The sequence below is a fragment of the Anastrepha ludens genome, chromosome 4 (genome assembly GCF_028408465.1).
Source record: "Anastrepha ludens isolate Willacy chromosome 4, idAnaLude1.1, whole genome shotgun sequence".
NCBI lineage: Eukaryota > Metazoa > Arthropoda > Insecta > Diptera > Tephritidae > Anastrepha > Anastrepha ludens.
The window spans coordinates 127158694-127447051 of NC_071500.1; the positions used below are offsets into that span (position 1 = coordinate 127158694).

Below are 288358 nucleotides of genomic sequence, written 5' to 3' on the forward strand. Positions count from 1 at the left end.
ATTTCTCATAGATTTTGATTCAGGCAAACACGAAATTCTAGTACGATTTCATGATGAATCGAAACTATTAAAAATAAATTTTTGGTTGATAAATTTGCGTATTTTATTCTGCTGTTTTCATAATTTTGTCAAGGTATTGAAAATACATGAGAAATGTCTAAAAAGTGTTTAAAGAGTTAATGACTTGGGTTGTATTTTCTGGTAACAAAAAGGTATTTAAAAAATATTGTTCATTTGGTCCAAGGCGCATTCATTAAAGGTGGTGTCACCAGACCAACAACAATGCTTTGTACGTTTAGTTGTCAAAGAAAAGTATAGGCAAAGTAGAAAACAAAGAATGAATTCGCCTTGTTTCAGCTGACAGCCACATGGACACAGCGAACCACCTTTAATAGGTTCGCCTTGATATGGTCTTTATATTCATTTCTATATTTTGAAACCAACATATCTACAATTTATGTAGGTCCAAATCATTCAAAATAATTATTAAATCAAAAATATTATAAACGCGTTAAAAGTGTTGTTATAAGTAGTTGTCTGATAGAAACTGGTAGAATAGATTTCAAGAGGTTATTTTTATAACATTTAGACGCTCGGGCTTCCAAAAATCCTTTTATATCGAGCATTTGAAGTTTGAAATGTTCCAGAAAAATATTTGCAACAAAATTTCAGTGGGGATTACCGCAGACACAAAAGCCGCTAATATAAACATTTACTCTTAATTGACAGACACAGCCGCCTATCCGACACAAAATACTCGTAACTAAATTTTCCCACCTGAAATGTATTGTTATTATTATAATACTTATATGCATATAACCATTCAAGTTTCTTTAAATAAACAATGAACTTTTTAATTATGGTATTTTGGTGTCACACCTCGAAGTTCTCACATTCGCGTAGGTTACCGCGGCTGACCTCTGTGCGAGCGTGCGGAGAGAAAAGCAAACAACTTATAAAAAATAAAAATAAAAAACCTGAAAAACAAGCTCAGCAAAAAATTAATAATTGCAATAAAAGTGAACCGCAAAAACAGACAAACAACAACAAACTATAAAAATAAATAAGTGCGTGAAGGGAAAGAAAAGCAAAATAATTTAGTTAAAACCACAAAAACATGAATAAACTAAAAAATAAAAGAAAAATATAAATTCGAAATTCGAAATTAAAGACCCAAGAATATAAGCATGAGAAAATGGAGCTCTCGCTAACAATACAATATGGCACACACCGTACTCCAAGGTTTAGTGGATCACCTACTGACAACAAAAATAACAACAACAACAACAACAACAAAAAGAGAAATCAAACTCATCGAAGCTGCAAATGTAACAAATACTCCCTCGATTTTTTGCTTACTTTGATTCGATGCCTATCCCCTCGATCTTCCTCCTAGAAAACAAGCTTCTGGGAGATCCCAAGGAGGCAGGCTTTGGCCGCGCTGCTATTATGCAAAAATAAGAGAAACATGATTGCGGGGAGAGTGCGTGGCATCACATTAGCTGAGTTGCCAACCATTTGCTCTTCGCAATAAATTTTGGGTTTTTTATACCCAAAATGCGAAAATTTGTAAGTTTGATGTTTTCTTTCTTTTTTTAATTCAAAGCTACCGAAACTGTAAGTTAAAAAAAACTGTCTTATTAAACGAAAGACTTTTTTAATATTCACTCTGAGAAGATTTTAGTGTTAATGAAAATTTGTTGGTTCTTATAAAATTAGATATTTTGAACGTGAAAATTTAATTTTTTGCTTCTTTTAAGGCTATGTTAGAATATTAAATCTTCTTCTCTCAACTCTTCTTAACATCGAAAACTTTTTTACACATTTTAAAAAGCGTTTGAGTTTACTGAATGCGAATTAAAACCATAGAAGTCTAATCGCTTCTTCCGGTCCTCAATGCTTAGTGGGGCATAGGGCATCAAGAGGTGTATTCGTAGTAAAAAGAAGCAATACAAAAAACCATAAAAACAAAAAGAGTACCTTATCTTATTACATAACCTCAAATACACTACAAAATGTCGGGGTCTTAACAAAAGAGTTTATTTTAACAAAAAACTCATAAATTAAATTGTACATAACCATAACACATTTATTAAAAAAAATAAACGCACATTTTAAAGAAAATGTTTCACGCATACAAAGTTCTTTAAGTAACTCAATCAAAATTTGGTATTCAAAGCTAGAGAACACTGCAATAGCGAGAGAGAGACTTGATTGCTGAAAGGAGAAGAACACCAACAATAGCCCCAATCGCGGGCAATGCGATCAGATATTAAAAAGAAGAAAAGCTAAATAAAACTTAGTGAATTATTGAACTAATTAAAAAAAATTTATATTTTACAAAATTAGAAGCATTACATTTTAATTAGAGCAAGCTGGAAAAATGTCATGAAGAAAGAACTAAAACTCCGAGACTAAATAACAAAAAAAAAAATGCTAAAATGCTCAAATTTTCTGAGAGCAAAGTAACGGTACCACGATAGGCTCCATCTCATTATTCGTTCCATCATGGCTATTATGCTATGTGAGCAACCTCTGAGAGCGAAGATACAGAAGTAATTAAAGATTGTACCCAGAATCTGAAGATTCTACAAGTCTTGCAAATTAAACCGCGCCCTTTGGATGCCATACTTTTGCAACTCGGCAAGGTGGTTTAATGGTGGCCAACTTCTGACTGCTTGTCATTGTCATTGGGGTCAATACAAACTCCCAACTTCATCGTAATAAATAGCAGCCATAAGCAACTACGAGAGCAAACTGCCTTCTAACAGAAAATATATCCTTGCCTTAAAAAAAAAAATAAATAATTGGCGCGTACACTTCTGTTAGGAGTTTGGCCGAGCTCCTCCTCCGATTTGTGGTGTGCGTCTTGATGTTGTTCCACAAATGGAGGGACCTACAGTTTCAAGCCGACTCCGAACGGCAGATATATATTTTTATCAGGAGCTTTTTCATGGCAGAATTACACTCGGAGGTTTGCCATTGCCTGCCGAGGGGCGACCGCTATTAGAAAAATGTTTTTATTACTTTTGCTTTCACCGAGATTCGAACCAACGACCTCTCTGTGAATTCCGAATGGTAATCACGCACCAACCCATTTGGCTACGGCGGCCGCCCTTGCCTTAGCTTCTCGAAAAAAGTCACTCGGGTATACTTGAATGCTTACCAATTTCGATTATCGACAATGTTCCTGGTGAGCATTTTAAGTAGAATTTCCTTTTTTCTTCCATTGCAGTATTTTTCTTTCCGTTTTTCCATTTTTTGTGTTCGTGTCGTATTTTATACAGAGTGTCTCAAAAAAATGTATACACTCTTGATTATAAAAATGGAATATATTTAGAAGGATTACAGATTAAAAGTACAAATTTATTTAGTCAACGCAAATGTTGAAATGCCCCTCTTGCCGAACACATTTCCAGTTGGTCTTCTTCTCTTGCTGCGCTAATAGATGACCGTAGTCTTCCACAACGCTCTTTATGGACATTTTGAACAGTCACCTGTATAGTTCAAACCTATTCCTGGTCCGAGTAATGATGAGTCTCGAAGATGGAGGAAGCCTGAAATTTCCATCCAAGTCATCGCTGCACTTCCACTGCGTTCTCACACATATGCCAGCACTTTAGAATAAATTTACGTTTTTCAATGTCTGGTCTAATATTAGCCGTTATTTTAAACAAGTTGTGCCTAAAACTGTATATTTTTAGACACTGTGTGTATATACGTATGTATGGTATGGATGCGAATTTACATAAGTGCAGATGTATGTGAGTTTCAAAGTTGGCTTTTAAACGCATAAACACCCTAAATTAGCAGCGACCATTATTACTAATAATAACTTTTTTTGACTCATTAACGAACAATTTTTATTTTTGATAAAGTTTTTTAAACTCATTAGCACATATTTATAAATATAGATTCAAAGCGTGATATCGTTAATGATAGCCGCAATTCTGCTCATGCATATATAGGGTTTTTCAAACAGAGGTGTTATTTTGATATTCAACGAAAAATGCTATTTTCTAATATAAATGATCGGATGTTTATTTCATTATACAAAGGAAGGTATGCCGTTAATAATGGAAAATAACATCAGGCAAATGACTGCTACGACCGCGCTTACAGGACAATATCCTTTTCATGAAATTTTCCATAACCGAATTGCAAAGTGGCTGCCCTATGTCCTCGTTAGCCTCACGAATTCCATCTTTGAGGTCTTGAATCGACCCCGAGCTGTTGGTGTAGGCCTTCTCTTTCTATTTTTATAATTTTTAATAATAAATATTTAATAATTTAGTCAAATCTCGAAGTTCTTTGTATTTTTAAATGTTACTTCCTCTTTTTCCGTCTACTTTCGTGACCAGATTTGATATTATCAGCTCACTAATTAAATGTTTCGAATGTTTAAAAATTACGTAAAAATATTTTTATTGGTGTGTTAATTTTACTTGTTAATAGTTCATTCATAAAAAAGTTAAAAAAAAGGTTCATAACTTGCATGGCACATGGCACAGTTGATTATTGCTGTTAAAAAGCTTTGATGCGATGCCATCAGAATTCCACATTAGGTCTGTTCATGAAGCAAAATATTTTTAACAATTGTTATTGTTATTAAATCTTAATTTTCAAGTTTTGCTGTTCATGTATCCAAAATACTTGCAAAGTAGGGGAAAGTGAGAGAACAAAATGGCATTTCATTTTGAGGGGAAGTTGCAAATTTCTACTGGTTACATTTTTACTTGTAAGAATTTGCAAGCGAGAAAACCTGCTGGTCGCAAAGTGAAAATACACAAGAATAAAATGTGTGAATTGAGTCAAAAGTTCTAAATTTAAATAAAAATGATGAACAAAATGGAGAATGCAAGTAAATATATTTTAGATCACATTTATAAATTACATTTCAAGTCATATATTGAATAGGAATCGGCCAATGATATAGAGGTATGTACTGTTGCCTCCAGACTCCAGTCACCGTTGTTGCAGTTTCGGAAATACAAATCGGAAGCATTGAAGGTATCTTTTGTATTGCTTCTACTTTTTGGTTATTAACTAATTTAGCAATATAGACGGAAGCATGGAAAATATGAAGAAAGCTGTGATTGCCACAATACAACTGCTAATGGAATATTCTTCATCTGGCAGCAATGATGAAAGGGATCAAATTATTGTGGACAAAATAACACCATGTGATGCTGAGCTTATTACTTTGTATTTTATTTGCTTCTTTTTCTATTTAATACGAGATAACTCAACTGAAAAAATTTGTACTTTTTGTGATTTTTCCCGCCAACAATTCAACTAACTGTTCGTAAAACTTACAAATTGTTACTGATTTTGCATTCATCTACTTTTTTTTGATGATATTTTTCTCTTTGCAAGCGAATGCTTGGAAATTAAGTTACTGGCAAGTTACTAGATAATTTTACATTAGCAAACCTATTGTATCCCGTACATATGAGGTTCAGCGAACTAGACAGTGCTAGTTTACTGTGCTACCAATGTCATTCCGGTATGTAGAAGCGGCTTTCATGGAAATGAGAGCCCTAGAACCGGCTGCCGTACTTCTCTTTTCAAATTGTGGCGAATCGTTGTTTTGGAAAATCGCATAGTACAGGCTTGTATCCTCTTAGTAGAGATTTGTATCCTGTTAGTAGAGGTTTATATCCAGAGAGATTTGCGTTCTTTGAGGAGTGGTTTTGATGCCAATTTAACACAAAATATGATAATTCTCCGCATTATATTTTTTTTTTCAAAAGTGAGCTCGCACTAGGAGTAATTTATTCCTCAAATTGTACCAAAAATGTAGTGTAAAAAAAATTTTCCGCCTAATAAAGTCAACTTACTGAGTTTCGTTTATTTATTTTCGTGTCTTAATAAAAATAGCAAACTATGGTGTTTTTTAAGCCGGTCTATAAATAAATAAACTACATACATAAGTACTTTTTTTTTTAATTTTATTTTTATTTATTTTTTTTATTCATTAAGTTTCTTTATAGTTTTATTTTCGTACATCAATTACTATTTCCTATGTGGTTTAGCTGTATTACAGCCGACGCATGTGTGCAGAGTATCATGAATAAAAATGTCACAATCAATGCAGTAAACTTGCAAGCATTTCTCACAGCGATATACATTTTTATCCGTTGCTTCTGTTAACGGCTTTTGACAAGCATAGCAATTCGCAGCCTGTCCATTGAATTCCAGTTCTGTAAAGTGTTGCACAGGAAAGAGATGGTGATAGGAGCGAGCTAAATGTGGCGCTGATACCAATGTCAAACCACAGGTCTGGCATTCAACTGGTAACTCACAATATTTACTAAAACACTGCGGACAATGGTAACCACCGGAGGTGAGCTTACTTGGTTCTTCTGTATTTTCAATGTGACACATGCACATCGAAAGCGGAGGGTCCTTGCCACCGTCCGTCTTGGCATGTGGAAAGCCCATTTTTATTAAAGAGTTCTCCTGCGTTTGCGCCGCTGGCGGTGGATCTACATGTGCCAGCAATTGGTCACGGTAATGTGCATCATCGAGAACAGCGCCATAAGTGCCTTGAGTTTGTTGCGTGAGATGACGACAAACGTGTATCTCAGCAGAAAGCGAGATTACGGAGCAGCGTATGTTGTCGGCTTTAAGGCCATCAATTGTACTATTTATGTCGACCGGATCGCATGTTGTCAGTGAACCCATAATTATGAGTATTTCGCGAGAAGCGTGACTGGGCACAACCTTCAATGCTTTCATGGCCAGATCGAGACCATTCTGCAATGAAGGCTCACATGTGAGGGGAATTTTACTAATGCTGGGAGGGTTAGAAATATAGATATTTAAGTGGTACTTTGGCATTCTTGTTATATACTGATTTTAAAAAACTATCTAATACCTTTCCAGAGCTTTTAAATGTAACTTCGATGTGCCAGTTAGCTCAGTCAACTTTTCGGCTCGTTTTCCTTTCAGTGCAATCATACCCAACTGGCTGATAGGATTCTGGTCAAAGAATTCTTGAATAAAGATTTCCAAAAGCTGCAATACATTTTTTTTCAGTTAGCTTATAATATTAAATTACTCAATATAAACCTTAATCGTGCATAACATTCGTGTGGGTTTCAAATCAGGCACCGTCATTGACTCGGAGCAATCCAGTACAATGTATAGATGTCTCATCATTCCCAGACGGTTCTGCTGCGTCTTTTGCGCCTGCCGCTTCCGCTTGGCTTTTTGTATAATATCGGCTATAGCGCCGTCCAGCAGTCCATCATCATCCTCCTTGATGGCTTCCCTAAGGAAATAAAAAGCAAACTTATTAAACTCCAAACTTAACGAAAGTTTGCAGAAAATTACTATGATTTTTACCATGTTTTTTCGTAGCCGGTTTCCCAGCGATACTCTTTTGGGTCTTCTCCATCAATATCTGCCATTATTGTATATCCTCATATGCCAATAAGAAATTATAAGAATTCACGAAAACCTGGTTAAGAAATAACTACGATCACCGGATTTCACCGACAAACAGCTGATTTTACAAAACAAAAATGTATTGCACTTTTCAGAAAGGAAGGTGATGCCACATTTAAAATTCATTCCAGACAATAACAACCAGAAGTCTCCACTCGCAGTTTCGTATGAAATTCAAACAAGAGAAAGCATTTGCTCCTTGCATTTTATTATATTTGATGGGTACTTGCAATTTTTTAATTAAAAAGCTGTTTCTAGAAATTCCGAAGCTTAAACGATATAATGTTTTTTTGAACTGGAAATCGTTTCGGCCCGGTATGCAATAATCTTTTCTTAGTAGTCGCCTTTTTCTGCTTTCAGCGAATTGCTACTACTAGCGGCCAGAATAGCCAGTAAATAAGTTGCTGTAATTGTAATTTCTATTTTTACTTTTCTTCCATATTAATAATATTTATTTTTTATCCAAACTCAATATGAACTAAGTCACAAAATGTAAGCACACGTCACAGCTAATTTAATTTCATTATTTATGTCTGCCTGTGTAAACTGGTAGATGATTAATGATGGCAATCTGATTCGAAAATATTGCATATACTAACATAATTTGAGTTGAACAGCTGTTTAAATGGTTCAATTCTCACTGCCGATTTGTTGCAGAAGAAAAAGCTCCTCGGCATGGTTACCTCATAGGAGTTGTGTCAAGAATGATGGAATATAAGTTTGCGCCTTCCAAACTTGCTGTGACGTCATCTCTGCAGATAAACAAACAAGAGGAAAAAAGCTACTTGAACATACAACATCATTTCTTGGCACGGCGTAATCGGCAAAACAAAACTAGAAAAAAAGCATTTGAAGGTATTGCAATAATGCGTGCAAGCAGCACTTCTTATTAGTGGTTCGTTTAAATTAAAAGTCACAAATCTTAAGATTGCAATATCACTAAATCATTCACTGAACCACTACGAAGACCGCATCTTTATTTTTCGTGATTTTGAAACCGACGTCACCTCAAATAAACAAACATTTCCTGAACTATCAGCGGACAAACCGCCAAAGTAACGAAATTGGTGTGAGTACCCCTCATATAATTCAGTCACATTAATATAAATTAAGGAACTTTAAATAGAATATATGAAGATTAATCTTAAATTCTCAGTTGATACTGCCATGTCACCGAGTTTAGAAATGCTATAGTGAAAATTAGTGCGTTGAAAATTTTTTAGACTCATAATATATACGATATTTAAGATAAAAATTTAGAATCATAGTTTTTATTGACTAACATAATCATTGAATAGAAATAATAAGAATGTATGTGCTTTATTTTCATAAAATTTCTCCGATTCTTAGGAAATTTTTAGAGTTACCTTCATCCACCCAAAAATTAACTGTTTGCAACAAAATCCCATGCAGTGCTACAATCGCCATTTTGATTGGTTGATCGCTTATACTGCGAGTGCTACGTTTTGCAAACGAACGGAAAAATCTTGCATTTGCTTGTTTTATATTTCGTTTGTAAGCAGCAGCAGCAATATAGCAAATTTCGGTAGGTTTAATTGTTTATAGCAAAATTTTTAAAAGTACGCTTGCTTTTAAATTACAAAATAATTTGTAAAATTTAGCAAAACTTTCTATTTAGAATAGCTTTGACGGCAAAGTCATATTTGGGTTCCACGGAAAATCGGCAGTGTAGGAATTCATAAATTCTAAATAAAAAATTAGAATTTAACAGTAATAGATAATGAAGTGATGTGTGATTTTTTGCTCTAAACTACCGACTATTTTGAAAAGTGCTATAGCTTTAAAGGAGAAAAAAAAACGAAAAGTATGAAACTGAATTTTTATGAGGAGGCCAAATCGAAACATTACCGTATTTGGCGCAATTTAAGTAAAGCCTTAATCATAGTAAAATTTATCTTGTAATATTGCTAAAGAAAAAATGCAATTATTTATATTCAATTATATATTACAGATCGGCATATTTCGCAATGGTTGGGCGCGATATCACTCCAACGGAAATCGGAAAGCATTCCAAACTAATTAAGAGTAGGTATCTGCTGAATATAGTATGCATATATTAAAACTAAATGTCATATTCATTTAAAGTGGCGCAAGAGGAAATGGCCACAATGGATGTTCTTGTATGTGGCCGCTGCCTCAACGTATACCATTTCATCGAAGATTTTGATGAGCATAAGCAGAGACCTTGCCAAAAGGAAAACAACAATGTGCGTGAATGCAATGACACCAAACCAAAAATTTGGGCATTCTTACTATGGAAAGCAACACAACTAAGTAATAATAGAGACTCGAGTACAGCTAGTCCTAATTCATGGGCTCTTTATCAAACATGGGTTAAAATGGATGAAAGCTTGCGGGAAACATGGATTGTAGCTGGCAAAACAATCCAATCTTTTGCCAAAGTAGGTCAAGGTGGTCTACAGGAGATGCCAGTGAAAATAACTAAGACTGTTGTTAATAATACTAGTGAAAGCGCATCACCAGGTCGCAGTAAGTTTTTATAAATTTTTTATAGAGCTTTTTATATAATAATATAAATGAATTTAGAACTTTTAACACAAACAAAACCTCAAGTAGCTAACTTGAAACCTCCGATCAAAGTGACTGATGGAAATAAGGACGTTGAAAATGATCCTTCACATAAAGGGGGTACATCTGCCCCAAAAGTTGTGAAAAAACCGTTTACTATACGGAGTGACGCTGTAGGTGGTGTAACGCAAAATAAGCTGCCAACTGGAAACGCCACTAAGCCATTAAGGTTAATTTTTGTCCAAATTGTGTTAATAGAAAGTTAAATTTTTTAATACTGACTTAATGCGTTTTGCAGCCGACGTGCCAAGCGCACTGTTCCCAACTCGGATGAGGTCATTGAGGAGAATGTGGAGAAAATCGTTGCAAAGCGTTTTAATCCCAGGCGCAAAATGCATGAGTATTTAGTGAAATGGGAGTCTCGCACTCATGAACAAAATACTTGGGAGCCATCTTCACATTTAGATAACGTTCCGCATCTTTTGGAAACATTCGAAACACAATTGGCGCGGCAAAAAGAGACACGTGCAGCATTACAAGCGAAACAAGCTGCACAATCAGCCAACGCAAGCAAAATTGGTGATAGTAAATCAATTGACGCTGCAAAAAAAGGTGAAACCAATGTCTCTACCAAACTTGGAACTGGTATAGGAAAATTACAAACCGTTAGTAGTAGTAATAATGATATTGGTGATAGTAACAAATCCACGGCAGGTACAGATGTTTCTGCACGGCCTTCACGAACATCTAAAACCAAAGCAATGGATCAGGTTAAACAATGGGTTTCTGGAAGTAACCAAGTCGCTTCAGGTGGAGCTTCTCCAACAGGCAGTGACGCCGCCGGGAGTGGTAACAACTCACAAGATGGTGAAAGAGATTGGTCTGTGAATACCAGCAATAGCTCGGCAAACGTTGGTGCAGCTGGCTTAAAACGCAAATTAGAAGATTCAGATTTTAATGATTCCAATACTAGCGACTTGCCTAGCACTACAGCAACAATAGAAGATTTAGAAGAGGATCTAATTCCATCACACACCGTAAAGCGTATGAAGAACGGCAATGCTATTTCTATTGAGGTAAAAGCGTCATTTCTGCTTTTAAACTATAGAAAATACGAAAATATTTTTTTTTTTATCGTTCATAGTCCAAAGTGGTTAAGGTGAATGGAACGAGCAGTACGCGTACACCCGCTTCAGTTAGCGGAGAGTCATTGCCAGTAGGACCGAATTCAGCGGAGATTATTATAACGCAAGATACAAATGCTTCCGGCGTGGTAAAGAAGCCTGGTTTCAATAGCAATAGCCGCAATGTAAGTTCATTAACTGGCAAGTGGCAAACATTTTTATGTATTTATTTCTATTTCCCTTTTTTTTTTTCACGAAACATTCTGATACTACTCACATATATACTTCTATAAATTAAAAATATATATATATATACCCCTTAAGGGGGGGTAACGTTAATTCATGGAAAAAAGGCACATTTTGATGATTTTTTTTTTGATGACACAGTTAAAATTTAATCGTCAAATCTTTTACTACATAAAACTATAGCATTTGAGGTATATTTTGTGAAATTTTCATCCAAAAATATTTAAAAATACGGCAATGGCAGAAATTATTCGGATGCATCTCAAAAAAAGTAGTTTCAACTCGGTGTTAAATCATCTGAAATCAAAAAACCAAGGTTATTTCGTTAGATAATCGTTTTCTCCGGGTAACGCCGAGAGGGTTTTTTGAAATTAAAAATTTTTCGATTTTTGGGAACACGTTAAAGTCAAAAACACGATTTTCGCGTAAAAAATCGGTGAATTAGTTACCGTAAAAACAAAAGTTTCAACAAATTCGAAAAAAACTCTTCGGCGTTACCTTGTAAAACATCTACAGAAAGTGTTCTGTCTTCGCCGAATCCTGCCTTCCTTAGTTTGTTTCTCAGCTTCCTGCTCCGCTCGATCTATACGCATCACGTCAGTTGACCTCGACCATTCATGAGCGCTTGGCCCACTACTGATTCCCATATCTTGCATGATTGTTAACAAAGCAAAACAGCCTTCATTGAAGACACAGGCTGCCACATAAGATGCAATCTCAACGATGACAGAACCTCCACTCAAATGCTTTGGTGAAATTTTCCAAATAAGTTGGTTCAAACTTTCGTTGTTGTTTTGCGTAAAGCTTCCGACACATCGCTCCAGGAGGGCATCTTTGCTCAGATCTTCATAGATAGGCTTGATGGCATCCAAAACATCCTCGGGAAGAGCACTGTATGTGTGTTTAAACGATTTCAATGTATTAGCAGCTGCAGCTTTTTGCCATTCGCACCACCCGGGCATTTTTCGTGCTGAGGATTTTCATCCGTTGAACTGTAGTGAAAAAACGTTGCCCAAATAGCATTTCGCATATTTTCCACGGAATCAGAGTAACGTCTAATAGCCAATCCGTAGTATACCGTCAGTTTATCAATCATTTTAGCCGTAAGCTTCCCTTTACCAAATAAACTCTTTTGATCTTTTTTCCAGCCTTAGTCTCGGTATCTACAACGGTCTTTTTGACTATGTCACGCAGACGAGTGCCCATTCTTTTTTGGACATGCCCTACACATTCTTTTTCATTATTGAAAAATCATCACCATACGGCTTGGAATTCACTAACCCAGAGTAAGCTTTAGAGTCGCCGTCGCCGATGTAGTTGCGATATCGCACGCCATTATTTATCGAGCGTTGAAACATGGCCTTTATCGCTTCGACCTCCATATTTCCAGCTGCACCAGTATGATTTGCCTGACACTTTCCAGCATCTACATGGGCTTCATGCCATTCTTCGTATTCGGCGGAGTCCAATTTACTTTCCCAAGTTTTACATTCGTGACAGTATGAACTTTTCACGAAAATGTCAAGAACTTTACCTGTGAAGTAACCGATTAACGAGGTGTCGCCGAATAAAGATGAGAAACCTCTTTTCTTCCATGTTCCGTCGCCTGAGACAGTGAGTTCGTCGGCATCGTCAGTGTTTTTTTCTGTATCTGTCGCTGCTTTTTCTTCTTTTGTAGCAGATGAAAAAAAGCGATTCGCTACTTCTCTTACAGTCGAGCACATTTTTTTCATGTATTCATTGTACCTTGGTCTTGATATAAAGCTAGTAGACAAATCCATCAAGCCGCAAAATTTTTCGCAGCCAGTTAATCCAAGGCCTAATATCCTCATCACGAAAGCAAACCGATAATTAACTTCGTAAACACCAGAGTTTATTCTTGCACTAGACGGAACGTTTGAAATCTGTTTACAGCTATCGCCCGATACTTTGATCGTATATCCAAGGCCTTCTTTCTTAGTCGATGAAAATTTTACACTTCCATCACATTTTACTAGCGTAGCAATTGTCGAAAAGACTAATAAAAAATCCATTATCCGATAGTTTTTTCAAGATCTTCCGTAACTTGCTCTTCAGCGGTCACTTTTATTTTTTTAGCTGACGCGCTACTTGCTGACACGTCTTCATTTGGACGTTTTACCGGAGGAACAATTTTTCTAGGCCGATATAATCTCGAACCAGATGATTTTCTATCCGATCTTGTCACTTTTTTAGGCATTTTAGCAATAATTTTACACAAACTTTAACGAAAACGGAACTGAAATGATGCAGAAAGCACACGTGTATTTTTGTTCGATCGAATGTTTACTTTCATTGTTATTATGGCATTATACCGCCCGAGGGCACTATATACTTATAGTCGTAGATGTTGTCTACAGTCGGTAAATAATCTTCTGTGAAAGAGAATATATAGTGAGCGAAACAGTTGCTAGGTACAAATGGCGCGCGGTTGAGCCAGGTAGGTAGCAACACTTACATGGCTGTATCTTTGTAAGTTTTGCTCCGATTCATCTAAAATTTTCACAGAATATTCTTGAAAGGTTCTTCATTTAAAAAATCAAATTAAAAAAAATTAAAAAAAAAAAAAAAAATTTAAACTTAATTTGGGCTCTATAGTAGTATTTACCTCGTCATTTGTACGTTAACATAGACGCGCTTCTCAGCGCTAGGTATTAGTTTCTTAAGAAGATTTTGTAGTTGTAACATCAAAAACATTTGAAATACATGTACGCCGAGTGCTACTGGAGTGACAATAGTCCTCGACCGGATATATAATGAGTCCGGGTCGTTCTGGTAACGTAGAATCGGCTGTCAAGGGGGACGTTTCTTAAGAAGTCCCTAACGTTGTTGAGCTAAGGGAACTTTTATTGTAAAGTTTCCGGGGAGGCAAGGGCTTTGTAAGAACGTGGCAGTTGAGAATTTTCAATAATCGTAATTTAGTTGTAGTGATTTCGTTTCTCAAAAAAATATTTTTTTTTCTTTTTATTGCGATTTCGGTTGCGATTCTAAAGTAAGTGTAATCCGGCGGGGAAATTTTGTGTTCGATCCTGAAAATGCCATCTTGAATGGAGGCGAGTTTCTGAAAATCAATTGATTACTTAATTTATATAATCACTTGATTCTTTTTCGCGGTATTCAACTGCTTTTTTTATCAACTTTATTTATAAAACTTTTTTTTTATAAATTTGATTTATGAACCTTTTTTTTATAAATTTTATTTATAAATCTTTTTTTTATAAATTTTATTTATGGGACTTTTTCTTATAAATTTTATTTATGAAATTTTGTTTATACATTTTATTTTTATTTATAAATCTGTTTTTAGTTTCCTTTTTGGAAATTTTGTATTTCTTTTTAAAAAAAATTTTTTATTATAATTCAAGTATTTTTAGAGGAATTTGAAGTAAAAATGATTGACTTTTTTCGTTTATAGACAACTCCAAAAAGTGAGGCCCTAATTCGAATACTATCGAAAGGGGAATCAGCTGTGTCCAGCACAGGCATAGTGCGAGTTGCCGGCGGAGGCAGTGATAGTGGTAGCGAATCCAAATCGGCAGCGTCCACCGTAACAGCTGGTCGAACACATATTCGCGTAGGAGCTGGTGGCGCAACTACAGTTGGTAATACGCAAATCAACACAATTTCGCGCCAACAACATGTCCAACGTACACCAGGCAGCACTGCTTTGCAACGAAAAACCATTATGACCACCGGTACAACGCAGCAGCAACGTGGTGGTTCTTCCGTGCATGTGCGTACTGGCGGCATAACGAGCTCTGCTCAACAACACTCTTCGCCAACATCAGGGCGTATGATAATACCTCGTCAAGGTAGTGCCGGGCATGTAACACGACCCACTACCAGCAGCACCACTAAAACTGTAACGCCAGAACAAAAGATTCTACAACTTTCGAAGTCGGGCGATTTGAAAGTCACTAAAAAAGTCATGACACGAGAGGATGCCATTGCACAGCGCATGAATTTAAAGCAGCAACAGTCGCAAATCCAAATTCAGAAGGTGCAACAGATCACACCACCAACCGGAGGTGGGCGCACAAGCCAAGTAAGCGCGGTAAGTGTGCGTAAGCAACCAGATGGAACTTATGCGCATGAGGAGCAACACCAAGCGCAATTATGCCCCATTACTGGTAAGTAAAACATCAGTGTTTATTGCACTGCTTATTTATTAAGCCAAATCTAGTTAAACTAAGTTCCCATCAATCTAAACAAAATGTTGTGTTGTAGGCAAAATATTGGGACAGGATGATCAGGCGATGTCCCAGCAGCAATTTCAAAGCGGAGTAATACATACACAATTGATTACTGGCGCTAGTGGCGAACAACAATTGGCGTTGCAACAAGACCATCAGCAACAATTACAAGACATCGACCCAACATTGCTTCTAACCAGTGATCAACAAATGCTCACTAATGAAGATGGTACTCCATTGTTAGTAACTGGAGAAGATGGTACCGTGTACCAAGTGGCCGGTAAAAATGCCGAAGGACAAACTATTCTTGTAACCCAAGGCCCTGATGGCGAACAACAATTCGCCTATGTCGCTGCTGCCGAAGGTGATGATAATCAAGTGCTAACTCTTGATAACGCCGTTGCAGAAGCAGTAGCACAAAATTCCGGCGAATTGCATCAAGCCGAATCCATGGCAGAACCTCAATATATTGTCAAAACAACAAAAGAAGATGGCACCACACACGTAGTTACAATGAGTGAGGCAGAATTGCAACAGCATCAGGCTTTGGCTGCAGCCCAACAACAGCAACAAGTAGATGCTGGTAGTGGAGCCGTTGCCGTAACAGCTAGTGGTGGAGGTACTACCGGGCAACTGTGTATACAAACGTCTGACGGTGCCGATGGACAGGAAGCTAATATACCTGCTGAAGTCATACAGGCTGGCATGCCTTCTCCAGGTAAATATTTTTTAAACGATTTTGTGCCTTGAGAATCTTTCGATAAGTATTAGCAAAACTAGGTTTCATTAGATATAAAACTTGAATAATTACGATTGACACTTTCCAGGTGGTACACGGCGGGTGGTGTTGTTATTACAAGATGGGACTTACATGATGACTGAGATGCATGACGACGAGTTTAAAGCACTAAATATTGCCGCGTAAAATAAAGATCTGTATTACAACCCTTGAAGTATGTCTTTCTAAAATTTGTCACTCTAGTTATTCAAGTTTTAGCGACTGATAACTATGATCGTTTAATGTCTGCACACGGATGTAGTCAAACTAAGCTAGAATATTAAAGTTAGATTTAACATTTGTTGCTGAACGTTAAAAAAAGAAGAGCTCGAAATAGCATCGATAAATAAGCACATTTGCAAAGCCGTATTTTACCTTAGTGTTGTAATAATTTTTAAGAACGTATTTTATTATATTGCCCTATAAGTTTTGTTATAAAGCATAATAGTATTTTACTATAATTTTTTATGGATTTGATCCTTTAAAAAATATTGTAATTTTGTGAATTATGAATTAAAAATTTTCTTTGGCTTTTTAGAGATGTGCATGTAAGCGTTCAACTTTCATTGGTATCTATAATTATATACATTTTTATTGTATGTATGTTTATAGCTGAACATTTCATTATGTATGAATATACTTAACGAATAACTAAATAAATGCAAACTAGAATAAACAACTTATATTGAGAATTAAAAGCGTCTGTCTTATGTATTTTAAAGAAATTAGATCGAAGATTTTTAAACGCCATGCACATCATTTCAACACTGCTTTATGAATTTTGCTATGAAAAATCCCACAGTGTCAATGGGCACTCTTCCGGTTTCTTTGACGTTATGGATAAACCGTTGTACATACTGCCTGCAGTAAAAGAAGAAAAAAATTGTACTCGTGGTCCTTGATGTATATATCCACATATCATTCATTTGCTTGGAGATGACGTGAAGCGAAAATTTTGTGCCTTAGTCTATATTTTAAACAACTCATTTTGGCTTTATTTTTGCTTAGGAAGCAATAGTAAAATGGAAGCTTTTGCAATCTGTCGTTCGCCCAGCAAGCGAGCGATATGCGGATATAGACATACAGTTATGGGTGTGTACCTACCTTTCATCATTATTGAGACCTGTGTGCTCAAGGCCGCTTTCGCCTAAACGAGGAACAGCGGCAACTAGTCGCATCTGCGGAAATGTTTCAAGCACCCAACTCACGATGCACTCATTCTCTTCTTCGGTGACTGTGCAAGTGCTGTAAACCAACACACCGTTCGGTTTGAGGAGCGGAACTGCTGCTGAAAATAACCTTCGCTGTACTTTTGGATATGACGCCAGCATTTGGGGCGTCATATTGGATGATGCTATCAGAAACGGTCTGTTGCCCAAAGCGCTGCAGGGTGCATCAAGCAAGATTTTATCAAACGTATTCGCCGCAAAAGGCGGCGATTGTAAAATTTTAGTATTTTTTGCAGGAATAGATGTATCGAAGGCTTTCGTAGCATCGAAGGCATAAGCGCGTATACTCTTCAAGCCTTCACCTCTTATCTTTTCTTGCATAACAGCGATTTTGTTGGCTACCTTATCCAGAGCTATAATTTCGCCGTGATCATCCATCATCTCTGCAATATGTGTTGTTTTATTTCCGGGAGCGGCACACATATCGAGCACACGTTCACCAGGCTGGGGCTTCAGCACCCGTACACATACAATGGATGGCAAGTTCTGCAGTAGCGCATCACTGCAACTCAAGTCGCCAATGGTGGGTACCCCGGACGTAGTTTCGATCATCTCCACCGCCACTCCTTTCAACCGCTCAGTCGGCGCGCTGTCATTGGAATCCCCAAACTTAGTTGAAGGTCCAAAAATCTGATGCCGTTGCATGCGTACGACGCCCACACCCAAAAAAAGTTTATCTGGCGAGTCGTAACGCGTATTTGTGCCTTGTTTACACTTGCCCGCCAAATCGGCGTACACCGAAACCTGCTCACCCAATTTGGTGCCCGCTTCCATGGCAAGTACACCAGGCGCATATAGATGAGCGCCACGTAGTAGAGCTGCACCACAACAGCTATCTACCACAACTTCTCTTTGTAATTCTGATTGCTTTTGCGTCATATCCGGAATACTGACTGGTATGGGCGATATGCTAAGAACCTCTGGAATGCTGGCAATTTCATAAACTTTAGGTGGCTGCGCATATCGGTCACGTAGCACTTGTTGTAGTCTCTGCTTGAACGCTGGAACCGTCGTGCGTAGCACATTTATGCGATATGTCGTAATAGTTGGCGGCCGGCATAACCAACTCATCAACTCTGCTATCTGCGTGGGCTGTAAAGATCATAAAAAACATGCACTATATTTTTGAGTAAAAGGGTATTTAAATTTTTGTCAACGATCTTATGCGATGATGACTTCTCCATAATGGCATCATAGAGTGATAGCAATCAACTACATATTAAGCGTTCCACGGCCGTCGGTTCTGTGTTACCGGAACGAGCCGGATTTATAACCGGTCAAGGACTATCACTCCAGCAACATTATGCTACAACAATAACAACTTCAGCAACATTCCCCATACATATTCGGGAATGTTCATGCTCTTACAAAAACAACAGCGATCTTTTAAATTACGTTCTGGATATTGCAGCAGGTTAAACTTATGCCTATCTCAAAGTGATTTCAACGTACTGTACACACATACATATGTACATATGTCCCGCATGAAAGTAATCATCTCTTCACTTGCCCCTGAAGTTGTTGTTGTGGCAGAAGTTCCCAAAACTCTGCCCGGGGAACCTAACGGCCGTCATTGTCTATCTCGCGTAATGGTGAGACCGGAAGGAAAGGAGGTGTTAGATGAATGAGATTTAGGGATTATACATATATAGAGAATTTTCCAATAATCATTTTTTTTTTCTTAATGAACATAAATTTAAGAATACACACAGAAAATTTAATATCGTTCCGGTGAATATTTTCAAAGGCGTTTCAGAGTGCTTTTTCAAACTTTAAACGCGTTTTTCTCAAAATGGTAATTTCAAAGTCGGTGACCAACATTACTCGAAAACAGCTAAACCGATTAGTCTCAAATTTTAACACGAGCTTCTTAAATATATTTTTTAGTAATTAATCGAAGATTTTTTCTCACCGATAAATATTTTTTTTTAAACAATTTAAGGCCGAAATTTTGGTCAAAAATCAATTTTTTTTGAGAAACCGCCATTTATTTTGCTTATTCCTTTGATTAATTACTAGAGTTAACACATTACTTTAACGAAATCTGTTTGTTTTTTTAATTTCAGAGGATCCAGTTCAGAGATATAGTCGTCACCGCAAAACGTCTTTTGTAAGAGGAGCTCCCAGAGATCAGCTGAAGCTCCTTTCCAAATAAATATTTTTACTAATACTAAGTTGTTGTTGTAGCAGTACCTGTGCCCTGTCAGTGTAGCGTAATCACCGGTCGTCTTCGTCTAGGTCATCTAACGGTAGGCCCAGGAAACTAGCTGTTCCGACGGGTTGGGTCCAGAGGGAGAGGGGTGTTAGATGAGTGGGTTTAATGGGGCATGTGAAAAGGTGGTTAGTGTCGTGCGGGGTGCCTTCAATTGCTGGACATATGTTTAGTATGTCGGGATCGATTCTGGATAAGTAGGAGTTTTACCTGCTACAATATCCAGAACGTAATTGTGCCAAGGTTACGCGGGACTCTCGGGGAAGTTGGAGCTCTTCGTCTGCGATTGGTGGTGGTTGGACTCCGATAACCGCATTCGGGGGTCGGGAGCTTAAGAAGGTGATGAGAGTCTCCCGATGAATGTCGTTTATGGCCTGTCTGTACACTGTCCGATCCTGTAGCTGTCTGTTGGTTTTGTCTGAGATCTCGTCCGCGTAGTTGAGGAAATGCCTCCTGATGTGCCTGGGAGGTGGCATCTGTCGCGGTCCTTAATGCAGTGTTTTGCCAAGTCTGAAGCTTCGTCCTCTGCGAATCACTGGTTCCAGGCGACCAGACTGGTGCAGCATAGTTTAGAACCGGTCGGCCTATTGCTTTAAAAGTCGACAACAACATTTCCTTGTCTGTGCCCCAAGTGCTGCCGGCGAGCGACTTGAGAACCTTGTTGGGATTATGCACTTTAGTTGCAATAGCGGTTGTATGCGCTGAGAAGGAGAGCAAGCTGTCAAAGGTGACTCCCAATATTTTGGGGTTGTTAACCGTCGGAATTTGTGTATCATCGACTTTCACCTTGAGTTGTAGCTTGACCTTTTTGTCCAGGTGGTGAAAAGGGTCGCCGTGGATTTAGTGGGGGAGAGTTGTAAATTCCTCGCAGTGAAGAAGCGAGAAAGGCTGGCGAGGTAGTCGTTTACCAGCATAGGCCATCAAAACTAATACTAAGTCTTAAAATACAGTTAAAAGATAACATAATATGTGTACAAATTTTTAGATCAATAAATTTTAATTTTCTCAGAAAAAATTCTGGAAAATTTGCTTTTTACGGTCTTGTAACTGTATATAACCCCTTATGTGGTCATATGTTGATTGACTAGATTGTGACCTCATAACTAGATGTTTAAGGATAAGGTCCAGAAGGTTTATGTTGCAATCTAAATTGAAATATTTTTGAAGCCCACTGGTGTGGTCGCCGTAGACAAATGTGTGGGTGTATGGCTGTCATTCGACAGTGCCCGGATTCGAAACCAGCTAAGGGCACAAAATTTGAAAAGTTATGGGAAATGTTGTTTCTAATAACGGTTGCCTTTCGGTACGCAATAGCAAAGCTCTGTTTGTAATTCTGCCATTCAAAAGGCTCCTCATAAAAACCATTTGCCATTCGGAGGCGAGGTAAACCTGTAAGACTCTACATCAAGATGCAACCTCCAACTGGGCCAGACAACCAATTATATATTGGGTGTTTTTTAAGATGCACGAGAAATATCGATATCAATAACTATGGTTTGAATGTTGAGAATGGCAATTTGTCCACAGTATTTTTGCGTAAAACTCCATTCCGCGTGGAAGGCCTTCGGCCGCGCTTAAAAAAAAATAACCCTCATCAGTCCAGCTCCGGCTACGCAATCCACAGAATTTTTGCGTAGAACTCCTTTCCGTGTTAAAACCATTGAACCCAAAATTAAAAAAAACGTCATATGCGTGCGTGTAGTAAGGAGGCACAATAACCCCACATCCCCATCATTAACACTAAACTAAAATACTTCATTTTTGTTCATATTTTAGTTTTCATTTGCAGGCATCCAGCAGCACCATACTGTTGTCATTCCAATATTCTTCTTATTCCCGTTTAAAATTGGAAAGTGATTGTATGGACAAATGCATTTACATTAAATTTTAGTGAAAATAATTCGAATATAAGTATAATAATAAGTAAAAACACGCGTGTGAGTGTATATTTAATGAATTTTAGTGAAGTGTATCAAAATATTTACTGTAATGTGCCAAATTATAGTGAAGTTCCCGAGAGCACTTTGAAGGCAAATAATTACGAAATTAATATTTCCCGAATAACTTGGAGTTATAAAGATTGTTCCTTAACACCTCCCTAACATCTCCACCAAGTTTCATTAATAAAGAAATTATAGTTTGCCAAAAATTGTCCAATATACATACATTATTGCGAATCCCAGCCATTAATTCCCAGATTATACTAAAAAAATTCATTCCAACAATACTTCTGAATAAAGTTAGTATATGCCATATTTTGTAAGTTGAGTGATAAGAAATTTTTTTTATTATAATATTTTTACTAAATAAATAATAGAATCGGGATAGAGATAGGATGGCAACCCCGCGATAGGTTGCGCGCCTAAAGCCCAACCCGAACAAATAATGGGCCAACTAAGAAGTCTTTAGTGTACGGTGGCTCCAATTGTGTAAAATATTCAGTCATAATATAGGGCTTACATGCATTTTAATATTAAATTAGTATTCATTAACGTGATTTGTTCTCTTTTGTTATTGTATTCTTATCGAAACATGGCAACAGTGTTTTGCAGTTTGCCAATATCGAAACAATTTAATTGGCTGCCGGCGTCTAAAATTTAGTTAAATTTACACACGAATTATACACACAATAAAAAAATTCGTTTTCCCGTACCTTTTTTGTTAAATAACTATCTATTACTTACAAAAAATGGCAAGAATTTAGTATAATGCCGATCGCTTTGGAAAAAACGGTAAAAAGGGGGTGATAGAGGGGTGTATCCCCATCTTAAAACTGAAAACAGAACCTGCCGGCGGCTTATAGTTTTTAAGTAATTTAATGTTAAAGTTCTATAATTTAGCGAAAAGTTGGTGTTGCCATACACCTGAAATGAAAACGAAGTTCGCACGCAGGGATGTTCAGTGGAAGGTTCATTGTAAAACTGCAGTATTTTTTGCTGTAATTTAAAGTTGAGAAATGAATTTGAAAATAAAAACATACAACTCATTTAAACTTAAAAACAATGATATTAAGCGTATCACAAAAAATAATAAAGTAATTAAAATTAAATTAAATTAATTAACACAGTATTTTTGCGTGGAACTCTTTATCGCGTAGGCGGCCTTCGGCCGCGCTTCATAAAAATAACCCTCATCAGTCTTACTCCGGCTACACAATCCACAGTATTTTTGCGTAGAACTCCTTTTCGCGTGGGCGGCCTTCGGCCGCGCTTCAAAAAAATAACCCTCATCAGTCCAACTCCGGCTACGCAATCCACAGTATTTTTGCGTAGAACTCCTTTTCGCGTGGGCGGCCTTCGGCCGCACTTCAAAAAAATAACCCTCATCAGTCCAACTCCGGCTACGCAATCCACAGTATTTTTGCGTAGAACTCCTTTTCGCGTGGGCGGCCTTCGGCCGCGCTTCAAAAAAATAACCCTCATCAGTCCAACTCCGGCTACGCAATCCACAGTATTTTTGCGTAGAACTTCTTTTCGCGTGGGCGGCCTTCGGCCGCGCTTCAAAAAAATAACCCTCATCAGTCCAACTCCGGCTACGCAATCCACAGTATTTTTGCGTAGAACTCCTTTTCGCGTGGGCGGCCTTCGGCCGCACTTCAAAAAAATAACCCTCATCAGTCCAACTCCGGCTACGCAATGCACAGTATTTTTGCGTAAAACTCCTTTCCGTGTTAAAACCATTGAACCCAAAATTAAAACGTCATATGCGTGTATGTAGTAAGCAGGCACAATAACCCCCATTCCCATCATTAACACTAAACTCAAGTACTTAATTTTTGTTTTCATTTGCAGGCATCCGGCAACACCATACTGTTGTAATTCCAATCTTCTTCTTGTTCGCGCTTAAAATTGGAATGTGATTGCATAGGCAAATGAATTTGCATTTAATTTTAATAGATATAATTAGAATATTAGCATAAAAATCGGTACAAACACGCGTGTGAGTGTATATTTGGTGATTTATAGTGAAATGTTAAAAAATATAGAGTGTAATGTGGCAAATTATACTGATGTTCCCAAGAGCATTTTGAATGTAAATAATTAAAAAATTATTATTTCCCGATTAATTTAAAGTTATAAAGAGTGTTCCTTAACACCTCACTAACATCTCCACCAAGTTTCATTAAAAAAACATTATAGTTTGCCAGAAATTCCAAGATCGGCATTGTTCTAAATTCCAGCCCAAAAAATTTCAAACTAAACATATTTTATGCACCATTTTAGAATTGTAGCAATACGCACCCACAATAAAAAAATTACAATTTAATCACAATTTCCATCAAACACGCCCAGGGTTTGTCTTTAGTGTTTAGTATTATTAGAATAAATATAATTTAAAAATACTAGATATCCTGAATTTCCTCCAAAATAGACATTGCACTGTCCACTTAAACCAATAAAAAATGTTTGGAAATATATGTTTTTACAAAAGAATAACGGCAACCCTGCCAGATTTCTCTCCCGGTTTTCTAGAAAGTGATCTCTCTCATCGTCGTTTTGTGTATGCGAATAGACTATTGCCGAGAAATTATTGTTAGTCTTCGGTGTGTTTTAATGTTTGTGGAGTATTTTTCAAATATTAAAAAACAAATTGAAATCAATTGAACTTACATTCCGTTTAAGAATTTGGGACTCAACAAGTGTGTTACGTTGAAAAGGTGATTTTGGATACATTTTTTTCTAACTTTATTAGGTTTCCGTTTTGCGGCAGAAAGTGACGAAAGATGTTTAAAGATAAGGTGAAAAATGTGGTGAAACATCTATATTTAAATGGTGCCGAACTTATTAAATGTCCCCCTCTTTGGTGCCGCAAAATCATAACTAAATATCAAGGCACATCCTGTGTCGTTATAAATATATAGTTTTCTTAGGAATAATGATTTTTTCGATTTTTAATATGTAATAGTTACATAATTAAGCATATTTCAGTTCGGCGCAATACAATTTTAATTAAAAGTTTTTAAAATACGATAACATCGTTTTGAAGCTTCAATAAAAGTACACTTTCCTTTCAAGGCACAATAGTGTTTGCTCATTCACGCATGTTCGCGTACGACACCATCACGACACGACGTGGCAACTTTTCGTTGTGTCTGCTTCATTAGCATTCTCAGCAAGCCCAAAACTAGTCGCACTCTTCAATCTAATATTTCATAGGCATGAAAATACAGGAATAAGTTGATTCGACAGATTCTCGTGTGTGAGGTGATAAACTATTCGTGGTGAGCTATCAATTTTATTTGTCAAATAGCGTACTTTAATTTGGTGTGTTCGTGTGTTTATTGCTCTGTGATTTTCGCTGACATTTCCAACCAGATTGAATAAAATTTCTGCAATTGCGTGCGTGAATTCAACTCATTTGATTGGTGCGTATTTAATCACATAAAGAAACATTAATATAGTTGCGTTTGAGTTGCAAACTGTAATTATATGTTTGATACAGAATTCTGCAATCGCTACTCGCGATGTTGCCTCCATGTTTTTCGCTTCAAACCGACAACATGCCATCCTTTTCATTTCATTATTGAATATCTTCATTGGGCGAAGTGAGATGCTCAAGTTAATGCAGTAAAAAGTTTTACTATTTAATGGAAAAGATATTGGTAAAATAAATATAAGAACAGTACATTTGGTAAAGGTAAAATAAATTAAATATGACAATCATATTTCAAAAATCCGCTACCTACTTGCATAGACATATTACAAAAAAGCAGGCACTCGTTGGTATCGTAGTCGTATTCTCATCTTTACCACTATATCGTGGTAGAAAGTAATGATAGTTTCTTGCAAATCGAGTTCGGTAAAAATTGGCATTGAATTTCTTAAAAGCGTAATTATAACATTTATAATTTAACTACAATTATAATTGATAGGAGTGTTCATTGTGCTGTGAAATTTGGAGCAATCGGTAACGTTATTATAATCGTGAGATAACTAGTACTGGTTAACAAATATTTCCATGATTCGCTTTCATAACTGATATATTTCATAAATTTCCGCTTTATTTTACTTGCGAAAGTGGTTTTCAACGGTACGCGATTTGCTCTAGAGGCTGGAGTTGGGGGGGAAAAGGTGTGTTTCCATTTTCATTCCAAACGCATCGGTTTTATATGACTTCCTTTATCTGCGTCTGCATGGTGGATTCAAATTAGTGTGTCGAAAATTACGTCTCCGTCATCATTAATAGTGTGGTGTATTGACGGCATCGCTATCGCTGTTTTCTGCTTGCCCACGTTACTATCTTTGCCTTACTGCCGTTTGTCGTAGTTCCTTTTACGTTTTCTACACTTCTACGTTCGTTCAATCGTCGTCACTTTATTGGAGTTTCTCCAATTTCTTCCTCTTTTCGCTTTCGTCGTGTATTTGACGTAGGGTGGTGCTTTGGCCGTTCTGCAAAAAAGAAAAAATTGGGTAATATAAAAATTAATTGTATCACAAAGAAATAATTTAATTTATGAAAAAGAATTTGAAAGTGAAATATAGTGGTAATAATCAAGATTTTGAAGTGAATTCGTTGCAATATTTGTGAATGAATGTGAAGTCGACTCGGTCACAACAACAACAAAAAGTGGAAGCCATGACATGGCAGTTCCATAAAAAAATTATTTCGTTTCCTATGTAATATATGTATATTCGTGGTTGTGAAGTTAGTTGTACTAGTAATTTTCTTCCGAAAAAAACTAATATTCTTTATTGTAATAGATAATCTTGAAATTAAGTATTGGTAGAAAACGATTGAATTTCTAAATGCGCCGCTGACTCACTCGCAAATTTCGTTCCCTCTACATCTTGCCACCTTCGTTTTCTTTGATCATAAGGTAACCCCTACTTATGAGCAACCTGATATTTCTCTAAATGCTAGGTATACGATTATTTGCAAATTTCCTGGGGAGGAATTTCTTACAACGTGTGATAGATAATATGCGAAGCTGATTTTATAGTGATCGAAGAATGCCTATGCAAACCTTATAGGTGAGATTTCTATTGCAGACGTGAATTATATTGAAAGTAATAAATTTATATTATCTCCCTAGGTTCAAAGCTGAAAAAATCCTATCTTAGCCACTCAGCAATATCTACGTTATTTCTCATATATCGGGTAGTTCCGGTAATCTGATCTGTTATGGGTCATGTCTGTAATAAAAAGGCCATTGTGCAAAATATGTAGCTGCTTAGATTTTATATCACTGAGGCTCATTTAGTAAAAATGCTTCACTAAATGTTGTTTTAGCTTTAATCAACAGCCCGATATTCTCTAAATGGAGGGCTTTGCAATTTTATTCCAAAGGAAGTTGATATTATAAGACGGCAAATCATAATCTACTTTGACTTAGAAGAGAAATCGCTGATTACAATTTTGAAGCGTTTGAACAACTTGCCATGTAAAAATGGATAGAAAAATCGTTTCTCGAACTGGTTAATTTTTTTTCACCATAAAATATATATATAATGCATATGATATATATATATATATATTTTTTTTTTTTTCTTTTTACTACATATACGTAAATATAAAACATCTACTTACAGCCGACTTGTTTGTAATTGATTTCCGACTGCAGCTTTAACGTGCCGAAACTCGGATCGACTCTGGCATACCGATCAATTCCATTAAAGTATATATATTAATCTCAAGTTTGACGCTACTTATACAAAAATATAAAGGACAAGAACAAACTCTGCAAAACTTGAATCAAAATGGGGAATGTTTTTGCAAATCTATTCAAAGGACTTTTTGGAAAGAAGGAAATGAGAATATTAATGGTCGGATTAGATGCCGCTGGTAAAACCACAATTTTGTACAAACTCAAATTAGGCGAAATTGTTACAACGATACCTACCATTGGTGAGTAAAATGTAATTTATATTAAAAAAATGCAATAAATAAATAAGTTCATTTTTCCTATTTTAGGTTTCAACGTCGAGACTGTAGAATACAAGAATATTAGCTTTACAGTATGGGACGTGGGCGGCCAAGATAAAATTCGTCCATTGTGGAGGCATTACTTCCAAAATACACAAGTAAGTAGGATTTGTGTACGCTGCAAATATTGTTATTGTTATTTCCATCTTCTAAAATTAAGTGTAGGAAAATTTAATCAATCATCAATGATTTTCCATTTGAATAGGGTCTTATATTCGTCGTTGACAGCAATGACAGAGAACGTATCGGTGAGGCGAGAGAGGAATTGATGCGTATGTTAGCCGAAGATGAGCTCAGAGATGCTGTTTTACTAATATTCGCAAACAAACAGGTGTGTAAACATAATTATAATATATCAAGGAATAGTGAATTAAGAGATGGGTCGGTAAATAGTAATTTTTTTAAGTATGCGTTATTATTTTTTATTTACTTCAAATTATTTTTACGTTTTCTTATTTATTTTATTGTGGTATTCAATTAAAGTCGTGCTTTTAAGATTCCCACCATAGTTTAATTGAACTTGTATTTTACGTTTTTCACCATTTTCTGGTAGCTTTTAAAAATAATTCAAAATTTATTTCACGTATTTAAAATTTTTAGTTTCTTATATATTCGATAACATGTGAATGTGCTTTAAAACTTTAAATAATTTCTGTGAAACTTTTGGATTCGTGTCCGAGTTTTGCGTCATCTATTTTTGCGAAATACTGCTTGAGTCACAAAGTATACCCGACTGGCGCGAGAACTTTCATTCCGCCCTGTATCGTTTCGTATACACACTTGAAGTTACATATGTAGTTGAATATTCTATAATTTATAATCATACAATCAACGCAATTATTTCTTCGATTAAATATTTACTACATAATACTATAATATGTTGTGATACGTTTTTCTTCTTCTTCTTAATTGGCGCGATAGCCGTTTACGCGATTTTGGCCGAGCTTAACAAAGCGCGCCAGTCGTTTCTCTCTCGTGCTAACCGGCGCCAATTGGACACACCAAGTGAAGCCAAGTCCTTCTCCACCTGATCTTTCCAACGCAGAGGAGGCCTTCCTCTTCCTCTGCTACCACCAGCTGGTACCGCATCGAATACTTTCAAAGCCGGAGCGTTTGAATCCATTCGGGCGACATGACCCAGCCAACGAAGCCGCTGGATCTTTATTCGCTGCGCTATGTCTATGTCGCCGTAAAGCTCATACAGCTCATCGTTCCGTGATACGTTTTTACTGATAAGAAAATGTAGCACTGGTGTTCGGTACATATACTTTAATAAACAAATTTATATCGACTTTCAAATAGAGTGATGAATTACTATGCTTATTCAATAATTTCAAGCTATAGCGAAAGCGAAACTTTAAAAATATTAAATGTAAATGTGTTGCTTAACTTTGTTTGGTAGAAGCGGTGCTTTTTGAAACAGCTGTTAAGAATACAAACAAGCAAACAGCAAAATTCTCTCCTTAGTAACCTTTTATCTGTGACGGTTCTACATTAGGCCTCTTCTATTCGCCATTTCCCCGCTTCTCTATGCTCGATTAATTTGACGAAAAGTTTGAATGCGAAAGCAACAACAACGTTATCGAGTAAGATTCGCTGATAGTGAGTATGGCTATAAATCATTAGGCCGCACTGCCTTAGCAGCACATGTAATTTAAAGCAGTTCTCTTTTCGCGCTGCCCACATATGTTCATTTGCTTCATCTATTCGCCACTTGCTAAGACTTGAAGAAAAAAACAGTCCTATTGCTTTTTGACGAATTCAGTAATTAAAATAACGTCATTGACAGTACAGCTCTAGTAATCCGGAAGTAATTGTTTTAGGCAAAAAGATTATGTATTTACATTATTATGTTAATTATTTTTAAACTATGATAATTAAACTGAGAAAACAATACATGGCGAAACTAAAAACATATAATTTTCTTTCAGGATCTGCCAAATGCAATGAGCGCAGCCGAAATCACCGACAAGCTCGGTTTGCATTCACTCAGAAACCGCAATTGGTATATACAGGCGACGTGTGCAACCAGCGGCGATGGTCTCTATGAAGGTCTCGATTGGTTGTCCAATCAACTTAAGAATGCTAATCGCTAAATACACACACGTATAAATATATTAAACAAAAACACCTTTTTGATTTAAACATAAAGTAAAGTTAATGAAAATTTGAATAAAAGAAACAAAAAGCGAAAATGAAAGCAAAAAAATCAACTAAAAACGACATCCTACTGATCCTTCTTCTCCTCTTATCCCAACTACAACAAAATTAAGTAACTTAAGACGGTTATCATTTATTTAGCGCCTGTTGAAAACGATAAAGGTAATGATATGGAAGAGGAAGGTCAGAGCGTACAGAACATCAGTAAGGAACAGGAATTAAATGTAAAACCGCTATATAATGAAACTATCCATTTTCAAAACAATTCTATATATATTTATGTATATGTATGTTAATGACAAACAATAACAAATTGCAAAACATTACGTATATCCAAATGAAATGATTAGTTGTGAAAGAAGGGAAGAAACATCAACAATGATTACATATACGGCATCCACTTTTAAGTATAATTTTAGTATTTCCTGTCTTTATTTTATTATTTGTAATTCTATGAATATCGATTAAATTTAATTGAGACCAATATTACAAAATATAAACAAAGGCGAAACACACACATACAACACACATGCTCTTTATATACAAAAACAACTTAAAATAAATAATAATAAATTGTAACAAAAATGGAAAGACCGCAACATAGATAACAACACATTCGACAATTTTGATAAGGTACCAATAAAAAGACGATTTCCCTGGTCTATGCTCTACTCCCTATCTTCTGGTTATAGACAAGTGGATATTATAAATAATTATTATCTTAATACTAATAATGATGCGTAAATAAAAAAAGAAACAATTAAAGAGTGGACTATAAAATGTTAAGATTTCTTGTGATAATTTCTGAAGAAAAATCACGAATATCGAATTTTTTACTGTAGAGCTTTGAAATTGTCAAATCGTAGGAATTTATAAGCATAAAGTTAATAGCTAGTGCCTATAGTCCCGAATAGTTGTTTTGTTTTCAAAAGACCATTTAAACTGCTAGTACATTTTTTGTTAGCAATACTCCTAACTAACCAGACTGACGCCGCTATGGAAAAAGTGGGCATGTGCCAAACTCCAAGCCTGGTCGTTTGAATGCCATATCTTGCACAAATATCCATATAAAGAATGGACACGAAAAAAACTATTCGATTGTGTTTACCCATCACTTGCGTAAAACTAACTGTAATTAAAAAATAAGTATACATATTCTTAGTGTTTGTTATCATTATTAATTCGGCGTATTCACTTTTTGTAACTTCTACGTTTTCTTCAAAATGTATTCGGTTAAGTAGGAGCTTGTGTAGAAAATTGTGCGCAAAAAGCAAGTAGATAGTCATTTGTCGCACAATGCCAAAGCAAAAACTTGAAATTGTTCGAAAAGTACGGTAACTTATGTGTTAAAAAAGTTTAACGAAACCTTGTCGGTGGAACGAAAGCCTGAAAGTGGAGGAAAAAAAGAATTTGTATTGCAGTCAAAAGCTAATGAAACCACTTTCATTATTGGCCCTTATTATGAGCAACATTCGATCTTCGACTGTAGTCGAAAGTGCTGATCGAACGAATTTTCATTTGGTATTATGATTTATTAAGGTGACAGCATTCACCCAGCTGAATTTTTCACCGTAGGTATGGCTTTTGTCAAAATGATATGCTTTGTTTGTATGTATTGGTATGTTTACATTCGTATGTTTACATTTGCTTGCTGATTTTGACGTGATGGTTGCACCAAACGCAACAACAAATACATGTAGGGTTTTATTTATATGTGTTTGCTGTCACCTGTAATAAATACGCCTTGGTATTATGGTGCTCATTCGTTGAAGAATAGGACTATTGTGAATTTCGATCGCTAGACGCATTTACAATAAATAATTTTTTCTCAGCTGATACAGCAAATCAAAATAAAATAAAAAACGATTGTGTTGAAATTCTTTGCTAACAACATTTTTAAAAGTTAAAAAAAGTATTTTTGGTGAAAATGAGTACAACGGAGTTGTGGTTGGACGATTTATCGGACGATGAAAGATTAGTGGAACTAGCTAGAAGCAGAAAACATTTGAGAGGCGCATCCAACTCCCTAGAAATGGCTTCCACTGAGTACGTTTAGAATTTTCAAAATGTGTTGACGTACTTAATATTACAAAAATGTCCTTACAAATTTTTAAAGAACTTTAGATTATGTAAAGAGGCGTTTATGAACCTACTGTCCAGTACAGAAAACCAGTTGCAGCAGTGCACCCGAGCCAAATCCAAATATTTTAAAGCTAGCCACAGTTCTGCGATTTTATGCTCAGGGATCGTACCAATTGGGTATTGGTAATGAGGGTATGCTAGGACTTGCTCAACCCACTGTGTCCGTTGTGCTATCGGAAATAATAGATGTCCTGGAGAATTATATTTGCCAAAGATGGATACAATTTAGTAGTACAGAGGCTGATCTGCAACAAAGAAAAGCACATTTTTATAGCAAATACAGCATAAGAAATGAAATTCTTAGAATATTATAGAAAAATCTAAAAAGTATTAAATAGAAACCTTTACGCCACAGTTTCTGTTTTATTTTTGTTATAAATTTTCTTTATTCAATTATTCGTCATTCGAAAAAAATATATTACAATATGTATTTCAGTTCCTCTACGTATTTCAGCCCATACCTGCCAAGGGAAAATAAAAATGTATTTCTATAAACATCACAAAAAAAAACCATTATTAACCTTTATCCATTTTGCTGCCGTTCTAACTGGTGGTCCCAAGCAATTCAGCTCCGTTGTAAATTCCTCCCATTTTTTTGCTGCTTGAACTTTGGTGCAAATCCCTTTTGCGAATTGTGGATTCACTTCCATTAATGAAACTAGCCTTTCTAATTGCTGTTTGGTACTCACGACTTTCGACCTGCATAAAATTAACACAATTAGTATATATTTATTATTTGGTTACTATAAAACCATAAATAATCGCAAACAACTTACAGTTTAACAAGTTTTCCCACAATACGCTACACAATCGAAAGCGAAATTGCATTCGATTCTAAATTCGGTATACAACGAAAATTTCGACAGGGCTGCACCGCTCATAATACCAAATTCACATTCGATTTTCGATGTTCGACAACCATCGAATATCGAAGATCGAATCCAACTCATAATAGGGGCCATTATTTCGGAAAACGCTACCCTTTCACTTCAAACGAGCCCGTATGTAGAAAGGTTACGTCCAAACAATTCGTAAAAGTGAAGGTTTGCTATCATATAAATAGATTGTAACACCCAATCCAAATGATAAACCAAATAAGAGTGCTAAAACATTTGCGTGAAAAGCATACAATGCAACATACGTCAAAGCAGATTCGGGGCGCTGAGTTTTACACGATGGACGATGCAACATACGTCAAAGCTGACTTTAAGCGAGTTGTCTACTGCAACGAAGAGAGGAGTTCCAGGTACCTTGAAGCTAAATATGTTTGGGTGCCAAGCCATCTGCCAGTGAAGTATGAAAAGCAAAACGTTAATTACCACGGGCACTATAAATCAGGTAATTTGCTGCCATTCATAAAACAACATAAAGGCTCAGTTCTGTACTGATGCAATTTAGCATCGTATCATTATAGCTAATTTGCTATGAACTGGTATGAAAATCACGGGGTAAATATTGTTCAAAAGGACCTCAATCCATCAAACGATACACAATTGCGACCCATTGGAAAATATTGGGCAATTGTTAAAAGAAAATTGCTAAAAACAGCAAAAGAATTGGCAGAGAGCAGCAGATACCGTACCGAAAACTGATGTGCATCGCCTAATGGAAGGAGTCAAATCAAATTGCGCCACTTTGTTTATGACAAAGAGAATTGATATGAGTTTTTTGTTTAAAATAGTGAGTTTAATAAGGAAGAAAATAAAATAAAAAGTATTTGATTAAATTTGGTGTTGTAATGATTTTCGCCCGACGAATATTTTTCGTGCCCATTCTTTAATCATAGCCTTTGTTCGCACAAAATTCTTTCTTGCCAGTTAACACAGTTTAGTTTTAGACCATTTCCTTATTTGCTGACTCTTCAGGTGACTTCTATCTATTTCCTAAGGTGACATTTACTCGTGTTCTAGGGGAGCTAACAGGAGAAGGCTTCCAGCACTGTTTTGAACAACTGAAGGTTTACATAAAAATAAATGTTTTCTCGTTGTTTAAGTATATACACATGTTGATATACCTATTCCTAGTTCGGTCAGGCTCAAATTTGTGTTTTACAAAAAAAAAAAAGGTGTGTGTGTCAGCTCCGACACGCGACTGGAGTTTACTCCTTAAGAACGATTACCGTGATATTTAAAAATATATTTAATATGCAAAAGGAGTAAATGAAGACCACCTGGAATGAACAATTTTTTTGGGGTTTTTCTTTTTTAAGCTGTCGTTGCAATGTCCACTTATAATAGCACTACAAATATGAAATAGGAATTTTTGATCCGTACTTAAATCTTTTTCACTGGATATATCTGGTAGTGTGAATATAATTGGTTTATAATTGACGAAAGAAAGCTTCTCACAATCCTTCAATTTTTTCTCTATTTCACCGTTAAAGCTTCCAGACGTAGAGCCATCAATGTATTCAAACAAATGTCTAAGCGGTAGTTCATTGGCGTGTAATTGGCAGATGAACCATTGTAAGGGTTTTTGAAGACAATCTCCTCCAAAGGTTCGGACGATATCACTGGTATATGTAGGTTCTCAACGAACGCACAAGCACTAGATAGGAAACGGAAATAAGCACCAAAATGTGGGCAGTGTTATTTCTGACTAGAAATTAGCAACCACAAGGAAATATATATTTCCTACAAGTTTGCACCAACAACCAAGCGCTACATGGCAGGCAGTGCTATTTCTCACTGGAAATTAGGAACCACAAGGAAATATATATTTCTGACAAGTTTGCACCAACAACGAAGCGCTACAAGGTAGGCAGCGCTATTTCTCACTGAAAATTAGGAACCACAAATTGCACCAACAAACCAGCGCCACAAGGTATGCAGTGCATTTTCTCACGAGAAACCAGCACCCACAAGGAAAATTTATTTCCTACAAGTTTGCACCAACAAGCAAGCGCCACAAGATATGCAGTGCCTTTTCTCACTAGAAATTAGCACCCACAAGGAAAATATATTTCCTACAAGTTTGCACCAACAAAGTAGCGCCACAAGGTAGGCAGTGCTTTTTCTCACTAGAATATAGAAAAAGGGCAACGGGTCACTTCCGTCAGCGTACACTTCCGGTGATTCACACGATTTTACTACCCATATTTTTCATACCATGGGCCTTATATATCGTTTCTTAATGAGTAAACTCCAAAAACTGGATCGTACAGTTGTTGCCTGCCTTTATATGGCTCTTGCGCCCCATTGCTTGTCTGTTTATGTTCACCCAAGAATTGATCAAATTATTAATAAGCCATTCCCTGAATATTTACAAACAAGTAATTTCTCTTTTGTTTGTATTGTATTATATTATTCCAAGTGATAACGTCAACCGGTTGTCAAAATTGCGAAAAATAAAGTATCCTTTTCAGAAGGCGCCACCTTTAGTTTTTGTACACCGGTATGTTTATGCATACTTCACAAGTGTCAAATATGACGAACGTTCGACGCCATTTGCAAAAATTATTACATTTTTATTCACAAATTAATGAAAGGTGATAGGTACTTAATGTCTGCAAAAAATCCGATAATGAATAAGAAAAGAGTGGAAAACACCTACTTTAGCCGAAAAATTATATACTTTAGTAAATATGTAGAGCTAATTATGTTCGAAACCAAAGAGTGACAGCTTTTTTACGCACCACATGACTCAGCAGCATATTAAGAGCCGTTTTCGCAATGTCCGGTTAATATTATTTTTAATCAGTGGTAACTTAGCTTGAAATTACAACTTCATTTTCAGAAAAGTCTGGTTACCCTTACTGCCCTTTTTCATTGTCTGAAGAAGCGCTTATTCGCAACAATCGGTAGATCGAACAAATTTCTCGTCTATTGGTAAATAGTGTCAGTTAATTCTGATACAGTTATCCGGGAAAATAAGCTGCTGGTTAGCGCTAATAAAAAAACTGTAGACCGAAGGCAGCGAAATCTTATATATAAAATGAAGTCAACTTTTTGTGTGTGTTCGCTAACCGGCCGTGTCTTTGCACCGAATTAAACCAAACTTACACACATTGTTAAGAAGGTATTGAAGATGGTTTCCGTATAGTTTGGATACCTATTGGTAGATAGGGTTCGAGATATAGGTCAAAACGTGGACCCGGGTAACCTTCGGATGTGTATGTACAATATGGGTATCAAATGGAAGCTGTTGGTGAATGCTTTAGTTCAGAGTATTTTTCATGCCGCTCCGTGACTAGGGTCTCGAGATAGAGATCAAAACGTGGAACCTAGAATGTGTTTGTACAATATGGATATCAAATGGAAGCTGTTGGTGAATGCTTTAGTACAGAGTATTTCTCATGCCGCTCCGTGACTGGGGTCTCGAGATATAGGTCGAAACGTGGACCCGGGTAACCTTTGGTTGTGTATGTACAATATGGGTATCAATTGAAAGCTGTTGATAAGTGCTTTAATACGTTGTAATTTTCATACCTATTGATGACTAGGGTCTCGAAATATATGCCAAAACGTGGACGCGCGTTGTCTTTGCACCGAAATAAACCAAACTTACACACATTGTTAAGTAAGTATTGAAAATGGGTTTCGTAAAGTTTGGTTGTAAATCGGAACACTGGCAACGGGTACAGCGTTCTTTTGAACCAGCCACAATGTCGTTTACTTTTATAATGCTTGGGGCGGAACTGAACTGTCAAATTGACAGTGTGAGTTACAATGTGTCAATATTTCTTTCTGATTTCGATGCCATAAGGAGAAGGCGTCAGGGCAAAGTGTAAACATTTTTTGTGAATTTTTTTGGAGTGTATTTTGGAACAGTGCATAATTTTTTACGAAATTTGAGAATTTAATGTGCAATCTGAATGTTCAAATGAAATTATGTGTTCGTGGAAAAAAAAATTTTTTTCGTTTTTTTTTTTTTGAAAAATATAAATGGATAATGGTTAAAAAAGCTCCAATGCTTAATAAAACATATAAATTGAAATGAAAAATTCATGGATGATCAGAAAAAAAGACGATTGTTTCTTAGTTATTCATTTGCGTTGATTTGAAATTTAAAAACAATCTTCTTTTTTCCTGATTTTCAATTTATATTTTATATTTACTCAAAAACAAATAGAAAAACCAAAAATATTGTTTATGCCAAAGCGCTTGAATAAAGAATAAAGAAATAAATAATATGAAAACCATATCTTTTCTGTTCTAAACCATATCTATTCTATTTTAGTGTGCCCAGCGAAGCGGGCCGGGTTTGCTAGTAATTAATAAAATTTAATTTTTATATCGTTTCGCAGGTTTAAGAAATTTTTTTATTCAAGTATTCGGGGTGTGACTACGAAATTCAGCTGATATTGTCAAATTCGCTAAGAGCAAAGTAGCGGTATCACCATCGGCGCCACTTCATTCTCCTCTCCATCATCACTGAGAGCTTGGTAGTGGTTCGCGGACGTCGCCATCAAGCCGACTGCGTTCAAGGCTATGGCGCTAGAGCAGCTGATTTTGTGTCTTGATTGTCAAAGTGACTCGCTTCTTTTAGACGAGTAATTTAATTTTCAATTTTCGTTAACTGAACATCTCGATACTCAATTGATCATTTTATAACAACTGTCAAATTTGATTGAACGCGTTGCAAGGTGGATTTATTATTATTATAATGGCAATGTTTCAAGTGTGGGCGTTGCCAGTTATGCCATTTTGAAAATATCAAATGAGCTAGTACGGTGTGCTCCTGCTTCTTCTTTGTTTTAAAGCATTATTTGATTTATACGATGAATAGAAAAGAATGCTGCACAGATTCTGAGTGAATTCTTTTTGCAATGAAGTCAAATGCAGAGTGCGTCAATCATGTAAAATGACAGCGCATTCCTTCACAAACAACAATTGTGACAACGTGAATGGGTAGTGCATTGTGAATATTTAAGGTCGAACACAGAAAAATAGCGTTTCTTTTTATATTTCAAATGCCAATAAACTAAAACTGCATATCAGCTATATAATTATAACAATATTTTTTGCGATTTTACTGGGCAAGCATTCTTTTGGGGGAAATGAAACTTTTTAATTATTTTTTTAGGTTAACCTAACCTTATTTAGTTAGTTAGTCTATGAACACAAGCTTCCACAGACTACAGACTAATTACAACAATAAGCAGAGTAACTATCGAACATTATTTAAATAACTTAAAAATAGAATATAAAGTAATTAAAAATACATTTTTCAGGGAAGAAAGAACTAAATCTATAAATCAAGTACGATAAAGATTTTTTTTTTTAAATAAATTACATAATTGTTTGAGACTTAACCACGTTTGAAATTTTGCAATATGCCTCTTACTCAGTTTTTAGTGTCAGGGAAGACCCTTCAATCGTTCTATTCAAATTTAAAAATATATTTTAGATCGAGTCGATCCACTCTATCAGATCCTTAATGTCTTAAAAAAGTGAATGAACTAGTCATATCCTCAGAACTGCTTGAAATTTTCGTTAGGATCCACGTGCAATTCTGAATTGTATCTAAATTGACAAAATTTATGTAAGTTGAATTGATTTCTTTAAAAAAATTTGTATATTCTTCCATCGCCATGATTTACTTTTTCTCGTAGAGGCGCAGCTCAGACATCATGCATTGACGGCTTGAAGGCGTACGAAGGTCCGCATCCTGGCAGTTCAGGTTTCGAAAAATTGCCTCAAAGCTTGCCCGTTTCAAAGCTGAAGTAGATGACAGCTGTTATTACTAAATGCAAGCATGCCATATTAGTCTACAATGCCAACACCATTTTGAAATGCTGAATTTCAACCCTGAAACTTCCATTTCATTTAATTTCTCGTGTACACAGCGTTGGAGCAACAACAATGGTGTTAAGTGACGGAATGGAACGCCGAAACCTAAAATTTTTGAGGATTAAATCTAATTAATTTAAATGAAGTGAAAACTGTGTCTATCTTTTGAGTAGAAAACCAGAAAATGCACATAAAAGTTTAGTGATCGCAAAGCGAAATTGTGGGTTTGCGGGAAAATGTGTTCTTGGCTAGACGGAGTACAGTGAGTACGTTGTGAAAACGGACACAAATTTTCACACAGGAGTGGCAACATGAAGCCGTCAAGAATCGTAAATTCAATGTAGTGCTTGCTATGAGTATTTCCAGTTTTCGAATTATTAATGTGGTTTTCTCGCACTAAATTATCGGCAAAAAAGGTTTTTACGTTTTGTTTTCGCAAGGACCATTTGTTGAAGTCAACCACAAGCTTAATAAATACTTACAAAGTACGAGGAGTTATAATACGAGAGGCGTGAATTCATATTAAAAAGTTTACTAAGAAAAAAAAAATGCAAAACGAAAAGTGAAAGCGATTAAAAAGGGAAATCTGCATAAATTGCTACTATAAAAATTGCAGTTGTTAAAGGAAAAAAAGTATAGGGGAAAATTGTGGCGGGCTGGGCGGCGCAACAGCTGCCACAAAGGCTTGGTACATACACGTATTCAAAAAAATCGAAGTAGTTAAAGTATTATCGAGCTAGATTTCTTCCGATTGATTCGCGTATCGTGTTGAAAATTTTGGACCTTTCCGACAATCATTGAAAGCATTTAAAAATCAACAATAAAAATGTCCAGCTGGGCGCGACGTGCAGCAGACATTAGCAGCGTTGTCACTTCATGCGGCCATCCCGGCACTTCGGCGCCAGACTATACCTATCGCCTAGAAAAAGTTAAATTTGGTGTACCATTGGAGGAGGTTTGCAAAAACAACGACAACATTCCCGGGCCACTACTGGTTCTTATACTTAAACTTAATAAAGAATCGCCCAATAGGCGAGATGTTTTTCGTGCACCCGGCCATCAAGGCGCTATGAAAAAACTGATTCACTTCCTGCAATCAGGTCGATTAGTGAATGTTGACAACTATTCCGTTTATACTATTGCCAGTGTATTGAAAAAATTTTTACGTAAAATACCTAATGGAATTTTCGGGCGTTCAGGCGAGAAGGAATTGTTTGACATAATTGAGCTGGAAAATGAAACGGAGCAGATAGAGCGTTTGCATAGGTGAGCAGTCTATATAAGTAATGAAAGAAAAAAATGTGGATTTTGGCAAAAGAAGGGTATTTAATTTAAGCAGTGTTTGCTTTACAACTGAGAAATTTACATAAAATGTACTTTGATGTAAAAAAATGAATACAATGTACTACATCAATTTGATCGGATCGTTTCCTTACTAAGTCAACTTCTTATACCTACGTGCATATAATGTTCGTGATTACAACATATATAAGTATAGGTGTAATGAATATATTGAATTAATATAATTCTTAGTTAAACAAGGGACATTTTTCTTTCGGATAGCTGGTATCTGGATTTCAATTTAACTTTGAGTTATACGCCGCAATGATTACCGACTACCTTCATGTTGCATAAGAAGGGATTTACGCTCCCTCAAGCATATCCCAATGCTCCGTAATCAATTACTAATAGGGATCTCTTAATGTCAGGGCCGTGGAGAGAGTATTCGGGCCCCGGGGGAAACTTGAGATAGGGGCCCGCATTTCAAATTTTTTTTATTTATCAAAATACGTATTATGTTATAGTGATATAACATTTAAACATTGAAAAACTCATTGATAAAATATTTGATACAATTAATTATGAAATATTGATTAAAATTAATTTTAGAAAACTCTTCAGCAGATCTGAAATAAAAAACGCAGCTGAAAAAAGTTAAAATTTTTTATTCTTTTTGTGAGCCTTACAAATATTTCAAAATGCCTGCCACGATGCTTAGAATTTTGCTTTTCTTGCTTTAGCTGAGGAAAAGCTCTTATAATATCATCGAAGTCGAGTTTCTTTGCTAACTCAGATTCCAAATACAAAGTTGCCAATCCTGTTACTCGACTCTGAATTGAACAAGAACGGTGGTAGAAGTATTATTTACTATATTTTTTCAAGCAGGAAATTTCTTGGAATTACCCTCGAGTCCAGGCCCCTCTGAAAACTCCGGGCCCGGGGAAAAAGTACCCGATCGCCCCCCTCTCGTCGGGCCTGCTCAATGTAATGCCCGTAACGAGGTAAATTTCTACTAATTCTCCATCAGAAGGGCCTTAAATTAATAGCTTGATAATCTTGAATTCTATTATTAGATACCAAACCTTGTTTAGTTCAATAAAACCAGGGCCACTCTCCATATAATGATAATTCACAAAAAATAAAATATATAATAAGTCAACCAAAAAAAAAGTCAAAAAATAAGTCAACTTAGTTACAGTTTCACAAATATGAACCCAAAATACAATGGAAGTAAAATTTGGAAAAATAGTTCTGTCACGCCCCCTGTTTTGTAAATGCGTGTATATGAATAGTGACCGAAAAATTTGACCCCACTTGGTATACTTGCTGCTCTCCACCGCATTAAGATTTTTGACTTGAATATTACTGAGATCGCATAAAAACCACGCCCAAGTTGCATGTTGTAATTCTCTTTGTTGTTCTTGTCGTAGCAGTATGTATAAACAATCGCCATACATATACGGGGAATGCTGCTGTAGTGACAGTCCATGGTCGGATATAAATTCGGGTCGTGGATGATAGATACCAGGTTTGCTGTTGTTGTTGTTGTAGTAGTAATAGAAGCCCTGTCAGTGTAGTGTACAGTATTCGCCAAAACTAAAGCACACCCCTAATGGCATTTCAAATAATGTCAAATAACTCAATTAAACAACATCGAATATTACTTACTTTTACACCTTGTTTCTTCTTATTATCTTGGTGATTAATAAACATAACAAAAAATTTTCAACATTTCTTATATTAAAAATTAAATTAAAAAATATTAATATTATTCAAAACTTGTCTGGACAAAACTAAAGCACCCCCCATTAAAAGAGAAAATAATTGTTTTTATTCTTCAGTTTGTACTAAACCCATTATTTTTGATAACTTCAGAACATCTTTTTGGCATAGAAGATATTAGGTTACTAATAATTTCCGGAGAAATGTTGTACCAGGCTTCTTTAACCGCTTAAAACAGGGCTTCTTTGTGCTGCAATTTTCCCTATTAATTTTCGAATTTACAATCTCCCACAAATTCTCAATGGGATTGAGATCTGGAGATAGAGCTGGCCAGTCTAAGACCTCTATATCATTTTGCTGTAACCACGTTTTACAGTGCCTAGAGTATGCTTCGGAACATTATCCTGCTGGAACCTCCATCTCAGTGGCATTTCCTCCTCAGCGTGTGGTAACATTACATCGTTAAGGATGTTTTGTGTAACGGCCCATAATTCCCTCTATTCGATGAATAGGCCCCATACCCTAGCCAGAGAAACAACCCCAGACCAAAATGTTCCCCCCACCATACTTGGTAGTTCCGATACAATACTTCGGATTTAGTCGCTGTTGCTTTGGCCTTCTTACTCGCCTTATTCCATCTGAATGTTTCAAATTATATTTGGATTCATCAGAGAATAATACAGTTTTCCAGTTTTGAACTGTCCAATTAATACGCAATTTCGCAAACTCGAGTCTCGCTTTTTTGTTTTTGGCGGAAATAAATGGCTTTCTAGCAGGTCGTCGACTGAAAAGTCCGGCCTCCACTGCTCGTCTTCTGATCGTTCTAGAACGTACCGGCAAACTTAAATCAATTTTTATTTGTTCAGAAGAGACTGTGGGATCACTGTGAATTTTTTCTTTTAATCGTGGAGTCGTCTTGTCGTGTAGTCTTTCGTGGCCTTCCTCCACTATGGATTGCAGAAACAGAACCCGTTTGTTCAAATTTTTTTATAAGTCGCGATATTACACTTCTATTATTGAATATTTCTCACTAATTTTGTGTCGCGATAAACCACTTTGCCAATCACTTATTATTTTATTTTTAAATTCATTTGAATACGCATTTCTGGCCATATTTGCTGATTTCCCGTATGAAATGTTTTGTCCTACTAAATCCACACGTGTTTTGCACAAATTATTCTAACGAACTTTGACTCAGCTTTAAATACCGCTAGGAAGAGAATTTAACTTAAGGGGTAACACCACTGTACAAATTTCAAAAAATTGATTTTTTTTTTATAAGCTTAAAAAATTCTTTGAACCTTTTAAAATACAGAACAAAAAGTTTTATACGTTACCGAAGTTTATTTCATAAATATTTTAAGCTTTTAACCAAGCGTTAGTGACTGCTACCTAACGATTTCTCCAAATTTCCAAACTTTAAACGCGTTTTTCTCAAAACACGTTTTCTGAAATTGGCACGCAGCATAACTCAAACAATTTTAAATATTTTTAATTAGGTTTTTCACTACGTCTGTATAATAACCTTCTTAAGAGAAGAGCGTAGGGGATTTTCGATAGATTAATTTAAACGATTGTTATAATTATTTAAGTACCGTTTTTTTAGTCCAAAAGAGAGTTTTTTCCTTCAAATGCTTGCTAACTCCACAAAAATAAATATTTTTTAAATCCCCTACGTGTTTCTCTAGCTATTCTTATCTAGATTAAGAAAAAAAAAATGTCCTTGTTCCAGATTAAAATTTGCACCCTCTGTGCTGCGTGCCGCGGAGCTCCTTCAAGAGAAACCACATTACAAAAATGTCTCCAATGCCGCCATTTTGTAAAATTTTTCGATCAAACTTTGTAGTTTTGTATTTTAGTATATAAGTAATAACTTCCCAAATCAGAGTGATTGTTTTCGCTTTCTTTCTATACAAAAAAATTCTTTAAAAATCGTGTTTATTTTACGCGTGTAGAGTGGTGTTTCCCCTTAAAAACTACAAAACAAAGCCGTAGCTAAAAAAAAAAGTGGGGTGCTTTAGTTTTGACCATTCAGTTTTTAAATAATATGAACATTTAATTTTTTTTTTCAGTATAACCAAAACGCTGTATATTTGGTATTATATTTTATAGATACTTAAGTAACAAGGGAAACACATGACATATGTATATGCCATATTTCAAGATGTTTGATTGAGAGATTTAGCATTATTTGAAATGCCATTAGGGGGGTGCTTTAGTTTTGGACTATACTGTATATCACCGGTCGTCTTCGTCTAGCTCATCTAACGGTAGGCCCAGGGAACTTGCTGTTTCGATAGGTTGGGTCCAGAGGGAGAGGAGTGTTAGATGTGTGGGTTTTAAGGGGCATGTGAAAAGGTGGTTAGTGTCTTGCGGGGTTATACCGCGTTTGCTCATTAGGTATGGTGGAAAAAAAAATTGGAGGGGAACTTTGGATTCTACGTCATTCATTTTGTGTTTCACTAATCTAAAGCTTAATTTTGTGAAATACAAAACGCATGATGTCGGTATATCTGTCAAATTCACTCTGAGCCGAATAACAGTCTGGTAGGTAGTACATCTCTAAAAATCTTTTCATCATGGATCGTTCCGGTTACGTAGAACCGACTGTCTCTTTGTCAATGAGTTTGCTTCGAAATGTTATCAGCCAGCAAAAATTACATTTTACCAAAATGTGTGCGGATATATAAATTGATTCCAGACCGCATTATCACCTCCTTGCATTCATCAGAATTTTTTTTTTGTTAGTAAAAATAAATCGGCTGCGTCTGCATAAATTTGGGATGAATTAAAACTTATAGAGACTTAGTTTGACATAAGGGAATTCTCGGTTTCTCCTATTACTTTCTTTGTCAGATAACCTCACTGACGGTACTTGATTATTTTTCCGATCTAGGCTGGTCAAAAACTGTGGCTTTATCTATTAACTCTCACCGAGTCTGAAAATATGGATATGCCCATTGGAAGTGCAGCGTTTTTGCTGCTAAATAATCGTATAAATTTTTAAAATACGTTAAACCGCTTAAGTTTTATTTAATTAAAAATAATGCCCTCATATGTTTGTAAGTGTGTTTGTAAATAAATTTATACTACTGATTAAACCAGCTTGGAGTCAGTTTTATGACTTCTTTCGTGCTCTATGCCTTTTCTTCCCAATGGGTATTTATGTACATACATATGTACTATATACAAAAACGTATTCAATCATAATTGGTGAGAAATAATTGCATGAGAAAAACTGCTTTTACTTTTATTTTATTTCACGTACGCTTACAGTTTGCAGTTTTCTTTCGAGAAGTCTTGAATTGAAGTTGAAGTGAAACCACTTCAAAGCGTAGTAAAAACATTGAATTACAAATGAGTTGCCAACAGCGCAATGCGATTATAGCGTTACATTCATTAATACAATTTAACATTACATTAAAAAATTTGAAAAATATATATGCCGAAAAATAAATAAATCTCATAGACACTGAATTCACATATCCTTTTTATGAGTTTATCAATGATTGCAGGTATACTGCAGTTTCATTAACAAATTCAACATGATAATTGGAGCAGCACGAAATTATGATTGCTTCTATAGTAGTATTAATAATAATTCTATTTTCACAATTTTTGTGCTGCAGTTGTTAGTAAAAGTTATTAGTTTATTTTTATTTAGCCCGTTAGAGCAGAAAAGTTGCAGCAATCGCCAAACGGTAACCAGTTGAAGAGAAAAACACGTTTTGGAGTATAAAAATGTACATACGTACATATGTAGGTGCATAAGTATGTACATATATATATTTTTAGAAATAATAAACCAACAACACCGCAGTACAATCCTACTGTTTGTAATAGCAAAAACGTGTTGTGGAAAAAAGAAGAAAACAACAAATTTTAAATGCGACGTACGATTTTGTGGCAACTACTTAATTTATTATTAATTATGCAACACTGCATACATTCAATTGTACAAATTGTCTTTCAATTTTGCCTTCTCCAACCAAGATTCGTTTGGGGTTTTAGTCGTCTGATACCTTCCACTCAATGTAGTGCAATTTGTTATTTTGGAACACATTGAGTACTTATGCTTTTGTTAGTCGTAGTGTTTGATAAAAAGTTCTTTTCTGCCCCTTTTAGTCTTTTTGCTGATGTCTTTGAGTATTGGTTTTAGCATCATTTTTCGTTGTCAACGCTTGCTGTCAAATCGTGCACACACTTATCACCAGCTCAAAATATAGTACAATTATAGTTAAATTTATAAAATTAAATTTATGATTCAATTCCTATTTCATAAATTTCAATGAAGATCTTAATATGTCGATATGCTCTGCACGTCAGTTTGATGTACAAAGCTAACTGTCCGACAGTCGGTTCTCGTAACCGGAACGACCCGGATTTATATCCGGTCAAGGACTGTAACTTCAGCAGCATTGCCCGTATATGTATGGGGAATGATTTTGCTGCTACAACAACAACAACAAGAGAAGTAAGCTGTGTTACTTCAGAGAAATATTTCCCCTCCAGCAGATTTCGATTTTAAACTGCGTATTTAAGTCATTTTGTACTTATTTTGTTAACGCGTATAGATTAATATTATATAATATTTAGAATGTTTTATATTATAATATTTCAAAGAGCATCGTTTAATATTGTAACATTTATTGCTTACAAAAAAATTAAACTCCCCTTGAAAAAAATTCATTTGCCATTCAAATGGAATATTTTTCTACATTGGAAAATTAGGAAGTAGTGCATACAAAATTATCTTTTGAAATGTTTGATTCTCTGCTCATAATCAGTTAGGTTTTCTAGTAAATTCACTTTTTACAACCGGAAATAATAACAAAAAGTAGAAATGTGTCGCAAGCTCTCGGCAGTGTAACCAAAATGAGAGAATGCGCGAGTGTTGCATTTTTATGAGTTAAGGGTCTTTAAATAGGTGCGGTAAATTTTTCTTTACGGATATCTATTAATTGTTATTTTTATAGTAGTGACGTTCCAACTTGGGAGACATCATCATAAAACGATATATGTAAAAAAAATTTAGAAATACATTTACGATCATTGCACAGATCCATAAGTAAAAACGATCTCAGCTGGTCGTCAAAAAATGCCTAGAACTGAGATCAACTGACCCCAAACCGCTCTTTTATGAAGTATTGTTGCATAAAAAATGATTCAATTTCATAGAAAATCGATTAAATTTCAGCAAGCAATATATTAAAAATATTTGTTGTAGGAAATTTTCCAGGTCAAAGATATTATTTTGAATTTTTTTGTCGATATTCTATTTATTTTAAATGTTACCATAAAAATTCTAATTTGGCATGTAACATCGTCAATATGAAAAAAACAAGCACTTGCACCATCACACACCTAAGTGCTTGTCAAACTCACATCTTAGTCGCTGTCAAAATATAGGAAGAATAAGAGTGTTTTTACTTGTAATTTTGTATAACGATTACAATTGTCGAAAATTCTAAATGAGATTTAATCAATTCATAGGGAAAGGATTTTTAAGATAACTGTTTATTATTATATAATAATACGTTTCATTTCGAGTCGTTAACAGGAGTTATAGGTTACGGTGCATGAAATTTATTAAACGATTTTGATAATTTTGACCTCTGAAAAAAGTCATATAGCCATTTACATCATCAAAAAGAATTTGTAGTTTTGTTTAACGATCTGTTTTATTGAGTATTGATTTCAGTAGAAATTCTATAAAAAAACGGCGTGTTCTTAATGTACCCTTTACATAATGTGTTCGTGTAATGGATATATAAGGGAACATGCACATGCATTATCGCTATGTTTCATTATTTTGAGGTTACAGTGGTCGAGGTACTGTAACAAAAAATGAATTTTTTATTGAAATCCGTAATGGCGTAATGCAACAAACAACTGACATTAACAGCAACATTACTTAATGGAACAAAAACATGCTTGCAGCTGCTAAAAGCGCTTCACCATCGATTACACAGGGTTCTGAGCGTAGCATAGGCAAACATAGATACAAACATACATACGTATTATACATAAGTACGAATGTACATAAGATTTTTTAACAAAAGAGGACGTTACGCACAACGAAGCATTTTATTTTTTAACTGGTGCAAACACTAATTATAAAGTGCATGTGAATGTATGTATGGATTTATGAATGTAGATAAATGGAGAAAAACTGCGATAACTTTTAAATGATCATACATACATACATATGTATGTATATAATCGAAAACAAAATTGGTGTTGTTGTTCATCATGTGCCCCTCGTTTCGAGATTATACAGCAAGAGAGAAAGTTCGTTAGCATACATTTAATGTGAATAATAGTAAGTGCTTCGCCCGAGCGTAAGCAATTTTTATTTTATAAAAAAAACCAACCTTTTGTACACAATTTTTATATATTTTTCGTTTTGTAAATAAATACAACTGTTTTCGCAAAGCAGTAAATCGACATTTTGCAAAGATTTGACTATGTACAATATTTGTTTTTTGTAATTTTTTTATACTCGTTTTTTATACATATGTATATATTTTTTATTTAATTTTGGTTTAATTTTTTATTTAGTTTTTATTTTTTATTTAATTTTTTTTTATTTTGATGTTTTATTTATTTTTAATTTAATTTTTATACTTTCTTACGTTTTATTTAATTTTTTTATTTATTATTCGAATTTTTTTTAAATTTTTTATTTAATTTTTATTCAATTTAAAAAAAAAATTTTTTTTTAATTTTTTATTTAATTTTTGTACTTTTTTAATTAATTAATTTTTATTTATTTATTTATTTTTTATTTAATTTTTTATTTTTTATTTAATTTTTATACTTTTTTATGTATTTATTTATTTTTGTTTTTTATTTAATTTTTTTTTAATTTTTTATTTGATTTTTTATTTATTTTCATTTAATTTTTTTTTTAATTTTGTATTTATTTTTCATTTAATTTTTGTACTTTTTTAATTTAATTAATTTTTAAATATTTTATTGATTTTTTATTTAATTTTTTATTTATTTTTTTTCTATTTAATTTTTATATTTTTTTATGTTGTATTTATTTTTTGTTTGGTTTTTATTTAATTTTTTATTTGTTTTTTTTATTTAATTTTTATTAATTATTTAATTTGTTTTACTTTTTTAATGTTTTATTTAATGTTTTATTTATTTTTAATTTTTTATTTTATTTTAATTTTTAATTTAATTTATGTACTTTTTAATGCTTTATTTATTTATTTTTTATTTGATTTTTTATTTAACTTTTGTACTTTTTTGTTTTATTTAATTTTTTTTATTTTTTATTTGATTTTTTATTTAATTTTTTTTTTTTTTAATTTTTTATTTATTTTTTGGTTTAATTATTTATTTAAAATTTAGTTCGTCCTTCACCAAAAACCATATAACGCAAAGTTTCAAACTTTGTACAAAATATAAAAAAGGTCAACCAATCCACTTTTCTAACTTTTTAGTCAGTATTTTCAAGAATTTTTCGGGGTAGGCACTTTTGTAGCCCATTAAATTTAATATAATGTAGTAAAGTGCAAGTTTGAAGTGGCTCAAAAATCGCTCTGATTATTGACAATTTGTTGATGTTGACGTTGGTATACATTTTCATATCACGAATACTCGAAATTTTTTTAATATGGAGAAAAAGCCATATATTTTACAAATTCACTTATAAAATATAAAAAATAACTATAATTCATTTATAAAATATAAAAAATAACTATAATTTATTTAAAAAATATAAAAGAACTGTAAATAAATAAACAAATAAATAAATAAATGGAGAAAGTTCACAAGACTTCCAGCATACACGAGCATTTTCCAAAAATTCCGATTAAAAAGTTAGAAACTTTTGGTGTTCATTTAGTAGGATTTACGTTTGAATAACTTTTGGATTTTATTAAAAATTATTACCGAAATTCTGATTCACTTTCGCAACTTTGTGAAAATAAATTCCGAATCACTTAATCCAAATTGTGTCGAAATTTTGCTTAAACAACTTGGCTTACTCCTTTACCAGATCAAGTTAACTGAAATAAATGTTAAGCTCTATATAAAAATTATTTAATTAATAGATATTCAAAATTGAATGTACCCAATGCAAACTTTGGGTGTGATCTTTCAGCTAGCAGTGAAATATCAAATAAAAACTGCTAAAAATTAAATACTTATCACAAATGTATGTATAAATATGTATGTACAAACTTTCATGGCACAGCTACTTGTTGCATGCAACCCTATTTTGAGTGGCAGAAGTCTACGAATCGCGAAACTCAAGTGGATTGAGCTCTCTCTCTCGTTTACGAAGCATCGGAGTGGTGCTCTTTGTGCTATATTCGGAAAAGCGCGGGTGATGAGATTGTGTTGTGTGGAGGTGTTGTCACTTTCCAACTGCCTGTTGCTCAGCACATGAGGCAGAAGCGAGTGCGAAATGTGCCACGTTTTTGTTTATCACATACACAAGTATACATTGGGTCACTTAGAAAAGCTTCGCAATGTGCCTGATGCCGCTCTCATAGAAAATCATTTATCTCTTTTGGTTAACATTTGCATATACAAACGACCACACACACACTTACAGTTGGTTTCATATTAATAACAGTGCTCTACAATGTTTTTGCTTTGCTTAGAAATAATTGTTGTGCACTTCTGTGGAAAAGTAAGCCGATACTTGTTTGACACAAATTACAGGAGAAGCTTAGACTTAAGGATGCGCCTGTTAGTAGAAGTTGACCACTTACTATCTTTAAAACTTATTTACGCAGGTTTTCAAGGATTTGTTGCGTTTTCGCACCAAATGACGATTTGAGTTTACATCTTTCTAATAACCTTTTGATGACTTTTTCTGTAATTGCATGCGATTTTAAGCATTAACTGTCGAAGAACATTCAGAAAAACTCTTCTACACAAAACTTTAAATCAATATTACTTATTATTATTTTCGTAAATATTCGTATCAAAATTATTTTCCAATTGGCCATTTCAAGTTGAACTTTTTAAATTAATAACATTGCTGCCTTTATGAACTATCTTAATTCGGTTTTAACTGATATATTTTTAGGAACAAAAAAAATTATAAACTGCCAATGTTTAACCATTTTGAATTTGCATTTGACGGAACAAAAATTCTCTTTTATCACCAAGAACGGAATAATCCACAATATTTTTTTTTTTAATTTGAGTAAAACAAATAATTGTAGTAATCCTGTAATATTTTTTTCAGTAAAAGTCTTTCCGATGCAAGGTATTATGGACGCAAGGTATTTTGAGTGCATTGCGCGTTTCGAACGGTGATGCAAGAGGGTTAAGTGGTTAGGGGTAGTCAGAATTAAAAAAAAATTGGATTTTTTTTTGCATTTTCTTAAAGTATAATATCGTAAAAATATTGTGTGAAAATTTGAAGTGAATCCGACAAATACTTTTCGCAAAACTTAAAATGCGTTTTTCTCAAAACAATGTTTTTTGAACTGGTGATCACTGTAACTTAAAAACGGATTGTTGTTAATTTTGAAAAACGAGAAAAAACTTCAATCAGGCACAAGGTTATCTATTAATAAAACAAATTTCTCTTGTCCGATTGATTTTAGAAAAATATCCAAGGACTTGTGATGATCACCGCAAAGGACTTCTGGAGAAACAGCTCTAACTTTTACAGTTATTAATTTTTTGGTTTTTTTAAATTTTGCTAAAGTTAAGTCGAAACATGTCGACTCCTCGCTATTCAATTGTCAAACTCGTAGCTGTGTTTACCGGTCACACTCGCGGAAAAGCTATGGAGACTGTTGAGCACTTTCTTTGAAAATCAAAATTTTTGGGGCCTCTGACTACCCCTAACCCTTTGAGCGTGTTACCGCAAAATAATTTTCTTAGAGTCAAAAACCGTAAAAATGCGTAATCATAATACTTATAAAGCTTTTAGTTGCTAATAATATGAACACAACTGTACACCTTCCCATAATCCGAGTTGAACGTTTTTTAACCCTTATATTTTTATTTATACTTTTGAATATTAAAAATATTTCATTTTAACGACTCCTTACGAAGATTATCTGGACTTTTCATTACATGTTAACATATTTTTTTTCAGTTAATATAAAAGGTGATCCAATAAGACCACAGCGCTTCTGTTATAAATAAAACACAACAACATTTCTTGATATATTTTTTTTTAATGCATTGTTGTTTTAGCCTATGGTATTTTTGTATGAAACACATCAACCACTAAATATCCACCACAACTCCTCTGGCAAGACTGGATTCGCAAATAAAAATTTTACATAACTTTTTGTATATCATTTAAAACGCTTGTGAAGTCGTTCTTCAGCTCTGAAATCGTCTCGGGCTCATTGGCATAGGACATACTTTTCCTAGAGAAAGGAGCCCAGTGGTGTTAATTCGCAAGATCTTGAGAGTTATTTGATCTCGTTGCTTCGTCAAATATTGCATAGTGGGAACTTCGTTCGCAATAGTTAAATTTTTTCATGCGCTATGTGGCAAGTGGAACCGTCTTGTTGAAACCACATATTGTCTAAGTCCATCTTATCTAATTCAGGCATTACCGGCATCATTTTCGAAAAAGTACTCATTGGGGATGCAAATTTTTTTCTTTTGGTTTTTGAATGACATGTGGATTTTCAGTACCTCAAATGCGGCATTTTGACTTCTCAACCTATACGTTTACATATGTAGGTGAAAAAAATTAAAAAAAAAAAAATTCCATATCACAAATAATTGCCGTCAAAGATTTGCATTACTCTTGAATCACCCTTTATATTGGTATAGCCAAATCTATTTGTATTTATATATGGATACAATTGATTAACAAGCATATAATATTATGTTTATGTGTAACCGAGTAACGATTTTCACATTTATCAAAGCTTCTGCTATATGGGCTTCAAAGGGGCGGCGCTGACCTATTTCTGTTTTCTAAAAGCGCGCCGCGTAATATTTCGCCAAAAGTAAAAAAAAAACATAAATATTAATGTAATTTATTGTAATAGTAACTGATACATTGTTTTATACGCCTTTATAAATAAGCTGAATACTCAGCTGCAAACAACTTTTTTATGGAGTAAAATTATAATTTCCTTGTAAATGGCTGACGCGCTGTATATATTTTATTTTTGCTGTATTTGGAGGTTTAATCGCAAGTACGTGACGTATTTATATGTTTTTCCTAATTTTGCGGTTACACCCACACAGTAAACAAATGCTACTGGCTGGTAGATATAAAGGGCAGTCCCTAAATGACGTATTTTACTTGTGGAAATGACGATATAAACGTAATATAGACTATTTATATTTGTAAGTAGTGGCCAGTGCCACTTAAGACGTCAGTAACAACATACCCTGTAGGAATACCTGAGCTAATGGAAAAAATTGCGAACAACTATGCTAGTGTCTAAACCTTAAGCAGTCCGCAAGTAGTTTTCTGGATGTCATTTTATAATTCTTAACTGCGAATGCACACTAGGAAATGGCACTTTCGTATATTTTTGTAAATAAGTAAGAAAATAATACATTTTTAAAGATAAACCGGCTGAGGGGGAAATCAAAAAAAAATATATTGGGTTGTTCGGAAAGTAATTTCGTATTTTTGTGGTGAAAATGAAAGACGATCTTAAACCCTGGCCTTTCAGGTGGTCATAAACAGTTGAATTCGATAAATTTAACCTCTCACCGATCTCACGTGTTGTTATTCGCGACTTAAGTGTGGAGTTAGCTGTGAAAAAATACAATTAAATCCTCTGTCGGGGAAAAAAAGAAATTACTTTCCGAAAAGCCCGGATTAAATTATTAGGAATATTATTATAATATATTAGATTAGAAATATAAAATTAAAACTGAAACTTGATTTGCTGTTGTTCCTGAATTCAGTTTAACCCTCCGTTGGACTAATTTTTTAAAACCTTCGGTTGGGCACCTGAGTCTGATCTTTTTTCGTCCTATTCGAGAATCCTTTTTAAAAGGTTATATCCATAAATCGCGGCGGCCGCCGTAGCCGAATAGGTTGGTGCGTGACTACCATTCGGAATTCACAGAGAGAACGTAGGTTCGAATCTTGGTGAAACACCAAAATTAAGAAAAACATTTTTCTAATAGCGGTCGCTCCTCGGCAGACAATGGCAAACCTCCGAGTGTATTTCTGCCATGAAAAAGCTCCTCATAAAAATATCTGCTGTTCGGAGTCGGCGGCTTGAAACTGTAGGTCCCTCCATTTGTGGAACAACATCAAGACTGCCAACAACAAGCATGCCACAAATAGGAGCAGGAGCTCGGCTAAACACCCAAAAAGGGTGTACGCGCCAATTATATATGTATCCATAAATCGTTAGAAAATCAAACTTGAGGAAGCTATCTGGAAGCTCAAGTCGTTAGCTATAAAAATCGTAAAGATCGGAGCACTAGAACGAAAGTTACAGACCGTGGAAGCGGAAAAATGATCCATAAATGAAGTGCACGCAAAACTTTATACGCGATTATTCGAAGTCGTGTTTTTTGAAAATTGTGGTGATCATTATTTATCAAAAACTATTTGATCGATTTGCATAAACTTTTTTTTTAATTATTCGAAGTTACAACCTCCTGAATCTGAACGGTTCACTTTTTATAAATATTTGCAAAGTTCGCTGGAATTAATTTTTTTCTTAATTTTTCAACCGTTTTTTTGGGTAAATAAACCGTTTAGATTCACTAAAAAACATTTTCTACAATAATCATTTAATTTTTTGGATTTCAGTTGAGCTGCTCATGCGCTACCGTGCTGACCGCAAGCCTCTTCTAAAAAACGTCGTTTTGGGGGAGCGGCGATATCAACAATAAATAATAACATTTTTTTAAATAAAAACACCAAAATATATTCCTCGAGAGTTACTTTCAGTATGATATATGCCTCATTTGAATAAAAGTTCTAAAACATATTTAAAAAAATTAAGACAATCGTCCATTTTTTCGGGCTCACAAGGATATAACCCCTTAAATTTAATTATTTTTATTGCAAAGTCGAAAAAGCCTGTGCCCAACGGATGTTAAAGGTGGTGGTCAACAACAAACTTTTGTACATTAGAATGTCACGCAAGAGTAGAGAACAAAGAAGTGATTTATTTATTTAAAACAAATTGTGCACTTTTTCATTATTTCTTTTATTTATGAGAAGCCTTTTCAATTAAAATTCTTTTTTTTTTAGCTTAATTAAAATGGCTCATTTCTTTATTTATGAAAAGCCTTTTGAATTTAAACTCTTTTTTTAACTTTAATTAAAATGGCGGGATGAAAGTCCACAAACCGCCAGAGTATTCCACTGTCTGTGAGATCAAACTGTATTTTGGCGTTAAAGGGTTAGGGGTAGTCAGATGTCCGAAAAAATGATGATTTTTAATAATTTTTTTTGCTCGTGCATTGCTTTCTTTCTTTTACAAAAATAAAAACATAGCATTAATACACGTAGTTTCGACTTGACTTTAGCAAAAGTTAAAAAAAAAAAATTAATAGTAAAAGTTATCACTGTTTGTGTTTAGCCCATTTCTTCAGAAGTCACTTGCGGTGATCATCACAAGTCCTTGGAGATTCATCTAAAATCATCAGACAAGAGAAATTAGTTTTATTAATAAATAAACTTGTGCCTGATCGAAGCTTTTTTTCAAAATTAACAATATGGCGGCCTCAGGAAATGTTTTTCAGGTTTTCGAGAAAACCAACAATTAATATAAAAAAAAAAAATTTAAATTTTTGTAAAAAATCCTTCGATCAGGCACGAGTTTTTTATGTCTTTCAAAAGCAGTATAAATTTTATTGAATTCTAGGAAGCGGTTATTAAGTGACAGTGAACACCAGTTCAAAAAAAAATAGTTTTGAGAAAAACGCATTTAAAGTTTTGCTATCGATAATTGTTGAATAACTCGAAAAGTATTTGTCGGATTCACTTCAAATTTTCACACAATATTTTTTATACTTTAAGAAAATGCAAAAAAAAATCCAATTTATTGAAAATTCTGACTACCCCTAACCCCCGCTGCCATCTTTATTACATTCGACTTGCATAAAAAAAAATAGTTTGTTTGGCTTTCAACAACGAGTGCTTGCCTGTGGCTATGGTATGTTGTTATTTTAGTGTAAAGTTACTGTGAAAAGTTGTTTAAGTATCTGTGTATGTACTCGTAGGCATGTCTCCTTAAACACTTACATAGCCTCCAATTCACATGCATGTTTGCGAATGCATTTTGCGGAAAATTTACCAAACCAATGATTTGCAAATTTTCCTAGATTGAGGTTTATTTAATGAGACGACAGCGTTTGCATGCCAATATTTATTATTTTCCCATTTTGAACTATTACTACGGAACTTCATTATTCCACCTACTCGCTACTTAAAATGTCCACTGTTTCTCTACTTAAAATTTCTCCTCCGATATATCTGTGAATTTTACTTTGAGTACTAGAATTAACATTACTATAATTCATTCGAATTATGCGTTTTTAATATCAAGCATATAACATTTCTGCATAACTGTATGTATATCCATATCTGCATACCGTTATTAAATTTCTCCAAATCTATAAAAGCAGAAGCTAAGAATTTATATGAACGTTAATTTTGAATTAAAGCAAAAGTGGTTTTAATATTAATGTCTGCATAAACTCCACTGAAGTGGCTGAAAATCATTCAAAATACGTTACGACAAAATTCACACATTTATTGTGAGTCTTAAAATATAGTAGTATATTTATGTCCCGCAAAATGTTAATTAACTCATCAAACACAATGCCAAAGATAATCAAGCTTCATTTAAAAGCTCTGTCTCATTGACAGATGACACATTTTTATGTTGCATTTGAGATGTTAATGCAGTTATTAATTGCAAGCAGTTGACAGCAGGAATACAGTCTGTAACATAAAAACGTAGCCACCATTGCTGAGAGCAGGTTAATCAATGCATTGTAATTTTTTGTTTATCAAGCAGAGGGAGTATTGCCCTTAGTGGATTATAAAAAAACCGCTCTTTATTCAATTTAAACTAAATGCGGAAGTTAGCAAAAGCGGGAAAGTGAGTAGGTGAATCGGATAAAGAAAGTATAAAATATTGACTTTTTAAAGCGCGAACCGCTTACAAGAGCCTGAAAGTGCAGAAATAAGTTGTTGTGATAGTACATACCCGGTTTTCTTAAAAAAATTTCGTGCGGCTTGGCTGAGATTTAAATAGGCAATTTTGAATTTAAAGGAGCTGTTTTTCGTTATTTTGGTAAGTTTTTGAGTAAAAAAAAAGCATTGTTACTCACATTCCAGAAGCGATCTGGAAAATAATATTATTTTACATAAAAAGCAAAAGGGTATTTCGAAAAACCAGTTGGGGCGGTCCTAAGAGTAGTGTGGCAAGTGATGGCAAACGGATATTAGAATTTTCCGACGTTGATTCATTTAAGTTCAACCTCTACAGTACGACTCTGATTGCATGAGAGCCAAAAGCACCGTTGAGCCACTCAACGCTAGCAAAATTCCTTAGATGAGTGAGAAAAATGTAGAAAAAAAGTGAATTTTATGAAGAGCACATAATGAAATCTCAAAGTTGATGGCATACTATACCGTAAACTGATCAATCCATAATCAGATTAAAATAATCGCATGATATGGTGTATGTATGGCGTCGACCTATTAAATTTAATCACTTAACACCCCTCTATTCTTCTTCTGGGTCTACCGTTAAATGAGTTAGACGAAGACGACCGGTGGCCACACAGCTCAGACAGAGTTTAGTAAGCTGCTGCAATAACATCAACAACAACATACAAACAAAAAAAATAATCTCGTAAAAGTGTACTCTAACCACTGTTAAATCGGGGTATAGGGGTATAGATGTATGGGGATGTTTGACGCTCAGGAAATCGTAAATATTGCAATTTTGGAGGGCAAAATAGACGCCGCTGTGCACTTAAAAATACTTTAAGAAAACGCCATTCCGGAAGGAAGACGGTTAATAGGACTAAATTCTGTTCTACAGCAAGAGGATAAAATTTGGAAAAGAACAATATTAACGTTTCGAAATGACCGCCGTAGACTCCCGAACACATGGGCGACCTTAAATAGTATTGCTCAGAATAAGTCTCAAGGAATAGCAAATTTAAAGAATTGCATTTTTGGACACTGGTAAAGTTTTACTTAAGGTACTTGACCACCTTATAAGTTTCAAAAAATTAAATTTTTTTTTTTACATTTTTTCAATCCTTATACTTTTAAAAATCATCACCTGAAACTGTTTTTTTAAATTCGAATTCTATATTAACAAAGTGAAATCAGTGAAAATGTGCAGGCGCATCCTGCACTCATTACTTGCTGACTCAGCTGAAAGAAAATAGCAAGTTTTAACTTTAAACGCGTTTTTCCAGAAATTACTTTTTTTCGAATGGCGGACACTTTATCTCCGAAACTGCTTAGCCGATTTTAATGATTTTGGTCTTGTTTTATTTGTTAAGATGTTTTGTATGCCAATTTACCACATTTTGCAAAAAAAAAGTTAATAAAGTATTGCTTTTTAAGCATAACATTGTGAAAAACAGGGGTGTTTTCTTAACTTTTTTTCAAACATCCGCCATTTTTTTATTATTTTTTTTTTTTGTCAGTTTGTGGTAAATTCTCACGCAAGGAACCTTCCTTTTGAAAATTTTGTTTCTCTCTTTTGTTTTAGAATTACCAATTCTAAGATTAACTGTCCGCCGCAAGACATGATTTTCTTCAGGCCTCGACTTTGGCGCCTCCTGGATATACAGTCAGTCACATTTAAAGTCGGGCAGATGCATGCGAAAACTTCTAGTCATAATATCTATGTTTTGATGAAAGAAAACACGTTCTACCTTTTTCTGTTTTTTCACAAAAATTGTTTTATTTAAAAACAACAAAAAAAATATATTCCAAGTTGCTTTATAAAATGTTAATGTATAAAAAACTGAAAAAGGCCACTTCTCTGTCTCACATTTAAAGTCGGGCAAACCATGTTTTGCAAATATGCATACCGTTATTTCTAAATTTTCTATATTTGTATTAAAAGTTATTGTTCATTATTGCCTTGTCAATCATTGGGTGAGTTTATAAAAGTATTTTGCAAAATGCCGCGTATTGTTAAACAGTCTACATTGGAGGAACGCAAAATAGCAATTCAACTGCACTTAGACGGAAAATCTGAGCGAGAAATATCGAAATTGATACAAAAAAGTAAGTCAACAGTGCACGATATTATTGCTAGATACAATGAAAATGGTTTCATTGCAAATAAGCATCGTGGAACCCGTCCAAAGAAGCTTTCCTCCAAAGATGAGAGCATGGTGCTAAGGGAAGTGAAGAAAAATTCCTTCATTTCTGCCCCAAAATAAACTGCGATGGTTAAAAACGCTTCTGGGGTAGAGGTAAATCCCGAAACAATAAGAAGACTTCTTCGAAAAAATGATTTTCACGGCCGAGTTGCGCGGAAGAAGCCCCTAATAAGCAAGAAAACCCAGAATGACCGGCTTGTTTTTGCTCGCCAATATATGGCTAAGGATTTCGATTTTTGGAGCACTGGAAGTGGGGGAAAAAATAACAATTTCATGGTTTTAATTTTCATTCTTTAGGTATTATTTACTGACGAAAGTAAATTTAATTTATTTGGATGTGATGGAAGGGGTAAAGTGTGGCGCAAACCAAACAAAGAGCTGGAAGGCAAGAATTTAAGAAAAACGGTTAAACTCGGTGGTGGATCTGTAATGGTTTGGGGATGCATGGCGGCGTCAGGAGTTGGAAAATTGCATTTCATTGATGGAATAATGAATAAACACGTTTATTTAACAATTTTGAAACAAAATTTGAAAGAAAGCGTGAGAAAACTAGGCATCGAAAGTAATTTTCAATTCTACCAGGACAATGATCCCAAACATTCCGCATATGACGTCAAGAGCTGGTTGTTATATAGCTGTCCAAAGGTAATAAAAACCCCTGCACAAAGTCCCGACCTCAATGCCATTGAGCATTTGTGGGACGAATTAGGTCGCCGGATGCAGGAAAGGCAGTGTACATCAATTCAACTCTTGAAAATTGCTCTGCAGGAAGAATGGAATAAAATAAGCCCTGATGTTTGCAAAAAGTTAGTGGAATCGATGCCAAGCCGGCTACAAGCTGTTGAAAAGCAAAAAGGTGGAGCAACGAAGTATTAATTTTGCGTTGTGTACAAATTTTTTCGATTTTTTATGTCGTGCCCGACTTTGAATGTGAGTCTGAAAAGTGACCTTATTTAAGTTAAGCCTTCGTGTATATTTTATAAGAGACTTTGGAATATATTTTTTTTGTTGCTTTTAAATAAAACACTTTTTGTGAAAAAACAGAAAAAGGTAGAACGTGTTTTCTTTCATCAAAACGTAGATATTATGACTAGAAGTTTTCGTATGCATCTGCCCGACTTTGAATGTGAGTGACTGTATGTTAAAAAAAGAAATTTTAATAAATCAATTTTTTTTTGTATTATATAAGCTCTAAATAAAAATTAAAAAAAAAATGTATTTTAATATATTATACAGAACATGAAAAAAAAATTATTGAATATGTTGTACTTTTTAGCTTTCCAAGGTGGTCAAGTACCTTAAGATGAACGTTTGATGCTAATGATTTCTGTGGATATTAAGTAACATATGGGCTGAAAAGTCCTGGGTTTAACAAAGAAAACACGTTTTTTTTGTATTCAAAATAAGCTTTATTCATCAACGTAATTTCGATAAAGAACTACGCAATCATTCTAACGTCGCTCTAACATTTTAATATAATTTTTATAGAACGATTTATCTTTTGCCTCAAAATAGGCCTCAGTTTCAGCGATAGTCTCTTCATTCGAGCGAAATTTCTTACTGGTGAGCAATATTTTTAGGTCTTAGGCTAGGCCAGTAATCGCTGGGAGCTAAATGTGGCGAATACGCTGGATGTGTGAAGAAAAACGGAGCAATTTGAAGTTAAATTTATGTAGTTTTGCCATTGCTCAGAATCATTAAACGCGGCACCCACTTTGAACAGAGCTTTCTCATAGTCAAATGCTCTTGCAATGCTCTACCATTACACTGTGGAACAAATTCGAAATCGGAGCAAAATTGTTTATATGGTTTTTTGGCTATAACTCGTCGACTAATTGATATTTTTTCAATTTGTAAAAGCCAAATTATTGCTAGAGACCTGTGCAACAATTACAATTTTTGAAAAAATTGATTTCGAAAATTTTTGTGGTACTTAGGAAACAATATACTGAAAATCGGCATTTGACTGCAAACTTCGAAGGCCGATTAAAAAAAAATTCGAACTAACATAAAAAAACGGCGCGATACGGGTCTTCTAATTTCGCCTCTATTTTCACCCGCCACTCTCAGAATGGACCTAATTTTTGCTAACCTGAATTTGTTCCACAGTGTTATTCGTTGCAATGATACTGGTAGCATCGCGAAACGTCTTGGGGGTGGGCATCAAAAGACTGCAACGTCACGTGAAATGCTTCGAAAAGCGAAGAAGCAACTTGAGCGAATTCCTAACGAAGTGCCAATCCTCCGCATACTAAAAAATGATTTCAATCGTTTTCATCATCCAAAAATGGCTAAAAAACGGTCCGAACTTCATAACGTCCACACAATGGCTCTCAAATTCACCAGACGCGAACCCGATGAATTATTCTCTTTGGTCCATTTTGGAGACCGATCTCCGAACTAAAAGATTCAGTCTCGAGACGCTAAAAAAAGACATTGTCCGCGAGTGGGCCAAAATACCTGCAAGTCACATTCTGGCAGCTTGCGACTCGTTTCTGGACCGTCTCAAGGCCATAGTCAAGGCGAAAGGTAGTCATATCGTGCAAAAGTAAATTGATTCTTAATTTTGTATTATTTTCACACATTTTTTACTTTGAATGGAAAAAAAGTTATTTTCCAAACCAAATTTATGACCTTTTTAATTGGCTACACTTCGAGTGCTGGACCCTGTATGTATGAGAATTATTTTTTCCCATATTTCGAGCTGGATCTCTTATATACGAGTATATATGTAACACTTTTCATATTTTATTTATTGCAAATTCACATACCTACATACGCATCTCTTGTGCACATATAATTGTATGTATGTATGTACGTAGTAATTGTTACTTATTATTTCCTTCTTGGTATTGTCTTTTGTTTATGTTGTTTATTGTGAAATGTGTTGACTTTGTTTTTGCCTTTGTATTGATATTCCATTTGCAGTAGCAACTAAAAGATAAATAGCAGATATAGTCAGCAAAAAATACTGGAAACAAAAAGAAACAGAATATTTACTTTTGTGTTTACAGTGATAAAATTACCAATAAACCAGATTGCCGTATAGTGAGTTTAAATACATACAAATGGATTAATAAAGTAACTATGACGAATACTTAGATGTCAAAAACACAATAACAAAACATTTAGAAACACAGTAAAGAAAGTGGAGTTGTTGTGTGACCATTGTCATAAAAGCACACAAATACATGCACACTTTTTATGCGACTATCTGACGAGAGAGATATGTATGTACGTTAGGTTCGTTTGTTTTCCTGTCAACTGGTTAGTAATATTGTGAATCTAATACGCGTATGTAAGCCGCATAACAAATGTCTAAACAGTTACCACAGCGCCTGGTATTGGTGTGGTAAAAAATACCCGGACATTTTTTTTCTTTTTGCTTTTTCTAAGTGAGCCAATTAAGATGTGGTATTTGCTATTGTAAGCCAATCATAAATACTTGTGCAGGTACACACATCCATATGCATTAACTGCTGCATACATGCATTTGTATTGGTGTACACCATATATAAGTTAGCGTCAACATGCAAAAAGGTTGAGCTTGTAAAGCTCCTATCGTCAAATTTAACACCTTTCAATGTGACGAAGACTACTTTCCCCTTCCGCTGGCAAACATGCGAACTGGGGCATGCAAATTCAATTATTGGCAACTTAGGTCGCCTTTTTAACATATATGTATGTATGTATATATACTCGTATAGTATGTATGTATGTATATATTCTTTTTATATTCTTGAATATGATTATGGTTAATGTGCGAAATAATACAAATCAGTTACACAGTTGCACGCACATACGCAAATAAAAATTAAATTGTATACGAGTGCTCGCCACTTGTATGCGTTTGAACCTGTTTTTCAAATGTCATTGACGTCTTTACTGACACACTTTATGGCTGCAATCGATCGCCCGTCTGTCTGCCTTGGAAATTTCTAAAGTGTTTAGCTGCTGAAGCTGCTTCAGTGTGCAATTGTGCAATATTGTGTGCATTGCTTGAAAGGGCTTTTATCAAGCCGATTCTTAAAATTGGAAACCATTTGGCGTGCAAAATTATTAATGTTTTACTAAAAGCCAAAGCTAATTCTTCTTTTCTTGTTTTTCTACAAACCTTCAATCTTAAGCGGATTTTATCGATCTAAAAATTTGTATACATATTATGTTATATTTTAACTGTATTTTAAGACTTAGTATTAGTAAAAATATTTATTTGGAAAGGAACTACAGCTCAAAAAAGACGTTTGGCGGTGACCTCTATATCTCTGAACTGGATCCTCTGAAATTAAAAAACCAAACAGATTTCGTTAAAGTAATGTTAAATCTAGTAATTAATCGAAGGAATAAGTAAAATACATTTTTTTGACAAAATGGCGGTTTATCAAAAAAAAAACAAGTAATCGATTTTTGACTAAAATTTCGGCCTTAAATTGTTTATAAAAATATATACACTGAAGAGCAAAACTGTAACAAAATGTAATACTTTCTATTTCAACACATTTTTTTTTAGACATGTTTTAACAAATCAAATATTTTTTTTGCATAACTTTATTGGCATGTATGTACTCTCTCTCTCAAACCGGTTTGGTGTCAATGCAACAACAACAACACTAGTAGCAAGCAATAATGCAAATAAAGACAAATGTTACAGTTTTGCACTCAACCCATTTTTTATTTTTTACAATAAATAAAATAAATATTAATAAGATGTCCAATATCCTTTGGATTTTTTCAGCTCGTGGATACGATTGGGCATACTTCGTGTATACCTCAAGACAAAGTCAGTCGGAATAGCATCCCATACATCGCGTGTTCGCTCCCACAGCTCATTAACTCCACTGGGCGGACTTGAATATTCGGCAAGCTTCGATTTTACATGACTCCATAAATTTTCGATTGGGTTCATGTCCGGTGATTGTGGAGGCCACTTCAAGTTACGAAATTTTTGGCGTTGCATCCAATTTCGTACAACATGTGCGGAGTGCTTAGGGTCATTGTCTTGCTGAAAAATTACTTTTTCAGCAGCAAGACCCATACTTTCCACTACACCCGGCAGATTTTGTTGCAATATGGCCAGGTATTCCTCTTTCCGCATTATACCGTCTATTCGTACTAAAGGACCCACACCATTTTTGGAAATGCAGCCCCACACCATAATGGAGCCACCACCATGCTTTACTGTCTGCTTGATGTGATGTGGCTGGACTGCATTTGGGTCTTTAACCCAATACCAGGCCCGACCATCTGACTGAAATCGATTGATTTTGGTTTCATCAGACCAAATAACCTGCAATCGTTTTGAAATTTTATGAAAAAAGGTCTTTTATAATCCATTTATAAAGACGTACCTGATCCCAATCTTCAACTGTCCAGCTTTGGTGAGCCGCAACAAAATCCCGCCTCAACCGCACATGTCTTTTTGTCAGCATTGGCTTGGTTTTCTTCTCCGCTGCCTTTAGCCCCAGTTTTGACAGGCTGCGCCTGGCTGTCCACTGACTGGCATCAATATCCAGCATCTTTAGTGCTTCTTTGGGAGTGACCGCCTTGCTGCTTGTTACCAAATTTGCCAGATGGCGGGCATCGCGGTCGCTTATCTTCCTTGGCCGGCCTCCTTTGTTACTGGGAACAGCGTCTGGTACATTTTTCCGCAGCCTTTGCACAGCCATGTGGCTCACTTCGAATTTTTTAGCTATTTTTCTTATAGACTCGCCCTTCTTCAGCAAATCAATTATTTGGCGTTGTACTTCCCGATTTAACATTTTGTCTTATTCACGGTCACGTTTATAATAATTAAAAATCCACCAAATATATAATTACGAGAAAAATAACGGAAAATTTGAAAATTAAGAGTGAGTGCAAAACTGTAACATTTGTCTTTATTTGCATTATTGCTTGCTACTAGTGTTGTTGTTGTTGCATTGACACCAAACCGGTTTGAGAGAGAGAGTACATACATGCCAATAAAGTTATGCAAAAAACATATTTGATTTGTTAAAACATGTCTAAAAAAAATGTGTTGAAATAGAAAGTATTACATTTTGTTACAGTTTTGCTCTTCAGTGTATATATATATTTATCGATGAGAAAAAATCTTCGAATAACTACTAAAAAATATATTTAAGAAGCTTGTGTCAAAACTTTTTTGACAAAATAACAGTTTCTCAAAAATTGTTTCTCAAATTGTTTAAAAAAAAAAAAATTTATGGGTGAGAAAAAATCTTCCATAAATTACTAAAAAATATATTTAAGAAGCTCGTGTCAAAATTGAGACTAATCGGTGTAGCCGTTCACGAGTAATGTTTTTCTTCGACTTTGAAAACACCATTTTGAGACAAACACGCGGCCGTTCCGGCCTTGTACTTTCAAACACTCTGAAGCGCTTTTTCAAATTTGCGTGTAACTTCGAAAATATTCACCGGAACTATATTAAATTTTCAATGTGCATTCTTAAATATATTTACATTAAGAAAATAAAAAAAAACATTTTTTTGAAAATTTTAACTGTATATAACTCCTTAATTAAGCTCGGCCAAATTCGCTAAAACGGTTATCGCCCTAACTAAGAAGAAGCAGAAGTAGTTATTTTTTAAGATCTGCACAAATCAATTTTCAAAATCAAAAACAATTTTTTTGTACCCTTAATACGAGATTTGCCTCTCATACGATTGTAGATGTCAAGCACTAGCGACCGCCAGCGAGTCGTTCCCACGGCTGTCGGTTCTACGTTACCGAAACGACCCGGATTTATATTTTGTATCATTTTTTTCCTCAGAGAAAATCTTAAGTTCAACAACAAAGCAATGATTTCGAAGAAATAAATTTTCGGCTGCTCTCTTGGTTTGCCGGTATCATAATCAAATACGACACATCCTCCTCAAAATTCATAAGTTGTTCTATAAGTTTGACGAACTGATGTTTGATTTGTTGAAGTGTACAATAAGTTGTTAACGTTGTTGATCTGTGTAACTATTCAACTTTATTTATCAAACTTACTCAAAAGCAAATGACAAAAGGCTGTCAAACTGATAATAATAATGCAAAGATAAGACATCTCCATGTTAATTAAGAAATGGTTTTTCGATTACTCCTTTTGCCACTCAAAATTCACAACCAACGAAACAATACGGAGTAGTAGTGCGAGTAAAATTATTTGTTTTTGCTTAAATAATCTCTATTTACTTACCCGATACTATATTTGTTTCCCCTCATGTGGTGAATCACATATTCATTCAGAAAAATTATAAAACTGTATTTTCTTTTTTATTTTCGCCTATCTGATATTGTGTTGTTTGTTTTGCAATAACGTTGTTTTTGTATTTTGCTATATGGTTAATATTTATTATGAGGATCGCCTTTTCTACCTTATTTAGCATTGCCGCTTGCACGCTCACTCGTGTTTAAATGTTTTTGTTTTTAGCATTCAAATGCTAATCGATTTTTGCGTAAGTAAGTTATTGTTGTTTTCGTAGTAAATCTCTTCGGAATGAATAACCTTTCGTTTTAGCCTCCATTCATTTTGTTTGTTGAAATCGAATTGATTTCCAAATTTATTTACCGTTTGCCTTTCTACGAGTATACACGCGTATACATCTACTTACATACAATATAATATTTATTATTTGTGTGTGTAAATGTGGCTGTGACTGATTTTCACTTGTGTATTTCTTTTGGTTTATTTTTATTTACAATGTTGTAGTTTATTATGTTACTACAGTTATATTTGCGACATTTGTTGTTGTTCTTTGAATATATTTCATGTAGTTTTTAATCAGTTCCTGTTGGTTGCATAAGAGACAACACTCGGTGATCTTTTTCTCTTACTTTCATGTCATTCATTGCATTGTCCAATCAGCGTAGTGCGTGTGCTATCTCAATTACACACATATGCACACACACTGAACAATAATGCGCATAAAATAAGTTGTCGCATTAAGTTTTTTATTTTCATTTGATATGCCATTTCGTCAAAATATTATTAAGCACAAAAGCAAATATCTTCATATATGTCTGCAACTGAATTTCCTAGGCAAAATGAGTTATGAATCATTGAATGAATGACTACATATACAGTTGAGCGGGTGTTGTAATTGAATAGAGACTTCAACGCATATGCAGTTATACAACACAAACTAGTAAATAAAGAATACAAAAGTATGGATTTATGTATGCAAATACAACTCCGGCCAACTAATTAGTAACGCAGTAGTATAGGAAATTGTTTTAACAATAACTAAAAGAAAAAAGCGCAACAAATTTAACCGGTTTGGTTTGCTATGTATAAACTAAGCATTGACATTGGTTAATTAAATGAAATTTAGTCCATAAAAATATTTTAAAAATTTTATTATTTTTTCCAACGAACTCAACATCACGGTCATATAATTAACAAAAGTCAATTTTTATATAAAAAATAGTTTTATGGTTTTTCACTTTCAAGTATGCCAATCTAGAAAAGTTATCATTATTTTTGTTGACAGTTATGACACAACTTTCATTTTGAATAATAGCCAAAGTACATTTTGGCAATTATTTGATCTGCTGATTTTAGAGATAAATTTAAATAATTAAATATTTTTATGAAAATAATAATAATGAACGAAAATTTTGAAATAGAGCACTGATTATTTATAAAACTTTGCCGGGCTAACAGAAGTGCCGACGTACGCCGTTGCTAATTAGTTGCCCGTCGCTGTATATGTGTATTATATATGAGTCATTTGTAATTTCTAAGCGATACATGGCCTAGATAATGAGATGAAAATGACTACTTGACTACTCAACTGCTTTTTCATGGAGTTTTGATACCACGATTTATCTTATTAGTTCTCCGTTTGAGCCATATTCAGTAAAACGGAAGACTAATACGCTAAATCTTGGTGTCAAACTCGAATTTTTTTATATACAGAAAATGCCAAGACCGCCAGCAAAACAAAAATGAAATAAAAAATCAACGCGAACTTTGGCACTTTATTATACCAAAATTCAACTATAAAACTGCATACATGAAATTTTTCTAAAAATTCTGATTGCAAAAGTTTGAAATTTTTATGAAAATTCGTTGAATTTCTTATAATTTTGTACAAAGTTTGACATTTTTTAAGGTATATGTTTTTGTAATATAAACTATATTAAAAAAAATGTTTATAAAAATAAAGAAAAACTGTTCAATATATCACACTGCTATTATTATGAACACTGGTGTATGTATGTACGTACTTAGATTTACGAACTTCGTTACTATGCATGGTGGAAAGAATAATGAGGTGGCGCCTATCGTGGTCCTGTTACTTTGCGCTCAGCGAATTTGACAACTAGTTACGTGATTTTAGCTCCAGTATGGCCAGATTACCATTTTCGTAACTTGATTTATCTTTTTTTTTTTGTTATTTTTATTATTTTGTGTCTCGGAGTTTTAGTTCTTTCTTCATGACATTTTTCTAGTTGTTCTAACTAAAATGTCATGTTTATAATTTTGTAAAATATACATTTTTTAATAATTATTTAAATAATTCACTCAGTTTTATTTAGCTTTACTTTTTTTTAACATCTGGTGGCATTGCCCGCGAGTGCAGGTGTTGTTGGTGTTCTTCTGCTTTCGGCAGTCAAATCTCTCTCTCGCTACTGCAGTGTTGCCTAGCTTTGGATATAAAAACGCATTAAAATGCCCATTCAAAGAAAATAACCCAACAAATTTTTATTGAATCACTTAAAGAGCTTTGTATGCGTGACAAATTGTCTTTAAAATGTGCGTATTTTTTAATAAATGTGTTATGCTTATGTACAATTTAATTTAGGAGTTTTTTTTTGTTAAGCGAGACTCTTTTGTTAAGGGGTTATACGCAGTTATGAAGCAAATAAAAGACGGGTTGTCAAGGATTTATCCTGAAGAAACTTCAGAATATTTTAATTTGAAAATTTTTGGCGGTTATAAAAGCATCCTTCAAGAACGTAACAAAATTTTTTATTTATGAAAATGTTGATTATAGAGCGCGCTGCAGGCGATTTCTGGAACCTCCTTAAAAAAAAGACGATTTACGGTGTACATCGTAACTCAGGATTGGATTATCTGAAATCAAAAAACCAAACAAATTTTTAGTAATATATTATATTAGATTATCTAGTAATTAATCGTTCGGCTAATCAAAATAGTGAACTTTCACAAAATGGCAGCATTTAAAAGAAATGATTTCGATTTTTGCGTTAAAATTTGGCCGTAAATTGATTATAAAATGGAAAATAAGTATCAGATTTACTAAAGGAACGATTAATTACTAGAAAATGTATCTTTAAAGATTGAGTTAAAACGGTTGACCGATCAAACAAGCCGTTTTCGAGATATCGTGTACACCGACTTGAAAAATGCCGTTTTGAAAAAAACACGTTCAAAGTTTCAATACCTACCTTAAAACGTGCCGAGGCATCTCTACATATTTAGGTATAACTCCGAAAGTATTGCTTAGATCTACTTCAAATTTCGTGCGTATACTTTTGAATATATGTACATTACAAAAATGCAATAAAAAAAACTAGGGTCTGTCAGACTCACGCACGGTAGAAGTGAAACTTCTAAGTTGGTTGTTCCATGCATGGGAGCCTCGGTTTAGATCTCTCCCCCCCCTCTCGTGTTAAATTCAGGTTTTCATATTTTTTTTCCTATATCACTCCACATAAATTTGTACTATTTATTTTTGTCCTTATTAGCTTCAAATTTGACACTTGGGTGCAGTGTTGCACTTGACGCTGACATTTCTTTGCACTTCCAATGGTATTTTTTGCCTACTTTTGGCGCGTTAATCAATTTGCTTTAATCACCGAAACGTTTGAAATGTCATTTTACAACCTTCTACTTCAACTATCGTCACTCGTTTGGCAAACGCACTCATTGTATCGCTTCGTCTCCTCCATACCTACCATCTATTTGCTTCACAGCAGTTTCTTATTGCTTTCCCGCTTACACACATTCAATCGGCGCTTTATCTGATACTCACACACAGCACTCATTTGCACGGGCTATGGCTATCTATAATACCCGTTGTCGGTTGTCGATTGTCGGTTGCCTGCATGTCGCCAGTCTACTTCAATGCTTACTTGTGTGCTATATACATTTCAGTTCATATTATTTCCAAATTCGAGAGAGAAGGGGAGAGACGGCGTGTCTCGGTGGCTCCCTCACATCGTTCAGCGCTTGCGATGCGAGAGAGCGACAGAGAGAGCGAATAGGCGAGAGTGGGAAGGAGCAGCTGCTCCTTGGCCCCGCCCATTTGACGGATTTCGGTAACGCTCCGAACTTACCGTTTCACTCGCCTATTTTCAATCTACCTTGGGGCCCCCGACGCGCCTAAAGAAGTTTCACTTCAAAAATCGATTTTTTTGAAAGTCATAACTGCGTATAACCCCTTAAGGGAACGACTTTTTTGCTATATTTGAAGTTATGTAATATAACTAGATAAGGTACTCTTTTTGTAAAAATGTCAGTATGGTTTCTTTAGTATTTAGTAGTTTATTTTTACAATAAATATAACTCTTAATGTCCTATGTCTCACTAAGGATTGATGACCGGAAGAAACGATTACACCTCTATGGTTTTAATTCGCATTCAATAAATTCAAAGGCTTTTTAAAATGTGTAAAAAGGTTTTCAATCTTAAAAAGAGTTGAGAGAGGGGCATTTAATATTTTTGCATAACCTTAAATGGAGCCAAATATTAAATTTGCACTTTCAACTTATCAAATTTTATAAGAGTAAAAAAAATTTCATTAGCACTAAAATCTTCTCAGAGTGACCTTTTTAACCTTTTTTTTGTTTAATAATATAGTTTGTTTTTTAACTTATAGTTTCGGTAGCTTTAAATTAAAAAAAAGAAGCAAACACGAAACTTCAAAATTTTCGCATTTTCGGTATAAAAAGGCACTAAATTTATTGCGAAGAGCAAATGGTTGGCAATACTGCACAACTCAGCAAACGTGACGTCACGTACGCTCTGATGGGCGCAATCTTCTTTCTATCATTCTTGGTTACTATGGTTGTTTAGGACATGAGTCGAAATTTGAGTGGTGTAAACGTCGGTTAAGTATTCACTACTCATTTTTCTAAATACAACCCTACCTGGCAGCCAAAATGGCAACGAGACTCTCTCTCCTGCGCGCTGATCGTGACAAGTCGGGAAAACTAAAAGGTTTAAGGCAAAAAGCAAAAAGTAAAAATACTGAAGACGGGAAAGTGAAGACTTATGCTGAAAACAGTGAAGGCCGCATGGAATCCCTTACCGCATGCCCTTACCGTGCACAAAAACTCACCCCGAGAACATCTGCGTTCTTTTAATTACATATTTACACAATACATCGGTTTGTGTGTGTATGTGTTTGGTTGTATCTACACAATGTTGCCATTGATATTTTTGCTTACACACTTTTTCACACATCCGCGTTATCAGTTACAATTTTTCATTGTTTAATAAACCAAAGCCAAAAACCAACAAATGCAAATAGTTCATTTATCTATAATTAACATTATTCAACAGTATTTTTAAGCTATTTTAACAAAGATTATCATTTATCTAAGTTTATTTTGTAAATGATTTCGAAATGTACTGCTTGGCTACACTGTGTGGTGAGAGAGCAATCCGCTGGGTCGGAATTACGGAATTTTTTTAATAATGGTGAAATAAAATCTACGGTACTACGATACGGAAGGAAGGAACTTTTCGTTTACATGGGGTTCTCATTAGTTTGATCGAAACAGCTGAGTCGGAATTGCGTTTACGGGCTTCACTGTTTTCAGCATTAGCAATCAAGCAACTCGAAAGGGCGAGAACAGCAGAACATTAAAAAGGAATGTTAGGTAGATTTCTATAAGAATATTGAATACTGATTTTTGTGTATTTTTTTGGTCGCGGCCATTTTCTCCAAAATAAAAAATAAATAAATAAAATAATAAATAAATAAATAAAATAAAAAAATAAATAAATAAATTAAATAAATAAAATAAATAGGTTAGGTTAGGTTAGCCTGGTTGGCAATAAGCCACGCATAGACCTTTTGGTCCCTAGTGATATCAGATGGAGACCGACCTCTATAAATACTTAAAGTAGACATCATGTAGGATGTCAGCGCTTTTGGCGAATCTAAGTAGGGCTGCGAGCTCCGCTTTTGAGACGTCTTCCAGACCCGGCATCTTAGTCGCGTTTTTAATAATGCCGGACAAACGCACAGAAGGTGTTCTAAAGTCTCCTCAACATCCTCTCTGCATTTTCTGCATTTGTCCGTGTTAGCAATCCCTATCTTGTACGCATGTGCAGCCAATAGATTGTGACCTGTTAGCATACCTATGATAGTTCTGCATTCCTTTCGCGAGAGCGTAAGTACGAATTGAGTCAGTTTTTTGTCGTTAGTTCTACACATGACTTTTGTTGTTTTGCATGTGGTCAGGTTAGTCCACCTAGCTTCCACTTGCCTTTTCATGTGGTCGTCCATTTCGTTGTATACTGTGTTTAGCGGTTTTGGTATGTCGTTCTCTTGTTCAAATGGTAGTCTAACAGCACTTTTTGCTATCTTATCTACTGTTTCGGTCCCCATAATGCCTTTGTGACCGGGTACCCAGTAGACATGCAGCCTACTGTTTGCGGCTAGCCTTTCTATGGCCTCCCTGGCCTCCGTCGAACATTTTTGGACTTAATACAATATGAGCTTATTGCTCTTATTGCTGCTTGACTATCCACGTATATATTAATTGTTGAGTTCTTTCTTGTTCTAGTGTAGGCTAGCTCCGCGGCCTTCCCCACAGCAAAAACTTCCGCTTGGAAAATACTGCTGTGGTCTGGCAGCTTGATAGGCTGCCTTATTCCTAGTTTTGAGCAGTAAATACCCGCTCCCACTCCGTCTGGAGTTTTCCAGCCGTCAGTATAGATGTGAAAAGTTCTATGGCCAGGCTTCATGCCTTTGTGCCATCCCTCCTCTTCAATTGTAGTGCGAAACCTTCTCTCCCAATTAAAGTACGGAGTCATGTAGTCCGTGCCACCTGAGCTCCACTTTCCTATTGAGCTAAGACCAAAGGTTCTGCAGGTGAATACCCCCGCAGCCATTAGCCTCCTCGCGGATTTCGCTGCCAGGTTTTCCGCCATGAGGTCAATAGGTGGCATGCTGAGTATCATTTCCAGCGCCGCCGTTGGAGTGGTCTTCATCGCTCCTGTTATGCACAGAGCAGCGAGTCGTTGAATCCTTTCCAGCGGCATTAAGTATGTCATTTTTTTTGTTGCAGTCCACCATACTAAGGTTCCATACAGCAATATCGGTCTGACTACTGCTGTGCAGCACCAATGCATCAGAGAGGGTGATAGACCCCAAGTAACGCCCAGCATTCTTTTATATGCGTACAACGCATTACTGGCCTTTTTCACCCTCTCCTCAACGTTGTGCTTCCACAGCAATTTGCTGTCCAGTATTACTCCGAGGTACCTCGCATAATCTTTGAGAAGGAGTTCGTTGTTGCTTAGCTTCGGGAGGTTCCACGCCGGAACTTTGTACTTCCTTGTAAAAAGTACCATGTCCGTTTTTCCCGCGTTTATCCCTAGCCCTGCGCGAGATGCCCATTGGTGTATCGTTTTGAGAGTGTTGTTAATCACATTACTGATGGTGTCCAGGTACTTTCCCGTAACTACTATAGCTATGTCATCGGCATATGCTACTAGTTTTGGTGCCCCTCCGTCAAGTTTCTTAAGAATTTCATTTGCTACAAGTAGCCATAATAGCGGCGATAGTACCCCACCTTGCGGAGTACCTCTGCATGCATATTTGGTGACGCTCGCATCGTTCCACTCCGCTCTTATCTTTCTGCTAGCTGCCTTATCCATAGATAAACCGCGGGTTGCACATTAAGTGACTCTATGCTATTTAAAATAGCATCTTTTGTCACGTTGTTAAAGGCCCCTGATATATCTAGAAATACGCCTAGAGCATACTCCTTATATTCTAACACCTTTTCTATGTTTAGTACAAGTGAGTGAAGTGCAGTTTCAGTGGATCTGCCTTTAGTGTAAGCATGCTGCGCCTTGGATAATTCGTCCGGCGCAATTGTGTCTCTAATGTATGTACATATATAGAATCTTCTCTAACGTTTTCAGTAGAAATGAGGTCAGACTAATGGGCCTGTATTCCTATGAGTATAGAGGGTTGCTTTTTCCGGCTTTTGGAATAAACACAACTCTCGCTTCTCTCCACAATACAGGAACGTAGCCGAACCTCAGGCATCCCCTGAATATCGTTCTTAACCATGGTACCACAAGATGGCTTACCTTTTGGAGCATGGCTGGGAAGATTCCTTCCAGTCCTGGCGATTTATATGGGTCGAAACTTTGTATAGCCCATTCTATTTTGTTGGTTGTAATTACGTTCGTCGGGATTTCGTGCACAATATCTCCTCTAGGTTCGAGATCTGCAGTGCCCGCACACCCTGGAAAATGTGTACTGGCTAGGTCTTCTAGAGATTTCTCACAGCTGTCAGCCCACTCCCCGTTAATTTTTCGTATTGCTCTTGGCATAGACGGATTCTTGGATACCAGTTTCCTGAGTCTAGCGACATCGTTAGTGTCTTCCATTCTGCTACAGAAGAAGTCTTTCCAAGATTCTCTCTTGGCTTTACGTATCTCTTTCTTGTATACTTTTAGTAGATCCTTATATTCTTTCCAACAGAACTCATTGTCAGCAACTTTGGCTAACCTATAGAATTCATGTACTCTACGCCTTTGTGCTCCTAATTCTCTGTTCCACCAAGGAGGCTTCACCTTGCGTCTATTACGTGTTGGAGGGCAGGATCTTTTAAAGGCTTTGACAAGAGTAGTTGCAAACAATTCAACCCCTTTCTCAAGCGCGACGTGTGACTTGTATTTCCGGGGTATCATTGGTGTTTTTGATAGTATATCCCTATACAAGTCCCAGTTCGTATTCTTAGGATTTCTAAAGGATGTAAACTTGTTTTTTGAGCGGAATATAACCTGAAAGCTTATGTATCTGTGATCAGAGAATGAGGGCCTACTCAACACTTCCCATTCCTGAACCATAACATGCCTGCTTGTGTAGAGTGTTAAATCGAGTACATTCTTCGAGGTTGGTCCCACATATGTTGGTTCTTCACCTCTATTAGCTATTTCTAGGCTACTCTGAAGAATATAGGTAAAAAGTGACTCACCTCGGTCGTTTATGTCTGCACTTCCCCAGACCGTGTGATGTGCGTTTGCGTCCGTTCCTACCACCAGAGCATGCTTCTTTCTGGCAGCTGTTTCTACCAGCTTCCGAAGTTCCGTCTGTGGTGCTTCTTCACATGTGGCATATAGCAGGGCCCAAAAAGTAGCGTCTCATCCTTGCAGCCCTCCAGTGCCACCACTGTCAGATCGTCTGAAGAGAGATTATGATCAATATAAGAACATATACTTTTTTTGACCATTATCGCTGTTCTTACCTTATTTTTTACAATCGGGGTGTATGTGCTGTAGTTGTGTGACTTTAGACCGGAGACTATGTTGCCCGATGCTATCCATGGTTCCTGGACTAGAGCCACATCGTAGCCGACTCCCTCTATGTTGAGCAGGAGCTCGGCTGAGGTGTTCTTACTTTTGTGGAGGTTTATCTGAAGGACTTTCCGCATCTGGCCTCAGTACCTTCTCGGGGTTGGATACTACCTCCAAGACACCCTTCTCCACTTCCTGTATATTGAGGGAGGCTTCCAGAATCTCTTTTATACCGAGATCCTCTTCCACCTCCCCCGCAGCGAGCGTGTTGTGGTTGTCATCTGCCGGGTTGCGCTTTTTGAGGCGAAGGTGCACGCTACCAACTCCCCAAGCCATCCTCCCGAATCGCGCGTAAAGCAGGTCCTCTGCCGGCTTGTTGATTTTGATAATATAGTCCTGGCTACCATTAGCAGCTGCTGGTTTTGACACGCTCAACACTTTCCCATCGTCTGTCGGCACGTCCGTGTTTTGTCGTAGTAGTCGCAGTGCATATTCCGGTTTTACCACTCGCGGAATGAAAACCTTTGCCTTCGGTATTGAGGGAATGCAGCTGCGATCAACAATTTCCAGTGATGCCCCCTCCCACAGTCCGTGAAGCGTTTTTACCGCTTCCTTTAGCCATGTGAGCGTGGGGTCATCCTTGCATTTTATGATTTTGATGCCGCTGAACCACCCTGCTCCGTCGAATGCTGGCATGGGTGCGTTCGGCTCTACGTCCATTTTAGTAAGCAAGGTTTCCAGTAGCTTCATTTCCACTACTTTCCACCGTTCCTGCGACATTCGCCCCAGCAGGTCGCTACGGTCAGTGAGAGCCGCTGCTTTTGACGTCGTAGGTCTTTCGTCTCCGTTTTTCGGTTTAACCGTCTCGTGCCTGTGCTTCTGCTTTTTTGATGGCCCTGAGGCCTCACTATCCGCAGAACGCTGCCTCTTGATGGCTAGCTCTTCTTCGATTTTGTTCGCATATTTCAGATTGGAGGCTGCGAACATTGGCTTTGCTGCGTGGAAGGCCCGGCCATTTTTGATCTCCTCTCTGGTCCAAGCCAACCGTTCCTCCTCTTGCTTCGTCAGGTTGGACTTGCTGCCAAATCGGTCACAAACTTTGACCGCGGCCTTGTATCGGGCTTTGACCTTCAGCTTCTCTTTATCAGGCTTGATCCTTGGTCTGTTCTTGCTATCCGAAGCAGCACCATTGGACTCAGCCGGAGAACGCAGAAGAGCCTCTTCCTCAGCTGTGTTAGTGCTTCCGACGCTTTCGTGGTCCGAGTCTTCGTTGACAACGGCACCTCCGCGCTGAAGAGCGTTATGTGTATGTTTGGCAGTAGAATTACGACCACTATAGCCTGCTCCCGCTGCAGTGGAAGTTTTGTTACTTAAATTTTTGTTGGTATTCATCTTTTTTGTACGACCACCTGCTCGACGAGGCGAGCGCAGTGGTCTATTTATATAATGGGGAATTCAAAACGGTCCACCACGGCAGCGCCCCATGCCGTGGCACGGCCACAGTTACTTCCTAAGGCGGCTCGGTGTTAGGAAGGCGCCGTTGAAATATAGCCGGTCTGGTGAACCCCCTGGCTGCAAACCATCCAATGGGCACGGTGTCGCATAACACCCTGGATTAGGGGGTGGGCTAGGAGAGGAAATAACGGGATGTAAGGGGTTTGGGGATGACAAAATAAATAAAATAAAAAATAAATAAACAAAATAAAAAATAGCTAATATAAAATAAATGGATAAAAAAGTTATAAAAATTCGGAGCAATAAGTTTGAAATTTCCATGAAAATTTATCGAATATTTACAAATTTTATACAAAGATTGAAACTTTGCTTTAAATGGTTTTTGTTGTATTTAGTATGTATCTACTATAAAAAAAATTAAAAAATATATAAATAATTAAAAAAATAACTAAAATAAAATAAATAAATAATCAAATCTTATCAATAAGTGGTGCACACTTTTATTTGACGCTCACAGTATATTGCCCTTCTAGTTCACCTTCAGAAGTAATAATAATGCATATTAAGAGGAAGACTTAGGATTTATCATTATTTACATTGGCTATGAGTAATTGTTACCGTATACTAATGACGACAATTGTAATTTAATTATCGTTTTTATTATTCTTCTATATTTAGATTATTTACATCACTGCCGAAATACACTCAACGTTTACTAGTTTTACTATTTGGTACATTCCGTGTTATTGCCAGCAATGCAACTCAAGCTAGCACTGGCATGACCAGTGAGGCACTGGGCGTTTCCGTGGCACCCAGTTTCTTTCAATCGTGCGTTAGTGATGGGAAAACCGCTCGTATGGAGGATGTGCTTAAATTCAAGGTACGTTAAAACATCCAACATCCATGAATCAATACATACATATATTCATTCATACATATGCACAATACATGAGAAGTTGGAGGAAGAAGTATCGGTCTTAGTAAGAGTACCAAAATAAATTCATATTTTAAGCATTTGTGCATTTGGGCATTTAGATCGATTTATGCTAATCGAAGTTGAACGTGAACTCATGTCCATACATTCAGAGGTACTCGGTCGGGGAAGTACAAATACTGGTACTCGCTTCACATCCGAGCACATTATGTAAGGCATGATGGTGTAAATTTGGTTTGGACTGAGCAGAATTTGAAGAACCGGGGCGTCTGCCATATTAAAAATATTAAACAGTATTAAAAATTTAGCCACAGCTGTTGAATATTAGTTGTGAACGTATAAAATATTTGTTTTTGGAAAAATAAATCCACTCTTTTGTGTAAAATTTTTGCGCAAATGGTTTAAAACTGTTTTATGGTCGATCTTTAGCTCCTAAACGATGCTGCAACTACTAACATGCCGATTAATTGCGAAAAATGCGAATGAAAAATGACATTTTTCGCAGCCAACATTTCATTGTCCTTATGCCAGAGGGATGACTGTACAAATTTTCAAATTTCGAGTTAATGGGGTGACTTTATTAATCTTTTGGTGTTATACCAAAATCCAGATAATTGATTTTCCAATTTTTTCATATTTACACATCCATTTTTCTGGCATAGGGGGCTAGGTAGGTAGGTGAAATGGTTGAAGTCTGGCACTCCTCAAGTAGCACTAAAGCGCCGTTTTGATACCATTATGAGACCTCCAACTGGAAGATTTCTACAGCCAGCAAGAGCTGTTGATATAATGGAGAAGATTGATGGGATTTAGGTTGGCGCACTGCCCTAGGCTGTCGAAGAAAGGAGCAGTGGCCTTATTTGTCTAGCCGCCAAACCCGAACATTTACAGAGAATATGCTCAACAGTCTCCTTCTCTGAAAGGTCCCACAGCTTCTGCAATGGGGGTTAAATGGTAATCCTAGCTTTTCCGTGTGTGTGCCGATCGTCCAGTGACCGGTAAACACAGCTACGAGTTGTGAAATTAATTGGCGAGGACTCCAAAGGACTTTCTGAAACCTTCGTGTATTGTACTGGGGCCAAATATAAGGTTGTCAAAAAAGTCTTGCGGTATTTCCGCAAGCTTGTCTTTGCAAATGCGTAGTTCTAGTTGTATTCGTCGCATCGGTTCACGCTAGAGCTTTTTGGAAAGCTCTTTTGACGTGCTAACACATTAATTGTTGTTTGCTTTTAGTCGTTCGTGAGTTATAACGTGGCAAACATGGAGCAAAATAAAGAGAAAATACGGCATATTTTACAGTACTACTACGATAAAGGCAAAAATGCATCTCATGCTGCCAATAAAATTTGTGCAGTTTATGGACCCGATACAGTTTCCATTTCCACCGCACAACGATGGTTTCAACGTTTTCGTTCTGGTGCAGAGGTGATCGAAGATGCGCCACGGTCCGGAAGGCCTGTCGTCGAAAATTGCGATAAAATCGCTGAATTGATCGAAAGAGACCGGCATAGTAGCAGCCGTAGCATCGGCCAAGAGCTGGGCATGAGTCATCAAACCGTTATAAACCATTTGAAGAAGTTTGGATTCAAAAAGAAGCTCGATGTATGGGTGCCACACGACTTGACGCAAAAAAACATTTTTGCCCGTATGGATGCATGCGAATCGCTTCTGAATCGCAACAAAATCGACCCGTTTTTGAAGCGGATGGTGACTGGCGATGAAAAATGGGTCACTTACGACAACGTGAAGCGCAAACGGTCGTGGTCGAAAAGCGGGTAAGCTGCCCACACGGTGGCCAAGCCTGGATTGACGGCCAGGAAGGTTCTTCTGTGTGTTTGGTGGGATTGGCAGGGAATCATCCACTATGAGCTGCTCCCCTAGGGCCAAACGCTCAATTCGGACCTGTACTGCCAACAACTGGACCGCTTGAATGCAGCACTCATGCAGAAGAGGCCATCTTTGATCAACAGAGGCCGAATTGTCTTCCATCAGGACAACGCCAGGCTACACACACCTTTGGTGACGCGCCAGAAGCTCCGGGAGCTCGGATGGGAGGTTCTTTTGCATCCACCGTATAGTCCGGATCTCGCACCAAGTGATTACCACCTATGAAGTTGGCATCTCGTTGGGAACTCGTCATCGAACAAAACGGCGCATATTTGACTTAAATCGCATTATAATAACCAATTTTATGAACAATTGAAAATTCAATAAAAATACCGCAAGACTTTTTGGCCAACCTTATAGTTTTCGAATTAGAACACGAAGAAATGGAGCTCCATCTTTTCTGCGCTTTCCTGAGAAATAATTTGAGCAGTTCCCCTTTAACAACTGTCAGGGGGATGCCGATGACCGGGTAGGAGGTCTCTGAGGCCAATTCAGTCCACTTCTTGGAAAGCTCATCATCATTTCATTTCCTCTATGTTCCTGTGTCCTGGAACCCAGATCAGAGAAATGTTACTTGCATACCCAAGAGATTTGATCTCCTTCTTAAAGGAGTTTACTAATTTCATTCTGCACCATGGCGTTTGCCTTGCGGTATGAAGTCTTGCGTTGTCGTGGTGAAACAAACTTTGCCTCTATTCACTAAAGACGGTCGATTTTTTTTAAGTGCCTCATTCAAGTTTGATAGCTGATGGGAATAATAATCAGCAGCTATCGTCTGGTTTGGTTCCAGAAGTTCATAATAAACAATACCGGCCATATCCCACCAAATAGACTGAAGAATCCTCTTGGGGTGAAGGCTATCTCTAGGGGTCGGTTCTGGTGTTTCATCTTTATCTAACCATTGGCGTTTGCGAACAGGATTTTTGTAAAGGACCCATTTTTTTTATCACCAGTAACGATACGGTTAAAACAACTTTCATTTTCAAGCCGTTGCAGCAGCTGAGAACACACATTCACTCTCTGCTGAAGGTTGGCAACGGAAAGTCTATTCGGAACCCATTTTCCCAGCTTTGAAACCTTTCCCAACTGAACCAGTGCCTGTGAACTGGCCTCTTATACGCGTGCAAAGATTCCACTTTATATTTTAACAACACGTGCTTCTATCCGCGATTAAAATCATTTGTTGAATGCACAATATATCAAAGAAAATATAAATACTTATATATTTCCGTTATATTCCGCGAATAATTTTTTGTATGCAAAAATCGTACAAAAGTGAAATTATGGGTAAAATAGGCATGAACTTATGGACTGACCTGATAACTTGGTTTTTTATACTAAAATTTTAGATATTAATATAAATTTAACATTTATTCCCAATACATAAATTTATTATAATATGTTTTAGTTTATTGGTTGATGAATAATGTTTGATTTGTGTTACAGGTGGCCACAAAAATTATGAAACAGATAATTGATAAATTTGCTACACATGATTTGTTTGGGCGCGAAAATTATGAATACTATGCGAGAGTTACTGGGCGTATTCTTAAAGTGCAGGATGAATGGATTTGCAGCTTTCAGTATCCACCTCCACCACGTGGTAAATTGGCTCAACAAAAATATGCACGTAAGTAAAACTTCGATTGCTATTCATATTTTTTTATGTATTCACCCATCACAGAATAATGAGGATGATTTGGGCGGCAAACACTAGGGAAGTGAAAAAATGAAAACTTAAAGAATATTCTGATTGATTTAATCAATATAAAACGCAAAGGAAAAGTGAAAAATATACCGTTTGGAGATGTCATACAACTGTGGAACTCTCTATGTGTCAAACAATACCACGTCGCTCACCATTAATTGGAGCATAAGCGGGGCCTAAACACATTTGAAAGATGCTGTATTTTTGTTCTTGATGAAGTTTAACCCCTTGCCGTGTCATTTAGCTCGACGAAACTCGCGCCCAAGTGTTACGCCCGAGAAAGGTCACAGCAATTATGAGACTCGTGACTAACTCTGGTGGCATACTGATAGAAACTAACATTCAATCACGACCCAGGCTCGTGATGTTTATGTTTGATCCGACTATCTGTACACGACCTCGGCTCGTCATATTTACGTTTTGCCGGACGATCTATACTCTCTCCGTCATATCCATGTTTGGGCCAAAATTTTCATCACGAGTCAGACTCGTTAAAGCATGGCAATGCTTTGTTGCCGTTTTTGGCCGAGTGAGTGGTGTAGATATTGCTGGATCAAGCTTAGTAGTCTTGATGGATACGAGCTTTAGCTATGCTTTAGACAGCTCCAGTTCTGGTTCTAACTCAGTCTCTAGTTCAGTTATAGCTAATGTTTCCATTTCATCATTCCGGGTTTACTCTTATATAGTTTTCTCGCTCTACTTTTTGACATCATTTTCGCCATTCTCGTTCATTTCTACTCATCCTCATCACCAACAGTGATCTCCGAAGAGCCACTGCTCGCGATCACCATACATCAAGGATGGTAGATTATCAGGTTTGCTATTTAGCTATGGTGAAAAAGAAAAATGTGCGTGGAACTTTGGCTGACACATCACTTGGGGATTCGGCAGCCGAAATGTGTACGATCATTTCAGATGTATTCACACATATTTTTTTTTTTTTTTTCGGGACAACTAGCAAGTACAGCACTCAGACAACATTAAGTCCATTGTACTGCGCTCGGGTTCTCTCCAATCAGCAACGAAGTGTTGAATTTTTTCGTATATCACCAACACAATCTCAGTTTTTTTTGTAAACACACCTCAAGCGACGTCAGCCCAACAGCTGATCCAGTCGAATTCGCTCAGATCCGAGTAACGGTGTGTGAAAGAGCTCTGCTTTAAAATCTTTTTACCATGATGTACGACAGGTTTTTAATCGTTACGAGAACGTTTTAAATTTCAAGCTGACCAAAGAATTTCACACCAGCGTTATTCCACTAAAAATTATAAAGAATGGTTCATGGATTTTTTTTTATTTTTTTTAAGATGTTAGATGACTTAGACGAAGACACTAAGTACTCCTATGCCACATGCCAGATGGTCACGGTATTTCTTACGGAAGTCTATGTCATCTTGAATGTGGCATACTGGCTAATTGAGAAAAAGTGGCGGGGTAGCAGTATCGGAATTTGTAGTGACAGTCAAGCTACACTGAAAGCCCTTGCTAACCCACGCTGCACAGTGCGGCCGATTCCCGAAAAGCTGGCCAAAACTCAAAAAATTAAGTAATTGATTCAAAATTTCTTACTCGGGGGTTGTCAGGGTCGCTGATTACGAATTTGATCCTAAAATTTTGAAAATCCACCCCCTTCCACCCCTATTGGCCACCCCCTCACGTGAAATAGCGTATATTCTAGAACATAATCAAGATGCATGTTAATTTATATGTTTTCGGGGTCGCTGATTACGAATTTGATCTTAAAATTTTGGAAATCCACCCTCTTCCACCCCTATTGGCCACCCCCTCACGTGAAATAGCGTATATTCAAGAACATAATCAAGATGCATGTAAATTTATGTTTTCGGGGTCGCAAGGTAGCAAGTGGTAGCAGCTGAATCTTGTTTTATTCAGTAACCATTACTTTTTTGAGTAACCTTTAATAGGTTTCAAAGCAGCATATGACGGCGTTGTATTACTATACAGTTTGAAAACTCAAATTTTATAAAAAAAATTGCAAAAAATGTATCTACGTATTGCTGCAGCTAAAAATTTTGTGTCGAGGTATTGATATGTACTAAAGATTTCTCGTATTTTACTAACCTTCCGAAGATGATTCCGTTTGGTTTTGTTCAATTTACTCCATTACAAAATCTTTCAAATGTGTACAACTTTCACTATTCATCGACAGTAATACGATGCTCAAACGAAGGCCACGTTGCGACTGAAAATACAGAGGATACTTAGGGTACAGGACGTTGCTATGAACGGTTTTCACTACTCAAGGCATTACTGTAGCCAACCCAAAGACAAAAAAACTCTATCTAGAAACTTTTTTTTTCGACTTTTGGCCAGCTTTTTGGGAATCGGCCGCACTGTGCGCTACTCTTTGAAGCTAGTCGGTGAATGTAAGACAAAACTGCACAGTGTTGCAAAACTGAATAAAGCTAGTCTGGACATTGTGGTACTACAGGGAACGAGTTAGCTGGTGAATTAGCTAATGAAAGCTCTACAAGTATGCCACAAGGCCCTGAACCCTTTCTTGGTGTCAATTCCGCAACGTTTCAACTATGGATTGACGACTTTATGAGCTCTACCCATAGAGGACGTTGCTCTGGGTTGAACTCGTGCAGAGTAGCGAAGTGCTTTGTGAAAGAACCAAACGGGGAAATAGCGACCTTTCTCTAAAAACTCAGCAGAAAGGACCTGAGAGTACTGGTGGGTGTAATCACAGGGTACAACGCCTGTGGTCAGCATATGGCTGCCATGGGGGTTGTAGACAGCCCCACATGCCTATCCTGTCTTGAGGATGACGACACTGCGGAGCATTTTTTCTGTAGCTGTCCGGCGTTTTCCAGAATCAGACTTAGGATATTGGGTTGCGATATACAGAGTATGGATAAAGTCCATACTCTTCCTCTTCCAGACCTCTTAAGATTCGTCAATGAATCCAAGAGATTTGTGGAAGGGTTACCTCAAACTAATTTATCCGTTTTACCACCTACTTTTTATCTTTCCTGTCTCTATTCTTTCTACTGAAATCTATCCGGGGGTAATACAATGGTGTCCTGACTGAGTGCTTGGACTTGTCCCACCCCCCACAAATCTAATCTAATCAAAGGATGTTATTTATTTTGAATTAAATTGCAATTAGTTTGCTAAACTTTGCTTTTTGAAAGCCACCGTATTTGTTGTAATCCTTTAATAACGTCCTTTTTTCCGTTTTACAGTACAACACTCCCTGGAGGCAGAGAAGACATGGCTGCAGTGTCAGTGCGAGCGGTGGGGTTTGCGTAAGTATAATTCGCATAATTTTTATGCTTTCTTTATTTAACCAATTTGGTTATTTATTTGCTTTCCAACATCAGTGTAATTGGCACCTTATGTCCAAATAGCGAACAAGTTAACCATAAGTAGTTGATACTTAAAATAAGACGTAACAGTGACTAATTCTTTTTCGCCAACTTTATCTTGTCTATTATCCGTTTCACTCTGTCACTATAAAGTCGTCCTAGTAATTGTCTATTGTACTGTATACTTATTTTATCCGATTTAGTTTTATTGTTCAATTGATTTGATTTAAATGTGGTCACTAATCCGCTTGTTTAAAATTCATCATTAACAACCGAACTGCCTTACATTTTCATTCATTTCACTTTTTCCATTTTGAATGGGTTTCTATCTCGAATATCATTTTCCTCTTTATTAACATTTAGCTTTCACGTGATGCAGATTGCTTTTCAGTTTATTTATAAATTTTAAATAGTTCCAAGTTCAAAAAAAATTGTTTTTCAAATTGTAATAGTAATTGTAATTGTAATGAAATGTTGTTAAGAATAATTTAACCAAACACCCAAACATTTGTAAATCTCTCTTTTCTTTCACTCTTACTCATCCTATGCCTGTGTGTCGTATTAAATGTCCGTCAATTGTGAAATGACATGACATATATCAAAATCGTCTAAAACTAAAACAGTTGCCCAGGAAGAATCTCGCTCCACGCCTGCCTTGCTAACAAGCTCAAGTTCAGCTTTAGAAAACAGCGTGCTTTCATTGGGCGTAACACCAGAACATTCTTTTATTGAATCATGTGCACGCCTATCTGTCTCCTTAGAAGGTCCGAGCCTATTCGCCTTGACATCTTCGCCGATACCGAAACGAAACATGCAGGATTTTCAACGTGACACCGATAATGATGCTGATGCCGATGAAGAAAATTTCGGCGACGTAGATGCTGATGCCGAAGCCGATGCCGATGACGACGAAGATGAAGACTTCGCCGCTGAACTTGAAATAAGTAACGAGGACGACGATTTAGAAAACAATCTGAAAACTAACTTTCCACGTAAGACTGTGCAAAGAAACTACGGAGCAACAACCACAACTACAACAGCGACAGGTAATAATCGCCAGCCAACCCATAATAACGCTGCTTTAAACACCACTTACACCATTGAAGTGGACAGCGTTGATGTTGCGGACTCGAATGATGATGAAGGTGAGGACGAAGTGACCGTAGTAAGGCGTCGCTATCGTCAGAATAAAAAGAAAATACTAACCCAAACGCGTATGCAACATCAGAGGCGCCTGCGTGCCGGCTCCAAGAGTCTTGATGGTGGCGATCGTGCACCACAAACAACACCCATGAACAGCGAAGTAGTATGCGAAAGCAGTAGTAAAATGAAAAACAACAAAATGCAAAGCAGCAAGACGAGTGCACAAATTAGTGGTGATGGCGGTGGCGGTAGTAGTAAAACGACGAGAACGCGCACTTGCAGCCGCTGCAATCGCGGTATACGTCATTCGTCTTCGTGTTCCTCAGCTTCTGGAGGAGGAGGAGGAGGAGGAGGTGGTGCTGGCGGCGTGGGAAGTGGTAGTGGCATGACTATGGAAGAATTGCGCGCTGTCAATCGCTATGCCGAAAGCACAAAGAGTCTTTCCTATTTGCCACAGGTGAGGGATGAATTCTTGCTTGCTTCACGGATTTCGGTATAAAAAAAAAACGAACAAATAAGTTAATTAATGCTAAATTTTAGAATTATTAATTATTATTGTTTATTATTATTATTTTTTTATTATTATTTCATTATTATTTCGTTGTATTTGTATGATTTAAATACGAGTTTTGTTGTATACTTTTTTCGTTTAATTTTTCCCCACTTCACTTCTCTGCTTTACACATAACAAGTATTCCAAACAATAAATTAATATGTATTTCTATTTTTTTTATATTAACTTCCATTGAGGTTAGGCGTTAGGTACGGGCATTAAAAATTCATAAATGTTGTAGTTGTAATTGAGTTAATATTTACATCGCACAGCCCATGAAGGATCTATTATTTTTTATGTGCGCCACCAGGTGTGAACTAACATGAAATTATAGTTTGAGCAGAGTTTTTAAGGCGAAAGGTCAGTCATTTTTTCGTTGCAGTTGTATTGCAGGGAATTTTTTTTTCGCGCAGATTCTGTGTTGTATTGCAGTGGATTTTTTTTTTCTCGCAGATTCTGTGTCCATAGCATACACTCACGCCGGAATGAACCGCTTGCATAACTTAATATATTCCTCTAATTTCTTGTTTTTGTTGTATTTACACACATATGTGCACATATATATTATATTACATTCAATCAAATCGGCAGGAGCGCACATTAATTGGCGCGTTATAACCTCAAAAAATATTTGCATAACGAAAATCGAAATATGTACGTTTATGAGTGCAGCGGCTCAACGCGGAAGTGCGCGAAAGCAGAAATATTATTATTATTATTTATAGTGAATATATATGTACAATATAACCCTAACTTAATTAGCACACTGGCTACTACGGCCTTCAGTGCTGAAGCAGAAATATCTTAAATATTTTATTTCAAAAAGTTTTCAATGCAAGCATGCTTTAAAATCTACTGCCAATGAAAACAAATTAATTTAAGTTAAACTAAATAAATTTTAGTTTTCTTCAAAAAGTTTTAGTCAAACCTTACACAAATCGAATGAACTTCTATATATTAAATCGCATTTATCAATTTCTATCAAATTTTTCCGTTAGTGGATGTCTTATGCAATTAATTTTAAAAACAAAAATACTCTTATTCTTTGTTAAATTTTTTTTTTGTTCGAATAATCTTAATCACAATCATAATTACTTGATAATCACTATATCCTATCCTTTTGATCGTAGTTTTAGTATAATATATAAATTACTCATGCGAAAGACATTTTTTATAAATTTATTTATGTATGCAAATGACATTATTTTGTTTGTGAAAATTGTCAAATTATTTATTGAATTTGTGCATAATTGCCTAGAAATTGGTACGATTAAAGAACTTTTATTTAATTTTGCGCACATTATTGCTTGTTTGGCCATAGTGCGTAACAGCAAAATTAATTATAAAAAGATGACCTCAAGTCCTCTAAATATGTAGGTATCTATAAAAAAATGCTATATTTATTTGCTAAGAATTTGTAAACAAAATATAGCTGATTAATGATTGATGTGAAATTAAACTAAAATTTTAATGTACAACAGAAAAGTACAAATAATTATAATAAAAAAAAACAATAAAATAAAACAATTTTATGCTGAAATTTCGATTTGTATTTTTAACCGAAACTAAAACGAACGAAGCAAAATTTTTTTATTCAAGAAAATGCCATAGATTTCATTCAATACATCATTAAATAATTTTAGACAAATTTTAAATGTTTGGTGTTGCTTGTACTGTACTTCTACTTCTAGTTATATAAGTGCTCGATTTGTCAACAATTTTTATTTGACTTCAATTAATGGAATTTTATTTGTTTTCTTTGTTTTTAGCTTTAGTTTTGTAAATACATTTACTTAATTTATAATTTTATAAACTAAAAATTAATTGTGTATTTTCTGGTAACCTTGTAATTGGATTCGCAAATAATTAGTGGCGTAACTTTGTGTGTGTGCTCAGTAAATTTAGAAATACATATAAAACCAAAATATTACAGCAATACGAAATTTATTTTTTATTTGAAACTCTCTCTTTTATATATAATTTTTTTTTTTTTTTTTTAATTTGGATGTCTTTCACCTCAAGTACTTCTCTGCTTATGCTAAAATTGTAAAAATAGTTTCACTTAGTTTTATACTACAACTCATAACGTTTTTTTATTCTTATTATTTGTCGCGCATGATTGTCATATGTCAGTTTGTAAAAAAGCCCGTTCACCACTAGCAGGTACGGAATATCGCGTTAGAAGGAGGTGCCCATAAAATCACGTTTTTTTAGTTGCTGCTAAGGCCAGTACATACAAAAATATAGTGCAAACAATTTCTTATCTGCCCCACTGCTGTTGTGTAAACTCTATCTAACTTTTCTAGGGGGTAGGGGAAATGTAGCATTTGACTTGTATTAAAATTGTCATACCTGCACCTCACCACACAGTATTGCGCAGAACAAAAGCAGCAAACGTAAAAAAGCGAATTGTTGGAATATTCTAGCGAAAACTAGATTTGAATTAAAGGTTCATACATTCTTTTCTTTATTCACTCCACTTGGGGTTCCGTAAATCTATTTTACTTTTTGGCAGGTTAGGTGATTAGCCTGCCCCTACCAGTCGTAAATAGTGAGAATACCCACCTGTCGTTGCTTAAGAACAAGGCCTTCTAACTGTTTAGAGCGCCATTTGTGTTGTTGATATATAAATAGGTATTTTTGCTAGTTTCATGTATATAAAATAAAATAGAAATAAATAATTGGCGCTTTTACCCTTTATGGCTATTTGGCCGAGCTGCTCCCCCTATTTGTGGCATGCGTGTTGGTCTTGTGCCACTATTGGAGGGACCGAGAGTTCTAAAGCGACTGCGAACGGCACATATTTTTTTATGAGAAGCCGTTTTATGGCAGAAATACACGCGGAGGTTTGCCATTGCCTGCCGAGCTGCGAAAAAAATACTTAGAAAAAATCTTATTTCTATCCTAAACACTTCCGAGTGGCAGTCCCGCAGCAATCCATTCGGCTACGGCGGCCGCCATGTAGGTGATTAGCTTGTCTGTCAGAAATCAAAATAGATTAATGAAACCAATGCAAGACTGAGTCTTGTCGAGACGGCAGTAGTTTTGTTAAATTCTGCTTTTTTTAGTTAGTACTAACCTTAGAATGACAGCTGCTAAAATTTCATGACCTTCTATTCGTTAGTTTGTGATTTATTGTGCTAAGAGTGACGCTACTATCGTTATTTTCAAAACAATGGATCAAAAATAATTTCATGTTTTAATTTTACACTGTTTCTTGATGGGGGAAAACTACCGTGCAAGCGAAGCAATAGCTCCTGCTACGACTACGAACATGCCGACAAACTTCGATTATTTCTGTGGTTTTAACGACATTTTCTTTAACATCAAAAGTGCCCAAAACGGAAACGACGAAACCGAAATTTACTTGTATTACTGCTACAAAAACAACATCAAATTTCACGTAATTAACTGCTACAGTAACGGCTTGCATTTTCGTCTCTATCAAAGAAAAACTGTAAAATGAATCTTTCTCTTTGTTGAGCTCCATTGTTAACACCCTGTAACACACAACTGAATGGAACAAATGAAAAAAAAAACAGCAAACGATTTTTTTTTGTGTGAAATGTCACCTTGAAAATGAGCACAAATTTTAATTGTTTGATCGATACTTTAGGAGATATCGATCACTACAGCCATCTACCGAGAAAAAAGTGATTTCTTTTAGAGAGGAGATAGAATGCATTTTCTAGTTAATATTCAAGGCAATGTAAGGTGTGTTTCATAATCATAAGACACCTTTGGGATACAATTGTCGTTGTGTTATCCGGAATTTTTTACGGAGTCCTGAGAATTACAACATTTTGAAGCCCGTTGGAAGAAAATTATCACTATCAAGTAGAGAACAACGAGCCATCATAAGAAAAGCTTCTAACTCGACTAGGTCTTCCGCCAACTTGGCCGCTGTTGTTCAAAATAAGGTTTCAAAACAACAGTTTGGCGCACATTACAAAGGTGCAATCATTTAATAATATCAAAAATCAGAAAAGGACCCCATTTTTTGCCACGGCACAAGCTGGCGCGTCTTCAGTTTGCAGAAAAACATCTAGACACCAACTTGGATACAGTAAGATATTTGGAATATTTGTAATGTTGCCCAATTTCATATTATTTTTTAAAAAGATTATATTTTCGGATGAAAAAAAGATGAAACCTTGATAGACCCGATGTTTTTTTTTAATTATTGAAGAAATTTGCGCAATAGCCCCCTCTTATTTTCCTAGCGCAACTTCGGTGAAGGTTTGTTATGGTTTGGGGCGCATTTACAACGAGATTAAAGTGGCAATTAAGGTAGAATGGGCTTCTCTGGATGTAAATTTACTTAAAAAGTTAGCAGAATCGATGAAAAAAGGTTATTTTGTGTCGCTAATGGATTAGATTACTAAAATAGAAGACGACAGAAAAAAAATTCGAAAAAGTATGCTTTTGTTAAACGATCACTTAATTAAAGAGTGTCTTATCATTTTGAAATGCCTGGAAATACGTTTGTGCTAAACAATTTTTTTATGTATTAAAAATAGTTCAAATTTTTGTAATGAAACAGATAACTTTTGTTACTTTAACGATGTGTAAAATTTTTATTTTCCTCTGAAATCTATAAATTAAAATACTGTGAAAAAATAGCAGTGTCTTATAATTATGAAACGCACATTTAATTTATAAATTGTTAAATTTTAGGGTAGAACACCAACTAATCCAAACTTGGTTCGTTTCCTCTTTTACATTCATTTTTTTTTTTCAATATAGCGCTTGGCTATTTCAGCGTTTTTAGGCTTCTACACTATTTTTAAGGCTTAACAAATATTCTGTGCACTTATTTATATTTCGCAGCTCAGACCTGCGCAAGTTTCACAATTAAAACTCTGCTACTACTTTGATCACATTTCTAGTAACACAGGCACAGCACAACATGCATAACACACATACGAAAGCACATCATTTCCTATTTTGCTAACGCACCCGGAATTATTGGCATAAAAGGAAGAAAGAACAAAAAAAAAAAAGGATAAATTGCGTTACCTTTTATTTATTTTTGTTTGTGTTACTCTAATTCATATATAAATTACTTGTTTCTCATATTTTCCATATAAAAATTTGTTGCTGTGCATAAACCTGCTTTATTTTGTGACAAAGTTCATTGCGGCAATTGCAAATTTTTCTTGTTTAAATTTTATTTCTAAATATAAAACAATAATAGCAAAAGAAACAATACAACTACATAAAACTAAGCTCGTAATTTTATCTGCCAATTACCCTTTTTCTTCCTGAAAAAAAAAAAATCCCTTATCCGTACAACAACAACAACAACTGTAACAACACTCTTGGAACAACTGCCGCTTGGAAATGGAATACTGTGACTCTCACCTTTCTGACCTTTCCGAATAAAAACGAACGAAATATTTTTAACTGAACTCGTGCTACATACATACAAATATCTATATAAATATATATATACTCTTCACCAACCAACAAACTACACCAACTGCAAAAAAATAAAATAAATAAATGTTTAACAACACCAAAACTCCTATCGACAATGCAACAATTTATGTATATTTAAATATATGGAAAAATTGCACTTTCAAATCTTCAAATGCTCTTGCGGTGCATTATCAAAAAAAAAAACGAAAAAAAAATCAAAAAACGAAAGGTCCATGAACGTCAAACTGCACGCATGCGCACACGTTCCGAATGGTTTTTGGGCCCTATGGATAGCGAATTGACACTGCATTTGCCCAACACATGCAGCAATTGTTGTCTGGCTGCAGTTCAAAAGCAGCAACAGCAACAACTACAGCAGCACCAGCACTTTCAAACGCACGGTTATCTGGGCGGTGGCAGCACTCGCGACATGCGCGCACATCGTGACGTCTTTGCCGCCGAAGATGTTGATGAGAATAGTTTGGTGGTTAGTGGCAGTGGTGGTGGCCGCAATGGCAATGCTCTCTATTTATACTATAAGAAACGACTGCAACAACAAAAACAAAGGAATGTTACACAGCAGCAGCAAATGCATGCTGAACATATGGACACAGACGACAGCTGCAATTCATATGATCCAAAACAACAAAAACAAGTACAACAGCATCTACAAGTTGATGCCACCACAAACTTATATCTTGGTGGAGTACAGGCAACGGAACGGCGTTTATTAGAGCCAACATCAACTATTGCGGCTGCACATAATGGCTGTGGGCGGCGCGTGTATTTGGATGCGAATACAACAACCAATATCGGTAGCTATGTTACCTCATATAATTCTACTAATAACAATTATATATATGATTCTAATGATACAACAACTAAAGCATCTGCTTTCACTACAACTACAACTACAAGTACTTCTACTTCTATTACTACTCCTACTACTACTACTACCACTACCACTACTCTACAAAGCAATCCGTTTTCCACTATTACCAAACTTTCTTTTGATACCAGTCACAAATCTAACAGTAGTAGGGGAAATACTTGTAATTATATAGAGAATGCTATGTATAACAGTTCTAACATTGTAAACAATAACACTAACTGTACTTTGTTAGCAAGTAGTCGCCAACATCTAAGCAATTCGTCTAACACTAAATATTCACATTATAAACATTCAGCGTCAAAATCAACGGCGACACGATATGATCTACACCCACGCAATCATTACATCCGCTCACATACAAGAAACATACAATCGCCTTCATATTTGCATCCACATTCACAAACACAGAGTCATCAACGCCAACATCCGGAGCAGCGACGTTGTTTAATGCTGCCCAGTCACTACCATTCGACCGATTCCGTGCGATATTGTGACGTAGACTTAGATGTTGAAATTGTAACTGAGCCGCCAATGCCCTCGTCGTCATCGTCACGCTTGTACTACAGTCCGCGTAAGCAATTATTTGCGGCTAGACGCTGTAATTCCACCATCGATCTTTACAAAGCTGATTGTTGTAATGGCGAAGGTGACAACGGTGCTGGTGATGGTGATGATGGTGACGAGCACAGCAGTGATATCGATCATAATTATCTAACATATTCCTTGCCCAATGATCACAACAATGAGGTCGATTTCGATGCATTTGAGGTGTCGGCAATAACGCAGCACCAGCCAGCGTCTTGTGAAACATATGCCGCCGATTCAACAGGTTTTTTGAGTGCAGTTGATACTTCTGTAGCGACAATCACTACAAGTGACGCTGGACGTGTTTTGCCACTTGCAGCGCGCGAAGAAGTCGATTACATTCATACATCCCGTTATAGGCAGAGTACACCGCGTGTGCACCGTCGCCAACAACAGATGCGACACCGGCAGCGTTTAGCTTCAACATCGACGCAGTATCAGTCGTTGAACTCAACCAATGCTAACAGCCTACTTACGACGGCGGACGGTGGCGAGAACGGCAATGGCAGCGGCAGGAACGCGCGCATTGAAAGCGGCAGCCATTTCGTTACAATCATCTTCAATGTTTTAGACTTCTTATTTTAATTATAATTTTAAGTAATTAAAATTAATTATTCGAATAGTTGCGGCTTTTTTTGTAAACAATGCTTTTTTTAATTTTCATTCCGAAGTAATAAAATTTGTGTTGTGATTAACGACACTTTTGGTTACTATTACTTGCTTTAATACTATTTAGAATATTATATATTTATTCTGTGTTTAATTTAATGTCTGTGTGAATATGTTAATGTTGTTATTTTTTAATTTGATTTTGTACAAATATTAATACTTTAAATGCTGTTAGGCGCGTGCATTTAATTCAAATTTAATACTTGGGTTAATTAAAGAAAAAATACATTGAAAAGCTCAATGCGAAATTGCTTCATTGATTTGCTCAATTTCATATACGAAACCCTAAAAAAAGAAGGAAAAAAAACTATCCTTCTCTTGCTAAGTTTATTGTATTATAAGTAGATAATTAGATAATTCTTAAATATCGATAATAAAAATATAAAAATGTGGCGCATATCCTTGAAAAGTGTTTTTGCCGAGTTTTTATCCTAGTAGTTGCTCTAAAAAAGCTCACTAAAATGTTGCTACTTAACTTGCATTTCTATGCAGCTTCTGAGTTTAAGCGAATTTTTTTCATAGCAGCACTGCAATCGATTTTTCATTTTCAGCTGGTAAAATGCATACACTTCTAGACAACAATATAATTGCGTTAAGTGCAGTCGTTTCTTGGAGGAAATGCGCAACATTGAAATGTTTAAGGGGTTATATACAGTTAGAAGGTCGAAAAAAGCGAATTTTCCAGAATTTTTTCTGGGAAAACTTTTAAATTTATTGATCTAAAAATTTGTACACATATTATGTTATCTTTTAACTGTATTTTAAGACTTAGTATTAGTAAAAATATTTATATGGATAGGAGCTACAGCTGATCTCCGGGAGCTCCCCTCAAAAAAGACGTTCTGCGGTGACCACTATGTCTCTGAACTGGATCCTCGGAAATTGAAAAACTAAACAGAGTTCGTTAAAGTAATGTTAAATCTAGTAATTAATCGAAGGAATAAGCAAAATAATTTTTTTGACAAAATGGCAGTTTCTAAAAAAAACAAAAACTATTTTTGACCAAAATTTCGGTTTCTCAAAAAAAAAAAACAAAAAAAAAATTGATTTTTGATCAAAATTTCGGTTTTTCAAAAACAAAAAAAAAATTTGTTGGCCAAAATCTCGGCCTAAATGGTTTACAAACAAAAATATTTATCGGTGAGAAAAAATCTTCGATTGACTACTAAAAAATATATTTAAGAAGCTCGTGTCAAATTTGAGATTCATCGGTTTATCCGTTTTCGAGTAATGTTGGTCACCGACTTTGAAATTACCATTTTAAGAAAAACGCGTTTAAAGTTTGAAAAGCACTTTCAAGCACTCTGAAACACCTTTTCAAATTTGCGTGTAACTTCACCAGAACGATATTAAATTTTCTGTGTGTATTCTTAAATACAGTGCCGCTCAACTGAATAGGTTTGACTTCTTTTTTAGACTTAGAACATAATATCTTCATAACGAGCACCCGGATTTAAACCAAATAAATTTTGTTAAGTAAAACGATCAATTATTTATAAAATACAAAAGTTGTTTTTTTTTGGTTTGGGTTTTATATTTTTTTTTATTATATTTTCAAAAACATAGCTGAAAATCTACATTATTTTTGGCTCAAGTGAATAGGTTTGACCAACAAAACTATAAAAAAAAAATTATTCACAGCAATATTTCATGGCACTTGGTAACTTAAATAATAAAAGACACTATTTCAGCATTATTTAATATTTGGTATGACCTCCCTTATTCTTAATTATTTCAAACATTCGAGTTGATAAGGAATCGTAATATTTTTCAATTTCACTCAGTGAAATAGTTGACCAGGTTTTTTTAATCGCTTCAACTAGGGTCGCCGAGTCTTGAAATTGTCTTCCCCCTTCATACACTCTCCTGGATGGGAGTATGGCGGCCACTCGAGCAAGTTGAGATTCTGGTCCTTAATCCACTGTTTTGTAACCCGGGCTGTATGGATGGGGCGTTGTCTTGTTGGTACGTCCATTGAATAGGGGAAAAGCCTTTTGGAGCACAGTCTTGTAGACATTTGCATTCATCTTTGATTAAACAAACTGAAGCTCGCAAGTTCCATAAAACGATATAGCTCCCCAAACCATTACGCCTCCTGTACAGGAGTGATGACGACTCAAAAAGCATTCTTTTTTTCGCATATCGTGAAAATAGTAGTTGTAGAGCCATCCGGTCCGTCGAGATTGAACTTTTTTTCGTCGGAGAAGACCACAGCCTTCCACTCCTTGTTCCATATCATGTGATCCCGCGCAAATCGGAGTCGCGCTTCCTTCCTTGCATCATTGAGAGGAGGTTTTTTTTTATTTTTAATCTCTTTAAGTGTTTAGCACTCCGAATAACTCGTTTTACCGTTGCCAAACTAGCATTTACACCGCATTCATCCCTGATTTTACTGGCAGAGAGGTGGGAATTCGAAGCAGTTCGAAGGATTAGTCGCCTCTCTGAGCCCGTTGTAGCATATTTTTTTCCTTCTTTAATTTTTTTCTCGTAATCGGCTTCATTACGAAGAAAATTGCTTACCACGTTTTGGCTTCGACCAATCTTCTTTGCAATTTCATTAAGTTATAGGCCAGATTCAATATAGCCTTTAATTTGACCTTTTTCAAAATCGGTTAAAGATTTTCCCCGACCCATATTAAAAAAAATTGTAGCAATTACTTTAAATTTAAGTAGATAAAAGAAATTATATGTTTTCAATCACGCAGTCAATCAAACAGTGAAGTCAAGGTTGTCAAACCTAATCAGATGAGCCAAAAATAGACCACACATTTAGCGAATTCCACGATGAAAGCAAAATTCTGATTTACCGTTGCATAGAACCTGTTACATTTTTTTGTCATATTATGAGTAAACAAATGAATGTTCAAAACAAAAAAGAAAGAAGGAAAAAATGCCATAGGAACAAAGAGAGAAGAAAAAATAGAAGAAATAATTTTTAAACCTATTCAGTTGAGCGGCACGATTTTTTTGAAAATTCTAACTGTATAGAACCCCTTAATTCTAATTCAGGTTAAAAATTATTGAAAAGCAACCAGAATTTTGAGCCACTTCAAACTTGCACTTTTTTAAGCTAAAAATAAATAAATAATTGCCATCTACACCCTGTTTTGGATGCTTGTGGATATGGAAGTAGCCCGGGCCTTCTCCTATTTGTGATGTGCGTCTTGATGATGTTCCCCAAATAGAGGGAGCTACAGTTTTAAGCCGACTCCGAGCAAAAGTTTAATGGGCCATAAAACTGCTTACCCAATTAATTCCTAATTTAATTCCTATTAAAAAGTTTGAAATTTTAATGAAAATTTGTCAAACTTTTATAAATTTTGTATAAATTTTGAAACTTTGATTTAATACCTTCTGCTCAAATATGAACGAGACGTTATCAATAAAACGGTCCGCGGATGACATATGGCAAAAATAAATTTTTTGTTTTTTGGTAGGACTGTTATAAGCTTACATGGCAAATTTCAGCGTGATATGTCACATAGTTTGTTTTCTGTGCCACTGTAAACAAGTCAAGCTCGAGTGTGTTCTTCGAATTCTCTTTTATGACTTCAATTGTCTCAAAATGTTTTCCACGGAGCGGCAACTTGAGCTTGGGAAACAGGAAAAAGTCACATGGAGCCATATCAGACGAATACGGTGCTTGCGGAACGATATTAACATTATTTTTGTTCAAATAATCGCGAACAAGACGTGATGTGTGAGCTGGTGCATTATCGTGATGCAAGAACCATGACTTGTTGTCCCACAATTCCTTCCTTTTAAGACGAATGTTCTCGCGCAAACGCTTTAAAACGTCTAAATAATATTCAACGTTAACCGATTTTGCGATTTGTGCGATTTTCAAGCACAATTTCCCTCACTTTTCCGATGTTTTCGTCGTTTACTGATGTTGCTGGACGACGTTCATGAGGCAAGTTTTCAACCGATGTACGGCCCTCTTTGAACGATTTGTACCACTGGAAAACACGTGCACGCGATAGAGCAGAGTCCCCATAGGTTGTCTGCAACATTTTTAAGGCGTCTGAAGCCGAAATTTTGTTGGAATAACAAAATTTCAAACAAATTCTTTGTTCAACTTGAATTTCCATCGTTAATTTCGAAGAATACACTCGAGCTTGACTTGTTTACAGTAGCACAGAAAACAAACTATGTGACATATCACGCTGAAATTTGCCATGTAAGCTTATAACAGCCCTACCAAAAAACAAAAACTGTATTTTTGCCATATGTCATCCGCGGACCGTTTTATTGATAACGTCTCGTTCATATTTGAGCAGAAGGTATAGTACAATACAATGTTTGTTGTAGAAGAGCTGAGCACTATTTTGAATTATTAAATGAAAATAAAGAAAATTAAAAATGAAAAAAAAATCACAAGAAAAGTACTTGAAAGCAAAGTTATAGTACAAATAACGGAATTCTATTATTTAGCGCATAAGTGTATGTGAATTTGCTACCGCCTTTCTTTTTATAAAGCAATTGATACAATCAAGATTCAACGATATTTTTTGCCATTTTTGTTCATATTTGATACACGAAAGGTTATAAATGCTCTTAGGAAAAAGTGTTTCATATTAAAATTTTCCCCGAGTCTCGGCTTAATTTTAACAGAAATATTTTTTGCGAAAGCAATTATATCCTCAATTTTCATTTTACTACTGTGTTCAAAACAAAATTTATCAAAAAAAAAATATATAATATATATATTCATAGCGTATACTCCAATCAGGGAAGATGCCATGCCGTTATTTATAATACACAACTAGTTATAAGCCACCATTAAAGGCACATTACAAGCTCATTTTTCTCTTTTAAATTCAAAATACAACAAAATATAAAAATACAATTGTAAACAAATCGTCAGCTGACATCCTTGAAGAGTACAAAGTTTTGTAATTTATATATGATACATAACCTAAATTCGCAACCTATTTGATATTTTATCATCATTCACATACTCTTCCCCTGTATTAAACGTTTTGATATTCGTAAAAAAACAATTAAGAAGCAATTTCGGGTTAGCTAGATTAAAAAAAAAAAAAAACTCACTTTTAAATAAAAAACTGCTTTGAAAACTAGATTGTCCTTGTGTACATAACCTTAAGATTTGTTTACTCTAGAGCAGGAATTAATGAATTATAGAAGTTAGTTCCGCTTCTTTTTCCCAGATGGTATTTTAACTATCTCACGGAAACCATCTTTCGTATGTTTTGTTCTGCCAATTCTATATACATACAAAAAATTCACGTGTTTTACCATCCGTCTGACCAGACTTTTCCAACTTTGGACGTGAATTTACCATACGTATTTCTATTATAGCAACGACTTGAGCTTCTACATTTAAATTTAATTTTCTATCGATTAGGATGAAAAAGGTCAGACTCGGGTGCTCAACCGAAGGTTTTAAAAAAGGTGTCCAACTGAGAGTTAACGTTTCAAAATAAAAAAATTCAAAATATTGAAAATTCAAAAGTTTTTGGTTACTCATATCTTCGCATTTCTTGGCTTTATTGTTCTCAATTAAAATTCAATTCTTGTAGACGTCTTCAGTCTAAAAGTGTACGAATAAAAAAAAAAGAAAAAAACAAATGAAAATTAACAGTTCAGTAGTTTAAAATATTTGAATATAGTATTCGTCTTCCTAAAGTCAAAAACATGAGTTTACACATTTTCAGAGTTGTGAGTTAATATGTTGGATTTATTAACCATTGATAGTTTTATGTTAAACCAAAACCCAAAATTCCATGCGTACAAATAATTTTTAATATCATCTAATTTTACAAGAGCAATTAACTTTCAAACTTGATTTTAAAACATTTAAATTTCTACGATATGTAATTTATCCGATGGAAGGAGGTTATGTAAAGCTGTCAAAACACCCACAGTGACAGCTCATTGCATGCGATAAAGCGGTTGATCGCATGAGGTTTGCAATGCACGGTCTCCATTTGCATTATATCGCATGAGACGATTTGCGTGCGATCGATCAGCGAGCGCACGTCGAGACAGGGTGTAAAAGTAACAGCTGAACTTTTAAAATATGGAATTTGGAATCATTAAACTCGTTGTTTGCATAAATCAATGACCACTAAACGCAATATAATAATTTACTATTTTGGTTTCCTGTGCAGGTTCTGTTAAAAATATTAAAGCGGAACTACCTTCAAGAACCGCAAGATTTTTTCATGCTCTGAAGTGAGGTTAGTTACAACTAAATTGTTTATGGAATGTAAAATAAACCATTTTTTATGAACTATTGCTAGTATTAATAATGGAAATGAAATCGTTTGAAATTAATGAATTAAGAAGAAATTATTGAAATTAATTAATTAAGAAGAATTTATTGAAATTAATTAACTAAATAACATTAATTGAAAGTAATGAATTAACAGAAGTGTAACGCGTAATTTTAATGATTTTTATGCATACAAGATGAAATTAGTTGTAAACATTCCGGCAGTTATTTACTTCATACGCGCCAACCTAAATCCCATCAATTTTCTCCATTGCATCTCCATCATCTGCCTGTTATCAAAACGGAGCTTTAGTGTTACTTGGGGAGTGCCAGACCTGGAGAGTATCTAACTCAATTCAAACCTATAATTATAATGTATCCACGTATTTGGGAGTAAAATCTGAAATTTTACTTTTTTAATCTAGTTTTCGTGAAAATCTCTATTCGGTTTTTTTTAATTTATTTGTAAAAATTAGGTCATTGTAATAAAAAATTAAATCGAATTATTTGTCATAAATACTCGTATATACATAGTTACGTTATATGTATTAAAAATGTGTCGTTTAAGTTTTTTACTTGAGGGCATACAAACTATTCATGCGTTTTGGCATTTTAATCGGTGTATGCTTTCATAGCAATTTAAATAAATAATTTTTATCGCGTGTGTGCATGTGTGCATTTTTGGTTCATGTCTTGTTTAAAATAAATATATTTAGTTTTTCTTAACACTGTGCGTTTTTTCGTGTTTTTCTGTTATTTATGTGGTTAATTTTATTAGTTAGTTCGTTAGTAAAATTGATAAGATTTCCATAGTTGTCGGAAAGATAAAGATTTTCTACGACTTTAACTACTTTAAGTTTTTGGTTGCGTTAAGTGGTTATATGCAGTTAGAAGACCGAAAAAAGCGAATTTTCCAGAATTTTTTCTGAGAAAATTTTTAAGGCACCTTTCTGGTCTAGAGACGTGAAAATTGAAAGGGTTGAAAGTTGAAGGAAAACAATCGGTATGAATTGAAAATCGTTTTTATTCATTAGATCAACAATAGATCTTTATTTACAAAAAAAAATTTTTTTTTCCATGACAATAATAAAAAAATTGCTTCCCCTGGCGTAACACATGGCACTGATTGGGCTGCTCAGGTACGTCTGGAAAAAAAATTGATCGATTATTCATCAGGAGATATGTTGCTATGGTGGGTAGCAAAAACAATTCTAGATATTTTATCTGTTTATTGGAAAAACAAAAAAAAAGGATTTTTTTCACGTTCTCGCTTAAAAAAAAAATAGAAAAATTAATTATAAAATTAAAATTCTGCTACCCGCGAGAGCAACAATATTAAAAACTCAAATCAATCGGTTCGGTACTTTTTGAGAAAGGATCAATGCCAACTCGGAAAAAATAAATAGTTTCGAGAAAAACACGGTTAACGCGCTTACACCTGGGCGTCGTACTCCAAACCAGTCTCGTTTTAAAGGACTGTAACGTTTAAACTACAACGAATTTCAATAAAAAAATTTGCAAGTATATGTTTGAAAGTATAAACTCTCATAACACGAAAAAAATAGATTTTTCGAAATTCTAGTCCAGAAAGGTGCCTTAAATTTATTGATCTAAAAATTTTTACGCATATTATGTTATCTTTTAACTGTATTTTAAGACTTAGTATTAGTAAAAATATTTATTTGGAAAGGAGCTACACCTGACCTCCGGGAACTCCTCTCAAAAATACGTTTTGCGGTGACCACTATATCACTGAACTGGATCCTCTGAAATTAAAAAACCAAACAGATTTCGTTAAAGTAATGTTAAATCTAGTAATTAATCGAAGGAATAAGCAAAATAATTTTTTTGACAAACTGGCGGTTTCTCAAAAAAAACAAAAAAAATTATGATTTTTTACCAAAATTTCCGCCTTAGATTGCTTATAAAAAAATATTTATCGGTGAGAAAAAATCTTTGATCTTTGAAATACTAAAAAATATATTTAAGAAGCTCGTGTCAAATTTTTTTTGACAAAATGGCGGTTTCTCAAAACAAAAATTCAATTTTTGACCAAATTTCGGTCTTAAATTGTTTATAAAAAAATATTGAACGATGAGAAAAAATCTGCGATTAATTACTAAAACCTAAATCTTCGATTAAGAAACTAAAAAATATATTTGAAAAGCTCGTGTCAACATTTGAGATTGGTTCAGCTATCTTCGAGTAATGTTGGTCATGCGTGTACTTCGAATTTGCGTGTAACTTCGAAAATATTTACAGAAGCGATGTTAAATTTTGTGTTTGTATTCTTAAATATATGTATGTACATTAAGAAAATAAAATTAAAAAAATCGTTTGTTTGAAAATGCGAACTGTATATGACCCCTTAATGTTTTTCATTTAACTTTTTTTCGAGTGTTTAAAGTTTTTTTTTTTTTTTTTTTTTTGCGTATGTAAGCAGCCATATTTGTCTTCTATGGGGTTAATAAAATTTGTGTTCGTTTTTTAAATAATTTTAACCTTCTCCTGCTTTCATGAAGCATACAAAACTATATATAGACTAGACAACCAGCAAATTAACCATAACCCAACAATTTCTGACTCACACACAATAGCAAAATGCACATGCAAAAAGTATATCAGCTAATCTCACATTTATTTTTATTGGCCTGTTCCATTTGCGGCATTTTTATGCAATACAAATATAGACAATAACTGTATTCTAAAAATTATTATACTTATTGTTTTTTTTTTGTTTTTGAAAAAATTTTCCATGCTTTTTCGCCTATAAAATATAATTATACCTTAATACCTTCTTTCTTACCATTTCTATCTATTTTGCGAACTTCCCGTGCCATGACTATTCCACCTAAACAAAACCTGTGTAAATGTCCACCAACTGTAAATCGACCCAAACGTCACGTCACGTCAAACAACTGACCAATTCCACGCATGGGACGGTTTTTACATATGCGGCTGGCTATGCGGCTCTCATAGTTGGCAACATCCGTTTGAGTAATAGCGCCGAGTCCATTCAGTATTCTGCCACAACCGTGCGACGTCCATCCACTCGACGTTTAATTGGCTTAAACGTGCCACGACAATACCCGTTGCGTTCCTCATTGCGTCGGCACAGAGAAAAGCAGGTGGGTAGTGGTAGCACAGTCAACAACGGTAGTGGCAACAGTGTCGTGGATAGCAATGGCGTCCTCACCGGTAATGTTTCCGCAGTTGGCGGCAGTGGTTGTATGCTGCCAGTTGCTACAGCACCACCATCAGTGCGAAATTCCATTGCGGAATGTTGCGGCAATGTCGCTTCAATACATGACAGTAGTCAACATATTCTCATACCAACATTTCCATTTAATCGCTTGGAAGACTGCACCAGTTCACTTGAACGCAAACAGCAATTTCTAGCTGGCATGGAAGGTGAGGCACTCGTTGTGGGTGGTGGAAGTTTAGACGACGGTTGCGTCGTGAGTCGCGGTCTTGATAGTATGCTAATGGATACTACTGAAACTATGAAAGTCTGCGATAACCTAGAGCCAACATTCGCTGACGTAAGCGGCAACAATAATTTGGTATACACGACAGGCACAATAAATAATATTGCGCGGAATTTGGAAAACGTCGTTAGTGCGCCACAAGTGGGACATTATCATCAAAAAATGGCAATACAAAATCAGAGCAGTGATGATGCCCAAACGGAAGCGGGTGTTTCAACTATAACATTTAAAGCGCCACGTGTATGAGAATAAAAAAAAGCATAGCAGAATTAAGGTATCTGAATCAAAATAATTATTACATGCGATATAATTCGTTAAACCGAAAGAGTGCTTTGCAATTGTGTGCAAGTAAACTATGATACTTATTTAATAGAAGTAAGCAACGGGAGTTTATTCTTAATAGGAAAATGCCAAATTAAGTGCATTTGAAAATTAAGGGGCAGTAATGCATTAGCTATGAAAAAGTTTTCCCTAAAAATTTTGGTATCATAAAATTCGATAGAGAAAGAATGCATACAAATATTATTTATATATACAGGGTGTTCGGTGGCAGAATTAGGAACAAAAAGCTAAACTAAAAAGGAATTACTATAATGATAATAAATGAATATTTTAGGTGTGTGGATCGAAAAAAGTGTGATGTACATACATCTACAATAAAATGTAATTTAAATAAATTTAGTCGTAGCAATATTTTGTAATGTACATAGAAAAATTAAGAAAATTCTCAAATAACAAATGTTAAGTTATTTACTTGAATGCATGTATGCATATATGTACATATATATACGCATAGATAGTAATTGAGAGCGTAATAGTATAAATTTTGCTGATGAAACAGTTAGAAAGAAGTGCTGTAAATATTTACTAAAAACTGTAAAATAGCATTGCAAAAGTGTCATTGCATTCATACATTTGTATGTATGTATGTTTGAGTATAACACATTATTTACCGGAATACGCTATAATCAGAAAGTACCGGGAATGTTTAAATAAAACAAAACAGAGTTAAATTTCAGGCAAATTTATTTTATCTCCTTCAAAATATCTGAAGCAACACACATGTGCCAACGTTTAACCCAGTCCTCCATGCACTCCTAGTAGGCCGACGAAGGGATGGCCTTCAGCTCCCTCGTCGTATTCTCTTTGATCTCCTCAATCGACTGAAATCTCTTTCCACGAAGTGTTAATTTCAACTTGGGAAACAAAAAGAAGTCGCACGGGGCCATATCAGGTGAATATGGTGCTTGCTCGATGGTATTTAATTGGTGTTTGGTCAAATAATCCAGCACAATGTGGGCTCGGTGCGACGGCGCGTTATCATCATGCAAAATCCAAGAATTGTTTGCCCACATTTCCGGCCGTTTGCGACGTACAGCATCTCTCAAACACTTCAAAACGGATAAATAGTGACAGATGTGTGTCTTACAGCCCTACGAACGTAAGAAAAAAATATGACCGGTTCCCATGTGCGCGGTTCGTTTAAATTAAACATTCTCGGTACTTTTTGATCGTAGGGTAAATATTTTATTCTCTATACTCGTACATGTGCATATGTGTGTATGTATATGAAATTGCTTCTGAATCGGCGTTTTTTAATTAAAAATCTATTATACTTATTTTCATCAGAGCAAATAGGTAAAAATATAATATTAAAAAAAAAGATTTCATTCACCGTTGCTCTAATTTTGCACACCAAGTGAAGCCACGTCCTTTTCCACCTGATCTTTCAACTGCAGGTGAGGCCCTGCTCTTCCTCTGCTTTAAAAAAATTAAGCAAATAAAATGCAAAATAACGAGCTTAGGCATCACATGATTTTATTTTGTCCACAATAATTTGTTCCATTTCATTATCGCTAACAGATGAAGAACATTCCATTAGCAACTCTATTGTTGTGAATCACGGCTTTCCTCATATTCTCCTTGCTTCTGTCTATGAATTTATGTATAAGTGTATTGCCAAATTAATTAATAATCAAGAAATAGAAGCATAAAACACAAAGGATACATTCAATGCCTTCGATTTGTGTTTCGGAAACTGCAGCAACGGGGATTGGACAGAAGTACATACATCTATATCATTGGCCGATCCGTATTCAATATATATTAAATTTTATCTAACTTTCTCACTTTCCCTTACTTTGCAAGTTTTTTGAATACATGAACAGCAAAACTTGACAGTTATAAATTATTTGCTTCATGAACAGACCTAAATCACGAAATCAAGATAATTAATCTTAATTCACTTTTCATTTATCTCGAGAGAAATTTAATTGTTATTGTTGGAAATCTTCGTTACAGTACGAAATTTCTCAATTGCAACACTATAAAACAACTTTATTTAGTCTTGTTATTAAAGTGGCTTTCAATTCACCAATCACTTCGCGACTTGCGCATAAAACAAGTCGCTCGTTGCGTATGTACGAATATTTGGGAGTACTGAAAAGATTTCGTTAACAATTGGCAATGAAAAGAGTTATGAGAGTGCTCAGTGTAAAGAAGAAAAAGAAAAAAAGTGTATAAATGTACTAAAAATATAAAAAAGGACATCGGCTGTTGTAAGTTAGTGTGACATTTTGGTTTGCGTTTCCCAAAAACCAAAATTCATGCAATGTTCCCCTATATATAAGTACTTGGAAGCGCTGACCTAAGCAAGTTGCTTAAAAGCTAAGAATGTTACAGGATTACTAAAATTTTGGATTTTCTTCAAACTTTAACAAAATAAAAAAAGAGGTTGTCTGTAAAGTTGGTTTACTGACGATAGTTTAACGTGACAACGTCATAAGAAAATACTGATGTAAGGGTTGCAATTTTCAAAACAAAATTTTAATTTTATTTGTTTGATAGATATTTTGTATGGATATAGAGGAGGAGGTAAATGGAATTGCAATGGAATAGGTCAAGTTACCTACATTTACACAAACGTGAAAAATTACGAAACATTGATCAAATTCATGAAAGATATCTTCAATTTCGATTGTGCATCAGACGTTAATAAGTCAACAACACTAAGAGGCGCCATCATCGATTTGCCTTTTTCAAGACACTTTACACTCGAAACACTCCCTTTCATTTCCTACTTTTTCTATCATCGTCCTATTCTTAACAGAGAAATGGTTCATTACCATGCACACAGGAAGAAGGCATATGCAAATACAAATATGTGAATTTAAATACAAATGCGCATATACATACATATACATACATATATGTATATGCTCACTCAAGTAGGACAGAGCCAGATGTCGAACGTTTCCGAACGCGGGGGCCGATTGTGCTCTTTGTCGTTCGTTCCGCGCTCTCGCTTGCAGATCAAGCACATTAGCTAACATTTGCTTGCGTACGGAATAGATTCGTATATTTGATATGTCCATATGATTTGTATGCATCTTTACATATAGATTTGTTCTTTTTGAAAATTGCGCGAAATTGTATATGTATATACATGTTTATATACATATATTAGTATACAACATATCTTATAAGGTATATGGTAAATATTATCATACATTTTACACAGGGTATTATTAACAAACTTGGTTTAATTTTAAATTCTTCAAGTAAATCAAATTAATAATAATCAATAAGAAGGCATATGCAAATACAAATACGTGAATTTATATATGTACATATGTGCATATACATACATATATAGGCTCACTTAAGTAGGAGTCGCTTGCAGTTCATTCAAGGTAACGACAATGAGCAAGGTAACGACAAATAAGCAAGGTAACGACAAATGAGCAAGGTAACGTCAAATAAGCAAGGTAACGACAAATGACCAAGGTAACGATAAATGAGCAAAGTAACGACAAATGAGCAAGGTAACGACACATTTTTCCGTGCGCGCAGCCGGCTAAATCGAATTATAAGACGTTATCACGTCAATATAATTTATTGCGGACTATTCCGTTCTTGGTGATAGGAGAGAGTTTTTGTGTGCGGATTATTTCGTCGAATGATGCAAAAGGGTTAAGGACTAATTTGTGCCCATACATATTTTTCACTAAGCGAGAAGAGAAAATGGGTAAAAAAATATTTTTCAATTAAAAATTGGTTTTATATTTCATAAAAGGGTTTTCGCTAATTATTTTTATACAGTTGCAACAATGCGAACATAAGGCGTAATAGAGTGGACACAGGAATGATAGAAAAAAGACTGCGTGTAACTTTTTCGTGGGGTGAATGTAGATGAAATCTATGAGATAACTAATGAAATAATGTCAAAATAGCAAAGATTTGCAAGCAAAAATATAAAGTAAGGTTATGTTAATATAAAGAAGATAATATGAAGAAAAAAGTTTTATTTAAATATAAAAGTCTTAAAAAACCATCTATAATTACGCAAGTCAAAATTTGATTTTGTGAAGTTCACTGAGATCTGTGTAACGGTACCGGGTTTATGCGCAGCCTACTTTTTCTATCATCAACGGCCTGCAAGAGGTTTTTTTTACAAAAATGAGTATCTAATTGGAAATTTGGATAAGATCGTTTCTAATATTTTGGCGGGCTACTATGTATACATATAAACGTACATATGTACATACATACAAATATACAAAGTATAAAAATTGAATTTCAGAATAGCAATAGCTTGCATATATCCCAGTTACATAAAGTGGCAGCTAAAACGAGTGAAAATATTTATAAATCACTACAGATATAAACTAAAATAAAGAAAATGTTTAATTAAGAAAAAATTATTAAAAAAATTTTAGCTCAGCGTATACGTATGTAATAAAAACAGTTATTAAGGGTGTATGTGTGTGTGTGTATGTGTAAATAAAATTAATTGTATATAATAACAAATATCATGCATTCGAATCCGTTTAATAATCTTCTTAAATTATCTTAGCTTACTACACTATTTTTCTGCATGCATTTCGGTCTATAGCCATACTACAGAGTTTGAAAAAAAAAAATACAAAATTAAGAATCAATTTACTTTTGCTCGATATGACTACCTTTTGCCTTGACTATGGCCTTGAGACCGTCCAGAAATGAATCGCAAGCTGCCCGAATGTGACTTGCAGGTATTGCCCACTCGCGGACAATGGCTTTTTTCAGCGTCTCGAGACTGGTGAATCTTTTAGCTCGGACCTTGCTCTACAAAATGGCCCGAAGAGAATAATCCATCGGATTCGCGTCTGATGAATTTAAGAGCCATTGGGTGGACGTCATGAATTTCGGATCGTGGTTTTTAGCCATTCTTGGTTCACTCGAGCTCTGTGAGACGGTGCCGAGTCCTGTTGAAACGTCCATGGTGTGCCACCGAAATGTTTGTCTGCCCACGGCTTTAAAACAACCTCAAGAATACTTTCCCGCATATACCTTGACGCCAGGCTCGATTAAAATGATTGGAAAGCACCCATCTGCGGTTACAGTGGCCCAAACCATTACCTGTGGCGGGCGCTGCCTCCTGGTGGCCAATCGATGACTCAAATTCTCGTATGAACGGTCGTTTAAATAAACCCTATTGTTTTGGGAGTTTACGAATTGCAACTCCTTCGCTCTCTCAAGTCTGACTTGTTCCTGCTTTGGTGTGAGATCATGCGCCTTTTGGATCTTGTAAGACTTGACTTTGAGGTAGTTTTTCAATATGCGGCGGATGCTACAGACAGATATTTTCAGTTCTTTCGCCATTTGATTGACACTTCGTCGGGGTTTTCACTCAAGTCGCTTCTTCACATTTTGAACCATTTCACGTGACGTTGCAGTGTTTTGATGCCCACCTCCATTACGTTTCACGATGCTACCAGTAAAACCGATGCTAACGAGTAATGGTGCGATAAATAAAAACTTTATTTACTTTAAAGTGCTCGAGTTCACGAACAATCGCTTGTTGTGATTTTTCAGCCAAATACAATGCAATCACACTATTACGTTTGAAACTCACTACTGATTTTCTTTTTTCGCGCTTACTCTCGGCGAAATGCTTTCGCACGCTTGTAAACAATACTTTGAACTGCTATTTAGCCAACTAACAAACAGCTGATGCCCGTGCATGCGCTGCGCGAGCGGTCTGAAGTTGGTTACACGTCGAGTGCCGGACCATGTAAAGATTTCCATCGCTCAAAATCATGTTTTTCTTGATTTAGTAAAAAAAAGAGGTTGTCTGTAAAGTCGGTTTACTGACGATAGTTTAACGTGACAACGTCATAAGAAAATATTGATGGAATGGTTGCAATTTTCAAAACAAAATTTTAATTTTATTTGTTTGATAGATATTTTGTATGGATATAGAGGAGGAGGTAAATGGAATTGCAATGGAATAGGTCAAGTTACATTTACACAAACGTGGAAAATGACGAAACATTTATCAAATTCATGAAAGATATCTTCAATTTCGATTGTGCATCAGACGTTAATAAGTCAACAACACTAAGAGGCACCATCATCGATTTGCCTTTTTCAAGACACTTTACACTCGAAACACTCCCTTTCATTTCCTACTTTTTCTATCATCGTCCTATTCTTAACAGAGAAATGGTTCATTACCATGCACACAGGAAGAAGGCATATGCAAATACAAATATGTGAATTTAAATACAAATGCGCATATACATACATATACATACATATATGTATATGCTCACTCAAGTAGGACAGAGCCAGATGTCGAACGTTTCCGAACGCGGGGGCCGATTGTGCTCTTTGTCGTTCGTTCCGCGCTCTCGCTTGCAGATCAAGCACATTAGCTTACATTTGCTTGCGTACGGAATAGATTCGTATATTTGATATGTCCATATGATTTGTATGCATCTTTACATATAGATTTGTTCTTTTTGAAAATTGCGCGAAATTGTATATGTATATACATGTTTATATACATATATTAGTATACAACATATCTTATAAGGTATATGGTAAATATTATCATAAATTTTTTCCTTCATATATAATAAAAAAATTAATAATAATAACATTAAAACAACAGGTATTATTAACAAACTTGGTTTTGTTTTAAATTCTTCAAGTAAATCAAATTAATAATAATCAATAAGAAGGCATATGCAAATACAAATACGTGAATTTATATATGTACATATGCGCATATACATACATATATACGCTCACTTAAGTAGGAGAGAGCAAGATGTCGAACGTTGCCGTTCGTTTGCTGTGTTTGCTTTGTCGTTCGTTCCGCGCTTTCGCTTGCAGTTCATTCAAGGTAACGGCAATGAGCAAGGTAACGACAAATGAGCAAGGTAACGACACATTTTTTCGTGAGTGCACGTAAGACGTTATCACGTCAAAAGTTATTCAAAAAATTGGATGATTAATTTTGGGCCGCTTTGTACGTACGTTTTTTTAAATTGAAATTATTTTCTTTTTTCATGCAGTGATAAATAAGTTGAATATATTATGATAAACAAATATTAATTAGAAGTAAAAATACATTAAAATTCAGTTAAGTTTATGAAAATCAAACAAAAAAACCAATTACATTTAAAAAGGGCTATGTCAAATTAAATGTAAGAGTTTCTTGAATATAGCGGGTTTATATTTATATATGTAAATATATTATATAATATAATATAAATGTACATACATATATGTAAATAACTATATACACACATACATGTATATATATGTACTTATACATACGTATACAATTGTTGAGCGAAGACTTTGCTTGTAATTAAACTACAGGTAACCCTCCTACAACGCGATTAATTGGTTCCTGAAAAACTCCGCGTTGTAGGAAAATCGCGTTGTAGGAAACTTTTTTTTCCTCCATTTTTCCTTTTCTTAAACAATATCACGCAAGTAACATTTTAAAGTTTTCTCAGCCGAATTAATTATATTAGACCTTTCATCGAATAAAAAAAATTTATTTTTTCAAAGATATTTTTCTATTTGTCTATTTCAATATGATAACATAAATTAATTCATTTAATTAACCAGCAAAAAGCAATTCATTTATTTAAATAACATAAAACTAAGGAAAATAAAATCTGGGAAAAATAGACACGGATTTTCAAATCTACATATTTCAGAGCATTTTAAATCTCAACCTTCTACAAATCCGCTTCCTCGTCCTCGCTTATTATAATTTGCTTCAAACGTTTTGCTCTTGGTCGTCCTATTTCAAAATCCGAGCTTGACCCACTATCACATTGATCCGGTTCAGCTATTATTGCTGGTCTTAAAAAATCTTTTATTAATGTCTGCTTTGTCCTACTTCGTAAATCTTTATAGATTTCCTGGTAGGCAGATAAATCATGTTCAAGATTTCTTTTGAACATTTCTGCTCTACTATTTAGAGGATCGTTTTCTAAAACATACTCTTCCAACTCCTTCGCCAGATTTAAAAGTTTCTCCACACTTTTTAGCGAAAAGTTTTTAATTTCGGTGTCAGAGAGGTCGTCAGAGCTTTCTTCAATCGATAATGCTTCACTTGTCATTGCTGCTAAATCTACTTCATTTAATTCGTCGTCCACAACTAATTCTCGAATATCAGCCACATTTATTTCGTCAAATCCATCGCCTTTTATTACGTTTGCCAGTCTCACTACGTTTTCATATTCATCCTCAACGAGATTAACAACAGTTTCCTGTACTACAACCTCTGGCAAAAGTGCTTTCCAGCAAGCTCTCAGTGTTGATTGACGAATGTCTTTGAGTGATTTGCCGACGATTTCACAGCAATCTAAAATTGAGAACTGTTTCCAGACTTCTTTGACCGTTATATTCAATGATTCTATCTTCTCTAATATTAATTCAAATGATTTGCGTATGTAGTATGCTTTAAAGGTTGATATTATTCCTTGATCTAAAGGTTGTAATATTGATGTAGTATTGGGCGGTAAAAACTCAACTTGAATATTTGGATGACGTAAATCAGTTGCATGAGCTGGTGCATTATCTAAAAGTAGCAAAACTTTAAATGCCAAGTTCTTTTTTTTTAGATAGTTTTCTACGTCGGGAACAAAGCAATGATAGAACCAATCATTAAATAGTTTGGCAGTCATCCATGCTTTTTTGTTCGCTCTCCAATACACTAGAAGTTTGTTTTTATTGTTTCCTTTCATGCAACGTGGATTTAATGACTTGTTAATAAACATTGGTTTTGTTATAAAATCACCAGATGCATTACTGCAAAGTAACAATGTTATTCGGTCCTTAGAAACCTTAAAGCCAGGAGCTCCTCTTTCGTTCCTCGAAATAAAAGTTCTTGATGGCATTTTTTCCACCACAAACCTGTCTCATCAGCGTTAAATATTTGATCTGGCAAATAACCATGTTCTTCAATAATTTTTATGAACTGTTCAGGATATTTATTCGCCGCATCAGCATCTGCGGATGCTGTTTCACCCTGAATTTTTAAATTGTGTAGAGCATCCGTTTTTTGAACTTTTCAAACCAACCTTTGCTAGCCACGAATTGGTGGTTATCTTCGTCGGTTGTTGATTGTCCTGTTTCCTTTAAATAATTGAATATTTTTAATGCTTTCTGTTTAATTATATTCCCATCCAAAGGCAACCGCTTTTGCGTCATATCTTCTATCCATACCGTTAGCTATTGTTCCATTTTTTCTATTATCTTCGTCCTTGGCCGAGAAGTGATTTTTGCGAGGACCGATGATCCGGATGATACCGAATTTCTAATTTTATCTTCGTTTTTTTTATGGTTCTTATCGTGGACTCGTTTAATTTAAAATGTCTAGCAACATCAGCTATTCTCTCTTGATTTTGAATCCGATTCAAAATTTGAATTTTGGTTTCAATCGTGATAAACTATCGTTTTAAAGATGCGTTTTCCTTTGCTTTTGGCATTTTTATGGCCTAAATTACAAATTAATTAATTTAAGTTATAAAAAAAGTTTAACAGAAACTCACCGATTATAAAATCTATTTATCTTGATTTTTACAAAATTATTATTATACGAAAAATGGTTTCACAAACGTTTTAAAATTTGTTTGAACTCCTCTTCACGACTTACTGTGAATGACTAAACCAAATCAAATTTCCAAAAACATTCTCAAGAGCACTGTTGCCAATTTAGCTCTTTCAGAGCTAGATCTAGCTCTTTTTTTTGCTCGTTAGCTCTCAAATATTTTTTTTAGCTCTTAGCTCTTTGTTTTGCTCTTTTTTTTAATTTTCTAGCTCTTTTTAGCTCTTTTTTTGAGGTGTTTTAGCTCTCGTTACTCAGAGGGAGTTGGCAACAGTGCTCAAGAGTTAATTTTCGGGGAACCCCTTGTTTTATCTAAAAACGTGTGTGTAAATGTTTGAAAAAATTGCGGTTTGCAAAATTCCATGGTGCATACAAACATTCAAACACTTTTAGTATGTACATATGTATAATACAAACATATTATTATTTCTTTATGAGACTACGAATAATAGATATACACATATACACAAGTAATTTTTGATAATTGTGTGTTTATAGAATACAGTTTATAGAATATGTATTTAAAAAATGCTTAAAAATCGCGTTGTAGGAGTCGCGTTATAAGAAACATTCCGCAATTCGCAAACCACGTTGTAGCGAAATCGCGCTATAGAAGTACCGCGCTATAGGAGGGTTACCTGTACTACCCCTAACCCCTTAAACTATTGAACCAGTTGAGTGGGGGCCACAGTAGCCGGGTGATTTTGTGCGTACTGTACATTACAAATCAGCGGCATAGCTTGACCAAACTTGTTACAAAGTATGTATGCACCAATTATATGCACATAAACTATTTACATACATCTATATATAATATAAATACGAGTGATTAAAATATAAGCGTAAATGAGTGAAATAAATCAAATTTTCAATGTTATCACCTACTTGCGAAAAAGGCAAGCAAATACTATGACTTTAAGTAGGCAAGTTAAAAAGCCCCAAACTCCAATTTAATTATTATTTATGCATCTAATGTAGGTAATGATAATTATTATACATATGTATGTGTATGTGTATGAAAACAATTTGGTTAGTTAAAAACTACAAAATTGTATAATTTAAATCCAAATTTATCCAAAACTTATCTGAATTTACGAATCTTCTATTTTGTACAATTTCGGAACTATTTAATTTGTTTTTTTTTTTACAGCCCTAACAGACTAGTTGTTTTAAACTGAATGAATACTTGTTGCTTTTACTATATAGTATTTGTATAAATCCTATTTGAGGATGTTTTTGCAGTGTGTTTGAAATTTCAAACGAGTTTTTATCCAATAGAAGAATACTTCTCCATCTCTTTTTTAAAAAATCTATATCATATTTGTACGTTTTATTGCAGCTAGAGTATAGTTAATGATTCACAATATATGTACATAAATTTAAGAAAAAAGAAAAATGCAATTGCAGTTTAAAATTTCGAATTTTACTATGTATATATGAGTACATATAACGTATTAGTAAATTATAATGTAAATTCTAAAAAATAAAAGCTCGTGCTATGTATATGTAAATCAAAGTGATTGCATTGTTATGTAATTTCTAATGCAACTTTGCGATTCTTTTTTTATTAAACTTGAGCAGTAAGTGGCCGGTACCATAGCCAGTTGTCAGTTGTCTTCTTGTGGTTTTTGGACTGCTGAAGGTTGGGCCTTTTCAGTCGAGTTCTGATTTGAATACACACGTTCGTGCAGGCGTTGTACTCAATCGGCCTCATTAGGCAACGATACGATTTGGTAAGTAAGATATGTTGTACTAATAAGTGCTAGTTGAACTGTGTTGAATTTTTTTATATTTATTTTAACTGGAAAGTATAGTTAAACTTGCAGTGAAAAGCTGTAACAATTGCTGTCAAGTTTTGGTGTTCATATATCCAAAAAACTTGCAAAGTAGGAGAAAGTGCGAGAGCAAAATGGGATTTCATTTTGACGGGAAGTTGCAAAGTTTTGCTGGTTACATTTTTACTTGTAAGAATTTGCAAGTGATAAAAACAGTTCATCGCAAAGTAAAAATGAACACGAATTAAAATTTGCGAATTGAGTCAAAGTTCTAAATTAAAAAAAAGGTGATCCATTTCTTCTAAGGAAGCTTCTAAGTAGAAATATTTTAGATAAAATTGAATACATATTGAATAGGGATCAGTCAATGATATACAGGTAAGTATGTATGTACTTCTGCCTACAGCCTTCAGTCACCATTGCTGCAGTTTACGAAATGCAAATCGGAAGCATTGAAGATATCATTTGTGTTTTATGCTTCTACTTCATGGTTATCAACTAATTTGGCAATATAGACAGAAGCAAGGAAAATATGAAGAAAGCTGTGATTCCAACAACAATACAGTTGCTAATGGAATATTCTTTATGTGACAGCGATGATGAAATGGAACAAATTATTGTGGACAAAATAAAATCATGTTCTGCCGAAGCTCGTTATTACGCATTTTATTTGCTTAATTTTTTTTAATAATTTTTTTTTACTTTTAATATGGGCGGTCGCTGTGGCCGAATGGGTTGGTTCGTGACTACCATTCGGAAAAACGGAGAACATAGGTTCGAATTTCCGTGAAACACCAAATTAAAAAAATAAAAGTTTTTTTCTAATAGAGATCGCCCCTCGGCAGGCAATGCCAAACCTCCGAGGGTATTTCTGCCATGAAAAAACACGTCTTAAAAAATATCTGCCGGTCTGTCGGTTCTGTCAAAGTCGGTTACAGGACGCTTACAGGACAATATCCTTTTCATGAAATTTTCCATAACCGAATTGCAAAGTGGCTGCCCAATGTCCTAGATAGCCTCACGAATTCCATCTTTGAGGTCTTCAATTGACCCTGAACTGTTGGCGTATACCTTCTCTTTCACGTGGCCCCCCAAAAAAAAGTCACAAGGTGTTAAATCACAAGATCTCGGTGACCAATTGTGATCCCCTCTTCGAGAGATAACACGGTCCGGAAACTTTTCCCCGTAAAAGATCAATGGTTTCGTTGCTTGTGTGGCACGTAGCGCCGCCTTGTTGAAAATAAACGTTGTCTCCAGATCCAATACCATCAAATGCCGGCCAAAATCGTAAATCATCTCTCGATAGCGGAATCTATTCACCTGTAACACCTGTTATTGGAAAACCCTTTATATATATATAATATGGGCTAGCCCAACTGCAAATAGCAAAAGAATTTGTATAGTGTGAAATGTCAACTTGATAACGAGCATAAACTTTAAATTGTTTGATCGATACTTTACGAGATATCGCTTACTGCAGCCAAGGAAAAGAATTGATCTTTTTCCCCAAAATAATATGTCATATATGGAGATAATTTTATGTTTATTTAACTATTTAACCCTGTAGTATCCTCGAAGAAATAGTAAGAGTAGCGAATGAAAGATGGCGGAATGAAGCCACTTGCAAAATCGCCCAACAGCCGTGAGCGACCCTCGATGCTAATCGCACGGAACTTCTACTAAGAAGAGATAAGTATACTCTTAACACACTAATTTCAGTTATTAAGGGGCACTACCTAATCGGTAGGCACGCCCAGTGAATGGGTGTGCAAACACATGACTTCTGAAGAAGTTGTCTAGACGAAGAAGAGACGACCGCCCCTTGTGGCGCCCCTTGTGAACTAAAAAACATCCAAAAACTTTTTTAAGCGACTTTTTTACCCAGTTGAAGAGTTTTTTTTTCCTTGAAAAACCTTTTTTTTTTTCTACCTTCCCCAAAAATTCGAATTTTACGTGTTTCTTAGTTCACATCGAAGATAATTACATCAAAATTAATAATCTTTTTTTTTTTTGTTTTCAGATGAAAATTGCAAGTTGTATCTTGTACAAAAGTTGGATACAGGCGCTCTGGGAATCTATTGATAACTCGGCTTACAATATATTGTTGGAGATTGTACAAATTTTTTTTTTAGTTCAAATATATATTAAACTATCCCCAAAACTTCATTTGGCTAATTGTTTTTTTTCTCATCCTACAACGCTTCGCGAAAACTACTGAATTTAGACATCTAATTGGCCCGCCGGCCTTAATAGTGCCCCACCTTGTATTTTATTGAATATGCAGCAAATTGGCTCATAAAGGCTCTTTTCCAAATATTTTCAAATGCGGTTGTTGTAGCAGCAGAAATATTCCCGATACATGTACGGAGAATGCTGCTGGAGTGGCAGTTCGGGTCCGGGTCGTTCCGATAACGTACAACCGACTGACGTGGGAACGATTTCCAAATGATAAATGCATCTGTTTAATTTTAATTTTGTAGATATATTTTTTCTCATGTGTAGCCAACACTTTTTGGAGATTTTCACAATCGCTGCGCCATCTAGCGGATTCATTCATATGATTTAGGTATACATTGTAATACGGGTCCTAAATGCCCACAATACCGCCCGCTAAGATTATATGCCATATTACAACAACTTTATTATGGAAAAACATACAAATTGATATAATCCTTTATTATATAAATATAATACCATTTTTTTACATACATATTTTTACATAAACTTAGAGTATGTAATATCTAAATTTTCTTAAGTATTTATTAGTGCACAATAACTGAGTTAAGGGGTCCCGGTGGTCTAGAATTTTCAAAAATCGTTTTTTTTTGTTTTAATATTTCGAAAGTATAGGCCTTTGAGAATATACTGTCAAATTTTTGGAAGGATATATTCCCAGTATTTTCGACTCTACAGCCGTTTTAGCAGGTAGAGTCAGATTCGTGACGCGGCGGAATCAATGGAAAATATCCACTCTCAAAACTTTAAACTCAAATATCTCAAAACTACTTTTTTCGGCTTGGTTTTGTCAAAAAAAAAAAAAAATATTCAACCGAATCGTTTAACATGTTGTTCACAGCATAAATGGGTATCGTCCGTACTATGATTTCAATTATTTCGTATTTTTTTTATTAAAATACAAAAAAAAAAAAAAACATATATTTAGAGTGTAAAATTCAAAACCGCGCCATTTTGTCAAATTTTCTTTTATTTTTTTAATTCTAGTAGCGGGACATAGCTACAGTCATGCTGATTAATAATTTTTTTTGGTTTTTGTGTTTCAGATAAATAGAAGAGCCAAAATGGACAACACCGTCCAGGTCCAATTTTTCGGAAGGGTCAACTTCAGCGCCACTTTTAAAATTATTAAAATTAAAAAAAAAAAAAAAAAAAAATTCAGTTTTGTATGTAAAGTCTAAAAAATTTAAATATCGTTTTTGATTTTTTTATTGTGAAAAAAAAATGCTAAAAATACTCTAACTTTTCGAGCTCTAGACCACCGGCACCCCTTAATATAGTATTCTGAAATTGAGATTTTAGTATATGTATACTTAGTTGATATTTTCATCTTAAACTTTATTATGCATACATATATAGCATTTGTACAAATTTTAAAGGAACACATTAGAGGCTAATTAGTTTTTCAACTTTGGACCGCATACGAAGGGTGGAGGTTCCAGTGTGAACTAGTAAAGAGAAATATGAATGTGAGTGTACCATATAATAAAATTTAATGTGTGCAGTAATGTTTTGCCATCGTGAATTTTTTAGTTAGTGTGTTATGCTTAAAACAATATAACAAGGTATAATATATAATTAACACATAAATAATAATAAATAACACATATATAGTACATATGGTATATAATTAAAATATTTCAGATTATCGGATGTTTAACAAAATGAACGTTTTTCGTCTTGGACAACAATGGCGCTCGCCTTAGCCTTACATTGCTTTGAAGCAAACTCCGCAAACAGAAAAAGCAAGATAGAAGAGTGTTGGGGAGGAAGTCATGTAAAGCATTACAGTGGATAACAAATTAATTTTGGGTAGAACAATAAAATTGGTCGTGGTCCATTATCTTTTAAAGTGTATACCTAATTAACTAATTTTTGTGATCATTTTTACTTTGTATATATAAAGAAATTTGCTGTAGTTGTCATTTTTTGAAAACCTTTATAATAAACGGCACAGCGACAGACCTCCAGTTACACGCAGCATTACAATATGTGACAATAAAAGTTATGAAATCTTACGTGCGCCGTAAAATTACACATCAACGCGAGTGTATATTAAGTCTCCTTGCCTTTTAGGAACTTTGTGACACTTCACAAAGCTACATAAAATATCTCAAAACCGACAGCTCTAATTTTTTTCTCTGCCGATGATTGCGACGTTACACATAGCACGAACTTTATTCTGATTTATCGCACATCGCAAAATATATACTACTTTAATTATCTGTAACGAAATTTTTATATTTTTAAATAGTCATATATTGGAAATACTATTATTTCACTCACCATTCTATTCAAATTGTATATGCTTTTTTTTCTAGTTACATCATTTATTTTTTTCTTAATTATACAGTGTTTTGTCGACTAATATGCCATTTTCGATCAGAAAGCTTTCCACATCCGATGGGAAGAAATCATCTGATAAATCGTCAGTGACTCGAACAAAATTTCCAATTAGTGCCTGTGCTTTGTACACTAGCAAAGCAGGCAGTCCCTTAGAGCGGAAATCGCGACTCATTCCAGCAATAGAACTACATATTTTGCCAAATTTTATGGCCGGATATTCAGTCGCTAGCGTATCAAGGCAACGATTCAGAGTCGAGCAAGCGCTTAAGTTCTTATCGTAAATATGTATTATGACGGTGGTGTGTTTGTTCTCTTTTTCAACAAAGTTTAAAAATTCATCGTGAGTTGTTAAATTAGCAACTTTTCCAAATTGCTTTACATGACCACATTGTTGCAACATTTCAGCCATACGCTGTTTTTGATATTGTTGTAAGAATTCTTCGCTCATGAGTTCATCTAATTCAGCATCGATTTCCTCTTGCCGTTTTCGCTCTTCATCTTCCATGGCAGTTGCAGTCGTCATGGTCAGCTTTTTGGCCAATTCTATACGCTGGCGTTCAGATTCTCCGCGCTTCTCTGCTTGAAGTTGCTTAAAACGTTGCCAATCCTGTACAACACCCTTAGGTCCAGTGTTAGTAGAAACCTGAGAACGGTATCCTTCTCCCGGTGCTGGAGGACATACGTTGGGGTCGGTGTAACCAGCAGCCCCTTGTTTACTTCCGCCTGTGCCCCTTTTATTGCTGCCAGCATCATCACCATCATTGTCCTCACCTTCACTACTGCTGCAATAATACTCTAATTTTTCACCCATTAACTTGTCTTCTAAAGTTGCCATTTTTAATTTGTTAATATAATTTGATTCTGCTTATAATTCGATTTCCCTAAATTTAATTACTGTGTATATATCGTTTTAATGCAATATAAATTGACGTTTAGTAAATCAGCTGATCGTTAAGCCCAGTCCACATGTTTACAATTTGCACGCACAGGGTAACCTTACGCTATGTTTAAAATGCTTAGATTCTTTCCGATTTCACTAGTTTCATTTATTCTTAAGCCGAAGGTCTTATTTACTCGAGCTCCTATGTTGTAGTTAGGCGATTTATCGCTTAATTCCTGTATTATAAATATATAAATTTATTCTTAACGATATGTATATATGAAAAATTACATCATTTAAATATTCATCAATAGCACGTCTATACGTACAAGTAAAATTCACCAAACACTCAATTCATCAATGTCTAATTGTTGAAAACCATCGTTGTTGAAGGTTGTTCAGCTACACTGCGCTACAGCAGCAATACTCTCAACACAACCTCGACTTTTTGGTATGCCAGTTGCTTTTTTATCCTCCATAGAACCAGTTTCTTGAAATTTGTTCACTATCCTTTGAATTGTCGACTCATTCGGACAATTATTTTCACCTAAAAAATCACGAGTTTTGCGATATGTTCTTAAAGATTGACCATTTTACTAAAAAGTTTCAATAATTTTAACGCGTTGTTCTATCGTGTAAACTTTCACATCGTTTACTTGACAAATGTCAAAGACGACATAAAATCAAGGTACAGTTTGAGCATTATTCACTACTGACGTTACTTTTAAATAATCGTTTTTAATATGAAATAATTAATTTTTTGTTCTAGAAGAAAGTATTATTTATTAAATGGCTTATGATACGCCATATGCACATCTAATCTGAATTTTCAAATTCTGAATTGTCATCATCGCATTATACGCATCAAGGCGAATCTATTAGAGGTGGTATCGGTAAATCAGCTAAGCTGTTTTCTTTCTTTCGCCGTGTCCATGTGGCTGTCAGCTCAGAATGAAACAAGGCGAATTCATCATTTGTTTTCCAGTTTCTCCATACTTTGCTTTGACAATCAAACGTACATAACATTGTTGTTGGTCTAGTGTCACCAGCTTTAATGAATGCACCTTGATACGCATCATATACACTTTCGATGTCTTTAATTGTTTTTAATACTTCAGTTGTTTCGGAGCTTCAATTTTTTACGTTATGTGTTGAACGAATTATTCTGAAAACTTCCAATAAATTTTCTTGTATATCGAAATTTTCCAATCTCTCTTCTAGGCTACCAAAGTCCACTTTTTCCAACTGAAAGATATAAGTTGCATACATTTAATGGTTTAGCTCAGATAAATTTAATGTTATATTCCATCATAATCGACCAAAGGACCATAAAGGACTTAATGCAGAATGCCTTAAATAAGGTATCTCTAAAGTAAGAGGTTAAATATCTAGGAGTTATCTTGGATCAAAAACTCACTTGGGAGGTCCACCTCAACTTAGTAATAAAAAAGGCAACGAAAACCCTTTCGACAACAAAGCAACTCTTGGGTATATCCTGGGGTCTGAGCCCTAAAATTACCTTCTGAATCTACACTCAAATGGTAAGACCTATTGTACTATATGGGGCTTTGGTGCTGGTGGTTAAAACAAATCAAACTACTGCCATATCAAAACTGTGTAAACGACAAAGGCTAGCGTGCCTAAGCATAACAGGGGCAATGAGAACTACCACAACTGCTGGCATGGAAGCGCTATTAAATTTACCACCGCTACATTATCAATACAAGAGGAAGCCACCATGCAAGCTTCTCTTTTCTTCTTCTTCTGATTCCTTTTTTATATGAAAGAAAAACTTAAACCAGGAGATCTTACTGGACATCTCAATATTTTGAACAGGGTTCAACATGCAGTATGCATAACCCAGGCGAATGATCACATGGAACCCGTACGCAATTTTATAAAGAGATACAAGGTTATCTTCCCGTCTAGGGAAGAGTGGAACACTAATCCAACATGGCTAAATAAGGACTCACAAAAATGGAGTATTAGCAGGAATAGTGGGGCCTAGAGCACACAAATCCCTAACACTAAGTACAGATACCACAATTTTCCCTGCGGAGCTCTTCGCTATAATGGAAACAGTGGAAATTATAAATAAAATGGGGTTCGAGAAAGTAAAAATTAAAATACTTCCGGACATCCAATCGGTCCTCAAAGCCTTGAATAGAGACACATTCAAGTCAAAAGTCCTAATAGAGTGTAAAAATGCACTCAACAAACTGGCCACTCATAATCAGGTCTCACTGATTTGAGTACCGAGGACATGAGGGACACGAAGGAAACGAGAAGGCAGACTTTTATGCCAAAAAAATGGCAGAAGGGCTATTTATTGCACCAACCCTATTTTTCGGTTTTAATAAAAATAATATAAAACAGGAAACCAAAAAAGGGATCCAAACTAAAATCAGGGAACACTGGAACGGTACAACGGCCTTAATAACTCCAAAAAGTTTTTGAAATTCAATGTCAACACAGCAAAACCTGCTCTAACCCTAGATAAAAAGGGCCTCAGATTACTCTGTGGAGCACTTACAGGTCACTTTGCCTGTAATAAACACTTTAACACTTTTACTAGATAACCCAGTACAAGATCATGCAGGTTTTGCTGTGATGAAGAGGAGTCTATGGAACACTTAATTACCAACTAAGAGGCATTAGGCCACAGGAGACGCAGAATCCTGGGCTCGTACTAGAGGAGGAAGACCTACAATTGCTCCCTCCTAAGAAGCTGGTTCGATTCCTCGGTATACTAAATAATTATAACTAAGTAATTAGGGGCGCACAATAGATCCATCTGGTTACAGTGCATAAAGGCTAAGCCTAACCTGTACAACCATTACCATTACGACTCGACATTTAATAGAAAAGTAAATATTTAACAGTTGAAAGCCTTCGCGGAATATAGCTTTTTAAGTAGAGTAACAATTTTACTAATATTTTTTTTACTGATAATAAATAAAAAAATATGCATAATATTCACCTCATCACATGAATCCGAACCACTCGGGTTCTCCAGCGCCAATCGTTCAGCAAATGATACAATACCACACCAAGTACGAAAATTGATTTCTTTCGACGACGTCTCCTTCTCATAGTCTAATAAGCGTAACATTTCCGATATATTTTTCTCAGTACCATAAAATTCCAAAACATCCTCAAGTGCTTTGGCTATACAGTTCATGGGAATTTTACGTTCCACATACTCATTCAGTACAGGTAAGGAGTCTTCATCGACATTTCCATTGCTTTTTAATAGATTTACATCTGCGGCCTCTTCGGTTTCAATTAATTCAGTCGTCAAATATTGAAGAAAAACGCGCTTAAACAGCTGCTTTCGTTGACTGGAGACCCACACATATTGGCTAAGGTATTCTAACACAGTCATATCTAAAGATAAACTCATGATTATAATATAATTTTTATAGCTGTGTGGCATTACATAACCTTCTAGTAATTTGGGATCTAATGGAACATCAAATCTTGCTGCAGACTTTGACAATTTACGTGGCATTTTTGACTGAGATACGAATGAAGGATTTTCATTTTCTTCTAAAACTTTCTTGATCGGCTTTGGCTTCTTTTCAGGCAGATACTTAATTGCTTCGCGCAAAGCTCTATTCAACTGAGTTGGAAAAGGAGTTTTTATACAAAGTAATATAAGTATAAGCTTCAAATACAATGAATATAAATAAAACAAGGCACATTCATTAAAGGTGGTGGCACTAGACCAACAACAATGTTTTGTACATTTGATTGTCATGGCGAAGTGTTGGCAAAGTAGAAAACAAAGAACGAATTCGCCTTGTTTCATTCTGGCCTGACAGCCATATGGACACGGCGAAAGAAAAAAAAAACATATCAGCTGATTTACCGATACCACCTGTAATAGATTAGCCTTGATATGAAATATGAAATATTACTTACGTATTTATCAAAGGTGTTTTCAATTACATCAATATCCAGCTCAGTTTTCAATGCTTGAAATGCCTCATCTGTGAGGAAGCTGCCTTTCAATAGTATTTGTTCGCTGTCTCGTTTTTCTTTGCCTGGTAGCAAACTAGCTGAATTCGGTATAAGACTAGGACGTGTACTTGGATTAAGGGAGTCCGGGCCAAGTGCAGCTACTTGTGTTTCTGGATCTTCGCTCAGATGGAATGTAGTTGTTGTAGCTAAACAAGAATACTTATTTAAATGCTTATTTGTGGTAATATATTTAATGATGGCTACTTACTAGTTGCCGGTCTTATCTTTTTTCGTTTCTTGCCCCGTCGTATATCCCCGTCGTCGATATGCTGCTCATTAATACAAGTTTGTACTTTCTTTATTTCCACCCCTATCAATTCTTTAGTATCATCGCTAATTGGTGCATTGCCTAATGAAGTATTAGGCCGCTGATCTTCGGAACGTTGGTGCTTATTTTTTCTCTCCTCATTGGCGCCAGCACTTTTAGGTTTGACGCCACCCGTATCCGTAATACTTTGTGACATATCCGACGATGGCTTCCAGTATAGTGTCTCTTGAGAGTGTGTGCGTCGTAAATCCAAAATAATTTTTTTCCGTTTGATGATTTCATTTTTACCCAACTCAGGTGTTATGCAGCGTCGATTGTTCAAAAAGGAACTTGTGCTATTCCGTGTATGCGCACTGGTTACGGTTGGAGTTGGTGTAAGGGGACGTGAGTCGGTGCCAGTGTAACGTCGGACAAGGTCTTCGGGTATATTATCATGCTCATTGATGGGTGTGCCAACGTTTTTATCTTTTGGGAAGTGCACACTTTTTCCATCCACTGTCTGAAATATTTATTTATTGGGATATGAGCATAAATTTACGGTATATGTACATGGATGTATGTATACAGGGTTTAGGTACCCACTTACCAGCGAAGTTTTCATTTGGCTTATAATATCTTTTAAGTCTGACGGCGCTGGATGGTTGCATAGTACCGAACAGCCCTTAGCAAAGGGGTTATATAGGCCACCAAATGGTCGTAACGATAGAGCCATTGGCATAGCTTCAAATTTCAGTGGTAAATCCTCAGTGAATTTCTTTGGCTACAAGTGTTTATATTTATATTTCAAAAAGTGACTGCAAAGTTTTAAAAAATATTACCTTTTCTTTTATTAAGAAATTTCTTCTCTTAGCTGGTATTAAGCCAGTTCTGCTAGTTGCATTCATTGTTGAGCAGAGCGAAAAACTAAATTGTTTGTGCCAGCTTTAATAATTGACGCTGTTTATTTACTAATTTTATTCGTTGCTAGGAAAATCTACATACTCGTATGTACGAGTACATGAAATCAGTAAGTGGTAGTACTCCTGTTTACTAGTATTTAGTGCAGACGTACCCGTTCCCATACTAATACATTTCCTAGCAATAGAATTTACCTATTTTAAGTAAAAAAAAAATATATATTTTGCTGCTATTTTCTTCACGCCATCGAACGAAGCCAAGTATCTTGGCATAAATCTGGACTCAAAGCTAGCCGATGGCCCATGCTGCTAGTGTTGCTGCCTCCTTATATTTGTATAACTTGTTATTATAAAAATTTAAAAATAATAATAATGGACTCAAAACTTTCTTGGAAAAGAAACACGGAGGAAAGGATGACGAAAACTTTTAATGCTCACTTTATCCGTGAGAGGACATTTGTCAAAAAAGCGTACATTTGGTGTCTAAAACCGGATGTAAACCACTGGACGATTTATGGAGCTTTCGTGTGATGGGAGGCGGTGCAGACACAATCCTACCTAAAGAATCTCATAAAAGTCCAACGATTAGCTTGTGTAGGAATTGCGCTCCGATCGACGCCTCAGGTGACGCTGGAAGTGATCCAATATATTCTACCCATTGATTTATATGTTAAAGGGATAGCGCCCAAATTTGCTTCCAGGATCAGAGCAGCAGGAATGCTAAAAGAAAGCACGCACGGCCATGCAACAGTTCTACTATCAGACTATAAAATAAGAATACCCTACAGAACCAGACCAGAGTCATATTAGATTGTAAGGGTCATCATATTTGTACTGTCGGCTCAATTATGGATAATGCACTGGATCGGGAATGTACTCGGAACAATTATCCTTCAGTTGTTCCCTTAGACTCTCAGACCGGTGTATCGTCTTCCATGCTGAGATTTACGCTATAGACAAAACGGCAAAATCGATAAAACTAATGGACTTGCCTCCGGCAAACCTTACCATTTTTGTTGATAGTCAAGCAGCGATCCAGGCATTGGTTTCAGCGCACATCAATTCAAGATGTGTTAAAGAATGCAGGAGGTCGCTCTCTCTTATCTAAAAACCCAAACCACCCGGCCACTATGGAGTGGAGGGAAATAAAAGAGCGGATGAGTGTGCAAGGAAAGACTCTGAGCTTGATCTTCAGCGAGAGGTAGAGGACTTTTGCATTCCTTTAAATGAGCTGTACACTGCGATTAACTTGAGCGCAATCGTGGAAACCAATAGAAGGTGGCCTCCGACTACTAACTACAGAATCTCCAAAGCCCTCTGGCTCTCTCTATGAATCTTAAAAGGACAAAATGTTTGCTTTGATACAACAGATCTACTACCAAAGTCCTCACAGGTGTTATAACGGTTCACTGCGTTATTGGCACCCTAGCCACTATGAGTTGTACAGGAGTTGTGGAGATGAAGAAGAAATTCAGTCGGTATAACAACTCCTCTGTGAATGTCCTGCGCCTCAAAGAAGCCGTGCCAAATATCTTGGCGATTATTTCTTTGAAGACCTAGGAAATTTGCAAAATGTCTCACTCTAGGGGTTAGTTACCTTCCTAAAAAGATTTAAGCAACTTAGTTAGGTGATGGAAATCAATTGCAGGTATCACAATGGGCCTTAAGGCTATCGAGTGTCTTGCCTTATTGAAGTAATCTAACCTAACCTATCTTCTTCCAAGTGCTATAAATTATTGAGCTTACGGGATTTCTAAGAAAAGTAAGTCGAAAGCCGTCGACAAAGTCTCGCATAGTGTCTTAATTAAAAAATTAGCTTGTTTTGGGTTTCATTCTGCCTTTCTGTAATGGATAAACTCTTATTTAATAGACGTTGTGTTGTAATAATTGATGATATTTTATCTACGACCTTTGGTACCACGTCTGGTGTTCCGCAAGGAAGCGAGCGAGTGACCGCTCTTATTTGTGCTATTTATTAATGATATTAAAACCTTTCTCTCATTACTAAATTTCTGCTTTATGCTTATGACTCAAAGATCTTCTCGTTGATCAAGACTCAAGAGGATGCCGTTAATCTTGAATCCGATATTAATAGGCTTTACTTGTGGTGCCAGAAATCACATGCTTCGCTGAACTTGTCCAAGTGCTTTCAAATGTCTTACTCGTAATTATCTCGCATTGTGCGTACCAAGTACAGTATCTCGACTTGTGTATTTCAGTATGTTAGTGAGATTGAGAGCCTTGGCGTTGTTTTTCATACGCATTTTCTTTTAATAACCATATAAATTATATTAGTTCAAAATCCTTCTCCATATTGGGCTTCGCCAGACGGAATGCCACTAAGTTCTTTGATCCTTGTTCTCAAAAACACATTCGAATGCGACTTTCTCTGCAACAATTAGTACATTTTCGAAGGGATAAGGTGGATTTTATGCGTCGATTCATCACTATGGATGAGACTTGGGTCTATCACCATGATCTTAAATCAAAACAAGAGGGCAAAGAGTGGTGTGAACCTGGTTTTTCAGTTCCAAAACGAGTTCGTGTCCAGAAATCGGCTAAGAAGGTGTTGGCACCAGTTACGAAAGGAATTTTGTTTATGGATTACTTGCTAATAATGCTTGCAATAAATTCTGAATATTATTGTAACCCTCACGATCAGCTGAAGAAAAAAAATCGTGAAGAAAGGCCCAGCTTGCAAAAGAAAAGAATTTAAAAATAACCAGGACAATGCACAGTGTCACAAGGGCATTTTGACAATGACTGAAATCCGTGAATTAAAGTTCAAATTGTTGGAGCTCCCACCGTATTCTCCAGATTTGGACCCTAGCGATTTCCATCAGATTCCAGACCTAAAAAAATTCATGGAGTTGCGTTGATGAAGTCATAGTAGCTGTGAAAGCGTATTTGCCGCCTTACCAGATTCTCACCTCAGGGATGGAATTCATAAATTGGAATCTCATTGGAACAAGTGTATTGATGTTCAGTGAGACTATACTGAATAATAAAGTGTATTTCAAAACATAAAATTGTGTTTTTTTTTTATCGAACCGCAAAGCATATTGAACAACCTAGTATATTATAGTGTTTTAAATATATGCAATATATCAATAATTTAATCTAAGTTACTTTTGTATCACAGTCTGCAAGGACTGAAATTCACAGATTTAAATACATAAATATATAAATAAATATTCTCGCCAAAGTTCTTAACTTCTGAGTCAATAGACAAAATAGCGTATCCCATAAAAACGCTTCATTGGAAATTTGTAAAAAACACTCAACGCTTATTTAAAAAATTCTGACGTAGCCGATGGCCCATGCTGCTAGTGCTGCTGCCTTCTTATATTTGTATAACTTGTTATTATACAAATTTAATAATAATAATAATAATAATAATAAATTCTGACGTTATGTACACAACGTAATATCTGCCGCCAAATGACGTTGGTTTTTTTGACGCAATTTTTGATGGCATTTTGGCACAGTGCCGGCATACGCTAGCAAAATTTTGGAATATAATTTTAGACGCGCGTAAGAATCTCGCATTTCAGTTTGGCAATTGTTCTTGGGTTGTTGACATATACATAGTATGTACATATGCATATAACTTTCTTCTCAAAAAACTCAAAGGAGCTCCAATTACATCAAGTCGCATGTTTTTTGTGGATCACTCACATGACTGTGGCGCACTGTGGGGCAAAAGGAACTTTTTCGTTTCAAACCACTCCACTGACTGTAATTTAGGTTAGAAGGGAGCATGTAGGTTAGAATTTCCGTGCATGAAACAACAAAATTATAGAAAAAGTTTTTTCAAATAGTGGTCGCCCCTCGGCAGGCAATGGCAAACCTCCGAGTGTGCCATGAAAAAGTTCCTCATAAAAAACCATTCGAGTTCAAAGTTGGCTTATAACTGTAGGTCCCTCCATTTGTTTAACAACATCAAGACGCACGCCACAAATAGGGGGGAAGCTCGGCCAAACACAGAAAACAGAAGTGTACGCGTGAATTATTTTTTTATTTTTTTTTAAATATGCTATTTTTTTCATTTGTTATTCAGCTTTATTTTCTATGAGTTAAATTATTTAATTTTTCAACAGCAGCACACCGAACTTGATTCAATGATATCACCAAGCTATCGTTAAGTACGTTTTTTCCTTGTGTCAACTTAATTGAGCTTTGAAGGCATCAAAATGAATATACAGTCAGTATCAGAAGAAAATAACCGGTTTTTTTCTTGTAACTTCAAGATATATTTCGTTCTGCTTTTTGCTGTGTTTAAGTCCCACTCAAGGGCTACGACGCCAGTGGTAACTCAGGTTAGTGTCGTTCGAAACTTTCCCCGTAAATGCAACCGAACAAAAATGAGTGAGGGGTACGCGAAGCGTTTTGAGGCGGTATTTTTATGCCCTGCAAAAGTAATTAAAAACTCAAAAAAGTTTGTTGTGATGTGGAATCAGCGGTATAAAATGTACAAAAATGTTGATGACTTTTCCGAGCGCGACTTGAAGCGAGTGACGACAAAAAAGCAGGATAAAGTGATCGTCCAACTTTTAAACGGGACCCTCCTTTGTGACTACGTAGCCGACTGAAGGAGGCGAACATATCCTACCGACCCACATCATCAAAACCACTGCTCTCAGAAAAACACATTGAGAAACAACAAAACAAGTAATTGGCGTCACAATATTGGACTGACCTTCACAGTCCCCAGACGCCAACCCAATTGAAAATGTGTGAGGAACTAAGAAAACGCATCTTGCCTTGACTCGTGCGTCAAGTTCACAAAATCTAGTCCTGCTTGTCGGCGAGCTACGCAGAAAAGCTAGTTCAAAGCATGAAGAAGATGCCAGGCTATACTGAACAACGATGAAGACTACACGGCCTATTGAGTATTTGCGACGGGTAGTTTTGTACAAATTTTCATGTAAAAAAAATTTTAAATATATATCTTTTATACTTCATGAATAATCGCTGTTACTTTTTTCTGACACAGATTGTACTTGGAGTGTGAGGAGATTCAGAAAAACGATCTGCCCTTTCAAAAAATTGAATTTCCGCGTGTTCCTCCGGTATTGTACTAAAGGTGCCGGAGTTATTTTTGGCAAGTTTCTAAAAATCAATCATATAATATATTTTTGAACAAAAATTAGCTAGATATTTTAATAAATAATGAAGTGCTTTTCAAAATAGGAGTGTATGTATGTAGGTATGTACATTTAGTTCATATACTGTTCTAACGTTTGAAATCTCCTTAATGGATACAAAAAGCAAAAAAAAAAACAAAAAAATCATTGTGCTCAAAAAAAAAGATCCCATTCTGAAATATATGTATGCTCGTACATAAGTAACAAAATTTGCAAAGAAAATCGTCAATGCGAGTAGGTACTGGCAACAACGAAAGACACAAAAAAAAAAACCATTTAACAGCAGCAACAACGGATAGCTAAACGGAATACTCACTGCATTTGTTGTTCTCTAAAATGGATTGCATGTACTAACAATAGTACAAGAAATTTGCTGAGATTTAAATTAGATGTGAGGGTACCTAATGCGTTAGGTCTGCCAGCCGCGGTTTGCATTCCGTGGCGAAAATTCGAAGTGAACAGTTTATGTAAAACTAATGCGAAAGTTTTTGTTTTTCCGATTTGATAGGAGAATTGCATAAGCTTGTATTTCTTTTTTACTTTAATAACGGTTATGGAAGGAAATAAAAGGAAAACGCGTCAGCGCAACCGACCAAGAAATAAAGCGAATCGTTTGAAGGAGGAATCAGGTCGGAAAGAATTTAACGAAGAATTAGTTAAAAGTGCCGTGAACGAAGGGGAAATTAACGGTGCCGAAGAAAATACCGTTACGAATGTGCAAGCACAGGAAATACTGGTTAAAGATTCTACAGTTGAAAGTTGCATAAATCAAACGTCATCCACGAGCCAGGGGCAAATGGTGTCACAAACTATGCTTGATCAAAATGAAAATTTGAAAATATTACAACAAATGATACGTGCAAAGCTTTTACAAAAACAGCAAAATAGTGAGCAGAAACCTAACACAAATTGCTCTGATGAAAAGATAAGCAAAATAAACCAACAAAAGGGTTCGAATTCAAGTAAAGACAAAGTGAGCGGAAATGCAATAGGTGTGAAAGAATTAGTGACAACGAAAAGTTCGCCGGACAACAAATTAGCTGAGCAAAGTACTTTTGTTGCGAATTTACAAAAGAAATTGGAAAGTTCTGTGGCTAACGGTATGCAATATTAAGCTTTCATAAACAAAGCTGAGTTCAGTTCGTAAATGCAGTACTGCCATTTTCGGTTGCCAGTGTAGAAAGGAAACTTTCCACGGTGTTTTTAATGCGTGCCTAAACATTTTAATTATCTTTCATATGTTCGCCAAACTATAGAGTTTATATTGTAATATTATGTAAAATACTCAGTTTTTAATTATCTCATAAATTTAATTTTATAAAGGACTTTAAAGTTTCAAAGTACTAAATTTTCAATAAATAGTTTAAACACTTATACTCACTTTCTGATATATGGATATCAAACGAAAGAGGATATATGCAGCTGATAAATAAAAAATATTTACTTTTAAATTTGAAAATTTGAAATATAAAAAATATTTACTTTTAAAATTTGATAAAATTTTTATTTGTTTGATAAAAATGTAAAAACTAGTTGAACTTTCTTGCTATGAAAAAAATCTATAGTATGGATGCTATAAAAAATCTATACTTGTCATGACGTTTCATGCATGTGAAATTTTTCTTGGATACCAAAAAAGTTGATTTTTGTTGCACAGTGTAATGATTAAAAATTTAAAGTATGTCAATGAGTAGTATGCAGGGTGCGTTTTATGTTCTACGTTGCGTTGGTGTTGAAATTGTTTAAAAAAAAGTGTTTAAATAAGCATTAATTGTAAATACATAGAGAAAATTAGTGGTCCAAATAATTTTTCATCCTACTACTGAAAATGAATGCTAATGGTGCTCACACTCGCCAACGTAAATGTACGCCTGTATCAGCTGCCATGATGAAACTAATGAGAGCCCCATGTAAATCAGTTCTCACCACCTTTCCGTTCCGTAGTGAGTGTGAGCACCATAAGCCGCACCTGATGAAATGCGGAAGAGGTACCGTGTGGGAATTCTGGTAAAATGAGCTCAAAAGAAATCGTCTTGTCGTCAAGGTAAGAAGTGGCTGCCCTGGCCGTGATTACAAGTTTGCTCAGATTTAATTGGAAAAATTACCATCATTTTGGCTGTGACGAGAACGCAGGTGACAAGAGTGAGAATGCCAAGAAGAAAGTCTCAATATGGCTTCTTTTCTTTTTGATTGGCGCGTTAACTGTTTTTGCGATTTTGGCCGAGTGTAACAAAATGCGCCACTTGTTTCTTTCTCGTGCTAACCGGGACCAGTTGGACACATCAAGTGAAGCCAAGTCCTTCTCCACCTGATCTTTCCAACGCAGAGGCAGCCTTCTTCTTTCTCTGCTACCACCAGCTGGTACCGCATCGAATACTTTCAGAGCCGGAGCCTTTGTATCCATTCGGACGACTTATCGCAGCCAGCAAAACCACTGGATCTGTAATCGTGGTAAAGCTCATACAGCTCATTGTTCCATCGCTTACGATACTCGGCATCGCCAACGTGCCAAGGTATAAAAATCTTCCGCAAAATCCAAATGGCTAGCGATAGTAAAAACAAAAACTTACAAAGTTAGATTAGGTTAATGTAAACAAGGAAGAGAATGAAAAGAACAAAATAATTTGAAAATAAAAATAAATCCAAACAAATCTCTATATTTACGTCACTACAACAGCTGATTACGCCAAATGGTGAGCCACTGAGAGTCGAGTAGTGATACGTTTTGTTAAAAACAACAAATTTATTAATGAAATATTAAATGCGAAAAGGTCAAATTTAAAAATTATTCTAAAAAAACAACAATACAAAAAGAAAAAAAAACATAACACCTATTTCGACCAGGAGCATAAAACGACCCAGCGAAAGAAATGACAAAAATTAGAAAGGATATACGACTAATTCTCTTTTTACACGAATTTTTTGGTTACGTATCTATCGTGTAAAAAGTGAATTAGGTGAAAATAATATTAAAAAATTCTTTTTAGAGCTCACTTAAAATTTTTTTCGTACTTACACATTTTAATTCATTTAAAAATAAATTATTAAACAGCGAGAGCAAAATCTAACGAGTCTCAGAGACTTTTCTTGATACTAATTTAAATGCTTCGTACATGCGTCGAAAAATCTCACGTTATTCGCTCTATTAGATTCAAGAAAAATTCATAAAATGAGCCGTTTTGTTTTAAAGTGGTGTAAGTTCATTTTTACAAAAAATTAGTTAATGTTAAAAATGAATACAATTTACTATCAACTTTTTATTTATAAACTTTTTCCAAAAAAATCTGTTAAAATTTTCATTGTTTTTATCATTAACTAATTGTTTGTCAAAATGGACTTACAGCACTTTCAAAGAAAACGGCTCACTTTTTTACTTCTTGCTGACTTTGAAAGTGGTGTAAGTCCTTCTGAAGTCATTAAAAGTATACATTTTTGTTAATCACACTTAAAAAATAATTACATTATACATTTAATCAATTTAATATTTAAAAAACATAAAATCAATGCTTTAACATATTCCAATATTTTTCAAACCATTCAAATGCAAACCCTCAAATATCTCCATATAATGTTAAATGGATTTATACCACTTTCAAAGAAAACGGCTCAAATATAGAAAATCGTGTTAAAATAAAACAATTCGTGTACATATTTATTTCTGTTTAACGCATGATAATTATAATTGCCATTGTTTATTAAATAGCCATCTAGCAGTGCTGCGCCAGTACAGCATTTACGAATTAATTCTTAGTTACTACAAACATAAAACATCTTTATTAAAAACATATAGGTAGCACCGATTTGCCTAACACTTTGCTGCAAAACTTACAAAAATTACTCAACGAAGGGCCACTAAGCGATATTGCATCATCAGATGATGAAGAGGATTATGTTGAGTACATTTTCAAACCGCGCCAGCATTTTTTGGTAGCTCTCTGTAATGTACGTAAATATGGAGCTCGACTTTTAATTATTTTGTAAGTAATCTTTTCTAAACAGTTTTGCAAAAATGAGCTGGCAACACAAACGAAAATTCCCTGCAATCGATGCAATTTGGTATACTACTGTACGGCGGAGCACATGAAAGGCGACGTGCAGCATCGGCAAATTTGTTACGCCTTACAGCAAATGGCAGATGAGTCCGGTAAATAATTGTAAAATATTATGTACATATGTACCATATATGTAATATTAGGTAAATGTAAACACACATGTATTGTAGATAGGATTCCAACAAGTATTTGTATTTGTATTAGCACAGCTAAAAACCCTGTTTTTAGTAGGGATAACAATAGAACTATATATAAAAAAAGCTTATACATTCTTTATTAGTACTTCAACTTTAAATTATTTTAATTTTTCTTTACAAAAATTAGTATATAAAAACTCACGTGACCCAAAGTAAATACAATGAAAAAAAAGTTGCTCCACGGTATGCATCACTTCTCCTTGAAATGTTGATGGATCCGTAAAAAATAAAAAAAATTCTTGCTAAGTAAAGTGGTAGTTATAAAGGGTTTTCCAATAAGAGGTGTTCTTCCCGTAAAAGATCAATGGTTTCGTTGCTTGTGTGGCACGTATCACCGTCTTGTTGAAAATAAACGTTGTCCAGAGCAATACCATCCAATTCCGGCCATAAAAAATCGTTAATCATCTCTCGATAGCGCAATCCATTCACCGTAACTGTTGTTCCAGCTTCATTTGCGAACAAGTAAGGCCCAATGACTCCACCGGACCATAAACAGCACCAAACATTCGCAAGTTGAGGGTAGAGAGGTTTTTCAACAATAACTCTTGGATTTTCTGAGCCCCAGATCCGACAATTTTGCTTTTCACTCAAGATGATTTGTCGATGGAATTCCGGATCATTTTCATGCATTTCAACGACCCAATCAGCAAAGACACGACGTTGTTGATGATCGGCCGGCTTGAGTTCTTGTCTTAACTGGTCTTTATAAGCCTTAAGACCCAAATCTTTATGCAAAATACAGTGTAATGATGTTTGTGGAATGCCTAATTCCAAAGAACGACGAGGAATGCACAAACCTGGGTTTTCTTCAACACTTTCGGCTACAACAGCAATATTTTCGGCTGTTCTTGAGCGACGTGTACGGGTTTTCTTCTTCACATCACTAACTTGTCCCAACAGCTCGAAACGAGTTTAAACCTGCAAATGCATTTCGCTCGAGGCAAAAAAGACACTGAAATGTTCGCTTCGAATGATCAAAAACAACTAATCTTTAGTTTTATAAACCTTAACATATCGACCCTACTGAATTTGAATTTGAAGAGGTCGAGCCAAGGAGCACCATGAGATTTGGTGGCTCCTAAAACACTCAGGCTAAAAAGCCCATTGTATTTAAAGCTCTGGAAAGGGGGTAGATAGTTAAGGAGGGAGGGAGAAAAGTATCAGAGAAAGAGATAGGAAAGAAAGAGACAGAGATAGAGATAGTTAGTCCTGTGAGAATTTTCCAGATTCTTTGGCGAATCTGTAAATATCCTCCAGTTTTAGAGAACGAATATTACTCATTCCCATGACATCGGAACCCAATACCCGTAGTCGCGCTCTAGCAAAGGCAGGACACTCACAGAGAAAGTGCTCAGTGCTATCCGCCTCCTCCAAGCAGGACAGGCATACCGGGTCCTCGATGATTCCAATGGTGGTCATATGCTGACCCCATGGGTTGTGTCCTGTAATGATGCCGACCATCAACCGAATGTCTTTCCTTCTAAGTTTTAGTAGAAAGTTTGACAGTTTTCTGTTCGGACTTGTCACAAAACACTTTGCAGTTCTGCAGCGTTCTAGACCGGACCATCGCTCTTTATGTAGATTGCCTACATAATCGTTGATCCAATTCTTGATTCCTGCGGGACTGATTCCGATTATTGGCTCTGGCCCCTGTGGGGGCACCGCTGATCCACGGTTGGCCAATTCGTCGGCAATTTCGTTTCCTTGAACACCGGAGTGTCCCGGAACCCATATAAGTACAAGCCTGTTTTGTCTTGCGACAGAATTAAGCTTCTTCTTACATTCTTGAACAATCTTCGAGGTTTGCTTCGCGTTCTCCAGGGCCTTCAATGCAGCCTGACTGTCACTGAAGACTCCAATCTGTTTCCCGCTCCATCTCCTCTCGATTATCCATTCGGCTACTTTTAGGATGGCAAAAACTTCTGTTTGAAAAACAGTTGCCATTCCCCCCATAGCATAGTGATACTTATTACTATCGTTTAAGTACCATCCGGCTCCAGACCCTATTTCAGTCTTGGACCCATCGGTAAAGAAAATATCCGTCAAACCTCCCTGCATGCATTCTGGATTGCTCCATTGCTCACGCAATGGAAATCTGACATCAAATTTCCTTCCGAACGAAACTGTGGGTATCAGGTCATCTTTAGGTGCCAAAAACAGTGGATACTGCTCCGACAGCAACTTAAAGATTTCTCTGTGTCCCGAAGTTCCATCTTCGTGCCAGAAACCATATTTATGGAGTCTACACATTGCTTTTATTGCTTCCTGTTGTATCTTAAGATCCAGGGGGAGCAAATTAAGCATAGCATTTAGGGCATCACCAGAGGTTGTACTCATGGCACCCGTGATGCATAAACATACACTTCTTTGCAGCCTGTATAGTTCCCGGATTGTGGACTTAACCATGCTCCGTCGCCACCAGACCACAGAAGCGTAAGTGATGATTGGTCTGATAAGTGCCGTGTATATCCATAGGACCACAGCAGGTTTCAGACCCCAAGTTTTGCCAAAGGCTCTACGGCATTGCTGAAAAATCTTCAATGCACGATTCACCTTCAGTGAAACGTGTGTCTCCCAGGTCAGCTTCTTATCCAAGATTACTCCTAGATATTTAACTTCGTTGGAAAGACCAAGTGTCACACCTTTCAGTGTTGGAAGACTGAGTCCATCCAATTTCCGTTTTCTCGTAAACAAGACTATGGTTGTTTTGTTCGGATTAACGGAAAGACCTTGTCTCATGCACCAATCATCGATTTTGTCAAGGATACTCTGCACTTTCGTGCAAAGCCTCCTTAAGGATTTATCCGATGTTAGCGCACAGACGTCGTCCGCATATGCTTGGACGTGAAAGCCGAGTTCCTGCATCTCCGCTAATAGGGAGTCTACGACGAAGCACCACAGCAGCGGAGAAAGAACACCCCCTTGGGGACATCCTTGCTTGGCCCTGACTGTGATTTGCTCGTCGTCGCTCCCACCAGCGGTTAACAGCCTCTCAGAGAGCATGGAGTATATCCATTTTATAATGGCTTGATTAACTCCGTGTCGTTCGGCAGAAGAACATATCGAGCCGAAAGTGGCATTATCAAAAGCCCCCTCAATGTCCACGAACACGCCCATTGTGTATTCGTCAGCTTCCAGCCCAGCTTCAATCTTGCTAACAAGATCGTGTAAGGCTGATTCACATGATTTTCCACTCTGGTAAGCGTGTTGATTTCTACTAAGTGGACTTCTCGGCAATACCCCCACTCGAATATGTTTCTCCACCACTCGTTCCAGACTTTTCAACATGAACGATGTCAAACTGATTGGTCTGAAACTTTTTGCTAGGGAATAGTCATCTTTTCCTGGTTTTGGAATAAATACTACTCTTACGCGTCGCCATTGGGATGGTATATAACCAAATGCAAGACAGGCTGTGAAGATCCTTTTCAGGGCCTCAATCAGCCTGTCTCCTCCTTTTTTAAGCATTACTGGATATATTCCGTCAGGTCCAGGGGACTTAAAGTTGTCAAAGGAAGATAAGGAAAACCTTATCGATTCCCTTGTCACTATCCGACTAGCAATATACCAGCTGTACCTAGAGGTTCCACCGTTGCCACCGTCATTGTTCATGCCACTCTCAGCTTCAGAGAGAGTTCTACTACCCGGAAAATGGGGTTCGAGTAGAGCATTAAACGTTTCCGATTTGGAAATGGTGTATGAACCATCAGGTTTTCGAATGGAATCCAGCCTTACTGAGCGGTCTAAATGAAGGACCTTACAAAGTCTCGCTGTTTCCCTCATTTCTTCGACGTTACTGCAGAAATTTCTATAGGATTCAAGTTTGGCTTGCCGTACTTTTTTCTTATATTCTCTCTGTGTAAGTCGATGATTGGCCCAGTCCTCTTCTGTTTTGGTCTTCAAGGCCTTATTAAGAAGTTTCCTGGACCGTACACGAAGCTTCGACAGTTCAGGGTTCCACCAAGGAACCGCTTTCCCCTGTCTGCTTTGCCTGAGTGGACACAGTTCCTCAAAGCAGTTGATTAAAGTACCTTCTAATTTCTTAGTAGCATCTTCAATCATTTCTGCTGATTTGAGTTTTTTCAGGTTTGGTAATCGCTCTGTTACAAGCTCACCATACCTGTCCCAGTCCACATTTCGAGGATTCCTACCGGAAGGTATTGATATTGTGTCAATTCCCAGTCGGAATTCGATAAGACGATGATCAGAAAGAGAGTCCTCTTCCAAAACTCGCCATCGGTTGATTTGATTTCCAACTGACCTATTGGTAAGTGTTAAATCAATCACCTCTTGTCTCCTTCTGGTCACAAAAGTTGGTTTGTTACCAGTGTTTTGGATGACCAAATCGGATGACAGGATAAAATCCAGTAACTTGAGACCTCTGGGGTTGCATTTGCTGCTTCCCCACACAATGTTCTGTGAATTTGCGTCACAGCCCACTATTAGCCCCAGATTATTGGATTCTGCGTACTTGACCACTTCTCTTAGCTCCCTCGAAGGAGGTGGCTGTACAGAGTCATAGGGTAGGTAGGCCGAAACTATGATAGCTTCGACACTGTTCCCACTTTTCCAGTACTTTATTTTTGCAGCAACGATATCTCCAGAGCATAGCTCTTTTAACATCGTGTGTTCGATCAACCTCGGCATGATAATACATGCTCGCGGTCTCACATTCCCTTCACAATGAAGTATTTGTCCCCACGACATAGCACTTAGACCACAGATACGCTTGTGACATACCCATGGTTCTTGTATAAGTATTATGTGTGGGTTTGTTTGCAGTTTTGCATGCCTACGGCACAAGAGAGCCGTAGACGCTTTGCTATGCTGCAGATTAATCTGTGTAAATATTACTTCAGTCATGAGACTGAGTATATTTACGCTTTGTCCTCCACCTTATCCTGGACGCGGAACTGGATCCGCCCCAGATGTAGGTGAGGACGGCAACCGTACTTCGACTTAAGCACCTTGAGGGACCCAAGATCGATACCCAGTACCAGGTGGGAACCCGCCTCCGAAGTGGTAGCGGATTTCTGCCTGGTGCACGAGTATACTCTCCAGAGAGTCGTGTCAAGATCCTTATTCTGAACACGGATGCGTTTGAGGAGTTCTGCTGAATTACAGGAAGGACCCGGAATCCAGACACTCGCTCGTACCAGCCTTTCTTTGCTACTCTCAACAAGAATAAACTTGCTGTTTTCGCAGGCTGGAATCTTTGCTATAACTTTTTCTAGCCATTCTCGGGAAAAAGCATTGGAACAGTGCACCTTTACGATGCCGTCTACCACGCTTTTCCCCTCGAACGTCGGCGCGTCTTTCGACTCACCGATAGCTTTCCAAAGATAGCTGTCAAGATAGTCTTGTTGCCCTTTGGACAGTAGACCATCTTGTTTGTCGGTATGTATCTCCACCGTCATTGCCTTTGCTGCCATTCTCGCGAATGATTCGCCAGACGTTGACGGAAGAGTGTCATTCGACATTTGAGGTCCCTTAGCCTCTGCCTTGTCAGGCAAAGGTTTGTCTGCCTTGGATTGGGTCGAGGATGCAGGCATTTCCGAATTCCGTCTCTCGACTTTCCTCTTCTTTGCCTTTCTCCTCTTCCCGGTCGTTGGCACAGACCCCGTTTCGTTTCCGGAAGAGCGCAGCGCTACAGAGGAATCCTCTGTTCTGCCACGCTTTCCCGTTTCCGTTACAGGTGTCGAAGTTGACGGAGCTTGAGTCCTTGCCTTAGCTAGTGCTTCGGCTTGCCTCGCCTTCTGTCTCCTTCGTTTGATCTGCCTTGCGGTTAGACCAACACCTGCGTTCGAATCTCCAATAACTTCGGTCTTTTTACCGGTACTTACCTGATTCGCACCAGGTTTAACCGTTGTCAAAGACTTACTCGGTACCAGAGATCCGTCTGAGTCTACTGAGAGATTGTCCGCCATCTCCACATCCTCCACAACTTGTTCAGTTGCTTCAGATCGTTTCGACGGCGGTGTATCACTCACACTCACTCGGCTCTCCATTGGCATAGCCAATGTGCCATGTTTCACCACTAGTAGTTCGCTTTCTCCGGAACCCTGGGTGTCAGTTCCGGTCATAGGGGAGTGTGAGGTTCGGGCCTGCACATCCGATGCCCGAGCCGTCGATTGCTCGACGGGAGGATTTCCCAGAAGTGGGTTACCTCGTGCAGAAAGATCCTTGTTGAGCCTCCACATTGTAAGGAAATGCATTTTATACCTCCTGCCAGGTTGTCGGTACGGTACTCTCCACATAGTACTTGGGTGGCCACCAATTCCGCCGTTCCGCGGTTGAGTGGATACCCAATTCCTATATGGAGCTGCCCTCTTAGTTCGTGGTAAGTTAATCTCCATAGAATGGGGTTAACTCGCCACTTAAGCCTCATCCCCGCGGCAAGGAGACCGACATGACAAGGTATCGACCCTACACATACGAGTACACTCATAATGTTTTTTAGATGCCCCTATACATACTTTAGAATAACAAAAGAACTGACAGGCTGAAAGGCTCCGAAAGTAACGGCCAGCTGCCACAAACAAAGGACAGCTACCTGTGCGCATCAATCTCTGCTCGGGCACTTACATTTTCTACCATAACTTTGTATCTATGAGGAATTTTTACAATCGACTTCCATTCCACAGAAATACGCCTAAAGCTACAAAGAAGAATAATAAACAAAAAAAATTGATTTTTTGAAAATTTTGGACGTATTTAACCCCTTCAGTCTCCAGAATTCTCCCACAATGAAATTGAATTTAATATAAAGATATGTTAGGTAGCGCCGTTATAGGCAGAATGGGTCCATAGATTTTTTCTGAGATGAAAATTCCGTGATTTTTAGTTGGTTGATAGTAATAGAATTTGTAAAAAATACAAAAATCGGTTTAAAAAAATGGGTCAAATGAGCCTAAAGCCTCGCTGGTGCCAAGTTGCCTTTGTTAAATTCCTTCAGTCAAAGTTTTATAATTCCATCAGTTTTGCTCTGATTTACTTAAAATTTTGACATAAAATTACAGAAGCGTTTGTCTTTTTAAAAATGTAAAAATCGCAAAAATCGGTTTAAAAAAATTAGTGAAATGAACCTAAAGCCTCAGTGATGCCAAGTTGCCCTGGCGAATTTTTTTTCAGTTTTTATCAAAGTTACTCAACATTTTGGCATAAAATTACAGAAGCGTTAATCTTTTTAAAAATGTAAAAATTACAAAAATCGGTTTAAAAATATCGTTCGAAGAAGCCTCACTGGTGTCTAGTTGCCCTTGCTAACTTCCTTCAGTCAAAGTTCTATGACTCCCTTTGTTTTGTTTAGCCCGAGTCCCAATTAGCGTATGAAGCGTAATTTTTGTACAATTTCTCGAGGAACCTCTGCTACAACAGGGGGACAAAATTAATCACCCTAGCGGAAGATTTATAATTTCTAAAAATGACGTCGAACGTCACTTACACTCACAGGCTCTAGAAATATCATTTTACTGCCAAATCAACTATACATCTCTAATACACAAAGTTTTGTTATATCTGAAATACGAGCTTCTGCAATTTTCAACAACACAAGAAAACTAAGTTACGGGCCAAAATTTGATTATGGATATTGTCAATAGAAGGATGTTCAAACTCTATACAACGATTCCTGAGTTGCTCGCACAATTGAAAACAGTTTTTGCGATCCTTCGAAATTAAACCATTCAGTACGGCGATTACAGCTTTCTTGACCAAATGCACATCCTTATTATAAGTTACCTGAATGTGTGACTTAATCTTGGGAATGAGAAAAAATTGCGAGTAGAGACCTTTTGTGCATACAATAAACGAGAAATGGACCGGCGCCTTAATGCGGAGAAAATTCAGCCGTTAACATCGATTACGGGCCGCAATTGAAATTTCGTATCGGCTGCCGCTCTAGAACGTCAACATGGTACTATTCAGTCAGGTATACATATACATATATACATATACATAAACATATATTCACGGTGTACGCTGCCGTGGAATAGAATAGCAAAGAAAAAAAGCGATCAACGATGCTTTCAGTCGGGACTTGGACATCTTCGCATTTATTGGCCGCTAGGGTGCCAATCAATGCTGACTTTATTTTTGTGGATCTCCTGTTCATACTCATCTTCAGTCACTATCTGACTCATTCATTATGTGCTGCTGCTAAATGAGGGGCAAAAAAGCCTGTTGTTATGTGCGTCACTCAAATTCATGACTCCGCTAAAAATGTTACTTTCGAAAAGCACGCATAAAACAAAAATGAAACGTGCTATGGAGTTCAAACTTCGATTGGAACTAAAAGATGGATCATGGTGAAAAGATTTTTAGAGGTGTACTACCTAGCAGACCGTTATTCGGTTCCGAGCAAATTTGACAGTCGTTCGTCATTCGTTTTGTGCACACAAAAGGAATGATGTAGAATCCAAAGTTGCCCTCAATTTTTTTTTTCACCATACCTACCGAGCAAACCTGTTATCTATCATCCTTGAGATCTCTCTTTTCAAACGGTGCCATATTGTCATAAGTATACGCGCCTCTTTTGTAACTAATCTCCCATAGCTTAATATTCATATCCCTCCTCTCCTGTATTGGGCGAAATAGCCATAATTGAGACATCAGGCGAAGTTTGAACCTTTTCTGTAGTTATGTATCAAGTTATACCTTGCCGTCAACAAACAATACTTCATTGGATCTTCAGATCTGGCATTTCTTACTATACAATAATTGTAACATAAATATAATGACAGATCTTTTGACAAATTTTATATATTCAGTGGATATGCTTATTTTCATTATGTTATATATGAAGATGCAAATATCTTTTCTTCACTTTGTTCCAAATTAGAAAATTATTATTCTTCACATTCACGTGCAATTATGCGTGTATTTACATGTATTTATAGGAAGCACTGCACGTCCAATTTAAAAAAGCAGTCGTTAAAGCACAATTTTGCAAGTGATAAATTATCTGATTTACACGCATATTATATACATATAAATGTATGTATATATCATATGCGTAAAATGTGAATTTATGACGGAGGTGAAAGCAAGTAAATCTATATCACTATTTTGGCTGTCGCCGCGAGTGTATGTGAATGAATTTCTTTGCAATTTTCTTGGCAACGTTCCCAACCCCCAGACGGCGGGAAATACTTAATCAGTTTCTTTCGTGCGAGCACCCACAGGGACGTACACACACATGTATGCATAGCTGTGCAAACAGGTTTGTGATATAGGTACACTTGCACGTGTGTGGGTATCCCCTAATTGATCAATATAAATCGGCGAAATAAATTAATTAATTGCTTTGGGCCATTAACGCGAAGATGGAATGGTGATGCTAATTTAATTTCTCAATTCAAGTATTTTATAGGTTTTAATGAAATACAAGCAAGCAAATTCATCTCAATTGTAGGTGAATTGATATAGTGGTAAAATCTTCTATAAAATATAAGCATTTATGCATCTAAGATTAATCATTACACTGTGCGACAGTGATATTATACTTTTATGGAGACCTAGTACAACTTGTAGGTATAGTAAAACTAAGAAAAATGGTATAGGAGAAATTTCCAATACACCCCCAAAGTCTCATAGGCCATAAAACCGTTTTTCAGTAGGTTGATGTGAACAATCACTCCTAACTTCCATCCGATTTCGAATTTGTTTTTTTAGTTCGAAAGAACAAAAACAAACCTTTTTGACAGTGTGTTCACAATTTTTCTGCAATGACAACTGACGAGACTGTAGACGGAAGTATTTGGAATTTTTTTATTTTTTCTCTATTTTTTCAACTTTGACATAATTTTTACGCTACTGTTATAGTAAATTTAATTTTGCGTCGAATGAGCTATATTTGACTGTAATTGAATTTAAATTAATAGAGTTGTGTGAGTTTTAAGATTTTATTTTTGTTTTACTAATTTGGTATGTAGGTATAACTTACGCTAAATGGGAATAAGGGCGCGTAATAATATTTATTGGAGTATTGTGCAGTGCAGCACTGTACGTTAGTATGGTACGGTACATTTTTCATTCTCTTCATCAGTTTTGAATACTTCTCTGTAAGAAATTCGATCATCATCATTCATCTGAAGTCGTCATCAACTAAATTCCATTGTTTAAATCGAGAAGCGAGCGTTTCAGATTGTCTTCCCGATAGAAGTAAATCACGAGGAAGATCCTGAAAATCTGAATTTGATACAATGTGTTGTTCTGAAAACTTAGAACCAGTCGGAAAGAACTCTTCATCATCAGGTTTATTGTTATCAGTTTGATCATCATCAGCAATGAGTTGAACTTCCTTCATGACCTGCAGTTGAGTCAATCATATCGTCCAAGACTATGGGGTTCTTAACAGGTGCAACATCAGCATACTTTATGTGCTTTCGAGTTTTATAATGATGACCGTTTACGTCCGTTTTACAAAAATAACAATCATCTGGTTTATGATAAGGCTGATGATGCCACATCATCGGAGAATATAAAGAAATTCGACTTTTCTGGCAACGTTTTGATTTATATCTCTTGAATTTCAATGAACACTTCCGGTTCATACCAGCGATCCGAAGTATTATATGTAAGCTTAAAGAAATCGTTGTAGCCATCAGCGAGAGCTTTATTACTCTGTAACTTCAAACAATGCTTTTGATCCACAAACCACATATGAAACAAAACTTGTTGCGATTATCGCACATATCTTTCTCACAAATTGAAGCAAAACAATAAAACTTTGACGTTTTAATAAGGTTAAATTATAATAACAAACTTCTTTTGTTAATCAATGTACAGTGTGAACTTTGGTACACTTGGGAGCTTTTAATATTTCTATTGAAAAAAAAAATGTGATAATATGTCAGATATTTTCGTTAGTTCTAACCAGTTTTGTTGTATGCAGTACAGTGTACTCTTATGTATACATATATACTCCAATAAATATTACGTATCTATAATAACGCATAAAAACACGTCCTTATTCCCATTTAGCGTAAGTTATACCTACATACCAAATTAGTAAAAAAAAAAACAAAAAAAATCTTAAAACTCACACAACTCTATTAATTTTAATTCTATTACAGTCAAATATAGCTCATTCGACGCAAAATTAAATTTTCTATAAGTGTACTAAAAAAATCCTCAATATCGGATAATATCGTAAAAATTATGTCAAAGTTGAAAAAATAGAGAAAAAATAAAAAAAATCCAAATACTTTCGCCTACAGTCTCGCCAGTTGTCATTGCAGAAAAATTGTCAACACACTGACAAAAAGGTTTGTTTTTGTTCTTTCGAACTAAAAAAACAAATTCGAAATCGGATGGAAATTGGCGAAGTTAGGAGTGATTGTTCACATCAACCTACTGAAAAACGGTTTTATGGCCATAAAATGCGATTTTGGGGGTGTATTGGAAATTTCTCCTATACCATTTTTTTTAGTTTTTCTATACCCACAAGTTGTACTGGGTCTCCATAAAAGTACATTTAATGTTTTTTTTGACACACAGTGTTATTACAGGGAAATAAGGTGATTTATCGAAAGTGCCCAAATATTTTATTCATAAAAAACTAAATTATATGATAATTTCCATCTAAATAATAATTATTCTACAACTAAGTAGTTTTTCTCTCTTGCGAATACTTACAAGTAAAAATTTATTTAGTAAAAACTTGCAATTTCCCCTCAAAATCATATGTCATTTTGCTCTCTCACTTTCTTTAGGCTTATTTTTCCTGCTGCTATAGTGGCATAGCGCCTTAAATAAAATTTAAATAAAAGAATATGTAGATTGCGGAGTAGTGTTACGGTTGTTTTTTGGTCAAATACTTGCGTATAAGATTATATACGAGTATGTAAACTGGCGCATAATCGTGATGAAGAAACCACGAGTTGTTTATTCACTGTCTGACCTCTAGCTAGAAACATTCTTCCTCAATTGCTTCAATACGGCTATATAATACCCTTCATTTACTCCAAAATTTTGACGTGTTTTTTATGCCTTGTTTTTAGGGTTTGACTCGTCTGTGAGGCGCTATTTTGAAAATGTTTGCCTCCTTTCTTATTTGTAGATCTATGGCAGAAGGTTCACTCGATAACATTTTCGCTCAATGGAAACATTTTATAGCGTTAGCAATATCCTTGCGCAAAATCCGCACTCTACACAGATCTGAGAAAAGTACCAAATTACTTGCTTGGTCCCTGATTGTTTGAAAACTTTCTTAACTTTTTTGATTTTAGTCGTTTGTCGCGGAAGTCAACGATCGTAAGGAGGCACTATATACATTCTGTCAAAACGGTACTGGGAATTGTTCAATAAAACGCGAAATAATTGTTTAATCATCAAAATTTATTACGTCGCCTTCCAAATAGGCTTCATTCGAAGCAATACAGTTATGCTAACGATTAATCCAGACATCAAAATATCTTTTAAACGCATTTGAAGAAATCTTCTTCAGTTCCTTCAGCGAATTCTCCTTAATAGCCTCTATCGATTCAAAGACGCGTCCGCGGAGTGGCAATTTAAGTTTTGGGAAAAGGAAAAAGTCACAGGGGACTAAGTCCGATGAATACGGTAGTTGTTCGATGATATTTGTCGAGTTTTTGGTCAAAAAAGTGTTCACAATATGAGCCTTGTGAGACGGTGCATTGTCATGGTGCAAGATCCATGAGTTTTCTTTCCACAAATTGAGCCGTTTCCTACGCATATTCTCTCTCAAACGTGGCATAACTTCCAAATAATATTCGTTATTTACCGTAGAACTATTTGGAATGAATTCCGAGTACACAACACCATTATAATCAAAGAAAACGAGCAGCATGACTTTCACTTTTAGTCGACTTTGACGTGGGTTTTTGGGTTTCGGCTCATGTGGATAGCGCCATTCAGCCGCCTGTTGGCTGGTTTGCATGTCAAACTCATATACCCGCGTCTCATCGCTTGTTATGATGCGCTGGATAAACGTTGAGTCCGAATTTACTTGCTCAAGCATGTCTTCAGCCACCTTCTTCCGATGAATTTTTTGAAAGAAATTCAACTCTCTCGGAACGAGTTGAGCACTGACGCATCTCATGCCCAATTGATGGTGTAAAATGTTGCGAATTATTTTGTGAGACACGCTAAGGTCACGAGCTACTTCCCTCAAACTTAAATGATGCTTTTCCAGCATCATTTCCTTGACTTTGTCGACGTTTACATCCGTTCAGATCCCGCTCAAACTATGCCACACTTGTACTAACATTCCCGCAAAAAAAAAATGTAGACAAAATTTTAGACAAAATGTAGGCTGTTATAACATTTTTGTGTTTTTCATCTCAAGGCGAATCGATACATATGTGAATCCGCCCTGCTTATACTATATGTTTTGTTTCGACGTTGTCGAGCCCACTTACTTGCATTTTCAAAGGTATTCAAAACCACAAATATCAGACAGATTGTTTGCTCAATTGAATTCAATACAGTGATAGCAATAAGAACTTTTATTATTTTTTATTTATTTATATAAAGAGAAACAATAATAAATAATTGCTATACTTAAATCTAACGCACTGACTGCCAAGGCCGTCGGCTAGTACTTTTATTTTCTAAAACTTGAAAACTTGAACTGCTGGCGTAGACAAATCTAAGGTTTTGTGCTTGCTACCTATTCTTTAACTTATTAAATAAACTAAAGCAGCTATTTATTTTTACTTTTGCAGGGGGACACATTTTTCGCAAATGTGGTGAATTCACAGCTGAACAATTTCGTTCTTATCGCATTGTTACAATACGCAAAATAGAGTCAATAATAAATCGTGCTTTGACTGCCACCGAGCAAGAGGTGATATTGTTTCCACGCATTTGCTGTAACGGATCTTGTCGTGAATACAATTTTAAGAAACTTGTGGATTGCGAACATTGTGGGCAGGTATTAAGTAACATATACTCGATTTGAGCCTCAAAAACACATACACCCAATCCACTTCTCTACACATTTATGTGGATTCACAAAAACACCTATACACAAACACACATTTAAGAGGATTTACAGAGAAATTATATTATATGAGCTTATTTATAAGGCAGCGTATTGTCGCGACAAACCGGAACATTTAAATAAATCACATGACCAGTGGTGCGAATCCCACCAACTATTTAAGAAGTTGCAGTTACTACAGGCGAAATTTGGACAAATCGAACCAGCATTGCCTAGTAAAATACTTCGTGATATACCGGGCGCATGCTGTAACACTAAACAGATTCTCACCAAATTAGATTGCGGTAAAAGAGATTTAAATTTTTTATTCATTGTTCTTTTAATTAACAGTATTTATGTATATTAAATAGCCGTCCGCGATCCTTGTAAATTCGCTGCGCTCAGTCAGATTTCTACGTGCCCATTAACCGCTTGGTTTGCTTTAAAGTTATGTGGTAATTTAAAGAAATCGGAAGAAGTAACTGTGCACCTCATTGGTGAGTACGCCTCATTGGTATTTAGTATTAATGCGTATATGTAGTACTCAAATCCCTACAAGACAGTGCTGAGCACTTTTGACAAAAATTCCAACACATAGAGAGATAGAATATAACACCGACAAGGGGAAACTATCAGAACTTTCCCATGGCTAGAACGAAAATGTGTAGTTTAATGAGTGATGATGATAATATGAGTGCTTAAATTATGGTCAGCTGTCTTGTAGGGATATAAGTTATATATAGAAATACGAATAATAAATAGATAAATCGAATACGAATTTGTTATTTTAATCCCGTTACACACGTTTTTCTTAAAACAGGCGCCGAAATCGAGTTCGAAGTGGATGCCTTGCATAAGTGGGAGCTTTTCTTCTTGCATATAAATCCCAATACAACAACTCTTAACGTTGTTTTCATTGGGCCTGAGCTGAATCAGGGCAACGTTCCGTTTCAGCAATTAATGAAAACTAAGTAAATATATTGTAGTTGGAATAAATCTATTAAAATTTTAAAGCTTATTTATTTTTGTGCATACATTTAGGTGTTGCAAATCATGTCGAAAATTGAAGCGCACGGTGAATTATCGCTTTCAAAGTCAGTTGTACCATAATTACTGCAGCCTACCAACGTTTCTTCCGCCCGATCTAAGTAAGCACATTTACAGATATTTCGTATACTTTGGGTTTTAAACTAATTATTTTTATATTTTGAAGTTTGCTTTTTCAATGCTGGCTTATACCGTTATAATGGATTCCAAATGGAGGATACATGGCCTGAAACAATTCGAATCGCTACCAATATAAAATGCCCAATTGTGGTTACTTCGTACACAGAGTATGAGTCACCACTGGACATTTCACGTTTGGTGCAGGAGTCCAGCCGTCATTTGAATGTAGTTTTACCGCCAACCTTGAATCCTTATGCGTCTAAAAAGCCTGAGCGGAATTTTATTTCCGATGAAGATTCCCCCCTAATGTTTAAGAATTATTATTGCTTTGTAATTGAATAAATAAATTATAATTTTACCTAGAACCCAAGGCGCATTTACTAAAGGTGATGGCACGATACCAGCAACAATGTTAGCATCCTAACATATGAACAGTACAGGTAAAAAAAATACCGATACATCGATGGTTTGTTTTTACAAAAAAAAAAAAAAACATTATCGATGGCTTAGGACTAGCGACACAGCGAATTCAGAGGGCGCAATCTCTTATCATCTTTATGTTTTGGTTTCACTTACGTTATCAATAACTCAATAACGAAATTCTAATGTCATTTGTTAGTTATAGCACCAAGCGAATTGAATACAGATTGAATTCTAGGCGAATGGAATACTGAAGTTGTGATCTTCCCAAAACAACCCGATTTTGACAAGATCTCACCAACTGAAACTCTATGTGATGGGGAAGACTAGAAACTCACGTTGTCTTAAATGTTTTAACTGTGCTATTCATTATCGACATTTTAAGTCAGCTTGGATGACTCCTGTTATTGAATGCAGTAATGGGCTCATCGTTCGTTTATACCCGAAGTAGATTTTACAAATTGTTTGGCTTATAAATTTAAATAGCCTAACAGTTTTTTATACAACTTAGGTAGGTTACAAAATTTTTGAATACAAAGATTACCAATTAAAGCGATCCTTTAATTTTTAGCTTATTAACACATATACCTAAAATGAACTTACAAATGAGGACAGCTCTAAAAAAAAAATAATTGGCGCGTATACGTCTGTTAGGTATTTGGCCGAGCTCCTACTCCTATTTGCGGCGTGCGTCTTGATGTTGTTCCATAAATGGATGAGAGCAGTTCTATTTTAGGAATATTTATGCCACGAAATGCGACCCCCCTTATATTATGGAACAAAACTGGATTAGGATTATTTTATTTATTACAGAAGCAATCTTTTGACTTCCGTTGCTGCACAGGGGCGTAATTTGACGGATTTTATGAAGCCAGAAACACACTTAAGGAGTTAGGGGTAGTCAAAATTTTCAAAAAATTGGATTTTTGCATTTTCTTAAAGTATAATATCTTTAAAATATTGTATGAAAATTTGAAGTGAATCCGATAAATACCTTTCGGATTATTCAAGAATTAACAAAGGGCGCTCGGGCAAAAACAAACAAAAACAAAAACTTTAAATGCGTTTTTCTCAAAACTATGTTTTTTGAACTGGTGATAACTGTAACTTAAAACCGCTTGGTAGATTTCAATAATATTTAAGCTGCTTTTGAAAAACAGAAAAACTCTTAACTGATCGAAGAATTGTTTTTTTCAAGATTTCGGTTTTTTATTAACAATTAATTGTCGGTGTTTTTCTCGAAAATCTGAAAAGTATTTTCTGAAGACGCCATATTGTTAATATTGAAAAAAAAGCTTCAATCAGGCACAAAAATATTTATTAATAAAACTAGTTTCTCTTGTCCGATTGATTTTAGATGAATCTCCAAGGACTTGTGTTGATCACCGCAAGGGACTTCTGGAGAAACGGGCTCCACCCAAACCGCGATAACTTTTACAATTATTAATTTTTTTTTGAAATTTTGCTAAAGTCAAGTCGAAACATGAGGTATTAATGCTATGTTTTTATTTTTATTGACTAGCAAAAACAAAAAAAAAAATGTTTGAAAATCATAATTTTTCGGCCCTCTGGCTACCCCTAACCCCTTAAAGAAACTATTATTACTTTAGAATCTGCATGTTTTTTTTTTTGGTTCGTTATATTTTCAAAATATTTCGTAATTAATTCCCATTATTTGTGTTTAATTAAAAAAATCACAACTTGTTTTCCTCTAACATGCTTGTAAACAACTGTTTACTGGTGAATTGGCGGAAAAAATGTTATGTAGTAAAAACTTAAAGTCCCCTTGACAATTAAATGTTACCTCCCTATTATATTAAAGTTCTATGCTTTTTAAATGCGATAGTGTGCAACAACTGCTATCCAATAGTACGTGAACAGTGCTAATATATTGCAACACTGTGCATTGAACCTCCAACAATTAATTGTCGAAAGTTGAAAAGGTATGACAGTTCGTGAACGCATGTGTTTCTATTTATCTACATTTTTTGTTTAAATATTACCATGAGCGACGAAGAGCAGTTCAATCCAAAAGTGCACAAGAAACTTTTACAAGGCATAAGCAATCTCGGCAAAGTCCAACATGTAAGGAAGGCCACCCGTAACGAACCTATACGGCAGCAGGATGAGTTTCAGTTGGTTAAACCGGTGGATGAGTCCAATGTGCGTCATCCTGTTGGCTTACATGACATTGTCCAGGTGTTAAAAACAACCAAACGGCATATAGATGCTGGAAAACAATTTAAGGTTGCGCAGTCTTCGAAAAAAGTGCTTGAAAAGCCATTGGAAAAGCCACAAGCGGAACGTCTTAAGCGAGGAATCGGCTATGACAAGGCAAAGAAAGGCTTGGAGCGCTGGGACGCAGTTGTGGCGCAAAATCGTAATGCAGAGACACAAGTATGTGAATATGAGTATTTTTTAATGACACAATAGGATTTAATTGTATTTATTTCGCTCTATTAAGGTGTTTCCCTTACGTTCAGAAACTATATACATAGATACATCTATACATCGTGGACCATTGAAACGGTCGATTAAATCTGAATTGGCGCTCGAGTTGGAAGCAGAACATGCGCGATTAAAAGCCGCAAAGCGTGCATTGGCAGGTGATACAGAGAATGAAGACGAGCTTGCGAAACGTGAAGAAGAGCTGTTGAAGAAGAAACTAACTCGCGATGAGCTTATTGCTCGCCGTAAAGAGTTGGCATATCTGAAAATGAGGGAGTCGCAAAAGTCGCTGAAAGCACGCCAACAGAATAAAATTAAATCAAAAAAGTATCATAAATTAATGAAAAAACAAAAAATGCACGAGCAAATCAAGCAGTTTGAGATTTTACAAAAAACTAATCCAGAAGCTGCTTTGGAAAAGTTACATGAATTAGAAAAGAGCCGAGTGTTGGAAAGAGCTAGTTTACGTCATAAGAATACCGGAATTTGGGCAAAAAATCTACAGATACGTGCCAAATACGATAAGGACGTACGAAAGGATTTAGCTGAACAGTTACAGATCAGTCGACAGTTAACTGAAAAGAAAAATAATAGCGACGATGAAAATGAAGACGACAATAGAGCAGAATCATCGCAAATGGAAATAGAAAAGAGTGTGACTGACGTTGATCCATTTAATCCCTGGACACGTGTAGGAAGCGTTCAGAAGGCAGATGAAACTACCGAACCCGAAGGAGAAAATTGGAGAAAATACTGGTTAGAACGAAATGGAAATGAAAAAATGCTAGATGAGTACAAAAAGATGTTAGCTGAAGATGTAAGCGAACGTTCTGATGTTGAAGAACAAAGCACTGAAGATGGGGCGGCAAAAACTGAAAGTACCGAAAACAAAATTACCAATGTTGCTGGAATCAAACCGGGCAAAAAGAGCATTAAGCGAGAGAATAAAACTAATGTAAAAGGAAAAAAAGTCAAAAAGAGCAAAAAAATATCTGCTGGAGTTAAACAGGAGATTGCTGAAGGAGAGACAAGAGATTGTTTAGTTGAAGATATTTCGAATACCAGTGCAACTAATGTGTCCGATCAAAGTAGTAGTATTAATATCGACAGCATTTTTGATAAGCAAGAAGACAAAATTAACAAAAGGTTGAATAAAAAAATGAAAATATTAGCAAAAAAAGCAAAACTTCTTGAAAAGTCCCTATCAAAAGAGATGAATAACAACAACAAGAAGAATCGAAAGAATAAGGATGAACTGAATAATTTGAAGGAACTATCTTTTAAAACAAAAGCAAAGACGCCAGTGATTGACGAAGAACTTAATAACGAAGACATAAATGAAAGTAAAACTGCTATTGATTCGAACGAAATAGTAGGTGAAGCTGACATGGATCAAACAAAACAAACTGCAAAAGTAAATGAACTACTGCCCACACCTTCTTCAAATGACAAGAATCTTTCGGCCACAATTGATCCAAATAAATTGGCGGATGTAAAAATTAAGCAGCATGTAAAGAATTTTATTGGTTTGAATGATACATTACATACTGCAGACGATGTTGAAATGAGTAGTGAAGACGAGGACAATAGTTTGCTTTTGGATCAGCAGATGACAATCAGTCAGGCATTTGAAGATGATGATATTATCGCAGATTTTACGCGAGATAAAGCTAAGGAAACTGAGATCAAAGACGCTGAAATTGATTTATTTATGCCTGGTTGGGGTTCTTGGGCAGGCGCTGGTATTTCCGCGGAACAAGAAAGGGCTAACAAAAATAAAAGACTGGTTCTTCAGTTAGCCAAGAAGGAAAAACGTCGAGACGACAATAAAGGTAGTCTGTACATAAATGAGGCAGCAAGTAAACAGTTACGCTCTCATCTAGTATCCGATGTGCCTTTTCCATTTACATCTGTCGCTGAATACGAATCGAGTATACGAGCAACAATTGGGCGGAATTGTGTTCCAGAGACTGCTTTCCGTATGCTAACCCGACCAGCAGTTATAACACATAAAGGCCAGATAATTGAACCGATGGATCAAACAGAATTGACCAAACAACCACGACGGCTTAGGCACGTTGTGGACAAAAGAATAGCGAGAATGGAGGAAGAAGAAACTGTACCTAAAACTGTTAAAACTAAACGAATAAACTAAGGAAGCATTGATTTGTAAAAAACATAAATGTCCATTTTGTAAATGTACATAATTTGTAATTATAATAAAATATTTGAGTAGTTTGGAATTGAAAGAATGGAATTAATGTTGTGATACCACGCTCTTAATACATCTCGATCTTGAGCAAAATGCTAAGTCTAAGAAAAATGTCAGATAATACAGCGCAAGTTTTAATTTTTCTTTTGTGATTGGTTTCCGGCGTTTTTGTTGTTGTAGCAGTTTACTAGGCCCTGACAGTGCGGTGTAGTCACCGATCATCATCGTATAACTCATGTAACGGTAGGCCCAGGAAACGTGCTGTTTCGACAGGTTGGGTTCAGAGAGAGAGAGAGGGGTGTTACGTGAGTGGTCTTACCGAACATATATTGAGTATGTCGGAGTCAATTCTGGATAGACCGCAGTTGAGCCAAAGTTACGTGGGTCTCGCCAGTCAGCTGAAGCCCATCGCCTACAATAGTTGGTGGTTGGCCTTCGATAACGGCATTCGGTGGTCGGGAGTTTAGGAACGTGGTTAGAGTCTTCCGATGAATGTTGTTTAACGTTTGTCCGGTGCAGTAGTTGCAGTTGTGTTTTGTCCTCGTCAGTGTAGTTGAAGAGATGCCTCCTACTCGCCTGGGAGGTGGCTTAGGCTCTAGAAAATGTCTGCAAGGATGATTTCTACGGTAACACTCAAGCAGAAATTGCTTGCTGAGTACTTTACAGGGACATCAGGGGTCTGGAGCTTTGTCCACTGCGTGTAGCATAATTCAGAACCGGGTGGTTAATTACTTTAAATATCGCCAGAAAAATTTCTTTGTTTTATCTTTCAGAACTTTGTTGCGGGTTTCGATCCTTAGAGGAAATTACGTTTGTATCCGCTGAAAAGGAAAGTGATACTCCAAATGTTGGAGTTGTGAATGGTCGAAATTGCTGTGCCATCTATAATGACTTTTTGGAGTAGTTTGACCTCCTTCGTCCAGGTGATAAAGAGGGTCGCCGTGGATTTAGTTCGGAAAAGTTGGAGATTCTTCGTTGTGAAAAAGCGAGAAAGGCTGGTGAGATAGAGGTTCACTTTGGAACACAAGCCATCCATGTCCGTGCCGGGCGCCATTATCGAACAATCGTCAGCATAGGAGACGAGTGGTGGTTAGGGAGCTTCGAGGTGTAGAAGTAGAAGAAGCAAGTGTAAAGGACTCTACTTTGCGGTACACCTTGCTTTATTCGCCTCTGATTTGAACTTTGGTCTCGAAAGATGACTGACGAATGCCGACCACTCAGATAGTTCGCGGACTACTTCTTTTGTCAAGGCGGGAAGGTCAACTGTTGAATATCATCTAGTGACGTGGAGTGGCTGACTGAATCAAAAACCTTCGACAAGTCCAACCCTACTACGACAGTCTTCTCGTAGTTAAACCCGCGGTTGATCTGGGTGTTTATGGCGGTGAGTGGTGTACTGTGGTCTTTGTGCAAGCTATGCTGATGTGTAGCTGTGGTCAGATGTTTCGTGTAGAGTGTAAGTAGAAAGACCTTAAGCGGCTTCACTAATGGCGAAAAGACAGTTATCCGTCGATAGGACTCCCTTTGGTTGGCGGGTTTTACAGGTTTCAGCAGTGGGACCACTCTACCTGCTTTTTACTTGTCAGGAATCATGAGAGTGATCGTAACAAGTTGAAGATTTTTATGAGGTATTCTACTCCCAATGCACCCATGTTTTTCAGCATCAGCATGTTAAGTCCGTCGGGACTAATAGGTTTTGAAGTTTTTGCTAGTTTCATGGCTATCTGAACCTCAACGCTGGAGAAAGCAAGCGGCGCATATTTGTTTGGTTTTGGTAGTTCGTGTAGCCGGCTAAATAAGCTCGCGCATCTCTTCGAGTCCGACGAAAGTACAATCACCAAAGGTGATTGCCACCTTGTCGAAATGCTTCGTCGGGTTCGAGAGGGACCTGAATTCGCAGGTAATTGCGTGGGGTAGAAGCCGTGGGATCTGAACAGGTCTTAAGGTGGCACCACCCGATACACTGGTTGCATCTCACCCATTTAGAGTTCGGCTGGAGCGAATTCATGTCGTTGTTTTTCTATCTCATTCGCTCGGTATTATTGCAAGTCGGTTCGTGAAGTTTCTCGGTGTTTTAAAATATTTTGCTAAACATTTTTAACTATTTAAATTTTTTTTTTTTGAACGGTTAAACAAATTAAGTTCCGTTTTTGAAATATTTACAGTAAATAAAATTTCTTCGATTTGTACTAAAGTGAGGATTTTGGAAAATTCTGCACCTGGGCTGTAATCTATTTAATTACCATCGTTTCCTAATTTTCACGAATTATTAAAATTTAAAAACAAATATCTTCAATAATAATATATTGTATTACACATAACAGATTTGTATTCCTTTGAAATATTAGTCCGATACAATTTGTTCCTTGTCCATTCCTTTTACAGCAGTATCCCACTACAAGTCCGATCACACCTTTAGGTTTTAAGTGATCCGTCACTGAACGTACGCACAACCAACACATTTTCCTACATTGACATTTCATTTGATTTTATTGTTGTACGCTTGTTGTTTTCCACACAATTCGTGGTATAAAATTCGTAAAAGTATTTTGCTGCGTTTAATACAATACTTAGCCAATTCAACGCTATATTTCACAAAAAATTATATTTACATAAAGCATGAGTATAAACGCAGGACGCGTTGGTGGTGATATGCTCTATGGCACCACACTCTCTGCCGAATCGATGAAAGTGATAGCTGAAAGCATTGGCGTTGGCTCATTACCGGATGACGCTGCTAAGGAACTGGCGGAGGATGTAAGCTTTAAAATTAAGCGAATTGTGCAGGATGCCGCTAAATTTATGCATCATTCTAAACGGGAACGTTTGATGTTGAGCGACATTGATCAATCGCTCAAGGTGCGCAACATTGAACCACAATACGGATTTACGGCAAACGACTTCATACCATTCCGTTTTGCATCGGGTGGTGGACGTGAACTACATTTCATAGAAGAAAAGGAAATGGATTTGAATGAAATTGTGCAAAGTGCTGCGCCAAAAGTTCCGTTAGATATAACATTACGATCTCATTGGTTAGTGGTGGATGGGATCCAACCTACAATACCAGAGAATCCGCCTCCACTGTCTAAGGACTCACAAGCTCTGGAATCGGTAAACCCTGTGGTTAAGTTGGAGCAAGGTGTGACGAAAGATGCAGCAGGCAAGCCAGCCACGGGTAAAATACATAAGCTGCGAAATGTGGAGACGGTGCATGTAAAACAATTAGCAACACACGAGTTGTCAGTGGAACAACAACTCTACTACAAAGAGATAACCGAAGCGTGTGTTGGTTCAGACGAACCCCGTCGAGGAGAAGCACTTCAATCGTTAGCGTCAGATCCTGGTCTGCATGAGATGCTGCCGCGTATGTGCACTTTCATTGCTGAAGGTGTGAAGGTAAATGTAGTGCAAAATAACTTGGCGCTTCTCATCTATCTCATGCGTATGGTGCGTGCGCTGCTGGATAATCCGTCATTGTATTTAGAAAAATATGTAAGTTGTGTATCCGCTGTGCTTTGAATTTGATCACTAATTAATATCTTACACATTTCAGTTACATGAGCTGATACCATCTGTGACCACTTGCATTGTATCTAAGCAGCTGTGCATGCGTCCAGAATTAGACAATCACTGGGCGCTGCGTGATTTCGCTTCTCGCCTAATGTCGATGATATGCAAGAATTTTAATACGTCTACTAATAATCTACAAACTCGTGTAACGCGGTGAGAAACAAACAAACTAAAAAATAGACGAAAAGTCCCATAATTTCCATATTTTCTTATACACAGCATCTTCAGCAAAGCATTGCAAAATGACAAGACACATTTATCTTCACTGTACGGCGCTATTGCTGGACTAACGGAAATGGGTGCCGAAGTTGTCAAGGTATTCATTATACCACGACTGAAATTCATATCGGAACGCATTGAACCGCTGCTTTTGGGCAATCAAATGCAAAGTAACACTGATAAGACAGCAGCGGGGCACATACGTGCAATGCTGCAAAAGTGTTGCCCGCCAGTGCTTAGACAGATACGTCGTACGCCAGATATTACCGATGAGTATAGGTTTGCTAGATTTGATTTAACTAATTTACAATGCAATGCTAAACACTGTTATAATTCGTAGACATGATTACGGTTTCATGGGTCCGGCGCTTTGTCAGGCAGTCATTAAGGCACGCAATGCACCGCCATCGACCACCACACCTACACCAAGTAGCATTTCAAATGCGCCTATTACATCGGCGGCCGCCACAGCTTCGACGGTGGGTCGACCACAAGTGACGCAAATCAAGTAATTGAATCAACCAAAAATACTACAATGGAATATGCGTATAAATATTTATTAATTTGTATTTATTTATTTATATTTAGTAGTCCTGTTGTAACAGCTATGCCACAGTTGCGTGCCATACAGCACCCAATTCAACCAACGCAAAAGTTTGTCATTGTTTCACAGACGACCGCACAACAGGCACAACAACAGCAGCACCCACAGCAACAACAAGTGCCCATTATACACCAACGACCGACGACACCGCAGTCGATTTTGTTGACCACACAGCTAAATGGAAGTGGCAGTAGTGGTGGTAGTGTGACCAATTCTCTTTTGAACCGGAGTGATAGAGTAAGTGTTGATTTTTGCAAAATAATCGTGATACACACCTGCACTTTTATTAAATCTCCTATATTCATTTCTGTATGCAGGCATCGGTAGATTCGAATTCAATTATTATTGAGACCGAGGAAATACGTGCGCCACCGGAGTTGGATGATCTATCACATTTGGAATAAGACAAAATATTCTAAGAAAAATATGTTCAGTTAGTAAGTAGTATTTTAAGTTTTAAGTATATCGAAGATAGAATAAACATTCTCTTAATAATGTGAGCGAACCAATTAATTTTCTTTGTAAAGTAGTTTGTTTTTACATCTTAAATATGTTGATGAAGTAACGCATACAAAATTGGGCTTATCAGATGTTTAGATCAGGCTCGAAAGTGAAAAAAATAATATGTGAAAAAAATTTTGCAAGAAAAATTGATTTATTAAAAAAAAAAATAAATAAAACAAGTGAACTTTCTATTATAACATCTTATATTTATTTGATCAGGCAAGTGGAAAAAAAAATATGCTAAATTTTGCAAAAAGAACTATATTAAAAAATAAAAAATAAAAAAACTAAGTAAAAATATGAAATAAAAAAATTAAATAAATAAAAATTAAAAAAAAAAAAAATTAAAAATTAAAAAAATCAATCAAAAAAAAAAACGGAAAAAAATTTAAATAAAAAAAATTTAATAAAAAAAATAAAATAAATTAATTAAATAAAAAAAAACCAACTAAATAAAAAAGATTTAATGAAAAAAAAAAAAGTAATAATAATAAAAACAAATAAAGTAAATAAATAACAAAATACATAAAAAATAAAACAAAAAAATTTATTAAAAAACAAAAAAATAAACAAAAAAAAAAAATAAATAAATAAAACAAGTGAACTTTCTATTATAACATCTTGTATTTATTTGATCAGGCAAGTGGAAAAAAAAATATGTAGACTAAATTTTGAAAAAGAACTATAGTAAAAAATAAAAAATAAAAAAACTAAGTAAAAAAATGAAATAAAAAAATTAAATAAATAAAAATTAAAAAACAAAAAATAAAAAAAATCAATAAATAAATAAATAAAAAACTTGAAATTAAGGGAACTTTCTATTTTAACATTTTGTATTTATTTGAATTATTATTATGGCAGCTGTCGTAGCCGAATGGGTTGGTGCGTAACTACCATTCGGAATTCAGATAGAACGTTGGTTCGAATCTCAGTGAAACACCAAAATTAGGAAAAAGTTGTTTTTTAATAACGGTCGCCCCTCGGCAGGCAATGGAATGTATTTCTGCTAAGAAAAAGCTCCTCCTAGGAGTCGGCATGAAATTGTAGGACCCTCCATTTGTAGAATAACATCAAGATGCACACCACAAATAGGAGGCGGAAAAAATAATATGTAGACTAAATTTTGAAGGAAAATAAACAAATAAATAAAAAACAATTGGGTTTATCAGATGTTTAGATCAAGCTCGAAAGTGGAAAAAATAATCTGTAAACCAAATTTTGAGGGGGGGAAAAATATATATGTATATTTATATGTATTTATTTGAATTTATGTTAGAAAACATTAGTTAAGTTCGGTCTTATGCACAAAACGCATTTATAGTCGTTTCTTAATCGCAAAATATATACTATATGCACAAATCGCCAGAACACTTTCAATATAAATTATTTAATATAATTTTATATTTTGACAACATTTATTTTATTATATTTTATTTTGATTTATTATTTGTTTTCATTTTGTTTTATTCAATTTAATTTGATTTTATTTCTATTTCACTTTTTTTACTCTTCAATTCATTTTAGTTGACTTCGATTTTTTATTTCTAATATTTTTTATGCAAATTATATTCGCGTATTCATGAAGTCCAATTAACTGTTAATCCGATCATCTGTTTGTTAATTTTACCTATTCAGTAATTTTTTGTTGCTTTATTAACTCGCGCCGTCTATTGATTTTTCACCGCGCTCGCGATGTGGCTCTCAGGAGTTGTCATTGAATGTATGGTGGGGCGTGGTGAAATTTTGTTTTACATCTGCTGTTTATTTCCAAGCCAACCAACCGACCCACCAACCCACCAACCCTAGCCCTAAAATCGAACACCCAACACTTGATTGTTATCAAACCTTCATACCCGCACAGATTTAGCGCACTCCGCCAAATACACAAATACGCACACACGTACTTATACACATTTATATACATACTTATACTCATATGCGGCAAGCTCTAGAGCAAATGTGCTCGTTCGCATTGTAGTCGCACAAGAAAAACCCTAGTGTGTAGATACAAAATTTTTTAAAACTGCACAAAGGATACGCGTTTCAACACAGAAATATTAGAATTTTCACCGTGAAATACTGAATAAATATTTAAATTAATATAAAATTTAATAAATAAATTTATTGAAAATTCAATTGTAATGCGCGCACATTTTGCTGGTGATGTTGCCATAGCTGAGCACCCAACAGATGCTGGCGACGATAGCATTGATAAAATTGAGGCCGAGGCAGAAGCGCTGGATACACGTATCGATGAATTTAAGCAGGACTCCAAGAATATGGAGGTCGTATCGGAGTTCATTGATGATGTGCTGCAAAAGGCTGAGGCAGAGGCTGTTAAGCAGCAGGGTGGTCAAAATGACAAAGTCTCGCAACAGGTAAAGGATTTAGGACACGCCAACTCCGCAGAAAGAAATGAGTTATACAAAATTTTGCAATTGGTGCAGTGCTTATGTATATACATATACATACATATGTATATGTGTACGTGTATAATTGGGTGTGTTGCTAATTTTAAAATTTCTCGTTTTTGTATATCCTCTTATTGCAGCCTAAGGAGAAAACGCGTCAGAGTGAGTGCTTTTTCCAAATATATTTTTTGTTGTTTTTTGTTGAGCTTAAAAATGATTGTAGTATATTTATTACATACATATTGATGCATACAGAAAACATACTTATAGAATTATGGAAACTTGAAAGTGTCTGGGTCGTAGTCACGCACACATTTCGTTGTGTAGAAAACACGTTCGCATGAGTCCTTGTAGCTTTTTTCTGTAAAAAAGTTAGGTTTTTCCTTAAGTCCATATGAACATACATATGCATGTATACATCTGTGGACTCTTGACCAAAAATTTTATATTGGCACAGATTTGCCTATTTGCTAAACACATATTTGCAGTACCTGAACTATTACTAGAGTCAGCTTAGGAATAAATTTCAATAAAATTTTAGCAAAAACATTGAAATTGTATGTGGAAAATCATGAATTATTGAATTAAAAACAAGGCCTGCTGAAGTGGGGTAAGTTATTTGGTCAAAAGTCCATGGGTGTATTTTATATCCGTAGTCAACTTCACATTTTCTTTTGTTTAGTTTTTGTATTAGCGACTTTTTTGTTGCTAAATTTTTCATTTTTACTTACGCACATCCTTGCAAGCGTTCAATGCTGCCTTGGCGGTATCTTGTATCTCGGGCGGCAATATTATTGGAATCTGAGCCAACGCTTTTTGCACGCTGAAATCACCCTTTTTCGTAACCTATAAATAGAATGAATAACACACTGAAGTAGATAGCCAAAATTTTGCACGTACAGACACAACAACTAAATGGAGTTAATAAATTTTCACGTTGGGAGGAAACAATATTCTAACTGAATACACACACATATGCACATTTATATATAAATATATTCATGTGTATGTAGTCACATATTTTTTACTACCCAACATAAATAAAAAAATGGAAAAAAGCAAGAAAAAAAAAAAATTATAAAATAAAGCAAAATAAATTAAAGAAAATTTATATCAAAAAATGAAAACTCAAAAACAACAAAATAAAAAAATTGTAATACAATAATATGATATAAAAAAAAGATTGTTAATATTAAATTATAATACTATAATATTAAATAAAAAATAAATAAAAAAATAATAAATAAATAATAATAAATAAATAATAATAAAAAAACAAAATAGAAAAAAATTAAATAAAACAAAATAAAAAAAAGTAATATGAAATAAAATAAAACAAAATTAAATTAAGATAAATTAAATAAAAACAAAGTAAACATGAAAAATAGAAAATAAGTTCGAAAATCAAAAATATAAAAAATAAATTGAAATAAAAAAAACGTCAACACAAAATATGTAATGAAATAAAATAAATTAAATTAACACCAAATAAAAAAAGGCCAAAATAGAAAAAACAGTAAAAATTAAATAAAATGGGGGAAAACAATAAAAAATTATTCTGAACTAAAATAAAATAAATTAAATTAAAAATAGAAAAAAATTAAAAAAAATTATTCTGAACTAAAATGAAATAAAAAAAAATTAAAAATAGAAAAAAATTAAAAAAAAATGTTCTGATCTTAATAAAAATAAAATAAATTAAAAATAGAAAAAAAAAATTCTGAACTATATTAAAATAAAATAAAATAAATTAAAAATAGAAAAAAAATTAAAAAAAAATTATTCTGAACTAAAATAAAAAAAAAAAAAAATAAAAATAAAAAAAAATATAAAAAAATATTCTGAACTAATATAAAATAAAATAAATTAAAAATAGAAAAAAATTAAAAAAGTATATATAAAACTAAATAAATAAAAAGAAAAAAGGAAACAAAAATATATATTGCAATAAAATAAAATATTTAATAAATGACTATGAATAAGTTCGTGCGGGTTTTTTCGAAATTTGAAACTTTATTGACGTAAAATGGTTACAAATTTAATATTCAAAATATTGTCCATCGCTTACTACTACTTTTTCCCATCTTTCTGGCAATTCACGGATTCCCTTTGTGAAAAATTCGGTCGGTTTTGCCGCAATCCACGAATCGATCCATTTTTTGACTTCATCGTAATTACGGAAGTGCTGGTCAGCCAGGCCATGTTGCATCGATCGGAAGAGATAGTAATCGGATGGCGCAAGGTCTGGACTATACGGCGGGTGGGGTAGGACATCCCATTTGAGCGTTTCTAAGTATGTTTTGACCACTTGTGCAACATGTGGCCGAGCATTGTCATGTTGCAAAATAACTTTGTCGTGTCTATCGGCGTATTGCGGCCGTTTTTCTCGCAGTGCTCGGCTCAAACGCATCAATTGTCGTCGGTAGACATCCCCCGTAATCGTTTCATTCGGTTTCAGTAGCTCATAATACACAACACCCAGCTGGTCCCACCAGATACACAGCATAACCTTCAGGCCATGAATATTCTGCGCCGACGTCGATGTTGAAGCATGGCCAGGGTATCCATACGTTGCCCGACGTTTTGGATTGTCGTAATGGACCCACTTTTCATCGCCAGTCACAATTCGATGCAAAAAACCCTTTCTTTTGTGCCGTTGAAGCAGTTGTTCGCATGCCATAAAACGGCGTTCAACGTCTCTTGGCTTCAATTCATACGGCACCCAATGGCCTACCTTTCGGATCATTCCCATGGCTTTTAAACGTTTGGAAATGGTTGATTGATCAACTCCCAAAGTTTTTGCAACCTCTTCTTGCGTTTGAGCCGGATCTTGATCGAGCAATTCCTCCAATTCGGTATCCATGAACTTTGGCGGCGCACCCTCGCGTTCTTCGTCTTCCAAGCCAAAATCACCACTTTTAAAGCGTGCAAACCACTTCTGGCACGTTCGCTCAGATAGAGCATGCTCACCATAAACTTCCACCAAGATACGATGACTTTCGGCTGCTTTTTTCTTCATATTAAAATAATGAAGAAGAATTCCCCGCAAAAACACATTATTTGGCACGAAATTCGACATTTTCAAGTGTGGTAAAAATATTGTTGTTTACGCTTCAAATAAAAAACTTATACTGACGTTTGTGCCTTACGACAGTAGCTCTCCAATGAATGTTTGGAAATGTGGATCGATGGAATAATAATCAAGTTACGCCATCTGTTGTAAAATCGCACGAACTTATTCATAGTCCTATATTTCATATTATTTTACTAATAAAATTATATAATTAATTATAAAATAAATCCCACAAAACTAAAGAAAAAAGGAATAAATTAAAACAAAAAAGTATGAAATTAAATAAAATATCAAAAAAAATATATATATTTATATAAAAAGATAAAATAATACAAATTGAAATAAAGGACAATAATAAAATTTGGTTTTAATATAAAATACCGTACAAATATATATTAGGCCTCTTCTATTCGCCACTTCTCTGCTCGCCAGCGCTTGGCGAATTGAAGAGTTTGTAAAATGCAAAAATATATTCGCTCAGAAACCCCACTGATGGAATAATAGTAAAAATACATTTACTGACAAATGCAGCAGCATTCACAACGTAAATGCCTATGAACGAAAGCATACAAAGTATTGCATATCTTAAATGCTATATTTTTTTGCTATTTTAGTTTTTGTAGACTTTTCGTTCTTTTTATGCAGGTTTTGTCTGAGAAAACCTCTACTAAAATTGTTTGAAGAATACTTTTATACAACATTTCAACCTCCTAGTAACCTCATAAATGCATAGTTTCTAAAATTCCTAAAAAGAATGGTAAAAATATCATAATTTGAGCAAGTTAATGTGTGAAAATGTTATACATATACAATTATTCTTCGTGAAATTCTACTACATAAGTACAAGCATCATATTTCGCTCAGATAAGTATTTTCAACTTTTTTGCACTTCTTCGAAAAGCACTCAATTCCCAATTCTCAAGCACAAAATTCTACTCGGACTTGCAAAAAGCTTTGGGATTTTACTATATGATCCTAGTGCTTTCATCCTAAATTGATTGCATTTCGCCCTCATGACTTTTTACTTAGTAACCCATAATAAATAATTTAGTTTAAGTCGAACATCACTTACCGTTCCTGCTAGTTGTGCGACGCATTTGGTGTAACACTGTTTTTTGTTTACAAAAAAAATATTATTAATGGAAACTTTACAAAGACTTTCAAGATGAGTTGCATTTCATTCTACCTTCAACTCTGCATTATTTTCAACAAAGTCACCACCTCTTAAACGATCCAGTAGTTCAACTGGAATTTTGAACTTCGGTGCGCAACCATTGCGCATCATTTCCAATGATGTTTCGAACTGTTGCATTGTCACCTTAAATATGGAAAAAAATGTTGTGTTTGCAATATCTGTGAAAGTATTGTAGTAACTTTAATATCTCGAGGTGTATGCAAAAAATAATATAAATTAATACAATAATAAATAAAATAATATAAAGGGTCAAGAATATGAATTAAGATAGATAAAATTTTGCTTAAATTGAATACGTGCGGTACGGCCCATTTTCTTTCGGTACTTGTCTCACTCACTCAGTGGAATGCTCGAATAATTGCGGTATCAAATGAAGTCACACAATCTATGGAACTGTAAATCTAGTTAGGTTGCAGTTATGATTGATTCATAGCACATAAGATGCCACATACACCGACCTTACATTTATTAAAGCAATCGAAATCCTAAAGTACCGATTTACGCCATTCGTATGATGATATTGCAAACTGCCCAATTTCCAAATAATCTGCTGTATCTAAACTTTTTGAATGTGTTGTCAAAGACAAGTTATATTTTAGCGTTAAACGTCTAATCAGTCCTAGACAGCATGGTTTTGTAGTTGCAAGATCTACGTTATCTAACTTATCCATTTTATCTAAAGATTGCCATGCAGAACGGTTTTCAACCGGACGGGATATACACGGATTTCTCTAAAGCCTTTGATAAAATCTTCCATACGATTTTAGTAACTGAATTGGAATGTCTCGGTTTTCATTCAACTTTCCTTGATTGGATTCGGTCCTATTTAATAAAGAGATGCAGTCCTCTAGTTCTCGATGGAGTTTCTTCGAAACAGTTCATTGCCACCTCTGGTGCACCTCAGGGTAGTAGATATTTTAGGACCTTTGTTATATGTTTTCTTTATTAATGATATTTCTTCGTGTTTTTACTTTGCTCAGTTTCTTCTCTATGCTGATGATCTAAAAGTGTATGCTGAAATAAGAAATTCTAGTGATTCAGCCGTCCTACGGTCTGAGTGGAATAATTTATTTTCTTGATGCCTTATGAATCGTCTATTTCTTGATATTGAAAAATGTCATAAAATCACATTTTCTAAGCTTCATTTTCTTTGATTCAAAGCTAAATTTTATCACGCACTTAAATTATGCCGTTTCCATTTCACTTGCTATGCTTTTGTTAGACGTCACTCATCGCACTTCACTGACTCATATACTCTTAAGATATTATACTCTGCGTCTGTTCGGTCCAAATTAGATTACGCTGCTTTTATTTGGAGATCTTATCATGTAGACCATATAAATCGAGTGGAGAGGGTTCAAACAATTTTTGTGCGTTTCGCACTACATTCACTCAATTTCTCAGACCCGAAACCATCATACGAATCCCGCTGTCGTTTGATTAGTCTCTTTCCATTAAGTGACAGAGGTACTTTTCAGGCAGTATCATTTATCTTTGATCTCATTGATGGAAAAATTGACTGCCCGGTCCTTCTAGAAAGAATACAGTTTAATGTTCCTTGCAGTCATTTTCGACGTTGCAAGATTTTTCGCGTTGGCTTTAGTAGGACATTATACAGTGCCAATGCGCCACTCGTTAGGTCGTTGTCTGACGTCGTTGTCTTATTATCTCTCAACCTTTTTGGATTTGGACCTTTCTAGACCCAAACAAGTATTTGAAATGCAATTAAAAAAAGTACTTTCTATGTAAGACATCAAAATAATTCCTGTATATATTTGTTATTTTAGTTTCATAATTATTATATATACATATGTATATATACATATATATATAATTGGCGCGTACACCCTTTTTGGGTGTTTGGCCGAGCTCCTCCTCGTATTTAAGGTGTGCGCCTTGATGTTGTTCCACAAATGGAGGGACCTACACTTTCAAGCCGACTCCGAACGGCAGATATTTTTATGAGGAGCTTTTTCATGGCAGAAATACACTCGAAGGTTTGCCATTGCCTGCCGAGGGGCGACCGCTATTAGAAAAATGTTTTTCTTAATTTTGGTGTTTTCACCGAGATTCGAACCGACGTTCTCTCTGTGAATTCTGAATGGTAGTCGCGCACCAACCCATTCGGCTATGGCGGCCGCCGTAACTTTGTAATTTCTATATATATATTTTTAAAATTTTAATGGCTTCTTATGTTGGTAATCTAGTTTTATTACACTTTTAGTATTAAATATTGTAAATTTGCATTTTAGTTCTGAATTTATATCTTAAATGTCTGTTTTGAATTTTGTTAGACATTAATGAATAAATAAATATACAAATTGAAGCCAAATTTATGAGTGCTTCCTTGAATAGCAGACTGCATACCAAGCCTTATTTTGAAAAGTCGCGAGATTTCTTCTGATAACTAAGGATCGGAGACACTCGAGGTTAGTTTTGAGGCTAACAAAGCTTCAGTTTTCGAATTTTGTGGTTCCTTTCCTTTCCGGAAACTGCATTGAGCATTCACGAGTTGAGACTTGACCTTTTAGTAATTTTTGCAGTAGCTGTATTGGGGTTGTGGTGGAATGATATCAGCAGCTTCTCCTTAATTATCCTGCCTTTGCGATTTAGTTAAGTCAAGGCATCTTGACTTTTAATTCTTTGCTACATCTGAGGTTAAAGCAGGTTTAGATATTACCCACCTGATGAGTTTTGTCAGTTGTACGAAGGAAGTAAATAGTAAAAGAAAGCTAAAATAAAAGTAATAGTAGAATAACAGAAGGAAGTAATAGTTAGAGCAGATAAGAGGCGGCAAACACGACTGTGAATACCCAGTGTTCGGTTTTTTTCACAAACTTCCAATCCTCATCCATCCATCATTTTCCAGTTGCCTCTCGCTTTCTCCCTTGCAAAAGTATCACAAAGAACGTTGTTTGATTTTTATCTAAGTAGGCTCTCTCATGGTACCATATAACTTAACCTAATCATGCCTTATCATCTCGAACTGCTTATATACAAGGTGAGGTTCAAAATAAACAAGACTGGCGTCATAAAAATATTTTTGATGGCGCTATCTTTTTAATGAGTTAGTGCGTTGGAAGTTACATTCGTAACTGAATTCCAGTGAAAGCTTGGTGACATTCGGTTCGGTGAAAGCGAAGTTATTGCGTCTAAAGTCTCAGTATGTTTGTTTCATCGGTACAAAACTAAGTTTCGAATAAAGAGCTAATATCAAATTTTATTTTAAAATCGGTAAAACGTTTACCGAATCATTTGAATTGATGAAAAAATTGTATGGCGATGATTGTCTATCTCGTGCCAGAGCTCTTGAGTGGTTTACACGTTTCAGAGATTTTTGTGAGGACATAAATGACAATGAACGTACGGGCCGCCCAAAATCAGAAATCACCGAAAACTTCATCGAAATTGTTCGTAAATTTATCAAAATATCAAAAATAAACCGAAATCATCGTTCAAATTCATGGACACGGAGTTGAATATCTCCAAAACTTCGATTTATCGCATTTAACAGATCATTTGGGCTTACGAAAGGTCTGTGCACTTTTCATTCCGCACAACTGAACTGAGGACTAAAAATTGCTCAAAGCTCAACATTCGAATGGCTTCATTGCAACTGGTGATGAAATGTGGTGTTTCTAACATGAACCTGAAACTAAGCGTCAGAGTGCGGAATGGAAGGCGCCAGACGAGCCACCACACAAAAAATCGCGTTTGGAGAAATCAAAAATCAAGTCGATGCTCATTTGTTTTTTCGACTCCAAGGGAATCGTCCACAAGGAGTTTGGACCAAACCGTCAATACAATTTTCTATCTTGGCGTTTTGAAGCGTTTGTTGCATCACATTCGTCGAATACGCCCTGAATACCGCGCAGAAGGAAGCTGGCGCTTATTGCATGATAATGCACCATCTCATCGATCCACTATTGAGACTGATTTTTTGACTAGAAATCGCAATTTAACCATCAATCGCTCACCGTCCTCGCCTGATATGGCTCCTTGTGGCTCCCTTCTACCTATAAGGAAAATGGTCCGTAGAGGTCATCCAAAAGGCTTGTACTGACATCCTGAAACACTCTTTCGAAAAGCTTTTAGATCGCGCAAAACAGTGTTTCGAGGCCAGATATTTGAATAAATAAACTCGAAGCTATCAGAATAGCGCTCCTGTTGTTTCTATTTTAGCTCAGTCTTGTTTATTTTGGACTTCGCTTTTACAGATATATTTTATATTTAGATGATTTTTCGAAATTGAGATTCCCATACCAAGTTTTGTGTGGTAACTTTTCTCATTATATTTAGATGATTTTTCGAAATTGAGATTCCCATACCAAGTTTTGTGTGGTAACTTTTCTCAAAGTGGCAAGGTAGCTAGGCGGGAATTTTTCAGGAAAAAATTTAAACTCAAGTTATGGATTTCTGATTTTTGCCTCAAAGTTCATAATTTGTTACGAATTTCTGAAGTAGTTCGAATATAAAAATATGGTAATTTTATAATTTTTTTTACTTCTATGGCTAATGTATTTTTTCTTGTTGCAGCATCGCACTTGTAATATTCATAGCAGAAATTAGTAAAAAATATTAACGATTTGATTGACTTTTAATTTCGTTTGCGCACTTGGATTTTCAGGAACTACTTGTGTATGTGTGTTATAGATAAGGTCCTATCCACAGGATTGAGGAATAATTATTTTCAAAACTATTTGCTTCCTTTCATCAAGTCTTGCACTTCTATTTGAAGTTATAATTTTACTATTGAAACGTTCTTGTAATCTCACTCACCGCACTAACACCTGTAAGACACGTACATGCTAATAATGGTAAAAAATATTTTATTAAATTTAATTTAAAAAACATTTCCGTATTTTCTTCAACTATGAAATATTTTATGTCAACGTATCAAAAATTAAATGCGCATCTATTTGATATTTAATAATTGGCAACACGATTCGTAATGATTTGATTCGTAAAAATTAATGATTTGCTGCCACGAAATTTACTTACTTTTATAATCTTATTGCGAAGCGGTACACTGAGTAAACAAAAAATTTATAAAATATTAAGAAAATGCAATAAATGAATTGTAGTGTAATGGGGTAGGGGATACATCGGGTATATTGCATGCGATAGGAAGAGGAAAACAAAATTTAGAAAGATTTTAGATTTGTATTGAAGTGAGTCTTATTAGCACATTTTTTTTCTCTAAGTATGAAGAAATGTTTGTTATATCCCATGTTTGTTTCGAGAAAAACGAGATTAAACTTTGAAGTGCATTTCCCTCGAGGCAAATAAGACACACAACTGTTCGCTTCGCTTCGAGTGATCAAAAACAACTAACCTTTAGTTTCATAAGCCTTTGCATGTCGACCTTACACAAACTCTCATATTGTTTTATATATGTCCCTGAACATACTTTAGAATAACAAAAGAACCGACAGGCTGAAAGCCTCCGAAAGTAATGGCCAGCTGCCTCAAACAAAGGACAGCTACTATGTGCGCATCAAACTCTCGTCGGGCAGTTACATTTTCTACCATAACTTTGTATCTATGGGGAATTTTTACAATGGACTTCCACAGAAATACGCCTCAAACTACGTAACCTCTTAAGAGAATTGAAAAAAATATTTACCTAGACAACCTGCTCTGATTTTAGCTAAGGCTGAACAATTGCAAAGGAAGTGCTCAAGTGTTTCTTCCTTATCTCTACAACTTCTACAATATTCATGGGAGAAAAGTCCTAGTCTCAAGGAATGCCTGCCAAATAGCCAATGATCGGTTATACTAGCCGCAACCTTCGAGATATCCTCTCGAGAGGCTAAGCAGCTCCTTTGCCTTTTTCCTGTTTATTTGCGGCCATAGTAACCTAGCTGTTACGCGTGTGTCTTCATCTCTCCATGCCATATTGGCCTCTTGGATAATGGTGCTTTAAATTATTAATTTGCTCGTGGCCAGAGATATTATCCCAATAGTACTTCTATCACTGAGCAGTTGAAGAGTAGTACCTTTCTTGGCTAGTTTAACGGCTTTACAATTTCCTTCAATATCTCTGTGGACCGGAACAGAAATAAGGCTGACCTTGAAGACGACAGGGACTGCTTCACATTATATCTTATCGTGCGCTTTCATACATGAAATCTTGTATGTTTTTAAGCGTAGGCTTGCAAAAAATGTTGGTGCAATTTTCATAGCGTTATGATAATTTTTACGATTCCAGTTCCATCATGCTGGGGCATGACGAGCAAAAATATGCGACACATAAAAACAGTTCTAAAATCCAAAATACACAACAAAGCTGACTGGAAATCACTCAGAAATCAATGCATACTCGTACTATTGTGTTGTTCGGAAAGTAATTTCGTTTGTTTGTGGTGAAAATGAAAGACCATCTTAAACCCAGGCCTTTCAGGTGGTCGTAAACAGTTGAAATCGATAAATTTAACCTCTCACCGATCTCACGTGTTGTTATTCGCCGGTTTGCATAAACGAATGCCTTTATCGCGTCTTTATCAGCTTCAACTGACCTTTCAGCTCGTGGTGCATCTTCGACATCAAAATTGACGGATCGAAATTTTGCAAACCAGTTCTGGCACTGCTGTATTGTCAACACATCTTCTCCATACACATCAGTTAATTTCTTTCTGGCTTGAACAGCATTTTTACCTTTTCTATAGTAAAAAATGACGAAAATGCTGCTTATTGCTTTCCATATTCAAAAGGGCACCGACCACAAACAATTCTGTAAAATCAATTGAACTTATTCTCACACAAGCCTTGCTATATCAGCTGTCAAAACATATAATGACAATGCGACTTAAGTGTGAAGTTAGCTGTGAAAAATACAATTAAATCCTTTGTCGGAAAAAAAGAAATTACTTTTCGAACAACCCAATACTTTCGCGCAGTTTAGTAAAAAAAAATCTGCTGGGCACCTGTGACAATTTTCGTCAAAACCGCTTGATACTCAATATGCGCACTGAAATAATCATATGTATATATATGACTTATACCTTTCTATTTCTACCCGTTTGTTTATATACCAATTGTGATTAACGGTCTTTTTAAATATACATTTTTTTGAGTGTAAACTCAGGCTTAATGTTCAAGTAGAGCTTCCGTGTCACATTAGCGGTTATTAAATTTCGGTAAACAGTTATTGCCTTAGGTGGCAAATAGTTGTTGGAAATATTAAACGGCTTGAAAGCTTGTAATTAAGAATGGACGTAATCAAAATACTAAAATCATCAAATCAAGTAAAGCTCATTAGACATCAATAAAATAACAAGGTGCGCAAAGCGAATGAGACGGGGCGTATGAGTAATTTTTTGACAGATAACTAAACCGACAATTAAATTGCACTGTACATTAGTTTTTATTTTTAGCTTACGTACGATTGTTTTGACGGTATGCCGCTACATATAAGTTTATTTTCATACGTGTTACATATATGTTTACATACATACATATGATCGTATGCAGTGACAAATGAAATTGCTGTTTGTGCCTGTCCCATGCGCATGTCTTATTTCGAATGCCAATGCAATATATTTTTACAATTTTTTTCTACCGTTTTTTACTATGCACTACCATCATCCCAAATTTTGCACAATCAACACTATCAAATGCAATAAAACCAAAATAATGCTTAAAACTCCAACACAAAATTTTGTTTAAAAAAACAAAAAAAAAATACATCCACACGATACTCGACCTAAAAAGGTTTTACTATACCAGATTTCAAGAATGGCAAAATGGTGAATCGTGCACGTGGCTTGGTGGTGCGCATTTTCGACGCCATCTGCAATTGCGCCAACACAGCTGCCGGTCCGGCGCAACGCATTAAATTACGCGCCAAACGTGCAGCTTCGAACGCCGCAGCGTCAGCCACGGAAAATGGCACCGAGGGTAAGGAACAGAATGCCAATGGCAAAGAGAAAAAGAGTGACAAGAAGCAGAAGGATGCTAAGACGGCTAAAGAAGAGGTTAACGGAGAGGAGGCAACCGCCGGCACCGAGGCACTAGCTGAGGACGGGAAAACGGAAGCGCAACCAGATGAGTCAGATAAGAAGCAAGAAAGGGAAGCAGAAAAGCAACAGTAATTACGTAAATAAGAGGGAAACGCGTGTGAGTAATAAGTAAACATTGCCAATCATTTAATTTATATTGCTTTAAGGGAGTGAGTGAGAGGCAGTCTAAGGCATTTAGGCAAGTGGGCGGAAAAGGCGAGATCAATTGGTGGGAGAACGTAAACATTGAGTTGCATGCATTAGACTGGAAAGCGTTTTTATTCTTTATATAATATTTTAACATTAGTATTACCAGTATTATGCTTAAGCTAAGATCGAATTGGTCAATTTTGATGCATTTACATAGGAATACGCTTATACGCAATATACTTATGCTAGTATATACAAAAATACGTATACATATATACATATGTGGGTAAGCATTTCGGCAATAAATTGCTATAATTTCCATTTAAGCGTTTCCTACCAACGAATGCGACTTTTCTTCCCACTTACCCACCGCCGATGATTTACTTATCTATAATCCATAATAATAATGAAATATTGAATTGCCGTATTTAATAAGAAAAAGTTAAGTTAAGGAAAGTACATATATACATACATACACATCCTATGCAACCACTCAAAGGTTTTCCAAGCTCACGTGCAGCTCAAGTGTTGCACAACTACATACATATATACAAAAAATATAGAATTTCTAAATCACAATCGATGTCACTCAACCCACAAATAAATTAACTATACCAATGTCCACTTTTTAAATACTTATACACATACATATATACAATTTGTATCTTTCAAAAAAATCCACCGCTCAAAATAGACCTTAGATACATAAGAGTAATAGAAGGAGTAGTACTTGCATTGAAAAAAGACGGCGTAGTCGAGTGAAACAAAAAAACCTGAATTTTCAAATGATAGAAAAAGTAAAAAAGCTTTTGTAAAAAGCAGTAACGCTGGCAAATACTTACCCGACTGGATTTCTACTATGGAAAAGTTGTACATAAGAGCATCTGCTTCACGTAGGTGGCGGAAACTGTACCCCTCCTACTCGTAATGGAGGGGCATTCGTATACAAATTTTAAGACTTACACTAGAAACTTTAAGAGATGCTCGGCCACACTATTAGGGTGTATCCACACTATTATATTGTATTCTGCTTCTTGTTTGGCGCCATACGAGATTTTGGCTCAATGCCATGTAACACTTCCGTAAAATTTTTTAACTTTCGATGATGGAACAAAATTGTGGGTGCGTCCATTTGCATGGAAAAACTAATACGATGGCAGGGGCAGCGTTTATAAGTGTTCGTTAAGTGTCCTTAGAAACGTTCGTTTGTAAAATAGTTAGGTCACATCAAGGCACATCTACAAGGTTGTAACAATGGCGTGTATTGTGTTGTCTGTTGTTGCTTGAAACCTCTAGACCAATGATTGGCAGCCATAGCTCATTGTGCGCTCTCTGAGTATGCTGCTCTATGTAAAAGCGAAGTAAAAGGTAAACAAAGTTTCACAATTTAGAGAACTGTTTAAATTATAAAAATGCAAGAATCGTAGAAACAAGATGGCACCCATCAGGGAGTGCACTCTCTAAGTATGCTGCTCTATACAAAAGCAAAGTAAAAGGTAAACGAAGTTTCATAATTTAGAGAACAGTTTAAATTAGAAACAAAATTGGACCCTTCAGAGAGTGCGTAACATCACATCGGTGCAGTTGCATGAGATGGATGTGAAAATGCGAACAAGAATGCAAGAAGAAGAATAAGAAATGACACAAACAACACACGAATGCATTGCACAAGTGCAACGTCACGCGCACAGCGATTCTGTTTAACTCGCTGAGAGCAAAGTAAAAGGCAAACGGAAAAAGTTTAACAATTTAGAGAACTGTTTACATTATAAAAATGCAAGAATAATAGAAACAAAATTGTGCCCATCAGAGAGTGCGTGACATCACATCGGTGCAGTTGCATGAGTGGGCAGTGAAAATGCGAACAAGAACGCAAGAAAATAATAAGAAATTGCACAAACAACACAGGAGTAAATTGCACAAATGCGACGGCACGCACACAGCGATTCTGTTTAACTCGCTGAGAGCAAAGTATTATTATTCTCTCCATTGTGAAAAATGTTTAATAAGCTGCTCAACTGAACCCACTACCTTGTTTATGTGCCTTGGCGAACATACAGGTTTTTTGAGATTGACTACTGGCTACAGCACTATAAAGCGGTTGGACTGTGGACGTCATTAGGAGTCATTTCATAAGTTTGTGTAGTTTTTACACGCTTGGGATTCAAACTCAGCGAATAACTCCAGTATGAGGAGCTTTTCCATTAGTTAGGTAATTACTATGTGAGTTAAGCGACTTCGTTCGTTCGTAAAACGTTTTCGGCAGAGGAAATGTTCTAGTCGGTTGTTGTGATGACCGTTTCATTTGAAATTAACCACCTACTTCTAATGATTGTTGACATATCAATGTCATATTAGTATTATATATACATATTGAGGATAAAAATATGTGTACAAGCACTTGCTTCGCTAGAAAAAATCCATTTCATTTACTCTGTACTAATAGTTAGAGAATAAATATGACCGAATTCTAACTGAGACCCGAAACATATGCCCATATCGAATTCTACTAACGTACACCAACAAATATCCACCTAACTGATTTTTATCAAAAACTATCAACATTTACATATTATACACGTACATATGTAGATGTACGCATATATGTAAGTATATCCGAAGGTTTATTAACCTACACATATTTAATGAGGGAATTTGACGAGCACACAATCAATGTATTTTCTAACTAATCAACTACTTATACACATTTACATACATATGCCCATATAAGCCTATAATATATTAGCTAAGTAACAATTACTAAGAATTAGATAAAATTAGAAGATAAATCAATGTAAGTGTTATATATACAACATATATGCAATATAACACTGGATCTCATTATCTATGTTTGTATGTGTGTGCAATTATAATAAACTAGCACAGCCTCGGGCATTTTATATTAACCTATAAATAATTTTGCCCCACGCACTTATAAAATATGTATGTATGTGAGCATTTGTACCCGTATAAGGAAAATACAATAATAAAATACAAATATATCTAAAAATATTTGTGAAGCCTAAATGTGTACTGATTTTATGAACCAAATTTACTTAAATGTCCTTAGAGTTTTGCTCATTGAAAATCATTTAAACAAAAAACACTCTACTTACACTTTCATTGTAAAACCATTACATTCATACTTACATCAATGCCAAAACCAGTAAGCAAACAAAATTTTTATATGGAACAAAAAAACTTCACATTTTACAAGAAAGTAATTTGTTTGAAGGTAAAATTGTATTTGAAGAATAAACACCGAACACTTTTGTATGGCACAATTTTGTGGTAGACTCTTTGAAGACGTAAGTATTTGTATAACTGTAAACATAATTTTTGAAATGACTTATATATTTAAAGCTGTGTACTTATAAACTTATACAAATTACTGTATCGTATGAATCTGAAGTTGATTACGACAAATCGTTTGATAAGAAGCATTACCTAACAGACTGTACTGTGATCCTTTCCTATTCTTTTATATTTGGTTTTATACAAAACAAAAACAAATATATGAATATATATATTGTTAATAAATATATATATTATTCCGGTGTGTCCTTAGAATTGTTAAGTTTGCAAAATAAAGTTTTTGTTGCATGATCCCTTTAAAGGAATGCCTGAAATCGGTATTTGAGGATACTAATGAAACAAAAAAAAAAACGGATGCAAAAAATAGTTGGATTCTGAATAAAATTTTGCTAATTTGCAGTGCTGATTTTTAGTTATTAGTTTGTAGAAAATTATTATGAAATTTGTTTTAATCGGCTCGTCTTATTTTCATCAAATTTCCATGCCCGGTTTAGTTCCGCTCGATATCGATTTGCTTAAATTAACGTCGCAAAAATCGTGCATATAGATGATAGAAGAAAAAAACGACGACGTTTCAACATATTTTTAGGCGCTCGCGTTACTTTTTAAAATATTTTTGACGTATGAAATTTAAGGATATCGGCATCTCATTCGATGACCGTCGCGGAAGTTTTGCGAGCTGTCACTACGCGTTTCCTATTTAAGAAGCTAATAATTAACCCTTTAACTGTTTAACTGTTGTTTCGAAAATTTTTTTCTGCCTGCCTAATTATTTTCCAGCGGAGAGGAATATACGCGAAATGAACAGCGTAAAATGTTCCTGCCTGTAAAAATAGGCAGGTATGACTAGAAATCAAATGCTGCGTGTTGATTTTTTAGAAAATATATACAATATTTTTCTTCGTTGTTAACAAACAAAATGTATTTCATTGATAAAAAATATATCACATAAAGATAAAATTAAAGAATTATAGGAATTAAAACAGAAGCAATAAAAGACCAAAAGAATTTCGAGAAATCTACTTACAGTCGTCCATATTGAACTTGAATTATTTTTCTTTTCTTTTTCTGATTCATTGTACTCTCCATCTTCATCACTACTCTCTTCAAACTCTACCCTGTCGTCTTCAATGTGATCACTGATTTCTGCATCTTCCTCACTACTTCCTGCACCTTCATCACTGCTATCTCATCACTCCACTCATCAGAAGACGACAAAATTATCATTCTTTTGCGTTTTTCTCTGTTTAAACACATATCTCCATCACTATCATAATAATTCATCTGGTAGGGATAATTAAAATTATATATTTCACAATTTAATTCCTCAAATAAAGTCCTGTCAATAAAATCCACATGACTCTTATAAATTTTCTTCTCTCAACTATGACATTGCACAATCAACTGAAAAGTGTTTACGAAATGTTTTTTTATTTAAAAAAAAAAGGGTTTCGTAACGGAACTTCCCCAGAATTTGTTATTTCAGCTTAATACAAGCTATCGTGTATTAAAATAAATAAAGTTGCCGACTAACGAATATTCTAAAATGTATATGCCCCCTTTTTCAGGAGAAAAAATTACAGTTGATTCGTTGAATACGATGATACGTTGTATAACACGATACGATTTTTTTTATCTTCACGACGAGTTTACTCGATATTGTGCGAAAAATTTTCGTTTCGCTCTGACGAGTATACTCGACATAAACAGTTAAAGGGTTAAAACAAGAGCAGATTAGAGGCTCGGCAGAGATGTTTCTCATAAAAAGCGAGGTAAATTTACTGTTATTTTTATTCATACAGTTGAATCAAAGCAAGTTATTCTATGTGAAGTGTTATTGCTATTGAGCGCCTAAACCAGTGAATGACACAATTATGGGCAATCGGTCCAAAGGATAGAAATGGTAGTTATAGTAAGCTCGCAGCATTTTTAGTTTGGATATGTGAGTACTAAGAACAATTTTAAAGATCTCCCTATACTGATGAGACTTTCCATAAATGTATGCTTTTTATTTGTTTATCTTTGAAAATGATTTTAATTAAAATTTTTCGTGTGCGTCAAATATGAAAATAAAGTTTATTCTTCTACAAAGCGCTAAAAAATCTAAATTTTATGTAGAAAGTTTACCATTTTGAAGAACTCTTAGAAAAATTTCGAGTATGCTGAGTTATAGTCCATTGCATTTCAGCATAATAAAGTGCAAGTTTTAAGTGGCTCTAAAATCGCGTTGATTTTTGAAAATTTTTTTCTGTGCATTTTCTCTAGCAAAAAAAAAATTTAAATATTTTCGACTTCAAATTTGAAGTTTGAAATGTTTTTTTTTGAATTCTGAAACTTCAATGAAAATTTGTTGAATTTTTTTAATTTTTTCTGTTCATTTCGTTCAGCAAGTTTGAAGTGGCTTGAAAATCGTTCTGATTTTTGAGAATATTTTCCATTTTTTTCTATGCATTTTCTTCAGCAAAATAAAATTCAAAAATCAATGCAATTTTTGAGCCACTTCAAATGTGAAGCTTGAAATTTTTTTTATATTAAATTATGAATTTTCTCTGAAAATTTGTTGAACTATTTTCAAATTCTTACAAAGTTTGAAACTTGCATTTATATGGGTTTTGTTAGAGAATGAACTATATTTTCATAAAAAAATGTATAAAACTAAATAAGAACCGAATAAATTGTCAACACTTGTCAATAGCCCTAGTGCTTTATTTATTTAACGCAGTGTATCCGTTAAAAAAAGTTTAAACAAATATTTAGGCATTGTTAATATCCAATTAATGCTAACATTTTCCACTATTTGTTAATGACAAATGAACATAAAACGTATATAAAATTATTAATACGGAATTGGTGTAGTATTTTATAACGGCAATTGTAAGAAAAATTAAAAACAATAATAAAGCAATAGTTAATAAAAATGCATATGAATAAATCTAATTTGTTGTAATAATTCTAAAATAAAGTATGAAATAAATTTCAACTGAAGGTAAAGAGTTTTTTTTTGGCGATTTTTTTTGTTATTGAAATAAGCTTAAAAGTGCTTCTGGGAGAATTTACAGAGATGGACAAAAGTCTACATACACCCCCTATATTCATTGGTTGGAAAGTCCGTAAAGTTTATTGAAAATTGCGTTGATACAGTTTTATTTGAAACCTTTTTTTAAACACAATAAACTAAAAAAAAAAAAAAAATAATCTTTCTTTAAAATAAAATAACAAAGTTATGGTGGTGTATCTAGACATTTGCCCATCACTGTAGATGAGCCTGAAATATACCAGAAGTTCACATTGTCATAACCGCATAAATATTAATGGAAATACCTCAGAGTTTCTAGTACTCGAAGGTGGCGGCCATGTTGTCTCGGCGGCATCTTTCAAATCTGGAATTTATTATTCAAACGCTGATGCTGTGTCCCATCAGCATGAAAAAGTGTAAGATTGAGTGGCACATGCAAATGATATAATTTTATTGCGTATGATTTTAGGATATATTAACCCTCGGAGGTTAAGAGGTATTTATTGGAACTTCTATGAACATCTCGAAGACCTTGCCTTCTCTCCGCCAAACACTCCGACATGCAGAACAAAATTGACTATCTGTCCTCAACCTTATTGAATGCAGGACAAAAAATAAATCACGAGAAAACGAATGGCATGAAAATCCGATCCACTAGCAGCCGCCCGTTCCTCTTAAAGGGTGATCAAGTTGAGAACGTTGACACCTTTACCTACTTGGGTAGTATCATTGCCGCTGAAGACAGTGCGAAACTAGACGTTATCACCAGAGTAAATAAAACGAACGGCGCGTATGCACAGCTCCGAGTTATCTGGCCTTCGAGCATCCTCAGCGTATATACAAAATTACGGACCTTTAAGACAAATGTACTATCAGTACTATTTTATGGATCGGAAACCTGGCTCACAAAAAATTGGATCGAAAACAAAATTCAGAGCTGTGTGGAAGTAGAAACGTTAGGAAAAACTTGGAACGAAATCAAGCTCCTTGCAAAATATAGAATCAGGTGTTTTACTGAGGCCCTATGCTCCAGTGAGAGAAATAGGAACCGATGATGATGATGAACCCTCATGGATTTGACCACCAATATTGTGCGATCTGACACCGCTAGAGTTTTTCTTATGGTAGTTCTTGAAGTCACAGCTACTATACCATTTTGTTACAATCCACCGCACCTGCTAAGTCAACATAGCTCAGACCACCAATCAAATTTAAATGGATCTATGCAGTAGAGTCGGCCGCCAAAGCCGAATGGGCTGGTGCGTGACTACCATTCGGAATTCACAAAGAGAACGTAGGTTCAAATCTCGGTGAAACACCAAAATTAAAAGAAAAACATTTTTCTAATAACGGTCGCCCTCCGCAGGCAATGGCAAACCTCCGAGTGTATTTCTGCGATGAAAAAGCTCCTCATAAAAATATCTGCCGTTCGGAGTCGGCTTAAAACTGTAGGTCCCTCCATTTGTGGAATAACATCAAGACGCACACCACAAATAGGAGGAGGAGCTCGGCCAAACTCCCAAAAAGGGTGTAAGCGCCTATTATGTATATAGTATATATATATATATACGCAGTGAAGTCATTGGAACTTGCAAAAAACTGGACCCTTCCGATCTCTGTCATCCAGAATGGATCACTTTACAATTGAATAACGAAATGAAAAATCGTTTCCTTTTTCACCGGTTGTTTACAACTATGGCAGTGTGTGTTGTGAGTGATGCCCATTTTAGCTGATTGTTGCCCGACAGACCAAAAGCCAGTAATGACTGCCGTGAGTCTCCAGATGTCCCGTCGTTTCATATTTATCAATGATGACGTTTACTTGAGGTTGTAAGTGGGCCATAACGTTCTCCTAATTTTGCATGTCGCCTGGTCTCTGACACTGCAGGTATTAGGAAGGCGTACAGATTTTTCAATTCTAAGCCTATGAGAATATATACCTGCTCCAATACCACAATTCATTTACGAACTCTCACTGGATGCTTAATGGAACATTTTAGTAGTCGTTATCATTCCAGGAAAATAGTACTAGTAGAATCAAGGGTCTATCGTTTTAGCGAGCTGGGCGATTAAAACAACACAGCACATTAACTGCGAGTGTCCAGATCTCGCAAGACGAAGGGGCTTTGGTGTGGGTAATATGGAACAAAAGATAGGGTATGCGCTCAAATTCATTAGAATCGTTCAATTAAAATATCCGGGTTAAGCACAATAGCCAAATAAAACTAATTCTGAAAGTATCGGCTAATTACTGTCGCTTTTAAAAATATTTTCCTATTGGCCGCATTTTTGGGTTAACTTTGCCTTGCAGCAGCTGGAAAAGGGCAGCAATTTCATTTGAAAAAATTTTCATTATGGATGGAGCGCATTTTAATCCGCGACTACGTGGAAAATGCCTGGTCAATACGATGCCTGGTCAATACGAGTAGCAGAGAAGCCAATGCATTCTGAGCAAGTGACTGTTTTTTATGTGGTTTGGTTTTTGGTGCTACGGCTTTAGTGGTCGATTTTTCCTAAAAATTATATCAACATCGTTGGGCTCAACGCAAAGTGCGGCATGTTGAGCAAGTTTTTTTTGTTAGCAAATTAAAGAACAAAATTTCGGCGAGCTCTGATTTCAGACGGCGTCACACGCCATTCAAGTTGTATGCCCACTTAAATGCAAAAAATCTCTTTCGCTTAGCGGCCTTGAACTTATAGCATAGGCATTACGATGACAGCTGAATTGATTGATGTGTTGAGAGTTGTAACGGCTGATGTCATTCTCTTTTAATGTAGGCAAAAGCCTAGCGTATAAATTATTTAAATATTAAATGATAAATGTGTACTAGGCCCCACTGTAGGTGATTTGGAAAATCATAGCAAAACAATTACTATTGCAATCATCTGTAGCGCGAAGATGATATCGACTCATAAGTAATAATAGCAAAAATAATAGCCAGAAAAGAATTAAAACACAGTCACATCACAGCGCAAGCCCCCAGCAAAAAATAAATACAAATAAATTGAAGGAAATCCCAGCTGAGTGCAACTTGTAGCCGGCATAACATTAAAATCAAGTAGATAGGTTTGTATTTGTATGCACAATAGGCAATAACTGTATGGCATTTTGTTGCGAATAAGAAATTAAATATTTTAATCAGCGCTGCAAAGAGTGGAAGTACAAAAACGAAAAAAAAAAACACAGCAGAAATAACGATCGCAAAATAAAACAAGCGAAATAACACTGACAAGGGAACGGGTACGTAACGTACATAGCATTCGAAAATCACTGCTAAGTTTGATCGAATTTAGTTGGCGAAGTGTTGAGTGCTTGAACGGATTTGCTAACAAGGCGGCGCGCGCAAATAACAATAAAACGCCACACAGTAGTCATAAAAGTGGTAAAAATAAGAGTAGAATCGGTTTATGACGTTCACGGCTAGCAGAAGTGAGTGAGGCAAGTCAAGCGAAAAAAAACAACAAAGGAAAAAGAGCTAAAAACTTAGTTCAAAAATATATTAAAAAATGTAAATGCAATGAAATGATTATTAATTTGAGTTAAAATTAGCATCGAAAAAATGTCTAAGAAATTTACATAAAGTAATAGTAAAATAATTAAAATTCTATGATAATAATAAAAAAACGATTTTTGAAAAAAAAGAGTTTTTAGATTAATAAAAAATTCAAATCGACTGAAATAATTAAAATTCTATGATAACACGGTGTGGCAAAAAAAAAAATATTAAATATACTTTTATGGAGACCTAGCACAACTTGTAGGTATAGTAAAACTAAAAAAAATGGTATAGGAGAAATTTCCAATACACCCCCAAAATCTCATTTTATGGCCATAAAACCGTTTTTCAGTAGGTTGATGTGAACAATCACTCCTAACTTCGCCAATTTCCATCCGATTTCGAATTTGTTTTTTTAGTTCGAAAGAACAAAAACAAGCCTTTTTGACAGTGTGTTGACAATTTTTCTGAAATGACAACTGACGAGACTGTAGACGGAAGTATTCGGAATTTTTTTATTTTTTCTCTATTTTTTCAACTTTGACATCATTTTTGCGATATTATTCGATATTGAGGATGTTTTTTAGTACACTACTGTTATAGTAAATTTAATTCTGCGTCGAATGAGCTATATTTGACTGTAATTGAATTAAAATTCATAGAGTTGTGTGAGTTTTAAGATTTTATTTTTTTGTTTTACTAATTTGGTATGTAGGTATGACTTACGCTAAATAGGAAGAAGGACGTGTTTTGATGCGTTATTATAGATACGTAATATTTATTGGAGTATATATGTATACATAAGAGGACACTGTACTGCATACAACAGAACTGGTTATAACTTACGAAAATATATGACATATTATAGCACTTTTTTTTTTCAATGGAAATATGAAAAAGCTCCCAAGTGTACCAAAGTTCACACTGTACATTGATTAACAAAAGAAGTTTGTTATTATAATTTAACCTTATTAAAACGTCAAAGTTTTATTGTTTGTTTCATTGAAATTCAAGAGATATAAATCAAAACGTTGCCAGAAAAGTCGAATTTCTCAATATTCTCCTATGATGTGGCATCATCAGCCTTATCATAAACCAGATGATTGTTATTTTTATAAAACGGATGTAAGCGGTCATCATTATAAAGCTCGAAAGCACATAAAGTATGCTGATGTTGCAACTGTTAAGAACCCCGTAGTCTTGGACGATATGATTGACTCAACTGCAGGAACTGAAGGAAGTTCAACTCATTGCTGATGATGATCAAACTGATAACAATAAACCTGATGATGAAGAGTACTTTCCGTCTGGTTCTAAGTCTTCAGAACGACACATTGGATCAAATTCAGAATTTGAGGATCTTTCTTCTATCGGGAAGACAATCTGAAACGCTCGCTTCTCGATTTAAACAATGGAATTTAGTTGATGACGACTTAAGATGAATGATGATGATCGAATTTCTTACAGAGAAGTATTCAAAACTGATGAAGAGAATGGCAAATGTACCGTACCATACTAAACTCCAAAGGGCCGTTTCCAATGCATTTTTAAGTTTGGAACCAGTTCCGTTGTGTACTGCACCGTACCATACCGTACAGTGCTGCACTGCACAATACTCCAATAAATATTATGTGCTTATAATAACACATGTTATCATTTTCATGCTTCGAAACGCATACCAAATCTCGTAGTAAAAAAAAAGAAAAAATCTTAAAACCCGCACAACTCTATTAATTTTAATTCAATTGCAGTGAAATATAGCTCATTCGACGCCGAATTTAATTTACTTTAACAGTAGTGTACTAAAACACATCCTCAATATCGGATAATATCGCAAAAATGATGTCAAAGTTGAAAAAATAGAGAAAAAATAAAAAAATTCCGAATACTTCCGTCTACAGTCTCGTCAGTTGTCATTTCAGAAAAATTGTCAACACACTGTCAAAAAGGCTTGTTTTTGTTCTTTCGAACTAAAAAAACAAATTCGAAATCGGATGGGAATTTTCGAAGTTAGGAGTGATTCTTCACATCAACCTACTGAAAAACGGTTTTATGGCCATAAAACGAGATTTTGGGGGTGTATTGGAAATTTCTCCTATACCATGTTTCTTAGTTTTACTATACCTACAAGTTGTACTAGGTCTCTATAAAAGTATATTTTCACTGTCGCACAGTGTAATCATAAAAAAATTAAATATTATTTCTTTTCAGAAAAAGTTTGTTGAAAAAAAAAAGAATTTTTAGATTAATAAAAAATTGAAATATACTATATTAAAATAATTAAAATTCTATGATGATAATAAAAAAAATTAAATATTAATTCCTTTCAGAAAAAGGTTTTTGAAAAAAAAACAATTTTTAGATTAGTACAAAATTTAAATCTATATTACTAAAATAACAAAAGATCTACGATAATAATAAAAGAAAAAGTCAATTTAATAAAAATTTAAATAAACTCGAATGGAAGTTTCTAAGCTCTATCGCAACCGGACTTTATAGCACGACACAAGTTTTCAATGATATTTCATACGCTAGGTCTAGTCATAGTGCTTGTAATAATGGTACTCGTATAAGTATGGACCTTCATTGCATTTTGATTGGGGCGCTGCTAGCGGAAAAATATACATGTTTTGAGAATTTTTGGGCCGGATCATTTTTTTGGTTAAAGGCTTGCACATTACACTGCCCTGCAAATTTCAATTTTTCTGATGCGAATAAGATGTGACCTAGTGTTCCCGAAGGAACTTTTCGCGCTGAGCACGAATCCGAGTTCAAAAATTTTCCATCACGTCAGGTTTTCAAAAAAAGGGGGTTGAAACCCCTAAAAATAGCGTATTTGGCCATTTTTCAAAAATTGTGGAGCAGAACCCTGACGTGCTACGATCTTCGTTATTGTCAGTAATTGAAGGTTGAACTTTGCTCTTTGAAATAAGCCCAAACCCAAATTGTTCGCATGCACCCTTAGAGTAGGGGGTGTACTTATGTCTACGGGGGTAGAGAAAAAAATGAACATAGGAACTTATCTACACCCAAGATAAGATATAATGAAAAGTGCAATGTTCCTAAGGTATTTAGTGTCGCTGATTACAAACCTGTAGTCAGATTCCCAAAATTCAAAATGGCGGACGAAAATGTTAAAAATTTATCCGATTTGCTTGAAACTTGTTACTAGGGAGTTTTTGATGCCGCTGATTACAAATCTATTTAAATGGAATGTTAATGATGGAATGTTTGACTTCAGATTTGTAATCAGCGACACTAAATACCTTAGGAACACTGCACTTTTCATTATATCTTATCTTGGGTGTAGATAAGTTCCTATGTTCATTTTTTTCTCTACCCCCGTAGACATAAGTACACCCCCTACTCTAAGGGTGCATGCGAACAATTTGGGTTTGGGCTTATTTCAAAGAGCAAAGTTCAACCTTCAATTACTGACAATAACGAAGATCGTAGCACGTCAGGGTTCTGCTCCACAATTTTTGAAAAATGGCCAAATACGCTATTTTTAGGGGTTTCAACCCCCTTTTTCTCGAAAACCTGACGTGATGGAAAATTTTTGAACTCGGATTCGTGCTTAGTGCAAAAATTCCCTTCGGGATCACTGGGTCCCATCTTATTCGCAAAACCGATGCAGGGCAGTGTTATTAAAAAAAATTGTATGATTAGCTTTACGCCACCTTGTACTAAGTAGGTAGGTGGAATAGTTCAAGTACCACTCTGGAACTCCCCAAGTAGCACTAAAGCGCCGTTTTGATACCATTATCAGACGTTCAATTGGCAGATATCTACAGCCAACCAGAGCTGTTGATGCAAGGGAGAAAATTCATGGGCTTTAAGTTGGTGCACCGAAGAAAGGAACACCCAGTGACCTTAATCGTCTAGCTGCCCATCCCGGACATTTATAGAGAAGGTGCTCAACGGACTCCTTCACTGAAAGATTCCCACAGCTTCTGCAATGGGGGTTAAATGGTAAACCTAACCTTTCCGCGTGTGTGCTGATCGTCAGATAACTGGTAAACACAGTTATCAGTTTCAAAATTGAATGACGTGGAGTCCCCAGAACTTTCTGAGTCCTCCGTTTATTGTATTGGGGTCATAGGGTTTTCGAAATACCACACGAAGAAATGGAGCTCACTCTCTTCTGCGCTTTCGTGAGAAATAAGGAGAAATAAGTTGTGCAATTCCCCTTTAACAACATACAAGGGGATGCCGATGACCGGGTAGGAAGTCTGTAAGACCGATTCAGTCCCCTTCCTTTCAAGCTCTTCAGCAATTTCATTTGCCTCTATATTCCTGGAACGCAACTCAGAGAAAGTTTTCATGCACACCTATGAGACGTGATGTCCTCCTTACATGAGTTGACTAGTTTGGATGTGCACCATGGCGTCGTCAGATCTTTGATCGCAGCTTGTCTATCGGAAAAAAAGTTGATATCTTCCTCGCTCCCTAAGTATTTTGCATGCCTGCAGAATCGCAATGACTTTTGCCTGAAGAACACTAACAGTATTCGGCAATTTTAAGAAGAGAAGATAAATTGGCTGATTTAGAGAAAACAGCTGCTCCGACTCCCGATTCTATCTTGGAGCCGTCAGTGAAGACAGGGGTCCCAGCTTCGGTACAATTTTTCCCCTCGTTCCACACCTCCTTTCTTGGAAATATCGCTCTGGCACGACCCTCAAACTCCAGTTTGCGGATAGAGAGATATTTTCGAAATTCAGAGAAATACGGCGTTAACTGCCCAAAAATGCTGCCATGTCGCTTGAGAAATTGCCTCCAGAGGTCAACCTCCTTTAACTTCATTGCACTTTGAGCAGCAATGGAAATAATGTAAGAGTCAATGGGAAGTAAGTGCAAAACGACATTAAGGGTAGCGCTGGGGCAAGTTCTACATGCTCCGGTCCTTTGTACTCTCCCCAATTTGGTGATATTATAGCCCTTCCGAAGAGTTTCCTATTAAACCAGGTATCCATATGTTAAAATTGGCAGAACCCTTACGTTGTACATCAAACGCACGACCTGTGGCTTGAGCCCTCATTTTTTGCCGAACATAAATTTGCAGGAGTAGAAAGCTGTACTGACCTTCTTTACTCGATTTTCAATGTGTGGCTTCCAATGGAGTTTGGAGTCAAGTATCACTCCAAGATACCTAACTTCCGATGAAAGCGGAAGAACGTGGTTGTTTAATTTGGGAAGTCTCAAGAGTGGAGGTTTATTTTCTGGTAAATAGCACCAGCTCCGTTTTGCCAGAGTCGAGTCTGAGACCTTCTTTTAACAGACACCTCCCTTGAGCGGATATCTTTTCTATGCCAAATCTTATGTATCGGAAGAAGTTGCCCTCTTTTGAGTGGACACCTCTCTTGGTCGGACAAAAGTTGACTGACGGTTAGTGTACGCCCAAGAGAGGAGGTATAATACCATACAAAATACATTAAATTTGGTGTCGCTTGAATTTAGACACTTCTTAAATTGTTTCTGATAAAATCGCATTTTTTTGCTCTTCAAACCATATAAGTCGAAAATAATTTTTTAATGTTTAGTGATATTTGTGTATTAATGAAATTGATAACACTTCTTTTCAGCATCATGCCCATACAAAAATCCACATTTTTGCTGCTGCTTATCGTCTGCTTAGCGCATTGGATACGAGCAACGACCAAGGATTATATCGGTATGAAAAAAAAAATATATGTACATATACGAGTATACTATTGCGAGTTCAAGTTCAAAGTCACCATGTGCAAATACAAAAATACATACGCATGCATGTGTGTATGTGTATTCTTATACTTAGATTTATTTTTGTAACTACAACCAAGATTTTTGGAAGAAAGCTCATTTTTAAGGCTCATCGTAAGAACTGCCAAATTTTAGTGCACTGAGGCTGAGTTAAATTGGATTTGTTTATTTTATTGTTGCAATATCGGCATTATTAACCAATGAAGCTCGGTGGTACTGTCAATTCTTCTCATCGAAGTCAGTATCTCCGCAGACATTTTGCTGACAGTGAAATCGGAAGTCATATTGGAGTAAGAACAAGTAAATGTTGATGCGTTCATTTGATGACCAGAGACCAGTGGAATGCAGTAGATTAAGTCGCACACTTGGCAAAACACGAACACTTTTGAAGATAACGCAAAGCGCCCACAATACAACCTATATGTATGTATAGTATATAGCGAGACGCTTGTGCTCTTAGTAGAAAGAAATTCAGTAAACTCCAGCAGGAGTCGTCCCCAAGATAGTAGATTCTACGTTACCCTAATCATCCGGGTTTGTCACTTCAGTAGTGCTCAGCACAAATTTCCACTGCAATGTGTACTCAGATGGCTCGAAAACACCAAAAGTCAAAGGCGGTGGAATACAGGTATTTGGCAACGAAACCAAGCATTCTGGGCCGATGGGTAGTTTTCCCAAGCATTTTCTAAGCGGAGGTGTATGCCATCTGTCTTTGTGCACGAATGTGAGCGAATTGCCATTCTGAGCGACAATCAGACGACACTCAAAGCTTTGTTAATCTGTGATATTAAGTCCTTACTGGTCCTTAAGTGTATCGAGAAACTGAATCTGTTAGGTACGCACAATTGAATCTGGTTAATTTGGACCCTAGGATACAGCAGTAAAACTGGGAACGAAGTAGCGGACGCATTGGCAAGAGAGGACCCGAGTCTTTCCTTGCTGTTGAACAACACATCATCAAGGAGAAGCTTAGGAGTGAAGAGCTAAAGCTAAGGGAGGTTAGCTGGCACCGAACTATGGGACTAACTCAGTCGAAATCTTTATTAGGGGGTAAAAACAAAAGAGGTTTAAAAAGTGCACTTCTTCCTTAAATGCAGCGCTATGGCCTGAAGAAGGTTGATACATCTCGGCCATTTGCAGTCGGAAGAAAGGCAGGTACACACATTCCAACCCAGCCTATCTTAAGTTTAATAAGGGAACTGGGTCTGGATGAGATTTTTGTTTTTGTCGGGACAGACTGGCAAGTACAGCACTCAGACACAATTAACTCCATTGCCCTGCATTCGAACTCCCTTTTTAATTTTCTTTAAATCTACTCGACCTCCGAAGAAATCTGAGCAGATCTTGTGGTGACAGGGAGCCAAGGTGGTCGCTTCTTAACACATCAGTGCCAAAGACTTGAAGCCTGATTCGAGCGAAGGCTAGGCAGATGCACAGAAAGTGGTCCAGCGTCTCATTCTCCTCTCCACATGCTGTCTGAGTTGCCTACCTTTTCCATGTACTTTGCCCACATAAAGTGGCCTATCATCAGTCCAATCAGCCTCCTACAGTCCCCTCTGCTTAGTGACAGGAGAAGCTGCGACAGTCGGTCGGACATGACAGGTAACATCAGCTTTGCTCATCTGCAGCCTCTCTCAGCCTGCCGAGCTCGCTTGTGTTTTAGAGTAACCCGTTTGCTAACCGTGGCTTTGATGGCCGTAGAAGGGAGTGGCAGAACAGGCTCCGGTCCAAAGAAGTTGGCCTCAGAGCCCATTCTGATTGAAGAGTCAGAGATCTGGTTATCCGCGATACTATTATGTCTACCGACATAGTTCAGCCTGGATTTACAGGACTCGACTACCCTCGAAGTGGTTGGGGGGCTGTCTAAGGCCATGAGCGCAGCTTTGCTGTCGCTGCAGACACATATGGATGAGGCACTGTGATGAGCAGAGTGCACAAAAGCCCATGAGGTCGAAGTGCAAACCTCCAATAATTCTAAATAAAAATCTAATCTGAGCGTTTGGTTGAAATTTTTTTGCTCTCATTAGTTCGAAAATACACATTAAGTTGTTAAAGCGGTATTTCCGTCTGAATTAAAATCGATTTTTTTCGTATGTTTAAAATTTTTAACCCTAAAAGATTCTGGTAATCAGCAATTAATGGATCTAAATTACTGTTATTTATAATTGGAGCTTCTGAACTGAATAAAGATAGATATTGATTATAGTGACTTTTATATAAAATACCTAGAAATTTCAAGCGCTTTCCATATATCCGCAACCAGCGTAATTCACGTGCAATTAATTGTCTTTAATTCAATATTTCATGTCATTTCATAGATCTACTTGAATTGCCTGACAATGACGAGTTTCAATGGGGTCGTAACGATAATGAAAATGCATACAGCGCAGCGCATTCTGGTGCCCACGAATATAACAGTACTGGCGGCGGTAGTGATTATTTAATGCGTCACATATTGAAGAAGCGACAAGTGATTTTTCAAGTGAGTGCAAACTATAAAATAGTTGCGCAAATGGAGTTTAGAGTGCAGGGCCGAAAACGGGTTATCGCGCAGAACTGCAAATTTGAAAAAAATAAAAAAATATTTGTACATACATATTTACAAAGTCATAAAATTTACTTTATCTGTGTAGGAAAATAAAGACTATGGCGAGTGCCGCACTTCGCTGGGCGAGATGGGCCATTGTCGTCACCCGCTCTATTGTCGCATGCCGGAGCTGAAGAATGATGTTTGGCGCTTAATCTCCCAGTTGTGTATTATTGAACAAAAGTATGTCTTTTTATTACCCCTTTTAGCGTTAATATATTTATTTATTTATTTAAATCTCTTTCTCTCTTCAAAGATCAATCGGCGTTTGTTGCACTGACAACACCGAGTCACGTTTCAGTCCACAAATCATTACCGATGTAAATAAGAATGGCCTGGAAGAGGCGCGCATTGTTAACAAGCCCGAACAACGTGGCTGTGGCCTAACAACCAAACAATTTCCACGCATTACGGGCGGACGGCCGGCCGAACCGGATGAATGGCCTTGGATGGCCGCTTTGATACGGCCCGGCTTGCCGTATGTGTGGTGTGGCGGTGTACTTGTCACCGATCGTCATGTGCTCACAGCTGGCCACTGTGTGCATGAATTTCGCAAGGATGACATATTTGTGCGCTTGGGCGAGTACAATACGCTACTGATTAACGAGACACGCGCGCGTGATTTTCGTATTGCGAATATGGTGATACACATCGATTATGATCCGCTGACATATGAGCATGACATCGCCCTGCTACGTTTGGATCGTGCCACACTCTTTAATACGTACATCTGGCCGGTTTGTATGCCGCCTATTGGTCAGATTTGGGAGGGACAAGTAGGTGTGGTTACTGGTTGGGGTACGCAAACATTTGGTGGACCGCATTCGGACATACTTATGGAGGTGAGCAAACGCTGATTTAATATTGAGTTGGCAACTGGGTAATGGGGTTTTTTTTTCGAAAATCAAAGACAATTTTTTTATGGAACTAAATAACTTTATTCTGCAATATATTGCCCACTTTGATCAATGACCTCTTGCCATCTTTCAGACAGCATCATAATCCCACGTTCATAAAACTTCTGGTTTTTATTAGCAAAAAACTGAGTCAGGTACGATTTGACATCATCATCATTATTGAAATTTATAAAGATCGAAACAAAAAGTAACAGATGGTGTAAGGCCAGGACTATATGGTGGATGTGACAAAACATCCCAATCAAGCCCCAATAGTTTTTGCCGAGTGGCCAAAGATGTGTGTGGCCTTGCATTGTCATGATGGAATACATTACCTGTTCGATTTGTCAATTCGGGCCGCTTTTCATCACTGCAGTGTTTAATTTCATTAGTTGTTCAATGCAGACATCAGAATTGATCATTCGGTTGGGTGGTAAGAGTTCAAAGTAGATAATTCCTTTGTAATCTCACCTAACTGATGTCAAAACCTTCTTTTGATGAATATCAGCTTGTGATGTTGGTTGAGGTGTTTCAAACAAGCCATTTTTCATCGCCAGTTATCAGTCGTTTTAAAAATGGATCATTTTCATTACGTTTCTTTAGCAAATCGTAGCGGTTAATGCGTTGCGTTAAATTCGGTTCTTTCAGTTCGTGAGGAACCCATGTATCGAGTTTTCGAACAGAGCCAAGTTGTTTTAAGTGATTTTCAATGCATGTATGTGGTACATGAAGCTTCTCTGCAATCTCACGTCTTGTACTGTGACGATCCGAATCGATTATTGCTTTGATTAGGGCGTCATCAACTTCAACTGGACGATCAGAGCGTTTTTCATCTTTGAGTGAAAAATCACCAGAACGAAATTTGGCAAACCAATTTTGACACTGCCGCTCTTTTAAGGCTTCGTCACCATAAACAGCACATACATTTTTATGAGCTTGCGATGCGGGTTTCCCTTTGCAGAAATAAAAATCAAAATACGACGAAAATGTTCCTTTTGATTCTCCATTTTTCAACGAACGCCAAACGAAAGCTACGCAACCGATCAAAAAACTTTTTTCTTACTGATTGTCAGCTGAATTGCCAACTATCAAATAATAAAATGTGTTTTACATTTGTACTAGTCTGCAAACCTAAAAATTCAACTGAAGTCCTCTATGAGTGAAATCCGCAATTACTTAGTTGCCAACCCAATATATACTAGTCCTGCCATAAGTTCAGTTACAAGTTAAGTCCGTTAGAGATATGAAATTATAATACTCTCTTCTCAGAAAGTTATGTTCAGGTTAGGTTAGGATTGGCAGCCGCATCGCACATAGAGCCAGCGATGCCACTTAAACCACGAAATGGGTCCGTTGTTGATATCTAAAGTGTATAGATTATCTATATTCATTAAGAAGTAGGATCTTAAGGCACCTTTCTGGTCTAGAGACGTGAAAATTGACGGCGTTGAAAATTGAAGAAAAACAAACGGTATCAATTGAAAATCGAAATCCTTTGAAGAGAGTACTGCTCAATTGCTTCACCACGCCTTCTAAGACATCCTCCTGGTACACTTTTGCTCCGGTCTTAACTCCTTTTTCGCAGAAATGAAGAGACGTCATTATGGACTCTGGATGGTGGCCACGCTGAACCCTTGGAAGAATATTCTTTGCGTTTTCAGCAGTTTTAGCATAGATTTTATTGTTTTGCTTATTAAAAACTTATTCAACAGTGAAAATTGTATCATCTGTGAAAAGAATATTTTTATGGAAGTTGACCGCGTGCCACCGAAGAAGCTGCTTGCATCTGTCGAGTGTAATTTTCTTTAAGCACGAACCACGCGAGGACGATCACTTCTTTTTCTGTCTGTCACTTCAGACGTTTGGGAAACACGATTCATTCCCACTCCATTGTTAACAAGCGAAATTTGCCACGAAACTGAGTGAAATGTATGAGTAGACAATACATAAGAATATAAGCAAAAATAACGGAACTTTTAGCGCGAATTTCTTCTCGCCGCATGCATTGTAAAATTTGTCACCGAATTTATGGCAAGACTATGTATATGTAGTTGTTTATTATTATAGTACCCGATAGGTCTACGCGATCTTCTAATCGGGGAGCCATTTTGTGACTGTTGGATTTTTTTTGGTTATGCCATCATATTTTTGAATTCTTTGTTTTATGCCACTTTCTTTAGGTGTTGCTGCCCATTTGGAAACTTGCCGATTGTCGTAAAGCGATGGTTGAGCGCATTCCGGACACTGTGATGTGCGCTGGCATGCGTGAAGGCGGCCAAGACTCCTGCCAAGGTGATAGTGGTGGTCCACTGCTAGTGCAATTGCCAAATCGTCGCTGGGTCACTGTCGGCATTGTGTCGTGGGGTGTGCGTTGCGGAGAAGCCAATCGGCCTGGCATGTACACGAGCGTGAACCAGTACATGCATTGGATACTTGAAAATTCTGATATTTAATGCAGTTAATGCACTTTTTCTAACTTAATTTGCACGTTTCAGAAACGGTTTATTAAATACAAATTTGTTTAATACTAATAACCTATAACCATATTACAGATTTTTTAATGATTACAATTTAATTATATAAGTAGTAGTGAATCCATGTAATGCTTAGCATTACGATAAGTTACATTCGGGTGCTAAGTTTTGTTTCTTAGAACACTTTCAGGTTGGACTAATTTGGAAAAGCGATTTTATACACATCCTCGTAGTTGGTAGCAAAGTGCACTTCAATGCCATCGGTAATGTAGGAGGGTAATTCAGCGAAATCTTTTTTATTTTCTTCGGGTAATATTATGCAGGTGACACCCGAGCGCTTCGCCTATGAAAAAAAATTAAAACTGAAATCATCTAACCAATAAAATAATTTCGTCTTCAACTTACAGCGATTGTTTTCTCTTTAATACCGCCAACGGGCAATACTCTGCCTTTGAGGGACACCTCACCAGTCATAGCCAGATTTTGGCGTACTGGGCGATCCGTTGCCAATGATATCAGCGCCGTCACAATGGTCACACCAGCACTGGGGCCGTCTTTGGGTGTGGCACCCTCAGGTACGTGCAGGTGAATGTGTCTAGAAATGGGCGAAAAACCTTTTTAATTACAACGAAGTACTTCAAATATAATTTTAGTTATATACCCCTTCTCCAGGAAGGTATTATCTGCTTTTATATCGCGCAGGTAATTGCGTGCCACAGTCAATGCAATTTGTGCAGATTCCTTCATAACAGTGCCGAGATTGCCCGTCAGGTGTATTGAACCACTGACATCATCGTCCTTTGTGAGCTTGCCAGTTTTACGAGCAGCCGTTTCAATATACAACGACGAACCGCCCATAGCGGTCCACGCCAGACCCATAACCACGCCGGGTGGTGTAGATTCGTACATGCGGTCGGAGGAGAAAATATGTTTGCCCAGGAACGTTGTTAGATTGTCGGCCGCGATCGTGAAATAGTTACCTTCTTTTTTCACAAAGCGATAGGCTACTTTGCGTACAATCTGCAATTATAGAGGAAATTAGTGAAAATAGAATCGAGATGAGATTGAATATTTTCGCACCTTTTCAATGTGTTTTTGCAGATTTCGCACACCCGATTCACGACAATAGCTTTTAATGAGCGTCGTCAATGCATCATCGTTAATGGTTATGTGATCGCCGGTGATGCCACAATCACGCATTGCCTGTGGTATCAAATATTGGCGTGCGATGGCCACTTTTTCCTCGGCGACGTAGCCGGACATCTCGATCAGTTCCATGCGATCACGCAAAGGCTCGGGAATGGTATCAATAACGTTTGCTGTGCAAATGAAGAGTACGTGCGATAAATCCACGGGCACATCGAGGTAGTGATCGAGGAAATTGGCGTTTTGCTCGGGGTCGAGGAGCTCAAGCAATGCCGAACTGGGATCACCTTGGTAGCCTCTGGAAGTAGTATTTATTAATTTACTTCAGTCTACAGAAAATGTTCTTACAGACTAATGCACTTAATTAAATTTGGTAAACAGATCAAGCTTAAATTTTCCGATGTTATCATTAAAGTTAATGATGTTACAATAATTGTTACACAATCGCGCAGATCGCACAAGAGGTTCATTAAATGCATAATTAGTGGTATTATTAGAAAGGTTAAATAAACGATTGATTCTTAGACTATAAAAAGAAATATGGCTTTGAAGTTGGTTTAATAACTCCTTACAAACGATATTTCCATTAAGGGGTTATACGCAGTTATGACTTTCAAAAAAATCGATTTTTTTTTTATTGCATTTTTGTAATGTACATATATTCAAAAGTATACGCAGGAAATTTGAAGTAGATCTACGCAATACTTTCGGAGTTATACCTAAATATGTAGAGATGCCTCGGCACGTTTTAAGGTAGGTATTGAAACTTTAAACGTGTTTTTTTCAAAACGGCATTTTTCAAGTTGGTGTACACGATATCTCGAAAACGGCTTGTTTGATCGGTCAACCGTTTTAACTCAATCTTTAAAGATACATTTTCTAGTAATTAATCGTTCCTTTTGTAAATCTGATACTTATTTTCCATTTTATAATCAATTTACGGCCAAATTTTAACGTAAAAATCGAAATCATTTCTTTTAAAAGCTGGCATTTTGTGAAAATTCACTATTTTGATTAGCCGAACGATTAATTACTAGATAATCTAATATATTAACAAAATTTGTTTGGTTTTTTGATTTCAGATAATCCAATCCTGAGTTACGATGTACACCGTAAATCGTCTTTTTTTAAAGGAGGTTCCAGAAATCGCCTGCAGCTCGCTCTATAATCAACATTTTCATAAATAAAAAATTTTGTTACGTTCTTGAAGGATGCTTTTATAACCGCCAAAAATTTTCAAATTAAAATATTCTGAAGTTTCTTCAGGATAAATCCTTGACAACCCGTCTTTTATTTGCTTCATAACTGCGTATAACCCCTTAATGATATTATAGACAAAGATTATTGAGACAAAGATTGACTGTAAGCCAAGGAATTTACGGCGACCTACAATGACTCATAGCTTATTTGATGCAGTCAAAAAAAATTATTAAAATATCAAATTTATTTTATTGTATTTCCATTACATAAAAAATCGTATATATTTTTTTTATTGTTAAATAACATGTTTCATTTAATAACAAAAAATAACAAAAAACGTTTCTTCATAAGGAAGATATGGCAACTTAAAATAACTCAGTTACAGTTTCGAGGTCACAGCCTTAATGATGCACTAAATTAAAAGTATTCGAAAAACATAAACACATTAATATTTCGATTTCATGATTACGCCTAAAACTTGGGGTATCCCTTTTGATTCAGAACAGCTTTTAATCGGGATGTGGGCAATTTCTGATAAGCCAAGTTTTTACAATATCAGACGTATGCTTGGGACCGTTGTTTTGGTAGAACCTAAACGAATCTCGAATGCCCATTTTATCCGCACTTTGTACTAAATTATCTTTTAGCAGATCCAGACACATGACTATGACTTTAGATACAATAGGTACAATTTTCACTAGTAGTCTCCTATCTGTTAAGAAACTGGCGAAGAACTTTAAGAGATTTCCTCTAATCCCATTGTGTTACAACTTATACAAAAGTATTGAGTGGTCCACCTTGTCAAAGGCTTTCGAAAAGCCTGTATAAGTTGCGTCTAATTGGGCACAGTTTTTAAACGCATTTATTATTTGATTGGTAGCTAAAAGAGGATTAGCGCAGGTAGACCTGCCGGGGAAAAATCCATGCTGGCAATGTGATACCTATAACCTGATTTATAAGATTAAATAACTTCATTTCTATTATGTGCTCTGCTTGACCATAGGCTTATAGTTACAGACGTCATTCCGATCACCTGATTTATAGATTGGTTCAATCCAGCAAAGTTTCCATGAATTGATAAAAGTTCCACTATTTATTTATTTTTATTTGCGCATAGCTTTAATTTAGGAATGTATATGCTCAGTTTTTTTCAACTAAGAGCTGCCTTGATGTTTTTAAAGTATTTAGCATTGCCACCGCGCTCTTGTATTCTATTTTAAGAGCAGAAATTTTATTTAGAACAGTTAACAAAGAAACTTGCTGGCTATTGGCATTTAAATTTTGATTTGACTGTTCAGTCGGCAACTGCTTTTGCGTTAAGATATTTAAATTTTTTATTTTGCGTGTTAGATAAACATGAACTTTTCGTTTTATTTATTTGCTCTCACTTGGAGAAGGGCATAGGGGAGCGGAGCGAATAGATGCCGGACGAGTAGCCTGACAGTTTTTGCTCAAGCTGATTTTCCACGCCCGTAAGCATTATTAGTTAGAATAATGCCACAGCATTTATTTTTTATGATGTTAAAATTTATTTAGTAAGCAAATTTTTCATATTTCCGTAGTAACTCACTTGCCAATTTTATCCACTTCATCGATTAGCACCAACGGATTCTCAGTCTTAGTTTTCTTGAGGCATTGTATAAGTTTGCCGGGCATAGCGCCTACATACGTACGTCGATGTCCTTTGATTTCAGCAACGTCGGTCATACCACCAACACTGAACCGAAAATATTCCCGATTTAAGGCGCGTGCAATGGAGCGCGCTATAATTGTAAAACGATCGCTTATATGGTGCTAACATTTTTTTTACAGCATTACATACCTATACTGGTTTTGCCCACACCCGGTGGCCCATGGAAGCAAAGAATTTTGCCCTGAGTGCTGCCCTTCAAGTGACTTACAGCAATAAATTCCAAAATACGTTTCTTGATATCCTCCATACCATAATGGTCATGATCCAAGATTTCCTGTGCTTGTTCTAAGCTCAAGTTTTCCGTGCTCGTAACGCCCCACGGCAGTGAAGTTAGCCAGTCTAAGTAGTTGCGTGTAACACTAAATGTTAAAAATAAAAAATAAAATTATATGACTGTTCAAAGAAATTGAGTATAGCGTTCATATAATCACTTGAATTCTGAACTATGGCTCTCCAAGAAATTCAGCTTATTCAATTCTTCATCAATGACAGCCATTACATTTTCGGGCACAGTTTTGTCTTTCAACTTTTCGCGGTATTTTTCGCCAATCGCATCCTTGTCGTCTTTTTCTATACCCAGTTCTTTCTTAATCACTTTAAGCTGTTCTTGGAGTATATATTTGCGATGCTGTTGCTTTACCTTCTCCTCAACCTCGCGCCCAATTTTCTGCTGTAACTTCGAAAGCTCCAACTCTTTTTTCAGTAAAGCTAAAGCAAGCAATAAACGCTTCGGTATCTGTTAGAAGAACGGCATTTAAATGATTTATTACAGTTATCTTCTTAAGCTATTACTTACCTCCATTTCTTCCATGATCTTTTGAAGCTCCTCTGGCTCAGCAGCGGAGAGTGATGCACCTAAATCACACAGATAAACTGGATTATCGACCACACGCTGATTTTGATGCAACATTTGCTGCAAACTTTCCCTGTGTAACAAAGATATAAATGCGCAATATTATAATTTATGCCACATAATTTCATTAAATCTTAATTTACCTGTACAACGGATTCATTGTTATAATATCCCTAATAGTTTTTATCACTTCTTGTGTGAGTGCTTTAACCTCTTCGGTTTGCTTGTACTGTTCATGCTTAACATTTTCCACTTCCACCATAAGCACAGGTTGGGGAATGTTACCAGTTGTTGGTGGCACTTGGGTTGTGCCTGTTGCAGGGGGTACAGCATTTGTAGTTGTTGTTGGTGTTACTTCTTCTGATTTCTCAGCAGGCACTTTGGCGCCTTGATTTACGTCGCGTTTGGACAAGCGGCCAGAGCGAATTTTTCGTGCTAATTTACGTCGTTCCAAATCGTTTGGTTGTTCTTCAGCTGGGATGTTCAATTTTACATTAAAGAGTGGAAAATGTATTGTCGTCTTCTTCTCTGAGTGGAGAGCATTATGACGAAATATGTTCTTATATATAATTTTACCAGAGCAACGAGATAATAGGAAGGAAAGAGAGGTGTGGAAGGGAAGCGCGTGTTCCTGGGTTTTAACGAAAATAGATGGGGTGGAGCACTAAGGCTCAGGGATTTTTGTAAAGAGTGGGTAATTGAAATCAACAATGTTATAATAACGGTGTTAAAAAAATATTAACAAGTGTAAATTTGTATCGGCAATAAACGCGCTATCGAAGCGGCGGCACCGTATTTCCAAGTTGTATTTTGTTGCACTTTCCTTTCCCACTCATTGCATAGAAAAATTGATGTGAACCCTAGTTCATTACCCCTTACCTTTCGTCGTTGGGACCAGGTCCTCTAAAATTTGCCCAGTTATTTTAACGCGTCTATGTGCCACAACCACCATGCGCAGCTTATCGCCCAAATCTTGAAGTTCTTGTATTTGCGCAAATGTACCCACATTGTATACATCGTCAAGTTTTTCGACAGTTTCCGATTCATTCTCATTGTCCTTCTTCATAAATACACCCACATACGGTTGATTCAACTTGACCTTGCGCCGTATTAAATCAATTACCAACGGATTTGAAACCTTCAAATACATAAAATTATATAACAAACATTTGCTAAAATTTGTACGACATAAAAATAAACATATTAACACATTAATTTTTTTTGGGATTTATTGTCGTAACGCACCTCTAAAATTTTCATAAAACGCGGAAAAACTGGATTACGTCGTGTCGCCAGCAGCGGTAAATGCGGCCACACTTCCGGCACCGCCACTGTCGCCGGCAACTGCGGATCCTTATTCACCACGTATTCTGCCGACTCAACTTCCAAATCTTCCTCTTCATCTTTTTTGTGATTAGTGCAGTAGTTACGTGAGTTTATGGAGATTGCTCGCGGTACAAGGGACACACTGCTAGCGTCGAAGCGTTGCTGCAGCACTCCATAACGCAGATTTGAATAAGTCAAATATTGTGTTGCACGCCGCTTTTGTGTCACTAGGTTACCGACCCTAAGAGTGATTGTGCGTTGTCGCAGTAGAGAAGATAGCATTTTACTAGTACAATTTTACAAAACTTTCATATAAATTACACCCGAAAATATAAAAATATATCCCGAGACGAAAACGATATTTCTTTTAGACAGTACTGAATTTTATTATCATCTGTCAGCGTGAAGTGTCAGAAACGACGAGAAAAAAGTTCTGCGGGAAGTCATATGGAGAGCTTCGTTTAGTGAACATTTGCTGACGTAATAACCAAGTTATGTTTCGGCAGATATTTTGCATAATATATAGCATAAAAAATGTAAAGTAGAATTATTCAGCCAAAAATGAAGTAAATCTTAATAAAACAGATTGTAGAAAACTTTTTTACACAGAAAAGTTGAAGATGAAGTAACCGTAGAAAGAAAAGTGGAGCTATGTTTAGTCAGTTGAGGCATAGTACAGTGATGGCTCATATAAAAGTTCGCTCGCAATAGTGGGAAAACAATATGGAGCATGTGAAGTGAATTTATTGTTTTTTTAGGTTGAGTCAGAGCTGAAACGCAAAACAACGGATATATCAGTTGGTCTTATTAATTCAAAGTTACTAATAAATCTTCCTCGTGGCTCGCGTGACTGAAAATTGGTTAGGTTATGAGATTATTTATTCTATAGATAGGTGAATCAGGTGAAAGAAAAATTTACAATTTACATATATACAGTTAGAAGGCCGAAAAAAAACGAATTTTCCAGAATTTTTTCTGAAAAAACTTTTAAATTTATTGATTTAAAAATGTTTGCACATATTATGTTATCTTTTAACTGTATTTCAAGACTTAGTATTAGTAAAAATATTTATTTGGAAAGGAGCTACAGCTGATATCCACGAGCCCCTCTCAAAAAAAACCTTTTGCGGTGACCACTATATCTCGGAAGTGGATTCTCTGAAATTAAAAAAAACTAAACAGATTTACGGCGGGCGCCGTAGCCGAATGGGTTGGTGCCTGACTACAATTCGGAATTCACAGAGAGAACGTAGTTTCGAATCTCGGTGAAACACCAAAATTAAGAAAAACATTTTTCTAATAGCTGTCGCCCCTCGGCAGGCAATGGCAAACCTCCGAGTGTATTTCTGCCATGAAAAAGCTCCTCATAAAAATATCTGCCGTTCGGAGTCGGCTTGAAACTGTAGGTCTTTCCATTTGTAGAACAACATCAAGACGCACACAACAAATAGGAGGAGGAGCTCGGCCAAACACCAAAAAGGGTGTACGCGCCAATTATATTTGTATATATAATGTTATTTTTGAACAAAATTTTGGCCTTAAATTGTTTATAAAAAAAAACTAGGGTCTGTCAGACTCACGCACGGTAGAAGTGAAACTTCTAAGTTGGTTGTTCCATGCATGGGAGCCCCGGTTTAGATCTCTCCCCCCCTCCCTCGTGTTAAATTCAGGTTTTCATTTTTTTTTTCTATATCACTCCACATAAATTTGTACTATTTATTTTTGTCCTTATTAGCTTCAAATTTGACACTTGGGTGCAGTGTTGCACTTGACGCTGACATTTCTTTGCACTTCCAATGGTATTTTTTGCCTACTTTTGGCGCGTTAATCAATTTGCTTTGATCACCGAAACGGTTGAAATGCCATTTTACAACCTTCTACTTCAACTATCGTCACTCGTTTGGCAAACGCACTCATTATATCGCTTCGTCTCCTCCATACCTACCATCTATTTACTTCACAGCAGTTTCTTATTGCTTTCCCGCTTACACACATTCAATCGGCGCTTTATCTGATACTCACACACAGCACTCATTTGCACGGGCTATGGCTATCTATAATACCCGTTGTCGGTTGTCGATTGTCGGTTGCCTCCCTCACATCGTTCAGCGCTTGCGATGCGAGAGAGCGACAGAGAGAGCGAATAGGCGAGAGTGGGAAGGAGCAGCTGCTCCTTGGCCCCACCCATTTGACGGATTTCGGTAACGCTCCGAACTTACCGTTTCACTCGCCTATTTTCAATCTGCCTTGGGGCCCCCGACACGCCTAAAGAAGTTTCACTTCAAAAATATTTATCGGTGAAAAAAGTCTTCGATTCATTTAAGAAGGTCGTATCAAAATTTGAGACTAATCGGTTTAGCCGTTTCGATTAATGTTGGTCACCGACTTTGAAAACACCATTTTGAGAAAAACGCGTTTAAAGTTTGAAAATCACTTTATATAGGATAAAAACACCGTTTCAAATTTGCGTGTAACTTCGAAAATATTCACCGGATATTAAATTTTCTGTGTGTATTCTTAAATAAACGTACATTAAGAAAAAAAATCGATTTTTTGAAAATTCTAACTCTATATAACTCCTTAAGCAAGACCCATTTTCAAAATGAAATTAATTAATATATTCGCTCAATACAAAGATTTTGTTAATATTTCTACCAAGCCTAAGATACTGGGCTACCAAGCTTGATTGGTTAAAAACAAACATTAAAAAATATGTAGTCCCTTAATAGTTTTCGTTTAACGTTTCGAAAATTTCCTACGCCATTACAGTTATTATGATAGTTTTTTGTTGCAAATATAAGTAAAATGTCAAATACATATTTTTCTAGTTATGAGCAGAACAACTGTTTCGACAATCGAAATTGGTTGTGTTCGAAAAGATAAGAAACCGATTAAAATAGGTTTGTTCATGTACAAATTTCCAGTAATTTGTCAGTAGCGTATAATACGTTCACATATGCATTAATCACCTATGGTGACAGCTGCGCATGTCATAGAGAATGTGAAGATCCCGATACCCTAATCGTTGACGACGGAATTGTCGTTCCGTTACCCGACCATGACGAGGGGAGAATAGCAATATCACGGCTAAAGAACAACAAAGCCGCGGGCGCCGACGGACTGCCGGCTGAGCTATTCAAACATGGCGGCGAGGAGCTGGTAAGGTGCATGCATCAGCTTCTATGCAAAATATGGTCGGATGAAAGCATGCCTGCCGATTGGAATTTAAGTGTGCTCTGCCTAATCCATAAGAAGGGCGATCCTGCAATTTGTGCCAATTAGTCTTCTAAATATCGTCTATAAGGTTCTAGCGAGCGTATTGTGTGAAAGGCTGAAGCCCACCGTCAACCAACTGATTGGACCTTATCAGTGTGGCTTCAGACCTGGAAAGTCTACCATCGACCAAATATCACCTATAAATCCACCAAATTAATCTACCCGTTCACGTATGGCAGATTACCTGCAAAATTGACAATCAGCTGTCTTCTTTGAGAGGTTTTTCTTCATAAAAATTATTTGGGTGGAATATTTCGGTGTTTTGGGTTTCTTTAATTATTACTAACGATATGAAGAAAATACTAGGAGAAAGAAAAGCTAATTTAATGGCGCAATTGGCGGAAATCCGTATGCGATGTTTACTGAGGTTGCAAAAAATTATGGCAGCAATACGCATGCGAAATTCGATATTACATTTTATAATAAGTAATAAGAGGACAAGGCGTTTGTGGACACACGCTTTTTTCTGTAATATGAATGCATAATTAATAATATTTAACAAACATTTAACTAAAATTATGGCTACAAATCTGTTTTCTTTGTAGGCGTCCATTTCATTAGTTTCTCTTCATATTCGTAATAATAATTATCGATAACACAGAAAACACAGGGTTGTATGTCCAAGAGTATGATTATTATCTAGGATTATTTTATAATCTCAGATTTTGGGAGAGAAATTTTGTATGGGAAATCGCGCTTTTTAATCCCGGATTTTGAGTAAAGCGCGAAAAAGAAGATCATCTACTTATATATGAACGTATTATTAATTTCCGAGATTTCGCGCTCAAAGAGAAAAATATCAAAAAACGTGGACGCAAAACCAGCAACGAACAGCTGTTTTGGCGGGAAAAATTATCAAAAGTCAAACATTTTCAGTTATGCTACCTCGTGTTAAATTAAAAAAAAAATTAAGCAAATAAAATTCAAAATTACGAGCTTAGCATCACAATATTTGTTCACAATAATTTGTTCCATTTCATCATTGCATTGTTGCTTCCGTCTATGCATCCGTCTATATTGCCGGAGGCTGGAGGCAGAAGTACATACCACTATATAATTGGCCGATTCCTATTTAATATATGACTTCAAATAAATTTTATTTAAAACATATTTACTTACATTCTCCATTTTAAGCACTAATTTTATTTAAATTAGAACTTTGACTCAATTCCCAAAAATTCGTGCTTATTTTTACTTTGCCATCAGCAGTTTTTCTCACTTAAAGTTTGCAGTAAAAAATTTTCCAGTAAAAACTTGCAACTTCCCCTCAATATGAAATGCCATTTTGTTCTCTCACTTTCCCCTACTTTGCAAGTTTTTTGAAAACATGAACAGCAAAACTTGATAATTTGTAACAATTGTTGCTTTAAACTGAAAAAATAATTAAATAACTCGGAAAGTCGGTAATTTTTGGTACTAAAAAAACCGAGTTCGCGCTATTCCGTGATTGGCATTCCTAATTGACGCGCAAAATTTGGTTCAAAATATATCTGTATGTATGCGAAAATTATGTGATTGACTTGAAAATATAGCTGACGCACGTTCACGCTTGCAAAAATTAAGACTACGCATGAGCACGTGTATTTTACTAATTCGTTAATTCATTATGTTCTGGAATAACAACAATACACTTATTTACTATTTTTTAACTTTGCAAGACCTTTTTTTTTGTTTGCTTTGTATTTCTTTGTCCCGCAGCTTGGCGCCAATGAAGGTATGTTAGAAGGAAATAAAATAGTCATCGGCAATTATTGATGGTTGTTGGGACTGTATACATAAATACTTACATACATGGTAGTATACATATGTATGTATATGCTTTTAAAAGTCTAAACATATATTTTTGCGACTTCACTGGCCGATAATTCTTTATAAATTCAAATAATAATTCAAATGAAAAAAAGAAATGTTGCGACCTTTCAAAACAAAGGAAGACAAATCAGCAGCGTGTAGAAAAAAATTAAATAGAAATATTATATATTATATATATTAATATGAAATATAAAATATTCAACTATAGCACTTAAGGGGGGAAGCTGGTCTAGAATTTTGAAAAAATCGAAAAATTTTTTTTTGTCTTAAAAGGTGCTTTAGGATCTTAGAAATAATATACCAAATGAGGGATGCCAGCAAAAATGTCTAAATGCCCAAATTTTTCATTCGACGGCAGTGCCTCGCAGGTATGCCCCGAACGCTACTTACAACTTTAAACGCGTTTTTCTCGAAATCACTTTTTTTAAACTGGCCGAAGACATAACTCGAACAAATCTTTACCGATTCTTACGAAATTTTGACAATACATTCGAAATACCTTTCTCCGGAGACGTACGTAGGATTTTTTATTTATATTACATAGTTTTTTTTTTAATCAACAATTTTATGTCGTTCTTTATAGTGAAAATTGTAACTTTTTGTTCAAACGTGCACCATTTCGCGAAAAAACAAAATATCGAAAAAATCCTACGTACGTCTCTTTCTGTTGTTATATAGAAACTAAAAAAATTTTATTTTTTGATCCAGGACAAAAATTAAGGAGTTTACGTCTTCGGCAATGGACCCACTAGAAAAAAAGGCGCATTAGGAGAACTGCTGGACAGCGGCCATTTTGAAATTAATTCAGACGAAAAATTTTGTATTAGTACCATGAAAGCTATATTATTAAACCTATTTCACAGATTTTCGATTGATTCCTTTGTTGAGTCAAAATAAATTCATAAAATATGCCCATTTTTTGCGCTCTAGACCAGCTTCCCCCCTTAAAAGATTATAAGTGACCAAATGAAACGAAATACATAAATATACATATAAGTTTAAATGTTTATGACAATTATACTAACAACATTAAAATAGTAAGAAGAAAATGAAGATGAAAAGTATGTATGTATGTATATGTTAAAATTGGTTGAATATGTATTTTACACACTTGAAACAAAAAAAGGCGAATACAACTACTTAAAAACATACGCATTGAAAAGCGTGCAAAAGTGTGTATACAATGAATTACCAAGTTAATCACTTGAAAAAAGTAAATTCATAAAATAAAATAAGCAAAAGCAATAAAGATAATAAGTAATACATATGTACATACATACATATATGCATATTGAAATGACGGCTTAGAACCGAACGACTATGCTCAGATCATTGACGCACGATTACATGAGCATTTGTGTTTTTATTATTATACATATACATATGTACTTGTGTCATATTTGCATACTCTCCTCATGTGTCTTCAGCGAGGGGCGGTAGGAATCCACTGATTGCAAGTACCACTCGAATCCACTTATTGAACTCATTTGCAGAGCAAATGTAATCATTGACACGATACCTGCATATGTACGCTCGTGCATAGCTAACTGAAGGCAGCTGACCGTAGAAAGGTAGTAGGCGGCGGGTGGATGAATGCATATTCATTTAGTGTATAATTCCACATTCGATCGTCAGCATTGAACGTGTTTGGGTGATAGTGATTATTGAGTTAAAAATATTTGTAGCAAAACAAAAAGCGTAAATGTGGCTTTGAAGGTAATTTTAAGGAAGTGGTAAAAGTGAGAGAAATATCTACTTATTGCTTTGCGGAGAATTGAAGAAAAAGTGCAAGTGCCTGCAAGGCTGGAGGTGTGATTTTGCGGATAAATGTGCGATTATTTCTTTCAGCTTTTTTGTGACATATCCGGTTTGCTAGATTTCTTGCTACTACTCCTCAAACCGGTTTTTTCTTTAAATCTTTGTATCGCACATCGCACAATAATTCAAATAGCAACCAGCTACTGTAATTGTTTCAAATCTAAAAATAATATGAAATATTATAAAAGAAAGGAAATAAAAAAATCGAAAATTCTGTTAAGATAATCTAATCAGTTGGTTTTTCGGTAGCAAAACCAAATGAAATATATGCAGAAACTAGGTATTTAGAATTTTCAGAGTGGTTGTAATTGCGCTTAAAGATAATTAGATTTTAGATGAACCATTTAAAAGATCTCATTGTTAACTCTATGTGTGTATCTCCTCAATAGCAAAAATCATTATATTAGAGCGGTAATATAGGGTGATCAATTTAGAGGTATCTTATTTTAAATTAAAAAACAACGAAAATTCAAATTGATTGGACAATCTTTATTATTTTTTTGTGTAGAACCATTCATGACAAATTATTTTTCAGGAAAGCGCAGAAAAGATGGGGCACCATTTCTTCATGTGCTATTTCGAAAACCCTTTGGCCCCAGTACAATATACGAAGCACTCAGAAAGTCCTTTGGACTCCTCGCCATTCAATTTTCAAACTCGTAGCTGTGTTTACCGGTCACTGGACGATCGGCACACACGCGGATAAGCTAGGGTTACCATTTAACCCCCATTGCAGAAGCTGTGGGAACCTTTCCGAGAAGGAGACTGTTGAGCACTTTCTCTGTAATTGTCCGGGTTTGGCAGCTAGACGACTAAGGTCACTGGGTGCTCCTTTCTTCGACAGCCTGGGGCAGTGCGCCAACCTAAATCCCATCAATCTTCTCCATTATATCAAAAGTGGCTGGCTGTAGATATCTGCCTATTGGAGGTCTTATAATGGTATCAAAACGGCGCTTCAGTGCTACTTGAGGAGTGCCACTGGCACTTCAACCATTTCAGCTACCTACCTATCATTCAATACATTTATTTTTTCAAATGTTGGCCGTAACTGCGCCGTAATTCGGATATTCGTATACACCAATTATGAATGACTCGCTGGACTTCGGTCGGTATTTTGTGAATAACTTTAGTAATGTTGGCCGACAATGCCTCAATCTAAGCAGATTTATCCACAAATAAAAGCCCAAAGGGGTAACATCACACGACCTTGGTGGCTAATCCACTGGCCCGAGACGAGAGATAAATTGGTCACCGAAACGACGACGCATAAAATCCATAGCCCGCACCAAACGGTTGTTTTCAATGGATGTAGACCCCAAAATGGGTTTGGTTTGCTCTTCAGTTGAAATGTGGACATTTTGCTTATTGACGTAGTCATTAGTCAACATTTGGGTTTTGTTGAGCTCGATCCAGGTCTCTTCAGGCCGCAGGTCTCTCTCATTTACAGCCGCAATATTCTCTTCACTTCGGGCTCTACGTGGTCTAATCGGTCGAGTATTATCCAATATTGTAAAATTATTCTCAATTTTGCCGATGGTTTACCGAATAGTGCCATAAGGCCTGAGCGCGCGATGAACACTTTTTACACAGCGCCGATTTTCGTAATACAATTGTACGCTTTTTAAAGGTTGTTGAGGCATAAGTCTTTCCATGATGAAATTTCAATGAATATTGGAAAAATGATATATTTAGTTTGACAGTAATCACGCGAGATCTGTCAATAAACCCTAAAAGTACTTCCGATCTGATCACCCTTTATAATAAAAAAAAATACTCTTTTGACTATCATGAGCATGAAAGCCATGAGGAAGCCATGGTTTACAAGGAGCACGAACTAACTAAGCGGTATAGGGTAAACGAAGCTTAAGAGCTGAGGAGCACTGCCTAATAGGATGAGTGTGCAAACACATGACTTCTGTCGAAGCTACCTAGATGAGGAGGAGGAAGGGACAATCTCGCACTTCCTGTGCCATTGTCCAGTTCTATCCAGACGTAGATTTACCATTCTAGGTAGACAATTTTGTAATGAATTGGAAGATCTCAGTTTTGCAGATATCAAAAGTTTTGAAAAGCACACACCGGTTTTAAAAAAGATAGGGGAAAGCTCTCCACACGACATCACAATCGGCTATGAGCCTGTGTCTCACCAGACAACTGCTTCAACCTAACAAAGCCATTTATTTGCTTTGGCAACAAAAAGTTGCTATTAGTTGATCTAAGCTTTGTTTGGCTTGCCCAGGAGCATAGGGCCTCGGCAAGACTTGTCTTGCGTTGGTTTCGTTAATCTATTTTGATTTCTGACAGAGTAGATGATTAACCTGTCGCTACCAGTCCTAAATAGTGGGGATGCCCACCTGTCGTTGCTTAGGAACAACGCCTTCTTACTGCTTGAAGCGCCATCCGTGTTTCACATATTTCTGCCAGAAGGATCGCACAGATGGTCGCTAAATTTGGTGTGTCTGCGCTATTACCGCGGTTGCCCGCTTCCTCGTACCGGCGCCACTGATGCAATGTGAAACTGTTTTTTCTTTGTTTTTTTGCGTGTTTTAGCAGCTACAATGCAAATAATGCGTTGACTATTGTGCAGGAGTAAGGATGGAAAGGATAAGTTTTTGCGGTTGAGGAATGAAATTTCTTTTAGAAACAGGGAAAGTAGGTAAATTTGGAAAAGTGCGAGGACCGTTCATTGCATGGGATTCGAACCCACAACCTCTGGGATGGCAGGCTAGTGCACTTACGGTAGACTATCGAGGCACTGTACATATTCTTTTCCTATTTTTGATGCAAGCAAATTGCATTTTAAAGAAAAGGTTAGTATAAAATATTCTCGGAGAAGACGGATTATTATTATTTTCTCGATGAAAACTTAAGGTTGGAAATTAGATTATAGTCTTCATACTCTAAATATGCATAACATAGCCTGCTTAGTAATTTGGCTGGTCTTGACTTATCCAAGCGGGTTCGACTTTTAGTAGATGTCAATCGTCTGTTACTCATTTAATTGCCAAATTTGTGTCTTAAATGCAAACTGTCATTTCCTTTTAAACCAGTATCTTGCTTTTTATACTTTTTATACCCAGACCGCTTGCAAAAAAAAAAAAACAGAAAAGTAACTGATCAAAGTGAAATCGTCAACACATCAACATCTGCTGAGCATCAGTAGACCATTAGTGTAAGCAACATTAAACCAAATACAACAAATAGAAACAACAATATCTGAAACAATCACAAGCCAAGATGTCAAACAAATCAACGATAGCAAAAAATACAGCCGACGAGATTGATAAGATACGTCTTAATCTGGGCGAAGATTGGAAAGTGCTTCGATCTGTCTATGAGCTGTTACATAATGAGAAAGCGTTTTGTGTGTCCGAAGCGGATCGCGATGCTGTAAAAATTGTACATTTTGTGCAGCCGAACGAAATAAAGGTAAGTTCACATTACCAGATACTTAGAGATATGCATGCATGTGTGTATGTGTATGTATGTTTGCACCGTACATACTTATACAGCAGTGGGAGGCACCAAAAAAGTAGCGGTGCACTCAATCAGCAGGATATATGGTTTACCTACAACTTCTAAGTTAATGAAGCTATGCCCACTGAGAAAGCGGCTTAAGCGCCACAAAACTGTCAACACACACGACAATATTCGCTGATGATAGCAGTGGGCAATGGGTAGGAGGTGGGGATTGCGGGCGGCGCGTCACTGTCATGGCCAAATCGGGTTCGCGCGAGCGGGTGTGCTTTGAGCAGCAAAATCAGTTTATTATGCTTGGGCGAAGCACAGCTTTCGATGACAATGCGGCGGTATTCGTGCGCGTTGGATTTGCAATTAAAAAGTGTGTCAAGTTTATTTTTCTCCTAACGGATTTAAACGGCGGTTTTACGGCAAGTCGAACACCAATTCAATCACCAAGTCAATGGATACACACACACACACATATATATATATATATATAGGGATGCACATACATACATACATACAAGTAAATCTGTTCGTAACGTATTTGCACTGCTTAGCTTTTCACTTTGAAAATGGTTTGTCAACATGTCAGCAACTGTTGATGTTGCTGTGCTAAAAACTTTGTAGTTGCTATGTTGCGCGCCATGTTGCTATGTGTTACTGCTTTGTGTTATTTTGTTGTTGCCATGTTGATCCGCTGTTGACCGCCGATGATACATGATCATGTTCGTAGATTGTCATGTTTTGATTTTTGATTAGGATTGTGTGTACTCACAGGCATCTCTCTATAAGCATTTGTTGTATGTATGTATATGTGTATGTGCAGGTTTATATGACAGCCAGTCAAGCTTAAGTATTTCTTTATTTAATTTCCTCCGAGTGCTTAATTCACTCCAGTTTTTTTAGTATGTACTCGTATGTATGTATGCATGTATGTAGGTAGACCACTTGTTAGACTGGACACTGAACGGTGATCGCATCGCTGTAAGCGCAACGACTTATTTATTGTAATGATGTTTTAATTTTTGTTGGTGCTATTAAAAAAGGCTTGCAGCTTTGCCACAAGCTTCATTTAATATGCGGATGCGAATAAAAAATAATAAAAAATAGTTGATGCTAGCCCCGATCACTTTTCATTCGAGGTATTTGCATGAAGTCAGTTTTAGTTGTTGACGAACATTTAATCTATTTTAGGTAATTGCATTTATGGGTACTTAAGTTATTTCTGCGCTCTTATTTTTAGTAAATTTTGAAATTTCTGATTATATGATTGAGATTTATGCAGAGAGAGGGAGGGAAAAAGAGATACACCCAGATCAGATGCGTTTGAATTGACTGCATCAATAATAATGACCAGTTAATAATGGGTTGGTTTCTGTATTCTTAAAATTTCAACCACCGACTAATCTCATCGAAGAATTATGCACAGGGGAGTACATATTGCACCAGTCATGAAGTCATCAAGGTATCACAATCCAGCAAAATTGTAATGTACATATATATATAAGCAGGGGTGTGTGTTTTGGGGTGTGCGTTTTCTCCTCCAAATGGAGGGACTTTTAGTTTTAAGTCAACTCCGAATGGCAGATATACACTGGGAGGTTTTTCATTGCTTACCGAGGCGCGGCCCCTAAGAAAAAAAGTTTTCTATCTTTTGGTGTCTCGGACCTATGCACTCTCGAATGGTAGTCAGGTACCAATTCCATCATTCGGCTATGGTGGTCGAAAGCAGGAATTGAATCGCCGGAGTAGATAACTGCATTTCATGATCAAGAAAATGGCATTTACAGGACGAATTAATATTAAAACTGACCCGCGTAGACTCCCTTCGATGCCCAAAGCGAGCCTCTAGAGCTGAGAAAATCCATTTTTGTTAAAATTTTGGACAAAAAAAACTGTGCTGCTCTATCTTTTATTATCATTTCAAAATCGTATAAAAGATTCTATCGAGAGTTTTATGTGAAAGACTAAAGATCCCCGTCAAATTCAAATAGATCTGGTAAATCAAATAAGCTAAAAAAACTACCATAAATTAAATAAGTCTGCTAAAACTTTCGTGAAAAAATAACGCACCATATCATGGTCTATTTTATAGCCGCTTTTGACAACTCGAACAGGAGTTGCCTACACCTACGTACTCGTATATGTCAGGATGTCTGACTGTGGTACCACCACAATAATATTGCGAATGCTTAAAATGGCATTTGATAATACCACCAGTGGCGTTAAAATTGGAAGGAACCACACGAGATTTCGGACTGCCTATCTTCTTCTTAATTGGCGCGATAACCGCTTACGCGATTTTGGCCGAGATTAACAAAGCGCGCCAGTCGTTTCTCTCTCGTGCTAACCGGCGCCAATTGGACACACCAAGTGAAGCCAAGTCCTTCTCCACCTGATCTTTCCAACGCAGAGGAGGCCTTCCTCTTCCTCTGCTACCACCAGCTGGTACCGCATCGAATACTTTCAAAGCCGGAGCGTTTGTATCCATTCGGACGACATGACCCAGCCAACGAAGCCGCTGGATCTTTATTCGCTGCGCTATGTCTATGTCGTCGTAAAGCTCATACAGCTCATCGTTCCATCGTCTACGATATTCGCCATTGCCAACGTGCAAAGGTCCAAAAATCTTACGCAGAATCTTTCTCTCGAACACTCCATGGATGGTTCCATGTGTAGAAGTCCACGCAAGTGGGGAAAGTTACTGATCGCCATTCACTTGGGAGTGGCCAGGACGATTCTTCTACATATGGTTCAAGCAGCTCACAACGGCCGGGATTAGCCCACGTATCCTCTGGGTAGCTCCCGAACACCCGTTCGGGAGTGAGCTAACGTGAGAAGGCGAAGCATTCCAGGATAGCTGGTTGTGCGCTGGGTTTGGGACCCGCCACTTAAAAATCCCCCCCAATGAAAAGAATTACAAAGCCTCGGATGAGAACTGCCTTTACTGATGACGACCCCTGCAAACGAAATAAGGAATATGATTTGAGGGCATGCACCTGGAATGTCCGGTCCCTTAATGGGGAAGGTGCCTCTGCCCGGCTGGTTGATGTCCTCGTGAGAGTAAAGGCTGACATCACTGCCATCCAAGAGATGCGATGGACGGGGCAAGGTAAGAAAACCATAGGACCTTGCGACGTCTACTACAGCTGCCATGTAAAGGAGCGCAAATTCGGTGTCGGATTTGTTGTGGGAGAGAGACTTCGTCGCCAAGTACTGTTGTTCACTCCGGTGGACGAGCGTCTCGCAATAATCCGCATCAAAGCGCGATTTTTTAACATCTCGCTAATTTGCGCCCACGCCCCGACGGAAGAGAAGGACGATGCGACCAAAGATTCCTTCTATGAGCGCTTGGAACGTTCCTATGAGCGCTGCCCCCGCCACGACATAAAAATCGTGCTTGGCGACTTCAACGCCAGGGTGGGCAAGGAGGGAATTTTTGGTCCCACAGTCGGAAAATTCAGCCTGCACAACGAAACATCCGGTAACGGACAGAGGCTGATCGACTTCGCCGGGGCCCGAAACATGGTAGTCTGCAGCACCAGATTCCAGCATAAAAAGATACACCAAGCTACCTGGCTGTCTCCTGATCGAAAAACGCGAAACCAGATCGATCATGTTGTGATAGATGGAAGACACGCTTCTAGTGTATTAGATGTACGTACGATCCGAGGGCCCAACATCGACTCGGATCATTACCTTGTTGCAGCCAAGCTGCGCACCCGCCTCTGTGCAGCAAAAAACGTACATCTACCTACGCAAAGAATGTTCGACATCGAAAAGCTGCAATCACAACAGACAGCCAGAAGATTCGCCACTCGACTCTCACTCCTGCTCTCGGAGAGCACTGCCCAACAAACCGGCATGCGCGAGCAATGGAGCAACATTTCTCGTTCACTACGTACCGCCGCCGAAGAAGAAATCGGACTCCGGCGAGCCCGAAAAAACAATTGGTACGACGAGGAATGTCATGCTGCCGCAGAAAGAAAGGATGCCGCCTATAGAGACACGCTGCGATCGGGCGCAACGCGAGCCATGTGGGATCGCTACAGAGAGCTGAAAAAGGAAGAGAGACGTATTATCCGACAGAAGAAACGAGAGGCCGAAATACGTGAGTGCGAGGAGCTTGAGATGCTGGCCAACAGGAACAACGCCCGAAAATTTTACCAGAAAGTTCGGCGGCTTACAGAAGGTTTCAAGACCGGGGCGTTTTCCTGTAAGAACAAAGACGGCGATCTGGTGACTGACGTACAGAGCAATCTTAAATTATGGAGGGAACACTTCTCGAACCTGTTAAACGGTGACAGCTGCGCATGTCATAGAGAATGTGAAGATCCCGATACCCCAATCGTTGACGACGGAATTGTCGTTCCGTTACCCGACCATGACGAGGTGAGAATAGCAATATCACGGCTAAAAAACAACAAAGCCGCGGGCGCCGACGGACTGCCGGCTGAGCTATTCAAACATGGCGGCGAGGAGCTGGTAAGGTGCATGCATCAGCTCCTATGCAAAATATGGTCGGATGAAAGCATGCCTGCCGATTGGAATTTAAGTGTGCTCTGCCCAATCCATAAGAAGGGCGATCCTGCAATTTGTGCCAATTACCGCGGGATTAGTCTTCTAAATATCGCCTATAAGGTTCTAGCGAGCGTATTGTGTGAAAGGCTGAAGCCCACCGTCAACCAACTGATTGGACCTTATCAGTGTGGCTTCAGACCTGGAAAGTCCACCATTGACCAAATATTCTCAATACGCCAAATCTTGGAAAAGACCCATGAAAGGAGAATCGACACACACCACCTTTTCGTCGACTTCAAAGCTGCATTCGACAGTACGGAAAGGAGTTACTTGTATGCCGCGATGTCTGAATTTGGTATCCCCGCAAAACTAATACGGCTATGTAAGATGACGTTGCTCAACACCAGCAGCGCCGTCAGAATTGGGAAGGACCTCTCCGAGCCGTTTGATACCAAACGAGGTTTCAGACAGGGTGACTCGCTGTCGTGTGACTTCTTTAACCTGATGTTGGAGAGCATCGTACGAGCCGCAGAACTTAATCGCTCAGGCACAATTTTTTATAAGAGCGTACAATTGCTGGCGTATGCCGATGATATTGACATCATCGGCCTTAACAACCGCGCTGTTAGTTCTGCCTTCTCCAAACTGGATAAAGAGGCAAAGCGAATGGGTTTGGTGGTGAACGAGGACAAAACGAAGTACCTCCTGTCTTCAAACAAACAGTCGGCGCACTCGCGTATCGGCACCCACGTCACTGTTGACAGTTATAATTTTGAGGTTGTAAAAGACTTCGTGTATTTAGGAACCAGCATTAACACCGATAACAATGTCAGCCTTGAAATCCAACGTAGAATCTCTCTTGCCAACAAGTGCTACTTTGGACTAAGTAGGCAATTGAGCAGTAAAGTCCTCTCTCGACGAACAAAACTAACACTCGGACTGCCTATCGCATGACTATTTAACCTGATAATGGAAAATATTGTTCGAATTGTAGATCTACAATATATTGCTCAGGCATCTTCTGTTATAAGTGTGCATAATTGTTCGCGGATGCCAACGCTTTTGATATCATCATGGGTCTCAATAACGCTCCGTTAGTTCTGCCTTTTTTAAACTGTATAAAGAGCAAAGAAAATGAGTATAGTGGCGGAAGAGAATAAGAGGAATTATCTTCTGTTATCAAGCGCATAACTGGCCTCTTGGTACCCATGTGACTGCCGCTGACAGTAATAATTTCGCAGTAGTAAAGGACTTCAGAGAAACTGCTAACAAGTACCATTGTGGACTAAGCACATAGCTCTTTATACGAGTGAATCCATCATCATGCCCGTCTTATTTTAATGCGGAGAAGCTTATATGAGTCGGCCCTTGGGATATTCGTGGAGAAGACTCTGTCGCTATTGGTTGGAGCGAATATCTTAGCCGAATTAAGGAAGATCTGTAGAAGAATTACAGTGACAGTGACTTCAAACTTGCACTTTACTATACTGAAATTGAATGAGCTGCAAAGCTTGGAACTTTGATTTTTAGGGCTATTGGTATAAAATTAACTATACTTTTGTAAAAGATTAACGCATGAAAAAATACTTCCGGACATTTGATGTATGAGAAAGAAAGTTTTCAATATCGTATGAAAAAAAATTGTCCACAATCAACATGATTTTCGTTCGACCTTTAAATGACATATAAAACTACATACCTAGAAGTTCTCTAATTACTCTGATTAAGAAATTTAAAGATTTGATGATAATTTTTTGACATTTGTTAAGTCAAAAAATAATTCCATGCAAATTGACCCGCCCTAATGTACATATGTGTTTATATATATTATTTGTTGTTAATAAAGAAACCATGTGGGCTCGAAATTATTCCACAATGAAAGTTTAAAAAAAGTGAAAAAATAATTCCTTGCAAAATGATCCGTCTTAAGGGGGAAGCCTACTGTGACAAGGGGAAAAACAGGCTTATTTTCCGGATTTTATTTCTAACAAAATATTGCTCGTACATAAAATCTATTTAAACTCTTATCTTTATTATATATTTAAGTTTTTGAAAAAAAAATTTTAAGTCAAAATATTCAAAATGGCCGCTGTGGCACTTCTGCAAGCGCAGGTCCGCTTTTCTTAGGTGCCTAAACGGTGTACATGAAATCTTACGTTTCGGTGATCTAAAACAAAAAAACAAAATATTGTTATCATATACATAGTATTGACTCTCGTCTGACGTAGGATTATGTCGATAAAAAATTTTGGCGTTGAAAAAAAAATTCTTGAAATTTTTTTCTTTTTTTTTGCCTAAAATTGATGTTACTATTGTTTATAACAATTTAACAAATAACGATATCAAAAAAATCCTATGTCAGACGAGAGACACTATTACAGAGAATATATAATTAAATTTTTAAGCTGATTCATTTATCAGAACTCGAGATATCGTGTACACCGTATACAAAAGCTTAGTTTCGAGAAAAAAGCGTTTAAAGTTTCAGTATAGCAGGTACGCGCTTTGGAGCGCTTCGGGAAAAGGTCGAAATTTCAACGAAGAAAAATTTAGCCAGCTGTAACACATATTGTACCTTATTTAAGAGGGTTCAAAGTATTTTTTAAGCTAATAGGACTATGAATAAGTTCGTGCGGTTTTTTTCGAAATTTGAAACTTTATTGACGTAAAATGGTTACAAATTTAATATTCAAAATATTGTCCATCGCTTACTACTACTTTTTCCCATCTTTCTGGCAATTCACGGATTCCCTTTGTGAAAAATTCGGTCGGTTTTGCCGCAATCCACGAATCGATCCATTTTTTGACTTCATCGTAATTACGGAAGTGCTGGTCAGCCAGGCCATGTTGCATCGATCGGAAGAGATAGTAATCGGATGGCGCAAGGTCTGGACTATACAGCGGGTGGGGTAGGACATCCCATTTGAGCGTTTCTAAGTATGTTTTGACCACTTGTGCAACATGTGGCCGAGCATTGTCATGTTGCAAAATAACTTTGTCGTGTCTATCGGCGTATTGCGGCCGTTTTTCTCGCAGTGCTCGGCTCAAACGCATCAATTGTCGTCGGTAGACATCCCCCGTAATCGTTTCATTCGGTTTCAGTAGCTCATAATACACAACACCCAGCTGGTCCCACCAGATACACAGCATAACCTTCAGGCCATGAATATTCTGCGCCGACGTCGATGTTGAAGCATGGCCAGGGTATCCATACGTTGCCCGACGTTTTGGATTGTCGTAATGGACCCACTTTTCATCGCCAGTCACAATTCGATGCAAAAAACCCTTTCTTTTGTGCCGTTGAAGCAGTTGTTCGCATGCCATAAAACGGCGTTCAACGTCTCTTGGCTTCAATTCATACGGCACCCAATGGCCTACCTTTCGGATCATTCCCATGGCTTTTAAACGTTTGGAAATGGTTGATTGATCAACTCCCAAAGTTTTTGCAACCTCTTCTTGCGTTTGAGCCGGATCTTGATCGAGCAATTCCTCCAATTCGGTATCCATGAACTTTGGCGGCGCACCCTCGCGTTCTTCGTCTTCCAAGCCAAAATCACCACTTTTAAAGCGTGCAAACCACTTCTGGCACGTTCGCTCAGATAGAGCATGCTCACCATAAACTTCCACCAAGATACGATGACTTTCGGCTGCTTTTTTCTTCATATTAAAATAATGAAGAAGAATTCCCCGCAAAAACACATTATTTGGCACGAAATTCGACATTTTCAAGTGTGGTAAAAATATTGTTGTTTACGCTTCAAATAAAAAACTTATACTGACGTTTGTGCCTTACGACAGTAGCTCTCCAATGAATGTTTGGAAATGTGGATCGATGGAATAATAATCAAGTTACGCCATCTGTTGTAAAACCGCACGAACTTATAAATAGACCTATTAATAAAAAAAAAATCGATTTTTTGAAAAATTCACAGTAGACTTCCCCCTTAATGCATACATATATATTTATTATTTTGTTGATTAAAAAAGCATGTGGGCTTGAAAATAATAATTATTCTATAAGTACACTGAAAAGTTAAGAAAAGTAAAAAAAATAATTCTATAAAAATTGACCCGCTCTAATGTATGTATATAGATATTGTCTTTTTTTTTGTTGATAAAGAAAGCATGTGAGCTTGAAAATATGAATTGTTCTGGAATGAAAAATTAAAAAAAAGTAAAAAATAAATAATTCAATACAAATTTACCCGCCCTAATGTATATAGATAGTTTTTTTGTTGATAAAGGAATCATGGGAAAGCTTTGCATTCTCTTACATAATCAAATATACAAATAATCAAATAAAAAACAACTAATGCAAAATAAAAAATTGCAGTTTATTTACTTTGCTTTATCTATTGGGGAAGCTGCTTTGCGCTTAATGACAGTTGATAAGCGGCAGTGCAAAAACCTCATAATTTGTTTAGGTTATTCACTTTATATGTATGTATTTTATAATTAAATTATTAATAAAAAAAACTTTCTCATAGCAATTGATTGACCTGAGTATCGATGAGAATAAAACGCACACCATAAAAGAGATACAGGATTTATGTCGATTGGTGATTGAATATTCAGTAAAAACCAATCATGGCCGGTTTCACAATCAGCTCTTCGGCCAAATGGATCCGTATGGGCTAATGGGGCAATGGATTACCGATGCGCTCAACGCTAGTGCGTAAGTAAAGAAAGAAAATCATGAAATAAAAATAAAAAAATAATAAATAAATAAAAATATAAAATTTAAAATACTAATTTAAGAGTAAAACAGAAAAGTAAACAGTTTCGGCAAGGTAATATAATATTTTTTTTAATTACATACAAATAAGTCTCCTTTGTGCGCATTCACCTTTAGCTATAATTTCACACTTGATTTTTTACATGTTTACATTTCGTTTTCTATCATTCTTCAACTACAGTTACACTTATGAAGTAGGTCCCGTCTTCTCGCTGATGGAAACGGAAATCATACACACCGTTTGCCAATTGGCCGGCTATGCTGGAGGTGACGGCATCTTCGCACCTGGTGGTTCCATATCAAATATGTGAGTATACAAAACCAATGCTAACACTTGGAATTTATGTTTCTTTAGTAACATGAAATACTATGCTATATACTCCAATGTATGCAAAACAGTTATGCCAGCGGCCAATACTTGACTTTGATGCATTGTAAGCATCAGCTGTGCTGCGTTTTGTTTGTTTGCAGTCAGCTTTGGCGCGCTATCAAGATGTTCAATGGCAAGTGTTACTTTAGGGCTAATTACTCACTTCACGACTGTCAGGCAGACCGCAAGACATGCAAACGGGCCGACATAGAAAAATACTTGCATAAATACGTACTTTTGGGTGGGTCTGACAACTATTTTGACCGCTCAAGTGCTTTCATGCTAACCATATTTGAGTGAGCCTTGGAGCCGAAGGCAAGGAGGCTCAATTTAGCAGGGTTGTCAAAATAATGGATGAAAAATAAAAATTGAAATTGGTTGTAATGTTATATTTTAGCAGCAGCACTTGAAGAAATTATTATAAGAAAATCATTTTGAATTATTTGAATGAGGATGAAGATAACTCCAAATAATACCAACGAAATGTTAGCCATTTATGTTAGCTTTCCTTCCTTAATACCTGTTAACAATCAAACTACTATCTGACGAAAAAATTTCTAAAATCGCATTCATAAACAGAATCTGTTTATTTGTTCTTGAAGGGGTTACAGGTAGTCAGAGGCTCGAAAAATGATGATTTTCAATAATTTTTGTTTTGCTAGTCAATTCCTTTATTTAACAAAAATAAAAACATAGCATTAATCATCATGTTTCGACTTGACGTTAGCAAAATTTAAAAAAAAATATATATTGTAAAAGTTATCGCTGTTTGTGTGAAGCCCGCTTCTTCAGAAGTCCCTTGCGGTGATCATCACAAGTCCTTGGAGATTCATCTAAAATCTTGTACCTGATCGAAGCCTATTTTTCAGATTTTCGAGAATAAAAAACTGACAATTAATTGTTTAAAAAAATCGAAATTTTTAAAGAAAAATTTCTTCGATTAGTCACGAGTTTTGTATGTTTCTCAAAAGCAGTATACATTTTATTGAAATCTACAAAGCGATTTTTAAGTTACAGTGATCACCAGTTCAAAAAACATAGTTTTGAGAAAAACGCATTTAAAATTTTGCTATCGATCACCGGAGCGTCCGAGCGCCCTTTCTTAATTGTTGAATAACTCGTAAAGTATTTGTCGGACTCACTTCAAATTTTCACACAATATTTTTAAGATATTATACTTTAAGAAAATGCAATTTTTGAACATTCTGACTGCCTCAAGCCCCTTAACACACGAAGAGCACTGAAAAGTTTCAGACCAAAATATTAGATTTAACGATTTTTGTATATATTATATATTGAAAAGTTACTCCGGTGAAAAATTTCCTAGAAAGACTTGGAATATCATACCCAGTTATATGCTTCGATTCCACGTTTTATTTGTTACAAGCTTCGAGAGAAAAAATTCAATCAAATTTGGATAAAATAAATTAGTGTATAATAAATTGGTATATTATATTTTCAAAAATGGGCGGGTTATATTGCAGAACAGGTTTTCCATTATCAGTTTAAGATTTTCTTCCAATATATTTACAAATATATGTGGTCAGCCACATGGTGCGCGACTACCATTTGCAAGTGCGTAGGTTCGAATCTCGATTCATGAAACAGCAAAATGATAGAAAAAGTTTTTTCTAACAGCGTTCACCCGTAAGTAGGCAGTGGCAAGCCTTCGAGAGTATTTCTGCAATGCAAAAGCTCTTCATAAAAAAACCATCAGCCGTTCGGAGATGGCATGTAGGTCCCATTATTTGTGGAACAACCTCAAGCCGCACACCACAACTAGGAGGACGAGCTCGGCCAAACACCCAGAAACAGTGTAGGCGCCAATTATTTATTTTTTTGTTTAAAAAACCGAAGTTAACCATATACTGAGTTTGATACAAAGCTTATATTTGAAAAATTCTGTTATAGTTTGCTATAGTTTGTTGATCCCTTGCGAATGATAGGATTTGCCCAAGTCTGAAAAACAGCCATTAGTTTCTGCAATCGCCTTCCCCAGCCAATTCTGGAGAATAGAAGGGATGTGAAACGAGTTGCAACTGCATTCCCATTAATTTTGCGAGCACAACTGCTGAGACGGGAGCTGGTGCGTTGTCGCGATGGAAAAGGAAAATCACTTGACTTCCTCGTTTCAAACGAATGCCAAACACAAAGGAATATACCGATCTGGCTGAAATTTGGTATGTGTTCCTCCGTGAGACTCTACTAACTAAACATAATCTCGATACGCGCCAGTAGGGCCATCTCTATGACTTTGCACGGACATTTCGAACGACCTTCGTATATTAGTTGTTTGTATTTTCTGCAACTTATTTTTTCTTGTCGTTACAATGAAAAACGAAAATTTTAGACTCTAATTTTTTCACAGTGCATAGAGCTTCACACGTATTTTATAACATACCACACCTCTCTCCTCTTCACATGCAGGTATGGCCTTGTCTTGGCCCGCTATAAGCGGCATCCGCATGTCAAGACTGCCGGCATGTTTGGCATGCGTCCACTTGTGCTCTTCACATCTGAAGAGTCGCATTATAGTTTCATTAAGGCCGCCCATTGGTTGGGTCTAGGCGCCGATAATTGTGTCGTTGTGAAAACGAATGAACGCGGCCAAATGTTGTCAACCGATTTGGAAGCGAAGATTATGAAAGCGCAAGAAACGGGATGTGAACCATTTTTTGTGAACGCTACCGCCGGCACAACAGTTTTGGGCGCATTCGATGATCTCAATGCAACAGCTGATGTGTGCGAGAAATATGGATTGTGGTTGCATGTGGATGTGAGCATAGAAAAAATTATTATTTGGCCTAATTTCATTAGCATATAAGCGAATTTTCTTTTCGAACTCCTTTAGGCATGCCTAGGGGGTGCAGCTCTATTATCCTATCAAAACCGTCAGCTACTGGCCGGGCTGGAGCGCACCAACTCTTTCTCTTGGAATCCACACAAATCACTCGGCGCTCCGTTGCAATGCTCGCTATTTGTCACGCGTGAACGTGAACTACTCACGCACTGCAATAGCATACAAGTCAACTATCTCTTTCAACAGGACAAATTCTACGATGTATCCTACGACACCGGCAATAAGAGTATACAGTGCGGACGCAAAATTGATGCTTTCAAATTTTGGCTAATGCTGAAGGCTCGCGGTTATGGTAGTTTTGGGCGGCTCTTGGATCATGCGATAGACATCTCAAAAGTTCTTATTGAGAAAATTAAGCAGCGTGGGAGTGATCGTTTTCGTTTGGTCTTGGATGATTATCAGTACATGAATGTTTGTTTTTGGTACATACCGAAGGCGTTGCGAGGTCTCGAAGAAACGCCAGAGTGGCGAGAACGTTTATTTGCGGTGAGTATAAGGAAATTTACAATCAAGTGTGAGTTTTTAGGCATTAAACTGCTTACTGATTTTAGGTTGCGCCCAAAATCAAAGAGCGCATGGCTTATAGCGGTACGCTGATGATCGGCTACACGCCGCTACTGTACCGCGGTTTGGGCAATTTCTTTCGCATGGTCTTCACTTGTTTCCCTGTGCTAGAAGCGACGGAGTTGGATTTTATTCTGGACGAAATTGAGCGCTTGGGCGAAGAGTGCCAGTATTAATGAATATAGTGAGATTATTTGATATTAGGCTTTTTTGTACACGCAGAGTTAAGTTTAAGGTTTATAAAATAATTTTATATGCAATATTAAATTTTATGTAAAATAAAAATAATAAAAGACAAAATTTTAAGTATTTCATATTCTGAGGGAAATGGAAATTAGTAGGCGGAAAGAGTACATTTCAGTTATTGGGGAAACGGATGAGGCAGTGATGATGTAGCTGCAGTGGAGTTGAAAAGCGTTAAATTGTGGCTCCCGACTTGCAATAAGAATCGTGTGCTTGTTAACAACTGGAAGCCACACATTAATTGTATTCATCGTTGGCATAGAACATAATAAGTCTACGTTCCATCTTGATTCTTGAATTCCGGAAATAGAAATCTGAACAAATCTAAAACGTTCGTTATCTGTGAAGCGCCCATCAAAATATTCTGTGACCCAGTGTATAAATAGATTTGAAATTTCCAGCATGTTTGATAGAGAATCTCACCGTTAAATGTAAGTAAAGTGCGGAAATTTCACTTTCTTTCACTCAAACCTTACTGCTTCTTCTTGATTGGCGCGATAACCGTTTACGTGATTTCGGCCGAGATTAAGCGGTTAGGGGTAGTTAGAGTTTTCAAAAAATTGGATTTTTGTTTAAGTTTTTTTAAAGTATAATATCTTAAAAATGTTGTGTGAAAATTTGAAGCGAATCCGACAAATACTTTTCGAGTTATTAAAAAAAAAGGGCGATCGGGCGCTCGAGCGCTCCGGGAGGTTCGGGAAACTTTAAATGCGTTTTTAATAAAACTATTTTTTTTTAACTGGTGATCACTGTAACTTAAAAACCGCTTGGTAGGTTAGGTTAGCCTGGTTGGCAATTAGCCACGTATAGACCTTTTGGTCCCTAGCGATACCAGATGGAGACCGACCTCTATGAATACCTAAAGTAGACATCATATAGGATGTCAGCGCTTTTGGCGAATCTAAGTAGAGCTGGGAGTTCTGCTTTTGAGACGTCCTTCAGGCCCTCAAACAGTGGGGCTCCCAGGCATCTTAATCGCGTTTTTAATAATGCCGGACAAACGCACAGAAGGTGTTCTAAAGTTTCCTCAACATCCTCTCTGCATTTCCTGTATTTGTCCGTGTTAGCAATCCCTATCTTGTACGCATGTGCAGCCAAGAGATTATTACCTGTTAGCATACCTATGATAGTTCTGCAGTCCTTTGGCTAGAGCGTAAGTACGAATTGAGTCAGTTTTTTGTCGTTAGTTCTACACATAACTTTTGCTGTTTTGCATGTGGTCAGATTAGTCACCTAGCTTCCACTCGCCTTTTCATGTGGTCGTCCATTTCATTGTATATTGTGTTTAGCGGTTTTGGTATGTCGTTCTCTGGCTCAAAAGGTAGTCTAACAGCACTGTTTGCTATCTTATCTACTGTTTCGGTCCCCATAATGCCTTTGTGACCGGGTACCCAGTAGACATGCAGCCTACTGTTTGCGGCTAGCCTTTCTATGCCCTCCCTGGCCTCCGTCGAACATTTTTGGACTTAATACAATATGAGCTTATTGTTTTTATTGCTGCTTGACTATCCACGTACATATTAATTGTCGAGTTCTTTCTTGCTCTAGTATAGGCTAGCTCCGCGGCTTTCCGCACAGCAAAAACTTCCGCTTGGAAAATGCTGCTGCTGTCTGGCAGCTTGTTGGCTGCCTTATCCCTAGTTTTGAGCAGTAAATACCCGCTCCCACTCCATCTAAAGTTTTAGAGCCGTCTGTATAGATGTGAAACCGCTTGGTAGATTTTAATAAATTTATACTATTTTTGAAAAATACCTATAAAAACTCGTGCCTGATCGAAAGATTTTTTTTTCAAAAATTTCTATTTTTTAACAAATAATATTTGATTTTTTTTTCTCGAAAATCTGAAATATATTTCCTGAGGCCGCCATATTGTTAATTTTGAAAAACAGAAAAAAGCTACGATCAGGCACAAGATTATCTACAATATTAATAAAACTAATTTCTCTTGTCCGATTGATTTTAGATGAATCTCCAAGGAAATTCATTTGAAATTTTGCTAAAGTCAAGTCGAGACATGAGGTATTAATGCCATGTTTTTATTTTTGTAAAATAAAGCAAAAAAAAAAAAACAAATGATTGAAAATCATCATTTTTTCGAGCCTCTGAGTGTCTCTAACCCCTTAACAAAATTCATTTCTTTCTCGTGCTAACCCATGCCCAGAGGATACTTGGGCGAAGGCCGGAAGTTGTTAGCTGCTTGGACTATGTGCAGAAGAATCATCCTGGGCACTCCCAAGTGAATGGCGATCAAGGTTTTTCCCCACTTGCGTCGATTTCTACATACGAAACCTGTCTTACGCCCAATTTTAAATAGGGACCTCACCTAGAAACAACTCTCTACTAGAGAGATGCGTACAGACTTTCAGACCCCTCCAAGGGTTTTCAAGTTGAGATCGATTATATGGTGTTAAAGCTAATAAGTAAGATAGACCTCGTTTCTTTCAAAAATTAACTTCCCCTCTCGATCGACTAGCTGCGGTCAAGGATTTTGAGTTAAATATGCTTCAAAATGTCGAAGATCTTTATAACACCACGGCAGTTCTACGTAAATTTGCATCGGGCATAAGGATAAAATGGTGTTTCGAGAGCTCGTGGGCATGACAAACGACTTAGAAAACCGAGTCAAAGCGTAAGAGCGCCGCTGGATGACCCGTTTTGCGTAGTATAGTAAGCCGTAGAGAAAATTAGAGCAGCTACTAACAGTAGGTGTGTTATAGAGGTAGACGCGGATGGTCGAAGTTTGTGATTGCATCTGCTTACTTTCCTTACGATGCTCTGGAAGGGCCACCACCCGGGAAGGCCACTAGTCTCGTGAGGTTCTGTGAGCGGCGCAGTCTAGGCCTCATCCTATGTTGCGATGCTAATGCCCAGCATACAATCTGGGGCAGCAGCAAGTGCAATGGACGGGGCTCTCGACTATTCGAATTTATCGCGTCCTCCTGCCTAGACATACAAAACAAGGGTTCACAGCCAACGTTTGTAACGGCTAGAAGACAGGAGGTGATTGATCTAACCCTATCAAACTCAAAACTTGGGTGGTCAATCAAGAACTGGAGGGTCCTTGCCGAAGATTCGTGCTCGGACCACAGGTACATTGAGTTTCAGTGTGGCGAGGAGGCACAAATGCCATTGCCCTCTAGAAACCCAAGAAAAACAGACTGGCAGAAGTTTAGGGAGGCGTTGCGGGACCTTGGCGTTGCGCCACCAAGACTTCGAAAAGAACAGGCCATTGAGGCGGCTGTTGAGAAACTCAACGCTGCCCTAACCGAATGTTTTGAGTCAGCCTGTCCAATTCGACCTTTCCCCAGCCGGACTCCCGTTCCTTGGTGGAATCGAGAGCTCCAGATGCTGAGGCGCGAGTCGAGAAAATTTCTAAACCGGGTGTTCTACCGTGATGTTCAGAAGAACTACAAGAGGCTTATTCGGGAATCGAAAAGAGCCTCATTTAGGGAATTCTGCAGCGGTATTGAATCTCTGAGTGACACGGCGAAACTGGTTAGGATCCTGAAAAGGGACCCAACGGCAAAGCTGGGGTCACTTAGGAAATCTGATGGCTCCTTCACGGAGCGGAAAAGTGAGACACTCAGCTTGCTGATGGAGTCTCACTTTCCTGGTAATCAGATAAGCATCAGCCGGCAACAGCCCTTATTGATAGAGGCAGTTGTCAGAGCTGCTACACCTTCTCGGCATGACTCGTTCGTTGCCAGATCTGTGGTGAATGAGGCCGCCATTCGATTTGCCATCAAATCTTTTGGCGACTACAAGTCGCCCGGACCAGATGGCATATTTCCTGCCATGCTGAAGGAGGGTGCAGAGTTCGTGACAGCAGCCCTGAAGAAAATCTTCTCGGCATGCCTGGCACTGGCTTACATACCACGCTCTTGGAGGATGGTGAGGGTCGCTTCCATCCCAAAGGTTGGAAAAGACGACTACACCAGCCCCAAAAGCTTTAGACCCATCAGCATGACCTCCTTCATGCTGAAAAGTCTCGAACGACTGGTGGAACTGCGCATACGTCAGAAGTCGCTGAAGGCTCACCCTCTGTCTCTATTTCAGCATGCCTATCAGAGTGGAAAATCCTGCGAGTCGGCACTGCAAAACCTTGTTGCTAGGGTAGAGCTGGCCATCGACAGGAGGGACTACGCTATGGGTATCTTTTTAGACATAGAGGGGGCGTTTGATAATGCCACTTTTGATAGTATGTGTAACTCTGCTAGTAGGCACGGCGTAGACCGGGTGCTAGTAAATTGGATTCGTTCGATGCTGGCCCAAAGAATCATTTCGGTGCGAGCAGAGGAAGATCTGCTGGTGTCATCTGGGGTTAACAGAGGCTGCCCCCAAGGCGGTGTGCTGTCTCCGTTGCTCTGGTGCATGGTAATCGATCCTCTACTCACCACCTTAAACGATTCGGGAGTCTGCGCACAAGCATATGCGGACGATGTTGCTTGTTTGGTAACAGGCTCATCGCTTACGAACATCTGCAGGAAAGTGCAGAAAACTCTGGATCGGATTGACACTTGGTGCTGTGCGAACGGGCTGTCGGCAAATCCCGCCAAGACTGGTATTATCCTCTTTACCAGAAGGAGGAAGCTTGATGGACTCGTTCTGCCAAAGCTAAAAGGAGTCACAATCCAGCTATCCAAGGAAATCAAATATCTTGGAGTAATCCTCGATAGCAAGCTCCTATGGAAATCACACGTTGAAACAAAGGCATCAAAAGCGCTCACAGCTTTCTGGCAGTGCAAAGGTGTCTTTGGGAAAACGTGGGGTCTCTCTCCTAGCAAGGTCCTATGGATCTACACGGCTATGATAAGACCCATTATCACCTATGCATCAGTGGTCTGGATGAGCAGACTCTCCCTAGTGGGAGTCAGGAGGACCTTATCGAGACTACAACGCACTGTGGCCATCTGTTGCACCGGAGCTTTTCCGACTACTTCAGGCCCGGCACTAGATGCTCTGATTGGTTTACCACCACTTGATGCTTTCATCCGAGGAGAGGCCTTGAAGGCCATCTGCAGACTGAAACACAGTGGGAACTGGTACGGCCCTTGTCCGGCATTGGAACACAGAGAAGGCATGGACATCGATCCAACGATTCTCTCCATGCCCCTTGACTCCATGCCATCAAGGGTCGTACTTGAAAAGAGATACAGTGTAGTGCTACCAGAGGCTCAGTTGTGGGGAGACTCAGAAAATGAGCCCGGCAAACACTGTTTTCGCATTTTTACGGATGGCTCCAGGACCGAGCATGGCTCCGGCTCTGGGGTCTACGTGGAATCCAGCGGGACAGAACTGCACTTTGCTCTTGGAATGCATGCATCTGTGTTTCAAGCGGAGGTGTATGCAGTTCAAGAAGCGATGAACTTTGTTGTGGAAAAACGATGGAGAGGCAGATCTATATGTGTCTGCAGCGACAGCCAAGCAGCGCTTATGGCCTTAGACAGCCCTCAAACCACATCAGGGGTAGTGAAGTCCTGTAAATCCAGGCTGAACTATGTCGGCAGACATAATAGCCTGATGCTAACATGGGTCCCGGGACACGTGGGTATCGCGGGTAACGAGACCTCTGACTCCTTAGCTAAGATGGGCTCTGAGGCCAACTTCTTTGGCCCAGAGCCCGCTTTGCCACTCCCCTCTGCGGCCATCACGGCCACGGTTAGCAAATGGGTAACTACTACCCACAAGCGAGCTTGGCAGGCTGAGAGAGGCTGCAGATGGACAAAACTGATGTTACCTGTCATGTCCGATCGACTGTCGCAAACCCTTCTGTCATTAAGCAGAGGGGAGTGCAGACGGCTGGTAGGACTGATGACGGGCCACTTTCTGTGGGCAAAGCACATGGAAAGGTTGGGCATCTCAGACAGTGTACTCTGCCCAGCTTGTGAAGAGGAGGATGAGACGGCGGACCACTTCCTGTGTGTCTGCCCCGCCTTCGCTCGAATCAGGTTTGAGGTCTTTGGCACTGATGTGTTAAGAAGCGACCATCTTGGCTCCTTGGCACCACAAGATCTACTCAGATTTCTTCGGAGATCGGGTAGATTTAAAGAAAATTAAAAGGGAATCCAAGTGTAGTACAATGGACTCAATTAATGTCTGAGTGCTGCACTTGCTAGTTGTCCCGACAAAAAAAAAAAAAAAAAAAAAAAAAAACAGTAGGTGGATTAATCTGAACGCATGTTGAGTATTCCGATTAGTTTTTCCACTCCGCTGAGTGACGAACCTGAAACGTACTTATTAAATATTAAAATCTAACCATGGAAGATTCAACAAATTGTTAAAATTTACAATCAAAATCAGTGGAAAAATCATGGTCAGGAATGAGGTTCAGTTTTGCTTTAGCGGTTTCGGAAATAATTTGAATTGTAGGAATCTACGGTAAATTCAGGTCAGGTACACCTCCACTTCAGAAAAGTCACTGGTTGGTGTGAGTTTTCGTTCACTGATATCAATAAGGGCCTTATTTCCTCGAAGGTGCACAAGCAGCTACGTTCACAGACTGGCTAGGTTAGGTAAGGTTACCCAGGTTGCTTAGCTAAAACGAGACACTCGGTGACCCTAAGGCCCATTGTGATAGCTGCTTTTGATTTCCATCCCCTAACTAAATTGCTTGAAGCACTTAGATCTTTTTAGGAAGGTAACTAACTATAAGTAGTCCCTCCAGTGAAACATTTTACGAAATTCCCAGCTCCTCAAAGAAATAATTGCCAAGATATTTGGCAACTCTTGCAAAAGTCATTGTGGGGTACACCCATTCTACAGGCTAGGGTGCCAATAGTGCAGTGACGCGTTATAACACCTATAAGGAAGTTGGTAGTTGGTCAGTTCAATCTAAGCCAACATTTTCTCCTTTTAAGATTCAGTTTTGGCCAGAGCGCTTTGGAGAGCCTGCAGTTAGTAGCCAGAGATCACCTTCTAATAGTTTCCGTGATTATAGTTCGTTTAGAGGAATGCTTATGCCTTCTGCCACTCGCTTAAGATCAAGCTTAGATCCTTTCCTTCCACACTCATGAGCTCTTTCACTTTCACTCCAGAGTGGCAAGGGACCCAAGAAAGTGTGGTGTTGTGTTGTTGGATAAGCGGGAGAAATCTCCTGAATTCTTGAATGGAAATTGACTATGAACAAAAATGGTAAGGTTTGCCGAAGGTAAGTTCATTGGTCTTGCATTTACTGTAAATAATACCTGAATTCGGACGATGACGATAAGATTTGTGGCCTTGGTTGTATGGTACGGATCTCACAAGCATTGAAACATTGAATTTATTGCAAGTTTGAGGGCTGCGTCATCTCACATGGAGGTGATATTCACTGGTGGCCGAGATCGCCGGCCGACTATTAGCTGTGGAATTACGTGACAAGATAATAGTCTATGGCCAACACCTCCGCTCTTAAGGTCACCGTAACTAACATTCTTTATGAAATTAGGCCTCTTCTTCTTCTGAATTGACGCGATAACCGCTTACGCGATTTTGGCCGAGTTAGGAAGCCTTTCTCTTCCTCTGCTATTACTAGCTGGTACCGCATCGAATACTTTCAGAGCCGGAGCGCTTGTATCAATCCGGACGACATGACCCAGCCAACGAAGCTAAAAGAAGCTGCTAGATCTTTATTCGCTGCGTTAACTGCCGTTGCCAACGTGTAAAGGTTCAAACATCTTTTGTAGAATAGAAAGCGAAAATGAGCCTCATTAATGCGAAAATGCCATCCTAAGGAAGACCTCTGAAATTCCTCCTTCACTTTAAATGTTTGTAGTATTAAATTTCAAAGTTCTAGCGCCCTTAATGAAAAACTCCAGAGTTTAGATGGAAAATGTCCAAAGCTTTGGATAAGAAAATTGATTTGTATGTATTTCTGCTTTTCCTTCTCGTAAGTTCTGAAACTCCAACCAACTCAAATCGTTCACCCAAAGTAACCGACATACAAACGATTTCAAGGAGCACCAAAATCTTAAATCAATATTCAGCAGGAAGAGATGGGAAACGGTAAAAGAAACACGATTATGATTGAACATAAAAAGAAAACAATGGAGAAGGCAGGAAAGTATAGTAAAAAACAAAACTACAAACACAAAGCTACGGGAAGAAGCGAACATTGCCTGCAGCATATGCCACGATATTTTCACAGTCAAGGCACCAGCCACAATAAACAACCCAACGTGTGCAAAAACACAGTATCATGCACAAGTAAGCAGACAATAAAGAGAACATTTCAAGCAACAGCAAAACAAATCAGCGGCGTAAAGAAAGAGACTCGAATGAACTTCTGCTGAACTTCAATGCAATGTAAACAAATTTTTTTCGGATTGATGGAAGCACGGGGCAGGTCGGGATGTGGCGGAGGGGGAGTAACAGCAGCAGGGCAAGCAAACGCTTCGTTACAGAAAATTAACAAACAAACTCCAGCAAAAATTGAAGAAGAAGAAGAAAACGAAGAGGCAAAGCCCTTTAGTGACTGGTAACTGAAAAAAAAAATTTGTATTTAAGCATTCAATTGCAGAAATTGGATGCGCATGCAGAAATTAATAGTTGGCCACGGCGCCGAATGCAAAGAACAAAAACAACATTTTAGCAAAAAAATTAAAACTACAAGAAATTAACAAAAAGCAATGTCGCGCTGTGAAGATCATAAAACACAGTTGGCGTAAAATAAGAAAAAGAGTGAAATTGAGTGCGCGTTAATGAATCGGGACGATTGGTACGCGTCGAGTCGCGTACTCATTTTAGTGCGAAGATGGCGCGCATGCGCAATACTCTCCCATTTAGCAGTGAATTTACGGATGGAAGTTCTGAGGCAAGCACACATGCACGTATGTATGTATACACATAAATATATACACACCTATAGTTGTGCTAAAGCAGCTATCTGGCAGCCAAACCTACCAACCTGAACTACTTCATTACCAGTTTGCTTTGCAGCCGAAGTAATGTGTCTTCTAGCGAATCAAACCTCAAAGATTATTCAAGAATGTAAGAAGAAGCTTAATTCTGTCGCAAAACAAAACAGGCTTGTACTTATATGGGTTCCAGGACACTCCGGTGTTCAAGGAAACGAAATTGCCGATGAATTGGCCAACCGTGGATGAGCGGTTACCCCACAAGGGAAAGAGCCAATAATCGGAATCAGTTGCGCAGGAATCATGAATTGGGTCAGCGATTATGTATGTAATCCACATAAAGAGTGATGGTCCGCTCTAGAACGCTGCAGAACTGCAAAGTGTTTTGTGACAAATCCGAGTAGAAAACTGTCAAATTTTCTCCTGGCACTTGGAAGAAAAGACGTTCGGTTGATGGTCGGTATTATTACAGGACACAACCTATGGGGTCAGCATATGACCACCATTGGAATCATCAGTGTGTCTGTCTGACTTGGAGGAGGTGGATAGCAATGAGCAATGAGTGAGAATGAGTTGTATCCGTTCTCTAAAACTGGAGGATATTTACAGATTTGCCAAAGAATTTGGAAAATTCTCACAGGACTTACTACCTTTGTCTCGGTGTCTATTCTTTCCTATCTCTTTCTCTGATACTTCTCTCCTTCCCTCCTTGACTATCTACCCTCTTTCCAGAGCTCTAAATACAATGGGATTTTTAGCCTGAGTGTTTTAGTAACAACCAAATCTCCTGGTGCTTCTTTGCTCGACCTTTTCAAATTTGAATTTCAATGTGTCTACTATCTTTTCTGAAAGTAGGCAGCTACTATTTTTAATATGACGATGCCCTACAAAGTTTGGATTGCCAGCCTCTGCATTCGCACCATGTAATTTTTCTTCTTCTAAATATTGCTCATTCTTTTGTCAAACCCACACAAATCAAACTTTATAAAGAATTTAGAAAAACTCTAAAACATTCTTTTCTAAATTTTGACATTTTTAACCTTAAAGCTTAGAAAAATTCTAAGTATGCAGTTTCATAGTTCATTGAAACGCTTCAAGACTGAACTGGGCAATAAAAAGACTTGGGAACTGGAACTGGAACTTCTTCCTTACACTATGGGATCCCTTTTAAATCATCCTGCGGCTTTTATAAACGGACTTAACTTCGTTAGCTTAAGATGCGTTACATCCGCTAGATCTATTAAAAATTCACTACCAAGCGTGTAAAGCTTTTATCTTTAGCTAATCTTCCTCACTCACAAAGGAGGTGTCTTATATTATAGTTTCCTCCTCTTCTGCTTTATATCAGCTTTTACAATAATCGAATCGAACTATGGAATTCCCAGCCTATTAGGCAAGGAATCCCTCACTCAATATACTCGGAAGCGTTAGGCAAACATACAAATATATTTCAAGTGGAAGTCTAGCAGAGAGAAGCACCCATCTTATTCTGGAACGCAGGTAATAACAACAGAAGCATGGCTATCCTTAGTAATATACACGCAGCAGTCAAGGCTCTCAACTCTTTCTAGGTTCCATCAAAACTGGTTCTGGAATATCTTGATAAGCTGAATATCTTAGACCAGAACAAAAAGCTTGCGTGTATTTGCGCATGGTTTTTGGTTCTTTGCACGATGACAACGGGATGGAACGATTACCTATATGCGCTTTACGACGACATAGACAAGGCGCAGCGAATAAAGATCCAGCGGGTACGCTGGTTGGGTCATGTCGTCCGAATCTATACAAACGCTCTGGCTCTGAAAGTATTCGATGCGGTACCAGCTGGTGGTAGCAGAGGAAGGGGAAGGCCTCTTTGCGTTGGAAAGATCCGGTGGAGAAGGACTTGCCTTCACTTGGTGCGTCCCACTGGCGCAGGATAGCATGATAAAGAAACGACTGGGGCCAGGGGGCTTTCGAAATAGCACACGAAGAAATAGAGCTCCCTTTAACAACAGTTAGGGGAAGCCGATGACCGGTAAGACCGGTAGAAGACCTCAACTGGGTTTATTGCAATCAATATCAATGATAGGTAGCTTTAACTTAAACGGATTTTTTTTATTGTGTGAAACTAAATTAGAATAATTTTAGAAATGGAACTCATAGTAATGTAAATCAAGGGAAGACAACGAAGATGGATAGGTCACATATAATATTAAGAAAGTCGCTTGACAGTATAGAAAGCGTGGGGATAGAATGGGACCTGTAAGGAAGTAGAAATCGGAGTCGGCCAAAAATACTTGGAGTAGATCAATACTTCGTGGACATAAAAGCCTTGCAGAGGCCTAGGCTTCGAAGAGGAGTAATACAAGTAAGAAAAAAATTATGTTTTTCTAGAAACAATACAGGAATTCTAACAGGGCATTGTAGATTGAATTATCGTCTTACTTATCTGCGAATATACTCCAATGGTAGAAGTTCGTTCACCGATTTAATTCTATTTACACCATAAGGATGATGGAATAAAAATGAACAGTTTGACGAGAAAAAATTTACGGAATTTTGCCGTGACCTGAATGTAGTTGAGGTATATGAGAGAATTGAGAAAGAGAGTGTCATAATAGCCAGCGAAAATAAACAAAAATGAAAAGATAGCTAAGATTAATATAGGCAAGGAACTAAGGCGGGTTCATTTGAGGTGGTGGCACTAGACCAACATCAATGTTTTGTACGTTTGATTGTCCTGGTATTAGCAAAGTAGAGTGTGGTTACAGTGGCCCAAACCATTACCTGTGGCGGTGCTGCCTCCTGGTGGCCAATCGATGACTCAAATTCTCGTATGAACGGTCGGTCAAATAAACCCTATCTTCTTCGGAGTTTACGAATTGCTCAATTCGAAAAATTTTTTCATAAAAAAACACAATGATCGGAAACTAACCCCTTTCGGCCAAGCGAAACAACTCTTTCGCTCTCTCTAGTCTGACTTGTTGCTGCTTTGGTGTGTGATGCGCTTTTTGGATCTTGTAGAGCTTTACTTTGAGATCATTTTTCAGTATGCGGTGAATGCTACGGTCAGATATTGTCAGTTCTTTCGCCGTTTGATTAGCACTTCGTCGGAGATTTCGCTCAAGTTGCTTCTTCACTTTTTGACCCATTTCACGTGACGTCGCAACTTTTGATGACCACCTCCATGAAGTTTCGCGATGCTACCAGTATCGTTGTAACGAGTAATGGAGCGATAAACAAAAGCTTTATTTACTTTAAAGTGCTCGAGCTCACGAGCAATCGCTGGTTGTGGTTCTCCAGCCAAAAACAATGCAATCACACTATTACGTTTGAAATCCATTACTGATTTTCTTTTTTCGCGTTTACTCTCAGCAAAATTCTTCCGCGCGCTTGTAAAAATACTCTGGACTGTCATTTAGCCAACAAACAGACAGTTGATGCCCGTGCAACAGCTGCGCGAGCGGTCTGAAGTTGGTTACACTTCAAGTGCTGGAACCTGTAGAAAGGGAGTAGGAAGAAGAAAATTACTTATAAAATAAAAAATTTGAACCAAAATCCGAATTATGTTCGCTCATCTGCTGCCATTCTGTCAAATTAGCTGAGAGGCAAGCACCGGTATCGCAATTCGTACATTTATAAAAATTCTTGCTATTTTGCGTTTCCATATTGATTTGGTAAACAGTATAACCATACGTCGCCTGTCATTAACGCAGTCGCCAACCGATCGGCAGGCTTTTCTTATTGTAAGACCGCCACCGGCCAATACATAGCGCATCCAAAGCTAGTTCAAGTAACTCAAGCAAGGAAATACTAACAGGATTCCAAAGTTACATTTTTCCACCTTCCCTCTGTCACTTACCATTGCGAGCTTCTGCTGAGTGTTGCATATTTTTTCCCTTCCACGCCGCGTAATACCACTCGGTCAACTACCCAACTACTTTCTTACATAAGTACATACTTAGCCTGAGTATTGGCATACCCACTTACATACCTACGTAAATGCCAACCCAATGGGGTTTGCAGGAGATCAACGCAACTGTGCAGAGGTTGGCACATAAAAATGCGTACGTAGCGCAAAATATGCGGTCGCCAGCCTTAAGCGGCCGTCATTGTTGTCATCACAGACGCAGGCGTACATCTAAAGATATACGCTTTGTTGTCGTTGTCGTCATTGCCGTCATCATCGTCCTCTTCAATGGCGTCGACGCCAGCCTCGTCATCAACTCAACTCAACTCAGCTCAACTCTACTCAAGTCGTCGCGTCTAAGTAAGGCTTTGCGCACCGGTTCAAGCGCTTAACTTGGATTGCAACTTTAACTAGATAGGCTACAGTCGACGAAAAAAGTCAATACTTATGAAAGTGTACGTACAGTCAATTGCTTAGATGGAAGTCACTTCAAAGGCAGTCAGCAAGCATTACAGTTGAAGCAACGTCGACTACAACCTTCGCCAACTAATCACAAAATGTTGCTAGCTGGTGTTTGGCAGTTGCGCGTGCATCTTGTGTCTAGTTGTTTTTTTTTTGTTTTTTCTTTTCTTTAGTTCAGTTGACTGTCGCGCTCGCAGCCAGTCTGTTTGACTGGCTGATTTTTGCAATTGTTGGACTCATTAGTCGCAATCATACGGCAATTGTTGATTTGTTAGATTTTCACCAGCCTGCAGACTAACGTACGCGTACTCAAGTACGCCGTGGGGCTGTGACTGCCAGGCTGGTGTGATTTGTTTCCATTGTTTTGTTGTGAAGTTGTGGATTGTTATTTGATTGCTGCTGCATTATGCCTGCTTGAGGTGAAGCCTAGTGTCGCTCTATTTTCTTGACCGTTTCTCATTTCTTGAGTGTTCCCATTCCCGTGGCAATTTATTAACGTTCATTGGAGATTCGAGCGCGCAAGACGCAGAGCCGAAGCAAAGCGGCTCTGGGATGAGAAACCTAACTTAATCGACGTTTAACTGAATGCCAAGCTTAAGTTACTATTGTCTTACATAATGCATGCATACTTTTGGATAAATTCAATTTTCTGTCCGAGCTGCGTTAATGCACAGATTTTCTGGGTAGAAGTAGAAATACGAGTAGCAACACAAGTTGTGTGTGTGCGTGTGTCGAGCCTAAGATGCTGACAATGTCATTAAGTTATTGGACGCCATAAATGGGACACACACAAACTTTTATTTTTTTGCTAACTTCCATCTAATCTGTGGTAATTCTGCGCATGAGTTGTGACTCTCCCAACTGATGCTAAGTGCTGGACCTCCAATCCATTTTGTGCTGCTTCACCAGCGTCTGTGCCTATGCGTTTGTGCATTCGCTCCGTGCGAAATTTGTTGATTACTTCAATTTATTGCTGTTTTTTGCCATCCATTGGCCGTTTACTTTTACATAAAGAAATTTGCATAGAGTTCTTCAAACGAATCCATTTTTACAGATCTTTCTACAAGACTTTTCATCCAATTTTGTTTGAATAACTGTTTTACTAATTAAAAAAAAAAATTTTGAGGTGTGGTGCAAAATTAATCATTCAATTTTGATTTCGACTAACTTCTTTACTAAATAAAAAAAAGTAAGGTGGCACAAAATTAATCATTCAATTTTATTTTTGAATTATTTTTTACTAAATAAAAAAAATTGAGGTGGCACAAAATTATTCATTCAATTTTATTTTTAAATAACTTTTTTCCTAAATAAAAAAAATTTAGGTGGCGCAAAATCATTGAATTTTGTTTTTGAATTACTTTTTTACTAAATAAAAAAATTGAGGTGGCGCAAAGCCAATCATGCAATTTTGTTTTTTAAATAACTTTTTTATTAAATAAATAAAAAAAATATTTACCCCTGCAATTAAAAAAATAAAAAAATTATTTAGAGTTGGCGCAAAGTTAATCATTCATTTTTTTTTAAATAACTTTTTTACTAAATAAAAAAAATTGAGGTGGTGCAAAATTAATCATTAAATTTTATTTTTGAATAGCTGTTTTACTAAATAAAAAAATTGAGGTGGCACAAAATTAATCATTCAATTTTATTTTTAAATAACTTTTTTACTAAATAAAAAAAATTTAAATAACTTTTTTATTAAATAAATAAAAAAAAATTTACCCCTGCAATTAAATAAATAAAAAAGTTATTCAGATGTGGCGCAAAATAATCATTAAATTTTATTTTTGAATAACTGTTTTACTAAATAAAAAAAATTGAAGTGGCGCAAAATTAATCTTTCAATTAATCCGAGGTACATATGGGCATATATAAAGTATAATTTGTGTTTTTCAGATGAGCGATGCCACAAAATTGGCTTCCGTATAATAAAAAATAAACTGAAAAAATTTTGAAAAAAAATTTATAATTTTGTGATTTATTCAATGTTGAATATTTAAAAGTATACTTTTCTTTTTTTAATAAGAGTTTAATAAGAGTTTTTTAGAAACAACTTGTTTAGAAAAAAAAATTAAATTGTGTTGAATTTTTTTTTTTAAATAAGTGAGTTAAGTAAGTAAGTTAATTACGAATCCATTCGAAAACAGAAAAATGAAGAAGAAAAATCTGTGCGGTAATTTGCTAATCGATTCTTTTACTTTTCACCACTGTTCCACTCTGACCTACCACAACAACAGTGCGCAGAAGCTTAGTCTGCGTTGTCCCTTCAAGTTGCTATATTTTATGCCCTTAATGTCTTAAATATACATATGACGCAACGGCAAGTTCCAAATGCAGATAATACTTACAACGTCTGTATATATAAGATTATTGGATGACAAAAAAGAAGAACTTTACTCAAACATTCAAATAAATACGTACTTCTGTATATAAATGTGTGCTCTACAGTCTGTAATGGTACGGGGAACAGACTTCACAAAGGACCGCAGCTCAGCTGATATACGCCAACAGGCAGACAAATAAACATCAAATGAACATCCAACCATACGCACTAAGCCGGCTCTAAGTTGGTTCCTTAAGGTTGCGATTACGTTAAACTTGTATTGTGGGCAAGTACATCACAGAGGCGCAGCCAGCTTCTGCGTGGACGCGAATGTGTACGAGTACGTATAGTCGAATGCTGCCCAGCGCTTCTCGTAATATCACTTTTATATTGTATGTTTTTCGGTTCCTAAGTACATCCAACTGTCCATTAGTCTGTCTATCTGCAGTTGTCTGTTGTTGCGTGTATGTATGTATGTGCATAGGGTCTACCGCCCCTTCGCTCATCGGTAATTGACCGGTGGCTTCATCAACGTCGTCGTCAACGCTTCAACGTCTTCGCTTTGCCTTTACTATACTTCTATATGTATAAATTAATATCGCAAAACTATCTGCATATATACGAGGTGTGGTTATTAAATAAAGGGACTTGCGCTTTAAGACGTTTTATTTTTATTTAATACAAATATACAATTCAATCTTACAGCAATACAAATTCTTTTTTTACCCCTGCAATGCTCTATGCAAATCTATAATTACTCAAAAGAGTGCTCGAAGCCTTTTTCTACTAATATAGTTCTTTGGAGAAGCTTACGGCTTTCTCTTTCACAGCTTTAACAGTCTAAAATATTATATTTCCCCTTAACATACAACATACTGCGCTAGATCCATTGAATAAGGGGTATCCGTTAACACTAAGGTGCTGTACAAGGCTTAACAGAGAACGTGGAATGATCCGGGTCGTTACATTGCGCTATAAATATTGCTACATATACTAACCATGTTACAGCGAGCCAGAAAACTAAAAACTCTATAGCGAGTGAAGGTTATGGCTACACTGTTTTGTTTACAAAAGCGAGAGAGAAGGCTTTAGCAATGCGATTCAGGTGGGTTTGATATGTGGATATGAGAAGTATCAGTGTTAAGATTGTTATTTGATAGCCGCACCTCGTACTACTACTACTATTGAGCGAGTTATATATATTTATATTCACCTAAATATAAATGCCTTGCAGGGAAATTCACTGGAGTTGAACTGAAGTGCTTCTAGTAAATTAAAAAACTTTACTGGTTTAGGTTCCCGAATGTTTCACACCTTTTTTGATAGTTCGTACGCTTGAATTAAATTTGACAGATGGGATCTATGAAATGAGAATCTCTCATTATTCAGCTGTGTTGCGTATCCTGATTCCATTTTTAGGCTGACAACATAGCCAAATCAAAGGGCCAGTATACAGCGTACAAGAAAAAGCTGAGGTACCCCTAGTCGCATATAAAAAGCACAGTCTCCCATCCGCAGGGTAATCAGAAAAAAACAACGGTAAGAATAGAAAATTAATTAAAATAATAACGGCGTGAGATATGAAACTGATTCTGAATTTATTTTGAACTGATGTGCATATGATTATTTATGGAATAGCACATCCCTCAAATGCTCGCCTCACTGGTAGTTTTTCATGCGGTCGGCTAAATTTTTAATGATTCGTTATAAGTGGGGCACTATTCCCAGCTAAAACCTCCTGAATGTTGGCCATGAGTTTATCGAAAGAGGTTGACTTGTTAACGCATACTGAGGATATCAGATATGGATATCTACAGAAAGTCGTTTAAAATTGCTTTATACTGAGGACCATTGACGATAACGGCGTCTTCTTCCTAATCTCGATCGGCCTAATTCCTGATCGGCGCGAGCTTGCCATTTCTGGGCTAACTTTGAAACCAGCTGCTTTGGTTTCTATATTTCCTTTACTTCGCACTAATTTCTATCTGGTTTGTTTTTCAAATTTGCCACGAATTGCCTGTGCACTGAAGCCATGAGAACGACTCACCACTCGAGGAATTTCACTTTGCGTATGCATTTAAAACTGAGTAGAAATTTCGATAATATTTTCTTAACGTTCCTTCTTACGTTCGGTAGGCTTGAAACGTTGCGCGATGAAATGGAAAACCTCTAAGAATATTTTGACTGCTGGAAGTCATTGGTAACTTTGAAAGATGTAGAAATGGAAAACTATTTGGCTGCTAGAACAGCAGGAAATAAGTGCACAAACAATCCATAAGTCGCAAGATAGATGGCACGTGGAAGCTGCAGGAAGATGGACACATAGAATAATCGGCGCCATTCAACAGTGGAACAGCAGACCTTACGGAGAAGTAAACATCACACAGTTTCTTGCCGGTCACCGGTTTTTTAGGAAATACCTTTTTAAGATGGGAAAATTTGATTCTCTTCGTGACAGTTTATCAAAGGACGCAAGACACACATTTTTCGAATGGAAAATATGGCAAGAAGAGGGCGAACAATTCCAAGCCGTAGTAGGAAATGTAACGGCCGATAATATAGTTTCAAAGATAGTTGAGAGAGTCAACATAGTTGAGAGAAAATGCAATAGTTTACTATATAGAACGCAAACGTCCCATGCAGGAAGAACCGCGAATTGGACGCAAGTACAAATAGGAAAATTATGTAGTGCAATAGGGAACTCCATCCCGTAGCTATGCGAGAGCAATTCCGGGGTGAATCTAAGTCTATGATTAGGATAATCATTTTTAGTGGGTGCGAGGCCCATATACCACTGGTGCGACGGCACCTTTGCAATGTATAAGGCATTTTTTAAACTCCTCAAAGAAAAAAAAATCTGGTTACCATTTACTTCGTATCCATATCTCAAAAAGTAGATAGGGATGGGATTTTGAATTGAAAATCATTGTAATAGTAAAAAATACATATTATTAAAATGAAATGCAAAGTTCAGTTTGTTTCAAGTTTTTTTACTTTCAATACGTGAACAGAAATACATATTACCAAAATTCCTCAATTCCTCCCACAAATTTAGAAATTTCATATTACAAATCACGAATTACATACCATATTAGCTTTGCCACCAGCTCAAATTTTTCTTGCAGGGTGTTTCAAAGTACGGCCTGCTTGGTAGAACTAATTCGCTTCCATTTCTGCTTGAACTTTCCGCGGGAATAAAGAAATCATTACGCGCTCAACATAAAAACAAATAACGCACAACACTAATGAATTGTAATGAATACAACAACAACAAAACAGAAGCAAAAAAGAAAAAAATACCAGTCTAACGGTTAGACGCGATAGAAGTGAAACCTTCCGTAAAACAAACTGAGAGAGAATGAGACGAATATAAAAATACGGACGATTTTTTTGCCTTCCCACAAATCGACCCGGCCTAATGTACAGTAACCTTGAACAGGCAGCTGCGGTTGTCGAGCATTTAGAAACATATATTTACATACATATATGGGTGCAAACATATTTACGGAGCCGCGGGCACTCGACTTGACAAAAATTGAATATTGGCAAATAATTCTACGCGAAATATTCCAATATTGACTATTTTCGAATTGTCGAGAAAATTAGCATATGGGTGGCTCGTTTTATGAATGAAAGTACTTGCTCTTAGAACTATGAGCTCGAATTTATAAATCAATTTTTTGATGATGAGTTTTTGTTGCACAGTACAATAGTTGAAACTGTTCGGCGCCGCCGCGACTGTTCAGCGCTATGGCAACTAGGATGATGGCCGCTACGCCTGCGCCTATTAATGCATTTTGTTCTTGTAGTCGCTAGGCATAGAATTTTAGCTTTGGACGACATACGCATTTACAGGAATAAAGTGAGTGGCCTGTGTGTGCGGTTGTATGTAGATGCATATGTGTATATTAATAAGCATTGTTTTGCTGGAAGTTCAGAACACAGAACATCAGAATTCGTTTTAGAGGTATGGTTCCTTCGGCAAAGTTTCTTATTTTGATCCCTAGAATACGATTTTCATAGAGCAATGAGCGATTTTTAAATCGACCCGCCCTACTGTACATGCAATGCTGTGCCTATGAATGTGCGCTGTGCCTATGAATGCGCGCTGGATTTCTTGAGAAATTTTACCGTATGTTTTGCTGTGGCGAGGCACATATGTACATACACACAACACATATACATATATCCGCATATATACATACATATATAAATTCACAAATTTAAATTTGCTTATGCCATCCTTCTGTGTGCCTGGTAATGAAGCATTTTCTATACATACATATATAGGGTGTTTTTTTTAGCGGTTAGGTTTTCAAGATGAAATAAAACGTATATAATTTAATGTTATAGCCAAGAATTTAGCTTTATTATAAAGATAAGGGTTTGCTATTGTGTTTTAAAAATGATTTCGGGCAAGTGGCCGCCGCGGCTGGCTCGAATAAATTCCAGCCGAGAGGCCCAATTTTCGACTACTTTTTGCAGCAATTGGGGCCGTATGTCAGCAATAACGCGCCGAATATTCTCTTCCAAGACGTCAATCGTCTCGGACTTATCTGCGTAGACAAGCGACTTCACATAGCCCCACAAGAAATAGTCCAGCGGTGTTATATCGCACGATCTTGGAGGCCACGCCACAGGTCCACGGCGCGAGATAATGCGCTCACCAAAAGTTTCCTTCAATAAATCGATTGTTGCGTTGGCTGTATGGCATGTAGCGCCGCCTTGTTGGAACCAAAGGTCGTCCACATCAACATCGTCCAATTCAGGCACGAAAAAGTCATTAATCATGGCTCTATAGCGCTCTCCATTGACTGTAACATTATGGCCGGCTTCATTTTTAAAGTAATATGGACCAATGATTCCCTCTGCCCATAGAGCACACCAAACAGTGACTTTTTGAGGATGTAACGGCGTCTCAGCAATGGCTTGTGGATTATGTTCACTCCAAATGCGACAATTTTGCTTATTGACATACCCATCCAACCAAAAGTGAGCTTCATCGCTGAACAAAATTTTCTTGTGAAAATCGGGATCGGTGGCCATCTCGTTTTGGGTCCAAATTTGGACGATTTGCAAACGTTGTTCAGGTGTAAGTCTATTCATTATGAAATGGCAAACCAAACTGAGCATAAATCAAGTGACAGCTGTCAAAAAGACCATCTACGAAAAAAGTAGTGCCAACTTGAAAACCTAACCTCTAAAAAAAACACCCTTTATATACGTATATCTTTTTTCTTCTTCTTTTTGGTGTCGCTTTTTCGTTTCATCGAGTCTCAAATCACTCCCAACGATTCTAAAGAAGTTTTCACTTCAAAAACTGCTATCAAAGGGCAAAAACAAAGTGTCTTTACAATAATATTGCTAAAAACAACAGCAGCAGCAACAACAAAGAAATTGCCTGCATTACATTTTTATTATGTGCGTACCCGTTTATGTGTCGTCTAAATAATAGTAGCGTACTGAGCGGACAACTTAAACAGCTTAAGTAAGTGGGGAAGATGTTTTACGTTTAAGTTTATTTTAACCCTTCGTTAGGCACGTGGATTTTTGTAACGTGGTTAGGCACGTGGTCTACAATCGTAGACCATTTTAATATTATGACTAAAAGAGTTATTCATTTGTGTTTCTTAATAATACTTCATAAGTATATTCTGTGATTTATTGTGAGGAATATAAACTAATATTTGCACTAAATTATTTGTGTATCTTCTGTAAATTCAATAAAAACATGAATGTATGTGTTTTTTAACATTTATTGCAATTCATAAAAGTTTTTTCTTATAACTAATGGACGATTTACAAAAGAGTTTTTATTATTCGTAAAACTTAAAATAAAAATATGTAAAATTCACTTCTTTAAATAAAAAAATAAAAGTTCAGTACAAAATTTATATGTTTTGGTTTCTGAAAACTGCTTATATTTCCTCACTGAGTCATTCCGTGATTATAATCGATTATCATAATTGATTTTTTTTCATCATTTGTTTGCTCATCTACTGCGTTATCATGGTGCATAGATGATATCAGGATCACTGACCGGTTTTTTTTTCGGGCAGTTCGACACTAGTGTACAATTTTCTTGGAAACCAAAAATACTTGACTTTTCTTTATGATTCTTCCTGGGAAGGAATTTTTTGGGAACTTCGAGTTTATTTTTTCTCACAGTTCCCAAATATGTAAGCTTTTTCTTAGCAAATTATTAACCAACGATAAGCTGCTGAACCAATTGTCACCAGTAATATTGCGATTAGTTCCTGCGACTGGCTCTACAAATCGAAGAGTTATCTCTTCCGCACTATTGCTAAGTTTGTATGGTCCGTCCGGCTGAGTTCCCACATAAGTTTCCAAATTAAAAGTGTAATACGTTTTTGCATCCACCATCGCGAAAGTTTTAATGCCTTGCCTTGCTTTTAGTTTTAATGTAATGCTTAAACGCGCAACGTCTTCTAAATGCTAATATATAGTTGTTCATCCAATAAAATTACTTTGAAAGTTGACCAGGAATACTTCAAAAAGTTCTCTTATAGGCGCCAATTTATCAATTGCTCTTCTCTGCTGTCTTGTATTGATGCCATCAAATCGCAGGCATCTTATCAGAAATCGAAACCGTTTCTCGCACATCGCTAGGTAGTACGTTTCCCCGTTTTCTTGGGAATTGTCCCAAATTTTATGAAGATTTTTTCTCGAGCTTCTAAGAGCGCCAATCAAAAACAAAATGCCAATGAAAGCGCGAATTTCGGTGTCATCGGTTTCTCTTGCATCTTGATCCATTCTATCTTCTTGAAAGTAAACCCGTACTTTTTGAATATACAAATTTGTGGAAACGGTTATTATTCTTATAACCGAATCATTCACAAATAAATTTAGGCACTCAATTACTGTTTCAACATTGCGCGCATTACCTTTTGTACCCGGCAAAAGTTTGATTATATTGTGCGAACGAATACGAACTTGCAAATTGCGTCTGGTTTTCTTCCACTTAGTGACATTGTCATCTCCTAAATAGAAATTTTGGGGATGAGATGCACCAGAATCGTCTGAAAGAATTTCATCATCGCTTGATCCTTCTAGTTCCGATTCGGTCTCGTGGTCACTCTCTTCAGCAGCATTCACATTGATATCCGTATCTTCGTCAACCTCCGTCTCGTTTTCTTCTTCCAAAGCATTTTCTTCACTACTTGATAGCTCGGAGAGCCATCTTTCCCATACTTCAGGATTTTTGCTGCTTTCCATCGTCTTTTTTTGGAATCAGACATACTATTATCTGAAACTAATTAAATTGGCACACTTTTGAAAAAAAAAATAAGCAAACCTTACCTGAACTTAATTCAAATCAAGTAATATTGCCGCAAGAAAAAGTAACGTCGTTAGTCACGTGGTCTACATATGTAGACCAGCACTGTTCAGACCTTGATAAAACTTACAACTTCACGTCAAACCCGCACTGAATACACTAATTGGATAAAGAGATTAATTATAAACAGCTATTAAAAAGCTTAGGTAATTTAAGAGACAAATTTAAGGAGTTGCACGACTTTGAAAAGAAGTGGTCTACGATTGTAGACCACGTGCCTAATGAAGGGTTAATGTGATCAAATTCAATGCACATAAGAACTAAAATTTAAGGGGTTATGCCGCTATGGAAATTTGGAAAAGTCAATTTTTTGATTAAGAGATGACATAATAAAATAATTAAAAAATAAAAAGACATAAATAAAGAATAAATACGGAAAAAATATGTAAATGCCACTGCTTTGAATTTTGGAGTAGGAGCTTTTTGTTCGATGGGCAGCGTACCGATAACTTTAAATGCGCGGTTGGACTCTTAACTCGACCAAATTTTGACTGATTGTCTTGAAATGTTTAATGTACATTTACAGTTAGAGGCTGTACTTAAGCTCGATATTTTCCGCAGGTTTTTTCGATTAAGAAAAACGATTTCGTTGCAGAAACGCCATGAAGTCACCCATTTCTTTAATATAACACTTTTACAAAACTTGGCTGCGTATTGCGCCGAACCAATTTTTTTAAGAGATTGAGTTGAGTTAGATTAGATTTTTGTGGCAGTTGGTTTAGAAGAGCCAATTCACCCAGACTATATTAGATTTGTTGTGGCATCACTGTGTAACACGGGAACCTTTGTGCTTATCTATAAGTATCATGGAACCATTGAAATGATCTTATGAAGCTTATGATAGATTTTGTCCAAATACCCGATAGTTCCCTAAGAGAGTCAAACGAGTCTTTTCCAAACACTCCTACAACAAACCGCTCGACACTCCAATAACTCCTAGCTGGGGCTGGGGAATTACAGAGGAAGTATTCTACTGTTTCTTTCTCTTCCTCATCTCTACAACTCCTGCAGTATCCCTGAGAAAATACTATAAAGTGCCTACCGAACAGCCAATGATCGGTAATACGCCAAAATTAGTCTGGTTGGATCACAAGTATTTTCATTTCTCCATGAGCTATTGACCTCTTGAAATATATTTTTTTCAGCTTTAATTTGCAAGTTGTCATAGGAATTCCAATATTTTCCTTGTTTTCAAGTATGGGAAGATGAGTCCCCATTTTGGCTAGCTCATGTGTCGTGCTAATTCCTTCAATATCTCTATATCCCGGAACCCATATAAGACTGATCTTGAATACGGTGTTAATATCATTTAGAGCTACCAGGCATTACTGAGCAACTTCTGATCTAAGTATAACTGCCTCCATTGCTCTGATGCCGTCTGGCTATTTATCATAGCTTTTGTTATGAGAGATTCATTTACAAGTCAAAAATTATTTTTTCCGATTTTCAAAACTTCCGAAATCGATATACATATGCGGGAATTCAAGATAGAAAAATAGATTATTTTTTCATTTTAAGTATTTTTTCCAACTTTTTTACAAAGTATGAACTTATAATTCTGCATTTCAAAAGCACTTTTACAACAGCACCAAGCTTTTAAAAATCGGTGAACATATTGATTTTATTTAAAAATTTAAATTTTTCGACCTTTAATAGCAGCAATAATACAATTTTGCGCAAAATAAATTATGTATGCTATGCATTGCATTAATATTAAATAATTTTTTCCTAAAGCCCTAATTTAAAACTTTGATGGGCCATGTCTTGATTTCGGAGGCTAACTTCAAAAATCAGAGAAGTTACATTTTTATTTATGCCCAAAAAAAAATTTGGTTTTAGTCCAATACACATAGAAAAGTAGATTTTGTTGCATAGTGTAATACTAATTTCAAAAATAAACAATACTATTAATTTGAAAAATTAACCACAAAATCTCTCTCCTATTAAAATCTAAGGGCTTTGAGGAATTTCCTTTGGTATTTAAAGCATACTTTTCAGCATGATTTGCCTATATGGCAACATATGACTCTTAGTAGACTGAACCAACTTCACAAGCCCAACAACAAACAAAAACAAAAAAAGGAAATAACGAGACCAAACATAATGTAAGACACTTCATGTTAATTAATATTATTGGCGAAAACTTCTAATATAATAACAAGTATTTAAAAATATAATTCATAAAACGCACGATGGAAAGGTGACACTCAATGATTACTATTTATGGGTTCTGATCGATCTATTTTTTTGATCGATGCTGTAGGTACAACGGTGCGCAACATGCGAGTTGTTTGCTTACGGGTTACATTTACGAGAGTCTGGCAATTGTGAGCTCTAGGGAATTTGCAAAACCAAATGGCCTACTAACAGACTATAATGAACTCTGGGTTGTAAAGGCAAAGTTTTTATTAATTAAATTTGTTGTTATGTATGGCTGTGGAGGAGGCTAGAAATCCGAATTGCAGGCGGCCATCACAAATTGACGATGTGAATTCATTATTCTCTTAGGTAAAATCACTGCAAATCGGTTAAAGAATACGATATTCAACAATATAATACTTCGACACCCTTGTAAATACACCAAATGTTTGCGAGTGACCGCTGCTGTGGAGTTATTATAAATTTAATACTTGAAAAAAAGCTAAATGTTTTTGGCGTAACTAGTTTGAATGTGTAATAAACTGATGTTGTAATAAGGCACATATTGTTGTTGTTATAATAAGGTATTGTTGTAAGCAGCTTACGCTCTAAACAGTTTGAAATTCCACCTTTGGCAAAACCCGATGCGTATCATCGTGAGCGAGTTTATATTACAGTTTTACCACTCGTAGCATTTCCCCTTTAGAAAACAGCAAAACTAAATAATGAACATACATTCATACACACATATGCAAATTTTTCTCATAAAATGAAAACTTCTTCGCTCCCCTTAAGTTAGAATATTATACTTAGTAAGTAAATAAATGGCAAATAACTTATGACCAGTAGTCAACCCAATCTCGATGGCACACCGGTGCGAATCGTTTATTTGTTGACTTGTAAAAAGGGCTGCTTGAGAGGCTGCATTAATGACAATACATACACATACACACATATGTTGTAATGCAGAAATACAAAACCAGCAATGCAATAATGCACAGAAGCCAGCTTGCTGCGCCCCTTTCCTAAGCTCACGCTTTTCTTTTCCATAATTTATAGTAATTTCAATTTTTTTCTTCTTCAAACTAATTGTCTATTAAATGCAGCCTTTTATTCAGATATATCTTTGTATAAAAAAAGAGGTTGTCTGTAAAGTCAGTTTACTGACGATAGTTTAACGTGACAACGTCATAAGAAAATACTAATGTAATGGTTGCAATTTTCAAAACAAAATTTTAATTTTATTTGTTTGATAGATATTTTGTATGGATATAGAGGAGGAGGTAAATGGAATTGCAATGGAATAGGTCAAATTACATTTACAAAAACGTGAAAAATTACGAAACATTTATCAAATTCATGAAAGATATCTTCAATTTCGATTGTGCATCAGACGTTAATAAGTCAACAACACTAAGAGGCACCATCATCGATTTGCCTTTTTCAAGACACTTTACACTCGAAACACTCCCTTTCAATTTCCTACTTTTTCTATCATCGTCCTATTCTCAACAAAGAAATGGTTCATTACCATGCACACAGCAAGAAGGCATATGCAAATACAAGTATGTGAATTTATATACAAATGCGCATATACATACATATACATACATATATATGCTCACTCAAGTAGGACAGAGCCAGATGTCGAACGTTGCCGAACGCGGGGGCCGATTGTGCTCTTTGTCGTTCGTTCCGCGCTCTCGCTTGCAGTTCAAGCACATTAGCTTACATTTGCTTGCGTACGAAATACATAGATTCGTATATTTGATATGCCCATATGACTTGTATGCATTTTTACATATAGATTTGTTCTTTTTGAAAATTGCGCGAAATTGTATATGTATATGCATGTTTAAATACATATATTAGTATACAACATACCTTATAAGGTATATGGTATATATTACCATACATCTTTTCCTTCATATATAATAAAAAAATTAATAATAATAACATTAAAACAACAGGTATTATTAACAAACTTGGTTTTGTTTTAAATTCTTCAAGTAAATCAAATTAATAATAATCAATAAGAAGGCATATGCAAATACAAATACGTGAATTTATATATGTACATATGCGCATATACATACATATATACGCTCACTTAAGTAGGAGAGAGCAAGATGTCGAACGTTGCCGTTCGTTTGCTTTGTTTGCTTTGTCGTTCGTTCCGAGCTTTCGCTTGCAGTTCATTCAAGGTAACGGCAATGAGCAAGGTAACGACAAATGAGCAAGGTAACGACAAATGAGCAAGGTAACGATAAATGAGCAAGGTAACGACACATTTTTTCGTGCGTGCAGCCTGTTAAATCGAATTATAAGACGTTATCATGTCAAAATGCACATACCAATAAGAAGCCTACAAATTTTGCAGAGTAAAAAAGGTATATTGCACAGAAGACATAAGTACCAGCAATGCTTTATGTTATTTCCAAGGAAAATAGTGCCAATTCCATGCAGGCATCATAGCGCATACAAAGTATTGTATAAAAATACGAAAAATGGTTAAAGGGAATATTTATTTGCAACCTGAAACCGTAATGTTTGCAAAATTCAGCAGAAGCAAAGAGGAAAAAGAGAGAAAATCATCACACAGATGAACTATGCAGTATAGCAGTGGTCGAAGTGCATGTGCCAATTGCGGGAGCGGCTGCACATTCATTGGAAGTACTTACCTTCTTATTCCACTAAGCTATTGATGAAATTCTTATGTTTATTTTGTGTTCAAACATTTTTAACATAATAAAACATACACTTCATATATTTGAGTTTCCAGATAAAGAAAGTCTACATAACATTTTTATGTCCAGTTAACATGTTGAGCATTCATTGACAGCTGAGACAGGGGAAGAACCATGCGGAAAGCCCGATGTAAATTGAGAGCGAAAGTTCGATAAGGCAAGACGATGTAGTGAACATGTAAAACTGATAGGGGTTAGGTAAGTTTCAAATATTTTTGTTGTTGTTTTTAAGTGAGACATCTAAACTTCGTAGATTCGACGAGTACGCATTGGAAAATTCGATAACATCAGAGAAATAATCGATTTATTGTTCCCCCAGTACAATATATAATAAATCTCAGCAGAGGCTTTAGATATTCAAATGAGTCTATAGATCACGCGCTTAGATTTTCCCCCTGGGTTGTGTAAGTAGAAAAAGTAGCATATTCATTCGACGTAAGCGATCAAGAGGATTGCATACACCAACTCAGCAGAAATGGTAGTGTAAAAAATATATAAAAAATAAATAAAAATTAAAAAAACATGCAATCAACACTCTTCTAACAATCCTCATCAAAGAATGAGTTCAGAAAGCTGCCAAACACTTTTGGTATTTTACACTCCAGGGCCCTTATATGCATACCCGCATTTGTTTGGTTTACTTCACTGCGGCACCGCAACAACACAAATGTTGTATTGCATGCTGCATTACTGCATTTAGCCGCGTGGTACGTGCACTAAGTGCTTGCTTGCAGCAGCTCTGAGTACGTGCAATTTTACGCTTTGCATTCAAATCTAGCACTTCTTGCTTTGATTATTGCTATTATTGTTTCGCATTTTATTGCTATGGTATCATTGTTGTTGGTTGTTCGCAATATGCGTGCCACGATCGACTAAATGATCGCGTACCTAATGACGAGGCAATGGTAAAAGTGTTGTAAAAGTATTAGCATTGTGTAAGAGGTTTTCTGTAGGAGGGTTGATCGGAGAAATTTCGGAGAAGCTTCAAAGGAACCAGAGGCTATACTTCTTGAGTTAATTTGATAGCGTACTGAGAGATTCCCAATGCCTATGAACGGTGTGCAATTGATTGGTTTTGCTTGTTGTAAATTGAAATTCTAATGTCTGCCATATTTTCGAATTTAGACTCAGCTAAATCAGAGGAACGAGGATACCAGCATAAATCTGAATTTTTTTTCTCATTTTTAAAAAATACCCTCAATTTCTGTTTGTTTTTTCCATTAATAATTGTGGGTATGCTCAACAATCGCTGAAAGTTTCAAAATCGGTTTCCCGAAACTTTTCAAGTTGTCTGTTTTTTTTCTCGAAAATCTGAAAAATATTTCCTGAAGCCGCCATATTGTTACTTTTGAAAAAAAGCTTAAACTAATTTATCTTGTCCTATTGCTTTTAGATGAATCTCCAAAGAGTTGTGATGATCACCGCAAGGGACTTCTGGAGAAATGGGCCCCACCCGAACAACGATAACTTTTACAATTATAATTTTTTTTGTTTGAAATTTTGCTAAAGTCAAGTCGAAACATGATGTACTAATGCTATGTTTTTAAGTTTGCAAAATAAAGCAATTGATTAGCAAAAAATAATTATTGAAAATCATAATTTTTGCCTCGTATATTTGGATGCTAGCGCAAAATTAAATGACGAAAAGTGGTAGCTCCAACTCCTTGCCGACTGTTCAACGTATGTAGTTCGTTCTTTTCTTTTTTCTTTTTCATTTCCACTTTCTTTTACCCAGACATTCTGATGTTTGCAACACTGTTGTTGGTCTAGTGTCACTACTTTTAAGGAATTCGCCTTGAGTATGTGGGCTAGCGCTTTGCTGGAGCAGTATTGTGCACAGTCAAGTTCACAAATGTAAAATGTTAGAGTCCTAAAAGGTTGCTGTGTGTTTTTTATTGACATTCGAAAACACTTTGTCCCTATTGAAAACCACTTTACTACGATTAAATGGCCACATCTAATTTTTGTACTTTTGTTTCAGTTAATTTTAGACTACATATTACAACCCACTAGATTTTCTCTTGTTTGGATTGCAAAAGGAAGCTGCGTGAATAAAATTGCTATTCTGTATGTTTATCTAATTTCCCATGGTGTTTTACATTTCAAATCGAATGAACATATTTATGTATATTTGTTTTAGATGAATGCTTCTACATTCAATGGCAATAAAACAAATTTACCAGTAATGCTAAAATCGTTAAAAGATAATAATAAAATACTATAAAACAGTTGGAGAGACATCGTCGTTAAGTGCAAACATTGATTTCGGTTTTCTATAAAATTTCCGCAATTTGCAGTCATGCTCCGTAGGAAGAGAAGTGTGATGCGGCTAAATGTCAGCCAAAGTGATATTTCCCCACATGCCTATAAAAATTTGGAGGAGGAACTGATACGAGTAGCACACAAACAATACACGATAATCGCCAATTTTACTTTCTGCCAGAGCTTAGCTAAGTGCCCCATATATTTGAGAGTGTTTCAATCTTGACAACACGTATGCATGTAGGTGAATTCATTGTACAAAATTACCATTACAAACACTCCCTCCTCTTCCAATTTTTTTTGACAATCTGCTAGGTGTGTGATGGTGCGAGTGGTTGGACGTTTTGCTTGAGGGTATTGAACGAAGATGGCCGCCGTAGCCGAATAGCGGATGCCCCTCGGCAGGCAATGACATACCTCCGAGTGTATTTCTGCCATGAAAAAGTTCCTCATAAAAAATATCTACCATTCGGAGAAGGCTTAAAACTGTAGTCCCTCCATTTGTGGAACAAACATTAAGACGCACATCACAAATAGGAGAAGGAGTTCGGCCACACACCCAAAACGGGTGTAGGGTACGCGCCAATTATATTGTATAAATACTAGCTTTAACCCGCGGCCCTGCTCGCGTAGGAGTAGTTTTGAGGGATTTAGGATATGTATATAACAAAATTACAAACAATAATTTCAAAGGAAATTATTTTTTATTAATAACCATAATACAGGGTGGCTGATGAAAGCCGCTACCAAAAAAAAATTGAATAACTTTTTTTCTTTTTAAGTTATCTGTTCCATTTTTGTTTTAATTTGCAGATTGATCTTTAAAATTTATTAAAATGGATAACTGGGACACGCAAACAAGAATTTGGATAGTCCGCCGCTATCACGCACTGGAGTCCGTAGTTTTGGTACAGAGAGAGTACAGGCGGATGTTTGGCGGCGATCCCCCGAGCAGATGGACCATAATGAGACTGGTGAATAATTTTGCTGAGCAAGGAACAGTCGCAAGAAGGCCTTATCATCGAAACCCACCAGTTCGGACGGAGGAAACGATCGCTGCTGTAGCTGCAGCTATACAAAGCAATCCAAGGGTTTCAACAAGAAGCTTATCTGCTCAACTTGGTGTCAGCCGACAGTCTTTGCAAACAATAATGCACAAAGATTTAGACTTATTTCCCTACAAAATTCAAATGGTTAACAAACTGAATGCAGCAGACTTGCCGATTCGCTTGGAATTTTGCCAGAAGGTCCTGCAAATGGTGGAAGAAGACCAAAACATGTTAAACTGCCTTTTCATGTCTGATGAGGCCCATTTCGATTTAAACGGCAATGTGAACAAACAAAATTGTCGAATATGGAGTACTTCTAACCCACAGATACTCCACGAGACGGAATTGCATCCTCTTCGCGTGACAGTGTGGTGTGCGGTTTCTTCACGCTGTATTGTCGGGCCTTATTTTTTTGAAGAAAATGGTCACACCGTTACGGTTACTGGAGACCGTTATTTGAAAATGCTGAAAGAATTTTTCTATCCAGAACTACGCCGAAAGAGAATTCCTTTCAACTCTGTGTGGTTTCAACAAGATGGGGCAACGTCTCACATATCCCAGACTGTTATGACAGAGTTGCGACGAAAGTTTCCCAATAAACTGATTTCAAGAAACTCCGAATTTCGTTGGCCCCCCAGGTCGCCTGACCTGACTGCACCTGGCTTTTTCTTGTGGGGTTTATGTAAACAAGAAGTTTATAAAACAAAGCCAACAAATTTGGATGAACTAAAACAATCCATTCGGGCAACAATTGCGGCTATTCCTGTCGCAACTCTCAAAGCAGCAATGAACAACTTTTTACTAAGATGCCGCACTTGTGTCAACGAGCATGGGGGGCATTTAAATTCAATTATTTTTAAAACTAGTTAAGCTACATTTAATAAAATTTAATGACCTTCAACTTGAAAAAAAAAAAAAAAATGAATTCCATACACAAAAAAAAAAGTTATTTGAGTTTCTTAATGTAGCAAAATTCATCAGCCACCCTGTATTACAATACCCCGGCATCCGTTGCTATGCCTCGTTGAATAAAATCAAAACGAGCAATCAGAAAAATGTCAAGCAAAATTATTTTTATTAATTTTCTATCTCAAACCGTTTTTGAACTTTGCATTTGGGTCATAGTTGAAGAGCTTATGCGGATTATGAAGTCTAAAGTGTGCCATAAATAGTGGGAAATAGGAAAAACTAAGATTTTTTAGATTAAATTTAAGCAAATATTCGATTATTAGTGACGAATGAGAGTGGTGGCGCGGGCTGGGGGCTGTGGGAAGGGAGTTTCATCAGAAAACATGCTTACAACCTTCATTGGGTGAAAATATGAATGTATACAAATTTTTACGTCATTTGGTGTTGTCGTTTCGTAGTGATGCGCGGACAACGTACAGACATTCACCTTTATAGTATAGATGTATGTATGTATATATATGTATATATATTGACGGAGTTGCTATGCCAAATTAGGATTTTTATGGTAGCATTAAAAATAATAGAATAAGGATAAAAAAAGGAATAAAAAATTTAAAATAATATTTTTGACTTGGAAAATTTACAATAAATACAATTTTTTAATATATTTCTTTGCTATAATAATGATTTTTAATTGAGAAATATTGTTTTAGTCATTTTGATACGATTTTTTTTTTAAATTTAATCATTTTTTATGCGGACATGTTACAGAGAATAATCTGTGTTCAAGAATAATCTGTTGTAATATGGAGAAATAGCCAAAAACCATGCGGAGCTAAGAAAAGTGAATAGAATGACCGTGGAACAATATGAGTGGAATTTTCAGCGAAAAACTCACGAGAGAGGCAATACTGTGTGAGTCCACTTTATCATGGCTTCTGTCACAAGAAGATGATTCTTACATGGTTATGGTAATACAAGTATACATCTCTATGGACCGAACCTGCCTATGCGTGTCTGCAAGTCAATCTAACCTATGGTAATATACAACAAATGGGAGATTTCTTCTTGACACATATACATTTTTGGGTCCGTTTAATTAATTTTCTTCTCTTTACTTTTGCATTATATTACAAGGTGTGCCCTGGAAAATGTGTTGTTTGTAACATGACTTGATAGCTTTACTTGCCCGAGGTAGTCTTACTTGTTTTAAGGTAAATGACAAAAAAAAAAATACACAGCAATCTAAGCCCTGAAATAAAATCTACTTCTCAAATCCAGGATAGAACCGGTCCATACGCTTTTAAGTCGCTGCTACTCGTTGGCTCTTGGCTGCAGCTATTGTTGTTCCCCTTGTTTTTTATCATAATTTCTTCAGCTGCAAGCAGCACTGCTGCGCTGCTTCGTCGCCAACGCCAGCTGTTGTTGATTTTACGTACTTTTGCTGCTGCCGCTTCAGCTGCTGTGGCTCGTGTTAAGATCGCGCGATATTCAATTTAGCTGCTCCTTTTTCTTCGGCCTGTTCTTATTAGTATTCTTCATAGCATGCTGCTGAGTTGTTGTTTCATCTTTGATTCTTCTTTTCTTTTTTTCCTCGCTTCATTTTAAGCCTTTTGTTCCTTTTTTTTTGTTGTGCATTATCACCACCGCCACCGCTACCGCTGTCTTAACGTGTATTCTTTACGACTGCTCCATGTGCTGCATACTCTCTGGCAGCAAAGGCGACATGCATGCATACATATCTATAATATAAACTCTGTTAAGCCGGTCTACCTGTGTCGCGATGCCACCAACAGGCTATTCGGCATCCTATAAATTGAACTGCATAAGCTTCTTTTATTTTCCCCTTATTTATGTACCTGGATACATATGTACAAACACACGTACAGATTTATGCTCTTAATGCGCTTCTCCTGCTTTTTATTCATGTTGGCTCTTCCTAGTTCTACCTTCTACATAATCTTCCAATATGTTGCTGATATCTTAGCCTTTGCTATTATCGACATGTTGCTTGCTGAGTGAAGGCCTTTTACTATAATGTCCATTTGCTTTTTATGCCCTTCAACGCTAACAACATTTGAGTTTTTTGATTTTCTGTTTTGTGTAGTTAGTTATTCCTCGTACAATACGATGATGTGGTGCTTTGTAGTTGCTACTGTTTCGCATTGAAAGTCGTACATGTGTAGGCCTGTCTTTTTTAACGAGCTAGAGTGGAAGTTCATTTTCAGAACCAGAATACACAATGCACTTAGGTTGGACCCAGATGAGTCCAAAAATACAAGATTACGCCTATCAGGGACAATGTTCGAGAGTAATTTTGGACCAGTTGCGTGAGAGAAATGTGAAAAAGAAGAAATTACACTCACAATATAGAGATGGGAGATGGATGCCATCTTTGTATTCTGTCCTTTGTATCAATCCCACTTCTATTCGCCGCTTCCCTGCTTGTTATCTCTCTGCTGGGTTCACTTGACGAAAAATTTCCATGTGAAAGCAAGAACAAAATTATCGACCAAGATTCGCCGCTAGCGAGTATGGTACAAAGACCCTGAATTTTTTATAATAAATATAAAATATATAATAAGGCATTTCACAATTTTCTTTCCCGTTTCTCATTTCCTTCAGTAATAAGCCTCTCGCGGAATATCTCTTGCTCTCTGCTCTATTGCAAAGACCCTGACTTTGTATATCAAACATCTACCAGCACCTTGGCAATTTGATGCAGCAACCTTTTTTGTAAGCAGCATTTTTCCAAATAAAAAAAGGTAATGAATTCTCTGCCTATCGGCTTTTTAGCTACATGTTGCTAAACAGTTTTTTCTCTTTGCTCGCTTGTTTGCTGTTGTTGTGGTATTCTGGAAACTTGTCGCTGACAAGGTAGTTGCTCTTATTTTTTTATCTTGTTGCTGTTACTGTTGCTGCTGCTGTTGCTCCTGTTGCTCTTACGGTTGTTGCTGCTTGTGTTGTTGGATTGCTGTTTTTTATTGTAGTTCTTGCTTTGCGCATACAATACGAGTACAATACTTGGTATGATTTTTGTTGCTGTTGTAGCATTTATTCATGAAACTCAATTCGCACATATGCACATAAATATTCTGTTGTGCTGAGTTCAATGTTGCTGAGTCGGCTGGGTGTTGCTTATAAACATCTTTGCTTGATTTTGCTTCATGTTTTTTGCTACGCTTATGCTTTGAGCTTCAATTCGCTTGCAATTGTGGCCTGTCTGAAGATTGTTACTTTTAGCAATGCATTTGTATTTTTGCATTGTTTTTGTTTGCAAATGATTTTATTTTTATTTTATTTACTCACTCATTGCTTGTGCCAGTCGATTGATGCTGTACGCTGTGCGGTGAGTTGGCTCATGTTTCAATCGTCGCAACACTTCGGGCCCTCAGGATGAATTGTCGTTTCAGTTTTTCACTTCTCGTGCTGTCTTTTCCAATTCTGCTGCGTCTACTTTTTATATGGTGTAGCTGGTACTGCTGTTGCTGCCTTTTCATTTTGCAGTATATGCTGATTATGGGTTGTCATGTTGTGGTTCGTGGCAAGCTTTAATGAAACTGCATCCATATGGACTTTATGCATATTTCCATATATATGTATGCACATATGTACGTATATGTATATGTATGCACACTTTTTTCCATCCTTTTATGAGCCTTGAGTGAGGTCTCCAATGATCCTTTCAACTACCGATATTTCTTGCAGTGCTTTTTTCTGCTTTTACGCTTAGGGTGTGGCTTTTTTAAAAGCATATTCACCAACTCATATACATACATACATACGATTTTTTTTAAATACATACTTTCATGCATGCAATTCCTGTGTAATGGAGATGTGCCACTCGGCGTGAATGAATATAATCGAATAATCACACAATATTTCTATGTACATACATACATAAATACATACACATGCATGTATAATACATAGACACATTTCTTCTTCCATAAAGGGAACACCCACTTGCAGCAGCAGTTGTATCTTCAACTTCAGCATTAACAGCTTTTGTAGGTGAAAAAAATATAAATAAAAATAAAAATTTGTTTATTAACCTGACAAAGTGGGTGTCTTTGTTAATTGTCATCCAAATACATTTTTCCATAAACATGCATACATACATACATATGTACCTATGTATGTTTTCGAGTATGCCCACATGCTCGTATAATGCCGTACAACTTCATTTTGCTTCATTACGTTTTCCTCTTATCACTTACACATACACACATCCATAAGCAATTCGTGCTCTAATTTATCTCTCTTGTAATGATTTGGCTATCAGTTTAGTTGACCTTAGGGCATAGGCATGAACTAATGATTGTTGGCGTTAATCGCCTTAAATGCATTTTTGTTTATCGGTTCAAAATGTGGCTGAGTAGGTGGTCTGATATGGTAAATTATGTAAATAGGGTTTCCAAATACAAATGCATTCTAGTTCACTATCTAAAGCCAAAGCGTTCAGTTATTAGAAACGCAGTACATTTTTCGTGACTGTAATTTAATGCTAAAATATACGATTCGGAAGACCAGAAGGAAGTCCAAAGCGGAAATATGCATGGTTTTCGCTGGTAAAAATCTCTTAAGCTGCTTGAAAGAAAAGACAAGTTTCTATTAAATAATTTTTAAAAGCAGATTAGGGCGCATTTCAAGAAGAAGGATGCGTCAAATAAGCTTTATAGTAATATACATTCTAATTTTCATAGCTAGTATTGTACTATTTTTCGTAAGATGTTAAGTTCGCAGGTGGTCATAGGAAATATTATTTTCTCTAGTAATCACAGAGATGACTATAATTTGATAAATGTAGCTTCCGCTATTTCCGCGAGGCATTTAAGTGATTTAAAAATGATCTTGACACCAGAGCTGGAGAGGTCTCTTTTATTGAATAATGAGTAAGAAAAATATACCGCTCACTTACTTTATGAGTGTCACAATAAAAAAAATCTTATGTGCACAAAATTCATGGCGGATATCTCATAGGATCAAAATATGACTCAAATTTTTGACTTTTTGAGGTATGACGTTCTTTCAGAAACGAGCGTTATTTATATATGAATTTAAAGTGTTTTTTATTAATAAGTAGGTAGGTGAAATGGTTGAAGAACCAGACCAAAGCGCCGTTTTGATGCAATTATGAGACCTCTAACGGGCAGATATCTACAGCTAACCAGAATTGTTGATGTAACGGGGAAGGTTCAAGGTTCCGTCAAGAAAGTAAATATTTACTCTGACAGCCAAGCAGCGATTAGGGCCCTCCAGTCATTGACGGTGCATTCGAAATTGGTTAGGGAATGCCTGGCCTCATTTTCAACTGCGTCCGAAGTCTTTGACATAAGCCCCATTTGGGTTCCTGGTCCCCGCGACATTGCGGTAAACTGTGAGGCGGATGAGCTGGCCAGACAAGGAACATGTGACTTGATTTCCCCGCGAAGGGAGAGAATTGGAATCCCCCTGACTACCTGCGGCCTGCTCCTGGAAAGGCGGGCTTCACGCCAACTCAGCGAGCGCTGGGAAAGTATACTAACTTGTAAGGTCGCGTCCTTCTGGCCACGTGTGACTCGGGGGAGCTCGGGAGAGCTTCTGAGTCTGACAAAATCTCAGCTTTCTCACTATGCGCGAGGAGTGCATGCTGTGAGACTTGGAATTGGCTTGCCTCCTTTTTGCGTCGGGTGTATGAAGGATGAGGTAGAATCATCTCAGCACCTTCTCTTTAGCTGCCCCAGAGCAGGGCATCTTGGTTAAGATCTAGGCATCTTGGTTCTTACTTCGTTGCTATGCCTGCTGATATAGCTGGCGCTGTCATTGGAAATCTGAGGAATTTCATCGGCAGCATAAAGCGGTTGACGCAAATGCAGCACATCCGTCGTTCTTAATCCACACACTCTAAACCCATCCTCCTAACCATCGCACCACCACCTCTTCCCGCCTTCACCTTTCATCTCATCGGTTTTCTCCTTCACCTTACTTCCTTCACAATGGTATCACAAAGGACGAATCCCTTTATTATAGCCCAAGTAGATTAAATAGTTAACCCAGCTTTTCTGCGTGAGTGCCGATCGTCGAATGATCGCTAAGCACAGCTACAGTTTGGAAATTGAATGGCGCGGAGATATGCAGCTCCATCTAGCAACAGCCAGGTTGATGCCGATGATCGGGTGAGAGACCTCTGAAACCAATTACTGGTGCGCTCATCAGCAAGTTTCCTGTCTTTCTATGTTTCTATGTCTTGGAACATATTTGATCTCCTCCTTACAGGAGTTGACCAATTTGGATCTGCACCATGGCGTCGTCAGAGCCTTGATCGCACCTTGACTATTGGAAAAAAAAGTTGATATTTCGCGCGCTCCCGCGATCTCTAAGCATTCTGCATGCTTGGAAAAGCATTCGTAAGGACTTTTGCCTGAAAAACACTAGCAGTATTAGAAATAGATAAACTGGCTGATTTAGAGAAAACCCCTGCTTAGACTTCCGTTTCCATCTTGGAGGCGTCAGTGAAGACAGAAGTAACAGCCTTGGTACAGAGTTTCCTCTCGTTCCAATCCTGCCTATTTGGAAAGATTGCGCTGTCACTACACTCAAACTCCAGTTCGAGGTAGAGAGATCTGTACGAAATTCAGAGAAATGAGGTGTTAACTGCCCAAAAATCTTACCATGAGAATTTTCGTGTCCTATACTTGGACTTCATCTAGAAATGTAGTCAAAGCAAAATAGTATCCATTGTATCCATTCGGCGACATGACCCAGTCAGCGTAGTCCCTGTATTTTTATTCGTTGCGCTATGTGTGTGTCGTCGTAAAGCTCATACAGCTCATTGTTCCATCGCCTGCGATATTCACCGACGCCAACGTGCAAAGGTACAAAAATCTTTCGCAGAATCTTTCTCTTGCATTCTAAACTAGCCCCTGGAAAACGATATCGAGCCACTGACCGATCATCTCGCACAACTAAAGTTTTCTAAATTTAACTACGCCTGTCTGGTCGCCTGGAACCAGTGATTCGCAGTGGACGAATCTACAAACTTGTCAAAACAGTGCCATTAGGACTGCTGATGCCCCCACTACAACATCTACATGACGAGGCCCATATGCTTCCTGTAAAGGAGCATAATAAACTGCTCAGCAAGTAGTTCCTGATAGGGTGTTGCGGGCCCACCTATGCAGACACCTGCTTGAGACTGAGCCGCCTCCTAGACACGGCAGTAGGCACGACCTGAACTACGCGGACGAGATCCAGGACAAAACAGACCGACAATTATCATCAATTCATTGGGAGACTCTTACCACCTTACTGTAGCAGATTAAACTCCTACCTATCCAGAAACGACCCCGACACACTAAACATATGACCGGCATGTAAAGACCCCCGCACGACATTAGCCACCTTTTCACATGCCCCATCAATCCCACTCATCTAACACCCCTCGCCCTCTGGACCTAACCTGTTGAAACCACAAGTTTCCTGGGCCTACCATTAGATGAGCTAGACGAAGACGACCAGAGATTTACATTACACTGACAGGGCAAAGTTACTGCTACCACAACAACAAATTTCCATATCGAGGAGGGGTAGAAAGCCAAGATCACTAGGTTGGTTAGATAATATAAAAAGTTGTGCTAGTTGATTTGGCTATTCAATACAAATATATAAAAGTAGACCTGAATGCGCCCTGACAAGGAACTATTGCTCTCAGAAACTCAATCATTAATTTCAGCAAAAAGTGAGATCGAGCTAAGGGAAACAAATAATAATAGTAAGTAAATTTTACTTATCTTTCTATGAGAAAAAAATACAAATATCATATATCCTCATGTTACATGCATACATACTTACGCATATACTCTTTTGCCCGAAATCTCAAAATTCCAGCCTTACATACATAGCGTTATTATTATGTTAATTTTGACAGGTAATAAAAAACTAATAAAATTTCTTTTAATTTAGAGTGATATGTAAATAAAAACACCGGCACACAAAAAAAAAAAGTGGGGAGTACTTTTGACTAGACCCATATATCCCTATGTATTTTGACGCGCTGAATCCGAATTCGGTGTGCGTTTTGCCCGTACACCCCCAAAATTTTAAGTAAATAGCGAAAAACCGTGAAACCCCATGAAAAATCGCTGAAAATCGCATTTATAGACGTTTGTCAATTTTAAAAACTTTTCTTATGAGTGTATTATACCTGATTTCTGTGTATTTTGACGCACTGAATCCGAATCCGGTGTTTGTTTTGCCCGTACACCCCCAACATTTTGATTAAATAGGCTAAAACCGTGAAAAAACGTGAAAACCGTGAAAAACCGTGAGAAATCGCTGAAAATCGCCTTTTTATACGTTGGTAAATGTTAAAAAGTTTTCTTACGAGTGTATTATACCTGATTTCAGTGTGTTTTGACGCACTGAATCCGAATCCGGTGTTTGTTTTGCCCGTACACCCCCAAAGATTTGATTAAATAGCGAAAAACCGCGAAAACCCGTGAAAAATTGCTGAAAATCGCATTTGTAGACATTGGTAAATGTTCGAAAGTTTTCTTGTGAGTGTATTATACATGATTTTAGTTCATTTTAATGTGCCTAATACAAGTTAGGTGTTCGTTTTGCTTTTAACTACAGATTTTGCATAAACTGTACATATGCGACTGTGATTGCATAAAGAAAATGATAAATTTTTTTCATTTATTTTTCATTGAGTGCTTATGATAGAGATGGAAAAATATGTGAGAAATGCTGCTCTTACACTGTTCTTCTTCTTTTGTAACGTACTCTTTTTTCTTCAAACGATCTATGTAATGGATTTCTATTTCTCTTCTTGTTCTTCTTTTTTTCGTCTCTCTGTAACATCCAGCAAAAATCCGCCATCATGTTGACGTCCCATCTTCCCTGATACCGATTCTCCATTTCACTTATGTCTTGATGGAATCGTTCACCTTGTTCTTCACTGTAATCTCCTAGATTTTCAGGAAAGTAGTCGAGGTGAGAGTGTAAGAAGTGCAATTTTAAGTTCATTAAACAACCCAAGTTTTTGTAATTTTCTAGTAACCCGTCAACTATATTCTCGTAATCCTTACTTTTCGAATTTCCTAAAAAGTTTTGAGAAACATTTTTCAAACTTCGCCAAGCTGCTTCTTCAGTGTTGTCCATGCTTGTAATAAAATTGGCATCTTCAAAAAGTCGGCGAATTTGTGGACCATCAAAAATACCCTCTTTCAACTTAGCATCACTTATTGCGGGAAACTTTTCTTGCAAGTATCGAAAACAGTCTTTCTCTTTATCCAAAGCTTTAACATACTGTTTCATAAGTCCTAGTTTAATATGCAGTGGTGGTAGCAGATATTTTGAAGGTTCTATCAATGGTTTGTGTAGAATGTTCTTCGATCCGGAATAAAGTTAGTTCTCTTTTCCCATTCTTTCTTTACATAGTGATTTATCCTGTCTCTACTATCCCATAAACACAAAAAGCAGGGATTTTTGGTATAACCAGATTGTTGGCCTAGAAGCAGAGTAGCAATTTTCAGATCACCACAAGCTTGCCATTGGTGTTCTGAATACTTTATCTTATCCAATACTATCTTTAAGTTTTCGTAAGTCTCTTTTAACTTTGTTGAGTGGGCTATTGGAATGTATAATACACTCACAAGAAAACTTTCGAACATTTACCAATGTCTACAAATGCGATTTTCAGCAATTTTTCACGGGTTTTCGCGGTTTTTCGCTATTTAATCAAATCTTTGGGGGTGTACGGGCAAAACAAACACCGGATTCGGATTCAGTGCGTCAAAACACACTGAAATCAGGTATAATACACTCATAAGAAAAGTTTTTAAAATTGACAAACGTCTATAAATGCGATTTTCAGCGATTTTTCATGGGGTTTCACGGTTTTTCGCTATTTACTTAAAATTTTGGGGGTGTACGGGCAAAACGGACACCGAATTCGGATTCAGCGCGTCAAAATACATAGGGATATATGGGTCTAGTCAAAAGTACTCCCCACTTTTTTTTTTTGTGTGCCGGTGAAATTAGCGCTAAATGCCCTGATGGGAGACTACCAACAACATTTTGTATGCCACCGATCGAGTGAACGTAAAAATTCATTGGCTTATATTTGAGTGTAGAACAAAATAAATAAAAAAAATGTTACTCTCCTTAAGAACCCTTGTATGTATGTTGGCGGTTCGCTTAAGAATCACCTATGTATGTATGTACATATGTATGTGAGTAAAAATGCTACAAACATTTTTACAGTTTCTAGGCTCCCGCGAGAAAAGGTGTCTATTAAGACTCTCAATATATGTATGTATATGCGCATACCCATATGTATGCATGTAAACACACATATAATTCTGATAACGACAAAAGCACACAACTGCTTATTGAAATTAAATGCAATAAAAAAGAAATTAGAAAAGAAATGAGGATAAGCGGTTCGAAGTAAAACTAGTATGAGGAAATTCAATTGGCTGCATAGACGGGCAAGCCTCGTTATTGGCAGCCTCAATTTAAAGGCATCAAATTAATTATATTGTGGCCCACGTTCGATAACTGAGTAACAGTTAAAAAAAATTAAAAAAATAAACAACAGCAACCAACAAAGTTCAACAGTTCATCCCGCGCAACACTGGGATGGCGAGGGATTCACTTTTTTATAGCTTTTCCATGTCACCTCTTTCTTCTTTCACTTACGGAACATTGAAATGCGTGGGGTTGCGTCGGATTGAGTTGCAAGAGAATATCCATCAACGAAAACAAAAAACTTCATGCGTTCTACGTAAAGCCAAAAACAAAACACCACAAAAAAATATAAAAAAAAAATCTAGCACAACAAAACAATATCAATAAGCAAAACAAAACATTTAAAACCTCCCATTCGAAGTATTAAGCGTTGTTGTTTTGATTTCAAGTTTTATTCCGTATTTTATTTTGATTTCATATTCTCGATCTAATGTCTACGAACGACCTCAACGGCACAGCGTTCAACCGCGCCACACTACACATGATGCTTCGCATTCAATTAAACATCATTTATAAGAATGGTATATAAATATGTGAACATATACATATATGCATGCGAGTTTTTGCTTTTACAAATACATAGAAACTGTTGAAGAGGCAGAACCACTTTGCAGTAAGAAAATGCCGCTGTGCAAGAAAACAAAAGCAAAGCTGACGTTTGAGAGCCAGCGAGTGTTAGTGAGAATGCAATATTTTAGCCACGATTGACACGAAGTGCGTGTAGAAGTGGGAGTTGTTTGCCGATTCGCAATGATGAATACAAGTTTATTTTATTTGAATGTGTTGAGAGAAATGAGTGATCCCGCGGTGCTTCTGCTATGCTCAGAGAGTTTTGCTGGAGATATTGTATGGAAATAGTGTGCAATTTTTGTTGCTCAAATGAGACTCCAATGTATGCCAACAACCGGTTCAGGTGTTTACAGTCTCAAAATATTATGGCAGCCTACTTTGCCTTACCCAGGGAAGTTTTGCTCAGTGATCTCTTGTGAGCATTACAAGAAAATTTGTTTGAAATTGCCATATCTTTCGTTATTAGGGCTGTCTAACTTATGAGTTGGGTTTGCCATTATATACATACATCTGCAGAGTTTTCGTGAGGGAAATTTAAACATTTTCTGAGATTGTTTGGCTCGAAAATGTTGCTCGGTAGTAAATGTTGCAACCCAATAGCATTAAATAAAATTAAAGCTTAAGAAAAAGGTGCAAGTGAATTATTAAAAAAAGTCTGTCTATAGTACCTTATAAGTATTAAAAGAGAAGTAAGAATTGTATGTAAAAAAATCGTCTAATGTTTATTTTCAATTTGAAATTTAAAGAATATATTGCGAGAAATTTTTTTAAAATGATAAGTGTGCCAATATCTTCCAAAAACATGAAAAAAACTTACAAAATAATTTTTTTTTCGGAAATATTCGTATTTTGTCGTACTCCATTAATAGTTAAGGTTATAACTACTTTTGTAATTTAATATTTGTTTCTCTTGCAGTATTTTAAATATTAAATCAGAAATATTTTACTTCTAAATGTATTATAAATTTTATTTTAATTTCATTTATAAGAAATATTTGCGTGAAAATCCTGTTTAAAATAGTTTGATGAAACTTTTTTTGTTAGCATTTTACTTTTTCAGCATTTTTTGATAAATTAAAAAAATGTTTGTAATAAACAAATTTTTATCAGCCTGATTCGAAAATTTAATTCAGTTCCTTAAAAACTCTTAGCTCTTAATATAAATATTTTGGGCGTTTCTATAGTTTCTAAACTAATTAATTCATTCATTTTCAAGGACTTTTTATTATTTGTTGATTTTGTAATAAATAAAGTTTTTTAATATATCTAAAAATTCAAGATCATCGATCTAAATCTCGAACCAACCCCTCTTTGCCCATTGTGTTGATCACTTCCATTATGGTGGCTTTCATAGTGCACTTAGTGTTATCGGGGCTTGTTTAACTTCTGGTTGAATTAAGATCGTACTTGAAGTGGTGCTAAGTTTACTGTGAAGCCAAGTTTAAGTCTTCCTCCTTCCTTGCGAGCTGCTGTGGAATCTCACTGAAGCGCATATGCTCTTTGATCAGCCAGGAGGTGTCGTAAACTTATAGTGTTTTCTTTTCTCGCAAAAAATGTCATCTCTTTATATGTAGACATTACGATAATATTGCCTTATATGAAAATAGAAACGAAAGTGCGTGTAGCGTAGTACATATAACAGAAGTGATACTTTCAAGGTAGACAAAGAAAGAGGGAGAGACCCGAGAGAGAATGAGAGAGAGGGAGAGAGATAAAGAATATATATCTAAATAAATTCACAACATTTGCAGAGAATAGAAATAGATAAAATTTACAAAAAACGAAGAAGGGTCGAAAGGTGTAAGTAAACGCCGGACACAAACCGTGGCAACAACGCGCACTACTCTCAGCGTTTATCACCCGCACAAACGCAGCAAATTACCGCAAGACAATACCAATAAATCTGACGCCGGAATGGACAGCACTTTATAGTACGCACAAGCCTTAGCCAGGAAACGGGAATTAGCGCCAAAAATATATTTCCTACAAGTTTACACCAAAAAAAAAAAACAAGAGCCAAAAAGTAGGCAGTGTTATTTCTCACTAGAAATTAGCAACCACAAGGAAAAACTCAGGAAAAATAGCCTAAAGTGTATCTATAATATATATAAGGTATATCTCTCTCTCTCCTTTTCCTCTAAGTTATATCTTTTTTTGGCGGCCACCGTAGCCGAATGGGTTGGTGCGTGGTTACCATTAGGAATTTACAGAGAGAACGTCGATTCGAATCTCGGTGAAACACCAAAATTAAGAAAGACATTTTTCTAATAGCGGTCGCCCCTCGGCAGGCAATGGCCAACCTTCGAGTGTATTTCTCCTCATAAAAATATCTGCCGTTCGGAGTCGGCTTGAAACTGTAGGTCCTCCATTTATGGAACAACATCAAGACGCACACCACAAATAGGAGGAGGAGCTCGGCCAAACACCCAAAAAGGTTGTACGCGCCAATTATATATATGCATATATATACAGTCCAATCGTGATAGTCCGACACATACGGGACCGACTCCTTGTCGGATTATCAAATATTCCGGACTACCGAAGGTTCCATTTAATGACACGAAAAGACAGAAAAAAATCACATCAACACCGTAAGAAATCGCGAGAGAACTGGCGTCGTTCAAATTTAATGACAAATACGTTGTGACCGGGAAACAAAACACAATCCCCCCGCTGCTCTGCTACGACTGATCAAAATAAAATAATGCCAATTGCATCCATAGACGTTATGAGGTTGTCGGATTACCGAACGTGTCGGATTAAGAAATGTCAGACTATCACGATTGTACTGTATATCTTTTTTCTCTCTCGCGGAACGAAAATGCCCGAAACGTTGCATGGCCTTGAAATTTTACTCTCCATTCTCGCTCGTCCATCGACGCCTAAGAAGTTTTACTTCAAAAATTCAACATTCCACAAATTATATATTTAATATAATTTAATATTTGTTATATATTAAATATAATCAAGTCGAACGATTTACAATCATTTTTTATTAAAAGTTTCGGCACAACTATTCGTACGAACTTGTATATACAGCTAAAGAAAAATCAATTGAATAACGCTCACTTTTTGTAGAGGGTAGAAAATGCCAGACATTCACCTGGCCAGAGTATAACCTTTGAGAAAAGAAAAGGAAATTTGACAGCCCTCGCGCCATTATCGCGAGAAAAGAAAACAAAATATTTTCATAGCCAACCAGCGCGAAAAGATTCCAGTATTCGAGTTTTTTTGAATTGTAATAAAATACATACATTAAAATTAAAAAATACATATTAACATTTTTTTTTGCAAATTTTAAATTTTTATAAAACAGGTAAGTTTAAAAATTAGTCTCTTATTATCGCTGTTTTACTTTGTATTTCTTCTTTTTTTTCAAGATTGCTTGGTAAGATATGCATTTGTGTGTGTCTTAAGGGGGTATTCTAGTCTAGAAATTCGAAAAAATCGAAAATTTTTTTTTTCCAAATTTGATAGTTTAACTATTCAAAAATATCTCCCTAAAAGGATTTTTCAAAATTCGAATTATTTTCGAAGCTACAACTATTTTAGTGACGTGGCAGCTAAACTGGTTTGAGGGGACGGCCGTAACTTTAAACGCGTGTTTCTCGAAACTACTTCGTTCGATACGGTCGGCGCGATATCTCAAGTTCTAATCAACCGATTTGCTTGAAATTCGTCATGAATATTCCTTAAATATATCTCTATCGTATGAAGCTCGAAAAACTAGAAATTTACATTTTTTAATATGTGTAAACAATTCGAGAAAGCTTAAAAATAAGAGAAAAATCGACCTCAATTTTTTGAGTAGCCGCCATTTTATGGAACATTTTTTTTTTCCGTTTTTTCTGGTTCATACGATAATGACATTCATATTAATTAAGAATTTGTATTTTTTTTTTCAGATGACCACAAGGGTAGAAATCGAGACGACGGGGACACTGCCTTTTTTTCCCCCTTCCACTTCAAGGACGCATAACTCCATGAAAAATCATTTTTTTTTTTTTCAAATTTATTTTGTGTGCTCCTAATATATGAATAAATAAATGATAAAAAAATGTATCGTAAAAATATCAATAGCTTTTTTTTTATTCATCGTCAAAAAATGCTCGAAATTCGGGCCTCTAGACTAGAATACCCCCTTAAATTACTCCGCCACCTTAATGGCATCCCTATTGTAGTTATTGCATCTCAGCAGATCAAAACCATGGCGCTCGGATCTCCAGTTTGGCTCCACATTCGCTTACTTGCTGCGCCAACAACACAATCCAACAACGTCAATGGTAATAACACAAAACAGTGAGTTGCTAAGTTTGGCAAAGCGCTGAATTCAGTCTCATTTTGACTCTTTCGTTTATGTGACGTAGTTCAGTTGGCGATCGGTTGAAGCGCGCTTTTCGTCGGTATTCAAATATTTTTGTTTACATTTTACGATATTTTACTAACCTACGATACTAAATGATAGACAAAATAATTAGCTAAGTGGGTTTTCGTTTGACGAACGTTTTGAAGCCACTGGGTAAAATAAAATAACTATGCGAAACTAAGAAGCACTTAATATTTTGAGTTTAATTTAAAGAACGCCCGATTCGTGTGTGTTATGCCCTATTTACTTACTAACTTTTTTGTCGCTGGATTAATGTTTAACAAATTAAGGCAAAACTGATGAATTAACTAGAATCTAAAAAACTGGCAACCAAAAATTAATTTTTGTTCTCGGCAATGTGCGGAAATTTTTCATTCATTCAAACATAAAAAGAAGAAAAAACCGGTCGATAGACCAGGCAAACATTTGCAAAGTTCATTAGCGTTAGTTTTTTCACTTGTGGATTTTTAGCTGACTACAATTTTCGGTCTCTGCGTGCTGGCTTATTATACATTTTTTTTACTTACCGAAAACAAATACACGGCATTGCGAAAGAGCTTCTATCGCGAGGTTTGCGTGAATCCGCATGTTAGATATATAAAAAAACGCGGGTAGTGATCACGAACAAATTATACTGTAATTAAAATCGAATACAAAATTATACTACCAAAAAACAACAAATATATTATATTGACGAATAGAAACAACAAAAAAAATATTATAAAATAAAAAAAGTAGAGACTCCATACTTTTGTATACGTTAATTACTGTTATATATGAAATATCTAAAAAAAACAACAAATAATTCCAAAAAGTGCTTTATAAGGAACGAATTTTTAAGCATAAAAACGTAATTTCAAAAATATAAAACACCGAACTGCAGATTCAACAGCTGCGTTTGAAATGAATTTATGAAATGTTTCTAACTAAATTTTATTCAGAGTGCTGCTTCAATTACTAATCGATAAACAGTTAAACGATTGACAACGAATAAATTTAGTATAGGATTTTGAAAAGGTAAGTGCCATGAAGTTAACCTTGAAATGGAAAGGCGTTGGTAGCTACAAATTATTGAAAATATTAGGAAAATCACGAAGCACCGCGATAGTCTGTTCTAAGTTATCTGATCGACCCAGATTTACATATGTCCGACCAATCACTGACACTTCAGCAGCATTCCCCTTATATGTATGGGGAATCTTTATTCTTCTGCAATAACAACAAGGAGTAAATTCGTGGTATTAACACGTGGAGGGATCTGAAATTTAAAATTTGTTTGACTGTAATTTAATGTTTATGCATGTATGTGTGTCTTCAAAAATCGACTAGGTGCAGTTTTATACAATTCTAATTGACATCAACCGCCATTTGAAGTTTCAATAGTCGAAGAGGAGCAACGGTTAAAACTATATTGTGATGCGAGCCTAAAGCTAAGATTCGAGAAAAATAAGTTTTTTAAATTTTAAAGCAATTTATACCGAAGTTATCTTAATCATCACTGAGGCTGCAGTTTTGAAAATTATTTTACCGTTTGATGCCTATTATGGGGTTATATACAGTTAGAAGGCCGAAAAAAAAACGAATTTTTCAGAATTTTTTCTGAGAAAACCTCGAAATTTATTGGTCTAAAAATTTGCACACATATTATGTTATCATTTAACTGTATTTGAAGACTTAGTATTAGTAAAAATAATATATTTAGTTTGAAAGGAGCTACAGCTGATCTCCGGGAGCCCCTCTCAAAAACGACGTTTCGCGGTGACCACTATATCTCTGAACTGAATCCTCTGAAATTAAAAGATCAAAAAGATTTCGTTAAAGTAATGTTGAATATAGTAATTAATCGAAGGTATCCAGCATGAAAAAGGCGTTTATCATGGCGCGATAGCGTTCGCCATTCACTGTTACATTGGCGCCAGCCTCGTCTTTGAAGAAATATGGGACCATGATTCCTCCAGCTCATACGCCGCAGCAAATGTTTGTTTTCAATCAATGTAATGGCTGTTCTTGAACGACTTCGGGTTACTCTTCAGCACAAATGTGGCAATTTTCTTATTGACGTAGCCTCATCGCTGAACAAAATTCGAGTCCCAAAATACGGATCTTCGGCGAGTTTTTCAAGAGCTCAACTACTGAAATTATGGCGATTTGAAAGCTCATTCGGCTTCAAATCTTACATTAGTTTATACTTTATATAGCTTTCAAACCCAGATCTTTGCGTGAAATCGCCCAAGTAGTGCTATAGGATAGACCAAGTTGTTGAAATCGGCGCTGAATCGATTCTTCCGGGTCTTCAGTAAAACTCTCATTTTCAACCGCAATATTTTCTTCACTTCATAATCTAATCGGTCGAGTATCATCAAATAATGTAAATTATTCTCAATTTTGCCGATGGTTTGCCGGATAGTGCTTTCGGTAAGACGGTAACGTACACCGTTCTGAGCGCATGATGAACACTTTTCTCAGAGCATCGATTTTCGTAATACAATTGTACGATTTGTAAATGTTGTTGAGGCAAGTCCCCCCATGATGAAATGTCAATGAATACTGATAAAAAGTATGTATTTAGTTTGACAGTACTGACGGTCTCACAGTCAAAAAAACCTTATTCGAAAAAGTACCTTCAATCTGATCATCTTTTATATATGCATTTGATCAAGCGAGGAATTAAGCTCCAGCGACCGGATGGCTAGATGATGCCGTCCGCATGAAAATAAATGCTCCAGTCTTAAAGTATTTGAGGTAATATTCACAGTTTGGAAGATTCAGAACCACTTTTAAACTAATCTGAGAGAGTTTAGAATTCTGTGGAAGGCTTTTTTGAAAGATCTTGAGTAGACATCTTGAGGATGCCAGAACATATCAACAATGCCTAAGGATAATACACCTTAGAAGGCATACTCCATAGAGGCATAGAAAAACGGAAAGTAATACTGATTGTTTTTAGGGTTACAAGTTTGTGTCCACTATGCAACAACAGGCTTCCTTATCATTATTATTATTGTTATTATACAGCGAAGTTTTAAGCGAGTTTGAGAAACGCAACACTGAACATTTTCTACTTCAACCGCTGCTCGTTTACTTGTTAACTCAATAACATCTTTTCAAGGTTGAGAGTATTTAGTAATTCATGAATTTGTGTCCTTTTCAAAATAATCTCTGCACCATTTCAAACAAGCCAAACACGTTTCAGCTCAATAATTACAACCAGTTTATGGTAATAAGAACATTAAATGCAGAAAATCGTTACAACAACATAAATATGACAATCTTATGGGCGGCAAAACATGATAAAATACAATAAAGATTTTAAAATGAAAAAGGTGCTCGATTAGGAAAGGAGACAGAATTTAAAAGGAGCACAGAGAGCAGCCAAGCAGTTGACAAATAATAAGTATGCGAAGCAGATAAAGAACAGAAAAAGGCAGGCGAAGGGAACTACTGTACTATTTTTAACGGCAAAATCAGGCTGAAATATAGTCAGAGGAAGAGCAGTAAAAATTAAATGCAGCGAAATAAAATGAAAAATCAGTGTCGGAATGAAGAATCGAACGGCAAGCAAAAACATATAGCATAAATTAACAACATAGCTATTTGTATGTAGGCTGAATTTACAACATCAACTGCAATCAGATCGAGAAGATACGCTACCACCACCAATCAGCCAACCGCCGAAGCATTGGATGGATTGAGTGGCTGGTTGAATGGTTGAATGTATGGAAGGATTGATGATTGGACGCTTAGTGTGCAGTAGGAGCATGCACACATATACATATATATGCATTTCCCAATAATATTGCCCACTATAGTATTGCGATGTGCAACAGCAACTGCCATCACTCCAGCAGTAGTTGACAAGATAGTCGCCGAAAGATAGGCGCAGGCAGCCGCGTAGGCAGATAGCTTTAAGAGTACATACCATACTTGCATAGACAATAGCTGATACTTGCAATGAGTTGTTGTATATCTACATAGTACATACACACACACATACATATCCGCAAGAGTTTGGCGCATGTGCATGGCTTTTTACGTACAACAAATGATAATAATACAACATTTTGTATATGGGAGCGTGCGCAGTGTGGCGCAGAAGCGCGAAAGAGTGAAAAAGGGGAATTTGGAAAAAATGTGCATATATCTTTAGTGTTAATAGAAGTCAGCTCCGGCGTTAGATCGTCAGCCAGAGTCAGCGAAGCAGGAAGACAGCGCATGCTAGACTGTTAGTCAGCTGTGCGACTTGCCAGTCACTTAGTCAATTAGTCAGTCAACCGGTGCGGTTGGTTCACAATATACCATCCAGTCTGTTGGCTGTTGGCGGCAGCTTTATGCGCAATTCTAAACAATTTGCCACAAATTGGCTGAAGACGGAAAAGTGTCGGTGGTAAATGTTAATGTTAATGGCGGCAAATGACACGCCTTTCTTCGAGCGAAAGATTGTTTGTTGGATGTTTTGGAAGACGAGTGTGCATATAAAACCATTTACGATTTATCTACTTTTATCTTTATACGATTGATTGCATGTGTGCGTGGATTCATTTGTTGTTATCTGAATTAAATACTTTTGAGCGAAGATAAGAAAGAATTGTTGATCAAATCTATGCGTTTCAAAACTCCAACGGAGGGTTAAGGACACATTTTCTAAAGTCTTCGGTAGGACTCCCGGAACTGACATTTTATCGTCCTGTTTGAGGAACCTTTTTAAAAGGTTATATCCATAAATCGGTAGAAAATTAAATTTAAGGAAACTACCTGGAAGCTCAAGTCGTTAGCTATAATGGAAATATGTTAAATTCACGTCCAAAGTGGAAAAAGTCCAGGGTGCCCAACGGCGGGCTAAGTAAGAATAAGTATTTTAATTAAGAAACTAAAAATATTTAAATTATTCAAATTGAGAAATGTTTGGAGGAAAGTTCTTCCCGAAGATATTAATAACCATTAATGTAAAATGTAGGGTGTTTTTAAAGAGAGATTGTAAAAATTTCAAAAATGCATCTTTTTTGCTTAAGACACTAGTCTAATAGGTTAAAAATTACACACTCAAAGGATTAGGGTAGGAAAAATGCCAAACACTCGCAATACTATTTTGTATTTTACAGGATAGAGGATTTTCCGCTACCTAGCCGACTGCCATAAATTGTTTAGTGGTAGTTAAGTAGTGACCGCTCAGCGTGGAGAAACAATGAAATATTTCTAAAACAGGACGCACTGGTGTGGTTTACTGATGGGTCCAAAATGGAAAACGGTAGTGCAGGGCTGGAATTGTCGGACCACATTTCAAAAAAGCAATTGCAATCGGAAAAACCACTTCCATTTTCCAGGCGGAGGTCCACATCTTAGAGCCAGAGAATGTCTACGGAGAGGCACGCGCGGTGCCAATATAAACATTCTCTTTGACAGTCAAGCAGCTCTAAAATCGCTGGAAAGCTTCTCAACCCAATCAAGGTTGGACTGGGAATGTTTTAAAATCCTCAACACCCTTGATGTGGCTTCCACAACATGAGGGGCATGAAGGGAATGAAATTGCGGATACTTTAGCGAAAAAGGGGGCAAACACTTTCTTCATGGGTCCTGAACCTTTCTGCGGGGTTAATAACAGCTTCAAAAGTACCTGTGTGAGCAAAAATAACGAGGCCTAATCGATTACTGGAGAGCCCAATCGGACATACGGCACTCGAAAAAACTCATAGATCCAGAACGAATGAAAGCAGAAGCAATCATTAACCTTAGCAGAAAGGACATAAAACTTTACACTGAACAACTAACAGGACACTGTAAACTTAATTATCACATGAAAAAGATATGTGTGATAGAAAACGATTCCTGTAGGCTCCGCAGAGAGGAGCAGAACAGCAGAACACGTTCTATGCGACTGCCCAGCAATGGCACGGTTAGATCGGGGACGCTTGAGGAGTCTAATCAGGTATAATTTTTAAATCTGGAGGCTAACAAAACCGCAGCTCTCGAATTCGATAAGTTTCCTTACCGGAAATTGTCCGTTAGGTGTCCCTGCGGTGGGTCTTGGCATTGCTTCAAGTCCTTTCTACAGAAGCTGTCTGGAGGACGAGGCGGAATCAGCTCACCACCTTCTTCTCAGCTGTCCTGTCCTCGTCGGGCAAAAATTTAAACATCTGAGTTCTCAATTTCTCGCTATTACTTAAACATCACACATCTGCCGAAATTCATCAGTATCTTGAAGCTAGTTGGTCGTCATATAATACTTTAATCCAAAGCCCCTTCTTCTTTTTTCCACCTGTCTGCTTCTTTTCCTTCTCCTTTCCTAAAAGGGCTCTGGAAGCGTGGGGCTTCGACAAGACTCTTGTTGTTGTTGTTGTAGCCGCATAAACATGTCCCATACATCCACGGGGAACGCTGCTGGAGTGACAGTCCTTGGCCGAAAATAAATCCGGTCGTTCCGGTAACCTAGAACCGACTGTCCAGGAAACTCTTCTATCGTACACAGTTCCGGGCTGTTGTTTTTGCGCCGTTCCATGTATTGCTTGCGCAATATCGACCTTCTCCAAGTATTGTTTGATCGACCGCGACCTCTGGTCCAGTGCCATTTTCGTGATGCTATCTGGTGGTTTTCTAAGCGCATACTTATCAGGACACGAATAGCAAAGCTCTCAGGGGAGCATCCAGACAAGACTGTATATACTATTCAAAAACAGATCTGATTTTCCTAATATGCGATTTTTTATTTGGTTTTATAGACCTTCACTCTAATAAGCCTATGAGTAGCGCGGTAAAGCATGGATTTAGAGTTCATTTTGTAGCCTCATCTCTTCTAGCCTTCATCTTCTGCTTATTGCACTCTCTCATCCAAATGGGTGCAGAGTTACTTAGCGGTACTATGCTGGGGGCTTTTACAGCGGTGAAGAAGCTAAGATATGCAAATATCAGTCACGTAAAGAAATGTGGCAGTTTTGGTTGGACTTGAAGTTAATATGTCGATTTGGTAAGATAACTTATGAGTTGGCTTAGGTAACCCCTATTACATCTGAGGTTATAACAAAACCCATTGAGAAGTTCATGAAAGTCACAGATGAGATTCCCTTTTAATGAGGACAATCGTCATTGTACGTTGTTGTTGCTGAAGTGGTTGAGTATTTCTACTGAAATAATCCTAATTAGCGACCAGCACCGTTTTACTACCACTAAGTCAGATCCATTTTGTGAGATCCAAGCATAGCAGCAAATTCTTTATCTCGATGTCTGAGATCTCATTTTTTTGCTGTAAGAAAGGCTTAGAAAGATCGTGCGAAGTCGCCCTAGCTAGCCCTGGACATTCACATAAGTAGTGGAAAAGACTTTCCTTCACCCCTTCCGTTTGACAGCTTCTGCATATGGGATTGAAAGGAAGCTTGAGTCTGGCTGTATGGTGTCCTACTTTGCAATGACCTGTAAGGGTTGTAGTGGTGCGTGAAATGTTTGATCAAGAGCATCCTAACAGTTAGTTCGTCCTTTGGATTTTGTACGACGATCATGTGTTTCATGTAGTCAATTGCTTCCACCTTCTTTCGGCTAAAGCACGATAGTGTGAAGCAATGGATGTTTTTAATGTGCTGAGTGAGGGTGGCGACTGCCACGCCTCTGCTATGTCTAGTGTTAAACTTTTATATCTCATCCGCTATCTCATTACTCCGTATGTTCCTATGATCGGGAACCCATATCAGAGTAATTTCAAGCCAATGACTAAGTAATTCTAGTTCCTTTCTACACTGCAAGACTAGTTTGGATGAAGTGGAGATGGAGTCTAAGGCCTTGATAGCTGGTTGACTGTCTGAAAAGATAACTACTCTTGTACCAACTTTCTTGTAGAGTTTTAGTGATTTACATGCTTCTCTGATCACTAAATGTTCTGTCTGAAACACGCTGGCATAGTCAGGAAGTCGAATTGACTGAGATAGATTGAGCGGTTCCGAATGGATGCCAGCTCCCACACCACAGTTCATCTTAGACCCGTCAGTGTAGATTCCAATATCGTATCTTCCCCTTCTTCCCTTCGGCTCTCGGTGGAAAACGTACCGTAAAGCCTTTCTTGAAGTTAAGGTCGGGGTCTGTGTAGTCTGATTTGTTTTTGAGCAGCGAAGGCCCCTGTAAGAGGATCTTGCTAAAAGCGTACGATCTTGTTGTCCAGCTTCCTATAACTCTGAGTCTCACCGCATTGCAAGTAGCGATTGTTTTTGTAGGTAATTCAAGTATATTAAATAATTTCGGAATATTCAATTTTATACCTCATTAGTTGGATCTGATAAACAGAAAAGTGTGAGATAAGAAGAAATCAGCTAGCGACACAATGATGTGGCAAAACCTTCCTTCCACTGACATACGTACATATTCAACACTCTCTGATGGCAAAAAAAAAGTTCCATTAACAATAATGACTTATATTTTTTCCAACTAATAGCCAGTTTAAACAAAATGATTCACTGCAAATTTTAGTCAAACATTTAGTCACACTTTCTAACAGTAAAACAAGTTAATATTGACTACACATTTTATCATATAATCGCGCTGGTGTAGTAAACATGATAAGGGTATTTAAGATATGCTACAGGTACGAGCACACACACATACGAATGTATTAAAGAAAAGATAAATGGCGAATAGTTAAACGGGTGTGCGCAAATTAATTGAAAATAAGCAAATAAAACAAAAAAAAAAAAGTAATCGTAAATTGGCAACGTTATTTTGGGCCATTGAACCAATCGAGATAAATGTAGTGGGCCAGCAGACGTACAATACCCGCACACATATATACATTTGAATTTATATGTGTGTGCATGCACGTTTGTATGTACATATGTTTAAAGTCTATTAGGGCTTGAGTTTCGGCAAATGACCAAGATGAATGTGCGCTACGTGTGTTTTGTGTGTTTGCACCGGCACTGAAAGGAACGTACGTATGTGCATATACATACATACAAATACATAGGTATAATATAACATACACTGTATGTCATACAGGGTACAATCAGTACCTGTGAAATGCTCACTACATGTGGCATTAGAAGAAATTAGCTTTTTCCATAGCAGTTGGCATTAGAAAAAATAAAAAATAAATAGATAGAAAAAAACTTAAAATAAATCCCATATGGGTGTGACCTATAAAAAATGGCGAACAGTTAAGTACTATATACAGTTACCTTACCAAGCCGAGGAATGATTATGAAATTAGCACTTATTTTTAGAAAAATATACACACCTTGCAAATATGCACCGTCAAAGGTGTTTATAGCTTTATTTAATGTAAATTTTATACAAAACATTTACGAGTGGGGAATACGTAAGTGAGGAGATATAGACAAAACTACTTGCACACACATACATATGTAAGTATGCACCTCATTTTGAGCAATGGCTCACTAATTTCCGCTATATTCCTTCTAAAGGTATTCTTAATTTCACCAGCAGCATTGATTGTCAAATGAGAAGAAAAGACAAATTTATGAGCATCGCCTTAGAAGCAATTGGCGAATTTTTGTAAGAAAAGAGTTATTAAACAAATTAATATACATATATAATGACACAAAACAATATAAAAAATACTTATCTACACTCTTCCGACGACGTTTCGTTTAAAAATGTCATATGTCTAGTCTGTGTCAGAAAAAGGAACCCCGATTATTCATGAAGTATAAACAAAACCACGAATCGCAATTACTCAATAAGCCATTTAGTCTCCATAGTCGAGTATAGCCTGGCATCTTCTTCATGCTTTGAACCAGCTTTTCTGCGTAGTTCGTCGACAAACAGGACTAGATTTTGTGAATTTGACGCACGTGTTGCTTTAAATCATGAACTGGCCTTCCGGTAAGATGCGTTTTCATAGTTCCCCCCACATTTTCAATGGGGTTGGCGTCTAGGGACTGGGAAGGCCAGCCCATGATTTAAAGCAACTCGTGCTTCAAGTTCGCAAAATCTAGTCCTGTTCGTCGACGAACTGAAAAGCTGCGACCTGCGACGCTATTTTCTTGTTTTGCTGTTTCTCAATGTGCTTTTCTGAGAGCAGTGGTTTTGATGATGTGGGACGGTAGAATATGTTCGCCTCCTTCAGTCGACGTTCTTTGGTCTTGATACTCACATCTATTCCCTTTTTAGCAAGATCTGATTGTGCTTGGTGTAGTCACAAGAAAGGGTCCCACTTAAAAAGTTGAACGACCACTTTATCCTGCTTTTTTGTCGTCGGCGGCTTCAAGCCGCACTCGGAAAAGTCATCAACATTTTTGTGCACCTTATACCCCTGATTCCACATCACAACAAACTTCTTGATTTTTTAATAAATATTGCAGCCGCGGCGTAAGATAATTTCGGCGCTTTTGAATGTGTGCATAAAAATACCGCCTCGAAACGCTTCGCGTACTTCTCACTCATTTTGGTTTGGTTGCGTTGACGGGAAAGTTTCGAACGACACTAACCTGAGTCAGCACTCGCGTCGTAGCCATTGAGTGGAACTATTATGCAGCAAAGAGCAGAACGAAATACAATATATCTGGAATTTACAAGAAAAAATCCGGTTCTTTTCTTCTGACACAGACTGTATCTTCGAAGCATTCGAACTTAAGTTGTTGGCTCTATCCAGGCTGGCTTTGCTTGCTTGGCTTCGATAACTGTCAAAAATGAACAGAATTTTACTGAATATGAAATGAGACCAGCTTTGCTTGAAGCGCTTAAAGTACGGCGAAGTTTCAAATAGCTCATGTTCTATTTGCAGCGCTTTTGACATCAGGTGTTGAACTTTCCTGTCTTTCATTTGCCGATCTGAAAAAATTTAACCATGCGAAAAGAATTCAGAAGATGTGGCAAATATGAGACCGTTAACCGGCGCTCAGTAAATGTGAAAGAATCAGAGAGAGCGGTAGGTTTACGAAGCAACGGAGATTGTGTCAACACAGGCTTCGTTCATGCTGCTTCGTTGCCATCTAAACAACGACTGATTGGACGAGAGTGTGAATGCGTGTGAAATGAGCGCACGAATTCGCTATGACAAGGCAGCTGAATTTATTCTCATAATTTCGGTTTGCATCATAGCTGAATTCCAAACCTGGTAAACTATGTATCATCCTTGGCGTAAACTGAGTACTATTATACTTCGCCCATATTTCACGGAAATGCTATTTGTATGGATTTTGACAACGTGAGCCCTAGTACTATGAGTAAGATATATGAGCGTAATTCGGAAAATCTTTCAAACATCCAACAGATTGCGCTCGTTGCCTTGAGAACTGTAAGTGTTTAATTATTGCAGTTATTTAGGTATTTATTGTCATGAAATATTATTATAAATAATTATAGTACACAATTTATTTTATTGAGTATCATTACTTTCCATACAGTTAAAGGCTAAGTTTCAGTTATATCGATCACACGATTTTATTTTTTTATTGGTGATTGAAGCAAGCAATTTTGGTTATTTAGATGAACGGAAAAAGTGAGTTTCGAGTGGTGAATAGAGACACCTGGGCAGTTTCAATGGCCTTTGCTATTATCCGGATGTGGCCCCTAGTGAGAAGTGTCCGGAAAAGTGAGAATAGGCGCCTTCGATTCGCCATTGCTCAGCTCGCTATCTCTAGACACTGCTCACTTGACGAAAAATTAGCATGTGAAAGCATCAACAAAGTTAGAGAGGAAGATTCGCCGCTAGCGAGTATGGTTATACCTCATAAAATTAGTATATCGCACTACTATTGTTGTCAACTCTCTTTCAAGGAAGTGCCATTAGAGAGAGATTTTTGTTGCTTTAACTGCCCGAATTCTCTTTTGATGCTCCCATCCTGTTCACATACCTTGAAATTGTTAGTTTATAGTCTACAGTCAACAACAACATTGAGAAGAACGAGAGTGCAAAGGGTGTTGACAAAGCACGAATATAGTATCACAAGTAACGAGTTGAAGCCACAAATGTTTTCCTATATGAACGCGGCTTTACTAATTCTCATTAAGTGCATCCAAGCAAATGTAAGTTTTGGCAGCTCTTTTCCATAATTTTTTATTTATATCAGTTGCTTCCCCTATTCGCCACTTGTTAACGCTTGACGAATCGAAGAGGTCTAATATTTCATTCAGTGATGACTGGGATATATCGATGCGCTACTGATTGGCTAAGATAAAACCAGACGTCGAATGGTCTAACATTTTTGCAAGAGTTGCCAAGAAGAGTTTATTAAACAATTACTGTTGATTTGATTTGAAGTTTTTTTGTTTTGCTTTATTTATTATTATTTTGCATTCAGTCGTATTTATTTCTATAGTCGATTTTATTTTGGACTATCTATGTTTTCCTTTTTTTATTATTAATTATGGCCTATGAAAATCGTTTGATGACCGTAATAATCAGCTTGTTTCTTCGCTCGGTTGATGATTTCAATTTCTGAAAGCCTAGCTAAATATCTGACTTCATTTTGTGGAGTTTATCTAATTTTTGTATAAAATTTTAAAATTCATTTATGTAGGAGTGAGCTATACTTTTATACAGGGTCCAACACTCGAAGTGTAACCAACCGCTCGCGAAGCTGATGCACGGACATTTTAGTAAATCTTAAAGTAAATCAAGTTTTTGTTCATCGCACCATTACTCGTTACAATGATACTGGTAGCATCGCGAAACGTCATGGAGGTGGGCATCAAAAGATTGCAACGTCACGTGAAATGGTTCAAAAAGAGAAAGAAGCGACTTGAGTGAAAATCCCTACGAAGTGCCAATCAAATGGCGAAAGAACTGAAAATATCTGTCTGTAGCATCTACCGCATATTGAAAAATGATCTCAAAGTCAAGCCTTACAAGATCCAAAAAGCGCATGATCTCACACCAAAGCAGTAAAAAGTCAGACTTGACAGAGCGAAGGAGTTACTTCGCTTGTCCGAAAGCAGTCAATTTCCGAACATTGTGTTTTCTGATGAGAAAATTTTTCAAATTGAGCAGTTCGTAAACTCCCAAAACGCGAGGGTTTATTTCACCGACCGTTCATACGAAAATTTGTGCCATCGATTGGCCACGAGGAGGCAGCACCCGCCACAGGTAATGGTTTGGGCCGCAGTACCCGCACTATGGACGTTTCAACAGGACTCGGCACCATCTCACAAAGCTCGAGTGAATCAAGAATGGCTAAAAAACAACGTTTCAAACTTTATAACATTGACACAATGGCTCACAAATTCAGCAGACGCGAATCCGAAGGATTATTCTCTTTGGGCTATTTTGGAGAGCAAGGTCCAAGCTAAAAGATTCACCAGTATGGAGGCGCTGAAAAAAGCCATTGTCCGCGAGTGGGCCAAAATACCTGCAAGTCACATTCGGGCAGATGGCGATTCTTTTCTGGACCTTCGCAAGGTCATAGTCAAGGCAAAAAGTGGTCATATCGAGCAAAAGTAAGTTAATTCTTAATTTTGCATTATTTCCAAACTAAATGTATGGCCTTTTGAATTGGTTTTACTTCGAATGTCGCACACTGTACAAAAATAATAAGCATGAAAAAAAACATTAAGAAAAGTAGTTAAAACTGGGCCAAATGTTGATGTACTAGCATTTGACGTGAGCTCTATGTTTTTCGGCGAATACTTATTGAAAATCAAAGGAGTGCTAAAATTTTATAGGAAACTAGGAACAGAGCCGCTTTTTATCACAAATTGTCTATTCATTAGCAGCTAAAGTTCCAATTTTAGTCATTCAGATGTAACAGATGTGTAGTTATGAAGAGATGTGCGCACTAGTGAGTCTCACGTGACCATTTAAGCCTAACCGCAGTACCGCTAATCTCGCTACCACTTAAGATAAAACCAGACTTCAGCTGTGACATTTACCACGCGCTCTGTTGACAGTTGGCTTAAACACATGACCAAGTACCACAAGTACATAAAATTTGACAAATGTGCTGGTTGTTGTTGTGCGAGTAGTTATTCTGTTCTACTGCTCGTATAATTTCCACAAATACGTGTAAAGAAAACACAAAAGAGGCCAGCGTTAACTGTACAGAAACCGGCTGTGTGGAAAGTATTCCATGTAGGTATATATGTAAGT

General features: G+C 36.6%; 15 protein-coding genes and 1 long non-coding RNA gene across 36 annotated transcripts; 10 read left to right on the forward strand and 6 right to left on the reverse strand.

Moving 5' to 3' along the window:
* Window positions 1–4760: 4760 nt before the first annotated feature.
* On the forward strand, window positions 4761–5949 carry LOC128861108 (uncharacterized). 2 transcript variants are annotated; one of them, XR_008454338.1, is made up of 3 exons: window positions 4761–4861; window positions 4918–5010; window positions 5064–5949. It is a non-coding gene; the product is annotated as an uncharacterized LOC128861108 (long non-coding RNA). The 2 variants fall into 2 exon arrangements; XR_008454337.1 differs by having other exon boundaries at window positions 4918–5949.
* A 10-nt stretch (window positions 5950–5959) lies between these two features.
* Window positions 5960–7535, reverse strand: LOC128861106 (general transcription factor IIH subunit 2). Its single transcript, XM_054099008.1, has 4 exons — window positions 7351–7535; window positions 7075–7276; window positions 6881–7020; window positions 5960–6799 (listed from the first exon to the last, which is right to left on the reverse strand). The coding sequence occupies exons 1-4, from the start codon at window positions 7413–7415 to the stop codon at window positions 6016–6018; spliced, it is 1191 nt and encodes a 396-aa protein (XP_053954983.1). The 5' UTR covers window positions 7416–7535; the 3' UTR covers window positions 5960–6015.
* Window positions 7536–8894: 1359 nt separating this feature from the next.
* LOC128861104 (uncharacterized) lies at window positions 8895–16912 on the forward strand. 4 transcript variants are annotated; one of them, XM_054099005.1, is made up of 10 exons: window positions 8895–8998; window positions 9425–9498; window positions 9559–9963; window positions 10021–10231; window positions 10301–10647; window positions 10717–11078; window positions 11147–11311; window positions 14806–15520; window positions 15618–16301; window positions 16411–16912. In XM_054099005.1, the coding sequence occupies exons 2-10, from the start codon at window positions 9441–9443 to the stop codon at window positions 16506–16508; spliced, it is 3045 nt and encodes a 1014-aa protein (XP_053954980.1). In that variant the 5' UTR covers window positions 8895–8998; window positions 9425–9440; the 3' UTR covers window positions 16509–16912. The 4 variants fall into 4 exon arrangements, with proteins under 4 accessions (XP_053954980.1, XP_053954977.1, XP_053954979.1 ...); XM_054099002.1 differs by having other exon boundaries at window positions 10301–11078; XM_054099004.1 differs by lacking the exon at window positions 8895–8998 and adding an exon at window positions 9039–9340 and having other exon boundaries at window positions 10301–11078.
* Window positions 16750–25030, reverse strand: LOC128861105 (tRNA (cytosine(72)-C(5))-methyltransferase NSUN6). 2 transcript variants are annotated; one of them, XM_054099006.1, is made up of 3 exons: window positions 24413–25030; window positions 17466–18682; window positions 16750–17222 (listed from the first exon to the last, which is right to left on the reverse strand). In XM_054099006.1, the coding sequence occupies exons 1-3, from the start codon at window positions 24473–24475 to the stop codon at window positions 17123–17125; spliced, it is 1380 nt and encodes a 459-aa protein (XP_053954981.1). In that variant the 5' UTR covers window positions 24476–25030; the 3' UTR covers window positions 16750–17122. The 2 variants fall into 2 exon arrangements, with proteins under 2 accessions (XP_053954981.1, XP_053954982.1); XM_054099007.1 differs by lacking the exon at window positions 24413–25030 and adding an exon at window positions 24044–24190.
* Window positions 25031–25073: 43 nt separating this feature from the next.
* Window positions 25074–30556, forward strand: LOC128861107 (ADP-ribosylation factor 1). The gene is made up of 5 exons (XM_054099009.1): window positions 25074–25167; window positions 27332–27647; window positions 27714–27823; window positions 27931–28056; window positions 29657–30556. Exons 2-5 carry the CDS (start codon window positions 27500–27502, stop codon window positions 29819–29821), a joined length of 549 nt encoding a protein of 182 aa, XP_053954984.1. The 5' UTR covers window positions 25074–25167; window positions 27332–27499; the 3' UTR covers window positions 29822–30556.
* Window positions 30557–38784: 8228 nt separating this feature from the next.
* LOC128861111 (T-cell activation Rho GTPase-activating protein) lies at window positions 38785–119509 on the forward strand. Of its 6 annotated transcripts, none has more exons than XM_054099013.1 (7): window positions 38785–40024; window positions 77694–77895; window positions 81283–81466; window positions 84755–84817; window positions 85501–86477; window positions 92224–92809; window positions 103358–104597. In XM_054099013.1, exons 1-7 carry the CDS (start codon window positions 39585–39587, stop codon window positions 104110–104112), a joined length of 3207 nt encoding a protein of 1068 aa, XP_053954988.1. In that variant the 5' UTR covers window positions 38785–39584; the 3' UTR covers window positions 104113–104597. The 6 variants fall into 6 exon arrangements, with proteins under 6 accessions (XP_053954988.1, XP_053954987.1, XP_053954986.1 ...); XM_054099012.1 differs by lacking the exon at window positions 103358–104597 and adding an exon at window positions 93182–102737; XM_054099011.1 differs by lacking the exon at window positions 103358–104597 and having other exon boundaries at window positions 92224–102737.
* Window positions 119510–119908: 399 nt separating this feature from the next.
* On the reverse strand, window positions 119909–121059 carry LOC128861112 (phosducin-like protein). Its single transcript, XM_054099018.1, has 2 exons — window positions 120061–121059; window positions 119909–119998 (listed from the first exon to the last, which is right to left on the reverse strand). Exon 1 carries the CDS (start codon window positions 120953–120955, stop codon window positions 120116–120118), a length of 840 nt encoding a protein of 279 aa, XP_053954993.1. The 5' UTR covers window positions 120956–121059; the 3' UTR covers window positions 119909–119998; window positions 120061–120115.
* A 302-nt stretch (window positions 121060–121361) lies between these two features.
* LOC128861115 (uncharacterized) lies at window positions 121362–131739 on the reverse strand. Its single transcript, XM_054099026.1, has 8 exons — window positions 131651–131739; window positions 126110–126382; window positions 125878–126051; window positions 125232–125790; window positions 124925–125169; window positions 124445–124622; window positions 123981–124387; window positions 121362–122245 (listed from the first exon to the last, which is right to left on the reverse strand). The coding sequence occupies exons 2-8, from the start codon at window positions 126173–126175 to the stop codon at window positions 122132–122134; spliced, it is 1743 nt and encodes a 580-aa protein (XP_053955001.1). The 5' UTR covers window positions 126176–126382; window positions 131651–131739; the 3' UTR covers window positions 121362–122131.
* A 38-nt stretch (window positions 131740–131777) lies between these two features.
* On the forward strand, window positions 131778–151060 carry LOC128861113 (uncharacterized). 7 transcript variants are annotated; one of them, XM_054099019.1, is made up of 9 exons: window positions 131780–132434; window positions 135125–135261; window positions 135316–135478; window positions 149272–149480; window positions 149593–149833; window positions 149900–150025; window positions 150349–150499; window positions 150543–150676; window positions 150742–151060. In XM_054099019.1, exons 1-9 carry the CDS (start codon window positions 131888–131890, stop codon window positions 151035–151037), a joined length of 2004 nt encoding a protein of 667 aa, XP_053954994.1. In that variant the 5' UTR covers window positions 131780–131887; the 3' UTR covers window positions 151038–151060. The 7 variants fall into 7 exon arrangements, with proteins under 7 accessions (XP_053955000.1, XP_053954994.1, XP_053954996.1 ...); XM_054099021.1 differs by having other exon boundaries at window positions 135334–135478; XM_054099020.1 differs by having other exon boundaries at window positions 131782–132434; window positions 135125–135276; window positions 135334–135478.
* A 1949-nt stretch (window positions 151061–153009) lies between these two features.
* LOC128861117 (U3 small nucleolar RNA-associated protein 14 homolog A) lies at window positions 153010–155836 on the forward strand. Its single transcript, XM_054099029.1, has 2 exons — window positions 153010–153512; window positions 153580–155836. The coding sequence occupies exons 1-2, from the start codon at window positions 153120–153122 to the stop codon at window positions 155716–155718; spliced, it is 2532 nt and encodes an 843-aa protein (XP_053955004.1). The 5' UTR covers window positions 153010–153119; the 3' UTR covers window positions 155719–155836.
* Window positions 155837–158254: 2418 nt separating this feature from the next.
* Window positions 158255–160680, forward strand: LOC128862506 (transcription initiation factor TFIID subunit 6). 2 transcript variants are annotated; one of them, XM_054101165.1, is made up of 6 exons: window positions 158255–159270; window positions 159332–159501; window positions 159568–159846; window positions 159908–160075; window positions 160156–160408; window positions 160489–160680. In XM_054101165.1, the coding sequence occupies exons 1-6, from the start codon at window positions 158395–158397 to the stop codon at window positions 160573–160575; spliced, it is 1833 nt and encodes a 610-aa protein (XP_053957140.1). In that variant the 5' UTR covers window positions 158255–158394; the 3' UTR covers window positions 160576–160680. The 2 variants fall into 2 exon arrangements, with proteins under 2 accessions (XP_053957140.1, XP_053957141.1); XM_054101166.1 differs by having other exon boundaries at window positions 160159–160408.
* Window positions 160681–161347: 667 nt separating this feature from the next.
* Window positions 161348–181144, forward strand: LOC128861119 (uncharacterized). Its single transcript, XM_054099030.1, has 3 exons — window positions 161348–163053; window positions 163227–163248; window positions 175083–181144. The coding sequence occupies exons 1-3, from the start codon at window positions 162817–162819 to the stop codon at window positions 175445–175447; spliced, it is 624 nt and encodes a 207-aa protein (XP_053955005.1). The 5' UTR covers window positions 161348–162816; the 3' UTR covers window positions 175448–181144.
* LOC128861120 (general odorant-binding protein lush) lies at window positions 163286–172286 on the reverse strand. The gene is made up of 5 exons (XM_054099031.1): window positions 172134–172286; window positions 167346–167477; window positions 167232–167267; window positions 163818–163932; window positions 163286–163447 (listed from the first exon to the last, which is right to left on the reverse strand). The coding sequence occupies exons 1-5, from the start codon at window positions 172206–172208 to the stop codon at window positions 163359–163361; spliced, it is 447 nt and encodes a 148-aa protein (XP_053955006.1). The 5' UTR covers window positions 172209–172286; the 3' UTR covers window positions 163286–163358.
* Window positions 181145–185134: 3990 nt separating the features above from the next.
* LOC128861122 (proclotting enzyme) lies at window positions 185135–197100 on the forward strand. Of its 3 annotated transcripts, none has more exons than XM_054099034.1 (6): window positions 185135–185274; window positions 190915–191003; window positions 193390–193553; window positions 193705–193841; window positions 193915–194500; window positions 196735–197100. In XM_054099034.1, the coding sequence occupies exons 2-6, from the start codon at window positions 190919–190921 to the stop codon at window positions 197005–197007; spliced, it is 1245 nt and encodes a 414-aa protein (XP_053955009.1). In that variant the 5' UTR covers window positions 185135–185274; window positions 190915–190918; the 3' UTR covers window positions 197008–197100. The 3 variants fall into 3 exon arrangements, with proteins under 3 accessions (XP_053955009.1, XP_053955010.1, XP_053955011.1); XM_054099035.1 differs by having other exon boundaries at window positions 185135–185265; XM_054099036.1 differs by having other exon boundaries at window positions 185257–185344.
* Window positions 197032–203659, reverse strand: LOC128861121 (lon protease homolog, mitochondrial). Of its 2 annotated transcripts, none has more exons than XM_054099032.1 (11): window positions 203166–203659; window positions 202800–203058; window positions 202064–202448; window positions 201864–201993; window positions 201499–201803; window positions 201197–201426; window positions 200945–201137; window positions 198109–198472; window positions 197690–198048; window positions 197434–197623; window positions 197032–197371 (listed from the first exon to the last, which is right to left on the reverse strand). In XM_054099032.1, the coding sequence occupies exons 1-11, from the start codon at window positions 203526–203528 to the stop codon at window positions 197225–197227; spliced, it is 2925 nt and encodes a 974-aa protein (XP_053955007.1). In that variant the 5' UTR covers window positions 203529–203659; the 3' UTR covers window positions 197032–197224. The 2 variants fall into 2 exon arrangements, with proteins under 2 accessions (XP_053955007.1, XP_053955008.1); XM_054099033.1 differs by having other exon boundaries at window positions 202064–202394; window positions 203166–203658.
* Window positions 203660–209916: 6257 nt separating this feature from the next.
* Window positions 209917–226967, forward strand: LOC128861124 (cysteine sulfinic acid decarboxylase). Its single transcript, XM_054099037.1, has 7 exons — window positions 209917–210050; window positions 213233–213581; window positions 222626–222813; window positions 223055–223180; window positions 225671–226019; window positions 226095–226589; window positions 226655–226967. The coding sequence occupies exons 2-7, from the start codon at window positions 213390–213392 to the stop codon at window positions 226841–226843; spliced, it is 1539 nt and encodes a 512-aa protein (XP_053955012.1). The 5' UTR covers window positions 209917–210050; window positions 213233–213389; the 3' UTR covers window positions 226844–226967.
* Window positions 226968–288358: the final 61391 nt, after the last annotated feature.

What these genes read in the sequence shown, in the direction of transcription:
- LOC128861117 (XM_054099029.1), top strand. Translation starts at nt 153,120, where the DNA reads ATGAGCGACGAAGAGCAGTTCAATCCAAAAGTGCACAAGAAACTTTTA. An exon ending in ATCGTAATGCAGAGACACAA is followed by an intron (nt 153,513 to 153,579) that starts GTATGTGAATAT and finishes CGCTCTATTAAG; the next exon opens with GTGTTTCCCTTACGTTCAGA.
- LOC128861122 (XM_054099034.1), top strand. Translation starts at nt 190,919, where the DNA reads ATGCCCATACAAAAATCCACATTTTTGCTGCTGCTTATCGTCTGCTTA. An exon ending in AGCGACAAGTGATTTTTCAA is followed by an intron (nt 193,554 to 193,704) that starts GTGAGTGCAAAC and finishes TTATCTGTGTAG; the next exon opens with GAAAATAAAGACTATGGCGA. An exon ending in ATTCGGACATACTTATGGAG is followed by an intron (nt 194,501 to 196,734) that starts GTGAGCAAACGC and finishes CACTTTCTTTAG; the next exon opens with GTGTTGCTGCCCATTTGGAA.
- LOC128861111 (XM_054099011.1), top strand. Translation starts at nt 39,585, where the DNA reads ATGTCCAGCTGGGCGCGACGTGCAGCAGACATTAGCAGCGTTGTCACT. An exon ending in GTGCGAGCGGTGGGGTTTGC is followed by an intron (nt 84,818 to 85,500) that starts GTAAGTATAATT and finishes AAACTAAAACAG; the next exon opens with TTGCCCAGGAAGAATCTCGC. An exon ending in GTCTTTCCTATTTGCCACAG is followed by an intron (nt 86,478 to 92,223) that starts GTGAGGGATGAA and finishes AAAAAACGAAAG; the next exon opens with GTCCATGAACGTCAAACTGC.
- LOC128861113 (XM_054099019.1), top strand. Translation starts at nt 131,888, where the DNA reads ATGGAAGGAAATAAAAGGAAAACGCGTCAGCGCAACCGACCAAGAAAT. An exon ending in GGAAAGTTCTGTGGCTAACG is followed by an intron (nt 132,435 to 135,124) that starts GTATGCAATATT and finishes AAAAACATATAG; the next exon opens with GTAGCACCGATTTGCCTAAC. An exon ending in GCAAATGGCAGATGAGTCCG is followed by an intron (nt 135,479 to 149,271) that starts GTAAATAATTGT and finishes TTACTTTTGCAG; the next exon opens with GGGGACACATTTTTCGCAAA.
- LOC128861115 (XM_054099026.1), bottom strand. Translation starts at nt 126,175, where the DNA reads ATGAATGCAACTAGCAGAACTGGCTTAATACCAGCTAAGAGAAGAAAT. An exon ending in GCCAAATGAAAACTTCGCTG is followed by an intron (nt 125,791 to 125,877) that starts GTAAGTGGGTAC and finishes TAAATATTTCAG; the next exon opens with ACAGTGGATGGAAAAAGTGT. An exon ending in AAAACACCTTTGATAAATAC is followed by an intron (nt 124,623 to 124,924) that starts GTAAGTAATATT and finishes TTTCCAACTCAG; the next exon opens with TTGAATAGAGCTTTGCGCGA.
- LOC128861124 (XM_054099037.1), top strand. Translation starts at nt 213,390, where the DNA reads ATGTCAAACAAATCAACGATAGCAAAAAATACAGCCGACGAGATTGAT. An exon ending in TGCAGCCGAACGAAATAAAG is followed by an intron (nt 213,582 to 222,625) that starts GTAAGTTCACAT and finishes ACTTTCTCATAG; the next exon opens with CAATTGATTGACCTGAGTAT. An exon ending in GGTGGTTCCATATCAAATAT is followed by an intron (nt 223,181 to 225,670) that starts GTGAGTATACAA and finishes CTTCACATGCAG; the next exon opens with GTATGGCCTTGTCTTGGCCC.
- LOC128862506 (XM_054101165.1), top strand. Translation starts at nt 158,395, where the DNA reads ATGAGTATAAACGCAGGACGCGTTGGTGGTGATATGCTCTATGGCACC. An exon ending in CCACAAGTGACGCAAATCAA is followed by an intron (nt 160,076 to 160,155) that starts GTAATTGAATCA and finishes ATTTATATTTAG; the next exon opens with TAGTCCTGTTGTAACAGCTA. An exon ending in TTTTGAACCGGAGTGATAGA is followed by an intron (nt 160,409 to 160,488) that starts GTAAGTGTTGAT and finishes TTCTGTATGCAG; the next exon opens with GCATCGGTAGATTCGAATTC.
- LOC128861112 (XM_054099018.1), bottom strand. Translation starts at nt 120,955, where the DNA reads ATGGCAACTTTAGAAGACAAGTTAATGGGTGAAAAATTAGAGTATTAT.
- LOC128861119 (XM_054099030.1), top strand. Translation starts at nt 162,817, where the DNA reads ATGCGCGCACATTTTGCTGGTGATGTTGCCATAGCTGAGCACCCAACA. An exon ending in ATGACAAAGTCTCGCAACAG is followed by an intron (nt 163,054 to 163,226) that starts GTAAAGGATTTA and finishes CTCTTATTGCAG; the next exon opens with CCTAAGGAGAAAACGCGTCA. An exon ending in TAAGGAGAAAACGCGTCAGA is followed by an intron (nt 163,249 to 175,082) that starts GTGAGTGCTTTT and finishes TTACTATACCAG; the next exon opens with ATTTCAAGAATGGCAAAATG.
- LOC128861104 (XM_054099002.1), top strand. Translation starts at nt 9,441, where the DNA reads ATGGTTGGGCGCGATATCACTCCAACGGAAATCGGAAAGCATTCCAAA. An exon ending in GCATTCCAAACTAATTAAGA is followed by an intron (nt 9,499 to 9,558) that starts GTAGGTATCTGC and finishes ATTCATTTAAAG; the next exon opens with TGGCGCAAGAGGAAATGGCC. An exon ending in GCAATGCTATTTCTATTGAG is followed by an intron (nt 11,079 to 11,146) that starts GTAAAAGCGTCA and finishes TATCGTTCATAG; the next exon opens with TCCAAAGTGGTTAAGGTGAA.
- LOC128861107 (XM_054099009.1), top strand. Translation starts at nt 27,500, where the DNA reads ATGGGGAATGTTTTTGCAAATCTATTCAAAGGACTTTTTGGAAAGAAG. An exon ending in TACAACGATACCTACCATTG is followed by an intron (nt 27,648 to 27,713) that starts GTGAGTAAAATG and finishes TTCCTATTTTAG; the next exon opens with GTTTCAACGTCGAGACTGTA. An exon ending in ATTACTTCCAAAATACACAA is followed by an intron (nt 27,824 to 27,930) that starts GTAAGTAGGATT and finishes CCATTTGAATAG; the next exon opens with GGTCTTATATTCGTCGTTGA.
- LOC128861120 (XM_054099031.1), bottom strand. Translation starts at nt 172,208, where the DNA reads ATGTTTTTTAAATTAAATTTAATAAAATATTTTTTACCATTATTAGCA. An exon ending in GTCTTACAGGTGTTAGTGCG is followed by an intron (nt 167,478 to 172,133) that starts GTGAGTGAGATT and finishes TCCATATTTAAG; the next exon opens with GTGACAATGCAACAGTTCGA. An exon ending in TCGCACAACTAGCAGGAACG is followed by an intron (nt 163,933 to 167,231) that starts GTAAGTGATGTT and finishes TTCTATTTATAG; the next exon opens with GTTACGAAAAAGGGTGATTT.
- LOC128861105 (XM_054099006.1), bottom strand. Translation starts at nt 24,475, where the DNA reads ATGTATCCAAAATCACCTTTTCAACGTAACACACTTGTTGAGTCCCAA. An exon ending in CCCAAATTCTTAAACGGAAT is followed by an intron (nt 18,683 to 24,412) that starts GTAAGTTCAATT and finishes TGATCTTTACAG; the next exon opens with CCCACGCAGATAGCAGAGTT. An exon ending in GGTCTCAATAATGATGAAAG is followed by an intron (nt 17,223 to 17,465) that starts GTAGGTACACAC and finishes CTTTTACTGCAG; the next exon opens with GCAGTATGTACAACGGTTTA.
- LOC128861106 (XM_054099008.1), bottom strand. Translation starts at nt 7,415, where the DNA reads ATGGCAGATATTGATGGAGAAGACCCAAAAGAGTATCGCTGGGAAACC. An exon ending in ACCGGCTACGAAAAAACATG is followed by an intron (nt 7,277 to 7,350) that starts GTAAAAATCATA and finishes TTATTTCCTTAG; the next exon opens with GGAAGCCATCAAGGAGGATG. An exon ending in CATTTAAAAGCTCTGGAAAG is followed by an intron (nt 6,800 to 6,880) that starts GTATTAGATAGT and finishes TAACCCTCCCAG; the next exon opens with CATTAGTAAAATTCCCCTCA.
- LOC128861121 (XM_054099032.1), bottom strand. Translation starts at nt 203,528, where the DNA reads ATGCTATCTTCTCTACTGCGACAACGCACAATCACTCTTAGGGTCGGT. An exon ending in AGATCATGGAAGAAATGGAG is followed by an intron (nt 201,804 to 201,863) that starts GTAAGTAATAGC and finishes TTCTTCTAACAG; the next exon opens with ATACCGAAGCGTTTATTGCT. An exon ending in TGTGGGCAAAACCAGTATAG is followed by an intron (nt 201,138 to 201,196) that starts GTATGTAATGCT and finishes TTACAATTATAG; the next exon opens with CGCGCTCCATTGCACGCGCC.